General features: G+C 52.8%; 6 protein-coding genes across 22 annotated transcripts; 2 read left to right on the top strand and 4 right to left on the bottom strand.

Annotated features, from left to right (window-relative positions):
- Positions 1–47539: 47539 nt before the first annotated feature.
- Positions 47540–50072, bottom strand: SOCS3 (suppressor of cytokine signaling 3). The gene is made up of 2 exons (XM_073310761.1): positions 49963–50072; positions 47540–49637 (listed from the first exon to the last, which is right to left on the bottom strand). The coding sequence occupies exon 2, from the start codon at positions 49567–49569 to the stop codon at positions 48940–48942; it is 630 nt and encodes a 209-aa protein (XP_073166862.1). The 5' UTR covers positions 49570–49637; positions 49963–50072; the 3' UTR covers positions 47540–48939.
- An 11146-nt stretch (positions 50073–61218) lies between these two features.
- PGS1 (phosphatidylglycerophosphate synthase 1) lies at positions 61219–155930 on the top strand. 11 transcript variants are annotated; one of them, XM_073310975.1, is made up of 10 exons: positions 61220–61480; positions 70564–70753; positions 71724–71801; positions 72933–73032; positions 73777–73966; positions 74543–74721; positions 78115–78648; positions 84807–84955; positions 88423–88565; positions 155912–155930. In XM_073310975.1, the coding sequence occupies exons 1-9, from the start codon at positions 61311–61313 to the stop codon at positions 88540–88542; spliced, it is 1710 nt and encodes a 569-aa protein (XP_073167076.1). In that variant the 5' UTR covers positions 61220–61310; the 3' UTR covers positions 88543–88565; positions 155912–155930. The 11 variants fall into 11 exon arrangements, with proteins under 11 accessions (XP_073167082.1, XP_073167076.1, XP_073167079.1 ...); XM_073310978.1 differs by lacking the exon at positions 155912–155930 and adding an exon at positions 151561–152295; XM_073310976.1 differs by lacking the exon at positions 155912–155930 and adding an exon at positions 151488–151505.
- Positions 62315–62730, top strand: LOC140897457 (large ribosomal subunit protein eL34-like). Its single transcript, XM_073310175.1, has one exon. The coding sequence runs from the start codon at positions 62336–62338 to the stop codon at positions 62687–62689; it is 354 nt and encodes a 117-aa protein (XP_073166276.1). The 5' UTR covers positions 62315–62335; the 3' UTR covers positions 62690–62730.
- On the bottom strand, positions 91227–194874 carry DNAH17 (dynein axonemal heavy chain 17). Its single transcript, XM_073310983.1, has 81 exons — positions 194751–194874; positions 192377–192832; positions 190764–190957; positions 190143–190335; positions 189942–190041; positions 189754–189839; positions 189336–189461; positions 188246–188401; positions 188010–188096; positions 180220–180387; positions 179854–179970; positions 178521–178786; positions 178126–178321; positions 177664–177810; positions 177063–177171; positions 175948–176051; positions 175677–175817; positions 174910–175053; positions 171079–171261; positions 168503–168757; positions 166964–167133; positions 166236–166458; positions 163242–163358; positions 162142–162228; positions 161442–161594; positions 159542–159790; positions 156529–156651; positions 155892–156239; positions 155707–155798; positions 155017–155143; positions 154228–154380; positions 153092–153217; positions 147060–147167; positions 146782–146913; positions 146195–146355; positions 145856–146012; positions 144338–144442; positions 140386–140543; positions 139915–140053; positions 139126–139353; positions 136397–136534; positions 135338–135470; positions 134865–134992; positions 134582–134730; positions 134144–134426; positions 130755–130928; positions 128748–128955; positions 128484–128649; positions 127421–127523; positions 126977–127124; positions 125029–125120; positions 124687–124848; positions 123303–123467; positions 122915–123106; positions 120741–121007; positions 119138–119299; positions 118205–118438; positions 117494–117658; positions 116114–116209; positions 115508–115725; positions 114945–115152; positions 114515–114630; positions 113559–113751; positions 112836–113071; positions 111790–111912; positions 110472–110676; positions 109233–109397; positions 108924–109064; positions 108612–108782; positions 106812–106934; positions 105171–105364; positions 103772–103920; positions 103487–103614; positions 101927–102154; positions 99847–100038; positions 98670–98849; positions 98029–98211; positions 95657–95839; positions 94734–94877; positions 93413–93638; positions 91227–91967 (listed from the first exon to the last, which is right to left on the bottom strand). Exons 2-81 carry the CDS (start codon positions 192719–192721, stop codon positions 91720–91722), a joined length of 13392 nt encoding a protein of 4463 aa, XP_073167084.1. The 5' UTR covers positions 192722–192832; positions 194751–194874; the 3' UTR covers positions 91227–91719.
- Positions 194875–200618: 5744 nt separating this feature from the next.
- On the bottom strand, positions 200619–243544 carry CYTH1 (cytohesin 1). Of its 3 annotated transcripts, none has more exons than XM_073311827.1 (13): positions 243435–243544; positions 214457–214539; positions 212060–212124; positions 210908–210974; positions 210210–210328; positions 209450–209530; positions 209054–209166; positions 208549–208697; positions 208277–208388; positions 203742–203818; positions 203423–203494; positions 202649–202803; positions 200619–202320 (listed from the first exon to the last, which is right to left on the bottom strand). In XM_073311827.1, the coding sequence occupies exons 1-13, from the start codon at positions 243454–243456 to the stop codon at positions 202242–202244; spliced, it is 1194 nt and encodes a 397-aa protein (XP_073167928.1). In that variant the 5' UTR covers positions 243457–243544; the 3' UTR covers positions 200619–202241. The 3 variants fall into 3 exon arrangements, with proteins under 3 accessions (XP_073167928.1, XP_073167927.1, XP_073167929.1); XM_073311826.1 differs by lacking the exon at positions 243435–243544 and adding an exon at positions 225726–225875; XM_073311828.1 differs by lacking the exon at positions 243435–243544 and having other exon boundaries at positions 200619–202315.
- A 5131-nt stretch (positions 243545–248675) lies between these two features.
- On the bottom strand, positions 248676–267680 carry USP36 (ubiquitin specific peptidase 36). Of its 5 annotated transcripts, none has more exons than XM_073311820.1 (20): positions 267575–267680; positions 265133–265289; positions 263866–264170; positions 263267–263488; positions 261586–261696; positions 261081–261183; positions 260055–260122; positions 259432–259556; positions 258901–258983; positions 258398–258509; positions 257918–258058; positions 257468–257568; positions 256976–257114; positions 254959–255621; positions 254096–254226; positions 252848–253330; positions 252224–252438; positions 251490–251645; positions 251013–251128; positions 248676–250775 (listed from the first exon to the last, which is right to left on the bottom strand). In XM_073311820.1, exons 3-20 carry the CDS (start codon positions 264122–264124, stop codon positions 250644–250646), a joined length of 3360 nt encoding a protein of 1119 aa, XP_073167921.1. In that variant the 5' UTR covers positions 264125–264170; positions 265133–265289; positions 267575–267680; the 3' UTR covers positions 248676–250643. The 5 variants fall into 5 exon arrangements, with proteins under 5 accessions (XP_073167921.1, XP_073167923.1, XP_073167922.1 ...); XM_073311822.1 differs by lacking the exon at positions 267575–267680 and adding an exon at positions 265487–265625 and having other exon boundaries at positions 265133–265284; XM_073311821.1 differs by lacking the exon at positions 267575–267680 and adding an exon at positions 265487–265625.
- Positions 267681–270338: the final 2658 nt, after the last annotated feature.

A 270338-nucleotide genomic window follows, 5' to 3' on the forward strand; every position in this document is an offset into this window, starting at 1 on the left:
GGGCTTTGTCCCTTTCCTGGGCCAGGAGGTCACCTGATTCCTCTGTTCTCCAACCCTTTAGCTCTCACCTTGCAGGGGGGAAGGCCCAGGCCATCAGTTGCCAGGAAACAGGGTGTTGGCCATTCTCTGTGTCCACACCCCTGCCCTCTAGGGCTCTGCAAGGATCATACACCCTTATCCCACCACCTAGATATTTAAGAACTGCCTAGGGGAAACTGAGGCACCCCCACAATATTCAGAGGAAACATTAAGAACAGTCCTGCTTCGTCACATCCTGTACTGACCCAGCCCAGTGCTGGGTTTCTTGGCAGAGAGGCCTTTGGGTTACGCGGTCTGCTTTTCTGTTTCGAAGGAAGACGTGAATTTCCTAGTGGGAACCAAATTGATTCCACCGCCCCTGCACCTAGCTCTTTACTGACCCGGGGATGGGGACTCTGGGTGTCTCCAGACCAGTTCAGAGCCTCCCTGCTGGCAGAATCACCCCAGGTCACTTCCCAACTGTGGTTCAATGGGCAGCCATGGGTGTCTCTACTGATCACAGGGAATTCTCACTTGCTCTTGTTCCCTCTCCCTGCCCTGGGATGTGTGGGATCCAGCCGGGCTCGGGGCCCGAGGCCGTGCTGCTTGGCACGTCTGCCCTGGGGAAAGTGGGCAGTGGCTCTTTGTCTGAGTGGAATCTCTGTGTGGGCAGGAAACACAATCCTTCTATCGAGGCGGGCACGACTGCACAGGAGCCTCTGCAGCTGGCACATGGAGGGGTCCCGCATTTTGTGTCTCCCAGGATGAAAGCCCCTTTCAGGCCATTGCAGGGAAAGAGCTCTGAGCTAGTCCTGTGGGGGAGTCACCTTCCCGGAGCTGCTGGGCGCGCAGTGCGGCTGAGCATAGCATCCCTGCTGTGGGCTGGGTCTGGTGGGGAGCTGCTCTTTGCTTGCAGGGAGCTCTCCAGCCTGCCTTAGTTAGTGCCTGGGGTGGGGAGCTTGAGCCCTGCACCCTGGTTTGGGTTTCTCATATGAAAAGGCATGAAGGTTTGTCACTGGGGAATTCTGGGCTGTCTGGCCTGGCCTTCTGGAGTTTGCTGGGTGTTTTCTTGGCTGACTTGGAGAGGGTGGCTGGGAGCTCTCGGTTCATAGCAGGAGGGGCAGGCTGCTGCGTCGCTGCCCTCCCAAAGCCTTGGAACCAAGCAGCTGCTAACAAAACCCAAAGCTTCGATCCCAGTAAATCGGGCCTCACTTCCACAGTGCCACCGGCCTCCCAGCAACCACAGTCTGCCGGGGCGCCTGGAGGTCAGTTCCTGAGAGGAAAAGCAAGCAGAACAACAGCGAACAGCCTCCTGGGCTGGCTGGCTGCAGCGTACCCTTCCCTCAGGTGGCTGCTCCCCACCCCTGAGGAGCAGCCCCTGCTCTGTGGGTTGGTGAAGTCTGAGTCCATCCTGCCCCCCAGTCCATCTCTCTGCACCTCATTCCCTGTGCTTGGTGGTGGGCAGCGGGCATAGGGGCTGGCAGGGTACTGGGGGTCAGGAACACCTGGCCCGGGGCTCGCTCTCCTCCTCAGGACCCGAGGGAAATGGCAATGTGTCTCCATAAATGCTTAAACAAGGATTTCCTTGTTGCTGTGCGGGCTGTTTGCCTTGCTCCCTGGCCAGCTGTTAATGAGGTTTGGCAGGAGGCGCTGGCAGCCCCAGCCATTGGATTTCTATAAATCAGCCGGTGTTAATGGAGAGGGAGTGCAGGCTCCTCTCCACTGGACGCCCCAGCCAGCACCACTTCGCGGGAGGGCCTGCGTTGAGAGAGTAGAAAGGGGGAGCGCCTCCCCCGACACCTGCCCTGCAGTGGGAGGGGGAGTCCTGCAGAGCCCTGGAGGGGGGGCACTGAGCTGCGGTGGTGTGTGCGTGGAATGGGGCTAGCTCTGGAGCACAGACCAGGAGCCCCCCTGGCAGGGAATTGCTCAGGGGTGGCTAGGGAGTTAATGAACCACCACGGGGTCAGTGGGAGAATCTGGCCCCTGGCACACCTGCCCCAGGATGGCTTTGTAAAGCCAGGACCCGCTGCTGTATGCGGCGAGAGGTAGAGGGCAGCTGCCAGCCACTCGTTCCTAGGGGAAGCTATAAAGTAGTCCCGGTGAGGCCAAGCCTAGCAGTTAGCATCCTGGAAAGGGGATGGGGGTGGGGGGAGGACTATGACTTCCCAGCAGACAGGTCTGCAGAGACCCTGCCAGCTGTTTGTTTCCAGTAATGACGGAAAGTGCAAAGCAAAATAAAGCAGCCTCCCCAAACCCCACTGAGTCGTGTAACATCCTGACGCCCAGCCCCCTTCCTTTCACAGCCTCCCCCTTCCCTCCCATCACTGTGACCCCCTTGCCCCCGCAAGACTGGCTAGAAACGGCTCTCCCAGTGCAGCAGACTGCTTGGCGTGGTTCAGGCGGAGCTCCCTGCTGTCTGGGATGGTGTGTGGCTGTTGGGGACCATGGCACATTTGGGGCAAGCCAAGGAGTGCTGGTCACTTGTCCATAACTGGAGGGGAACCTGCCTCCCAAAACAAGAGGGGCACTGCTAGCCTGGCCACAGGCTGCCCCAACAGAGTCTCCTGATCCCCAGGGCAGCAGAGCCCTCCTGCTGCAAAATGCAAATCGGGGCAGGCAAATCGCCTGGCCCTGCAGGAAGCCTGTGGTTCAGCATGGCCAGGGGGCCACTCTGGGAGGTGCTTGCAGGGGCAGCTCAGGTCAGACGGAGGCCTGCGCACGCTGGCCCTGTGCTCTCAGTAAGGGCCAGCCCTTCCTGGGCCATCTCCCTCTCGCCGGCCCTGCCCGGAGCCTGAGCTACTGGAGAGAGGAGCTTGGGGTGGGGGGGAGATGCCATACACTCACTGCTCAGCCCGTTGCTCTGCCCATCCCCCCTTCCACAAGGCAGACCCCCCCAACCCCTCACTATCCCAGTCTCAGCACAGCCAGAGCGAGAGATGGGGAGCGGGCTCTAGCAGGGCTGCCCACGCAGCGGCCAAGCCTGCACCACCAGGCCCTGCCCTGCTGCTTCCCCCAAGCCAGGCCCTGCCTTCCCAGCCTGTCTGGGCTAGCCTCAGGCCAGGCTCCAGGACTCTACTCCTCCCCGTGGCCAGAGCCAGCCCAGTCCCTGACCCTTTCCTCAGGGAGCCTTCTGGGCTGCCCTGCATTGGATCCTCCCCAAAGCCCAGGCCTCCCCAGTGGGATGGGGCCCAGGCGAGAGCCATGCTCACAGTGGGATCTGGCTGGTGTCTCCAGCTCTCTCCAGCTGTATTCTCCCCCTCTGCTCAGAGCAAGCTCCCTGGCCCTCCATCTGACCTGAGACACCCCGGGGCTTGCTGGAAGAGATTTGCATTGAGAGGGAGCCTTCTCGGAAGCCTTTGAACTCAGAGCTTAGCTCTGTTTTTTGTGTGTGAACTGTTTGTCCAGGAAAGGAGGAGCCAGGAAGTGGGGACCTGTTATCTCTGGTTTCCTAAGGTGATGTGCTGATAGGCTAGCAGAACCCCAGTCCACAGCTGAGTGGTGCACGGGCGCTGGGTGCTGGGGGAAGGCTCCAGGCTGGGTGTGTTTGTTCTCTTCACCTGAGTGTGGTTTGGTTGGTTCGGGGAACCAGAGCAGCCAAGTCTCATCCCCCGCTGGTCTGCCTCTCACCACACATTGCAGCTGCTCACTGACACAGTCTCTGGTGGCGGGTGCTCACTTTCCCTTACAGAAACATCCTCGCCAGGCAATGAGCTTCTGCTGCAGCCTGGCTGCAGACAGCCAGGTTTCACACATGGGCAGTAAGGCAGGGACACGAGGAGAGACCCTGTGTGACCCCCAAGGAGAGCCAAGCTCTTGCCTGGCCTTGAGTCCCCCTGGCCCTGCAGAGGAGCAGCTGCAGCTCTCTGGATGGCTGCACTTTACCTCCCGCTCAGACTTGGGTGGCCCGTTAGAACCCAGCACTTACTGCTTGTGTCTGCTATAGGCAGGGAAGGAAATGGTTAAAATGAAGCACTCTGACCCCAGCTTCCTACAGCAAGCGAGAGCAGGAGATGGATGAACATTGCAGCTCAGAGCTGCTGCGGCCCTTGGGTAATGGTGTAGCTTGGGCATGCATGTGCATGGGAGCCCACCCTCAACAGCCCTCTGCCCCAGGGCACAGGTCTGCTCCTCCTGGGGAGACCAACTCTGCTAACAGCTGGGTCATGTGGCTCCTAACAGATCCCATGGTCATGAACTGGCATTGATGGTAAAGAAAGTTTGGCTCTTGCCATATGGAATTCGCCAGCGGTCTGGAAGCCCTGTGCTCAGTGAAGAGCCTGGAGCATTTTCCTGGGGGATGAGTGCTAGCCCTGGCATCTCAGCCAAGTGCCACTTGGGGGGGCACGTTCTGCCACTTCACTCAGATACGGGGCGTCATTTGCGGCCCGGCCTGTGGCATTCTGTGTGCGTTCAAGCAGGTGCCTTGCACTGCCCCAGGGGTGACTGGATAGAAGCTTGATTCACAGTAAAGCCTTTTGCGACCCTGGCATGAAAGTATTATTGTGATTATCCTGCGCCCAGCCAGGGGTCCCAGATCAGTAATGCTGCACCTTGCGCATGGCTTCTCGTCCTGGATTAACTCAGCTCTGGCTGCATCTCCCACCCCTCACTGTGACACGGGCAATGCGGCAGCTGTGCGGAGCATGTGTGAAGGAGCCTGCTGTGTATGTAACACTGGTTTGTGGTGATGTAAAGCCTGGGTCTCCTGCCAGTGCAGTGGGGTAGCCCCTCTCGCTCTGCTTGTATGTGCTTTACTCAGTCTAAGGCCTTGTACGAACACATGCCCCCCTCCCCTAGTGTGGACGCAGTTCTACCAGGCTAACCGTGCTTCAGTGTAGTGTATTCCTAAGGCAATAGACTGTACTGCTACAAGCCACCTTTGCCGCAGTACAGATACATCCATGGTAGGGCTTGTGCTGGGAAAAACCCACCGCCCTAGCCCCACAGTTATTCCAGCTCAGAGGCTGGGTGCCGGGCAGACCAGGGGGTTAGCCTCACCTCGCGTCACTCCTGCTAAGTGTGTCTGACCACTAGGTGGAGAAGAGCGTTTTGTATCCCCTCCGTGGGCTGCACCGGCTGGCAGCTGCTGCCTGCTACGCCGGGCTGAGTGGGGGTACCTGGGGCTCTGCTGCTGAGCGGGGCACACAGCTGCCACGCTCCTAAATGTGCTGCTGCCTTCTGGGGTGTGAGATGTCCAGGATGCAGAGCCACTTGTCCCAGGTGTCCCCCGCAGTCAGGGTTCCCCCCTGACCCTGGGTCCCTGAGTCCCCTGGTGCTTCCAGGAGTGGGTGGCAGCTCCTTGCACAATATCCCCAGTTATAGGGAGTGATTCCTTCAGGGCTGCCTGCCCAGCAGGGAGCAAGGGGCTGGGCAATGGAGGTGAGTGAGTCTTGTGTCCTATCCCGCCTCGGTACAGGCTAGGACTGCCTGTGGTAGGTGACAGGGTGAGAGAACCCCTGGACTACCGGGCTGCAGTGGGCAATGTGGGGCCAGCCAGCTGCAGTGGGGTGGGGCTGCAGGGGTAGTGGGCTAGAACAAGGGACTAGGAGCTAGGACTCCTGGGTTCTTTTCTCAGTTCATAAACCCTTCTTGTGCTTCACTCTGTCTGTGTGACGCGGGGCTAGGACTGCCTTGTCTCTGGGTGCTGTAAGTGGTGGCCAACAGCCCTGATGCCTGGCAGGATGTATGTGTCCATCTGCCTTGTGACCAGTTGCCCAGGGGTAGACAGGAGTGACCAGTGATCAGTGATGCTGAGGTGGGGGAAATCCTAGAGAGATGTTAAAGCCAGGGTAGAAAACCTGGCACATGGACTAATTCCCTTCCCACGAATGTCTGAGCTAACTCTGAGGGAGAGACCCATGGAGAGATGAGGCCGAGCACCCCCACACACATACATTCAGCATAGCGAGTGCCCTCCCAGAGCTGCCCCTGTAGCATCCTCACCCATCTTCCCGGCGCACCCCAGCCGGTGCCCCAAGCTCCCGGAGTCCCAAGCTCCCGGCGCACCCCAGCCCAGAGCTCCCAGCACGCCCCAGCCCAGAGCCCTGGGCTCCCGGAGTCCTGAGCTCCCAGCACGCCCTAGCCCCGAGCTCCCGGTATGCCCCAGCCCAGAGCCCTGTGTGACGAAATGGGATTGTTCTTAATGTTTCCTCTGAATAGTGTGGGGGTGCCTCAGTTTCTCAGAGGATGCTGAATGCTCCGAGGTCAGACCCAGGAAGGGGGAAGCCGTGTGAGCTGTGTGTCCTGAAGACAGGCTGCTCCCAGAGAGAAGACTTCCCCAGAGTCCTGCCTGGCTTCGTAGGGAGCAGTTCCAGAGCATTGCCTGGGGACTCCGTGACACCCTGAGCTCCCGAGCTCCCAGCACGCCCCAGCCCAATGTCGGGAATCAGGGCCTGCTGCGGACCCAGTCTCTGGGCAACGTAATGAGCACGAGGGCCTGTAGCAGGCTGCCTGATCGGCGCAACCATGACTGACTGCAAGGGGCAGCAGATCGGCTCTGGAGCCCAGCAGCAGCAGCCGCTCAGTGGCTGCTCCCAGTGTTTGCCTGCAGCTGTGCTAGCCCCTGGGCCCTTGTATCGCTCCAGGTAACCTGGTTCTGACCCTTGGCTCTGGTTCCTGGCCTCTGGCTCTGGCCACTCGGCCTGACTGCCCACAGCCTGGTCACTGACAGTCAGTGCTTGTGGTCCCAGCCTGCCCCGGCCCATCCCCAGCCAGGGAGAGCTCAGGGGTTTCAATTGGGTTTCACAGAGGGTCCAAGACGTCCCTCAGAACCGAAGGGCTCTCAGCCTCAGCACAGGGTGCTGGGTGGGGCGTGGGGGTGGGGGTTGTGCTAAGTGGTGAGGGTGCGAGAGAAGCCTCCTGGCCAATGTGATCACTGAAGCGCTGGGGAAACACTGGAACTTCCAGCCCCCGGCCAAGAGTGAAACGCAGTGCAGTGTTTCCAGGAACAGGGGGAAGAGTCAGGAGAAATGCTTCAAATTCACCAGAAACATGATCAATAGTGCGTGCCCCACAGTCAGCTCTGGAGCGCAGCCGGCCCCGTCAAACCTGTGTTCTCACTAGTGCAGCCCGCGCGGGTTTCCACGCCCCCTCCCTGGCTTGCTGCACTCTTGCTTTAGTGGAAAAGGGGCCAGCTGAGCTGACTGTATTTAGCCACTGAGGAGCCCTGCGCCTCCCACACATCTGCTTCCTGTCAGGTGGTGCCCGCACTCAGTGGGTCCTTGGGCTGTGCCCGGGTGTCAGAGCAGGAGCGCGGCACCGTCAGAGGCTGAAGTTCTCTTTCGTTTCTTCCTTGGACACAGCCTCCCTTCCCCTTTCTGTGTGTTGGCGGGTCGGGGAGGGGGTGGGGGGATTGCGTCTCTTGTCCCTTCTTGGAACTGGGGCTGTGGTGGATGGGAGGCCGGGGGCGGTGATGTCATTGTGCTCGGGGCAGGCTCACTGGCCCTTGTTTTCCAGGGAGCAGTCCGGGGGGGCTGCTCACCTTCTACTGGGAGCAAGTGTGTCCCTTGCCCACAGCCCCAGACGCTGCAGACAGGTCCACTGAACTCTGGGGGGCTGCCTGGTGGGCCTGGGCAAGTGAGGGATGCCGCAGTGTGAAGGGGGAGAAACATGCCTTGCGTTAGACAGCTGCCAGAGTGACAGACCCTCAAACGTCCTGGGCTTGTGGGTGGGGGTGAGTGATCCCTCACACAGCCGGTGGGGCAGGGTTTCTATGCACAATGGGGGGCTTTGAGTCCATGCTGGGCACCAGGATAGGAGTGTCCCCTGCACCCCATTCCTCAGGAAGTATCCCAAGGACCGAGTTCCCCTTGGGGAGACCCCTCAGGCCTCAGTCTGACAGCCGTAGGTCCCTTCTGCCATGTCGCCCTCCCCCTGCTTGGGGTGAACACTGCCACTGACTGGGGGCTGTCCTCCCGGGCCAGATGCGTCCCTCCCTTCGGTGCTCCGAAAGCAGCTCTTGGGGGGAGCGAGAGGAAGATGGAGACCTTTCTTTCGGGAGCTGCAGGCTGTCCATGGGCAAGTGCACAGTGGCCTAGGCCATGCTGCTGTGTTTTGCCTTATACAGGTACTGCCACGACCTCCATGGCAAGCGTCTGGCGTGGGAGCTCCCTTCTGGGGAGCTGTGCCAGGACTTTCCCCGTCTCCCTGGGATGTCTTGTGAGCAGTGACAGGTTCTGGCGGCTTGCTGTGCTGTTGAGTTTCCCAGTGCTGGCTAGCAGCCACCAGCCTCGGGGCTGGGATTGCCCCTCCCCCACAAATCCCGAGTCTCCCCCAGGGAGCTGCTTGCTTGGATTTGGTGGGGATGACCTGGCTCCTGGCCCTAGAGCTTCCCTCCCGTTTCCTGCCTCCTGCCACTGGCTGTTGGACCTGTCTCCCTCCTCCCCTCCAGCCACGCAGCCTCTCGCCCATGCCCACTGTAGCCCATTCTGTCCTACCCCCAGGGTCCCGACCCTCCATCCTTTTCTCCCCAAGTGCCACCCTCTAAACACCAACCAGCCCCTGTAGCTAATACAAACTGGGGCATCCCCACTCTGGGCGCCCTGGCCTCCCCTCAGACTCACTCCAGGGGTAGGCACCACATCGCCCTGTGTTGGCAAAGCACCATGGGATGTGGTGGTTATCTAGAGAATAATCCCCTGCACAGGTCAAGGGCAGCTCACAAGGTCAAAGCCCTCCCTCTGGGCGAGCAGGGCTGCCTGGCTGCTCCAGCAGCAGGCCTCTGCAGGGGCTGGGAAAGCAGGGGCAGGGCTTATTGACACCTGCCCTAGTGATGGGGAGGGAAGTCACAGCCAAGGCCAGTGCACTGGGTCTGCATGGTGAGCAGCCCGCCTGGCCTTCCTGCTGCTGGGACTGAGGAACACGGAGCAACTCAGCTCTGCAAGGAAAGCAGCGGAGACTGACCCCACCCCAAGCCCTGAGACTACACAGGGGGATCACGCAGGGACCCTGGGGGCTGGCTGCTGCACACACAAACCAAGGGTCTCTGCCCCAAGGAACCAGCGCTCCACATGGGAGACGAGAGGCGCCAAGGCGGAATGTCCCAGTGTTCTGATTAGTGCATGCTGGGAGATGTCTGGGCCACGCGGCCCCGGCATCGCTTCGCTTCCAGCCGCCCCAGGGGCACGTGGCAGGACGGGGCTCGGGGGGCCTGGCTGGCTTAGAGGAAAAGCCACTGCTCTTGCAAGGCGACACTTCTCAGTTCCTACTTTGAATGTGTTTCCCCCTTGTCAGGAAACCCCTCTGCCCTCCCTCTGAAAGCAGGTTTCTGCTGTGGACGGAACCGAGAAGAGACTGAGCTGAGCTGTACCTGCCAGAGCTCTGAGAGTCCTGGGCTCTCCCTCCTGAGGTCAGCATCCCTCGCTTGGAGTGTGGGCGGCTGCAGGGGGGGTCAGTGTTGGTTACAAGGAAATCGCCTTGCACAGCATCGTCCCAAAGAAACGGCAGTTCTCCCCTCTGCTCTGTGTGGACTGCCTGCCTCCTCCTGTTTTTCCCCAAAGTTGCCGGGCTCCTAGTCCTAGTCCTGGTTCCTAGTCCTGCCTCTGGCAGTCCGAGTTTTCGGCTGGTTTTCTCCTAGCTCCAGAATTGTACCTTGGGAAGGACAAGGAGGCGTGTGCAGAACCCCAATGCATGTGTGACGAAGTGGGACTGTTCTTAACGTTTCCTCTGAATAGTGTGGGGGTGCCTCAGTTTCCCCTAGGCAGTTCTTAAGTATCTAGGGGGTGGGGTAAGGGTGTATGATCATTGCAGAGCCCTAGAGGGCATGTGTGTGCAGGAGTCTGGACACAGAGAATGGCCAACACCCTGTTTCCTGGCAACTGATGGCCTGGGCCCTTCCCCCCCTGCAAGGTGAGAGCTGAAGGGTTGGAGAACAAAGGAATCAGGTGACCACCTGGCCCGGGAAAGGAACAAAGCCCAGAGGAGGAGGGGCTGGAGGGAGTTTCAGTTTGGGGCTGGCTGGGACATGGAGTGAAGTGCAGACGTGGTTGTCTGGCTCACCGCCCCCCAAAATGGACCCGGCTGAGGGGTCCCGTTCTCTGCACCTGCAAGCTCTGTGTTAGACCATGTTCCTGTCGTCTAATAAACCTTCTGTTTTACTGGCTGGCTGAGAGTCACGTCTGACTGCGAAGTTGGGGTGCAGGACCCTCTGGCTTCCCTAGGAGCCCCGCCTGAGCGGACTTGCTGTGGGAAGCGCACGGAGGGGCAGAGGAGGCTGAATGCTCCAAGGTCAGACCCAGGAAGGTGGAAGCTGTGTGAGCTGTGTGTCCTGAAGACAGGCTGCTCACAGAAAGGCGACTGCCCCAGAGTCCTGACTGGCTTCATGGGGAGCAGTTCCAGAGCATCGCCCAGGGAGTCCGTGACAGCATGGAGGTGCCTCTGCCATTTGTCTTCATGGGAATTGTCCCTCTGACCAGAGACAGATGCCCCCTTTCCCACATCAACCTGCTGCTCTTCTCCCTTCTGTGCTGAACCCTGCAGTCAGGAATCCTAGTGCCTAGAGCTGAGTTTGGAGAGAGCCCAGCTTCTCCAGCTTAGGTGTGAGAAGATGTGTATGGTCACTTAGGACTTGTCTACACTTACATTTCATAGCAGTCTAACTTGCTGGCTCAGGGGGGTGAAAAATCACCCCACTGAGTGCAGCAAGTTTGAGCACTTTACAGCACTAGTGTGGACAGGCTCCGAGTGCTGGGAGCTAATCCCCTTGTGGAGGTGGATTACCAGGAACTCGCACCCGACCACACTCGCACTTCAAAGCGCTGCTGCGGAGCATTCCCACGACAGTGCTTCGAAGTTTCCGGTGGAGCCCTGCCCTGAGAGCTCATGGCACAGCAAACGCATCCCATGAGCACGGCGCTGCAGGTGCAGGTACTGGGGCTGTGTCCAGCTGCTGCACACTGTGAGCTGCCCTTTCCCTTTCCCTCTCCACTCCCTACCTGCCTATTGCTCTGGCTTCATCTGGGGGACCTTGGGCCGCCACCCGCAGGCCAGAGCCACTTTGCTGGGCTGAGCTGGCTGAGAGTTCTGCTGGGGGAGCTGATCCTGAATGCCAGCCCTCAGCAGCCAGGCTGCTGCCGGTGCCCCGGAGGGATTCCACGCAGGGGCTGCTGGAGCCTGACTCTCCCGGGGGGCGAAAGGGGAGCTTAGCAAGGGGAAAGGGGGTGGGCGCTCTGATCCAGTCAGGAGCCTGCGGGCAGCAGTGTCCCTGGGTTGGAATGCTAGGGATGGATCTCCCCTGAGCACAGGGGTGGACTTGGAGGGCTGGGCAGAGAGCTGGCTCCCCTCCCCCATGCTGGGCTGACAGGTCCCTTGGGGCAATTCACAGGTGGCACCAGGCCCCAAAGCCCCTCTTAGCTGCACCCAAAGGGGCGCTGGCTGTGTGGTTGCTTGGCCTGGGATCCTGCTGTGGGTGCCCTGCGTCCCCTGCACCGAGGTTGCCGGTTGTGCCAATAAAGCAGGAGAGAAGTGACGGATTGTTCCTGGAGTGGGGCAGGGAGTGGTGGCTCCCTGCCACACCAACAGCTTAGGCTGAAGAGCAGATGAGATTGGACGGTGCAGCCCCTGCCTCTCCCTTGGCTCTGTGCAGCGCTGAGCGCCCGGAGCATTCTGGGAGCCACTGGCTGCCCCAGTAAAGCCCCCTGGGGTGTGTGCTAGGAGGGGTCTTCTTTTTTCTCCGTGGGATGTGCTGGGAGGGTTCCCCATGTCTCTGTGGGGGAGGTGTTGGGGGGTGTCTCCCCATTTCTCTGGGGGAACTAGAGGGAGGGGTGACAGCCTACCCAAGAGTGAGAAGTCCCGCTTGCTTCGTCCCGGTGCCTGTGGCTCGGGAAGCTCGGTGCTCTTGGGGGCAAATCTAGTGGGGGTCACTCCACTCCAGGGCCTGCAGCAACTGCTGCCTGCGATGGAGCCAGAGGGCTTGGGCGGGGGTTCCTGTGGGTTTGTTGCTCTGCCTGGGAACAGGAACCTCTCCTGGCAGGTTGTGTAAGGCTGAAGGGCTGAGGCTCCCCATACTCGCACGTGCCCGGGGTGAGAGTGGCGAGGACCCTGACTTCCCTTGGTGTCGACATTCTGCCGCTCTGACAGAAAAGCCCCCGGGGGAGAATTCCTGCAAGGCGGTGACTCAGCCCCCAGCCGAGCTGGAAGCGATGACTTTACCGGCTGCAGTCACACAGCTTCAGCCACGCACACGCAAGAGCTGTGGAGCTGGTCCAGGCTCTCCCAGCCACTCACCATCCATGCGCCATAGGCAGGAGACAGTGGTGCCCCGCCCTGGGCTCAGCCGTGTGTGGTACTCCTGTGGGCGACTGCGGGGAGAGTGAGTGGGAAAGGTGGTCCCGGCCTGTCCCAGGCTGCGGGGCAGGGGCTGCACGGGCTGCCGAGCAGCAGGCGCTCCTGCCCTGTCCGTTCATGTCCTGGTGCGTCCCAAGGGGCTGCAGCTTGAAGCTCTGCAGCTGGGTTGGGAGCAAGAGCAGCTCTGAGAGCAAAGACGTGGCAGAGGGAGGCTGCCAGGGTCGGGGCGGGGGGGGCGGTGCCTGGGGATTGGGATTAGCCCACTCCCTCTCCTCCAAAAAGGGATCTGGTGGTGGCCTGGGCACTGGGCCATGAAAGACAAGCCCCCCAGCTGTCTGAATGCCAAGGCCAGGTGCTCGTGTGCGGGGCTGTGGGCCACTCACCCAAACATTTGCACATGCTGTCGAGCACTTTCCAGTAACTGAGCAAGGGAAGTCAGGCTGCCGAGTGAGTTCCCGACAGCGCTGGTAGCTCTGGTTTTAATAACAGCAAATCAATGGGTGCCTGATTCCAGCCAGAGCAAACCCTGGCTGCTGTCCGCTTAGCGCATCTCAAACATTGTGCTTTCCTTGTGATGGGAGCGAAAGGAGATCCAGGTGGCACAACTCCTGCCCTGGCTCTGTCCCCCAGCACCCCGTCCCTGCCGCGCTCCGCCCTGCGCCCCGTCCCTGCCGGGCTCCCAACCAAACCCCGTCCCTGCCGCGCTCCGCCCTGCGCCCCGTCCCTGCCGCGCTCCCCCCTGCGCCCTGTCCCTGCCGGGCTCCGCCCCGCACCCCGTCCCTGCCGGGCTCCCCCCTGCGCCCCGTCCCTGCCACACTCCGTCCCGCACCCCATCCCTGCCGGGCTCCCCCCTGCGCCCCGTCCCTGCCGCGCTCCGCCCCGCACCCTGTCCCTGCCGGGCTCCCCACCAAACCCCGTCCCTGCCGCGCTCCCCACTGCGCCCCGTCTCTGCCGGGCTCCGCCCCACACCCCGTCCCTGCCGGGCTCCCCCCTGCGCCCTGTCCCTGCCGCGCTCCGCCCCGCACTCTGTCCCTGCCGGGCTCCGCCCCGCACCCCATCCCTGCCGGGCTCCCCGCCAAACCCTGTCCCTGCCACGCTCTGCCCCGCACCCCGTCCCTGCCGCACTCCGCCCCGCACCCCATCCCTGCCGCGCTCCCCCCTGCACCCCGTCCCTGCCGGGCTCCGCCCCGCACCCTGTCCCTGCCGGGCTCCCCACCAAACCCCATCCCTGCCGTGCTCCGCCCCGCACCCCATCCCTGCTGCGCTCCCCCCTGCGCCCCATCCCTGCCGCGCTCCGCCCCGCACCCTGTCCCTGCCGGGCTCCGCCCCGCACCCCGTCCCTGCCGGGCTCCGCCCCACACCCCGTCCCTGCCGCGCTCCGCCCCACACCCCATCCCTGCCGGGCTCCCCGCCAAACCCCGTCCCTGCCGCGCTCTGCCCCGCACCCCGTCCCTGCCGCACTCCGCCCCGCACCCCATCCCTGCCGCGCTCCCCCCTGCGCCCCGTCCCTGCCGGGCTCCGCCTCGCACCCCATCCCTGCCGGGCTCCCCGCCAAACCCCGTCCCTGCCGCGCTCCGCCCCGCACCCCGTCCCTGCCGGGCTCCCCCCTGCGCCCCGTCCCTGCCGCGCTCCGCCCCGCACCCCGTCCCTGCCAGGCTCCCCACCAAACCCCGTCCCTGCCGTGCTCCGCCCCACACCCCATCCCTGCCGCGCTCCCCCCTGCGCCTCGTCCCTGCCGCGCTCCGCCCCGCACCCCGTCCCTGCCGGGCTCCGCCCCGCACCCCATCCCTGCCGGGCTCCCCACCAAACCCCGTCCCTGCCGCGCTCCCCCCTGCGCCCCGTCCCTGCCACGCTCCGCCCCGCACCCCATCCCTGCCGCACTCCGCCCCGCACCCCATCCCTGCCGGGCTCCCCGTGTGTCTGGCGCTTTTAGGAACTTGCTTGTTTGGCTTGGAGATGGGGAAGCTCCAGTGTCACCTGACACTGCTGGGGGATGTTCTGCTCCCTCCTTTCTGAGGGGGGCTTTGGCTGGGACCCTTCCCTCCCCGCCTTATTTCCCTGGCTCCTCGGCTTGCCTCGAGCTCCGTGTTGGAGGCTAGAAGGGGTAGGCTACTGGCTGGGAGCTGCACACAGAGCCGAGGTGCTGTTCCAGGGAAGGGGCAGGTTTCAGTGATGAGCCAAGGGCAGCTTGGATGAGCACCCAGGGCCTCGTCCCCCTGGGTGGCAGAGGAGAGGCCTGTGGGCAGTGGAGGGGTGTGGTGGTGTCTGTGTGATCCAGGCGTGACCCTGGCTCTAGGGTTCTAGAGCTGGTGGGTGGCCGGGGCATGGAGGTGCGAGGAAGCAGTGAATCCTCTGGCTCTCAGCTGCCCCCTGGCCTTGGGGCCCAGTCCTGCCCCTGCATGCTGAGAGCTCCACTCCTGACGCTTGTACGTGCCCTGGGCAGCTGGCGTCACTCCCGCAGCTGGTGCCGATCTCAGCTCCTCCTCGCAGCCCTGACCGGGATTCAGCCCCCTCCCCAGGGCTTTGCACAAACCTTTCTGCTCTTTTCTGCTTGTTTTGAGAACAGATTAGTCACGATTCCCAGCCGGGCCCTTCCAGCAAACACAGCCCCAACACTATGGAAACACGAGTGCAGCAAAGTGACTCAGCATTGCTAGCTCTCCTGCTCCCCCGGGCAAGCTGCAGCCCAGCCTCTGGGGGCCTCGGGTGGGGTGCGGCAGCTGGGCAGGCCAGGCCAGGCAAGAGACACCCGGGGGAAGCAGGGAGCGTCACACCAGGGCTGAGGTTTTCACAGAGGCAGAAATTCCAAGTGGAAGGGGAAATGCCCGTCTCTGGCGGGTGCTGGGGCAGCTATGTCCTGGCTTTGCTGGGGGTTGTGAGGGGGCCACTGGGCTGCAGCCCCGGTGCTCACTGGGTCTCCTTGCCACTCCGGACCCCCAGCAGCCACAGCCACGGGATGTCCTTCTCCAGCCGCAGCTGGGGAGAGTCCAGAGTCCTCCCTGCCAGAGCAGGACTCGACCATGGTGATGCCCACGCCTGACAACAACGTGGGGCCTCCATCCAGGGCTCCCCACTGCCACAGGGCCATGCCTGTCACTTGGCAGCCTGCTGGCTTTGCTCCCTTCCCCGCATTGCCTTCATCCCCAACCCATCTCGTCTCCCAGGGCCTCGGGGCGGGGGAGTCCTGTGCAAAGCTGTCAGTGCGGTGGGCAGTATGCTGCTGCCACAGCTGGTTTCCTGCTGGCTTAGCTGCCATGGGAGCTGGTGTCTATTCAGGGCCCTGCTGGAGCGGGCCGCCCCAGCCGCCTTGCGAGCTGGCACCAGAGCCCCCATCGCTGGAGCTCTTTGGATGCTCCCCTGAGCGCTGTGGGGCTGCTCGGAGTTTCCCTCTGGAACCTGGTGGGTGGCTGAGCTCTGCGGGCAGGTCTGGGTGGGAGGCCCGGCCTTGCAGGTGGTCTGGGTGAGGATGGCTCCAGCAGTGGGGTGCTCGCTGCGCCTGACCCACTGGCTGCTGGGGGTGGCAGGTAGCCATGACGGCCTGGCCACTTGGTCACTCTTTGTAGCAGTTCGGGCTGTCCCAGAGCAAAGACAGATGGGGCTGGGTGGGGAGTGGCTGAAAGGACTGCACTGCTGGGCTGGAGTCCACGGCTCTGCCTCTGGCGCCTCCTTCCACCCAAGCTGCTCACCTGGCTCATACCCTCTCCTGGTGAGGGGGCTGCACCCTGACTCCCGGGGACAGGCACTGCCCAGGCCAGGTATCAGGAACTGCGGCTTGGCCAGCTGCAGGCGGGGCAGGTCGTGCTGCCAAGCGCCTGTGGTCTCTGGACACCAATCGGTGCCTGCTGCCGAGGATGGATAATTGAATTGCTGGAGCCACTCGGCTCCCATTCCCGATCAGCAAACTGATAACGAGGGCTCCTGATTCCTTCAAGGGAAACACTCCCCTAGCTGTAACCTCTGCCTGTAACCTCTGCCTGCCTGTCCCCTGTCCCTGTGCCTTACCGGTGCCCCTCGGGGTAACGCCGCGGTAGGGACAGGGTCCCCACTCCCCGTGGCTGGGTGGCAGTGAGGACGCAGGGTTGGCGCGTGTGATGCAGTAGGGAGCGAGGTGGTGTGACACAGCAGGGAGGGGGGAGTGTTGACCTGGGAATGTGGCAGGGGAGTTTCATTGGGGATGACAGGTTTCAGAGTAGCAGCCGTGTTAGTCTGTATCCGCAAAAAAACCAGGAGTACTTGCGGCACCTGAGAGACTAACAAATTTATTTGAGCATACGCTTTCGTGAGCTACAATCCAACAAAGTGAGCTGTAGCTCACGAAAGCTTATGAGCTGTAGCTCAAATAAATTTGTTAGTCTCTAAGGTGCCACAAGTCCTCCTTTTCTTTTTTCATTGGGGATGGGATACCTGAGAGCCTGTCACCTGAGCCAGGAGGGGGATGGAGGAGGTAACACCTCTGCCTGGGAAACTGGACAAAGGCTGCAGGAGAGAGCCTGCTGGAGGGGTTTTTTGGTTTCAGTTTTGGGCTGGCTGGGGAAATGCAGGGATCCCCAAGGCTGGGGTCTAAGCTCCCTGACCCCAAAAAGGACTTGACTGAGGGGTCCTGGTTGTACCCACAAGCTCTGTTTTAGACTGTGTTCCTGTTGTCCAATAAATCTTCCATTTTACTGGCTAGCTGAGAGTCACGGGGATTCACCGTGACTCTCAGCTAGCCAGTAAAATGGAAGATTTATTTAAAATGGAAGAGGGGTGCAGGGCCCGGACTCCCCCACGCTCCGTGACAGTGCGTTGGAGGGTGCATGTACGTGCAGGGTTATGACAGCAGGGAGTGTCTGTGTGTCAGGAGCTGGGGTGAGGCCAATCTGCAGCGTGTTGTGTAAGTGCTTCCCCACCCCTGGCTCCACACACCCCTGCTGCCTAGAGCCCAGCTACCTGCAGGATGGGACACGGACAGCTTGGCTCTTGCTCAACCTGCAAGGGACTCTCACAGCCCCAGCTGGACGCAGGCCAATGTGCAGCCTGCAGCCCCGAGGGCCATGGGCCATGGGAGGGGAACGTGTGGGAGGGGAAGGTGTGCAACTCCTTTGAACGGGACCCGCTGCATGAAGGGAAGGTCATGTTCCAGCACCAGGCCAGGGGCTCCTCTCGCCTGCTCTCAGTGCCCTTCCTCCGGTCATTGCTTGGACTCCACCTCAGGACGACGCTGGGAGCAGTGTGGACACCTCCAGGGGGTCAGTGCAGCAAGATGCCAGGGCCCAGACCCAGCCAGCAGCCAGTCGAATCAATGGTGCTACTAATGCCCCAGTCATGGCAGGATCCAGGGGCCACGTGGTGCCCAGCAGGGAGGAGGCTCTGGGGCCACACAGAGACCAGCAGGGATGGGTCCTTTCCACATCCACTCCCTCAGGAGCACTTGGAGGCCCTGTGTTGTGCTGACCCTCTGGTCAGGGAAGGCTGCATGTGGCTTCCCAGGGCCCCTTCCTTCCGTGCGCCCCTGTCATGGAGTCCCCGGGCGATGCTCTGGAACTGCTCCCCATGAAGCCAGGCAGGACTCTGGGGAAGTCTCCTTTCTGGGAGCAGCCTGTCTGCCGGACACACAGCTCACACAGCTTCCACCTTCCTGGGTCTGACCTCGGAGCATTCAGCATCCTCTGCCCCTCCGTGCGCTTCCCACAGCGAGTCCGCCCAGGCGGGGTCCTGGGGAAGCCAGAGAGTCCTGCCCCCCAACTCCGCAGTCAGACGTGACTCTCAGCCAGCCAGTAACACAGAAGGTTTATTAGACGACAGGAACATGGTCTAAAACAGAGCTTGTAGGTGCAGAGAACAGGACCCCTCAGCTGGGTCCATTTTGGGGGGCAGTGAGCCAGACAACCCCGTCTGCCCTTCACTCCATGTCCCGGCCAGCCCCAAACTGAAACTCCCTCCAGCCCCTCCTCCTCTGGGCTTTGTCCCTTTCCCAGGCCAGGAGGTCACCGGATTCCTTTGTTCTCCAACCCTTTAGCTCTCACCTTGCAGGGGGGATGGGCCCAGGCCATCAGTTGCCAGGAAACAGGGTGTTGGCCATTCTCTGTGTCCAGACCACTGCACACCCCTGCCCTCTAGGGCTCTGCAATGATCACACACCCTTATCCCACCAGCTAGATACTTAAGAACTGCCTAGGGGAAACTGAGGCACCCCCACACTATTCAGAGGAAACATTAAGAACAGTCCCACTTCGTCTCATCTCTCCCCCCTTCGAGATCGAACTGAGTGGGGTCACTTTAGCCAGTGACCTGGGGAAGTTCGAAGCCACCAACGTTCCCATGGATGCCCCAGCATCTCTCCCATTCCTTGGAAGAGTTACACCAGGCCCTTCCAGTTTCACGCCCTCCCTTAGGTCGGGGGTGGTCGATAGCACTCGCAGGCTGCATGTGGGAAGGTTTCTGCGGCCCGTGCCCTTTGGCCACCCCCAAAACCCCAGGGGGGTCAAACTGGGATTGGGTCTTCTCCCCAACAAGCTGGCCAAACACAGCCACTTGGTTATAGGACTGTTTAACTTTCTTAACAGCTTTCACTCCATCTGAGACCTTCTCAAAGCTATCCACGCTGGATCTTTCAACAGGAAAGTCAGTGGATCCATTCACAACAGAAAATTTCTAGCTGTTAGGACCTGAAGCTTTCTTGGTTAAATCACTTTCACATCCTTCAGTTGCAATAAACTGCTTGCAAAGATTTCAGAGTAACAGCCGTGTTAGTCTGTATTCGCAAAAAGAAAAGGAGGACTTGTGGCACCTTAGAGACTAACCAATTTATTTGAGCATAAGCTTTCATCGGATGCACGCAGTGGAAGTGAGCTGTAGCTCATGAAAGCTTATGCTGAAATAAATTGGTTAGTCTCTATGGTGCCACAAAAGTACTCCTTTTCTTTTTGCTTGCAAAGACTCCATGAGGATTCCTTTCTCTAGGGCTTTTCTATGCAACAATTCACCCCTCACAGAAATTCTCCTCTTACCCTCTTTAACGAGGGCTTGCTCTAGAGGAACACTTTCCTGACCAACAACAGACTCTTTCTGGGACTCCCTTACATCCAGAATTACCTCTGGCCCATCCAGCTGATTCCTACACAATCCCCTTTCAGGCAAACTTACAGACTTCCTAGATAAAAGGTCAGAAGCATTCTCCTTCCCTTTTGTGAGGATGTGACGCAGCAGGGAGGGGGGAGTGTTGACCTGGGAATGTGCCCTGGGGAGGGGAGACCTGAGAGCCTGTCACCTGAGCCAGGAGAGGGAGGGGAAAGTGACACCTCTGCCCAGGAATGTGAACAGAGGCTGCAGAAGGGAACCTGCTGGGGGGGGGGGGGGGTTAGTTTTCAGTTTGGGGCTGGGTGGAGGAAGGCAGGGAACCCCAGGGCTGGGGTTTAAGCTACCTGCTCCGCCAGAAGGACTTGACTGAGGGGTCCTGGTTGTACCCACAAGCTCTGTTGTGGACTGTGTTCCTGTTGTCCAATAAACCTTCTGTTTTACTGGCTGGCTGAGAGCCTCAGTGAATCCCAGGAAGAGGGGTGCAGGGCCTGGACTCCCCCACACTCCGTGACACCCTTGCCATACACAAGTTCAGGAATCTTTTCCTTCTTGCTACAGGTTTCCACACCCTCAGTAGATAACACAATCACATCACCTTCATGCCCTCAGTAGATTACACAATCACATCACCTTCATGCCCCCTTGTGCCTTGGCTAGGATCTCACCCTGATTAGCCAGAAGGAAAGGAGTACTTGTGGCACCTTAGAGACTGTGGCTCACGAAAGCTCATGCTCAAATAAATTGGTTAGTCTCTAAGGTGCCACAAGTACTCCTTTTCTTTTTGCGAATACAGACTAACACGGCTGCTACTCTGAAACCTTGATTAGACAGAGTTGCTACACCCTTTCCCAACAACACACTAGCAACAGGCAAAATACAAGCACCAGAATTGTCTGGTCTCGGGGATTTGAGCCCAGCTCTGAGACAACTGCATTACCCTCAACCATCACAGGCTGAAAGGCCCTGTCTGTCTGCTCCATAGACAAAGAAGAGCCAGACACACTTTCTCCTTGACCAGACACCCAGCTTGCGATCTCTTTCCCCTTGTCCCAGCACACAAGGCTGGTCACAGACAACTGCTTGGAGATCAGGGTAGCTCCCTCCACAGGCAAGTCAATACCCCTGACAGACACAGGCATGGTTTCCTTCCCTGTCACACTTCTCCACCCAGCTAACAGGTAAGGTCTAGGGACTCTCATCTTCCACTCTCCTCGCCTTCCCACCCTGCTGACTAGACAAAGCCATCAGCTCACAAGGCTGCCTAGGCTCATCCAGACTTTCCTTACCCAGCACCTTGCCACTCCCAACAGATCATAGAATCATAGAATATCAGGGTTGGAAGGGACCTCAGGAGGTCATCTAGTCCAACCCCCTGCTCAAAAGCAGGACCCATCCCCAATTAAGTCATCCCAGCCAGGGCTTTGTCAAGCCTGATCTTAAAAACTTCTAAGGAAGGAGATTCCACCACCTCCCTAGGTAACGCATTCCAGTGTTTCACCACCCTCCTAGTGAAAAAGTTTTTCCTAATATCCAACCTAAACCTCCCCCACTGCAACTTGAGACCATTACTCCTTCTTCTGTCCTCTTCCACCACTGAGAATAGTCTAGAACCATCCTCTCTGGAACCTCCTCTCAGGTAGTTGAAAGCAGCTATCAAATCCCCCCTCATTCTTCTCTTCCACAGACTAAACAATCCCAGCTCCCTCAGCCTCTCCTCATAAGTCATGTGTTCCAGACCCCTAATCATTTTTGTTGCCTTTCGCTGGACTCTTTCCAATTTATCCACATCCTTCTTGTAGTATGGGGCCCAAAACTGGACACAGTACTCCAGATGAGGCCTCACCAATGTCGAATAGAGGGGGACGATCACATCCCTCGATCTGCTCGCTATGCCCCTACTTCTACATCCCAAAATGCCATTGGCCTTCTTGGCAACAAGGGCACACTGCTGACTCATATCCAGCTTCTCTTCCACTGTCACCCCTAGGTCCTTTTCCGCAAAACTGCTGCCTAGCCATTCGGTCCCTAGTCTGTAGCTGTGCATTGGGTTCTTCCGTCCTAAGTGCAGGACCCTGCACTTATCCTTATTGAACCTCATCAGATTTCTTTTGGCCCAATCCTCCAATTTGTCTAGGTCCCCCTGCCCTACCTGTGTCTCCCCCCACTCAGCTGGGGTCTCAGCTCCCACTGTGCTCACCGCTGCCCTTGCTGTCCCAGTGGGGGTAGGCAGCGAGCTCGCTGCTTTCCTCACTGCATCAGAGCCAGAGTGAGCCCCCTCTCCGGTGTGCAAGGGAGCATCTCTCTGTCTCACCCAGCCCCAGGGGTCTGGTTACAGGCAGGCAGGTAGCCTGAGCCTAGGGGCTCTTTCACTGACCATTTCCCTCTCCGCTGATTGGTTCCCTGGATTCAAATTCAAACCCTTGGGAGTTACAGGAGCAAGGCCTGGATCCTGTCCCAAAGAGACACAGTCCCCCCACAACAGGGTCTTGCAGCTGGTGTCCTGGAGAACCCCAACAACCAGCCAGCTCCACCCCTCCTGGGTCTGCACAGGGATCTGGGCCATAGGGAGGGCGAGGGGCTTCATCCCTGGGACCCTCACACTGCCCCTCAGCATCTGAGGCTGCACCACCCGGGGCCTGACAACAGTTCCCTCTGTCCCAGGATCTCCTCACCCCAGGAATGTCTCCCCATTGACTATCACCTTCCGTTCCCACTGGAGGTCCGAGGGGCCTGGCCCCAGGAGACTCCACACAGACATATAGGTTGGGGTCAGGAGTGGGAGCCTGTCCACCTCCCCACCCATCTGGCTGACGGAGTCTGTGGCCTTGGGACCCAGCAAGGGAGCTAGACACCAGGGCTTTTCCTCAGGGTCCCCCTGGTTCAAATCGCCAGCCTGCTCAAAGGCAGTGAGGTGGCATCCACATCCCACCCCCCCCTTAACCAGGGGCAGCAATTTAGTCTCGAGGTTCCCTGCGGAACTGGCCCCCCGGGGTCTAACCCCACTCAGCCCTGGGAGGTCCCCTAGGCCTCTCCGCTCCCCCACCGCCAGTTCATGCTGCTGCTGCTTCTGCAGCTCGTTCTCGGGCTCTCGCTGTCTCCCACAGTCCTCTTGCTCTGTTGGACTCAGCTCCAATCCCGTCTGTCTCTGATCCCCCGATGGGGAACCCGATCGTGAAGACCCTCGTCTGGTCGGGAACAGGAGTCTTGGCAATGCCTGGCTCCCACTCCAGCTGCTCCCAGATCCTGCTATAGCCCCATTTGGGGTCAGGAATCTGTTCCTTAGAGCGGTCATCCTCCTCCAGCTGCACGATGAACTCTGCTTTGGTGAACCTTCCAATGCTCAAACCTCTCTTTCTGCACAGGGTTACAATGTCCTTCTTAAGGAGACAGTGACAGACCATCACTCCGCTCTTCCCAAGTTGTTGTGGACTCACAGGCCCGTGTGCTCTCAGCTCCCCATGGTTTCCAGGGAGAACCCCTAGTGTGCCAGCCCTTTTCAAGGTCACCTCCTCTTTGCCAGGGTCAAGCTGCAGACTCCTCCGCCCCTGGGACTGCTCGCTGCAATCCCCCGGGGGAACCCTGTTACTGCAAAAGTCCTTCTCTATGGTCACACACTCCTAGGAGTTAACCGTCCCCTGAAACCGTCTCTCTCTGAATCTTCAGCATGCCTGGTCCCCGTCAATCCCCCTTCGTTTTACTGCTCCCCAGGTACTTACTGCAGGAAGCGCCGTCCACGGGGTGCATTAGATCCCACCACTGCCACCAGTTGTCATGGAGTCCCCGGGCAATGCTCTGGAACTGCTCCCCATGAAGCCAGGCAGGACTCTGGGGAAGTCTCCTTTCTGGGAGCAGCCTGTCTGCCGGACACACAGCTCACACAGCTTCCACCTTCCTGGCTCTGACCTGGGAACATTCAGCATCCTCTCCCCTCCGTGCGCTTCCCACAGTGAGTCCGCTCATGCGGGGCTCCTGGGGAAGCCAGAGGATCCTGCACCCCAACTTCGCAGACAGATGTGACTCTCAGCCAGCCAGTAAAACAGAAGGTTTATTAGACGACAGGAACATGGTCTAAAACAGAGCTTGCAGGTGCAGAGAACAGGACCCCTCAGCTGGGTCCATTTTGGGGGGCAGTGAGCCAGACAACCACGTCTGCACTTCACTCCATGCCCCAGCCAGCCTAAAACTGAAACTCCCTCCAGCCCCTCCTCCTCTGGGCTTTGTCCCTTTCCCCGGGCCAGGAGGTCACCTGATTCCTTTGTTCTCCAACCCTTTAGCTCTCACCTTGCAGGGGGGATGGGCCCAGGCCATCAGTTGCCAGGAAACAGGGTGTCCACCATCCTCTGTGTCCAGACCCCTGCACATCCCTGCCCTCTAGGGCTCTGCAAGGACCATACACCCTTTTCCCACCACCTAGATACTTAAGAACTGCCTAGGGGAAACTGAGGCACCCCCGCACTATTCAGAGGAAACACTAAGAACAGTCCCACTTCGTCACAGCCCCCAGCCTAGGTGCTGCTGCCCCGGGATGGAGTCAAAAGAAAAGGAGTACTTGTGGTACCTTAGAGACTAACCAATTTATTTGAGCATAAGCTTTCGTGAGCTACAGCTCACCTCATCGGATGCATACTGTGGGATGTAGTCAGGCGGGCAGCTTGCCGTGCGGGGGTTTGTGGCATGGGGTGTTCTCGGTGCTGCAGTACTGTGACGAAGCGGGACTGTTCTTAATGTTTCCTCTGAATAGTGTGGGGGTGCCTCAGTTTCCCCTAGGCAGTTCTTAAGTATCTAGGGGGTGGGGTAAGGGTGTATGGTCCTTGCAGAGCCCTAGAGGGCATGTGTGTGCAGGAGTCTGGACACAGAGAATGGCCAACACCCTGTTTCCTGGCAACTGATGGCCTGGGCCCTTCCCCCCTGCAAGGTGAGAGCTGAAGGGTTGGAGAACAAAGGAATCAGGTGACCACCTGGCCCGGGAAAGGAACAAAGCCCAGAGGAGGAGGGGCTAGAGGGGGTTTTCAGTTTGGGGCTGGCTGGGACATGGAGTGAAGTGCAGACGTGGTTGTCTGGCTCACTGCCCCCCAAAATGGACCCAGCTGAGGGGTCCTGTTCTCTGCACCTGCAAGCTCTGTTTTAGACCATGTTCCTGTCGTCTAATAAACCTTCTGTTTTACTGGCTGTCTGAGAGTCACGTCTGACTGTGAAGTTGGGGGGCAGGACCCTCTGGCTTCCCCAGGAGCCCCGCCTGAGCGGACTCGCTGTGGGAAGCGCACGGAGGGGCAGAGGATGCTGAATGCTCCGAGGTCAGACCCAGGAAGGTGGAAGCTGTGTGAGCTGTGTGTCCTGAAGACAGGCTGCTCACAGAAAGGCGACTGCCCCAGAGTCCTGACTGGCTTCATGGGGAGCAGTTCCAGAGCATCGCCCAGGGACTCCGTGACAAGTACCCAGTGCTGTCACCTTGCAGGAGTTGTGCAGGGCCCAGAGTCTGTTTTAGCCCTTTTCACTGCATTTATAAAAGCTCCCAGAGAGCAGCATGGCTGGCACTCAGGCTGGCTGGGTGGGGAGTCAGGGGTGGCTTGTGTTCTGATGTGCCTTGTTTATTCCACATAACCAAGCTGACCTTGTGAGGTGGCCTGGAAAGCGAGAGCAGGTGGAAAGCACCTGGGGATATTCCAGCAAGAGTTCCACCCAGGGCCACCTGCGCAGGGGAGGAGCCTTGTCTGCTGGCCAAGAGGGCTCAGTTTCAGGGAGGAGCGGGCACTGCTTCCCCTCCCTTGCTGTTTCTCAGACATAAGGCAGTTGGCTGAGATCCCAGCCCTGCTCCTGTCCCTGAGCAGAGTGAGTCTGGCTGCAGCCTGTGACCTGGTCAGGACAGAGGACCTTGCCCCTGCCCCGCTCTGGGGGAGGAACCTTCAGCCCCAGGTCTCCCTTGCTGTGCACCATGTGTTGTCATTTCCAGCAGTGCCAAGTGAGTGCCCAATGCAGTGTCCAAGCCTGATCCGAGTGGTGGCATCGCATGATCCCTTTGTGCTGATGGAGACAGCGACACCAGGTGCAGGGCAATGGATAGCCAGGCCCTGAGTGTCAGCCAGTGACACACCAGCCTGCACTCACTCATGGCCAGGTCAGATACACTTGTGAGATCGGGGGAAGAGGGGGCGCGGGGGCATTTTGTTTCATAGGTTCCAAGGCCAGAAAGGATCCAGTCTGCCCTGCTTATAGCACAGGCCAGAGAATGTCCCTAAAACAATTCCTAGCCCAGAGCTTCTAGAAAACATCCCACCCTGCTTTATAAATGGTCGGTGATGGAGAATCACTGGACCGCCAGTAAATTGTCCCAGTGATTATGCTCACTGATAAAAATTTACACCGTATTTCCAGTCTGAATTTGTCTGGCTTCCGCTGCCAGCCACTGGGTCATGTTAGACCTTCCTCTGCTTGGCTGAAGAGCCTGTTATGAAATATTTGTCCCCAAGTAGGTACTCACAGACCAGGATCAAGTCACCCTGAACCTTCCCTTTGTGATGCGAAATAGACGGAGTTCCTAGAGACTAACACTAAACCAGGTGTTCTTCAGTCAGTCTCGTGGCTCTTCTTTGAGCCCTCTCCAAGGTATCCACACCCTTGGCCAATGGGCACCAGAAATGGTTTCAGTGCCCCCGAGGCTCCATCCTTGTGTGGGCCAGCCTGAAGTGCGGGCCCCAGCACCACTGCCTCACCATACCCTAGTGCCTTGGTCTAGGGGCTGGGCCTGCCTGTTTGTGGGGGCAAGGGGGAAAGCTGCAGATTGGGATCTAGCCCTGCTTATTGCTCTGCTGGACCTTGGAGCTCTCTCCTCCATGCTCCTAGTAGCAGGTGCTCAGCTGCAAAGGCTCCGGGTGCCAAATAGAAAGTGGCAGAGGATACTTGGCACTGAGCTGGACATGACAGGGGTAAGGCAGTTTGCAGCTTCCTGCCAGCATCCCCAGAGAGACAGCAGCAGCGTACTGCCCAACCCTGCTAACACTGGGGGCCTGCCCAGCTGACGGTGAGAGAGGAGATGGGTGGCGAGGGGCTGAGGGGCCAGGATGACATGGAGGGGGCAGGAATGGTGTAAAGGGGATGGAGGGGACAGGATAGTGTGAGGGGATGGGGCAGGGATGGCGTGGGGTGGAGGAGATACAGGGGACAGGATAGGGAGGAGAGGACAGGGGATGGGGCAGGGATGGCACAAAGGGGATGGGATGGTGTGGAGGGGAAAGGGCAGGGATGGTGTGGAGGGGACACAGAGCGGACGGGACAGGGACTAAGGGGACGGGGCAGAGGTGGTGTGGAGGGGACACAGAGGGGACAGGGCAGGCAAAGACTGAGGGGACAGGGCAGGGATGGTGTGGAGGGAAGGGACAGGGACTGAGGGGACGGGGCAGGGGTGGTGTGGAGGGGACGGGACAGGGACGGAGGGGACGGGATCGCGCAGAGGGAATGGGAGCAGAGTTCCTTGAAGAGCCTCTCCAGTGGCGACAGGCCATCCATTGAATACAGCGGCAGAGTTTGTGTTTGCACCGTGGTGTTGGCCTGGCTGATCATCTGACCAGCATGTGCCAGGCTAGTGCCCGCTGGCATCCCCTTGGGACAGCCATGCCAGAGATGGGAGGAATGACCATGGGGGGTCTGTTTGAAGAGCTCCCCATCCCTGAGCGGTTCTGTGAGCCGAGCCCGTTGCTGCTCTTGTTGTTTCTTATTCTTCCCCATTGGCCGCGTCGCCGGATCGGGAGGGTGGGGGTCTGCAGTGACAGCCTGCGGCTCCTGTTGGCATGACAACTAGGCTTTGTTGGAACCGATCATCTGAAACGTAAAGACTTTCTTTGGGTTTCAGCTGCTGTTGCTGGGAGGAAAACTTCTTCCATTTCCATAGAAGCCAAATGGGATTGCTCTTCTCCTCCTAAACATCTGCCTCGGTAAGGGGTGAAAGCTGGGCCCCCAGCAGGGGGACAAGCCCAGGGCAGGGCATGCCGCGAGCGACGGGGCCAGGACCCTGCCATGCCAGTGCAGCAGAGCCAGGCGCAGGTGGCACCCTTGGGTGCTGTTCCACTGCTGGAGATTGGCACCATGAGGCCTGTAGTGAGGGGAGCTGGCCCCTGGGCACAGACCAGGTGCAGCCCTTGGGTTCTGGGCGAGCCGCTCAAGCCAGGTCTGGAACCCTGGCTGGAGAAGGCTCCTGCCTGCAGCTGCTGGGGATGTTGCTGCCCATGTCTCCAGGGGCTGCTGTCACCGCTCTGGGGGCAGGGAAACATGGCCGGTGCCTCAGGAGGCCAGCCCAGGGAGCAGGAGACTGTAGCAGTCAGTGGGACGCCCAGCCTGCACCACCTGCATCCCCCCCGCACATCAAGGCGCCCCTTGGAAGCCCCTGAGCCTCGCCAGGTCTCCCAGAAGTAAGGCCTGTGCTGTGGGCAGGGAAGGGCCCTGCCGGGAAGCTGGACGCTCAGTGGGAAATGCTAAGCCCCAGCCCGCGGGAGGCTCCTGCCCAGTGCAATGCGTGGCCATAGCGGGCGGCGGTGGCAAAGTGCCGGGGACGCTGCAGCAGGACTGTGCTCAGGAATTGGGTGGCTGGGCAGGGGGCTGGCCCTCAGTGCCGAGGGCCATCTTAGTGCTTAGCCTCACTGGTGCCAGGTGTGGCTTCTGCTCACGCACACACTTGGATGTGAGTCTGGCACTCCCTGCTGTGCACCATGTAGGGACCACCAAGGCCTAGGTCCCTTTGTCTTTGCCTGCCCTGAAGAGCTGTAGTGAGAGGGCCTGGTCGGGAGGTTGGAATCAGCTGCCCAGTCAGGCATGGGGCCACCTCTGCTGCCCTCTGTGTGGAGGAGATGCAAGGGCCTGTGGCGCTCGGGACACCTGCAAAGGGCTGATGCTCTCGGCACTTGCTAGGGAACAGTGTCCTGCCCCCAGGGGCTCCCCCATGTCTCACTCTCTCCTGCTGGGGGAGTACACCGGGGGGGTTCAGGTTCGACTCAGGCGCTCCGCTATCCTGCTCCTGGGCTGAGCTGTTCCGTGAGGATGCAGTTATCTTCCTATCCTGCCCCACACTCCAGGCTCAGCTTGGAGGCAGCGCCTTGGCCCAGGAGTCAGTCCTGACCCAGCGCCAGCCCGGGCTGGAGTCACTCTGTGCTGGAGGGGCCGACTCTGCTGGCATGTAACCCTGAGGCCTGAGACCCCAATGCTTTCCCCAGGAGCAGGGCACCTGCCATCTCTCCTGGCCGGGGCTGTGGGAAGCTGGCTGGATGAGAGCTAGGCTGGCCCGAGAAGGGGGATTGTTGGCGTGAGGCCAGGCATTGCTGTAACTTTGATAACATAGGGGGGTGGGTGATTTTGTTCAGTGAATGGGACAGGAGGGAAGTCCTAGTCCCTGACCCAAGCCCTCCAGCTGGAGCAGGGAGGATCTGCTCTCTTCCTCAGTGTGGCTTGGCACGGCTCTCTGTGGGTCCTGTTGAGTCAGGGAGCATCTGAGTTTTCCAGTGGCATCTGTCTTCATGTTTCCACTGGATCCCACATGTCCCTCAGAACAGCTGGCCTGGCTGCCCTGACACGCAGCAGCCAGAGGCCCAAGACATGCACATTGCTCCCTCCCACAGAGACAGAGGCCTCAGTGATACTGGTGACACAGAGCCCTGGCCTTTCCAGAGGATTGTCGAGGGGGTCCTGCTTGCTCTTTTAAACTGACTGATGTCGCTCCCTGTTCCTCCCCCTGAGTTAGGGCACAAGACAGGTCAGGGAAATTCCAGGTAACAAGATTCGCCTGGCCCTTTGTGGTAGTGGAGCAGGGCCCAGGGGGCTGCAACAGGGGCAGGCATAAGCCCCCAGGTCCTCCAGCCGTCTTGCCCAGGGCTGCTTGTCAGATGGGAAACCCTGTGACGTCAGCATGAGATTGGCATGACCCTACGCAAGCACCCTGGGTGGGGCTAGATGGGGCCTGGACCTCCCCCATTCACCGCTGTCACATTGCCCAGCAGTTAGTTCCCTTTATAGCCTCCTGCATGCATGATGCACACAAGGAGGGTTTCCTCCAGCAGGGACATGCCTCGAGCTCAGACTTTGAGAGGCAGGCCACACAATCATTAGCTTGTTTTAAAAAACAGGAAAGGTGGGGGATGTTTTCCTTGTGCCGTGGTCTGTGAGCTGTTGGGGGGCACTCCCATCAGAGGCATTGGGGGCTTGGGGCGCTCAAGTTGGGGTCCTCATGTCGGGGGAACTGGCACACTGGCATCGGGGTGGGCATGTCCGGGCGGGTCGCTTTGGGGGGTCTCAGGGTACACTGGCATCGAGGCACTCGTATAGGGTATGTGTGTGTCGGGGCATCACGGGGCGCTTGTGTCAGGGGCACTTACATCCTCTTGTCAAGTTTTTCTTTGCAAGCACGCGAAGCGGAAATGGACTCTTGTCAGGAGCTGCAGGTCTCCTGCAGGCTGTTGGTTCCGGCACTGGGGCTTTAAGACATACACAGAAACCCATGAGATGGGTGCGTTGACCTGGGAATGTGCCCTGGGGATGGGAGACCTGAGAGCCTGTCACCTGAGCCAGGAGGGGGAGGGGGAGGTGACACCTCTGCCTGGGAAAGGGACAAAGGCTGCAGGTGGGAGCCTGCTGGGGGGGGGGGGGGTTGGTTTCAGTTTGGGGCTGGGTGGTGGAATGCAGGGAACCCCAGGGCTGGGGTCTAAGCTCCCTGCCCCCCAGAAGGACTGGACTGAGGGGTCCTGGTTGTACCCACAAGCTCTGTTCTGGACTGTGTTCCTGTTGTCCAATAAACCTCCTGTTTTACTGGCTGGCTGAGAGTCACGGTGAATCCCCGGAAGAGGGGTGCAGGCCCCGGACTCCCCCACGCTCCGTGACAGGGTGATGAAGTCATGAGCTGGCCACAGGGTGCTGTCAGGAGCTGGCGTGCAGCACCCATGAGCAGGTCACTGGCTGTGCTCGGCAGGTTTAAACAGGGGCTGTCCGCACGCCCCCCAGAGCGGGGCGCCTATGCTAGCCCCAGTTCTGGCAGGGCCTCCCGAGAAGCCCCGGTGGAGGGAGGTTTCTGCAGTGGCGTCTCCGTTAGCTGGGCAATTTCTGTCTGTGTCTGAGGGCCTGAAGCCTCGGATAGTGGGACCCAGACGCCCGAGGGGGAAGCGGGGCCTTGTTCCTAGCGGCTCCCTTCCCAAGTCCTCTTCCACCTCTGGGACAAGGGGCTCGCCCAGGCTGAAGCAGAGGCCCTGGGGGAACAAGGAGGGGTGACGAGCTAGAGCATCCCACGAGGCCCAGGTGGGCAGTGAGCATGAGGGCCTTCCCACGCCCCTGACAGCCCAGCCCAGCCAGCGGGCACTCAGGCAGGGGAGGGGACACCCCCCCCCAACCCTGTGTATTCTCCTGTCCCTGGCAGTGCAGAGACCCTCCCCTGCAGAGCTGGCTGCCCCCTAGGCCGTTCCCCCTGACTCCCTGGGATGCCTAGCGTTGCTGGCATGGGGGGAGGGGTAGAGGCCCCCCATTGCTTTCCCAGATGTTAGTCGCTAGGTTGTATTGGCTCCTGGGCTCCGGTGAATGGTTAATGCCCGTCAGACCGGGCGGGCAGGGACTGAGGATGAACACAGCTTGGCTCTAAGCAAGCCCAGGCTGCCAATTGTGGTTGGACGTATTCCTGGAGGTTTTATCACATGACATAATCTTTAATTAAAGATTGATCTTTAATTCCTGGAGACTCCATGACAAGCCTGGAGTGCTGGCAACCCTAAGCAATCCTGTCTGGCTCTGTAAACTGACCAGGCCTCCCACAAGCATGCAACTGCCCCATCCCTCAGCTTCCACCTGAATACGGGAGCTAGCTGTAAAAGTCCTGAGCTCCTGTGTGTTTGTATGTGTGTGCACGGGGTGGTTTGTGTGTGTGTGTGTGGGATGGTTTGTGTGTACGCGTGTGAAGTGGTTTGTGCATGTGGGGTGGTTTGTGTGTGTGAGGTGGTTTGTGTGCACGTGTGTGTGTGTGTGTACATGGGGTGGTTTGTGTGTGTGTGTGTGTGAGGTGGTGTGTGTGTGTGTGTCTGTGCGTGGGGGGGTGGTTTGTGTGTGTGTGTGTACATGGGGTGGTTTGTGTGTGTGTGTGTGAGGTGGTGTGTGTGTGTGTGTGTGTGTACATGGGGTGGTGTGTGTGTGTGAGGTGGGGTGTGTGTGTGTGTGTGTGTGAGGTGGGGTGTGTGTGTGTGTGTGTGTCTGCGTGCGTGGGGTGGTTTGTGTGCGTGCGTGTGCATGTCATTCCTGCCCAGTGATTCAGGCTTTGGGGGATTTTTCAGGGCTGCTTCTAAAATCTCTGGCCTTTGGCTGGCCTGACTGTTGCAGCCGTCAGACCCAGAGACCCTGATGGAGTGGCAAGGTGGGCTGCAGATCCCATCAGCTCTGCGGCTGGGCAGGGATTGCTCCCTTGTGCGTGTGGAAACACCAGATTTGTGTGCGCAGTTTTAGGTGCCAGGTTTGAAAAACGCAGGCCCTGGCTTGCACGAGAGCCAGCCAAACGGACAGTGTGGAGATAGACGGACAGGGGTATCCAGCCACACAGTTGTTCTGGCGGTAGACAGTGTCTGCTCGAGGCCAGTAGCTTGCATGGAGCAGTCCCAGCTCCTTTGGAGCCCCATTCTCATTGCTACCGCCTCAGAGCCCGTGACTGGGGTTTGCGCCCCAGCACCATGAGCCCTCATCCCTGCTGCCCACACGCTGTGCCCACCAGGGGATGCCGTCCCTAACGCTTGGCACCATTGCACCTCAGCTCAGCCCTCCCAATGGCGGCCCACTGGCACGTTACCCACCCGGGCCGTAGGGTCTCTTCTGGACTGGGATGTCCAACGCACTTGCTATTTACAATGGCTGCTCGGCAAAGAGTGAGCTCCACAGGGGTGGGCCCTGCCGCAGTGCCCATCTGGGCCAGCCTGTCAGTTACGCTGAGCGGGGCGCTCCTCTCCACTGGGACCAGTAGGCGAAGATCCCAGCCTGCCAGCGCTGCCCAGACTCTGCCTGGCTCAGCGGGCAGAGTAGCTGGAAAGCCCAGGGAGACGCTGGAGGGGCAAGCAGTGACATCATGTGTCTCAGATCGGAAGGGAAGGTCTGGGCAGAGGAGGCTCCGCGAGGAACTGCATTGATGGAACAACTGAGGAATTTGCAGCTGGCTGGTTCCTTTTAGGAGTTTACGTAGGGCTCACTGGAGACAGAGCCACAGCAATGAGTTACTATGGAAACATAAACAGGACTTTTTATTAGCAGCTTCTCTGTCCCAAAATACACATCAGCCCTGGCGTGGAGCGTCCCTCCCCCTGTGTGTGCTCACACTTCTGCTAAAAGTGCTCAGTTCCCTGAAAGGCTGAGCAGGAGGTGGGGTGGGGATGGGGGAGGGGGGAAGTCAGGTTCCCGCAGCATGTGCCCAGCAAGGCCCACTCCTGCGGAGTCCCTAGCCCAGCTCCTGACCTCGAGAGCGGCCCCCTGCCCGTCACGGCTCAGCCTTGTGTTATTGTGCGGATGGTGTTTATTCCAGCAGCACCCAGAGGCCCTGACTGCGCTGGGCCCTGCCCACAGAGGGACACAGTCGAAACAGACAAGCCAGGTGGCGGGGCCGGGCACAGCTGGGGAGCTGAGGGAATTCTGTGGGGCTGCAGTAACACTGCTGTGGGGCTGGCTTCCTCCATCGCTGTGGCACCTCCACCCCCGGGAGAGGGGCTTGCTAAGGCTCCTTCCATCGGGCTGGCCACATCTACCCCAGGTTAGAGCGACCTCACCACGCTGCCCAGGGCGTGACGTTTTCCACAGGCCTGCGTGACGAACTGGGTCAACCAGCGTTCGGGTGCCGGCCAGGCCTGGGTGACTGGCCCGCAGGGTACATGTGGCAGAGCAGGGACTTGGACCCAGCCCCGCACCAGAGCCACAGGAGCATCGTCCTGGGGCTGCGAGGCTTCTTCCTGAGCCTGCAGGAAGGGCCGCTTGTTCCTGTGCAGAGGGCTGTCCCAGCGTTACACCCGGCCCGAGCCCCTTCCTGAGAACAGCAGCCCTTGGGAGCGATTCTGGGAGCTGCCTAATGTGCTTGTCCCTCTTTGGGGACGAACTCGCCTGCCTCTGAGCTTCCTGCGTGCCTCTGTTTGCAGTCTGCGCTTGGAGACACTCAGCTCGGGGTCCAGGCCCACCTGGCAGTTCCCAGCCCTTCCCCTTCCCCAAAGCCAGGCGGAGTCTGAAATCCATCCTAGAGCATAGCCAGAGGCAGCTGCCCCTCTGCCCAGAGCTGGCAGGGACCCCAGCCTGGCTCTCAGCTCTGCCATCCCCACCCCTGCTCAGCAGCCCCTCTGGTGTTAGGAGCATGATTGTGAGTGAGAGCCAGAGGAGAGGGAGCAGATCTCTCAGGCCAGTGTTCCCAGACCTCCCTGGGATCCGGGTCCTGGCCCAGAGCAATGCCCATGGTGGATTGATTTACAGTAGCTGCCCTGCGGCGCACAGCCCATCCCGGTGCCCTACTGGGAAGTGCTGCGGGGATGCAAGTGTGTCCGGGAGCTGGCAAGGAGAGAAGGGACTGCAGATGGGGATGTGAGCCATGGAGCTGGGCATGCAATCACCAGTCCCTGCACAACAGGAACCTCCCTGCGGATGCCTGGGCCGAGTTCTCCTCTCACCTTGCACGGCCGTGTACCGCTGACCTCAGTGGGGTTACTCCGAGCTCCGCTGGGCGGGGGAAGGAGAGTCAGGTCTCTGTGGGGCACCTCATGGGCCTGGAGCACGCAGGAGCGGAGACAAGGTGATGACCCAGCCCTGCACAGGAACAGGCATTGGCCTGGGGTGTTTCCAGTACCAGGGCATTTAATGCGACATTCTTCCCACCTCTGTGACAGCCTCGGGGGCTGCTGCGGCCTCCGTGACTGATGGCTGGTTGGTTGTACCAGCTGTGCTGAATGGAAAGCTGCAGTCCATTCCTGTTGGTGGGGCCCATTTCCTGGTAATTTCCTGCAGCCCTTTGACCTGGGCTTCCAGCTCCTGGCTGACACTGACAGCTCCTTTTCTCTCTTTTGGTTACAGTAAGAGGACTCACACCAATTGTCACAGAGTCCCCGGGCGATGCTCTGGAACTGCTCCCTACGAAGCCAGGCAGGACTCTGGGGAAGTCTCCTCTCTGGGAGCAGCCTGTCTCCAGGGCAAGAAGCTCACCCTTCCTGGGTCTGACCTCGGAGCATTCAGCATCCTCTGCCCCTCCGTGCGCTTCCCACAGCGAGTCTGCCCAGGCGGGGTCCTGGGGAAGCCAGAGGGTCCTGCCCCCCAACTTCGCAGTCAGACGTGACTCTCAGCCAGCCAGTGAAACAGAGGTTTATTAGACGACAGGAACACGGTTTAACACAGAGCTTGTAGGTACAAAGAACAGGACCCCTCAACCGGGTCCATTTTGGGGGGCAGGGAGCCAGACAACCCCGTCTGCACTTCACTCCATGCCCCAAATTGAAACTCTCTGCAGCCCCTCCTCCTCTGGGCTTTGTCCCTTTCCCAGGCCAGGAGGTCACCTTATTCCTTTGTTCTCCAACCCTTAGCTCTCACCTTGCAGGGGGGAAGGGCCCAGGCCATCAGTTGCCAGGAGACAGAGTGTCGGCCATTTATGTACACTGGCCTTTTGCTTTGCAACAATTATACCCCCTTATCCCACCACCTAGAGACTTAAGAAATGCGTAGGGGAAACTGAGGCATCCCTACAGTATTCACAAAAAGAAAAGGAGTACTTGTGGCACCTTAGAGACTAACCAATTTATTTGAGCATGAGCTTTCGTGAGCTACAGCTCACTTTATCGGATGCATACCGTGGAAACTGCAGCAGACTTTATATACACACAGAGAATTTGTGTGAATTTGCATGGATTTGTGCTGGAAATGGCCCACCTTGATTATCATGCACATTGTAGGGAGATGTTTCAGAGTAACAGCCGTGTTAGTCTGTATTCGCAAAAAGAAAAGGAGGACTTGTGGCACCTTAGAGACTAACCAATTTATTAGAGCAGCTGTAGCTCACGAAAGCTTATGCTCAAATAAATTGGTTAGTCTCTAAGGTGCCACAAGTCCTCCTTTTTATTGTAGGGAGAGTGGTTACTTTGGATGAGCTATTACCAGCAGGATAGTGAGTTTGTGTGTGTGGTTTTTAGAGGGGGTGAGGGGGTGAGAGAACCTGGATTTGTGCAGGAAATAGCCCACCTTGATTATTGTGCACATTGTAAAGAGAGTTGTCACTTTGGATGGGCTATTACCAGCAGGAGAGTGAGTTTGTGTGTGGGGGGGCGGAGGGTGAGAAAACCTGGATTTGTGCTGGAAATGGCCCAACTTGATGATCACTTTAGATAAGCTATTACCAGCAGGACAGTGGGGTGGGAGGAGGTATTGTTTCATGGTCTCTGTGTGCATATAATGTCTTCTGCAGTTTCCACGGTATGCATCCGATGCATCCGATAAAGTGAGCTGTAGCTCACGAAAGCTCATGCTCAAATAAATTGGTTAGTCTCTAAGGTGCCACAAGTACTCCTTTTCTTTTTGCGAATACAGACTAACACGGCTGTTACTCTGAAACCTGTTATTTTGGGAGCTGCACATTGGCTATTTCTGAGCTCTCCATCCTAACAGCCTTCCCATGCCAGGTGTTTAGAGATCTATTTCCTGCTTTCAGAGGCTGGAGCCTGGCAGGCATGGGTCAGTGGCTCTTGTCTGCCAGTTCTAGGCGAGCTGGCTGCTATGATCCAGTTGCGCTGGCCAGCACAGTGTGGAGAAGACAATGACACTGGGAGGCAGGCGAAGGTTACAGTTACAGTGTGTTTCACGAGTTCCCACTCAGAGGCCTGTTTCTCATAATGCGGAAAGGATGGCTGGGGGTTCCCAGGGACTGGTCAGTCCATGGGCCCAGTGCTCCTCTTTTCTTCTAGCTGATGAATCACAGTCCAGGAAGCTAACGTTCCCTGTCCCACTTTCCTGATGTCACATTTTCCTCGTGAGCAGTTGTGGAGTTGCCAGGGGACATTGTGTGACTTCGGGAGCTGTCTGCATGCTGGTCTCCCTGTGAAGATGAACACTGGGAGGTTGGAGGGACTGCGAGTCAATGTTTGTTCCTAATAAGAACATTCCCTGTCCTTACTGTAGCGCTCTAGGGAATCCCTGGACAGAACACAGCCCCCCATCCCGAGAGCCCTGGAAATAAGCACGCTCCCTCTGCAGACTGGTTGGGTCGAAGACAGGGAGCATGAGTCTCCCAGCTCCTCAGATCCCGACTGTTCTGACTACAGCTCGGTCTAGACTAGCCGAGTGCCTCGTACTCAGCAGAGTCTGGTCCCCCGCAAGCTGGGTTAGCGTCCTGTCCAGCCAGATGGGCGGTGCTGAATATCTCTGCTGACCTCCAGCATGTTGTGTTCCAGAGCAAATTGGGCATGGTGCAGTGACATGCCACAGCGAGGAGAGTCCAGGAGCACATCCCAATTCCGCAGCCCCCACAGCAAGGAGCACTGGAGTTAGTGGGATCATTCCACGTGCACAAGGGATGCAGAATCGGGCCCCCGCCCCTCCCAGCCAAACACCCCCTTCCTGTGAATGAGCCCTAGGTCAGGCCATGGTGCTCCAGGAACGCGCCTCAACTGCTCTATACGTCTTTGGGCTAGTCTTCCCAGTGGGGTGTCTTGGCTCTGGCAGGGCCTTTGCCATGTGCATCTGCCAGCGCCTGCCCCTCAGGGCTCAACCAGCGGAGCAGCCAGGCTGCTAGCCAGCAGGCAATTGCTCACAAGCTGTGAGTCTCTGCTGGTTTGCTAGAGCGCAGCCCAGGGGCTCCAGAAAAGCCCAGGAGAAACAGAGCTAGGAGCCGGCGAACCAGGGAGGGGACTGAGTGGGGATACAGCACCTAGATTAATCTAACCTTCCCTTGGATTGTGGGGGAGCTGGTGCTGTACTCACCGATGGTCGCTCATCGAGCAACATGGGAACAGTACTGGGGAGCCAATGGGTATCATTTATTGAGCTCTTCTAAAGGCCTTTGACTGCGTACCTCACCTCAGGTTATTAAAGAGATCTAATTTCCTCAGGGCCAGGGCCAAAGCACTGAGTTTAGCTATGGATTAATTGAGGGAAAGAAAAGAGCTGGACAAGCGGCCAGTTTTTCTGATGGAAGGAGACATTTCCTGGGTACTGTTGAAGAGCTGCTGCTTTCCACCCCAGAAATGGCTACATTTAGTGGCCAGAGAATTCTTATACTGCATGGCCAAGATTTTGAAACCTGACCAGGGATTCTGGGTGCCGGCTTAGCGAGCTGATTTTCAGAAAGAGCTGAGCACTCACTTTCTCAAACACCTCCCCTCCATCACCAGTCACTGAACATCTTGGCCCACGTTGGTTCCATATCTCCCCTGGGTGCTGGGAGATGCAGGTGTCGGTGAAGCCTTCCGAGCCCCGTCAGCGAGAGGCGCTGGAGAAGCCCAAAGGGTATTAATTCAAGGGCTTTGCCCCCTGCCCCTCACTTCAGGCCCTGTGCCAAGTGCAGCAAGGTCTGGATGAAACTCATTCCTGGCACAACTCCCCTGGTGCCCATGCGCCCAGCAGGGATGTGTGTGGTCCTGTGTTGCCTGGAGGACAGTCTAGGCCCGAGCCCCCAAGCACAGCTGGGCAGCTTGCTTTATTTGCAGTGGGGGAGAGTGGGCCAACCAGCTGCCAATCAGCGCTCCACCCACTCACCCCTGGGCCCAGCTGTCAGTGAGGTCAGGGCGGGGCAGTCCAGCCTTCACCTTCATTTCCCCCCAGGAGAAACTTGCCTCAGGACCTTGGGGCTCTGACGTCCAGAGAGGCAGGGGCTGTGGTGCGGCTTGGGTCGCCCTCGAGTGCCGTTAAGCAGTGCATGAGTTTGTTGCGATTTGCTGGACTCCTGTAATGGGAGCTGCACTCCCCGCTCATTGTGCTCTGAGCTTTCCAGAGCTCCCAGCCCTCGGCCAGCTGCGAGGCGGCTCGTTCCTTCCCCTCGGGGTGGTTGGGTATCCGGGTGTGCATTCTGTGAACTGCGCGGGACAGAGCTGGCCGTTTGTCAGGGGCTCACCAGAACGAATGCTGCCCAGGACACCAGCCTGGGAGAGGTCATTGGCCGCTGAGATAGGAGATTTCCCTCTCCTGGGTTAGTGTTGCACAATGAGGAGACCCTGGGGCACTGAACCATCTGCAGTGGCCAGCATTGGTTGCTGTGGCAGCCGAGGTGCCAGAATTGGCAGACGGGTGGGGTTTTCCAGCCTGACAATCCCTAGGTTGCCAATTGTGTCACTTAGTTCCTTTGCTCCCCTCTGTGCGATGGGGCTCACGTCAAAACGGTGCAGAGCTGGAGGTTTGGCTGTGAGGGTGCCGGGGGGCGAGGCAAGCTCCGCAGACTCCCTGCAGCCTGGGAGCCCAGTGCTAGTTTACCCGCAGCTCTGCCAGGGCCTGGCTGGGTGTCATGTGATTCACTTCACCTCTTTCACCCTCTCTCCTGTGCCTGCCCCCAGGAGGGGTGGGAAGTGAATTGGTTAGTGCTAGTAAAGCACCAGACAAGTGCGGAGTGCTAATCCCAGCTCCCGTCCTCCATTGCACAGGTTCCGATGCTCGCCTGCCCCTTTCCTGGGTGGTTTATAGAATCATAGAATATCAGGGTTGGAAGGGACCTCAGGAGGTCATCTAGTCCAACCCCCTGCTCAAAGCAGGACCCATCCCAATTAAATCATCCCAGCCAGGGCTTTGTCAAGCCTGACCTTAAAAACTTCTAAGGAAGGAGATTCCACCACCTCCCTAGGTAACACATTCCAGTGTTTCACCACCCTCCTAGTGAAAAAGTTTTTCCTAATATCCAACCTAAACCTCCCCCACTGCAACTTGAGACCATTACTCCTTGTTCTGTCATCTGCTACCACTGAGAATAGTCCAGAACCATCCTCTTTGGAACCACCTCTCAGGTGGTTGAAAGCAGCTATCAAATCCCCCCTCATTCTTCTCTTCTGCAGGTTCCCCTGGTTGGCGCTTGCTGGGCCAGTCTGAGAGCCAGCTGGCCTAGTGGTCAGGCACTGGTTCCACCATTCTTTCTGGCCTGTTTATTCTAGTGGGGCCTTGGCCAAGCTATATGTAGCTGGCCTCAATCCAGCCCGAGGGTCTCTTCCATGCCCCTTAGGGTTATGTCATATGGGGATATGGGCAGATGAGGTAAGTGGACCCAGGCCCTCACCGTCCATTGGGATTGACTTAGGGCCCTAGCGGGATGATACAGTACCTGGACCACTCACTGGTCCACCCATGTTCTATTCTACCCCCAAGCCAGTCGCTTCCCAGTGGGCTGTGGCTTCTCCATCTGGGGCATGGTCACAGACTCAGGAGGATCGGTTCAGTCCGTCAGTAGGATAACGTCCCATGCTTCAGTCTCTTGTGGGTTCCCGCTGCCCCGAGTGGGGGTGAGGGAGCAGTCTGGTTCATGGCTGTTCCAGCATAGCCTTAGCCCAGCTCTACACTCCAAACTTATGTCCGTCTAATGGTGTGTGGATTTCCCCTCCCTGAGTGACGCAGTTACACTGACCTAACCCCTGCTGTAGACAGCGCTATGTTAATGGGAGGACACCTCCCATCGACACAGTTACCGCCACTCAGGGCGGTGGAGTACCTGCTCTCAGTGTAGGAGTCCTTCCAAACGCTGCAGCCCCTCCTCTCTCAGCTCCAGGCATCGGCCTCACTTCCTGGTTGTCACAGAGTCCGCGGGCGATGCTCTGGGACTGCTCCCCATGAAGCCAGGCAGGACTCTGGGGAAGTCTCCTTTCTGGGAGCAGCCTGTCTGCAGGACACACAGCTCACCCGGCTTCCACCTTCCTGGGTCTGACCTCGAAGCATTCAGCATCCTCTGCCCCTCCGTGCGCTTCCCACAGCGAGTCTGCTCAGGCGGGGCTCCTGGGGAAGCCAGAGGGTCCTGCCCCCCAACTTCGCAGTCAGACGTGACTCTCAGCCAGCCAGCAAAACAGAAGATTTATTAGACGACAGGAACATGGTCTAACACAGAGCTTGCAGGTGCAGAGAAGGGGACCCCTCAGCCGGGTCCATTTTGGGGGGTAGTGAGCCAGACAAGCACGTCTGCCCTTCACTCCATGTCCCCAGCCAGACCCAAACTGAAACTCCCTCCAGCCCCTCCTCCTCTGGGCTTTCCCCTTTCCCGGGCCAGGAGGTCACTGGATTCCTTTGTTCTCCAACCCTTTAGCTCTCACCTTGCAGGGGGGAAGCGCCCAGGCCATCAGTTGCCAGGAAACGGGGTGTCGGCCATTCTCCGTGTCCAGACCCCTGCACACCCCTCTAGGGCTCTAGGGCTCTGCAATGATCATACACCCTTATCCCACCCCCTAGATACTTAAGAACTGCATAGGGGAAACTGAGGCACCCCCACACTATTCAGAGGAAACATTAAGAACAGTCCCACTTCATCACATCTCTCCCCTTCGAGATCAAACTGAGCGGGGTCACTTTAGCCAGTGACCTGGGGAAGTTCAAAGCCACCAACATTCCCATGGATGCCCCAGCATCTCTCCCATTCCTTGGTAGGAGTTACACCAGGCCTTTCCAGCTTCACGCCCTCCCTTAGGTCGGGGGTGGTCGATAGCACTCGCAGGCTGCATGTGGGAAGGTTTCTGCGGCCCATGCCCTTTGGCCACCCCAAAACCCCAGGGGGTCAAACTGGGATTGGGTCTTCTCCCCAACAAGCTGGCCAAACATAGCCACTTGGTTATAGGACTGTTTAACTTTCTTAACAGCTTTCACTCCATCTGAGACCTTCTCAAAGCTATCCACACTGGATCTTTCAACAGGAAAGTCAGTGGATCCATTCACAACAGAAAATTTCTGGCTGTTAGGAACTGAAGCTTTCTTGATTAAATCACTTTCACACCCTTCAGTTGCAGTAAACTGCTTGCAAAGACTCCATGAGGATTCCTTTCCCTAGGGCTTTTCTATGCAACCATTCACCCCTCACAGAAATTCTGCTCTTACCCTCTTCACCGGGGGCTTGCTCTAGAGGAACACTTTTCTGAGCAACAACAGACTCTTTCTGGGTCTCCCTTACATCCAGAATTACCTCTGGCCCATCCGGCAGATTCCTACACAATCCCCTTTCAGGCAAACTTACAGACTTCCTAGATAAAAGGTCAGAAGCGTTCTCCTTCCCTTTGCCACACACAAGTTCAGGAATCTTTTCCTTCTTGCTACAGGTTTCCACACCCTCAGTAGGTAACACATTCACATCACCTTCATGCTCTCCTTGTGCCCTGGCTAGGATCTCACCCTGATTAGTCAGAGTTGCTACACCCTTTCCCAACAACACACTAACAACAGGCAAAATACAAGCACCAGAATTGTCTGGTCTCGGGGATTATACGTAGACACTAACTGGATGCGATCTAGTTACAGGGCCATTCTCCTGAGCAGACACAAACTTAGGACCCTTCCCTTCCTGGGCTTTAGCTGAATCCAGAACCAGCTCTGAGACAACTGCACGACTCTCAACCATCACTGGCTGAAAGGCCCCTTCTGTCTGCTCCACAGACAAAGAAGAGCCGGACACACTTTCTCCTTGACCAGACACCCAGCTTGCGATCTCTTTCCCCTTGTCCCAGTACACAAGGCTGGTCACAGACAACTGCTTGGAGATCAGGGTAGCTCCCTCCATAGGCAAGTCAATACCCCTGACAGACACAGGCACGTTTCCTTCACTGTCCCAATTCTCCACCCAGCGAACAGGTAAGGTCCAAGGACACTCATCTTCCACTCTCCTCGCCTTCCCCCACTGCTGACTAGACACAGCCATCAGCTCACAAGGCTGCCTAGGCTCATCCAGACTTTCCTTACCCAGCACCTTGCCACTCCCCACAGATCCCCTGCCTTGCCTGTGTCTCCCCCCACTCAGCTGGGGTCTCAGCTCCCACTGTGCTCAGCGCTGCCCTTGCTGTCCCAGTGGGGGTAGGCAGCAAGCTCGCTGCTTTCCTCACTGCATCAGAGCCAGCCTGAGCCCCCTCTCAGGTGTGCAAGGGGGCGGGGAGCATCTCTCTGTCTCACCCAGCCCCAGCGATCTGGTTACAGGCAGGCAGGTAGCCGGAGCTTAGCGGCTCCTCCCTGCTGCCAGCCAGGTCATCTGCATTTCCACGGTATGCATCCGATGAAGTGAGCTGTAGCTCACGAAAGCTCACGCTCAAATAAATTGGTTAGTCTCTAAGGTGCCACAAGTCCTCCTTTTCTTTTTGCGAATACAGACCAACACGGCTGTTACTCTGAACCCTGCATTTTCACTGACCATTTCCCTCTCCGCTGATTGGTTCCCTGGATTCAAATTCAAACCCTTGGGAGTTACAGGAGCAAGGCCTGGATCCTGTCCCAAAGAGACACAGTCCCCCCACAACAGGGTCTTGCAGCTGGTGTCCTGGAGAACCCCAACAACCAGCCAGCCCCACCCCTCCTGTGTCTGCACAGGGATCTGGGCCATAGGGAGGGCGAGGGGCTTCATCCCTGGGACCCTCACACAGCTCCTCAGCATCTGAGGCTGCACCACCCGGGGCCTGACAACAGTTCCCTCTGTCCCAGGATCTCGCCACCCCAGGAATGTCTCCCCATTGACCATTACCTTCCGCTCCCACTGCAGGTCCGAGGGGCCTGGCCCCAGGAAACTCCACACAGACATATAGGTTGGGGTCAGGAGTGGGAGCCTGTCCACCTCCCCACCCATCTGGCTGACAGAGTCTATGGCCTTGGGACCCAGCAAGGGAGCTAGACACCGGGGCTTTTCCGCAGGGTCCCCCTGGTTCAAATCGCAGCCTGGCCAAAGGCAGTGAGGTGGCATCCACATCCCCCCCCCCCCTTTAACCAGGGGCAGCAATTTAGTCTCGAGGTTCCCTGCGGAACTGGCCCCTGGGGTCTATCCCCACTCACCCCTGGGAGGTCCCCTAGGCCTCTCCGCTCCCCCACCGCCAGTTCATGCTGCTGCTGCTTCTGCAGCTCTTTCTCGGGCTCTCGCTGTCTCTCACAGTCCTCTTGCTCTGTTGGACTCAGCTCCAATCCCGTCTGTCTCTGATCCCCTGATGGGGAACCTGATCGTGAAGACCCCCATCTGGTCGGGGACAGGAGTCTTGGGGATGCCTGGCTCCCACTCCAGCTGCTCCCAAATCCTGCTATAGCCCCATTTGGGGTCAGGAATCTGTTCCTTAGAGTGGTCATCCTCCTCCAGCTGCACGATGAACTCTGCTTTGGTGAACTTTCCAATGCTCAACCCTCTCTTTCTGCACAGGGTTACAATGTCCTTCTTAAGGAGACAGTGACAGGCCATCACTCCGCTCTTCCCAAGTTGTTGTGAACTCACAGGCCTGTGTGCTCTCAGCTCCCCATGGTTTCCAGGGAGAACCCCTAGTGTGCCAGCCCTTTTCAAGGTCACCTCCTCTTTGCCAGGGTCAAGCTGCAGACTCCTCCGCCCCTGGGACTGCTCGTTGCAATCCCCCGGGGGACCCTGTTACTGAAAAATTCCTTCTCTCTGGTCACACACTCCCAGGGGTTAACCACCCCCTGAAACCATCTCTCTTTGAATCTTCAGCACACCTGGTCCCCGTCAATCCCCCTTCGTTTTACTGCTCCCCAGTCACTCACTGCAGAAAGCGCTGTCCACGGGGTGCAGTACATCCCACCGCTCCCACCAGTTAGCTTTGGAACTGCTCCCCATGAAGCCAGTCAGGACTCTGGGGCAGTCGCCTTTCTGTGAGCAGCCTGTCTTCAGGACACACAGCTCACACAGCTTCCACCTTCCTGGGTCTGACCTCGGAGCATTCAGCATCCTTTGCCCCTCCGTGCGCTTCCCACAGTGAGTCCGCTTAGGCGGGGCTCCTGGGGAAGCCAGAGGGTCCTGCACCCCAACTTCACAATCAGTCGTGACTCTCAGCCAGCCAGTAAAACAGAAGATTTATTAGATGAGAGGAACATGGTCTAACACAGAGCTTGCAGGTTGCAGAGAATGGGACCCCTCAGCTGGGTCCATTTTGGGGGGCAGTGAGTCAGACAATCATGTCTGCACTTCACTCCATGTCCCAGCGAGCCCCAAACTGAAACTCTCTCCAGCCCCTCCTCCTCTGGGCTTTGTCCCTTTCCCGGGCCAGGAGGTCACCTGATTCCTTTGTTCTCCAACCCTTTAGCTCTCACCTTGCAGGGGGGAAGGGCCCAGGCCATCAGTTGCCAGGAAACAGGGTGTCGGCCATTCTCTGTGTCCAGACCCCTGCACACCCCTGCCCTCTAGGGCTCTGCAATGATCATACACCCTTACCCCACCACCTAGATACTTAAGTACTGCATAGGGGAAACTGAGGCACCCCCACACTATTCAGAGGAAACATTAAGAACAGTCCCACTTCGTCACACTGGGGCAGATCCCCTAAATCCCCCCTGCCCTGGCCTACCAGGGTCCTTTTAAATGATCCCGCTGCCTGCAGCGGTGGAGTGGGGGTGGGCGCGATGGAACGGGGGGGGGGGGGACGACAATTTGTATTCAAGGCGCAGAAGTGGGGCAGCAGGGAACTGACCATCCATGATGCACGGAAATAGCTCCTTACGTAATGCAGGGCCAAGTCCATTCGGCGTTTCTGGAGGAGGCGAGAGGGTTGTGAAATCTTTGTCAGGGATTTGCCCACTGGTCGTCCGCGTCACTGCTGCTGTGGGGCTGGGGAGGTTCCAAGAAGTGGGTAGCATTCACAGGGCTTCCCGGACTCTCCGAGTCAGCAGCTTATTGCAGCACTGTCCTGTGTCCTGAGGCAAAAGGGAAGAGGCCCCTGAGCAGAGAGAGAGGAAGCATCAGGGGTTCTTCCGGGAGGCCAAGAAATCCCAGGTGGTTACAGTAGGAAGATGAGGGGCTGGGAGCCAAAGAGGCTCAGGGGCCATGTAGACAGGACCTGGTACTGAAACAAACCTTGGCCTTTCTCTAGCACGAACAGGTCACAGGAGTCACCCTCCCTCTGCAGTGTGAGGCCCCGAGGTGCGCTCACTTCTCAGGGGCTCCGCTGGGGACGTGCCTGGGAGCCCCTTCACTGGTCACTGGGGAGTTGGCGCTACCCACAACTGCTAACCTGGTGCTCTCTGCCCAATGCAGCCCAAGAGAAGGGGAGTTGAGAGGCATCTGGGTGCAGCTGATATGGGTAGTGGCAGGCCCCCCAGGAGCTCTGCCAGGCTGGCTGAGGGCGTGGCAGTGACAACCCTGACTGCAGGCCACTGCCAGTCACTTGCAGCTTATTCTCTGGGAGCTGCAGCTCAATGTGGGCAAAGGGATGGCTCCTCACGTGTCACGCTGCCTCAGAGGAAGCCCGCTGGCCTGTGGGGAGCACGGCTGAGGCCCCAGGAGCTCTTCCTGGTCGCACTTCTCCCTGGGCAGCACAACTCCCCCATTCCATGGCCACAGAGGCATTGGGAGTCTCCCCAGAATTAGCCGAGCGCTGCCAGCTCTGTCCCAGTCTGGCCTCCCACCATCTCCCCTCAGGGGAGTCTTTGGAACAGCCCCACACATGCAGATCATCAGCCCCCTTCCCCCCAGGCTACCCAGTAAGCACCCCCTGCTCTGGCCTCCTCCGCTACCCCCCACCCTCCCGCAGGCAGCAGGGAAGGGGAGGGAGGAGGCCACGCTGCCTAATTTCCTGGCACTGGGCTGAGAATAAACAGAGATATTCCAGCCCTGTTGCCTGGGAGACCCAGCTCCGGGGAGGGGCATGGGTGTGGTGTATGGGATCAGATGGTGCTGACGTTGGGGATGTGCCTCAGCAAGGCCTGGCAGGGTGCCACCCACTCTGCTCTGCTGGACATTCTTCGCATAACTCCCTGGGTTCCTGGCCAAGCTGGGAAGTCACTCTTCCTGGCAGGGCTGGAACAATGGGCTGGAGAGAATGGTACCAAAATAGAGAGGCAGCGAGCCAGCCTTGCATGTGGCTGGGACCCAAGCACCTTTCACAGTCCCTGCATTTTGGCTTGGCTCCGAAAAAAACAAACAGTTTCTCCCAAAGAGCTGCTGAGCGCGCAGTAGGGGGGGTCCCTTGCCCCAGTGCCCCAATAGCAGCTGCATGAATTCCCTGGCAGCCATGCCCTGCCCATGCCACTACGCCTCTCCGGCCATAGCCCTCTGACATGGGGACCCTGCAAACCTCCCGCAGCTCTGACTTGGGTGTAACTGACCTAGTGGGGTATTAAATAGAATGGATTTAATGCTGCACTGGATGGAAAGTGTGGAGGAGGATGGTGGGGCTGATGGCCTGGCAGGTCCCATAGTGGGGAGGGGTAGGAGCCCCCCATGTTTTTCTGTCAGGGCACAAGAGCTGTAGGAAGCAGCCTTGTGCACACAGCAAGGGGACTGAAGCACACTGTTTGCCAGGAGCTGGGAATGGGCAACAGGGGATGGATCACTTAAGGATTCCCTCTTCTGTTCATTCCCTCTGGGGCACCTGGCACTGGCCACTGTAGGAAGACAGGACACTGGGCTAGATGGACCTTTGGTCTGACCCAGTCTGGCTGTTTTTATGCCCTTGAACTCCTCCCACAGACAGGCAGACCTGGGCAGCCTCACGACTGTCCCCACTGAGCACAGCTTGCTGCTGTGCCCTTGGGCTGGGGGGGAGAAAGGATCACAGAGGGTTAATTCCTCTGCATGTGATCCATCCTCTGGCCTCTCTTTACTTGAGCTGACAGGTTTATTCCTGGGCCTGGAGCTCATGCCCATGAAGTGATGCCTCAGAATAGGTCTCAGGGGACAGTTAATGCTTGTCTGGAAAGTGACTTCCCTAGGAGATGGTTTAATTACCTCTAGTGTTGGCAACAGCCGTCGCTTGCCCCTTTAGCCCCAGCAAGATTGGGGTAGCTGTGACCACAGCGGCCTGTTCACAAACCAGCATCTAAGCTGCTCCGAGGTACTTTACAATCCCTCACAGTGCTACTGCAGGCTGGCCCATCCAATGCCACCGCCCAAGAATCACTCCCAGCAGCTCCCAGCTAACATAAGTGATGAATAATTGTTAGATCCTTGCATTAAAAATGGGCTGAAACCTGACACTTGTGACCCCACTATCATCAAAGCGATGGCTGCATGTGGGAAGCTGTGTCTACCCTCTGAAGCACAGAGGTCTGGCAAGCAGAGGTGGGGGGCATGAGACAAAAACCAGAGCTGGGGTTTTCAATAAAAAATAGTGCTCTTTATTATAAATTACAGAAATGCTTCCTTTCGGACTATAAATATAAATATGTGCAAAGTTTCTTCTGAGTCTGGTTTACGTTGAGTTTTCAAGCATGTTGAACTCAGCCTTCAAGGCTGGAGGTGAAGGCAGAATCTTTATAAAAGACAGGGATTCAGGCAGGGCTGTAAATGGCGCTTTCTCTAAAAGCCAGAAAAACCCAGCTGCCCTTCCCAACCGCAGCCCAGACAGCGGCTCCAGGGTGACGGGTTCCAGGGTGCTCCGTTGTTGCTACATTCCTGTAGGGGATCAGTGCCACGGTTGCCACCATGGAGCAGTGCAGCTGGGGACCCGGCAAGCCCACAGCCCCCAGATCCAGCCAGAGACTGTAGAGAATCGCAGCTTCTGGAACCCTCTGTGAAGCTGAGATTCGAGGGGCTGGGGCAGGGGCAGGGGCTGGGAGAAGCCCTGATGGGTCAGCACTTCAGAATAAAGATCTAACAACAACTCATCCCGTTGGGGCTCATTGCAACGATGTGCTCACATGGAACTCTTTGGTGCCGATGTGCCATCGGGACGGGTTCCTTTCCCAACTGGGATTCACTATTCATAGCCTGGACCATCATTGTAAGTGTTGCCTGTAATGTGCAGTAACCCAGTCCATGGGACGAGGATGGAGTTTAAGGCTTAGTCCCCTGGATAATGGTAGTGAGGGAAAAAGGCAGCATCCTCCAAGTCTGGGGCTTGGTGTGAAAGGAGCTTCCAACCACAAGGAGGCGGTGAGAGGTAAAAAATCACTTTCCCCTTAAAACTGAGGAAGAGTTTTCAGGCACTAGCTGGATTCCAGTGCTTTCCTTCTACTATCTTCAGACCAGCTTTGTTACCAGAGCAGCTCCAGTTTGGTCATATCACTGTGGCCAGAAAATGGGGGAGAGGATCTGAGCCACAGCTGAGCGACAGTAGTTTGCAAGGTACACATCTTGCATGGGCTGTTTGCAAACTGTTCAGCACGGCTCCTTCCCAGCAGTTGCCCTCATATCTGGTGGGACCGCCCCAGAAAGAGATACAGTTCTCACTGGGCTGCCGAAGAGGAGGCAGGCTGTGTACAGGAGCTTCAGTATGTTAATCCTTAGTCAAGTCACTTCAGTCTCTTGCCATTACCTAGAGGGGGCTCCAAACTGTCCCTGGGTTAGACCCCAACACGCATACACAACTGTAGACGTCTCTGTGCTGGGCAGGGCCCACTGGTCACCCCTAAGTTCACTGTCATCCCCCCCACTCCCTTTCCAAAGGGGGCAGGGGCCTGTTTTTGTCCTGAAAGTTCATGCTCCACTAGATCATTGTGCCCCCTGCTCGGCTTTTGTGCTTATGCCGCATGCTGCTCCTCCCGCCGCACTCCTTAGAGGGGGGCATCATACTGGTCCAGGAACTCCTTGATGGGGCCTGGCAGTTGAGTCATCTTTTCGTAGGAGTCCAAGTGCCCATTGACCGTCTTGCGGCAGAGGTGCTGCAGGCTGGACACGTTGGAGGAGAGCGGGCGGCTCAGCACCAGTGGGATTTTCTCGCCCCCGGAGTAGATGTAGTAGGCACGCTTAGGGTGTGGGGCCCCTCCGGGCTGCTCGGGAAGGGGACACGGAGAAGGAGGCATGTAGTGATGCACCAGCTTGAGGACGCAGTCGAAGCGGGGCACAGGCTGGCTGCTGCGGGGGTCGGTCTGCAGAGAGAAGCTGTCGCCCTCGCATTGGATGCGCAGGTTCTTGGTGCCCGACTCCGTCTTCACGCTGAGGGTGAAGAAGTGCCGCTGGTCGGAGCTGTCTCTGATGAGGAAGGTGCCCGCCGGCTCCGCGCTCAGCAGCAGGTTGGCATCGCTGCCCGTTACCGTGCTCCAGTAGAAGCCGCTCTCCTGCAGCTTGCGCACGGCGTTCACCACCAGCTGGTACTCGCTCTTGGAGCTGAAAGTCTTGAGGCGCAGGCTGGTGTCCAGCGGGCGGCTCATCCCAGCAGCGGGGAACTTGCTGTGGGTGACCATGGCGCAGGGAGCCAGCTTCGCGAGCTCGGCGGTGCTGCTGCCTTGTGCAGCGGCTGCTAAACCATCACCTGGGGGAAGCAAGGACAGAGACTCAGAAAAACGGGGCTCCCAGGACCGGGGGTGCCCCCTCCCCAGGACCAGCTGCCCCAGGACCGGGGGTGCCCCCTCCCCAGGACCAGCTGCCCCAGGACCGGGGGTGCCCCCTCCCCAGGACCAGCTGCCCCCACCCCGGGGCGCCCGCCCCAGGACCGGGGGTGCCCCCTCCCCAGGACCAGCTGCCCCCGCCCCGGGGCGCCCGCCCCAGGACCAGCTGCCCCCAGTGCCCCGCACTAGCGGTCGCTGGGCTGCGGCCTCCCCGCGCCGTGCCGTGCCGTGCCGGGCCGGGGCTGTTACCTGGGGCGGGGCGGCGGCGCGGGTCTCGCTGCGGGTCTGGCTCCGGACAGGGCAGCGGGCTCCCGGCGGTGCGCGCCCGGCTCGGCGCCTTCCAAAGCTGCCGGGGCCGCTCGGGGCCGCCTCTTATAGCGCCGCGGCCCGGCCCGGCCCCGCCCTCGGCTTCCTGGAACTCGGCTTCTTCTTGTAACGCCGCGGGCCCCGCCCCGCCGAGCGCCCCGGGCAGCGCGCCAGGCAGCGCCGGCCCATTCCGGGCAGCGCGGGGCTCCCCCCGCGGCTCCCGCTCGCGCTTTCCTTCTAAGAAGCGCTGAGTCCCCGGCCCGCGGCCGCCGGGCCGCTCCCGCGGGGCCAGCGCCGAGCACCCGGGCTGCAGCGGGGGCGCCGGCCGGAGGGCAGGGCCGGGCTTTCCAGAGCGCCCAGCGGCTGCCCCGGGAGGAGGGCGGGCCCCGTCGGAAGCCGGGCCCTGAGCCCCCTTCCCTGGGGCAGAGACCCACCGGCTGCGGCTGCCTCTGGGGAGCTTTTCTGTCCCAAGGCAGCTTGCTGGTGGGGGTGGAGAGGCTCTTCCAGCTGCAGGGCACTGCCCAGGGCAGGTGATGGAAACTCACCGCATCCTAGGAAGTGCCCTTCCTGCCCTGCCCACAGTGGGGCAGCTGCTGCCCAAGGCAGACAGCAGGAGAGAGCGGGTCGGGGCCCAGGGGAGCGGAGGCCGAGAGGGGAGGAGAGGAGAGGAGAGGGGGGCAGTAAGAACCGTGGTGAGGGACGCAGGAGAGCCCAGGGCATGAGGCCAGCAGGGGCAGAAACCCTGGAGCTGGTCGGTGCGAGCTCTTTGCAGTGTAAATGGGAGAGGAAGGATCAGCCTGGGGTACAGACGCAGAGGGGCTGGGTTCTGGTCCCAGCGCTGCCTCCCATGCACTTTGTGGCTTGGGACTTAATGTCCTTGTGCTCCTTCCTCCCACTGTAACGGTAACTCCTCAGTGTTTGCAAAGTGCTTGGGGTACCTTGTGTGGAAAGAGGCACTGGAGGTGGGCAAAGGTAGCTGATGTGGCTGGGGCTCCAGCGTTCAGAGGTGAGCTCCCAAAAGGTGCATTTGTTTGTGCACTAGCCTCCAGTGCAGTAACACTCCTCCCCTGCCCGCCACACACACACACACTAAATCCAGCATATGTGGGGATGTAGTGGAAAGCCAAAGTACAAACAAAAATTGCCTTGGAGAACCCTCCTGCCTCTTCTCCTTATGCTGCTGCCACTCAAAGGACATCGACCTCTGGCCTCGGCTGAGGATTCCCGGTATTCCCCACTAGGATGCAGAATGTGCTGCAGAAGTAGGCATGAGATCAAAAATTCCAGGGAGTTCATCTGGAAGCCGTTCTCTGGGAAAGAATTGCCATCCCCTCAGCCCTGCTGGTGGGAGGGGAACGGAGTTACTAATATGTTATGGAAAGGTTGTGGATCAAATGTCTTTATGGCTCTGAAGTTTAGTTCAAGTACAACATTCCAGGCCACCGTTGACCTCATTTACACTTCCCAGAAGAGCTGCAGGGAAGGAAAAAAACCTCTGATTTAGCATTTGGGAACAGTAAGGGTGAAACTCTCCCCTAATGTAATTAAACGCCCCAGGGCTCTGAAAAAGGGGTCAGGTTACTGGATTATTCAACAACTGGATGTGCAGCAGCACTTAAAATGCCTCATCCAGTGGGGAGAGGAATGGCAGAGCAAAGGGTAGCTTTACAGTCCTATCAGAAATAAAGGCTTGATTCTGGGCGCAACTGCTGTATAGAGCTGGCTTGACTGGCCCCTGTGGATCCTCCTCAGTCTTGGGTAGGGGTGTGCCAGCCCTCAGCATAGGGGTGGCTGAGGGTAAGAGGGGATGTGTCTGGAGCACTGTACATGTAGAAAGAACAGGAGGACTTGTGGCACCTTAGCGACTAACCAATTTATTTGAGCATAAGCTTTCGTGAGCTACAGCTCACTCCATCGGAGCATCCGATGAAGTGAGCTGTAGCTCACGAAAGCTCATGCTCAAATAAATTGGTTAGTCGCTAAGGTGCCACAAGTACTCCTTTTCTTTTTGCGAATACAGACTAATACGGCTGCTACTCTGAAACTTTACATGTAGGAAGCCACTGTTGAAGCAGCCCAGGATCCCCTCGTTTGCTGGGCTATGCCTCTTCGTAGGCCCAGCACAGAAGCTAGTCCAAAGGGTTCTCCAGCCCCCAGTTAGAAGGGACCAGACCAGAGACAGGGGCCAGTGACTCCTTCAAAGAATTCAAATCCACTTTGCTGGCAGGTCAAGCTGGCCAGATGCTGTCAGAGGGGGAAGGGCTGGGAGGCAGGTCCACCAGTGTTCCCCATTTGCTTGAGGATTTACCATGTAGTTGCTGTGTAAGTCTCAGGGTATTAGAGAGACAAGGTGGGTGAGGTCACATCTTTCATTGGCCCACCAATTCCTGCTGGGAGAGAAAGCTGAAGTTGTTCCAATAAAAGACCTGACTTCCCCCACCTTGTCTCTTGGAGGATTTACAGGCAGGCAGATGAGGATAGCTGGCTTCTCAGCTGGTTCTAAAACTTTAATGTTGGCTATTGTCAACTTTGACCATACAAACAAAACACACTTTGTCAGTGGATTCTGTTTTAAATAGTTTCATTTGCCCTGGAGCTGCAGCCAGTCAGGAATAAACACAAAAGGAGTAGTTCTGGGAAGTGAGGCTGTGGTGAACCAGCTGGTCTGAAATGCAAACGAGTCCTGGAACTCTGCCTAAAGCAGGAGTGGTGAAATCCAAGGGAAGGAGGAGAGTGAAGGCTCCTGCCGGCAGTGCTGGGCTCCACTCTCCAATGGGGAGGATGAGGCAAGGAGGCTGCTGGGGAAAAGAAGCCCAGTCCCATTGGCTGAATGCTAGGTCTGACTCTGCAGCTGGGTGGAACTGAAGACCAATGTACCTTCAACAGCCCCTTTTGCCATCTCCTGAAATCAGCCTTATGGCTGGGGTTCCCCCACCATTACTGAGAGGTAGGGGAGACCCTCTGAGATAGGAGCATGCCTTCTCTGTGTGCATGGCTGATGGCCAGCTCCCCTGTCACATGCTCAGCACACCCCAGCCCTGGTTGCCACTTCAGGGATTGCTCTTTGGAATTCATGGACTGTTCTCACCCTCTCCAAATGCGGATGCCAGCCTGATGGCTGAGGAGGCTGCAAGTGGCCCCTCCCATGTTTTAGGCCCAAATTTACCCTATCCCCCAGACAGGCAGCTTTGCTTCTATCAATGTAAATAGCAGACCTAGGAAACCTAGAAGCTAGGAAATGTCATTTATGCTAAAGAAATGAACCCTGCCTCAACAATCCCCTTCCTTTGGGTGAGGTGGCCTGGGGATCAGACCTGAGGCTTCCTGGGGGAGGCTGAAGATTCAAAGCACAATTTTTAAAGTCCTACATAAATATAGGGGTCAGGGAAAGTCTCCAAGCCCAGCTGCCTCTTGCCTGTCACAGACAATGAGCCCTTCCCCCTTTGTGCCAATACAATTGTTTGCATTTTGACTAGACCCTGACCAAAGGCATGGGCTGCAGCCCAAAGCTCCTTGCAGAGTGACCTCTGACTGCATCTGACACATGCACAGAGTGTCCGACAGTCAGGGCTGCACCTCCCCCAGAATGCAGGCTAACAGCACTCCCCACCCTGATGTCAGGACAGGCATCAGCATTGCTGGGTGTGGCCTGGGACTGGAAACAAGGAATGCTGCTTGTCAGGCCTGAGGGGCACTAGCAGGGCTGTGAGTGTGTGAGGGAGAACAAGGGTTGGAATAGCAGGGGGTGAAGGTACATTGATAGGTGTATGTTGAGGTCCAGGACAGGAATTTGGGGCAGGGGATGCAGGTCAGACCTTAGGGAAACTAGGCTTCTCAGGATAGTCCCAATAACACTAATATGCTGTAAATCCTGCTCTACCCTGAAAGCTTCTGGAGCCCTGAACGCTGGGAATTCCCTCTGAAGTAACCTGATTAGATAATTGTGTGTTTCCCTGTACTATCTGCCAAAGGATGACTTGTGTAGAAGGCTCCAGAGCAGCCCCTGGCTGCCTGCCATGCCACAAACTGCTGAGATTCCCTTGATATCAAGAGAGCTTTATTAATCTGCCTGCAGTTTACAAGTGCAGGGACAGGAAAACAAACAAGAAGCCCCATCTAAGGGGATTCTGTTCCAGAAACCTGGCTGCAGGGAGGACATGTTCATTTATCGAAAATGAGCTTCATAGGGCCCCTTGGAGTTGCCGCCTGTGTGGCTGAGCCGCTGAGTAAGAGGCTGTTGGGCAATAGCATCTCAGATGACAAGATTCTGGACAATTTAAAATATAAGTAGGAAAATAAAACCCACAAGAGCTGATTGTGCTCTTTCCCCAGTGAACACACTCTCCTTTCCCACCTCCCAGGCAGATTGGGGTCTGGCATTTGCCTTCCACAAGGCACTGTCTCACAGACAAGGAGGTGGGGTTGCAGTCCCAGGGCCCCTTCAGACCTGCCTTTCATCAAGCTCCTACCTCATGGCCATGCGCCTTGGCAGGCCTGATGCTAGAGGGGAAGGGGAATTCCCAAGCCAGGGGTGGGCAGATGGAATGGACAGAGCAGGGCCTGAAACTATGCCAGGGCTCAACCCAGGGAGGCCAGGCAGGTGGCGGTGACGCAGACTACCTTGCGCGATGGGTGATCAAATTAAACGAGGCATGTGTCTGCCCCTCTGTCACCTCCCAATTTGCAGATGAATTGAAACTGTGATCTACAGCTCAGCTCTGCATCTCTCCAGTAAGACCCTTTCAAACCTCCAACCCCTCCAGTGCTTTGACTTAGTAGATACTTTCTTTAACAGGTTTCAGAGTAGCAGCCGGGTTAGTCTGTATTCGCAAAAAGAAAAGGAGGACTTGTGGCACCTTAGAGACTAACCAATTTATTTGAGCATGAGCTTTCGTGAGCTACAGCTCACTTCATCGGATGCATAAACGTGGAAAATTCAGTGAGGATGTTTTTATACACACAGACCATGAAAAAATGGGTGTTTATCACTTCAAAAGGTTTTCTCCCACACCCCACTCTCCTGCTGGTAACAGCTTATCTAAAGTGATCACTCTCCTTACAATAAGAAAAGGAGTACTTGTGGCACCTTAGAGACTAACCAATTTATTTGAGCATGAGCTTTCGTGAGCTCACGAAAGCTCATGCTCAAATAAATTGGTTAGTCTCTAAGGTGCCACAAGTACTCCTTTTCTTTTTGTGAATACAGACTAACACGGCTGTTACTCTGAAACCTCTCCTTACAATGTGTATGATAATCAAGGTGGGCCATTTCCAGCACAAACCCAGGGTTTAACAAGAACATCTGAGGAACGGGGGGGGGGGGGGGGGAGGAAGGGGAAGGGGATATAGGTTACCTTGCATAATGACTTAGCCACTCCCAGTCTCTATTCAAGCCTAAGTTAATTGTATCCAATTTGCAAATGAATTCCAATTCAACAGTCTCTCGCTGGAGTCTGGTTTTGAAATTTTTCTGTTGTAATATCGCAACTTTCATGTCTGTAATCGCGTGACCAGAGAGATTGAAGTGTTCTCCGACTGGTTTATGAATGTTATAATTCTTGACATCTGATTTGTGTCCATTTATTCTTTTACATAGAGACTGTCCAGTTTGACCAGTGTACATGGCAGAGGGGCATTGCTGGCACATGATGGCATATATCACATTGGTGGATGTGCAGGTGAACGAGCCTCTGATAGTGTGGCTGATGTTATTAGGCCCTGTGATGGTGTCCCCTGAATAGATATGTGGGCATAGTTGGCAACGGGCTTTCTTGCAAGGATAGGTTCCTGGGTTAGTGGTTCTGTTGTGTGGTGTGTGGTTGCTGGTGGGTATTTGCTTCAGGATGGAGGGCTGTCTGTAGGCAAGGACTGGCCTGTCTCCCAAGATTTGTGAGAGTGATGGGTCGTCCTTCAGGATAGGTTGTAGATCCTTGATAATGCGTTGGAGAGGTTTTAGTTGGGGGCTGAAGGTGACGGCTAGTGGCGTTCTGTTATTTTCTTTGTTAGGCCTGTCCTGTAGTAGGTGACTTCTGGGTACTCCTCTGGCTCTGTCAATCTGTTTCTTCACTTCAGCAGGTGGGGATTGTAGTTGTAAGAATGCTTGATAGAGAACTTATAGGTGTTTGTCTCTGTCTGAGGGGTTGGAGCAAATGCGGTTGTATTGTAGAGCTTGGCTGTAGACAATGGACTGTGTGGTGTGGTCTGGGTGAAAGCTGGAGGCATGTATGTAGGAATAGCGGTCAGTAGGTTTCCGGTATAGGATGGTGTTTATGTGACCATCGCTTATTAGCACCGTAGTGTCCCGGAAGTGGATCTCTCGTGTGGACTGGTGCAGGCTGAGGTTGATGGTGGATGGAAATTGTTGAAATCATGGTGGAATTCCTCAAGGGCTTCTTTTCCATGGGTCCAGATGATGAAGATGTCATCAATATAGCGCAAGTAGAGTAGGGGCGTTAGGGGACGAGAGCTGAGGAAATGTTGTTCTAAGTCACCCATAAAAATGTTGGCATACTCTGGGGCCATGCGGGTACCCATAGCAGTGCCACTGATGTGAAGCTATACATTGTCCCCAAATGTGAAATAGTTATTGGTGAGGACAAAGTCACAAAGTTCAGCCACCAGGTTAGCCGTGACATTATCAGGGATAGTGTTCCTGACGGCTTGTAGTCCATCTTTGTGTGAAATGTTGGTGTAGAGGGCTTCTACATCCATTATGTAAGTCATTATGCAAGGTAACCTATTTCCCCTTGTTTCTCCCCCCCCCCCCTTCCACAGACATTCTTGTTAAACCCTGGATTTGTGCTGGAAATGGCCCACCTTGATTATCATACACATTGTAAGGAGAGTGGTCACTTTAGATAAGCTGTTACCAGCAGGAGAGTGGGGTGTGGGAGAAAACCTTTTGAAGTGATAAACACCCATTTTTTCATGGTCTGTGTGTATAAAAACATCCTCACTGCGTTTTCCACTTTTATGCATCCGATGCAGTGAGCTGTAGCTCACGAAAGCTTATGCTCAAATAAATTGGTTAGTCTCTAAGGTACTCCTTTTCTTTCTTTAACAGGCACCTCATAGTGAAACCTTGAGGTATCCCTGAAAGAATGATGAGGGTTTGTGCCACTGCAGAAGGCATGGCTCCCCTCCCACACTCTCATCACAGACTTTACAATGGCAGGGTCTTAACCTAAGGGTTAGATGGGTTAAACCAGCAGCGCTTAGCCAAGCTTGAGCCCCAGAGGCCCACGTCCCAACCTGGCATGTTTCTGTGATGTGGGGGTTCATCACATAGCAATATGTGTGTTTTACTCAGAGGTTTTTGGTTTTAGATGTAGAGCTTCAAAAAGTACTGGGGCTTTACTCCCCAGCACATTCCCTCTGGCTCTGTATAGCTGGGGACAAACACTTACTTTCATCTGTCCTCTGCATAATCAGCCAGAAATTGAACCAAGCCTCCCCCTAGCTGCCTCTTCTGGGGACTAAATGGTGGACTTGGCTCTAGACAAGCAATAGAGAAACTGACTTAACAGACACAGAGAAACAATCCAAGAGAACAATTCAGCAGCCAACATGACACTCCACCATGCTGGTGTGGAGATTCTGCAAGCAGGCACCTCTGAGAGAGAGAGAGAACACTGTGACACACAACCTCTGCCCAGAGGACAGTTCCCATCCCATCTGCAGAACATGGAGTCCCAATTTTGGATTTTGTTAAGTCCTTTGTTTCCATGTTAAGATGTTTTCTGTTCCAGGAAATGGCATTCCAGTGGTGACCTGGCAAAGCCTTTTTGGGATGGAGAATTTCAGGTTTCAGAGAGCATGGAGGAAGTGCATTTATCCTGCTCATCACAGAAGACAACATTTATCAGCTTTAGAGGAGCTGTTGCAAAATGTATTCTACTAAAGGTTTTTAGTTCATGCTCATCACTGTGGTATCTGAGCACCTTAGTGTTCTGATCACTTCAAAGGAACTCTGTGAAATATGACAGAACATCATCAACATGCAGCCATCTTAGACTTGGGTCCCAAACTGCAACCTCAAATATGGTAGTTGTTAGGATATAGATATTCAGGTCTGTCTGTAAAGGCCTATACTCTAAGAATTTAGGTGTATTCTTATCACTTGACTAGTTAGAGAGAGATAAAAGAAAGAATCAAAATCACTGTCTGCCGGTGTAAGGGCCTTCTCTTACTGTGATAGTCTGAGGCCCTGTTCTTAGGCTAAGGCCTTTGGCTAAGCAACAGGCAGCCATAAACTGGGAACAGAGTAACAGCCGTGTTAGTCTGTATTCGCAAAAAGAAAAGGAGTACTTGTGGCACCTTAGACTAACCAATTTATTTGAGCATAAGCTTTCGTGAGCTACAGCTCACTTCATCGGATGCATACTGTGGAAAGTACATAAGATCTTTGTATACACACAAACCATGAAAAAATGGGTGTTTACCACTACAAAAGGTTTTCTCTCCCCCCACCCCACTCTCCTGCTGGTAAAACTGGGAAGGGACCGGTCACATCCTCACATTCCAAACTAGTCACATTGAAAGAAGGTGCTATTGGGCTGTTAGGAATACAATCCTGTCCTGATAGTGCCTATCACCTCCAGAGAAAGGGAAGTGCCTAGAAAATGTAAAAGGAAACTTAGTTTGATAGCATCCTGTCTGGCAAGAACTCACTTATCAATAGCTGAGATGTGAAATCCTCACTTCTGTATTGTTTTGTCATTATAGTTCCTACTTTGCTATTGTTTGTCTGTATCATCTCTGTCTGATTCTCTGATTGTTCCTGTCTGCTGTATAATTAATTTTGCTGGGTGTAAACTAATTAAGGTGGTGGGATATAATTGGTTACATAATCATGTTACAATATGTTAGGATTGGTTAGTTAAATTTCAGGAAAATGATTGGTTAAGGTATAGCTAAGCAGAACTCAAGTTTTACTATATAGTCTGCAGTCAATCAGGAAGTGGGGGGGGGTCAGTGGGGGAGATGGGAACAGGGGTAAGGAAATTGGAATCATGTTTTGCTAAAGGGGGAAATGGGAACAGGGAATGGGGGTAAGGAAATTGGAATCATGTTTAGCTAAGGGCAGGAATGGGAACAGGGACACAGGTGTAAGAGTTGGGAAGAGGGACACTAAGGAAGGAAACTGGAATCATGCTTGCTGGAAGTACACCCCAATAAACATTGAATTGTTTGCACCTTTGGACTTCGGGTATTGTTGCTCTCTGTTCATGCGAGAAGGACCAGGGAAGTAAGTGGGTGAAGGAATAAGCCCCCTAACAGTAGTCATGGACTGATATGGGACTGGGGGCAGAGAAGTCTGAGCATGTGTCTCCCATAGACCTTGACAGGAGACTACACTTAAAAGAAAGTCTCTGAAGTTTTGGGGCTGAATCACTGAAGTTTTTCACTGAGTTGATAAGCCTGTTTTTTCTAAAATCCCTCTAAATCCTTAAGTGGGTTCGGTTTTGATCCTCCGACTCTGCTTTGGATCTGCTCTTTTCTGAACTTGCACAGGTGAATCCGACTCCCTTTGGCTTCTGAAGGGCTCTGGAGAGTCAGAAGGCTCCAAGAGTAATATAACTCTTTAATACAGCCCAGTTCCTAGCGGTCTTACCGGGGGCGGGAGAGAAATACACCCTGTTAGCTTATGTGGGAAAGTGGCCAAGTATGGCCCCCCAGAAGAGCCCCAGTCCAAATTTGGGCAGCAGTAATGTGCAGGACATGTGTACACACAGTAAATCTAGCTTTGAGGATGGGACTCCAGCAGCTGACTGCTGATTCTAGTGTCCAGATGCCAGATATGGCAGAGACAATGGTAGGGTACGAGGAAAGCCAAAACTATGCTTTGATTTAAAACAAAATTAAAAGTTGGTTTTGGTCAAATACTCATGGGCATAAGCCAGATGGGGCCTAAATCTAAAAGCCAACGGGCAGGGTGTCTTTCCGGCTGTTGTTTGTGTTGGTTTTGTCTTGGGGGTGAATCGCAGACTCTTTGGCAGCAGCAGCCCTAACTCAGGATTTCCTGCTTTTTCTGAATCAGTCAGTATCCATGGACACTGTAAAGAGCCCAGCAGTTCCTTACAAAAGTGTCTTAGTGTGGAGAGATTTTCATTCTGTGGTTTCGATACAGGGAATGTTCAGACATGCTGCCCCAAGCAATATTGTATTCTCCTTGTTTATTTGGAAAATGGTGAGGGGATTGAAAGGGAAGATTTAGAGGCTGGCATAGCCCTGAAGTGGCCAGGCATTCTGGCTGTGGCACTCAGAAGATGGACAAAGATCTCAGGATCCATGCTGAGCCCCTTGGAGATCAATGGTGACAATGCAGCACAGATGAGTAGGGTTTCAAGACATTTTTGTTTGACTTGTAATGCTCAGCATTCACGTTCACACCTCCATCTTCTATGTGAACCTTTCATACTTCTGGGCCCAATTCAGCGTTTGTGATGTAGGTAAAACTGCCACAAATTTCAACAGGAGTTTTGTCTGTGTCATAACTGCAAGGTCAGGTTAATTCTATACTTCTTATGTACATCTGCCTCCCTTCAGCACAGACACCGTGGTCCTGCTGTAAACCCACTACCCAGGCATGCAAACCAACTTTCCTGTACCTAGAAAGCAGTGAACGATGCATTATTATTAAAAGTGCCTTCAGTGGGCTTAGCCCTGTGTAGCAAGACAGTCCGTATCCCAGTGACCTGGCAATCTCGAAGATAAAGACAGACAAGGTGCACTGGGAATCCCCGGAGGAATGCTATCTTGTTGCCAGACAGGGTGTGGCAATATTATCGGCCCGCGAGGTTCTGAGCACAGGGAAGGCGCATGATCATCCCCCGCAGCAGGGAGTTCCACAGGTTAGGTGCCTCGCCTGGGAAGGTCTGTGTCCGCACCCACGAGCTGGCCAAGCGCCGTCACGTCCTAGCAGGCAGGCGGGATCCCGGACTTTTCTCCAGGCGGTCAGGCCCAGTCCCGCGCAGGACCCCGGGCCGGCCACGGCGCCCGCAGTGCTGGGCCTGTGGAAGGGGCTGGCCGGGCTCGGCTGCTGCCAGGCCTCGCCTTCCCGTGACCGGTCTCCCGGCCCCTCCGCCTCGAGCCCGCCGCGCCCTGACGCCGCCGGGTGACGCTGCGGCCGGCGGCCGCTGGGGGTGGGGGTGGGACCCAGGCGCCCGAGCCGGGCCTGGCTGCGCCGGAGGGGCCGTGCCCGTGCTTCGCGCCCCAAATAAAGTTTTCGCTTTTGAAGTCGGTGGCTTGCGCGTCCCGCGGCGGCCGGAAGCGGAAGTAGCGAGGTTTCCATGGCGGCGGCCGGAAGCGGAAGCAGCGTAGTCTCCATGGCGGCGGCCGGCGGTCCCGCGTTGTGGCGGCGGCTCTTGGGCCTGCTTCCTCACGGGAGGCTGGGCCTGGCCGCGCTGCTCGGGCGCCTCTCGGACCGTCTGTCCCTCGGCCGGGACCGGCGCTCCCGGAGGTAAGGGTGGCCCGTTCCCCGCCCGCGCTGTGCGCCGCCCCGCCCTGGCCGCGCATCGCCGCGGGGCTCAGCCGGGCCCGCCTCGCCCAGCGGCCTGCAGCGGGTGCCCGGCGCTGGGCGCCGCCCGCCGGCTCCTGGGGCGGGGCGGGGCGGGGCGGCCGGACGCACGCAGCAGGCAGCCCAAGGGCGCGTTGGGTAGGCAACGCGGGCGGAGGGCACGTGCCACCTCCGGCCTCCTCCCGGCCGCCGGGCCGTGTCTGAGGTGCCCAGGGGCCACGGGGATGGCACGTTTTAATAAGGCTACGATTTTATCACGGGGAGCGCGAATGTGAATGGAGTCTGTGAAAACTTGGAACTGGCTGTGAAAGCGCATTTGATTTGGCCCCCAGACTGGGCAGCACTGCAGCCTGGCGCTCGGGGTCGCAGTGTCGCTCAGGGTTGCCTTGCCCACCCTTCTGCCTCCGTTTATGGAGGGGAAGACCAGTCACACCTGAGTGGCTCTGTGACCCCATGTGCCAGGCTGCAACACCCGGAGCAGAGAGCTGGGCCCAGCCCTGTGGGACAGGAGCTGCTTCTGGGCAGTGGTCTCGCTCTCCAACACTGCCCTTTCTGTGACTTGACTTTTTTCCTCACAACTCTGCTGGGAAATTTACTAAACATTTTTGTGTCAAAATCATAGCCTTAGTTATAAGCGTCTGAACAGAAAGAAATGCAGACACTAAGTATATTTGAAGCCTTAGCTGATCCTCTGGAGTGCAGAGTAGTCCAAAAACCTGAGGAGACCTTTGTTCTTTGTTATGACGCTGCTGATGCTTGCTGTCCCTCTTCCGGTCCCGGCGAGACCAGATATAATAAATGGTTCAGCATCTGACATACCGTCGTAGGTTGTCGTCCAACACAGCCTCCAACAAGACTAGGCTGTCCCGGACACCAGATAACAGGATTGTTTACCTTTACACTAAGAAAGTTGGCAAGGCACCACAGTCTGCATGTGGTGTGTGTCCAGGAAGACTTTGCGGTGTTCGTGCTGTGTGCCCTAAAGTCCTTACGAGGTTGTTAAAAACAAAGAAGCATGTTAGCAGAGCCTATGGCGGTTCCATGTGTGCTAAATGTGTCCATGACAGAATCAAACGAGCTTTCCTTATTGAGGAGCAGAAGATTGTTGTAAAAGTGTTGAAGGCACAAGCACAGAATCAGAAATCTAAGTGAATCTCTTTGTATTGTTTGCCTAATAAATGAAAATTCAACTTAAAAAAAAAATAAACAGAAATTTGTAGCGCCAGTGATTATGCAAACTAATGGGTGATCAGAAAAAAACGACTTCTCTTTGAAACTCTAAAAGGATCTGGTTGTTTTGTTCTACAGATCAGTCTTTGTTTTATCTGGCATGTGTGTTCCTGCTCCTGATCTCCATCTCTGGAGCTTCTAAACTCAGTATCGTCTCAAATTCCAAATCTACGCATAGCTAGCAAAAGTTCCTCTAGAGTAGGGCAGAATAATTTAATGATCTCTTTGGACTCCCAGGTTTGACCTACTCCATGGCATCTCCAACTCTTTTTCATTCTGTGGATTCCTTGGTAAAACTTGCCTTCCATTCGCAACAGCCTATTCCCCCAGTTATTAAATTCTTTCCTTCATCAGACCACCAGGAAGCCCAATTTGAGAACTACTGGCCTAATCTTGTGGAAGGTGACTTTCTCTGGAGAGATCAAGAAAAGGAAATTGAATTTAGGAAAGCTTATGCCTGATTTCGGTTGGAATCTTTTGGATTCTTGAGCAAATATTTAGTTTTAAAAGAAGTTACAATACTGTACCACTTCCAGCCAATCCAAAAACAAATCTGCTAGATTCTGCATTGTCATAGTCTCTTGAGGTCTTGTTGTTTTCAGAGGAGCCTTCTGTTATTTAACCACAGCCCTCCCCTGCCCCCCAATAGGAATGCAAAGTCTCAGGATATAAATTATTACTGAGAGGAATTGTAACTGCAGCAATCACAGAGCACAGGCCAACTGCCTGACTGTATATGTCACAGTTTTGAAACAAAGCCATTAAGCAATTACCTTTTTTCTGGCACCATGTATGTCTTATTACCCTGCTTTCTGAGATTTTTCATCTGGGATAATTCCATGCACAGTCTCCAAATCTGATTCATATTAAGAAAAATCAGCATTTCTTATATCCTCAAATTATAAGGGTGGCTTTCAGTTTTCTTTAATTTCTTCATTTTCCCTGAAGTTGGGTACAGCATTTTGTGTCTGTATCTTTAACATTTTTGCATCTAAATTAAGTATAAAGAAGTGATTGCTGAATTAGAGCCATGTTGTGGTTCATCCTCTACCCCTTTGCGCTCTTGTGTTGGAGCATAAGATGATCACATGCTGCACTTTATTCTGGGCAGATTGCATACTGATGTTCCAAGCTCCGCAGCCATAAATTCTTGTAGAATACCATATAGTGTGCTATTCTCAAGTTCAGATGAACTTTGACTTCAGCAGAAATCTCCTGCTAATAATGCTCTGCAGTTAGCTTATCAGGGACGGAAAAGCTCCTCGCTAAAAATGTTTGCACTTGTACAATAGGAGTGTAGTTTATAAAATGTTTAAACAGTAACACTCGCCAGCTGGCCACTTACACAAGATGTGTGGGCATCCTTGGGAGGTACATGACAGAAGGCTACATTTCCTTCATTCATCCACTAAATGGAGACATCAGATAGGATGAACCTTGCTGAAGACTGTTGCTTTTTTTTAACGTGTGGTGTCATATTTTGTGGTAACTGGCGAGTTGGTTACTTTTCCACCAGTGTCTTTCTGTTAGATACTTACACCATCCAGTTGGAGGCTGAGTGCCAGCACGAGTAATAACTGCTGCTAAATACATTGGAGCTCTTTTTAGAAGATGCTGAATGATGATGCCTTTTTGCAGTGTACAGTAATTTTAAAGTCTTTAAATTATCTTGGATAGTTGTGAGTCTTGCGTTATTTGGGAAAGACCATTTGCTGCTGGTATTACAGGAAGTTTGTTACATTCTCATAACTACTTGACCTTGTCTCCGCAGATGTTTGACTGTTCTGTTCTCACCAATTCACTTGGGTACAGTAAAACTTACTTAAAGATTTATTATCAAGAGATGGCGAACAACGAGTTCCTTATTCAAAAGCTGTCCCCACCTCTGGGCCAAGGGGCCGAGAGGTGGGGGCAGCTTTTGAATAAGGAACTCGTTGTTCGCCATCTCTTGATACTTTAAAACTTACTTAAAGATTTATTAAGTGGCAACCAAGCCACAATTTCTGTTGCCAATTTCCATGAAGAATCAATTGCTGAAAAAGTGGTTGGATGCATTAAATCTGGTTCGCAAAGCAACTCCAGTATTAGCTGCCCATGTTGTCTCCTGGGCAAAAGGGTGCAGAGCTCTTTCTTGTATTTAGTCTACTTAATTCCTGGTATTTTTAATATAGTAAGTTATGTTTGGGGAGGGGTATCTTCTTATCCTGTGAATCACTGAAACTTTCATTTCACTTAACAAAATTGTCACAGTTCTCTCTTGGTGGTGTTTTGTTTTCTAATAGTACAACTTTTACAGTGTGAGTCAATGCATACATGACTTTTTTTCATTTTACAACCTGTGTGCTGCTTTACCCTCTCTTCTCCCCTGGCATCTTCTTTTACTGATACTTTTCTAGTGGGTGGGAGGTGAGCAGCAGCCTGACCTGTGAGTGCTGACGTGACCTCACAGACTCCAGTGAGAGTGTGGCTTGCTTCTCTCCTCAATGGACTTAAAAACAGAGAAAGCAAGAGTCTGGGAAGAAAAGAACAGGCCATATGTTTAGCATCACACTGCTGCTTGATCTTGGCAGTTCAAAGAAGTTCCTCTCAAGCTTCTCTGCTCTCTGTTGGCTGCGTCAGTGTTTTAACTACAAAATCAATTTTCAGACTCAGCCATTGACCCATAAAGCTCGCAAAAAGAAACAGTGTATACCCAAATGCTGAATTTCAAGGCAAGAGCAATTTGCAGATCCCACTGTGTGGTGACTTCTGTGTGGGTGAAAGGACTGAGCTGGATTCTGCAGTTTCAGTTCATTTCCTGTACTGCAGCTGAGGTTTTACAGTGAATCGTAGCTTCTGAGTTCCCTCTAGTATGTACAAGTCTGCATGACAAAACCACAATTCTTAAAAATAGAATGTCCAGAAAAACTCCCATCTATAAATAGGGAACGGATTTTATCCAGAAAAGATTCAGATTGACCTCTGCTAGTTCTGGTTTCTTTTTCAGATTAATTAGTCATTGTTTGTGGACTGACTTGAAAGCTTTTTCCGTCTGTTCTTGGACACTCTTGGTTTGTTGGAAATGTGGGTTCTAGTGGTTTCTCTTAACTTAGGGTTCTGATGGCTGTATGTGCAGAATGTTTTTGGGATGATTTGCAGGTAGTTGCTTGAGTATTTTCAGTGGTCTGTGGGTAGAGGTATCTGCTTCAAAAAAACACTGTTGCTAGTTACAGTTGACTAGTGCCAAACTTGTATTCACTTTGAAGGGTTTTGTAGCCCAAATTATAAAATCCTGCAGATTCCACATCAAATACATTACAAACTCCAGATTTGTCTTATGCACTTATGTCAAATGCACTTACACATTTTATTTTTAAATCTTAGAGGCATCAAAGAAGATTACAAAGGGTAACCAATGCCTATCAACACACACAGAGAACCTGGCATAAAGTACAGTCTTTCCCACAGTGACAGTGGTTTCCAGAAGAGTATTTATTGAGGGTTTTTTATGAAGGGGTGTAGTTTAATTTCTGTCTTCAGACTTTCTGCAGTGAAACAACTTCCTTGAAATCTCAAAAATGCTATTGAAAAATTTCCTTTTGAAACTTGATTCTAGGCCGTTGTCATGTTATTTGGGAAATGCAGTTTGCTTCAGGCTTGGCCATCAGTCTAGTGAAGAAAATATTGATCCTCGGGTGTATGAATCACTAGTTGCTGTCATGTTGCATGTAAAATTTGCTGTTACCACCTCATATGGAATAATTGTAGGGGTCAATAATTGTAGGAGTAACAGTAGGGGGAAATTAGTATGGGGAAACCAGTTTTTGCAAACTGGACACCATCAAATTAGGCCTGAATAAAGACTGGGAGTGGATGGGTCATTACAAAAACTAATTTCCCCATACTATTTCCCCCTACTGTTACTCACACCTTCTTGTCAACTGTTTGAAATGGGCCACCCTCATTACCACTACAAAAGTGATTTTTCCTTGCTTGGTATTCTACTGTTGAGAATAGCCTACTTCCACTTTAATTGCATTGTCTCGTTAACACTGACCCCCCACTTGGTAAGGCAACTCCCATCTTTTCATGTACTGTGTATATATACCTGCTACTGTATTTTCCACTCCATGTATCCGATGAAGTGGGTTTTAGCCCTCGAAAGCTTATGCCCAAATAAATTTGTTAGTCTCTAAGGTGCCCCAAGGACTCCTGATTGTTTTTAGTGATCAGTCTGTTGCCATCACAGTGTCTCTCTGCTCAGCTTAATCCGTGTAGGTCACTCTGCAGGACATAGTAAGCAAAGACCTCCTGTGTGCTTGCATGGTGCTGCTCAGCTCCTGTAGGATGTAGGTGGATAACTTAAAAAACAACAGCCCTTAAAAATGCATTTCATGTAGGTAGCTGCTTTTGGAAATGGCTAGGGAAGTGCTTTAAAATGCCTTTTCTTTAGGGAAGGTTTCCATTCCTCTTCAAGATCAAATTACTGCTGTTCAAAGTTCAGTCCACATGATCTGCTAGGAATTATTATACAGGCTGACTCCATTGTCACTGCCTATTCATCGCAAACTGTTGGATTTTCTGGGAAATGCAGCTGCAAACTGGCTTTTATGCAAGGGCTTTTGCAAACCTTGTGAAGATGCAGTGTTTTATCATGAAGTAAATAAGTGAAATCATCTTATCTTCCTGGAACCTGTGGTCATTTTGGCTTTGGATGGTGGTAAAACTGAAGAGTTCCTCATAAAATTCTGGTAATACTCAAGTGGATTTTCTTTGTATGAGATGACGGCATGTGTCAGGGCAGATCAAAATTACAGGGTTGCATGTTGGCCCTGAGGGACCAACCATTCCTCAGAGATATGAGGAGCAGGCACGGTTCTTTGTGTGTAAATGTACTATTCCTGTAACTTGGACTAATAGTTTTGGTTTGAGCAGTCATTTCCCAGCTCTGTAGATGAAGTTCAGTGACTTGTTTTTCCATTCCTGGATCTCTCCTTGGATGCCACTGCTAATTGTGCTGAATTGTGTGGTGGCTTTGTGATATGGACAAACTTCCATGAAGGGTCAGTGTGTGACCTTCATGGGCCTGTGGCCCATTCAGAATTTCACTCTCGGTCTCGAAAGGGGAAAGGATAGTTCACTCACCCCTCCCCCCCCATGCCAGTTATCTGTCCCTCCACACCCCAAAGACAAACCTGCAGCTCTGAGCAATGGGCCTTCTCCCAAATGGCTCTCAAGAGGAGGAAGTTTGAATTGTTCTTTGAGACTTTTTTTTTTAAAAATGTTTCCTGCAACTCATTTTCCAGTTACACTTTGCAGCTTCAGTGAGTGAAACCTTAACTTCCTCCTTCCAATCCCTTATGCTCTGCATGACACTGTATGTTAGCTGCAGTTTCTTCCCATTCAGCTTTCAGCTCCTATATTTTGTCTGAGGCATACTTCAGAACTTGGCAGCTTTCTCTGGGTTTTTCAATGAGGGGAGTTCCTGGATTGTGGTGGTTGTGGTTTGCAGCATTATGCATTCAGTAGCTTTGCTAGGACTGGTGTTGGGTGCTTTGTGTGTTCTACATTTTGTTCTGGATCAGTCCTGAAGTACTTGGTTTATTAAATATGTGGATTCAAAAATGTGTCTTAAAAGTCACACACAGTTGTGAAAGCTGTTATAAAGCTCTTGGATTGGATTATAAGAAGTGTGTGCTTGGGGGAAACACAAATCAGAGTGGCTATAACAGAACGGGAAACAGCGTTTGGTCACAAGGAAGCTGATGTTTGTGTAGTAAAGGCAGTGTTGAGGAGTGATTTGTCCCAGGGTTGGCAGAGAGCATAAAGAGAGCCTTTGGAAAGCTGAGTTAGAATGGGGCGTCCTAGGAGTTAGCGCCCTCCATTTGTTACTCTAGCACGGGGTGGCCAAACTTTTTTTGGCCTGAGGGCCACATAAAGATTTCGAAACTGTATGGAGGGCCAGGTAGGGAAGGCTGTGCTTCCCCAAACAGCCTGGCCTCCGCCCTCTCCTGCTCCTCCCCCCCCCCCGACTGCCTCCCTCAGAACCTCCGACCCATCCAACCCCCCCCATTCCTTGTCCCCTGACCGCCCCCCCCCCCGGGACCCCCCCACCCAACACCCTTGCTCCCTGTCCCCTGACTGCCCCAACCCCTGTCCACACCCCTGCCTGCTGACAGGCCCCCCCCCGGTACTCCCACGCCTATCCAACCGCTCCCTGTCCCCTGACTGCCGCCTAGAATCCCCTCCCCCTTATCCAACCCCCCCTGCTCCCCGCCCCCTTACCATACTGCTCAGAGCACCAGGACTGGCGGCCACGCCGCCCAGTCAGAGCCAGCTGTGCTGCCATGCTGACTGGCAGGAGCTCACAGCCCCGCCGCCCAGAACGCAGGTGGCATGGCGAGCTGAGGCTGTGGGGGAGGGGGGACAGCAGGGGAGGGGCCAGGGGCTAGCCTCCCCAGCTGGGAGCTCAAGGGCAGGGCAGAACGGTCCCGCGGGCCGTAGTTTGCCCACCTCTGCTCTAGCATTTCTTTCTGCTCTCAGTGCCATTCATTGTCTGTCTTCCTCTTTTTGCATGTCTGCTCTGCTGTCCCTCAGGGAGCCTCTCCCTTTGTGGAATCCAGGGGAGTCACTGATGTTCAGGTCTGCCTTCTTCTATCTTTTGCTCCTAGTTTTCTGCTTCCACATGTAGCTCTGGTGAGCCTGGTGTGATGGACAGAGGTGAAAGGGAGTCTTAACATCAGTGAGATGTGTAATGCTGCAGGCCCACTTGCATAGACTTATAGACTTTAAGGCCAGAATGGACCATCATGATCATCTAGACTGACATCCTGCATATTGCAGGCCACAGACACTTACCCACCCTTTCTGTAATAGACCACTAATCTCTGGCTGAGTTACTGAAGTCCTCAAATCATGATTTAAAGACTTCAAGTTACAGAGACTCCACCATTTACACTAGTTTAAACTGGCAAGCGGCCCATGCTACAATGGAAGGTGAAAACCCCTGAGGGTCTCTGCCATTCTGACCCAAGAAGAAATTCCTTCCCGACTCCAAATATGGCGATCAGTTAAACCCTGAGAATGTAGGCAAGACCAACCAGCCATACCCCTGAGAAAGAATTCTCTGTAGTAACTCCGAGTCCTCCCCATCTAGTGTCCCATCACCAACCTTTGGAGATATTTTCTGCTAGCAGTCACAGATTGGCTACGTGCTATTGTAGGCAGTCTTATCATACCATCCCCTCCATATATTTATCAAGCTTGAAACCAGTTAGGTTTATTGCCCCCACAGCTCCCGTTGGAAGGGTGTTCCAGAGCTCACTCCTCTGATGGTTAGAAACCTTCATCTAATTTCAAGCCTGAACTTGTTGATGACCAGTTTCTATCCATTTGTTCTTGTGTCCCCTTTGGCATTTAATTTAAGTAACTCCTCTCTCTCCCTGGTATTTATCCTTCTGATGTATTTATAGAGAGCAATCAGGTCTCCCTGTAGCCTTTGTTTGATTAGGCTAAACAAGCCATGCTCTTTGAGTCTCCTCTCCTAAGGTAGGTTTTCCATTCCTCAGATCACTCTAGTCACCCTTCTCTGCACCTGTTGCAGTTTGAATGAATCTTTTTTAAACATGTGGGACCAGAACTGCACATAGTATTCCAGATGAGGTCTCCCCAGTGCCTTGTGTAACAGCACTAACACTTCCCTGTCTCTACTGGAAATACCTCGCCTGATGCACCCTTTGCTCATGAACCTGGACGGTGCTTGTAGGAAACTGCAATTCCATCATGCAGAATTCCTCAATCTGTTTTTCCTTTGCCAGATCATCATGGCTGCTGCTGGCCCCATTGCTCACCCCTGTGGTTCCTCAGGTCACAGCCCCATCATTCTGCGTTTGTCCCGAGGGTGCGCACAGGTTCCAGTGGATCAGGAACCTGGTTCCAGAGTTTGCGGTCTCCAGCTCTCGCATCCGGGTGCTCTCATCCCCAACTGAATTCTATGAACTCATGAAGGTGAGTTGTGTGCTTCCAGCATGCATGTGGGGAGGTGGTGGCAGCTGTTAATGTGACTAGTATGCAGGTTCCATAATGTATCTCTCCTCAGACATGCAACAGGGTTGGAAGGAGAATTTCCTTGTTCAGTTTGATTGTTTGGATCTTGTCAAGTTAAAATTAGCAACCCTACATTTCAGAAATGCTCAAATGTAGGGATGAGGAGTTCTTAAAATGACAGTGTCAGGATTGCCTTATGATTTGTAAGTTATTGGGGAACAGGATTGGCCAGACCAGGGGTACCAGTGAATGAGTCAGTAGGACCTCCAGGAGCTTCCACAGACAGGCCTTCCTTTGTAAAGTCAGTGCTGGAGGAGAGATGCTACTGGCAAATGCCACACTTAACTTCCATGTGGGACAAGTACGGAAGGTGAAAGCACCCAGAGGCATAGGCGCTGACTCCGTGGGTGCTCCAGGGCTGGAGCACCCATGGGAAAAAAATGGTGGGTACTTAGCATCCACCAGCAGCCCCCCTATCAACGCCTCTCCTTCTCCACAGTGCCTCCCGTCCACCTGCGACCCCACGGATCAGCATCTCCCCATCCCAGTGCTTGCTGCAGATCAGCTGTTTTGTGGCATCAGGAGGCACTGCAGGGGAAGGAGTGTGGGCACAGCGTGCTTGTGGGAAGGGTAGAGCTGGGCGGGAAGAGGCAGAGCGGGAAGATGCAGGGGTGGGGCAGGACATTGGGAGAAGGGGTGCAGAATAAAAATAAATACTTGGGTAACACTGAAGGAGGGAAAGGCATACCCCTCTAAAGTGGCTGAAGTTAAATCTGTCCCATCAGGGAGCTCTGCTGCTTGTCTGTGGCTTAATTCTGTAGCTGCCAGGGCTACGAAAGGGATTTGGTGTTCTCTGCAGAGCCAAGAGTGTTTATGAAATCACAGCTCAGCATGTGAACATGCACTTGTTTTCCTCTTCCCCTGTCCTCAGGAACAGATAAAGGCAGCCAAGCAGCGAGTAGTGGTGGCTTCGCTGTACCTCGGAACAGGACTCCTAGAACAGGAGCTGGTAAGTGTGGATGGATGCTTGAAAAAATACCTACTTGGATAGGTGCCCCGTGCATTGACCTTTGCTTTAGATGGAGTGGGGGGTCCATCTGAGCGCCTGGACTCAGACTTTGCCTATGCTTCCATCCTCTTGCTTGGGAGCCTTTCAACATGGCTCCAGACTGCACATGGGGCTTGGCATGCAGAAAGGGCACCTGAAGGATAGGCTCAGGGAATGTGTGGTGTAAACTTATTACTGATCTCAGGAACTGTCACACATGCCATGAATCTGGATGGGTAATGGGGTTAAAAATTATTGACACAGTTTCTGCATATTTTCTCCTACTGTGGGGTTGCTGGTACCCACACACTAGCACTTGCTTTCAAAAGAGTGGAAGTAGTTTTAGTGATGCTAATGTGGTAGTCTGTATCGTGTGTCCTCTGTGTACTGCATACAGGTGCAGTGAGTGTGATCTGTGTGTACACAACTTCTTGTCAGCCTGTCGTAGCAAGGGGGAGGTCTCTGTTTTGCCTCATGTTGCTTTACCTTCTCTACTCCCTGCCTTTCCCCACTGGAAACAAGGCTTTTCTCTACAAAGAGCTCTGAGCAGAAATCTTGAGCCCTGAAATGATTCTGTAGCTTGAAATACAAATTCCACCATGAGGACAAGTCCAGCAGGTCAGCAGATTATCTTGGATGTTGATTTGTTTGGCTTCCTCTGTAACTGATTTAAGACTTGTACACAGGACTTTAATCCGCTCATAATAGGAGCAGAATAGGCTCTGCAGCTCACAGGAACTGCCCCTCCCCTTTGGATGGCAGTGGAAGTCTCTGATCTAGGAATGAGGCTGGGTGACTCTCTGCTGTGTGTAACTAGAGTTCAGAGGCTTGAATCGTGGTTTTGTGTGCAGACAAAATCTGTACCCTCGTTATTTCTGATGCCCCAGATGACGTTAGTGCTTTATATATTTAAAAAAAAGAGACAGGGTCACTGTCCCAAAGAGGTTACGTCTAAATTAGAAAGATTGATGACTGGAAAAGATTCATAGAGAGGCACACAGGCTTTCCCAGCAACTGGCTCCCTGGGTTGTACAATCCAGAGTGTAGGTTCACTTACTCTGGGTAATGTGCAGTGTGACTGTTTCCCTTCAGGTGGATTGCATAGAAGAAACCCTGGAGAAGTCACTGCAGGCAAGTGGGCCCTCGGACTTCAGAGTTTCCATTCTCCTAGATTTCACAAGGGGATCTCGAGGTAGGTATTATGGGGTGTCCCTCCCCCTGCCCACTTCCCAGGCTCGTTTCAGCAAGCTAACTGGATTGGTCAGATGAGCTTGGAGGTCCGTGCTCTAAAAAATAGCTTATCGGACCCAAAGATTTAAAACCTGCTCTCTTCTAAAACCAGCTCTGTTTTGCTATGAACCACAAGTCATCAAAGTACAGTAGCTTTGTATTCTCATGTAACTTTCCAACACGGTAGTATTATTTCAGAAAATAAATGATGGGAACGTTAAAATAGCTGAGCCAAATCCTGCCCTCAGTTACACCCAAGCAACCCCACCAACTCCAGTTCCTGTGTCAGTGGAATTTGCTCCACCCCCAGCCCTCTTTTCTGCTCCTTCATCTTGTAAAGGAGGGTTTGAGTTGGCAGAAGTGGTGGTGGTGTAAATCCTCACTCCAGGTCAGTTAGTGTTACATGCAGCCAGGTGAAGAAGCATGAGTGTGACCATCATGCTAAATAGTTTATAAAGCCCACTCACCAGTGGCCTTGGAATGCTGGTTACATCATAACATTAATATAAAATGCAAATAAATCCTCTCTTAAAACAAGAAACCCTCTCAAAATGTCAAGCAAATAAAGCAACAGATCCTAGGGAAGGCAGCTTCCAGCTTGGGGGAGGGGGATCTGTTTTGCCCTCTTGTTGGGGTCCTGGCTGGCAGATTTGGTGGTGTGGTAGAAAAGTGGCTCCATGTATAACTATTCCCATCTGTGTCTCAGGCAGAAAGAACTCTCGAACCATGTTACTTCCACTGCTGAGAAGGTTTCCAGAGCAAGTCCGTGTATCCCTCTTCCACACTCCAAATCTGCGTGGGCTTCTCAAATGCTTAATCCCTGAGCGTTTCAACGAAACCATCGGGCTGCAGCACATCAAGGTTTACCTCTTTGATGATAACGTGATCCTGAGTGGGTGAGTTCTGCCTCTGTCCATCCTTATACGTATTCTGTGCCCCATTTGGGAGAGGAGGTATGCCTGTTTTCCTGACTAGGGTTACAGAGAGAGATCCAGTCAGGGGTGTGGTAAAGAAGCAGCACAGTTAGATCTGAGAATGCACATTACTGGTCTTGAGAGACATGCTGACTGCATTGTTTTCATTTGGAACATGCTTACGCCTTAGTGAGCACTATGGTGTTGCAACTGTCACAGGATTCAGAGGGAAATTTCTTGCTTTTGCGGATCTCTTCCACATTAGCTGCACAGAGTTAGGGAGCTGCATTGTAAGCTGTTTGGGACAGTCATCTTGTTCTGTGTTTGTACAGCACCTAGCACAATGGTGTCCAGGTCCATGAATAGGGCTCCTAGGTGCTAGGATAATACAAAAAATAAATATCACTCTTGTTGGGGAATGTTCTTTAAAAAGTGAAATCAGGGCATTTTGTATTGTAATTCTGCATCTGTATCTAGGCCTATGCAATGAGATATGTGATGAGGACCATGTGGTTGTACTCTTTATCCTGGCATTCTTACCCTCCTCTCCTCCGCCAGTGCAAACTTGAGTGACTCGTACTTCACCAATCGGCAGGACCGCTATGTGTTCCTACAGGACTCTCACGAGATCGCAGATTTCTTCACTGAACTAGTGGATGCAATTGGAGATGTGTCGCTGCACTTACAGCCAGATGATACAGTCCAGATGATGGAGGGGATGGTGCATCCTTACCAAGGTATGATAGTCATCTGACCTGTAATATGAGGGTGATGTGGCCCAGATGAAGGAGGGAATAACAGTGGGAAGGGATGGGTGGAGTGGGTCTGACTCCAATACTTTATGGATCACTGAGGGCTTGATGTTGGTCAGCTGGGTGTGGGGAATCCCCTTCCATCCCACTTGTTGCAAAACCAAGATTACTAGGAATTGCCAGACTGGATCTGCCCAGAGGTCTGTCTAGTCCAGTATCTTGTCTCTGACAGCGGCCAGTACTAGCTGCTTCAGAGGAAGACGCAAGGAACCGCAGAAGTCAATTATAGAATAACCAGCCCGTAGGGTGCATTTCTTCCTAACCCCACTGGTTAGTAATTGATTTAGGCTCTGAAGCAAGACGGACTGTATCCTTTCCAAGATTCTTAGCTATATTAATATAGTTCCCTATAAATAACTTGAGGGCATGTATGACTCCAGTCTGTTTTCAGTGAATAGTATTTTGCAATCAGATGTGTTCCTAGCTTTCAGATAAGTGCCCAATTGGAAGGAGGCAGGGACCCTATGGTGGAGGAATGGGCAGATGGGGTGGGGGGAGGAGAATATTTCAGATGACATGTGGTACTCTGGTAACAGGGGGTTTGTGTGTGTGTGTGTGTGGGTAAAGCTTATGCTGTGGGAAGTTATTGTACAGTGCATTGTCCAGAGCATTGGACCCCTGTGTCTTAGGGAAGCAGTACTAAACATAAGTCAGTGTCCAGTACAAGGCACACAGGGCTGTTGCCATCTTCCAAGTGGAAGCCTAGTTCAAGAACTGCCAACTAGCAAAGCTGCTTCCTGGCAGCAGGGTGTCTGGAATGTCAGTAACATTCCGATGTGGTGCTTCCAAAGCTAAATGTAATAGAAGTAGATGGATCCAGTGAGCAATGACAACCCTCCAGCAGGCTCATTTTGTGTGGGATAATCCTGGAGGCAAACATGCCTGATAAAGAACCAAGTCCTTCTTGGGTTTTAGCTGGGAGCTTCTTTTTGGCAGGTAGCATGCAAATATTTGTCTGCTGTGTCTAATCAGATAAATGGTCTTTTCCAAGTGTAAAAGAGCAGCGTCTAGGCAACTAGTCAGTGGGGTGTTAGACCTGTGAATGATAAACACACTAAGAGGCCAAACACCCCACTGACTAGTTGTCTAGACACAGCTCTTTTACACTTGGAAACCTTGCTTCCAATGGGGATAGATTACTTTAGTGCTTGAGCTAGTTTGATTCAGTCCTTTCTAGTTGTTTGGAGCAAGTATACACCCTCTGGGCCCTGCCAACCTTCATCAGCTTGCTTTACAGGTTGGTCCCTGCTAGGAGTCTGGGACTAATTTTTAAGCCCAAGAGAGAAGCCTAAGCATTCTTCAGTGGGTAGTTAGTGTTAAATGGCTATATTAAATGTAGTGCGTAGCTCCCAGAATGGTGGTAGCAAAGGGTGCTTTCAGCTCATCCTGCCCACTATGATGTAGAAGATGGGCCAAACCTACCAAAGGAGGATCAAAAGGAAATGTCTCTCTTGAACGAAGGATGCACATCTTCTTACTTTGTAGCTCCCTGTTATCTTCCAGACTTGCTTGAGAGGCCAACTGTTAGTGCTTATTGTTGCTGTTCCTAAACTGGGCAGCAGGGGTCACTGAAAGTGACCTAAGGGTCACCCTCCCCTTGAGAGAGGAACAGTCCATGTCAGCAGCTATTTAATGTTTCTTCCCCAGCCCATGGGGATCTGGGAACTGCTCTTCTGCTTAGGGGCATGTTGTTCTGTAGCACTACAGGGTGGAGAATATCGGACGTGGAGAACTGAGTGAAATCAAAGGGAGGAGACGCTCTGAATTGAGCCACGTTGAAGTACTGTAGGCAGGCCTTCATCCATACGACATGATGTGGTTGTGTCTCTGGGGGTGTGTGTGTGTGTGTAATGGGTGACAGTGCTGTCTGGTGGGGATGTAGAGGGCGCTCTTGCATTTCCCCATAGGACATGTAAATTTGCTGAGTCAAATCACTGGCTCTAGGTAATGGGATTCAGCAGGAGAGGAAGGTGGATTCAGCAGGAGAGAAAGGTGGAACAAACGTGTCTCCTTCACAAACCCACAATTCAAATTGCAAATTGAGATTCATAGATACACCATAGGCTTGTTGCGGCTGCAAATGTGTGTTTTCCCAGTTCTAGTCCCAGCAGAAGAGACTGGAGATCCCTTTGTTATAAAGTACAGTAGAAAGTTGCTGTGATCCTTTGGCTGGAGCAAATTTCAGTCCCTAAGAAAAGTCCCAGTCTGATTCAGAAGGGATTGTTCTGCTCTGCAGTGAAGTTGTAGGTGGTGTATCAGGTCTATATCTGGCACAAACAGGATCCTGCACTGCACTCCTGGTAAACAGCACTTTACTGGCACTCAAATACCACAGTGTGGGGTGCGGTGTAAGAACCTGAGCAGAATAGGGTGGCATCAATTGAGTACTGTCCTGTGGGGCCAGATGGAGCTAGTGTCTGCAGCTTGTAGGCGACAGAGAACCTTTTGTACAAAAGTAAATGAGTGGCTCTTAGTTCCCTCTGGCATTTGCCTAAAATCCCCATCTGGAAATTCTGGTGGCACTTGATTCCTGAGGTTTTTTTCCAGAAGGTCCCCCACTAAACTACCTATGCAAATAGATAGACTGTGCAAATATAGGGTTGCCTTTGGAACATCCCAGTCCTCTTCAGAGGACAGCTGTGGTGCATAGCTTTCAAGGACAACCATTCTGCCCCAGCCCTGCTCGTAGCCTTTTCATTTCCCACTGAGCATGAAGCTGCTGCCCATGTTCAGGCCTTCCTTCTATGAAGGCTGACTACTTCTCCCTCTGTCGTGTGCTGCCCTAGCTGTGCTAATGTCCACATTTCTGTCTTGGAGAGGCAGCATGCAGTCTCCATGGCGATGGTCTCTTTGGGTTGCTTCCACTGTGGTCCTTCTGCATGTAGTTTCCCTACTACATAGCTCTGTATCAGTGATACTCAGACCTCAGTGGTTCAGGAGCCAAACTAGAAAACAACATTATCCAAAAGAGCCACAGGAGTGTGAATTCATTACTTCATTTACCGTAGAGCCATGTAGTCATATTTAAACATTATGCCAGGGAACTAGTTAGATTTTATATTACATATATTATTCTCACAGCAAAGTGACTGACCAAACATTATTATTTTATCAATTACAATTGGTTAATAACATAGTAAAAGCCTCCTGATTGGTTAATAACTTTGATTGGTTAATAATGAAATCACACCGTGATTTCGTATCATGGGCTGCAAAGAACCGCAGGAGACCCATTAAAGAGCCACTGGCAGCTCGCGAGCCTCAGCCTGAGTGTCACAGCTCTATATTTTCTGTTAGTCATTCCTTGTTTTCACTCAGGAGACAAGACGACATATTGTGAAGTGGCAAATAGGAGAGTAATGGAAGTGATCAACGCTGCCAGGACACGACAAGAACTCCACACGCAGACTTTTCATGGGAGGAGATCAGAAGGAGATCCGTTATTGCCCCAGCAAAACCCTGATGCAGGAGGGGACCAAAAAACAGAACCGGACACCTGGATTTATCCACTAATTCAAATGAAACCCTTTGGGATTCAAATAGACGAGATAGTCACAGAGACGTTGCTGACAGAGGCAGAGCGAGGTGCCAGAATACACCTCACCACTGGTTACTTCAACCTCACGCAAGCCTACATGGATCTCATTCTGAGCACCAGAGCAGAGTATCAGATTTTGCTGGCCTCACCGGAGGTGAATGGGTTCTTTGGTGCCAAAGGGGTGGCAGGTGCCATTCCTGCTGCCTATGTTTACATTGAGCATCAGTTTTACAGTGAGGTGTGCTGCCTTGGCCAGCAAGACAGGGTCCAACTGCGGGAGTACTACAGGAACGGATGGACTTTCCACGCTAAAGGTGAGACAGCCTGTCCTTAGGAGGCCTTCTGTAGAGAGATTAAAGGTTAGCATAGATACAGAGCATCAGGCCAGTGAGAGGCTGGGTGGGTGCTTCGTCCAGTTCTAAGCCATATATCCCTGTCAAACATACTAGGTCCAAAAGATGCATAAATCTGGATGGTTCAGGGGACTGAAGATGGAAATTGGTCCCTCATCTCTAGGATTCTGGTTCAGGTCCAGCCCAGTCCCAAGTCAGTAGTGACTAGAAGCAATTATTATTTAACAGTTCTTAATTATTGGCACTTTGAGTAGAAGTCAAGGATGGACTGAGCTCCCCGCATCTCTGAGCTGGCCTCTTCATAGAAGTTTAGGGTAGAGGAATCATAGTGTAGGGAAATCATGCACTGTATTAAATTACAAAATTACTTTACCTCTCACAGACATGTGGGTGGGGGGGAAGAGAGTGGTTCAGACTACACTTGGTGGGGGAGAAGAGGCATCTGGTTCTGTTCATGATAGTGGTAGCAGTTCTGATTCATAGTTTCTCAGTTTCCTGTTGCATTGATCTAACCCATTTACAGAACAGGAAGTGATGCAATTAGTCATAGAATCATAGAATATCAGGGTTGGAAGGGACCTTAGGAGGTCATCTAGTCCAACCCCCTGCTCAAAGCAGGACCAGGTCCTAGTCCTGTTGTAAGGATGTGAAAGGGATTGGAGTGCAGGAAATTGGCAGGATCTTCAGTGTAAACAGGAGCCACAGTGACCCAGCAGTGACTCCAATGTTCTGGGGTATCTAGGGGATGCGTCCCTGACCATCTTTACAAACCTAACGGAGGGCTGGAGGTATATAGGAGCATTTCCCTCTGTTGTACAAGAGAGTTCAGCACACAGAGAACAGCATGGCAGAATATGTAGAGATGAGTAGGCAAATACATATGTGACCACTTAAAGGAAGTCCCTGAGAGAATGCTTCCAGAGGGCCCCCACGAGGAGTCATGTGCCAACCCATGTGGCCACAGTAGTTTGTGAGCAGTAGTTGGGGGAATTGGCCATGCCCGCAACTACCGAGTCCAACACTGCTCAGACTGGGGCATAAATTCCCCACTTCAGTTCCTCTGTAGTCTCCTGCCAGAGCAATGAGACCCACACTTACCTGCTCTCCAAGTAGTTATACATATGTAGTTGTAAATTTTGTGATTCATGAATAGTTTTCATAGTTGAGTGTTGGTAGGAAGTCTGTTTAATTGTTGTGTGCTTTCGTACGTAGGACTGCTGTGTGTGGAGTTGAGCTCACCACTTTGCAAACAGCTTTTCTGTCTCTCTAGGTTGTTATACAGCTCTATCCCATAGCATCTGACCTTCTCACAAATATTCATGACTTATCCTTGAAGCATCCCTGTGCTGTAGGAAAACATTATACCCGTCTTGCACATGGGAAATATAGCCCCAGAGAGATTAAGCCACGGTCACACAGGAAATCTTTGATATCCCTGCTATTCAAGTCCTTGGTTTCACTGAGCTCTGCTGATGGCCGTCAACCCCAATGCACAGCACCCGCTGCTATTCCAGTTCTCCTCAAGTAAAGCTGGCAGTTTTGCCAGGTCATGTGGTGGGACACCCTCCCCTCGAGACAACTACAGGGTCACTGCATGCAAGATCTCATCTGGTGTTAATGTTTATTTCCAGAGTCAGCTTTGCACTCTGCTGAGGGGCCTGCTAATCATCTGCAGCATAAATCCAATTAGAACAGAGGAACGGTGCAGCTAGTCCCTTGAGCCAGTGTTTTTGGAGAATGTCTGCCTGTCTGAAGACACTGGCTGTTAATGATTGCGGGAATGGCACTATCTACCCTGGTTCCTGCAGGGCTGCTGGGAAGAGGGTTCAGAGGTGGTGGAAGAGGAAGCTGCTGACTAAGGCCTTCCCTTGACTAACAAATGTGTGTTTTTCCACATCTGTGCTATCAGTGGTGGGAGCATTAGTGAAGACAGCTGCAGACCTTTTTACCAGCATGTCCTCTAACCTGTGTATGCAATACCTATGCCACAGCTTACATTGCTTGTAATACCTGTACGGGAGAATGCTTACAGATGGGCCTAGAGCAGATGCATCCGTTCGGAAGAACCTGAGCCTGCTTGCCTGGGAAGTGGTGGGTGTTTTGGTTTCCAGGAATTACATGCTCAGGTGTCTATAGAATACTCATGCTGCTGGACAATGTAAGTCTGCAAGTGGGATTCCCCAGGGCAGACATAGAGTGAGCTAGGAAGGAGTGCATTGCTTTTCCAATGTTCCTGGGGAGCAGTTCTTTACCACATGGGATTTGTCTTTTTAGAGAAAAGCCAAAGCCTTTCCATGCACCTTAGAGGTCGATTTGTTATGTTATCATATGTGCAGGAGCAAAGGAGTCTTACTGAGCTTCAGCAGGACCAGTGCTGGGGAGGATGTAAACCTGAAGAAATGTGGTGTGTCAGCCATTTAGATCTTGTTTTCCCTTCTGAGTGCTAGAGGGCCCGTCTGCAGTCCCCATTTCTGGTATAGTTTGCCCTTTGGCTGACGTGTGATTCACCTGACTTGTTCTTCTGTGACCCCCGGCAGCAGAATGATGCTCAGGACTGCAAATGGGCTGAAAGGCGGGAAGAAGGAGGGGACCTCGAGACAGAGTTTGAAATAATCAAGCACAGAGTTTGGGTCTTGGAACAGGGTGTGGGATCAACCCCAATTCTCTCTGCTTCTCAGCAGCAGCTGTGCATCTTGCTTCCTTTGTCAGCCTTCAGAGGAAGGCACCCTTTAATCTCTCATAGGACCTGGCTCTTCTATGCTACCGTGTTTTGGCCATGCAAGCCCTGGTTAAACACTTGGTGTCCATACAGACAATGCTGCACAAGCTTTCCCACTGCTGTTGTGGTTGAACTTGTCCTGAGTAAGGCTAAGTGCACTTACATCTTGCACAGTTGCAGCGCCAGTGTGCATGGAAAATGTCAGTTTTGTACCTAAGGAGATTTTGAGCATTGGCCTGCTAAACCCAGGGTTGTGAGTTCAATCCTTGAGGGGGCCATTTAGGGATCTGGGGCAAAAATTGGGGATTGGTCCTGCTTTGAGCAGGGGGTTGGACTAGATGATCTCCTGAGGTCCCTTCCAACCCTGATATTCTATTCTATGATTCCATGGCCCGTGTCTGAGAGCAAACACACAGTGGTGGCAGTTCCTGACCTGGTGAGATGAGGAGCTGTTGTCTCCTGCTCCAGTGTCAGGAGATCGGGTGCCAGGTAGGTGTCCTTTGGGACCCAGATGAAGATGCTTTATTGCCACTGAATGAGGATTGGGAAACTCTGCCTTTCCCCTCCTGGAAAAGTGAGTCATTGTGTGAGCAAACTCCTCCTGGCACAGTCACAAAGCCAAGGCCACAACAAGGGCTGCAGGGTTCCCTCCCTTGGCTACATGAGAGAGGGAGGTGACTATATTCTCCCCTTAGTCACTACCCCAGCTTGGCAGGTGGGTTCCTGACATCACTTTCTTGCCCCAACCCCAGCTCTAGATCCGTTATCTGCTGTTATCAGACTAGCCCTATCTGGGAATCTGCTCTAGTAAATCAAAAATGATTGTGGGAAGCGCTGAATCTCTGCATAGTTCATGTGTTTCTTTGTGGATTTCAGGGGCTCCCTGTGTGGACAGTGTCCAGAAATTCCTACTGGGCCCAGTGGGTGTGGTAGGCATGGGGAGAAGCCTCTCATTGGGCTGTGGTATGGGCAGCTGCCATTCTTGAACTGGAAGGTGTAACTGAAAGTGGCATGGGGGAGGCTGCTGGCTTTGTGGTGCTGTGGGGGTGGGGAGTATGTTACAGGAACAGGCGGTGAATCGGCAGCCTCTTACTCAAGGCATTCTTGGAAGTGCTCTTGGTCTGAATTAGGAAACCTGCGTCTATTCAGGGACTAGGTGGTTTTTAAGCTATAGCTTCTCTGCTGTGTTCTTTGTGTGACTTGTGGGCTGGGAAAATGCATCTGTTGTTAGGGACACGCCCAGGACTTGCTTGCTCTCCACTAAGCGGGCACATGCAACTCCCTTAATTCAGCTTCTGTCCAGCAAGTGGCCTTTCAGGCTTCCTTCAGCCATAGCTTACTAGCACCTCTGGGTGTTCTTCCGCCCTCCATCTTACAAATGCTGTGATGTGCCTGAGACTCTCTCGGGGCACTTCAGCTACCAGTCCTGGGCTTGTGAACTGCTTTCCTGGTTGCATGACACCAGACCCTAATTCCATTTATATCTGGCAGGGGGTGGGTTTCCCTGGGGCTTTAGGGTGTGTTTCTCTTGTGACTAGAGTTGGAAGAATGAAGAGGAGCTCTTCAGTATCTTTGTTTGGGAGCTGGGAGTCCCAGGAAATTGGATTGTGCTGTGCTATAAATAGGAGCAGTTTGAATTTACCCTCTGGTGGTGATCAAGGGAACGAGTGGGTATGATCATTTGTATCTGCCCTATTGGTAACAATCTTGTTGGAATTCACTAGACAGAGCCAGCCAATGCCATTGTTCAGAGTCTTCATGATGCCATCTCTTGCAGACTCTGCCCTCAGGACTGGGTAATGTAACTTACCAGCTCTCAGTCCAAGAGGTTTTTAGAGGTAACCTCCGAGGGGGGGGGGGGGAATTGAGCTTGTGCCCCGCTATGGTATGGTTTTTTCCTTGCTGGGTGGAGAAGGTCTGAAAGCCATTATAAGCTGCAGAGAAAAGGCAAGGCTTTCTGCACACGCGCACCGATTCCATTCAAAGTTTGTGGAGAACTCAAATGAAAAAGTTACAGAACTTCCCAACCACAACACCCAGGGAAAAGTCTGAGAGGTAAAAGTGTTCTTGCTAAAGATGAGGGTATTCTTTGCCAGGGTGCCTGCTGGTTACTTAAAGAAACACAAAGACTTAGAGAAATTGGAGGAATGTTGTTCAAACCCTTTCATAACATCTGACACCAGTGAGCTGGTTACCATAGTGCACGATAAAAGAAAAGGAGTACTTGTGGCACCTTAGAGACTAACCAATTTATTTGAGCATGAGCTTTCGTGAGCTACAGCTCACTTCATCGGATGCATGTCACACGAAAGCTCATGCTCAAATAAATTGGTTAGTCTCTAAGGTGCCACAAGTACTCCTGTTCTTTTTGCGAATACAGACTAACACGGCTGCTACTCTGAAACCTGTAATAGTGCACGATGTTACCTTTAGATAGTAGTGCACTGAGCCAGTTTCCCTTGCACTCACAAGCTATCTGCAATTGAGAGATGTGATAAGGGAGCTGCTCACTCCCACCTGTAGTAAGGAGAAACTGAGATGTAAAAATAACACAGGGGTGAGGTCCAGAATGGCACTTAGTCCTGTTGCTGCCAGTGGAGTGGGCCTGTGGCTCCACGCAGGGAGGAACAGCCCATAGCGCAGAATATCACAGCATTCGTGCAATGCTGCATAGTCCTCTGTTTCAAGAGGGCAGATCTGTTAGAAGGTGGGAGGGGCAGCATTAAGGATAACTGTTTAGTTGATGGACAGACTTGGGGGTTGCATGTTGCTGTGCAGATGTGGTCTCTCTAGGGGAGCATTGAAATAGCCATGTTTCCAGAATATTTGTCGGTGTTGTGGGGGGGAAATGGAAACTGAGTCAGGATTGCTGTGCAGATCTCCAGGGCCCAGGGGATCAAGAACTCTCTTTCCAGTCACTGAGGAGAATGCTGCAGACACATTTCTCCAAGGTATTTCCTGTGTGGCCTTTCTTTACTGGATACTAGCCATTTGGGGTTATGTTTGGAGTCTTCACTGTTAGAGCTGCTGTGTACAGTTCATTAGGCTTTAAAAATGTCAGTGGTTACCCTTGGGAGTGTCACTGATGAGCTCCACCCCAGGGTGCCAAAGCCACTTTGTCCCTCAGAGCACACAAAGTCACAAGTGTAGAGAGCCAGAGCCAGGTGTAGCAGAGGGCTCTACAGGGCTGTGCCGGGCTCCACAAGGCATGCTAAGCTGTTTATAAGGAAGCATCTCTGTTTCCTGAGAGCTTGCTTTGTGTCATTACCACTTGCCATTCCTGTAAATCTAACAAAGCATTTCAAAATAAATGAAAAACATTAAATAAGAGCAAGTGTTGGAGGCTACCATGGTCACTTCTTTTGTCTGCCATATTTCCTTTCCTACTCTTTTCCTGCAGGCCTCTGGCTGTACCTGGCAGGAAGCAGTCTGCCCTGCCTGACTCTGATTGGCTCTCCTAATTTTGGGTACAGGTCGGTTCATCGGGACCTGGAAGCTCAGGTTGCAATAGTGACAGAAAATCGTGACCTGCAGCAGCAGCTCCATCAGGTTGGTGGCAAATGTGAGGAGTTTTCATAGGGTGGCGGAGTGTTGGTGAGGTGATTGCGTTAAAATCTTTAACTACTATAATTTCAAACCTTCTCTAGCATAGGAGAACTTGAGGAACTGTCAGTTAAGTGTCTATTGGTGAGCTGTTAGCTACAAGTGCCCAGTTCTGGGAATTAGAGGCCATAATGAGAGTGGACAGCTGAATTGGGCCCTGGAGGCTAACCAAACATAGATGAGCCATTCAGAGTAAAGCTCCTTATTCTCATATATATATATACGCTGCACATTCATGCCTTTCCTCCATGGTTTGGGCATCTGAGCTTGCAGAAATGGAATTCAGGTTCCCTGAGTTGCTGACCTTTCACCTGTAAAGTGCTTTGGATCTTAATTGCTTTTATCAATCTACTTGCAACCAAAAGTGTGTCTAATCCCATGTAAATATTTATATAAACCCCACCCTGGCTGCCTTCTGATGACTTCCTTTTTCACAGGATTTGGGGGTGGGAGAAGGGAAGGGGATCTGCACTCAGCATCTCCTTAACAGTAAGAGAATTTCTGTCCTCCTCCCAGGAAGAAGTGTGGTCCTGTTTTTAATCCTGACCATATGCTCTTTTTCAGTGGTTTAAAGATCAGTGTTCCAGCTTAGCGTATAGTCTCCCCTTGTCATAGTGGCTGTAAAGGGGTGGGCAGCTTGGGTTGTTTGGTATCTTCTTGTCTTCTCTATTAAATTGTTTTCTCCAACTGTCCTGCTTTTCAATCTAGTCCTGAAATTGGCATCACCCTGAATAATTCCTGTGATACCAAAGTGTTCAGCAGTGAAGCAAATTGGATCAGTGCATATGTTTCATTTGAAGCTTTGCAAAACTCATACTGGATAAAACTCAGGCCTGGCATAAGAAGGTTCAGCCTCCATAAAAATTGATGGGAATTGCATCTCTTACCCCAGAGCTGAATTTGGCCCACTGAGTCAGCCTCATATCTAATCCAGCAGGGTTCTCTGTGTCTTACTGGAAGAGTCACATGAATGTTTCACTTTATTTGGCCTCTATTTGTTTTTATCTGTAATGAGAAAAATCCATGGAAATATTTTTGTAATGAAGGGATTGTGTAAAGCTGTGAGTGATGACTGCAGTGACCCAACAAAGCATTTTAGCTAAGTGCATATGGCTGAATATCCCCACTATACTAGAAATGACCTGGAATTTGACCACCTGTTTCACTGCTGTTTGTGATCTTTGTGTGGAGACCGTACTGTGCCGAGATGAAATCTAACAGAGCCTTTAAGGAATCAGTGTCTCACTTCCTCCTTCCATTGTACTGGTTGGTTGGAATAAGTGTTGTAGACATTGTGCTGTTTTGTGAACTATATGCAAAGCTCTCAATGAAGACTTCATTTCCAGATCTATGAACAATTGAGGGGTTTGGTCCTTCCAGTATTGTGAACCCCAGCATTAAAAAAACATGAGAACCTAAACTGTATTTAAAATATCTTTGCCTTCTCTTCTTTGAGCCTTTAAGGTTCATGTTTTCATGCTTTTCTTCACAACCAAGAGGGTAGAAACTTTATTTTTGTTAAACTAAAGCTGAGATTTTGCCAATTCCAAGCTTTAAGAGAAACAAATATTGTGATCTGGCCCATACTGTTCTTAATTTGTGAAACTCCTGTCCAGTGTGAATCATTTCTCTATCATCTGCCCTGGTGTGATGTGGGGAGGCCCAGTTAATTGCATTATGGGAGATAAATCATGTGTCTCACATACGGTAACTAAGATCTTGTAGTCCTGTCTGTACGTAGGGCTAACAGAAAAAGCACAATCCCTGGGGCTGCATAGTACTATATTACAGATTTTGATGCGGTGTCTGAGTCCCTTCTCTTCCCTACAAGTGGCTGTGCTGGTCCTGACCTGCCTTTTTTACTCTCCTGCAGCATGGGATCGCTCCCGGTTCTGACACCCCTGCAATGGGGGAAAAGCAGCAGGCTTCGTTCTGTTTTTATTTGGAACCTTTGTCACTTTTAGTTTGTTTCCTTTGCTGCTGATTGTCAAATAACAAATTAGACAAATATTCTCCTGTTAGTACAGGGGCTGGTGATGAAAATGCCTGAAAAATGTACACTCCTCAAATGACTGACCTTTGGGTACCAGTAGGATGGGGGCTGCTGTGGAACTCAGTACAACTACCCAGTCCTTTCATTACCGCAGTCCTATAAATTGTATGGTTTGACATGCTTCCAGTGCAGATTACTCTAGTCTGAAGGAAATTGGGGATACATTTTAATAACCACTCAACACCTGTATTGTAATCAGGGCTTTGGAGCTGTGCTCTGGCTCCACTCCAGCTCCAGGCAAAAATTCTGGCTGCTGCAGTGAGTGAACCAAAGTAAATAATATTTTGTTACAAGTTTTGAGTCTCAGTACAAATAACTGAACTGAAACTAGACTATTGGTATTAAGTGATTGGCACCTTGCCTCTAACGGAGGGTTTTTAGTGGGATTTGCAACACTCTTCGTTTCTAAAAACAGGCTCATTACTGCCGGAATCTTTTACGTTCAGCCCTTTGTGTTTATTTCCCATAATTTGTGGTTCCTTTCCTGATGTGTCAAAATTCAGAGTGCTTATGGGCTCCATCACAGGGAAAGATTTCTGTAATCTGTGGAGTAGAAATTGAGGTATTTTGCTACATCTGACAAACGTCCTGGTTCTTGTTTGCAAGTAGAGTAAAACCAGAAACCTTGCTAGTTTTGCAGAAAGAGCCACTTCTGCCTTTGATCAAACCACTGCTTTTCATGTGCTATGTGAAATGTCTATTGTAACAGAGATGGTTCACTTCCTCTTCCAGTCGTATTGTTTATACTTTAAAGGCACTTACGCATTTCTGGTAATTTAATTGAAATCATGACTGCATATTCATTTGAAAACACAACACTGAAGCTGTGTCTAGGATGAGTTCTGCAAACCAGTCTCTTGAGATTAACGTCAGGTTTCCTTTTCAGGCAATTACAGCTAGGGGTTTGACTTGTGTTATTCCTATAACTGTAGTTTAGTTAAGTAATTAGGAATAGCTGTACGGCTTGATCCCACAAAGCCACCCACCTTGGGCCCTTTGTTGAGTTCAAATGTTCGGGTTCTGAGAACGTTTCTCCAGAATAAGATGTGAATGTGGCTCTTCAGAATGCAGCTGTCAAGCCTCAGAATGCTGCTGCAATAGGCACACCTCAGGGACAGGTGCCGTGTGACATTCCCCGTGCTTACAGCTCAGTGGCTGGGCTACTTGTCTACAATGTACATCACATGGAGGAGCAGGCTGGGTTCTTTGTCCCTGATGTGTGTTCAGACCTGTGAGAGAAGGGTGACATGCCCCTCTGGCCAGGCAAAAGCTGTGACTGTAGATGCACCAAATTTGGCTAGGGTGGTGGATGATGTGAGGGAGCGATGCTGAAACTGGCTTTCGGGATTTTGTCTTGTAGGAGCAGGAGCAGCTTTATCTCAAGTCAGGTGTCGTGTCATTGTCTACATTTGAACAGCCAACCCGCTACGTAAAGCTGTGGGTGAAGCTGGTAACGCCTCTGATTAAGAACTTCTTTTGAAAGGAGAAAGGATCCTCCTCTGGGTGAGTCTGAAGTTGTTTTGCTCCAGGAAGAACTAAAGCTGCAGGAAACAATACTGAGTTGATTGCACTTATTAATGCAGCCCTGTCCTTTATAAGGAGGAAGAATCAGCCCAATGCTTCCCTTGCATGGGGAAGGTTTTCAGTGCAGTGTGAAGCTCTTTCCTGAGGGCCTATATTCAATTTCCATTTGAGTGGGTTATGTCTCCAATGCATGTTGTAGTCTAGCAGTAACTAAGGTTCCTTTTCAGGAACGGGGAGGGAGGAGTCCAAGTTATCCCCATGCATTGATAAGACTTTCTCTTCTGAAATGCATCTCTTGCAGTGGGGACTCAGCCTAGGGTCAGGCCTAGATTTTACCCTGGCCAGCCAATGGGAGACATTGTGGGAAAATCAGCCGCTCTTTGATCTCCTGCCTGAGTTGGGATTAAAGTCAGCATAACCTCTGGCTTTTGCTTTGTAAGGTTGAGGTCTCCTCTAAAATGCCTTTATCACATGAATGTTGGCTGACACAAGGTCATTTGCTGTCTTTCCTCCTGTGGCATTGGACTCGCCCCAGTTAATCCCCTAGACTTGGTGAAAATGCCAACTCAGACTTTAACTTTCACCAATTTTCATTCCCAAGAGCCTTAGTGTTGGAGCATGTGCATGTGTTTTCTGGTCCTTTACCTTCACTCAACTCTCAGGTTCTGGTTGCTGTGGGTAAGTGCCTGCCACATCAGGGTAACTGGTTCTAAACTTCCTCTGTATCCAGGGATTAAAGAACCAGCACTACTAAGGCCTCATAAATGGCCAGGTCAGCCCTGGACCACAAGCAGCCTGGCAGTTGCCTATTGCCATAAGCATTCCTTCACAGCTCTCCTCTCTTGGCTAAAGTCAGTGTTGATACTTGAAATAGAAGATATTAAAGCGCTGGGGTTTTATCATTTTGTCTTCAGGCAGTTGAGCGCTGCTAGCAGATGTGAAATAGGAAACTACTCCATACGAAAGGGAGAGAGCAGTTGGGTTCTTCTGGGTGGTCAGCCCCTAACTGTCAGTGCTGAGCAGAGGTTCCCTGGCTGCCTGGCCAGGCTAGTAACAGTTGCAGTAGGGTTCTGGAGGCAATGGCAGTGGCATGAAGGCAAACCAAAATCCTATATGCTCCAAACAGCTACACCATGGGAGCTTGCTTCTGCTTCTGCCACAGTGGTTCCCTCAGGGGTAAAAGGGGAGTTAGCTTTTATAGTCCCTGCAGACAGTACCAGCAATTAGGGGCCTCCTATCCACTGGTGACTGGCCTGAGAATACAAACCGCTTGCCACTCCTAGTGCTTTGAAGAGCACCATTTGTCACCTTTCTTCTGTGTCATTTCTTACGAGTCTTGTCTAAAAACAACTCTGGCTGTATTTCAAAGGGAGGCTGTAGTGTGTGGTCTTGTCTGACACAACTTCACTTCTGGGAGCACAGGGACAGATAGCCATCACATCCTAGAAACAGAAGGACATGTGCTTCCTGACTGACTTCCCACCCAGCTAGCAAAATGGGTAGTAAACAGGGAGCATGGCCAGAGTGTATTCTTTATGCAGCCCTTTGGTGCAGGTGCTGGAAGGCTTAATAGCAGATGCTTAACAGTTGATCAGGGTGACCTGTGTGCACCTTTCCACTGTTGGGAAGTACAGGATAGCACGGAGGCTGTGTAGAGCAGTAGCTAAGGCACTGGACAGTGACCGTATCTGGGCTCTCTTCCTGTCTCTGTTTCTCCTTCCCCTTTTGTCTGGTCTATTTACTTTAGAAGCTCTTTGGGGAAGGGACTGGAACTACAGCTCATGGCCCAGTAGGGCCCTGCCCACAGGGGAGCACTCATGCAAAACAGAGACCTGAACAGGCACTGAGTTCTGAGGAATCCAGATGGCCACGCTTTAACGGGGCTGTGTAGTCACGGCACCAGTGCTGGGAGCACTGTAAAAAACACCCTCCACGAGAGGCGTAGCTCCCCGTGCTGGGGCACTGTCTACACTGCCACTTTACAGTGCTCAGGGGCATGTTTTTTTCACACCCCATGAGTGAGAAAGTTTCAGTGCTGTAAAGTGGCAGTGTAGACAAGGCCTTTACTTTGTCTTCCTTCTTTTCGGTGCTGGCATGTAGGGCGTGTCTACACTACCAAGTTTTGTTGATAAAACTTACGTTGACACAACAAAAATCGCCAAAGGGTGTTCACACTTGCTCCCTCTGTCGACAGATCATGTCCCACATGTGGGACACAATCATCATTGACAGGGTGAGCAATGCACTGTGGGTATGTATCCCACAGTGCAGTGTTGTGGGAAGGAAGAGCTGAGTGCTCCTGCAGCCAAGAGTAGCATCATGAGTAACTCTGTGAGCTCTCTGTGCTGAGGAATGGCAAAGCCGCACAGCAGTCTGCCTGCTGCTGTGTCCCTAGTGCAGGGTAGAACAGGAGCATTCTGATGATTTGCTCTCCGTTTGTTCCCCAAAGGAAGCAGCGCACAGATACTTCCCGGAGCTTTGAAAGGGGAGGGGCACATGCCTGCAGGGCAACAGAGCGATCAGGGCGGGCATTGTGGGATACTGGCAGAAGCCAGTTCGGTCGACAAAACAATCACCAGTGTCTACGCTGGCTCTTTGTCGACAATAAAGGGAGGGGGAAAAGACAAAAGTCTCTCATAGGGGTGGAAGTTTTTTGTGACAAAAGGCCAATTGTAGTGTGTATGCTCTTGCTGTTTTGTTGCCAAAAGGCAGATTTTGGGGACAAAACTTGCCAGTGTAGACAAGCCCTTAGTGCTTTATTGTAACCCCATACTGGCATGCTCTGATGTGTAGCGTGACACCAATCCACAGTTGGCCAGTTGTTTTATCCACCCAGGCACTAACAGCATCATCTCATGCTTTACTGTCTTTCCACTGCGTGCATCCGATGAAGTGGGCTGTAGCTCACGAAAGCTTATGCTCAAATAAATTGGTTAGTCTCTAAGGTGCCTTTTCTTTTTGCGAATACAGACTAACACGGCCACTACTCTGAAACCTGTCTTTTTATTGTCACTTTGTTAAAATACTTTGGGGCAGACAAAAAGTTGGGTGGTGTTTCTGACTAATGGGATTAGTGTTGAGCTGGGTACTACTTTGGCATGTGGAACAAGTGCTTTGTTTAGGCAGTAAAAGTTTAAGCCTGTAAGAGCAAAGCAACAGCAGCAAGAATCCACTTAGCTGACTTCTCCTTTGTCTTCAAATTGAAGGTCCAGACATAGGTGGGGCCTCGCATGCGTGTCTTGTAGACAGGGCACTCGTAGATGTTCTTGGTGTCCATACGGTCCACAGGGATGGCTCTGATGAAGATGACGGGCATTGAGGGCGTTAACTCCTTCAGCCGAGCATCTGTGATGACACCACTAGGAATGTCCCACCGAGCACCTGCAATGTTATGGCTCAGTCAGAAGGTGTTCTATTTGTTGTATCTGTGGGGTGGGGTGGGGGAAGAGTTGTCCTAGAAGCATGGTTAAGGGTCAGCTGGAGGACCAAAGGGCAGTATTGAAGTAGCCTGGGCTTAGTCCCCCCTGGCATGTAATTGGCATTTCAGAGTGACTAACAATATTACTAGGGATAAGATCTCTAACCACAATGGTCAAGTCTGTCCTTTCTCCCCCACTCTAGTGTCCGTGTTAGGGGGGACTGCACAGCTTGGGGAAGAATGATAAATACGGAAACTCTCCCATGTAGTCTGCTGGGCATGGACCTAAGCTTGACAGTACAGTGATCCTGCCACTGGCCTCATCCCTCTGTGTTTATTAGCTGTAAGGGACCTCAAACTAAAGCTGAGACATTCTCACCTAGACTTCCTGGGTCCAGTCATATATAAATAATGTAACTGTGACCCAAGTAACATCAACTGTCCTGCTCTGAGGTTCAAGTGTTGCTGTATTAATTTCCAAAATAAATAAATACTTACGGTCACTGTTTGTCTGTTAATGAGGGCTGCCCTCTGCTGGCATGTTTCTGACAATGATGCACAATAAAGGCAGCTGCTACCCAAACTGAACCTGGCTGCTCTGTTAATGGATGCTGTTTATTGCAATATAAATGAGCTGACTATAGTTCACACTATGCTCCTGCTGTGGTGGCAAGCATCAGTTATTCCTTGACTACTGCTCAGGGAAGACTAATTGCTACTTAGTACAGTAATGAGTGCATAAGCAGGTAACTATCTATCTGTAAAAAGAAGAGGAGGACTTTTGGCACCTTAGAGACTAACAAATTTATTTGAGCGTAAGCTTTTGTGAGCTACAGCTCACTTCATTAGATGCATACAGGGGGGAGATAGCTCACGAAAGCTTATGCTCAAATAAATGTGTTAGTCTCTAAGGTGCCACAAGTCCTCCTTTTCTTTTTGCGGATACAGACTAACACGGCTGCTACTCTGAAACCTGTTTACCTTAAAGTTTAGCCGGGACACACTGGGCATTAAGCTACAGGAAAAATCATGTCATTCTGCAGCACTGAGATAGCACATTGTCAGGTGAAGTAGAAGCTCTTGAGTAAAGATCATAGGTGGGGTGTAATTATTATCGCAGCAGAAAAGTACAGGGACAGCACAGTATAAACCCTGCTAGAAACTGCTTCATCAGACAAACTGCTGCCTCAAACCAAGCCAATTCAGGAGCGAGGGGGAAAGGCCTGGATCACTTACTGCAGGGCAGGACAGCAAAGGCTGAGATGTGAAGAAAATTAGTACATGGTAGCAGAGTGCTGGAGATTAACATTCAATGTTCAAAAGTGGTTCTGAGGAGCAAAAACTGTACAAATCCAGATTGCATAGCATTTGCTGGGCTAATTATTCAGGATTGAGCCTGGTCCTGTACCTTCCATGAACAACCCATGCACATAGGAGCCTTCTCGGGGTGGAGCCGTCATATCCTCTCGGTTTTTCTTGGTCACTTCCACTGAAAGACACATCTTGTCAAGTGGCCATTCATTCTTTCTGGCCATAGACTGCATGATAGCTGTGAGGAAAGACTGGGGATTAAAGAAGCCTGCCAGCCACACTGTTGTGGGTAGTGCAAAGTCAGTCGTCCAGGCCTCTAGTTCCTGAAAAATAAAGCAGCAGCAGTTTAAAGCCAAGTTCACAGGCTGTGGTGCATCTCTTGAACTGGCATGATACATGAGACTTGTGCCTCCATTTACTCCTGTAATCCATTTTGGGAGAACTGTCTTTACAGCCCCTCTTTGATTTAGGCCCCCAGTCTTCAGCGGATTGTGACTTCAGGAGGGACAAGTTGTGAAAGTAATCGCATGTGGCAGACAAACACCTGGAGTAGGTCTCCAAAGAATAACCCTATCTCAGCAGAGCCCCTCTTGGGTCTGCGATGCTGCAGGTGGACATGGTAGTCACCAGGGAGAGGGGACCAAGCTGAGACTCTTTGGAAAAATGAAGGCTTTGTCTTCAGTGAGGCTTTGCATCAGTTGCAGCCATTGCTACTACTGCATACCTCAAGTGCAGGTGAAGAAGGTTGTGCTTTGCACCAGAAAAGCTCATGGCCATTTCATGTAAGCAAAAACTTTGTTGGTCCAAAGTGCAGCTTTCAAGAGCTACCTTTTGGGGTTTGTACTGATGCAGCTCCATTAAGTGGCTGGGCATTAAATGCTAGAATCAGGGCAAATTTACAATGAAGATTACAGATTTAGAATTAGGGTACTTGCCCTTTACTGGACTTGACTATTTGGCACCTACCACCCTGGTTTGTAATACTAACTGTGTATTTAAGAGAAAAGAGTCCCTCTCCACCTTCCCTGCTTCTTCAAAAGCCCTGAATTCCAGGCACAAGTTGAGGCCAGAGGGGCTTGCCATCTCTTTAGAACCTCAGCTTCAGCACGGAAGGATGAAGATGTAGCCCTGGCTCCTATGTACACTTAGCCCTTCTTAGTTCAGCACTGTGCTTTCAAGCCCTGGGGATCTCTGCATCCCAGGATCCTGAAAAGCAAGCTCAGATTTCCTGAGCTACTGAGAAGGGTTTTAGTACATACACTTAGATCCTTGCAAGCAATTCAGAGCATCTTCATATGCCCAGCCCTGGCCAGACGACAATATTTGTTCCATGAGCAATAGTCTGAAGAGAGATCTTTGGCCCACAAAGAGCCGTACACAAAGTACCATGAAGAGAGGCTGGAGGTGAGTGGACTCACCCGGACCCGAAGCAGTAGGTCAGCATACCAGGCTCCCAAGCCAAGTAAGGAGGGGTAGGCCCGGTTTGTCCAGAATTCAGGCACATTATCATAGTAGAGAGCATTAGACAATTCCTCCATGTCTGTTGTGATTGTCAGCTCACCCTTTGAAAGGAAAAGAACCATGATTTAGTTAAACAAGAATTGACTCATTGCGTTGGAACCCCCTTTGAGAGCAAAGCTCTAGGCACACTGCACATCAGTCACAAGGGGCTCAGCAACTGTTTCTGGAGTTGTGAACATTGTAGCTTGGTTTATTGACAGGGAGCAGTGCCTATTTTTGAAAAATAGGGCATTTTCCATCATTCCCCAGCTCGTCTTTAGTCTTCTCCAACAGAGAGGGCCCCATCCCTTACACCTGGGGCTCTACAGCAAGTCCAAGGGAGTTCAAATTCCTGTTAGAGATTTCTCCCCCAATACGTATTTGCAGGGACCCAGAGCAGCCTTTTTCAAAACAAGCCAGCATTTTAGGCAACTGGGACATAGTCCTTAGATCAGCATTGTAAAGCCACATGTAAGACAGGCTGTATCAGCAGAAGCAACTGCCCCATCATCCCCTCTGCAATCCAGCTCAGTCTCCCTCGGTGTATGTGTTTATACCTTTGTGCATGTGCACACACTCACTCAGGTTTTAGGCTGCAACAAACCTGCAGGCTTCAAAATGAAGGAAAGAGGAGTGTTGGCTGCCTTACAATGACCCTGTAGTTAGTGGCAGAAGAAGAGAGACTCATAGTAATCCAACAGCTCACATTACCTTGGTACCAAACCTGAACTGAACATTTAGTTCCATTGACTTCATTTGTAAAGGCTGGTATATTGAAAAAAAACCAAACAACATTACCTAAGTTACTACCATGGTGTAAAACAGTATCAATGTCACACACCTTCAGCCCCAAATTTAATTCTTTCAAAGAGCGTCTTATTTCATTTGTCAAGATGTTCATTCTTTCACATTCCTGAAAGGCTACCACGACATATGGGGTCTTCTCTGCTGCTTTAGCCATGATTTCCAACATATTAAATGGCTCGGGTAGCTTGTCCATGATTTCATCTAGGACTTGTTTGACCTGTAATATGTAACACCATCAAACATCTTTAGCAAGGGAACAAATTCCATTAAGAGCTTTGACACAGCATGTTAAATGTCATTCTTCCATTGATTTAACATTTTCAGTCTCCTGAAAGAAGCTCACTAATGTTTAATAGCCTAGAATTAAATTGTCCAAATGAACTTGGCCCATAGAGTCCACCAGAGTCTTAGAATCAAGAGAGCACAAACTGGGCAACGCTGGACTTGCCCCTGCACAGGCCGGCTCTCAAAACCATCAGGGCTTGAAGGGGCTCCTGTAACGAAGCTGGTGCTGCTCCCATGACTCCGAGAACGAGCGGCATGGTACAGCAAGAACCCAGCACAAGAAGCCTTTCAGCTCACCCAGGGGAATGGCTGCAATGCGCACTGCCTGATTAGCAGACAGCCCACTCTGTGACTATATCCTTTGTGTGGTTGTACACGTCACAGACCTGTTTACTGGCAGACAAAGGGATATCAGCAGAGCTCAACAAAGAAGTGGAATGTAGCTTTAAAGACAGAGTGTTCTCGGGAAAATTAGTTGTAGCAGCTGCCTGCATTTCATTTTTATGGTTACAAATGTCACCTGCTCATAATCAGCCCATAAATACTCTCTGCCACCTATCTCAAAGTACAGTAACTGAGCAAACTCCCCACATCACTAGTAATGTTAATTATTTTACAGGCGCGGTGCTAGAATCATAGAACTGTTGGAATGGACCTTGAGAGGTCTTCCAGTCCCATCCCCTGCACTCCAGGCAGGACTAAGTATTATCTAGACCATCCCTGACAGGTGTTTGTCCAACCAGCTGTTAAAAAATCTCCAGTGATGGAATCCACATCCTCCATAAGCAATTTATTCCAGTGCTGCCAGACAGGAAGTTTTCCTAATGTCCAACCTAAACTGCCCTGGCTGCAATTTAAGCCCATTGCTTCTTGTCTTATCCTGAGAGGTTAACAATTTTTCTCCCTCTTCCTTGTAACAACCTTCTATATACTTGAAAACTGTTATGTCCCCCCAGTTGTCTCTTTTCCAGAGTAAACAAACCCAGTTTTTTCAGTCTTCCCTCATAGGTCACATTTTGTAAACCTTTAATAATTTTTGTTGCTCTTTTCTGGACTTTGTCCAATTTGTCCCTATCTTTCCTGAAATGTGGCACCCAGAACTGGACACAATACTCCAGATGAGGCCTAATCAGCGTGGAGCAGAATGAAAGAATTACTTCTCGTGTCTTGCTTACAACACTCCTGCTAATACATCCCAGAAGGATGTTTGCTTTTTTTTTTTTTTTTTTTTTTGCAACAGTGTTAACTGTTGACTCATATTTGGCTTGTGATCCACTATGACCCCAGATCCCTTTCTGCAGTACTCCTTCTTAGGCAGTCTTTTCACATTTTGTATGTGTGCAACTGATTGTTCCTTCCTAAGTGGAGTACTTTGCATTTGTCCTTATTGAATTTCATCCTATTCACTTCAGACCATTTCTCCAGTTTGTCTAGATCATTTTGAATGTCAATCCTGTCCTCCAAAGCACTTGCAACCCCTCCCAGCGTGGTATCTTCCGCAAACTTTATAAGTGTACTCTCTATGCCATTATCTAAATCATTGATGAAGATATTGAACAGAACTGGACCCAGAACTGATCCCTGCAGGACCCCACTAGTACAACTCCGGATCCAAGGGGCAGGGTGGCTAATGTGCTTTGGAAATTCTTTGGTCCCACTGTCTCTTTATCCCCTGGCGGTGGGGGTGAGCAGCTCCCAGGTGCCTTAGGGCTCATGCAAAGCTGGGTGCAGGACTTGAGGCGATGGGAAGTGGCTGCCAGCCAGTGCAGCTGGAGGAGGAGATGTCGCTTTGAAAAAAGGAAGCCAGAGAAATTAACCATTTCCTCTCTCTCCTGCCCTACAGAATAATGCAGGAGGCTGCAACCCTCTAAAGCTCTAACAGGAGTGCCCCTGTTCGGTTGCTGTGCTAGTCCATGGTAGTGCTGGGAATGAGAGTTTGATCAGGAGCAGTGAGGCACAAATGTGCATAAGAGACTGTTTGAGGTTCTTTCACTGGTGGGAAATGGGGCTATTACAGTATGGAGCCTCCTCTTATTTGGTGTGTTTGTTTCTTCAAGAACAAACCAGTGGCCGTAGCAGATTAATTCCTGGTTAGTACCGAAGGACAGAAACGTTTCCTACCTTTTCCTCTCGGGACACACCTGTCCCTCCTCCAGCATCAGACTCCTTGGGCTGCATTTCCAGAACTGTACGGAAAAGCTTTTCAGAAGTGACAGTGAGGAAGCCAATTTCAGCATTGGGGTGGAGCCCATAAAGGTATGGGCTCTCTGGGGGGAGGTTCTCATCAATGTATTCATGATAACCCTAAAAAACAGGGCAGATAGCAAACACTGAGTGACTAGATGCATATTCCTAGACAAGGCTTTTAAGACCTTTGGGCTCATCTGGCCCTACTCCATCATGGAATAGGATTCTCTGGTATTCCAACCTAGAAAATATCTAAACCATCTCACAGTTTCCCAGTGAGGGTGCTGTAGACCTACTACCCTCCCTCACTAAGAAGATTTTACTCATGTCCTTCCTCAGCTTTGTCCTGGTTTATTACTGAACTGCTTTTTCTTGTCCTGCCACTCTCCCCCTGGGAATCACTCTACTGTTTCCATGGACTCCCCCCAGTGTCTCCTTATGTCATCTTCGTGGGGTTCTTTCCAGGTTCTGTAAGGCGGTGCTCTTATCTCACATACATCCCCAAGAGAGCCACAGCCTTTTGACAGCTGCAGTGAACTGTGGAGCTCTCATAGAAGAGAAGAGCCTTTCCTCACCTTGTAATCCAAGTTGGGTGGAACTAAAAACCCTGGAGCCAAGGTCATTTCTCCCTCCAGCATCTCCACGCGGATGTATTCTGACAGGTAAGTTCTACACAACCTGCGATCCCAGTCATCTGTGATGTGTCCCCCATACATAATTTCACCAAAGAGATAGCGAAGATCATCCCATGGAACCTAGACGAGATGCTGAGTCAGTGCAAAGTGATTTCTATAAAAGGCATGTTCTGAAAGTCCCAGACAGCAGCGGGAAGCGTCACATGTCAAGTTAGCTTTGGTGTGCCCTCACCATGCAAGAGCAAGCCCTTGGAGTCAATCACACGTGAGCAGCTCAGCATCAACATGGGGGCGGGGGGTAGGAGGGGGGAAGAGCAGCATGGCGCCCATCACCCTTTTGACCGTGATCACGGGGGATTTCACCCCTCCCCAGCATGAAGACAGCCCCCAGAGTGGCAGATGAGTCTTTCCTCTGGATCATGTCTCTTTTCATCCCTGCTGAATTTAATTAAGCTTTTGCCACTTCCATAAGGCCTGGAGCAAGGAGCGTGCTCCTCCCTTGGCTTGGGACCTGTGGTTTCATTGCTGGGGGAGATTTTGCCTTCCAGCTGGATGTTCTCACATTTCAAATGAAAACACTGAAAGGCAAGAGGGCTGGACAATCTGAGCACACCCTGCTGCTGCCTCAGCTGATTTGCTAAATGTCCATCTTCCACCCACGTAGGGCCCCTCGCTGGATTCGCTCACAGCCTGCTGCCAACCCAGCACACCGCACCTGCAGGCTTAGGACCACGTTAGAGCTCTGTTTTCAGACAAAGGCTGCCTCACACTACTCACTGAAGGTGAGTTGCAGTTTGCCTTTAAAGTTCCCCTGGTTTTGCTATGCCCCAGCCCAGGGACACACAGCTCACGCATCAGCCAGTTGCTGTTCGGTAGTGGGGCGGCAGCAGAGGGATCCTCCCCCAAACCTGTGGAGCTCCCGGCAGAGCCTTCTTCAGTCCAAAGGCTGTTGGAGCCCTGTGCTTCCACAATACTCCCCGCACCCAGGAAGGAGGCTGGGAGGGGGCCAAGAAGGGGAGGTCTAACAGCAGCATCCTGCCTTTCCCCTGTAGTGCTGCTTTTTGTAACCTGGGAAGAATCACTCTGACTTGCTGATGTTAAACAAGCATGTTCTAACCTTGACATTAGCCTCCAGGTAATTATACAGCACGTTGATGGATATAGTCAGGTCTCCATTGTTGAAAGGATAAGACCTATTCCAGCCCTGCGCACCAAACTTACGCCTTTCAGCTACCACCGCATGAAAGTAACAGAGAGCAAACAAGATGCACTTGAATTCAATTTCTTTGGTGCACATCTCTAAAGTATCCTAAAGCAGAAGAAAGAGGAAAAGAGGGTGCTTGTGTGCAGAAGAGGAAATGTCCCCAATGGGTGTCTGAATATAAAAAACAACTTCTCACAACTCGCCAGCAAAAACGGAGCTGAACCTTCTTTACCACAAAGTGCATGTAGGGGTCTCAGCTTAAGCATGTTCCCAATAGCTTACGTGTAGTCTCAGCAACATTCATTGCTGCTTGCACAGAATTTACTCATAGTACATTAGAACGTGTGAGACGGAAACGCCTGGCCTAGGCCACATACCTTACTATGATGTGTTTATAATCTGATGAGAAATGACCTCTTAATTCTAACTGCCTGCTCGTTTTAAACTCTGGCACTCTACCCCTGAGTTAAAAATAACCCAAAGTATCAATAAGAGTAATTGCGACTACAGCTACTGGTCACATGGCTCTGTCAAAGGGTAGCTGTGGTGCGTCAGAAGCAGGCAGTAGAGGTGTATCTTGATCAGGCTTCTTCCTAGAACTGCATGATCTGTATTGTCTCTGAAGTCACCGGTGATACTTATGCACACCATGGTGACCTACAATTCTTCATTTCAGAAGCTCAGTGTAAAGTTCTAGAATCATATTTTGCACCAGGCCCAACAATGCTCAGATGTAGGAAAAAAGCATAAGTATAAACCCTGCCATGTTTTCTTCTAAGCAAGTCCAAGTTACCTAGTTATTCCTCAGCTCTGCTAGCAAGTACTAGCTTACACTGTATCATGTAGTGTGAAACCAATTCAGATAGGTTTGGAGAACACCAGTAAGCGAAACACCTGTAAAATCCAAAAACACTCAACAAGAATGCTGCACTCTGTTAATAAATTTGAGACCTCATCTGTGGCAAAGGGCCCTTCCCTGCTCTTAGTACCTGTGTCTTTGAGGGCCAAGGGCAGTAGGGCCCTTCCCTGCTCTTAGTACCTGTGTCTTTGAGGGCCAAGGGCAGTAGGGCCCTTCCCTGCTCTTAGTACCTGTGTCTTTGAGGGCCAAGGGCAGTAGGGCCCTTCCCTGCTCTTAGTACCTGTGTCTTTGAGGGCCAAGGGCAGTAGGGCCCTTCCCTGCTCTTAATACCTGTGTCTTTGAGGGCCAAGGGCAGTAGGGCCCTTAAAAGGCTTCACCCGTTGGAAAGATTCTAGCAGTCCTGGAGCGGGTCCCTGGATCTGGCGGTGGAACACTCTAAGGGTGCACACCATGGCATGCTGGAATTTTCCTTTATTTACAGGCAGAGAAGAAGTGACGCTTGCAATGACAGACTATGGTATATTAGCCTCTGTTGATATTAGCCTACAAAGAGAAACTCGCAGCCAGTCAAAGCACACAGCTGCGGTAGGGTGCTTCTGTAATCAGACAGGCTTGGCATGACCTCACCTCTTAACATCCCCATCACTAGCAGGTTCACATTTATTTATTTATTTATTTATTTTAATATTGCTGAACAGGCCTGTAAGGATTACAAATTTGCTCTGTCCCTAGTGAAATCTTATGTTATGGGAACACTGATAGGAATAGCCGGACATCACAAGGGCACCTTTTCCACTACAATGCAGAAAGCATACAAAAACTTTGAAAAAGCCCTGTAATTAACGCCAATGTGGTGAAAATGCCTTTAGGAAGGGCATCAGTATGAATTAGTACACTGAAAAGAACAGAGCTAAGAGGGATCAGACTAGATGACTTAGGGGTAAACGATGAATCTAAATGCTAAGAAATCCGTTTCCTAGGCAGGCTGCACTCACTCTCCTGGGGAGAAAAGCCAAAAAAGAGAGCAGCCTTACAACTGCTAATAAATTGCTGTGACTGCAGAAAAAAGTATACAACAACAACAAAACAAACCCAACCAGCTTAAAAAAATAATCAACCCTGTCATCTGAATACCTGAGTAAAGAGATCCAGTGCTTTGTGCAAGTTAGCATGCATGCCAGTCGGGGGCTCATTGGTAATTTTAATGGCATTTTCCAAGAGTCCTTGAGGAATAATATGAGCGTCTGGCGTGGCAGCAGGTTCAGCACTCATAAACACTCTGTAATCCTGGTGGCTGCCAATGCTGTACCTCTCAACCTTCTTATCCAGTGTGCCCAGCCACTTTGCAACCAGGTGGATATTCTGCAACAGACACAATTTGACTTCACTTCTTGCTCCCAAATTTCAATCCCATACAGCCGAAGTCCCTCACAGGGCTAGGTGAGAAGTGCTGTGATGGAGCCAATGATGCTATTTTACACCTCTTAGGCCTAGCGGCCCACGTGGTTCACTGTTGTTTCACTGGGACGTGATGCACTGACAAGGCCCCGTGCTTCCTCTGGTGACTTAGTCACCTGTTTAGATTTGATGCGGGTCAGTAGAAGCTGCCCACCAAACACTGTAGTCAGTGTCCTAGGATTTGTACCCATCAGCATCTTTTAACATTTGGATTAATAGACTGGAAGGCCAGCAGAGACCATTAGCAGCATCCAGTCTGTCCTCCCGCATAACATAGGCCACAACTTCTGGTTGATGTAGAGCAGTGGCTCTCAACCTTTCCAGACTACTGTTCCCATTTCAGGAATCTGATTTGTCTAGTGTAGCCCAAGTCTCACCTTACTTAAAAACTACTTCCTTACAAAAATACAAGTGTCACAGCACACTATTACTGAAAAATTGCTTATTTTCTCCTTTTTACCATATAATTATAAAATAAATCAACTGGAATATAAATATTGTACTTAATTTCAGTATACAGTACACAGAACAGTATACACAAGTCATTGTCTATATGAAATTTTAGTTTGTACTGACTTTGCTAGGGCTTTTTGTGTAGCCTGTTGTAAAACTAGACAAATATCTAGATGAGTAGATGTACCTCTGGAAGACCTCTGAGTATCCCCAGGGATATGTATACCCCTGGTTGAGAAACACTGATGAAGAGCACCTCTTTAGAAAGAAATCAAGCCTTGGTTTAAAGCTTCCCAAGTGATGGTGTATTCAACAGTGTTCTTCACTGAAACATTAGAAGTCCTTTACTAAATGATATACAGTACATGCTTCACCCAGCACTAAGCCATTCTCCTGGGTCCTGAATGCACTGTCTACCTCCACGATAGTCTTAGCTTCTGCTGGCCCATGGGAGTTAAAGATCAGATGCAGCAAATCATGCTGGGTGGCAGGTGATGAGGTAGAAAGGTGATGTACTCCAGAATCTAAGCAACCAGGAAGTTGGACAACATGATAGCTAAAGGCATTCAATACTGACAAATGCGAGGTAATGTATTTAGGAAAGTGGAGTTCACCTTGAGAGGAGAGGCAGGAATTTTGAACAACATGTGCGTTATGTAGAACTCTTTGCACTGACATTGAGAATTTCTGAATGTATAATGGGCTGCTCTGAATACTATTAGATTACTATAGAAACAACAAAGGTACACCAGAGAACCAACAATGCAATGGTGCTTCTACTACCTGAAGAATGACCCAGTGTCCTTCAATAGCAGCTACATCCAGAGCATTTTCTGCCACGACTTCCTGTCCTTGCCCTAGAGACACATTATGGATTTTTCCATTGTCAATGGTAAAGCCTAGCTTTCTTCCTGGGGAGGGGGGGAGAAATCCACAGGAATACATTAAAATTAAAAAAAATAAATCTGAAAATTGCATGCCTATGCAATGTCTGCTCTTTATTGATAACATCTTCCATGACTACCGTGCCACAGACCCTACTGTTAGTGAAGAGGACTCTTGACTTACCCAGTGCCTCTACGTCTTTCAGTGGGTCAACCCCTGGAGAGAGGATAAAGAATATTGCAGTGGATGGGCTGCTCTCTTCATACGATTTAGAAAATTCAATACTTCTGCCTTCTACAAACTTACTTCCCATCTTCTCTTCCACAAAGTTTCTGTGAAAAAGAAGTTGATGCAAAATTAGTCCCAGACTTTTTATCCAATTTATTACAAATAACTTGCAGGGCTAGGCCACGTGTTTCTACAGTTAGCCTCGAAGGCAGATCAGGGCATAGGCTTTAAGTTCTGTATGAAAACTGAAAATATTCCTACAAAGGCTCAGGAGGTGTTAAGGGCAGGGAGTGGAGTTGCAAACCAAAATAATGCACAAAAATTTAATCTGAGCAAGGAAATCCCAGAGAAGAGCTGATAACAGAAAAACTGGATTACACAACATGCCTGGAGCTTTCTAAGGAAAGTATCTGGGCCAGATCTACACCATTGTCACCTTGAACCTGTAGCTTGTGTAACCCACACACCTCCTGGGTATGGTGGTCTGTCCCATCTAGTGGCACCAAGACCACTTAGAGAGAGATGAATGAGTCTGCTCTGCAGCCTTCGCGAACAGCCCGCTGGCTTTTAGCTCATGCTGTAGAGGCTCGTGCACTAAGATCCAGAGGCCCCAGGTTCGATGCCACCCGCCGATGACCAGTGTCTGTCAGTGTTACACTTGCACAGGCAAGAGTGTTCCCATCCCCACCATAGCTCCGCACCTCCAACGGCTTTATACCTCCCTTCGGTGTGCCCCATCAGCATTGCCTTCTGCCAGGGCGGAGATGACAGGGAGCCTGGGGCAAACAGGCAGCTTCACTCCAGGAGAGTGTTTGAGGAGTTCTAGTTGAACAACACCTGCAGCAAGGGTCTGCTCTAGATACACACGGGGTGGGGTAGGAAGCCCTAGAATTGCAGTGGGCATAGAGGAGGTCTCTGCCAGTAGAGCTGGCTGCAGAAAGGATGAAGCTGAGGTGTTGGGGTACATGGCTCTTTTGTAGCCTTGGTGCCACATGTTCAGGATCACCACAGGGCGCTGGTGTGGCCTGGGTGCCTGACGCTGGATGTCTCTTGGCACATGTCCCACAGGAGGCGATACGCAGGACACGCTGGCTCTTCACAAGTGCACTAACAACCACGAACCCCCTTTTTGAAACGCCATTTTGGAATCCTATTACCAGGCGACAGGCCCCATGCCATCAGCTCTGTGCCTCATCCCCATGCTGCAGGCAGGTGCAGTTACTGCACAGCTGCATGCTACATCATGTCCCATTTCTCCTGCACCAGCATGAAATGCCTCTCCAGAATCATTCAGTGTAGGCATGCCAAGACCCTTCTTGACAGCACAGGGCCCTGCAGGATCAGGAGAGAATACCTGACTGCATAGGTCATTCTGTCTGGCCTCATGCATCTCATCATACACAGCTTCTGCAGAGCTAATTTATTCTTCCACTCCTTCGGGAACACTTCCTTCTCCGGTGCCTCCGACTCAACAAATTTTTTCCATCGCTTTGCCGAACCTTCAATATCGCTGTCCAAATTCTTGAACTCATCCATATCTGAGAGGACCTTCAAATATATGAGAAAAGGGCCAGCTGCTTCTGTGTCCTAGTGCCCCTCCTGCTCTGTGGCCCCAGTGGGATGGGCTTGCTGGAGGCATTGTGGCTTTTCACAGGTGTGGCTGACAGCAGACTCAAGTGCTGTGTGTTTCTTACAAACTGTAGCCAGTTACACGCTCTAGCCCAGCACCTGGTAGCCTTTTATTTTTATTTAAAGTTAATTTAAGTGATGAAGTGTAAAATCACTGGCTACAGCCTTCTGTGGCATCACACCTAGGCTGTGAGCTTTCAGTATAAAAGTACTCAGATACTCCCTGGAACACGGATATAATCCAGATATTTGCTGCCACCTGAGAAAATGAGGGTAAGATGTGGCTAGCATTGGATTCCTGTTGTGGGGGCTTGGGGGTTCTTATGGAGCAGGTGGAGATTCCGTGATGCACCCAAAATATGCTAACAGTTTAGGCTATGCAATTATGCAAGAAATGAGAGGCACACGACAGGTCTACTGTGATAATGGTGATCCATGGTCACCTTCCTTCTAGCCAGAGACCATCTTTGGAGACAGCTGATAGTGGCATGTGCAGGAGAAATGTTTAAGAGATAGACATGTCTGAAGCATAGAAGAGAGGTGTCTAAGCGCACAGTTGGTGGTGCTGGCCCAGCCAGGGAGGCAGCGTAGGCACAAGAAAGGGAAGGATTATATTTGTGTTTTTTAAAACTCTCAACATCAGGCTCAGTATTTTTTAACACCGTCCTATTCTCCCTCTAGATCTTCTTCCATTTGCTGACTCTGACTTGCCTTACTCTCTAAGAGTGACACTGGCTCTCTACAGCACGTGCCCACTGAAGCCAATGGGAGGTCCCTGTCTGGAGCAAAGGCATACAGTGCAGCGGAGAGCTGCTGCGTGGCTGTGTGTAGCTACTGGGCAACATCCATAACTCAGGTGCCAGGCAAATAACCATGAACGATGTTGATTTTAACGCTGATACTTTCACAAACAAAAGGGACGTTAGCCGCTGCTCAGTAACACCTCTAAGCCTGGCTTCTTAGCTTTAAAATGATACCAACCTGAAGATGCCTTTCCAAGTGATGCTGGATTACACAGTGCTGCATAACTGACTGCTTCTCATGCCACCTTCTGCTATGGTGGCTACTTTGGTGATTAGAAAACCTCTAATGAAATAATCAGCTAATCAACATTATTTTTAGATAAATATTCCAATAACGTGACTGTTTTTGAGCATTTTTAAGAGCTACAACTCCCAAGGGTGTTAGTTTAACCAATAATCTCCAGCATTATCAAACTTATCCTGTCTCCTGTTTCAACCTGCATATTACTGGCCTCACAATTGTGTGGCCTGGTTTACGGACTTCCATGGTGCAACGTCTTAGGCTATTCTATGTAGTGTTTACAACAGAAGAATTTGTACAGTGTTACATTCTTCAGACACACCTTAATTCCTCCCCATCCTTGAGATTGTAAGAAATCCACAGGGGACGTCAGTCCAGCCTTGAACGGAAAGCGCAAAAGAAAGTCCAGTTCAACCGGGTTCACTTCTTTCTTCATTAACAAAACCTGATGAGAAAGCAGAGATTACAATGCACAAGGTTACATAACCCATTTCTGAACAGCTGAACTGCTCTGTGTCACAAGCCCTATGCTCACACGTGCTGGGAAAATAGACATTGCAGAAGCGGTGCAGACACACGGGCTCCTGGAGGAATGGGCTGGACCCCTCAGGCTCTGGCGTTGGGGCTCTTTGGGGGCAGGGCCATGTTTACTATGTTTGTACAGAGTCTCGCACAATGGGGCAGGGACCTGGCTGGCCTCTCGGTGCGATGCCACTGTAAATGTTACAAAATGCATAACAGCAGCAGCACTGGAGAAGGCTTTTGCCCACCAAGACAAGCCCACCGGGACCAATGATGGGCCCACAATGAAGGGAGGAACCCCTGTGGCTTTGTCTGCACTAGCATTCCATTGGGATCATTACTGCCAGGCTGGGTCTGTCACCTTCCTGCTTCTGCCCCGCTACTCTACCCAGTGCAGCCATAAGGGTCACCCCTTTCCTGTTGCTCTGACCAGAACAGCCCCCTCCCACCTGCCCCAGTCTCCTCCTCTTTGCTTCACCCTCACGCACACTTGGAGCAGCCCACCAAGCACTCTCCCCATCTCCAACTCACTTCTCCCAGGAACAGTTGCTACCTTGTGTTCTCCCACAGCATCTCAACTCTGCCCCTCCCCACATGTGCGGGCCCAATCCTGCCCATGCTGACTACAGGACTCAGCGCTCACTTACCTGGCTAGCTCTCTGGAGAGCAATGGGATTACTCCACTATTGAGCATTCCCTTGAGATGAAACCCGGGCCCCACTGAAGTCAGTAGGCATTTTGCCATTCTCTTCAGTGGGACCTGAGTGCCACACAAGGGCTTGATGCAGGAATCACTATGGCTCAATCATAACAGTCCCTTCTGCTCTCACCAAGTGTTGGTAGAACTGGGGCCCTGGGTTCAGTGCAGTTGAACACATTCTCAAGCATCCTAGAGGATACAGGCCTCAGGGCCTGAACCAAAGTCCACTGAAGCCTGGGGGAATCTTCCACTGACTTCAGTGGATTTTGGCTCAAACTTTAAGATGTAAATTCTTTGGGTGAGAGCATGTCTGACTGAGCCATGATTGTAAAACAGGGTGCATTTACACACCATCTAGAAGATTATTATTAAGGCTACGATTTTGGCATGGAGCTCACAGTGTTCATGGCAATTGGAATTTTAATAAAGTCTGTGACCCTTGCAATGATGGCTCTTGCGGGCCTGTCTCTCTGCTCTGGAAGTGGAGAGCTAGGCCATGTGGTCAGAGTGCCACGGGAGTTTAGTATCTCCACCCTTCCATAGCTGGAGATGGAGGGGCGGATGGGCCAAGTTTGATTGGTGTGGTGACGTAGCACAAGGGGTCACAACGCCCAGAGTGAGGAGCTGGACCCAGCCCTGTGGGACAGGAACTGCCAGGGCAGGTGGGCTCACACTCCAAAACCCCTCCCCACAGGCCATGACACTTCTCTGACTATAAGTTTTTTCCCTGCAGCTCTGACATAAATGTTTGCATGACAAAATTATATGAATAATAATTAAGGCTAATATGCGGGGACACATGCTTTGCCCCAGGAATAAGAGACCACCGTGTATTACATATCTGAAAAGTTGTATTAGCTAGTAATTTTAACTGGAGTCCAGTGTGTTTATCCATATTACCTGAAAGGCAACTTGGGCCATGAAAATGAGTTTGTCTCTCTCAAAGAGTCCCCGTGCAGTGTACACAAAGACCGAGTAGGTGATCTCATCTGTTAGGTTTATCACGCGCTGCTTCACGTCGTCAGCTGGAAGAGTTCGCTGGATGGCCTTCTCAAAGACTACGTTGAATGCCTAGCCAGAAATGGTTAGAGATGGGTACCTCGATTGTTGTTTTCAATAAAACACTCAGAATTGTAGCAACAATGACCCTTGTGAATTCTTTGAAAATCTATTCAGTGACATATTACTGTCTGCCCCATATTTGTTAGTTACCTTTAATGAGAACTGGTAGATGGGGTCAATTTTGTTGAGGTCATTCAGTATAAAGTACAACAAGGATGCCCTTTCTGCAGCTGGCCTGTAGTTTTCTCTAGCTTCATTAATTTTAATTTCTGTAATTTTAGCTTCTCTCACCTTAAAAACAAACAATGTTACTACAGCAGCTTTGCATGTCCTCGAAAACAATGGGTCTCCCAGTCCTATCCCCTGCTTTGACAGAGTTGGACACCAAATTCATTTTCTAAAAGAAACTCTACTGGTTCCACAGTGTAACCCCCAGGAGTCTTGGGGCAGCTTTCTTACTTTTTCCTCAATTTCCGTGGCTGTTCGCTTTGTTGTCTCTAGGTTCTCCACCAATGCAGTGTCTCCCAGGAAGTTTCCTGATGCAGCAGAGAGGCGGGCAAGCAAAGAATCTTCCAGCTCTTTCAAGAAAATCTTAAATTCATTTTGACTCTTTGTGAGATTTGCCTACAGCATCAATGTACAAAAGAGGAAAATTAATTAGCAAGGGATTTACAACTAAAGCTTTCATAGCATCAGTTTGGAGTGATTTAAACTAGGGACCCTTGACAGGCCCAATGAAATAATGCACCAGTTAGCAGGGGCTATTGCTGGTTTTATGTTCTTTTGCATATCAGTTTAGTTTATAATGTAGTTATGAGCTGTATAAGTCACTGAAGAAATGCCTGAATGTATTCTGTGTTTACAATGTTGCTGTAGTCATGTTGGTCCTAGGATAGGAAAAGGTAAAAGATATTACCTCATCTACCCTTTCTCTCAGAGCGTACTCTACACTTTTGTTTAGAATATATTAGCTGGACCTGCTAACTGCATCATGACATGAGAATGCCACTGACACGCTATCGTAACAGTGCCATACAAGGGAGAGGCAGGCCCTTCATATTTAAATCATAACACTCTAACGCATCCTAACCTTCATAGAGAATAGGGTGACCAGACAGCAAATATGAAAAATTGGGACAGAGTGTGGGGGGTAATAGGTGCCCATATAAGAAAAAGCCCCAAATATCGGGATTGTCCCTATAAAATCGGGACATCTGGTCACCCTAATAGAGAACCAGACAGGGAAATGACACTCCTGTCCCGTTATGGCGGGGTTGCAACTCCAGAGTGATGTCAGTTTAATGCATCAAAATAAAAATGATTGTACCCCACCATCTACTGTGGATTGCTGAGGTTAAATGGACCTGATGGTGCTTCCTTTTTTCCAAAGGGGTAGAGTTATTAGATATAATTTTTAGGAGATCATGTGTTGTCTATCGATCACTGTTACACATGTTATAGCTGTGACTGACCCACACCAATATTTATAATTTAAGGAGCAAATATATCAGAATATTATCACTTTTATTGGCACCGGAGAAAGTACCCAGCATAGATGACAGTGAGTCCTAATTAGGGCTCAATCAGTTTTCTGTGAACAGTGTAGGTCTGGCTGGAATAGCATGTGTTTCGCTGTTTGTAAGTAAAGCTACAGCAGGCTCTACCATGCTACCTTCTCTCTAGTAATAGCATCGATACCTTCAGTTGCTCTAGATCTGGTCTCTCTTTTGCAACTACTGCCGCCAACAGCTGATCCTCCAGTCCATCTCTGGTTACCAGGAAGTTAATTAAAGTGCACTGAGCCTGCATCTCTGGCTTGTAATGGGGGTTAAAGTATTTGGTGTGCAGAATCAAACGGAAGTCTGGATGGTATTCCACTTCTTTATCGCCTATCTTAATGTATCTGTTTAGTTAATTAAACAAGTGACTTTTGGTAAGTGCTAAACCATTTGGCATTAAACAAACCAACACAGACACTACCCCTCCTACTAATGCCCTAACTGCTAGTTATGAGAGATTTGTTACTTTGAGCCCCACTTTACTGGAGCACATACAAATACACAGCTCTGCAGCAGAGGATGGACTAGGATTGTCCCAGCAGCTGGAGGGAGTTAGGTGCTCAACTCCTGTTGGACTGCAGCTAGGTTTGAGCATTTAGCTCCCTGAGACTCCTTTGCAAATGCCAGCCTGATAGTCTCCATTCAGACAAAGTCTAGCAAAGAGCGGGCTGGAAACTGATAGGGCCAGGGTACAGTAATCCCATCAAACAGTGACTCAGTCAGGCTGTGACTGAGGTCAATGGGAAAATTCCTGCGGGTGTCAGTGGGTTTTGGACCAGGTGCTAAGACAGCCCCCTTAGTCAATAATTATTAACTGCCCCCCCCATCCATCAGACAGCAGGAGGGAGTTTTCAGAGAGCGTTGAATGGAGTGATGGACAAGCCTGGAGAAGGGACTTGAGAGGGGCAAAGAAGCAGGAGTGGGAGAAGGGACCAGGAGGCCGGTCACTGGGGTAGTTCTCAAGGAAAGCCCCGCTGTTGGGGATGTACCTGCATCTGCCATTTAGTGTAAAACAAAAAAAATCTTGTTGTTTATTTCACTTTATTGTGCAGCCCAAGCACCTGTGAAGGCTTCTGCTCTAAAATCTTTAACCAAATATCACTCAGTGGCCCAGAAAATTAGCGTTTGTGGTAAAACACAATAAGAGGGACAGTGAAAATCCTCCCAAGGAAAGGGTTGTTAAAAAGGGAGGGAAAACTGGTCAGAGAGTCACATCTCTGCCCAGAAAGGTCTGGTCCCAATCTGCCAACACATTTCAGTGGGTTGAAAATTGACCTGCTCAGAGCAGAGGATTTTCAAAGAGGCTTGCTAACCATCTGTCTTGGATGGTTTAGACACAGCAAATGCTGCATCTTGGCAGGGGGTCACACTTGATGATGCTTGCGGTCCTAACTAACCCTCTGATTCTATGATTGAAGTGCCAATTCCTTTGTCAAGAGGAGTGAGAATACACTTACTTTCCCTTTTTGATGGTGTTCCTGCCTAGCAAAGGGTCCAGCACAGGCTCCACCGTCTCGCCGATGTTCTCAATGAGCAGGGGGTGTCCATCTGAAATAGCTTGCTCAATGATATCCAGATAGCTGCGGCACATTTGAGAAGAGCCTAAGCCATGCAAACATGGCCCCAGAAAGCTCTAAGCGAAGAGAGAGGAGCACCAGCACCCTTCAGACCCTCACACACCAAGGTGGCTTGCCAAGGTAATCCCGGTTCTCTGCAGAACTCTACAGAGCAATGCATGCTGAAGAAACCAGAGGCCCTGTTCAAATAGAGGATCCAAAGGGACCCATCACGGGCAGACTCAGGATCCAATGAATCATTCAGACTACGTTGACCAGGGAGGCCCAGCACGGTCAGATGCACAGGGTCTGACAAAGGACTGAGCAGCTCAGATCTGAACAGCCCCTTATCTCTAGCCCATATGGCCCAGGGCTGCTGTCTGCACCAGGACATAGCCAGCCAGGGGCATAGCCGGCAGTCAGTGCACTGGAGGCCTGGTTTTCCTTACACTTCTTTCTCTTGCTATCCAGAGTGCTCCAAGTGCTCTGAGGACCTGGCGTCTTGAGACACAGGCCAACGGGCCAACCCCCCCTCCCTCCTGCAGGATGGGAGAAGATCTGTGGCGAGGCTCAGATCCCGGAGCAGAGAGGAGACTGGGTTCCACATCTGCTCAGGAAGTGAGGGGGTGGGGGCAAGGGTACCCTTGGTTCTGGAATGGTGGAACAGCAGAGACCCATGCCTCCACGTGCTCTCTGTGAGGCTCTGCAGAGGACATGGCACAAAGGATAGTAATTGATATATAAAACAAGCACTGAAGATTCTCAGAATAAACCCAGTCAGGGGTCTCCTTGCACAAATAAGGTCACAGGAGAGGGTTCTGCTGGACCGGGCGCTGCCTGCTTGGTCTTATCGTTAAGGCATGTCTTTCCGGCAGCGGAGCTCTGCAGAGTATTGAGAGGGCAAATGATTAGACAGCTGTGTAAAGAACCAGCGTGCCCAAACAAACCTTCTCTGTCCCAGTCTGATTGCTTTCAGCTCTTCTCCATATTTGTTTTTAATCCATTTGACCCCTTGTAACTGGGCATCCACAATGAGAGGCCAGCGCTCTGTGTTGCACAGAATCGTGGCATTTTCTGTAGACATGCGGTCACTGGGCAGCCCTTGGTTATTCCAAGTAGCGATATCCGCATCATCAGTCAGAAGACTCAAAGGATCCAACCCTGGTGTAACAGGAATTGGCACCTGCAACACAAATGGTATCTCTGAAGCACCTGCTGATCTAGGGTTGCAGGTGAGACTCTCTCTAGCTCATCTCAAACTACCGAGCACTAAATTATTTAACAAGGTAAAGGCCCACGAAAGCTTATGCTCTAATAAATGTGTTAGTCTCTAAGGTGCCACAAGTCCTCCTGCTTTTTTTGCGGATACAAACTAACACGGTTGCTACTCTGAAACCTTTAAAACACCAAGACCATTCTGAGGTAAGGCAGCTGTGCCCCATGTCAGCTGGAGTCCATTTTAAAATGCATGGTAATGCATTCCCACGGTACCCAAGTCCATCAGAGGGTGCCACGGGCACAGGCTAAATCACAGCTCCTTGTGGGATCTTCACAAATACAACGTAAGGGGGTGAGAAACTGTATACTAGCCCTATGCTCAGCGTACACTGCTTTTCCCAGTGGCATGAAACAAACGCCATGGGCTTTATATCTGTGCTAGACTGATTTACCTTCAACTCATTTAAGTATGGTATCCAGTACTTGTCCATCAGCTCCGTCCTGTATTTCTTAGTGAAATAGCCAACATACGAAACAAAGGCTGAAATCAGCAGGACATCTCCACACAAAGTCTTCTCCTGCTCTCGGAAGTTTTCCACAGACTCAGCCCAGCGAACATTTTCCGAAGCTAACCCTCCGACAAGCCTGCGGTGACGTTTCAAAGGAGACAAGTGTATTATTGTGACTGAATTGTGGCACCCCATGGCCCTGCACAGACCTTAGGTAGATACGTGGTCCTGCCCTGGCCTGGAGAATTTACAGTGTCTCCTAGGAGTAACTGCAGAGGCTGGAAATATCAACAAGCTCTGCATATTTGTCCATTTGAAAAACTTCCTTGTGAGCTCTCCAAAAAGATTTTTGGGGCTGCAGCTCCAAGATGCTGGCTCCAGAGGGCTCAGTGGCTTATGGAGCTTCCCAGTGACTGATATTCTTAGATAGATAAATAAAAATATTCACTACAGTACTAGTTTTGCACTGCCACTGTTTGCACAAGTCTTGAGTAATTATGGCATAAGCAGGGGGAGATGCTTCCAAGGCCTGTGGAATGGATAGTAACTGGGCAGCGTTACAAAGAAAGCTCTTGATGGGAAGAACATCATTGACTGAAAACGTTGACTATTATACTGACAAAACTTTAATTCTATTAAACCAATTACTAAAGATACATATTCATGTCAAGTGACCATTCCTAAATGAGGCAACTGAAATTATGCCCATATCAGGGATTTTTCAGTGCATTCATCTTTGTCTTTTGTACCATTCAAAAGAGTTTCTTCCCCCAGGAGGTGATGTTAGAGAATCTCAGGTCTGGTAATTAAACAGCTGACATTGAAGATTGGTGGTTGAACAGTCTTGGCAAGTGCCAGGGAAGTGCGTTATGAGCTGGGTGTTGACAGTGGCACTGTACCTGTTTGCTAAGGTGATGACTCTGTTAGTAGCATCAGCCTCTTGTTGGCATTTGATTTTTTCAGCTGTTGCCTTTTCAAATTCTGCTGTTAGAGTTGCCAAGTTGGCATTTAGGTCCTTTAAAAACAAGATGTTTGCAATTATCTATTAAATATGGAACCTGAGAGCGCCACACGATACACAGGAGGAGGGAGAAAGCTCTGCATGCACTTGTGACTCCATGGTTATCAGTTACAAAGCAAGTCTCTCCTACCTGGACTTCACAGACTTCTAGGAATCTGTCTCGCTTACCTTTGGCTTCATTCTCTGATCCACAGTTTAACCATTTATTACCAACAATGGATGGCAACCAATTTAAACAGAGATATTGACTCAGGTAGCAAGTTTGTGGTTGGATTATTTTGCCAGTGAGAGTAACAAAATGCACTTACTGCAATCTTGTTTTTAATGTGACCAAGTTTATCTTGTGCCTCTGCCAATTCTGCATTAGCTTCCTCTAGCGCCTGCCTCTTGGGTGCGACGTCACAGTAGACTTCATAGAAGCGAACAATATTTAGACACCAGGAGCACAGACCTGCTGCAGCTGTTGACTTTGAGAGTATGAACTCTGGGTCAAAGGTTGGATCTGACTGATAGGGCCTGAAGAGAGAATACAAATCAAGATAGCATTAAAGCAGATGATGTTGGCTAATCTGGGTTAAGACTTGTATTCTCCTCTGGGGCCTTGGACAGGTTAAAAGTAGTCACTATTTAGGGTGCCCAGTTTAACCCACCAAGGGCCTGGTTTTCATTAATGCCTTTGGCTCTGGTCCCAGAACTGCCTCATGACTGAGAGATTCTAGTGATGGCGCATGGTTCTGTGAAGACAACTGCAAAGAAGTGGGTGTAGCCGTGCACAGAGACTGCATTGACAAACACTCAGGGACAAATAAATGTGACGCCCCATTTTCATTCAAGGCCTGCCTCAGTGGGCTCTCGCACACATTTCACTCACTTAAATGCTTTCAGACAGGCTTCAGGAATGTGCTCTTTATCAAACTTCTTTAAGGAATCCAGGAAAGAATCTACTTTCCCCATCATGATTTTAGCTGCCTTCCAGCTTTTGTCCTTTGGTATCCTGCCCCCTGGAGCTGTCAGTATCATCACAGCTGCTGTGACATTAACCACTGCTTCGGGAGGTGAACCAAAAGACTTCAGCTCTGTCAGGTTGTTCTAAGGAGAACAGAAAAGACTGATGAGTTTTGCACAGGGTGGAGAGTACTGAAAAGTGAAAGTAACACGTCTAGCTTTCAACAAAGCTTTGAATCCAGTTAGTCTGGTTCCCACCAACAGGGGCATACACAGGAATTTAAATTTCACCCCTTTTGAAGGTGGGGTGCACAGAAACTCGCTCTCCCCTCCTCCTCACCCCTGGCCCTGGGAGGAGCTTGCTGACCCCGGCCCCACCGCAGCCCCAGAGCAGGGGGAATACTGTGTCCCTCATGATTACTGGGGGGGCTCATGCCCTGCTTCCCCCCCCTTGTGCATGCCCCTGCCTACCAGCCAGAAGGTAAAAACTAACTAGGGAAATAATTTCCACCCCACTCAGGCAAGTATTTACCTTATTGAGAGTGTCAAGAGCTTCTTGTGCTGCTAATAGAGCAGGTTCCGCTTTAGCCAAGTCCGTCTCACAGGCTCTTTGTTTTTCGGTTACGTTCTGATGGAACAATACAAACAGTGAATGCAGGGCTGCGGGGGGGCTGGGCTCTGTCTTGTTCCCATTTCACATCACAGCTGGGGTGAGCTTGCCCCTGGCTGGCCCTCTGAGAAGATGGGCTCAGGCTCGATGGGCTTGAATGGTTCCCGGGGAGGAAAGCCCTCGAGCAGTGTGGACAGGCCCAGCAGGGTGGCGTGGGAGAACTTGAGTTGCCACGGCCCTGCTGCCCTGCCCTGCCTCAGTCTGCAGGGCGGTCAAGCCATCCCGCACACAAGCACTAACTCCGGACAGGGACGGAGATGGCTCTGTCGGAGCTCGTCAGAAGCAGGGCACTTGGCGGGAGGGAGGCCCAAGTTATCTACAGAATGAGGGATTCACACTTCGGGCAGAGGGAGCATGTTGAGCTGAATGGCAGCTTATTCAAGGATGCCAGTTTATCCCTTTCTCCCCCAAGTATCCCCGTGCTTTCTCCTGTGCTGCCCCTACGGGTGGAACAACCTCACCCACCAACGGTAAAGCCACTGCTCTCTCCCTCCCAGTCACAGCTCACGGCTAAGAGCTGCCACAGAACCCTGCCAGCTGGGGATGGCCAGGCAGGGGCCAGGCGGGGATGCCTGCTACCCCGTTGCTTATCTCCAATAAAAATAACCCCAACACATACACTCTCTATCTACAACATGGGCACAGGGTGAATCCAGAATAATGGAGCTCCTGGTCCTGTGAACCTGACCCCTCCCTACTCCCGCCCCCGCCCTACCGCCATCCTCCTCTTGGATAGGGAGACGTTTGGGACAGGGACTGGCTGGTACTGGCTGTCTGTACAAAAGGGGCTCGCTCTCACCTGGTTGGGCCCCTAGGGGCCTTCCCAAAGTACAGTAATAACCAACACTTCTCGGTAGATGTCTAGGGAAGAATGTGAGCTGCAAGAGGTGTAAGTGCTAGGTATGTAAAAGAACCTTCACAGCCCCTGTTGTTTCTGGGGTGCATGCATGTAGCTCACTGGGCTGGGGACCAAGCCAAGGCTTCAGGGTCCTGGTCACTAAGTATCAATTTGGAAGGAAAGTTGTTCTGCCTCTCCAGATTTATTTCCCCTGTTGCAGTACGGCAGCTGGCAGCAGGGATGCGCTGAAACTCCTTCAACACACACCTGGGCTTCCCCATCCGAGCACCTTTCCCTGTTAGTCAGTAGCTGATGTCCCCAGTCGTGGAGCCTCTTGTGGTGGTGCCATGGCAGGAGAGAAGCTTTAGCTAAATGCACTGTTGTCCTGGGAGATGTGAACATACCGTGTTAATGACCTGAACCTTCAGCTCCTCCTCATCAGCAATCATCTTCTCCTTGCTCACTTTCTCAGTTTCAACACCTACTACCTGGATCAGTTTATCTGCATCCTCATTCTTCTGCTTCAGCTCCAGCTCTTGGACAGCAAGTTTGGCTTTTAGGTCCTCAACCTATACAGAGTACAGTAGAAATAGGAACAGTCTGCTCCCAGACAAAGGAAACCAGCTAGGCATAGGAAGGCAACACCTGGTATCTATGGTTGCTTTTGAACTATTTAGAGAAAAGATGGTTTCAAGTCGTAAAGGAGACAGAAATAGGCAAGGGGAGCACCATGACCACTGCTCAGTTATACCAAACAGATCATTCACCATTCCACATCCTCCCAGTCCTGCTGCATCTGTTGTCTTTACCTGTTGTCTCTCATCACACATTAAGGCTGTGAACCCTCTGGGGCAGGGACAGTCGTCGTGACGTGTGTGCAGCCCCTGGCAGAATGGGGCTCTCAGGGCCACCACAAGTAATGATGTCACTGCTCACCCAGTGTTTCCAGTATAGAGGACAAAGCCGTGGGACTCGCAGTAGCACACGGAATGGGGATGGATCTGAGACATGGGCTCCCTGCCCATTTACTGTAACTGACTCTGGTCTCTGCCAAGATGAAGAGAACTAGAACAGGATCGGAATGGATGGGTGAAAGTGTCCCTGGGCACACGTACCTGGGAAGAAGTACTCTGAAGTTTCATTAAGCCATTCTCCAACCTGTCAATTTTTGCAATGAGCTCTCTTCTCTTTTTAGAGAGCAAGTTCTGGTAAAGTTTTATCAGTTCCAGAAAGGTTTTCGGTGTTGTATAGTTATAGCGCCGCTCAGTGGCCAGGTAGACTTTGGACATCTCATTTACCGTTTTGTGGACATAGGACATAAATTGACCAATGGAGATCTTGACTTCTGGCTGCAATAGGACCCATACATGCAATCAGTTACCCCGTTTCTAAATACAGGCTCATTATAAACATTCAATGCAAACCTCTGCCTTCATGTAATGTGAAAGTTACTTATTTAAATACCAACACCCAGGGTAGGCAAAATAACACCAACTTGCCCACGGCATTGCTGTACACTAAATAGCAGACTAATCATTGAAAGTATGAGTTAAGTTATCACAATTAATATTACTCAGGTCCTTAACTTTTGCATTCCTCAAATTCTGTATGTCTGCGGATAACCTTTGGTGCATTAGCAGAGGGCCTAACTTTTTCAAATATTTGATTTCCCTGGGTATTGTGGGTGTGTGTTTGACAGGGACAAAGGAGAAAAGAGAGAGAAGAAGGTTTATCCAGCATATGTGCTTGGCAAGAAGGCTGCAGCTGCTCCTTTCCTTCATGCTGTGAACTCTGCGTGCAGCTCACAGCCTGAGGTTTTCACAGCATCTGAGTGCCTTGAATTCAGCTAAAGTGAAGAAGGAAAGCAGCAATGGAGCTTTTCAGGGGTTCTCACGTTCGCTGTTGGGCCAAATACCCCTGAGCATGCGGAGGACGAAGCAACCAGGGCCCTGAGATTGTCTGACAACTCACTCGTTGCCCATCAGACTGGTTCATGACACCAGCTGCTAGGGACCACAGCACTTCAGGCCAAGCAGGCAACTGCTCACCTCAATTCCCTCCGTTTCCTCCAAGAATCTGCCACTGACGGACACCAGAGCATCCTCAGGCCACTCATGGAACCAGTCTATGGCCGTGCAGTTGACCACAGCAGGGAATTTCCTTGCACGTACCCGCAGCGTAGAACCCACAGGAGAGAAGCACAGGATGACCTGGGACCATAGCACATTACAGCACATGTGACAAGCCGGCATCAAAACAGAAAGATGAACACGGGGCCAGATATCCTGCTGCACCCAGCACCTGTTCAGCACAGCTTGGGGGACTCCCTGGTGGTTGCCGGACCGTACAGCTGGTTCTGCACTGGCCTGATGTAGTGCAGCTGAAAGGCTGCTCTAACCAATGCCAGCTGCCTGTATCCTCCATGGAGCTATGTAGTGTGCAGTGGTGCTCTAGCCAAGGTCCCTTCACACTCTCTACCAGGGCTGCTGTCTCCACACCAACTGGGGACTCCTTAAAGCCAGCACACGCCTCAGCTGGAGACGCCCGGCCAGTGTACAGCCCTTTTGAGCTGCTGGCGCGGAAGAGAACCTGGTGCACATTCTCTGTGTGTGTTTATCACAGCACATGGGCTAAGCGTAACTCAGCGCAGATTCACTTCCCTGTGTGCAAGGATCCATGGCCAGGCTTGCTGCCACACTGCTCTGTAGGCACCAGGGGGATGGAGTCTGGCTCTGTCTACATGAGGGTTTGACACTGCTGCCCATCACCATAGTATCGGAGCTCTCTCTCATCCGGTGTGTGGGAGTCCCTGGTAAAGTCAGTGTGATCAGCCCCATTACCACTCCTGCAGCCCCCGGCACAGGGGCATGTTGGGTGGGGAGGGGAGGATGGAGCATACTGATCTCCATCTATCCTCCACTGACTCACGGCTCCCCAAGCGAGGCAGAAAATCGGGGAGACTCAGCCCCTCTGCTGCACTGAGCGAGAACTGTGTGCAGCGGGAGACCTGGTCCCACATGTATAACAGCCACTTGCAATAGAGAGATGCAGATTTGGACACGACAATGAAAATCAGCTCCTGGGAATGGAACATGACAGCATCAGGGCAGGAACACGTAAATGGCAGGTTGGTAGGGTGAATGAAAGCATTAACTCGGACTTCGCGCTCTACCATTGTGAAGAGTAGTAAACTACAGCACCCCACCAACAATTTATCCCCAAACAGCCTCTCCAGCTCCATGCCCAAACCACACCTTGGCGGTCTATGGCACTCACCTGCGGGACCAGATCTTTAAAACACCAGCTCCCACGTAGGCGCTTGAGGGGGAGCTGCTGGATACTGAACTCTTTGGAAGTCCATCCCTAGATGGCCAGCTACCCAGTGGGAGCAAGCCCAGAGTTTATTTACACACACAGTTCTGAGATGTGTAAATATTTAGATGGCAAAAATTGCACACTCACGAACTTGGAAGTATACATTTCGAGGCTGGGCTGGGGTTACTTTGAAAATGGGTTTCACTACGAGTTATCACAATATAACCCAAACAGGCAGATAGCAATGCCTGGGCACTGGTTCCAAAAAGATCTGCAGTTAAGACAAAGTCAGAAATGCTGGGAGCCCACGTACATGCTAAACAGACAGACGCCTACCTTTAACTGCCGTCTGACTTTGTCTATAAAGAATTTCCAGCAGTTTTCCCATGTATCTTGCATTCCAAGAGATTTCACTTGTGGCCTCATGGCACCAATAATATTTTCCACTTCATCATCCTGAAAAAGTCCTGGGATCTCTCCAGAGGCTAAGAGATCATTGATCAAAACCAGGAATTGCTCCTCAGCAACCTGTGAATCTGTCATTAGGAATACGGTGGGTGTATTCTTCACAGCCACTTTGATATACTGAGAGGCCAGATCCAGCTAGTGCAAAAGACAGAAACCATTATGCCTCTGTCACCCAGAAACTTGTCTTATTAATCACATTATAATGATTAGTTGTCCTACAGTAAGCACCTTAGTCTAGGATAGGGTGGGAACATCTCTTCCTAGCATAAGAAGATGACAAGATTGACTGAGCCAGGAGGGAATAAGGAGTCTCTTGTTCAGGGGAAAGCTAGATTCTCACGCTTAAGAAGCCACAGCTTCAGCTGGGGGCAATGGTGAGACTCAGCAGCTACAAACGTAGAGCTGGCACATACACTCTTCTTGTGATCAGGACAGTCAAACTCAACAAGTCCAGAACTGCTCTGTCCGAAGACAGTGTGGGGGCAGGCAGAGTCTTGACTTGGCTGTAATTCTGGCTTTTCTTACACAGGAGGAAGGTGGATGAGCATCTCCTCTGCATAGCTGCTTTGAGAACTCACGGTAAAGCATGTTAATATCCTACACTGTTACACGTGTACAGAGAACACAGAGCCACGAGTAATCCCATGGTCACTAGATGCCATACTTGCTCTGCACAAACACATCTGAAACAACTTCTTAGAGTAGAGAACTCCCTGTTGCATGTGGGTTAAACACTCCTGTTTCTTGTACGTCTATTGCCAAAAGTAACTTGGAAGTGTGAGATGTGTCTGGCCCTACAAAGTGCTCTGTGCACGTGCACAGGGTCTGGGGCCCTAGACTGCAGCGTGTGCCTACACAGGAACGAGCCACCAAAGGGTGTATGTTGGAGATAATGTACCTGTGGGACGCCCCAGCGTGAGACAGGCTGCAAGCCAAGTGCCTTCAGTCCCCAGACAAGTGCAAGCTGGAGCAGCCCAAGCTGGAGTGCTGGCCTGGCTCATTGTTCCAGCAACACTGCTCTTCCACATTGCCACTTGTTTGTTTGGTGCTGGAGGTCAAAGCAATGACACACTAGCAGAAGCAGATCCAGTGGGCAGAGAAGCAAGAACAGCCGGGAGAAGGGTGCAGTGACATTTCCCCTACGGTTGCTAACACATTCCTTGTTTATCTTTTTTTCTACCTGGTTCTTTCCTTTATCTGTAAAGGTACAATCTCCACACTCTGTTTGGGCCCAATTCTCCCTTTCCTGACCCCGAAAGCCCACTTGCCCTCCCAGCAAAGCCTCTAGCTTAGCAACTGCTATTGCAGACACTAGAGTAGGAATACTGCCTGCCTGCCTGCCGAGACCTGAGCAGCCCCACTGTGCTGTACTGAGATGGATGCTCTCTGGTTCTCCAGCTTACAGCACATGCCTCTAGTTAACTGGCATCTACCAAAAGCAACCAGTTCAAGCCTTTCATCTGAAACATGTTGCTGCATCTTTGAGTGAAATCCAGAAATCAGCTGAGTGGAATGAGACCAGCATTGTGACCTCACCTCTTGCCCCTAGTATGCTACAATATTCCTCGTCTCATCTGCCCAGTGATCAGCTTCTCCTGCAGCCCTGCCATCCCTTTTTCCATGTGACCCCCTCCCCGTGCACAGTCCAGCCCCTGTGAGCTCATTGCATGGCCCTTGCCCTGTTTGTGTTTAAATCCCTCTTAAAGAGCCACCTCTGCTGTGCTGCTTACAGTGACCTGAGCAGACGTGTACAGAAATTCCCAATTGCTGTTCCCTTTCCCCAGTCTCTGTCTGTGGGTCTCCTCCAACGTAAACACCTCAGGGCAGGGATTCCTTCCAGAGGCTCTGGGGAGTTCCTTGCCCAGAGTGGATGCCAGCCTAAATACCCGATAATAGAACATGAAGCCTTTATAAGCCTGTCTTTGACCATCAGATCAAGGTGAGGTGCTTGCCTAGCAGGCTTTTAGCACCATTTATCATGTCTTCTTTTCGTGAGCAGATTGGATTTCCCTAGCAAAGGGTGAAGAAAAGCCAGTGCTAACCTTGAGGTCAGGAATTCCATATCCTTTCTTCAGTGTAATCTGAAATACATCCAGAGCACTAATATAGGCTGCTAGTCGGGAAAGACTTTGCTTTCCGCTCCCTCCTACTCCCACCAACAAGGCATTCCCTCGGGGAGACTCTAATATCCGGCTAATTCTGCAAATGTGGGACACAGCATCTTCAAACAGCACCTGAGCAGAGCAGACAGGAGAGGCTTTTGCTAGTCTGAACACAATAAGAGCTTGCAGTGAACTCCACTATTTCCAAATGAAAAGCATATGAAACAGAGCGCACAGGTGTAAAAAAGTCAGATTTCACCCCAAAATGCTAGGAGAAATCTCTTGCCCTAGCATTTCACTCTTACTGCCAGTTCACACTGATTCTCACCAAATTCATCACGGCATTGACCTCATTGTACGTCTCCAGGGCTTCCACCAGCAGCTTGTTCAGATACCTGGAGTCTGACACAGGGAGGTACTTGGGCTCTCCAATTCCCTGGGCAAAGTGACAGTAAATGTTGGGCTTCGCAAATAGCAGATTCTCACCAAGTTCCTAGAGAGAAACACAGATGACAAAGGTATTCCACAGGGACTGGCCGCCCTCACTTTCCACTAGTGTGCCCCCAGACTGACTGTATTTCCTACCCAAACTCTGCAGTCCTTTCACAAGCACAAGGGCTGGGTGTGGGAAAATGTAAGACCTGAGCCCCCAGCCAGAGGATAGTTTTACTCCACAGCATAATGTTTATATACATCTAAGAAATACCCTGTTTCTAGGGTAGGGACTCAATCTTGCAGCAGACTACACAGGCACTGGGGTGCACCTATGCACAGAGCCCCACTGAAGTCAATGAGGCTCTTATGTGAGCATAGGGGTGTCCTTGCACACACTCAATTGCAGGATCAGGCCCTTCACCCCAATGCTGAATGACCACATATGTTCTCACAGCCCATCATTACTTCTGCCACTAACTCTCAACTCTCCCTCTCCTCCTGGCCCCTCAGTCCCACTTATCGTCCTGGATAACCAGCCACAAGTTTCAACAGGAATATGGTGAGACCCCAAGTGCTTCCCTCCCTCTCTTCTCCAGCACTGCTGAGGATTCCTCCATCTTGATCACTATCCAGGCTGTCACCTTCAGCTCCTTGCCGGGCCACAACCCGCCATCTGCCTGAGGCTATGTCCTATCATCTCATCTTTGTCTCCCATGCCCTCCAGCCCTGAACTGGACATAAACTGTGGTCAAGAAAAACAACAGCCAGGTAGTCTTAAGCAGCACCTCCCAAACCTGCCGTTCTGGAAATGAAAATGACATACAATCCATGCACAGGCCAGCAAGTGCTGAAAGCCCATTTGCAAAGGTCGATTTTCATAATTCATGTGACAAGAGATAGGTTTGGAATAAACACATTGAAATAATCTCTGGAAGAGTACGGCTTTAACTATCATGAGAAGCCACCCACAGAGAGCGGTTACTAACTGGTAGCTATGCTTACCGTGAACTGTACAGCTTGCACCTTATGAAATGTTTGAGATGCACTCTAATTCCCATCCTGAAGATCAGATTATGGGTCACCTCCAAAGGCAATATGTATGAGGCATAAATTATATATCGGTTCGTGGGTCTAAACTGCTACTAATTTACACTCCAAGCAGCTTAAAGGTAAAAGTTAAATGATTTAAACATCATCGCTGAACCCAGCTCTGTCACCATCACAGATTCAGCACCCCTTAAATATAAAAGCTGTTAGTGTTTCAAAACATGGCTTACGTCAAAGTATTTTTTACAGGTGGCTGCTAGAACTCTTCCAAAGCTTTCTTTATCTTTCTCGTCAACGAGTTTATCTCCATACACTCTCTCGGCTTCGTGTAGCCAGAGTCGGACTAGGTCAATAGGAGTTTTAAGGCATTCAGCAGTGGAGAACAACAGTCCCTGCCAAACATACAAATCTGTCAGTCTTAGTTTCTTGATTGCTGCCCAAAATGGAAGAGCCAGCTCTGGAGACAGCTAACAGCAAAAGACAGCAGGGGCATGATACATGTGAAAGTGGTAGAGAGAGATAAAACAGACATAAATTAAAATGAAATAACTGAAATATAAAATACACTCTACCTGAAATATGTTAGAGAGATCCCGGAGGTTGAAGAGGTAGTGAAATTTGATGGCCGTAGGCAGAAACGATGATGTAATTTTCTGATGTAAGGCTGTTTATGGGAAAACACACTATCTGAGAGCAGCCGGATACCAAAAGAGTACAAATTTTAAAGTATGGAATTATTTTTCTTCAAACATGGCTCAAGTTTATCAAATAAACCAAAATTGAAATTTTAGCTTCATTATTTTTCAGTAAATTTACTGTGCAATTTCAATGCAAAGATGAGAGAACTGGATTTTTTTCCACACTCACTCAAAACCCTTAACAACAGAATCAATTCTGCTGAAACTTTAAAACAGAATCATCTTTTCATTGAGACCACGCTTGGACCATTTCACCCCAAAAAGAATTTATTCTTCAGGTTGTGAGACACAAAATAGGAAGGTGGAGAGGAAGCTGAAACTTGACCTGAATTAAAGCCACTGCAAAAACACACAGAACCTAACCATCACAAACATGGAACAACAATGCAATAAGAGGTTTCTTGAAACCAGTATATGTGCTAAAGAACCTAGACAGAATTATAATTAAACCAGATCATTTTCATAAGAGTATTGTATCATTCACGGTACTGTCAGGGGAGCTTTAAAAATGTGTGTAATACAAAGAAATACTAGTGATTCACTCACAGGTTTCATGCAGTGTATAGTAAGTTTATTTAAAATGGGAGTGGGGTCTATAGTTTCACAGACCATTTACTTTACAAACTTTGTTTTACAGCTACTCATTCTGATGCCAGTAAAAATAGTGTATTGTATACAGCAGCAGCATGAACAAGATTTTCCCAAATTTGGTTCTCTACAGATAAGCACTAAATCCACATATTTAAGCACCTAATAAGAGGCCGCATTTCCAAGGTGCTGAGCAACCGAAGATCCTACTGACGCCCATGAAGCTGCAGGTGCTGCCAGTGGCATAGACAGGGATCTGTGTGTGCAACATTAGACACCCAGTGTTAAAAATATATGCACACAGGAAGAGAAACAGGGCAATAGAGCCCCAGGTTAAAACCTGGATGCTGTAATGAGCTGGGGCTGGGTTTCTGCTCCCCAGACCATGAAGCAGCAGCCTGCGGTTGTCCCATAAGTACGGTGCACAGAGAGGAATCCTGGTCCATTCTGGTCTATCCAGGTTCTTATCCCGTCCTCCTCGCCATAGCATCTGAGCTCTTCCTAGAGGCACGTTAAGCAACGAGACTGACACTTGTCATGTGCAATCAGTGGTCATGGGATACATGGAGTTGTCGATTCCTAGTCCACCTCCACACTGCCTCCTGCAAACCCCATCCATGGGACAGAGCAGCACTCCCCACTGCACAGGGCGCTGCAGTGCTCAGCACTGCACACCTCCCCATAACCTGCCTCCCACGAGCATGGTGCAAGCCCAGTGGCTCAGCTACATCCCAAGCTGTCTGACTCTGAGGAAGCAGGGCCAAAGTCCCCTCTCCAATCCACAGTGCAGCTCTCTGCTGCCCACTCCCAAGGCACTGGTGTCAATGAGCACATGCAGAAGAGAGCTGCAGTACAGGTGGGTGGAAAAATCTTGCTGCGGGCCGAACATGCGTTCTCGCTCTAAACATTTCAGTGTGGGATTTTCAAAAGTGCTCAGCATTGGTCCAACTCTGCTTCCTTTAAGTCAATGGTAAAACTTCCATTGGCTTTCGTGGGAACAGAGATGGAGCGATGCCTCGTGCTTTGAAATTCTCACCCTTCCACCTGTGCAGAGGCATAGTCAATGTCCTGTACAGTTTCAAGGAGCTGCACGGGGTGGCTATTTGACATCTCTTTCCGACACAGTGTGCACTTTACAAACACTGGTACAACAGGTACAATAGATATTGGTGAAAAAAATATCTGCCCTATATAATGCTGCCTTTCTAAACATTAACGTGTCCTTGCTGCTTACCCAGCACTCCCGCGATGAGTGGTGACAGGATTTTCTGAATGGTAACCGGAATGTTATGGATCGTTAAGTGCTGTGCAAGGATGGTGCTGTAAATGGTCACAAGTGCTTCTTGGCCAGGAAAACTCACAGCAAACACACAAAAGTGTCGCTAAAACAAAGCAATTTAAAAGCAAACGTGTCAGGAGAGGGTGTGACTTCCGTCAGAACCCCCATGTTTCCACCTGCCAGGCCACACATTGCCTGGAAACGAATCCACCACAGCAAGTGAGATGGTGGATGTCAGACACAGACACCACAAACTAGACACTTCCATTAGTGTCAAAGGACCCATAAAAGGGGAGAGGAGGTAAAATCTAAAGAGAGCCAAACTGCTGGCGAAGTGGATGGCTACCACTGAGACCGAAGCTAACAAAAGCCCAACCCAATTGTTTCTCCATTGCATACCTGAAGTCTGGAGTCAATCGTAAAGGATCCAGATGTTGGATTCATGCAGGCTACATACTGACAGTTGTGAACGTCCTTTAATGTCAGCTTGTTTCTGTCATACCTAAACAACAGGGGAAAGAGAAGGACGTGTACGTGCCTTTATTCTGTGAAGACAAAAGGAGCTGTCCCTCCCGTAGTATGAACCTTGCTCCAAACAACTTTCACACACACTGATCTCTCCCAGACGCCTTTACAGAGAAGATCCAGGGGAGATGATCATCTGCCCACAGTGTCCTCTCTTGGCAGAGCATAACATCTATTGCATAGGAAAAGACATTTTTTGCTGTCCAGAAAATAGTTACAACTCAGGGCAGGTCTACGCTTAAAACACTGCTGCAGCACTTCAGTGAAGACACTATAGGCCAGTGGGAGAGCTTCTTCCGTCAGCATAGTTAATCCACCTCTGTGAGAGGTGGAAGCGATGTCAATGGGAGAAGCTCTCCCGTCAACGTAGTATTGTCTACACCAGGGGTTAGGTCGTTATAACTGCATCACTCGGGGTTGGATTTTTCACATCCCTGAGCAATGTGGTTGTACCGATATCAGTTTATAGCATAGACCTGGCCTAAGAATAAAAGCAGGAAAGGCCAGTGAGATGGACCCACTGCTCCAATGCCACTGGGCAGCATTTCTAGCAGCAGGTCTCACACTAGGCTTGCTATTGGCAATTCTGGACTGTCCTGGTCTCCAGAGATCTCATGATCCAGAACTGCTATGTTATGGGTCATTCTCTTTGTGTATTTATAATGCTCTGCCACAGACTGCCTGTGTGATCTTGGCCAACTCCCTCAGTCCCTGTGTGCCTCCATTCCCATCTGTACAATGGGGATAATAGCACTGCCCTGCCACACCTTGTGAGGATAACTACGCCAAACATGATCAGGCATTCAGATACTCTGATGATGGGGCCAGATACACTCCTTAGACAGACACACAGACCCCATCACCACAGCAGCATAATCTGAGCAAGAGTAATTCAACACATGGATGAAACAACTGAAGAGTTTAGCTATACAATTACCAGTGCCCATGGTCCATATGCTGCCTGATCAGTGTATGAGGAGCTACTGTGCCATATTTGTCCACTTCAGGCATATTCATATCATCTATGAAGTAAATAAGCTTCTTTGTGCCTGGAGGACCAAAGTTTCTCCCGGATTTCTTCTCCAAGGGCTTCTCAAGAATAGCTGCAGGATGACAGCAACACCAATCCAATGACTTGTGCAGTCATCACTTCCCAGTAAGACAAGCCTGTTTTCAGGCTGTTTCTGGCTAAGCACCTTACCCTGCAGCATGGCCGAGGTCGTGTAGAAGTTAAAGGGGACAGCCTGCAACAAGTAGTCATCAGTGTTCAGAGACTGCAGTTTGTCCACCATCATGACCGACTTCCCTGTACCTGCATTCCCCACTAACATCACAGGCCATTTCTTTGCCACTAGCAAATCCATAAAATAGCGAATTCGGATGGTTTCTGTCGTATGGACCACAGAAGCCTGTTGAAAAGTCATCAATGAAATAAACTATTTTAATCAAGTTTAGCCAAACTGGGTTTGCTGATAGATTCTGTCTTAAAGTGAGATGTTGAAATCCTTGAGCGTGAACATCTCAGGAGCTGGATTATTCTAAAGGTTCTACAGTTACAATTGGGGCTTGTGGTTACAGAATTGGACAGGCTTCAAATAAGTTTTCCTAAAAACCCAACCCTTGTCTCACAGCTCTGCAGTCAGTGAATGCACTGACAGGCTCTCTCCCTTTATTTGGGTTTTTCAACATGTACAAAGCCAGAGTACAGTTTGTGAAAACGTACAAAAGAACCAGGAGCATCTTCTAACACTGCACATTGCATCCAGGCGATAAACAATTACAACAACTCTTTCCTCAGAATCTAAGACAGCCATTGGCATTGGAGCACTTAAGGCTTCACCTTGCAGGAAGCAGCCCAGGGGACATCAGTAGAGCAGCTCACACGAGTGTGGGCTGTCAGATCAGGCCCTAGATTTCTGAGGCCGAGGTAAACCCAGGACAAGCAGCAAATGCTCCCAGAAATAGGACGTTAATGGCCATTTTTGCTCCAGCCTCAAAGCAAACCAGTGCAGAGGAGCTGCTTCCTCCGCAGAAGGAGCAGATTTCCAAGGCAAGACTGCTAACAGCAGGCACCGTGAATACGTGCAACACATGCTCCTAGAACATCACCTTACCCATAAATACTGACTCTCCAGGAAACCCAGAAGTCAGCACGTAACAGTTGCAATGCTTGTGCCAGTGACTGTCTTAACCAGGCCAAATACAGCCGGGGCGCTGCTGTTTTTCCTTCTCAGTATGCCTGTTAAAATGTGTAGTCTTTTGGATCTCGCTATGCTCCCACAGCATGCCAGCTGGACATGCATTATGCTCAGCTTCTTGTCCCAGTGCTCACAGAACCATGGGCAGGGTTGCTGTGCTTGTGATCTATTTGGGCTGTGCTCCGTAGACTTCTCACTGACTTAACTGTAAGCTGCAGCGTGCGACTCAGACATAGCAAAGGCTGGTTTGTGTGTACAGGGTCAGGTACTTACCTGGTGCCTAGGGTCAGAATCGGGACGCTCCACTCCCGCTATTTCAATTAGTTAATTAACCCTTTCTGTGCGCCAAGTGCAGCATGCCTTGCCCCTAACTGCCATCTGACTTTTTTTCATTTCCTGAGGGTTAATAGCCTGGAGCCAATATGCACGCGGGAGATGCTCAAGGCTCCCTCCTGTTTGGGCATTCATAATTCCCATATGTTCCCTACCAGCTTTTCTGCCCCATGTCTGGAAACAGGTGTTTAAAGACAGGATTGAGAGCACAAAACACACCACAGTGAGGGACACCTCAGAGGTGTATGAAATAAACAATAGCCATAGGACTTGCCTGGTCTAGTCAGAGTATGGGCCTGTTTAGATCAGCAGCCTGCCTTTCTGTGGCAGTGGACTAGACCAGATACTTTAAGGAAACCAGTCCGCGCCCACAATGCACCTAGCCAACACTATCCGTAGGGAAACAACGTTTTCCAGGCACTGTACATCATCATCTTGCATCCTAAATATCAGACTGAACTACCTACATCCCTGGCTTAACTTGCATAGCCACAGAGGTTTAGTAATGGAAATAAAATAACCCATTTGTATGCCATGCTGTTCTTGTACCTTATTGCAATATTGTATGCAAGATCTTGCATAATTTGGCAAGACGTCCTTTACTCCAGCATGGAAGGGGGCAATAAATTAGTAACTAAAGTAACAAGAAAGAATCAAGGATCATTTTTGGGAATTACCTGTAAAGGAACGTCTGGGTCCAGCTCAAATGTTGGCACTTTATCATTCCAAAGCATGAATTTCTTACTTTCTGGATCTATGTAATAGTCAAAAATAGTCCCTTGAGATGGAAACTTGATGGTTTTAAATTCATTCACCCACCATTTACTGAACTCTACACGATAGTCCATAAGCTGAGGAGGAGAAAAACAAACTCATTATACAGTTTCTAATGCCTTTGTGGGACATGTTCAGTTAGTCACTCTGGCCCGCAGCTTTGCAACACAGGCTATTTGGAGCGGAGACGGATTCTGCATGCTTCGGTGGCTGGCTTTGAAACAGCTTTGTGGAGTGCTTTAGAGTAAAGCACAAAAGTCTAGCATGCCTGCCCCTGCAGGAGCCAGACACAAACATCTTTACTCAGCCAAAGCCCAGGGTAAAGTAATCTCCCCTCAGCCAATTCCAAAGGGGAAGATGAAAAACACTGTCTCCCTCTCAGCTCCAGCCCTGGCCTTCAAGATCCTGCCTCAGCCCCCTGCTCTCCAGAGTGTGTCCTCGTGCTGCATAGTGAGTCAAGGGAATTAAATAATTCTCCCCAGCTGACTGAATCCTGCTCCCCTGCCAATTCTTGCTCTCAGGCCAGGCAACTGGTTTACAAGATTCATTTTCAGAGTATGACCACACTTAACTTCTCCCCCTCCTGCAGTATAGCATCTTGGGGCCTTTCATAACAGGATCATGCACTATATACTGTACAGAACAAGTTCATTAAAAGATTGTTATACAGAGGACTGGGATCAACTGTTTGCCATGTCCACCCAGAATAGAACAAGGACTCAACATAGTTGCAGCAAGGGCCATTCAGGTTAGCTATCAGGAAACACTTTCTAACTCTCAGGGTAGTTAAGGTCTGGAACAGGCTCCCAAGGGAGGCTGTGGAATGTCCCTCACTGGAGGTTTTTAAGAACATGTTGGACAAACCCGTTAGGCAGAGGCGCCGACTCTGTGGGTGCTCTGAGGCTGGAGCACGCATGGGGAAAAATTGATGGGTGCTCTGCACCCACCGGCAGCTCCCTGATCTGCCTCCCCACCCCAGCGCACCTCCGCCTCTGCTCTGCCTTCTCCCCTGATCGCGCTGCCGCATCCTGCTTCTCCCCCCTCCCTCCCCGCGCCGCGAAACTCCTGTTTCGTGCGGCAAGCGCTGGGAGGGAGGGGTGGAGGAGGAGGAACGCAGCGCGCTCGGGGAAGAGGCGGGGCCGGGGGGGATTTGGGGAGGGGTCCAATAGGGGTGGGGAGGGGGTGGAGTTGGGGGGCACGAGCACTCACCGGCTCCAAGGAAAGCTGGCGCCTGTGCTCTCAGGGATGTCTAGGTTGACTTGGTTTGAGGCTGGACTAGATGACCTCCTGAGGTCCCTTCCAGCTGGACATTTCTATCGTTCCCCTTGTGTATTTGCCAAAGAGCCTGTCACAGTTCCCAAAGACTCCCTTGGATTTGGGCTTAGACATTGAAACATGCACATGTAGATTTACTGACACTTACTATGTTCACCTCTAGATCTCAAAGTGCTTTACAGACCAGTGTAAATACGATTATCCCCATTGCATTCACAGGGTCATCAAGCATAGGCATCGATTGTTACTTGCCCAAGGTCATGGAGCAAACAAAGGGCAGATTCTGGGACAGAATCCATGTCTTCGGACACCCAGCTCTGTGCTCAGCCCTCCGGCCCGGAGCCGGCCTGGTACTAGTGTTTCTGTTGCATGGAGGGGTCCTCCGGCCCCTTTCAGCTCAAGCTGCCACCCCTGCTACACACAGCAGTCTCTATGCAGTCTTTGGATGAAGATGGTTACACGGGAAGCCTGAGAGAGCAAATGTGAGCTGTGTGCTCAAAGGATCTCCCTCCCTAGGGAATTCCCAGGAAGTATCCTTTCCAGGAGAGACCTAAGCACTTTCTATTACATTGTTTTCTGATCAAATTCTCAATGTTTGCATTAACAAAGCAGTGAAACACCAAGGGGAAAACACCAAAAATGTTGCTACTTGGGCTCTTGCTATAAAGTTTGTGATTCTGATCTAGCAGCAGCTAAGCCACTGGCTGTGTTACCCTTTTAAGCATCTGTGGCCCTGAACCCACAAACACATAGACATGTGCTTAGCTTTAACTACTGACTTCAGCGAGAACATGCATGGGCTTAAAATTAAGTTTGTGCATGTGATGGGTTCAGTCACAGAGACCCCCTTAGGACTGTCACCTGATGTACTGGAATTATCTCTGAGCCCATTTTCCCTGCCAGCTTGGGACTCCAGAACCCTGCCTTGTTGAGCCAGACACGCCACCCTGCTGCAACACAGACCCAGGTCTGGTCCATGAACCCAAAGCTGCAGACTTAACTGAAAACAGCTCAGCAGGTATTTCTGTCTCCAGCACCCAGACACCCAGCTCCGAATGGGATCCAAACCCCAAATAAATCCGTTTTACTTTGTATAAAGCTTATACAGAGTAAACTCATAGATTGTCCACCCTCTGTAACACTGATAGAGAGATATGCACAGCTGTTTGCTCCCCCAGGTATTAATCACTTACTCTGGGTTAATTAATAAACAAAAGTGATTTTATTAAGTATAAAAAGTAGGATTTAAGTATTTCCAAGTAATAACAGACAGAACAAAGTAAGTTACCAAGCAAAATAAAACAAAACACGCAAGTCTAAGCCTAATACATTAAGAAACTGAATACAGGTAAATCTCAGACACCGTTTAAAGTGAGAGAGTCCCCAGGCTACTGGGTCCATCCTGCCGCAAACACACCCGACTCTTTGTAGCTAAGGGAACTCCCGCTAGTCAGAACCAAAGCTTGGAATGGACTCATGTGACCTAGCTGCTGTAAAAGACTGGCACAGATCTCGGAATGGATTCCCCATAAACACTATGGCAACCAACGCTGCTCTTGTGTTCAGAACATAGGAACTGCCAAACTGGATCAGAGCCACGGTCCATCTAGGTCAGTGTCCTCTCAGTCTTTAATAGTGGCTAGAACCAGATGCTTCAGCAGAAGGTGAAAGAACCCCCATTTCATTGTAACTATGAACTAATTTCCCTTTGTTCTTTTTATTTTCTGTGACTCAGAAATCAAAAATCATTTAAAAATACAAACTGCTTTTTTCCCCCCCAGTCACAAACCCCAGAAATCTCATTTCATTTCCTCAACATTTTCCAGACAAATTGTACATTAGGCTTAGACTAAGCATGAGATATTTCAGAACCAAATAAAATGAAAAAATAAAACAGGAGATTGAGTGGCATTAACTCTGGGGTCAACACTTCAGCCTGTTCAATCAAAGAGATCTAAAAAGAGAATTTTGTTACCATTCAAGTTGAACTGGCCTTATATTACAAGCTGTTACTAACCTGGTCTTGAAACATTGCTCCTCCAAATGCCCAGAAACACGCAAAGACAAAGTACAGTTCATATAGCTCTTTTGAGGAGTCTGGAGGCGTGTTAGTTGGAGTCAGGAGACATTCTAGTAGATACAGTATGGTTTGTATGATAGTAATTTCAGGGACTGGGGTAATCTTCTTGAACCCAAACCTCAGTTTATCTAGACATGTAGGCAGGTATTTATCAAACAGAATCATTAAGTTGGCTTTTTCAGACTGTACATTTCGCTTCTCAATCCAGCTGCTTACCACACTACAAAATAATGGACATATTTCACATTTCAACATATGGCAATAAGTAAATATAACAGTAATAAGCCTTTTCCTGCTGTGCTATGGAAAAACGTACGACACTTTGAAATGCATGGCATTCACACTTCAAAGAGGGGAATGTGAAACAAAACTCACGGGTTCCAGCCCAGATCTGCAGGGTTGATATAGAGAATTCCAGCCCTGGATACTGTTGCTGGCGTTGCTGTCCTCAGGTGACTGATCTCAAAGAGGAGTCTCATGGTGGGATTTAGTGGGATTCGCTCATTGCTCGCTAAGGTGAGCACCTAAGAGGAAGGCAACCAGACAGAAAAAAACACTTCGTTCCGCAGGAGCAGAAATACACATGAGCTGGTTAATTTAAATTAACCCTCAAGTGAAGTTCTCTGATTTTTAATTCCAACAGCATCTCAGTACTGACCTTATTATCATCCATGACAGTATTCAGAGATTCAATCCACATGGGATCTATATCTCCATCGAGAATGATCCATTTGGGACCAAGGTGAGTGATATTAGCCAGGTCTCGCATCGTTGTAGAAAACAGACCTGCCCAACACAAACAGTGTCTTTGCTTGGTTTTCTTTCTAGTACTTGGTTTCTTCATTTAAACTAAATTGCTCAGAAGGAGGTGGTCAAGAAGCAGCCACAATATTTCCTCAATAAACCTGCCAGCCTTGCTAAAAAATTTCCCCTCTAATTCTGTGGAGAAGCCAAAGAAAAGATCTGCCCATTTCTACAGTCATTTTTAACAGAAGGTTTATGTATTGTTATGAATGAACTGCTTGCTGAGGTTTTTTAAATGCCACCATTTTCATTCAGTATAATTTACAGTAAATGCAGCTACTTACACACTATTAGGGCTCATTGATTGGAAGACGGTTGGTTTCTTACCATCTTTCCATTCTCTAGTAGCTGGATGAATAACTCCAAATAGCTCATCACAGGTTACAGCTTTAGGGTCAAGGTCCACAGCAACAGGCCTTTTTTTCATGGTTTGGTAAGTCTTATTCAGGGATTTCAGTACCTGCAGGGTAAGATGGATGTGCTCATACAGGATGGAGGTTCTCAAAAGAAGGCATCTACATTCTCTGACATGGTCTTTCGGGACGAAGCAATGAAAGCCGCAGAAGAGAGTGGTAGTCTTTCCCCTTATCTTTTAGCCTTTGGCCCTATGTCATAAATGGAGGCCCTGAAAACACTAAAGATGTCTGAGCCACGACACTGGAATCACTTCATGCCCCTCCAAATGGCTGAAAGCCAGTGAACAGCAGCAGCTGGACCTACTGCTGAACAAGATCATCGATGTTTCCTTCAGAGCAAGCAATCTCCCACCCTAGAGCACATTGCACTCTCTTCACTCTGGAACGAACTGGCTCTCAGAAGTGAAAATGCCAGCTCCACTCTTTTAATGAAGAACTGAAATGCAGTTTCCTGAATGATCAGCAATCTCCCCTTGCCGACACCCCTTCACTTTTAGCCTCCCCTGCTAACAGGCCGGGCACGTACTTTCCTCTTTAAAGGCCTCATTCCAAACCCAGTGAAATCAGTGGAAAGACTTCGATTGACGTAGTTCGTTTGGATCCCCAGGTGTCACGGGAGGAACATGAATTTCCTGCCCAGGTGTAATGCACTGGCCATGTGGTTGTGACCATGGCTCCCACTACTTCTACCAGCAGCACAGACCTGGCGCCCACAGAGAAGGAGGAGGCTGTGTCGAAGTGGCACTTCCTTCACCATTACACTTTGCTTTTTGAAATGTCATAATTAGGCTTGCTCGTAGTTCCAAGGCTTTGCCTGCTCATGGTCAGCATTAGACATCTGAGGGGGGAGGAGTGTGGAAACTAGGGAATGTATTTTAATTGGAGAAGGGCTCACTAGCTCCAAGAGTTTGGAAAATGCTGCTGCAAGAAATCTCTGTCCATTTAGTCTGCCCCCCCCACCGCCCCGTACCTGGGACTTGCCACTGCCTGCATTGCCAATGACAAACACCGAGTGTCTCACTTGGAGCAGCTCCTCCAGCTGCACCACCTTCAGCACAAAGCTCTCTTCTGCCTGCAGCTTGAGCTCGAGGATGGACTGCTTAATAATCTGTGAAGTTCAGAAGAGATGTGAGAGCTTGTCCGGAGCCACTGCACAGAACACAGAGTCACTACACAGGCTGCAGCTACCATGTCCTTGAGAAGAACCAGCAAGAGACTCCAGCTGGTTGGAGCAGGTGCAGAAGCAGCCAAAGCAGGGACCATTGGACACCCAGAGAACTTTCGACAGGGCTTGCTCTGCCCTTTGCTGATTGGCAGTGTGCTTCAATTCTCCCACTTTGCTACTTGTGAGCTCAGCTGTGGAAAATATGAGTGACCGTTCAAACCGTGCCACAGTAACTGACAACACACACTGTTGGGAAAAGGGAGACAGACAGACAGACTGAACTAATCCAAACCAAAAGGCCTCCTACTATTATTCGAGGATTGTGTTAAGAGCATGCCTGGTGAACAAGAGAAGGGTGTGACTGGAAATCAGTGAACCAAAATTGGTGTGTCAGAGATTGGGCCTAATTGATGGTCAACAATGGAAGGACAGGCTATTCCACTCATTGCTCCCTTTTGGGGGAGTCTTTGGGGGACAAGCTGGCCACCACAATGTTGGCTGAAAGAAGGAAAGGAATGACCTTCCCCACCATGGCTGCCAGCCCCACCATCTTCTGGGATCCAGCAGGACACCATTTTGTCTATCGTCCTAATTCTGAGAGATGTCCTGACTAGCCTGGGCCAAGAGAGGGACCCAGATACGCCCCTCCTCCCCCGGCTCTGGCTGAATCACAACCACCACCTGGGATATGAGACTTTGTCCTGCCCCCACCCCAGCCACTGCTCCCCACTCCCCATGTGACTTTTCCCTTCCCCAAGTTATTTCTTCCCTTCTCTATCCCTCTCCTTTTGCCTTCTGCTTAGCTGGCCAAGACTATATTTTGCAACACTTTTGTCAGCCTGTGACCAGAAAGAGGCAGCTAAAGGCAGTGCCCTAACTAGCCCAATGTTCGTTCAAGTTCACTCAGTGTGTCAGAGTGGCTGATAAGAGCATGTGCCATCCATGTGTTTTTCCAGCAGTGAGGCTGCAAGTGGGAATCAACAACAGAGACAGATGCTGCATTTTCTCCCTTGCTGTTCATTACTTCCCCATCTTGTGTGTGTTTGTCTTCTAGGAAATGGGGTCAGACTTCAGCAAGAACAGCAGCTCCAGCCCATCTCAGCTAACTCTTCCCCTCTTCCCAAAAAAGGACGGTTATTGCTGTCAAACAAGGGGAGAGGGTTCTTTCTAAAGACTCTCTGTAGCTAGAGGGAGAGGGAAAAAGGGGTGTTGTTAAAATGAAAGCCTTAGTTAATCCTTGACATTTCAAATGCTTTAGCCTTCCCCCGCCCCCTTCTTTTCTGTATCTAAAATAAAAGGCTACGAACGTTCAGTGGCCTGTTTACCATGGTGCTGAGCTGGCTGTGGTCTGCGTACCAAACCCTCTGTAATGCTGGACAGCGATAGGGTCAGGTGAACACTTTTGACTATTTGGGCCCACTGATTCCATCTAAATGAATACAAGAGGCCCCACTCTTGGTTGGCTCTTAGGCACTACCCACTACTCCGCTAAGGCCAGCCAGGGATCTGTACTGCACAAGGGGTCTCCGTTCCGGTTTTGAGACGGTCCCTGCTCTCCAGAACGGTGGGCTGAGGGAGCACCGCACAAGCAGCATACTCTGTGCGGGAGTCAGACACGCCACACATCGTTCAGAGATTATCCCTTCTTTCTGGCCCTCAGTAAAGAACTTGAAAGAGTCACTTCAAGCTCTTCTTGGCCAGGGTCTCCATGACACAAAGCCTTTGAGGGTGGTGAGGTGCAAGTTAAAGGGGGGATATCACAGAGTGACATTGGCCCTTTGAGAGAGAGCAAGGCCTGTGACTCACCAGCTCACTGCAGCTGGGTTTAAAAGAAGGTACCTGAGCCATATAAATGGGGGACAGCCTGGGCACAGGAGGGGAGAGTCAGTGCGGAAAGGGGCCGGTGACAGCTGCCTAGGAGAGAGAGAGACTGAAGGCCCTCCCTGGGAAGATGGAGGAGCTGTCTAGGAGGCCAGCACAGGGGCAAGTTTGCTCACTATCCTGTTCTAGAGAGCAAGTGCCATAAGGCTGAAAATGGCAGAGGGCTAGGAAGCCAGTGGAAGGGCTAGCCCGCTGGCCTTAGTGAGCCAGAGAGGACTGGAGAGGGCCGAAGGCTGAGAGCAGCAGAGGGAGATGGCTCGAGAGCTGAAGCTGGAGGCCCAGAGAGGGCAGAAGGCTGGGAGTGAGGCATGGGGAGACACCGCGGGACGTGGTGGGTTACATATACTGTTTGGACTGTGCTGGGGAATTCTGGATTATGGGTGTGGGACTTTTGTTATGATTTATGTACATGGGACATGTATAATAAATTAACCCTGTAAGGACTATATATAATTGGAAAGTCTTTAAGGGCTATTTTTGGGGACTCTGAAGGGGAAACTGAGGCAGACAGGTTTGTTGTTCTTCAACCTGCTGCAGGGGGGCATGCCAGGCGGCTGTTGCCCTATGACAGGAAAAAATAGGAGACCCAAGAGCCGCCTCCCACCAATAATCTTAATGGCCAAGGTCAGCAAGGCCCGTGTCTGCGCAATCACCTTTTCAAAGTTCAGATCCCGTTTTCTCGGTACATCCAGTGCTGGGAAAAGGTCTCCAATTAGTCCCATGAACACCGGCAAGTCATCCGTCACAATCTTGGGGATGTTGAAGTCTCGTAAAGCTCTCATTAGGACTTGATCCTCCGCACGGCCAGGGTCGCCTCTCTTCAAGGAGCCTGCTACCACCAGCACAGACTTAATAGCTCTCAAGCCCCAGTCATAATGATCCTGGCAAACAGTGAGCAAAGCCTTACATTGCATTTGGGTGAAATAAAATGGTTTTAAATTAAAAAAAAAACCCACAGAAAAACCACAACACCCTCCCAAAAAACCCAAACTCCAGAAAGTCTCCACAGCATCCAGAAGAAATGCCATTAAGTGTGTGTATTTGCAGGGGAAACTCCATTCAACAAAGGAATGAAAGAAACCCTAGCAACCTTCAGCTGGGTAGTGTGTTTTGCCTCCCTGGAAGCAGATTTCCATTAGCTTTTAAGGCAACTGACATGACCAATGTGAGGATGCTATCGTCTGTATGGGCTTTATTCTACTAGTACATACTGTGCTGCATCTCTTTATTTTCCTGCTGACCATCCGTGCCGCAGGCAGGCTGTCTGTCAGAAGTCACATCAGTGTCTGAGTGGAATTTTCCACAATGTAGCTTAAAATGTTTGGAAAAATACAGGCCAAGTTGCGACTAATAACTTGTGATTTTTAAAAATATATCTATGTCAGGTTTTAAAATAGATAAACTCTTCCTGCTCAAAGAACCGTGGACTAATATTAAATTACCTGCTTCGAAAGTAGCTCTTTGCATAGTGTATAAAGAGTAATAAACTTTCTAGCAAGAAGTCTGGCATCAAGAAAACCTTCTGCAACAAGCATAATTTCACAGATAAGCTCAAAATCGGGGACAACCATAGCGCAGGGTCTAAAGGAAACAAGGCGAACAAAGTTCCATGTCAACCTTTGAGAAAATTAGCCTTTGCACACATGCATTCGCTGCGTCCCCTTCTCTGATATACATATGCAGAGCTGAACTACAGGATGATGGAATTTTGCGTGCCTGGATTTTCAGTATAGAGCCTTCATTATATTGTATACATTGTGTGTGCACACACACACACACACCCCACACAGTCTCTCTCCCTCTAATAAAAGCAAAAGAGCCCTTGGTACAGCAAGGTGGCAAATCAGAGTATATAATCAGCATACTGTCAATTAACAACCAGGTTCTGACGATAGTCATCCGCACACAAATACCTGAATAAAGCCTTTAGATTTTCAGGCAATTCAGTCCGGCCTGCATAGCCGGGGTTCATTGTAATGAATATTCCAACTGTTGGTATAAGACCTATTATCTCTCCAAGGAAATTAAATGTTTTCTTTTTGGCACGAATTGCATCTTGCACACATTTTACCTACACAAGTAAGAGGAAGATTTAGTACCAACAATGTAATGAATTACAGTTTGCATCTTAAACAACCAAGAAGCACTGCCCAGTGCACTCTAGAACCCCTTTAAGTACGAACGGAAGGGCTTATTGGGTGCTTGCAGGCTGAATGCAGTCACCCTTACTCTGAGCTAGACTGTGACTTCCTGTACTCACATTCACTAGTAATTACTCCCAAGGAATCCCACTGACTTCAATAGGTCTATTTGGTGAGTAACTGCTCCTTATTCTGAGGGTGGGACTCAGAATCTGGCCCTCCCTGTGCGATCCCATTGATTTTGTGTAGCAAGGTGCTACTCAGCCTGAGTTGGGGGATGGAACTGATCTCTCAGGGAGTACACTGGAACAATTCAAATGATGGTGCATCTCCTATACTGGGCCCCAACCAGACTGGAGTCCATACCTTCCCATAGCCGTGGACCAGACTAGCTTGAATATTCTCCTCCCTTCTTCCACCCCATCGCAGGCTGGAACCAGCCTGAGGTTTATTCAGCTCCCCCCTTTAGCTGACATGAAAATAAAAGACTATGAGAATACGGATGAAGGAAATGGAGTTGCTCAGGTGCGATGTTACGTGGTTTCTCCGGTTCTCAGGGCACACCTGTGCTGCACTCACTGGCCGGGTGGGACTGCAGCTCGAGCCGACACGCCAGAGCCTCTCTCTGGCCCCAGAGCAGTGGAGCAGCGCCAGCGCCAGGGTGGATAGCCCTGTAGCACGTACCCAGGCTCCCAGGCGGGATTGTGCAGCCTGCGCTGACGCTCTCGCTGTCACAGCTTCACTGCCCTACAGCCGAGCTAGCGAGATTAAAGCTCGGATGTGCTGTCTTGAGGTTAAGTCACATGCCACGACTGCAGCAGGCACAGACTCATAGAAAAGTGTGTGTGACAGGGTCGGGCCAGATGGCTGCAGAAGAGCGATCCTATTGGGATCCAGGAAGCAGATGGGTTTCTCCTCCTTTCCCCACGCTGGCCAGTGATGGGGCTAGCTGAGTGAATGGCAGGCTTGAGCCACTAGCAAAAGTGGCCAAGCTGAGGGCTGCCGTGAACCTCTGAGGCGAGCAAATCTGCCAACAAGCGCAGGACCCACCAAGGCAGAGGACAGGTTTCAGAGTAACAGCCGTGTTGGTCTGTATTCGCAAAAAGAAAAGGAGAACTTGTGGCACCTTAGAGACTAACCAATTTATTTGAGCATGAGCTTTCGTGAGCTACAGCTCACTTCATCGGATGCATGCCGTGGAAACTGCAGCAGACTTTATATATACACAGAGAATATGAAACAATACCTCCTCCCACCCCACTCTCCTGCTGGTGATAGCCCATCCAAAAGTGACCACTCTCCTTACAATGTGTATGATAATCAAGTTGGGCCATTTCCAGCACAAATCCAGGTTCTCACCCTCTGCCCCCACCACAAAAACTCACTCTCCTGCTGGTAATAGCCCATCCAAAGTGACCACTCTCCCTACAATGTGCATGATAATCAAGGTGGGCCATTTCCAGCACAAATCCAGGTTTTCTCAGCCCCCCCCCTCCCCAAACTCCCTCTCCTGCTGGTAATAGCTTATCCAAAGTGACCACTCTCCTTACAATGTGTATGAAAATCAAGGTGGGCCATTTGGGGGGGTGAGAAAACCTGGATTTGTGCTGGAAATGGCCCACCTTGATTTTCATACACATTGTAAGGAGAGTGATCACTTTGGATAAGCTATTACCAGCAGGAGAGTGGGGTGGGAGGAGGTATTGTTTCATATTCTCTGTGTATATATAAAGTCTGCTGCAGTTTCCACAGTATGCATCCGATGAAGTGAGCTGTAGGTCATGAAAGCTTATGCTTAAATAAATTGGTTAGTCTCTAAGGTGCCACAAGTACTCCTTTTCTCAAGGCAGAGGAGGAACTTTGTCACAATATATATATTAGGGCTGTCGATTAATCGCAGTTAACTCATGTGGTTAACTCAAAAAAATTAATCATGATTAAAAAAATTAATTGCGATTAATCAGACTGTTAAACAGTAGAATACCAATTGAAATGTATTAAATATTTTTGGATGTTTTTCTACGTTTTCTAATATATTGATTTCTATTACAACAGAATACAAAGTGTACAGCGCTCACTTTATATTTTTTATTACAAATATTTGCATTGTAAAAATGATAAAGAGAAATGGTATTTTTCAGTTCACCTCATACAAGTACTGAAGTGCAATTTCTTTATCATGAAAGCGTAACTTACAAATGTAGATTTTTTTTTTGTTACATAACTTCACTCAAAACCAAAACAATGTAAACCTTTAGAGCCTGCAAGTCCACTCAGTCCTTCTTCTTGTTCAGCCAATTGCTAAGACAAACAAGTTTGTTTACATTTACGGGAGATAATGTTGTCCGCTTCTTATTTACAATGTCACCTGAAAGTGAGAACAGGCGTTCGCATGGCACTTTCGTAGCTGCCATTGCAAGGTATTTACGTGCCAGATATGCTAAACATTCGTACACCCCTTCATGCTTTGGCCACCATTCCAAAGGACATGCTTCCATGCTGGTGATGCTCATTAAAAAAATAATGTGTTAATTAAATTAGTGACTGAACTCCTTGGGGGAGAATTGTATGTCTTCTCTTCTGTTTTACCTGCATTCTGCCATATAGTTCACGTTGTAGCAGTCTCAGATGATGACCCAACGCATGTTGTTCATTTTAAGAATACTTATGCAGCAGATTTGACAAAACACAAAAAAGGTACAAATGTGAGATTTCTAAAAATAGCTACAGTACTCGACCCAAAATCTGAGAGGGACGAGGAGTGGAGCATGCTTTCTGAAGTCTTAAAAGATCAACACTTAGATGCGAAAACTACAGAACCTGAACCACCAAAAAAGAAAATCAACCTTCTGCTGGTGGTATCGACTCGATGATGAAAATGAACATGCATCAGTCAGCTCTGCTTTGGGTCATTATTGAGCAGAACCCAACATCAGCATGGAGGTTACGTCCCCTGGAATGGTGGCTGAAGCATGCAGGGACATATGAATCTTTAGCACATCTGGCACATAAATCTCTTGCGATGCCAGCTACAACAGTGCCATGCGAACGCCTGTTCTCACTTTCAGGTGACACTGTAAACAAGAAGCAGGCAGCAGTATCTCCTGCAAATTGTAACCAGACTTGTTTGTCCGAGTGATTGGCTGAAGTAGGACTGAGTAGACTTGTAGGCTCTAAAGTTTGACATTGTTTTATTTTTGAATGCAGTCATTTTTTTGGACATAATTCTACATTTGTAAGTTCAACTTTCAGATAGGGAGATTGCACTACAGTACTTGTATGAGGTGAATTGAAAAATACTATTTTGTTTTTTACAGTGCAAATATTTGTAATCAAAAATAAATATAAAGTGAGCACTGTACTCTTTGTATTCTGTGCTGTAAATTAAATCAATATATTTGAAAATGTAGAAAACAGCCACAAATATTTAAATAAATGGTATTCTGTTATTGTTTAACAGGGTGTTCAATGGCGTGCTTAATTTTTTTCATCGCTTGACAGCCCTATTATTTTTATATATATGCATTAAGCACAAATATTAGACCCGTTACATAGCCTAAATTGGCCTATAGCTGTATTAGAATTCCATTCACTTCTGCTAAGTATCCCATAACACCTTGCATTTGTTGAATGGCTTAAGTAGATAGGGAAATTGTCAGGATCAGGACAGATGAGTATTTACCACAACATCACAGTAATTTACATACTGGAGAAAACTTCCTACCTGCACAGCAATCACTGATAAAACTTCTACTGAAATGCGATTGAATTCATCAAAGCATCCCCAGGCTCCAGTCTGAGCTAATCCTTTGTAGATATTTCCACAGGACTAGAGAGCAAAGTGATTGGAGAAGGCTGACTGCACCATGGGGATTCATTACAAAAAGAACAGTTCTAAAGAATTAATCTGACATTTATACTACACACTGTTTCTCTAGGACAGCCTCTCACAACATTAGGGTCATCCAAAAATACAGAGGAAAAATCCCCCTCCTGTAGGGAAATTTTGACTCCTTTGTGAAAACTCCTTTGCAGCTACCCAGGATTTTCCTCTAGTTTCAGCAGGTGCTGTCCAGATAGCTGTACATGCAGGGACGTCACACGTGCCCTAGTCCCAGCTTCCTGCCAAAACAGCCTGAGACGGAGTGTTCTCCACTGAAGTCAAAGCCAGAACTCCCATGGACCCACAGTCACTACAAGTGTGTGAATGACACTCCACAGCAGGGAGAGGTACCACCCCGACACCTGGGCTTTTCCCTAGCAACTGGAGGGGGAAAGGAAGTGTTCTCAGCCCAGCTGCCAGACTGTGTGAAGTGACAGGGCTCCCAGTGGGGAAGGGGTGGGCTGCTTGTGGCACTGAGTTCCCATGCCTGACTTTGGTTGCAAAGCCACCAACTATTGCGGCAGCGAGCGCCGCACATGAAGGAGACTTTCAGAGGCACATGGGAGGGACCAATTAGAAACGAATAGGAGACTGCAGTCTCCGAGCAATTGCACGGACTTTGTCACGAGGGGAGGAAAAGTACTGGAATTCAGCTTGCTGTGCACACCGTTTGCTGTACCCCTTCCCAGAAACGTTCTCCAGGGGGCTCACTCCTGCCATGGTTCCAACACCATCAGTAGCCTCATGATGAACTCAAATGGAACAGGGCTCGTAGACCTGCTAGTCTGTCCCCGCGATATATTGGCTAGCTGTCTGTGCAGTCTAGTTTAAGGTACTCTAGGGAGAGGGCTCTCACTGTCCCCCTGGGCTGACTGTCATAGGTTTATACACTCACTGGCAGGAAGCCTTTCCTGATATTTAGGCTAAGTTTTCCAGCCCCCATTCCCCAGCAGACCAGAGTTCACGTTGACCCTGTCACCATGACTTTGCCGATGGGTGTGTCCTGGGCAAGACTGCTTCAGCCACAAGCCTTTGGGGCAGGATCCTCAGCTGTACCTGAGCTCCACACAATGCAGGGGAGAAGGTTGGGGGTGGAGGTTCTGCACGGGGGCTTCAAAGCATTTTTGCTTTCCCTAAGTCCTGGAGCTTTCGGGGCCTGGTTTGCCCTCCAGTGTAATTTAGCCTCAGGGCTACAATGGCCTCTCCAGAGCCTTTCCACAGCCAGCAAGAGGCAGAATGCAGCAGCGCTTTGAACATGCCCACCTCCACCCCGTTCTAGGACTGCTCATGGCCTGGAGAGGGGGCTCTGGGATCCTATCCACGGACCTCATTCATTACTTTCACTCATTTGAGTTTTACCTTGTAATCCATTTGCTCAGAGCAGTTGAAGACATAGACCATGATCCCTACAGCTCGTCCCAGGTCCTTAGTGGTCTCAGTTTTCCCTGTACCCGCAGGGCCTGCAGGTGCACCCCCCATTATCAGGTGAAGGGATTGGGTCAGAGTGATGTAGCATCTGAAATGCAAGGGAAGTGCATCACGTCTAAATGGCCATCTGGGCAGCAACGGTCCCCTACCCGCCACTGCCCAGCCCACCAAACTGCAGTTTCCCACAACTGCTGTCTAGTTTTAAGGCAAATCTCAACTGCACAGATGTTAAATACAGATGTGAAATATGAGGAGCTGAGCCTTGCATACCGGTCCGTAAGTGGAGTAATGACCAGTCGAGGGGTGTTACCCAGATATTCATAGGAATACTGAAGTTGAGCATCACATATATTAGCATAGCAATGCCTTTTTTCTTCATCCCACCGATGTCTGAGCTGGGACTGCCAGGTGAACGCTTGGGAATTCTCCACCTGCAGAGCCCATGGAAAGCGTGTTTACTTTTTCTGTGAATGCTTGCAGTGAAAATGTACCCTAATGATTCATTCCCCCAGCCATCCTCATATAGATTAGAGTTATTTATTTATTATGATGCTCAGAATGTGAACAAGGCACCAAACAGTATAAACCCCTCACCCTGGTCCCTGTCCTTAACACATTGAGATTTAAAGCCCATGTATACATTACCCAGTCTCCTGTGAATCCCTGTTTGGTTGTTACCTCACTGGATCATATGGACTCTTAAATTTGCAAGCAAGACTGTTCTGTTCATGCTTTATTGCTCCACTCCATTTGGAATGTTTTTAAAATATTTGAAAATAATAAAAGTTATTACAGGAAAACGTTTGTTCAAAAGCACCAATGAACAAAGCAATGAAAACTCAGGCTGTAACTTATACCTTAGCAAGGATCATTTTTGCCACGACATCTCTGGCATGTACATCGATAGTACAGATTGTCATGATCTTCATTCTGTCTCCTGAGGTTAAGCTGCCAATGAGTAGTGTAATTAGCGTGTTTAACTGATTAATCTAAGAAAGAAAGAAAAAAGAATGGATGGACACAGGAAAGTGACGTAATATTTTGCCTAGTTTTTCTGCCAGGTAAAAGCGATTCTGAGGAGACTGCACAGAGTTTGCTGCAACACAGGTGCACTCGTAAATATCTGGCTACACACCTGCTTTTTGTTGTAATCTTTAATTGCATTTTCATAACCTTCCTCCAGTCTTGAGAAGGCAATGCCGACCTCTGTAGTCCACCAGATCTGAGTGCAGGTTAACGCAATCTGCCATAAACCACATAAAAACAGGGGGAGACAAGTTGGTGGCAGAATATTTCATGTTCAATGACAATGCTGTTACCTGTGCCCTTCAGCCCCAGCTCTTGCCTGTGGCCTTTGGTGTATTCCCATGCTCTGGCCATCAGCATGACCAGCGCTCAGACAAGCACTTCAGGAAAGCATCCCCGTGCCACACCTCTGCCCAAGAAGCCTAGCAGTGCGTCTTCTCCAGACCCCCACTGCCTCTCTCCGAGGCCAAGATTCATTTACCTTTTCCAGGACAGCTCTGCCTGCTCCCCCCCTGCAGACAGAAGAGGACCCAACTGTCTTAAATAAAACAAAGTTTACTAGAAAAATCAAATTCAAAGATAAAATGGTCCAAAGCTAGACCTAAGCCCAGCCCAGGCACACTCCAACTCTTTAAGAAATCAGAAAATCCTCAGCTTTCTTAGCTTCCCTTAGCTCATGCACACCAGGAAAAGTCTGCACAAACGTCTTTCCATTGCTCACAATGGTGCCACTCTATCTCCCTTCCTAGTAGGACACACAGCCCCAGACAGACAAACTACTGACACTGCCCAAATGGTTTTAAGCGCCTTTAAACCTGTTCAGAACTGTTCTCCCCAGCTCCTGGGGTATTGTCTGCATGTCCTTGCTTCTGTGTTAAACACTAGGGCTGAAATACTGGCCCCAACAAGGCCAGTGGGAATTTCAACAGAGCCAAGATTTCACCCTAGATCATTTGCTAGTCTCAGTCTAAGACAGGATTTCAAAAGGGACCACAACACTTTAATTGTTCAACATTACTCAACAATTCCAGTTTCCCTGTAACTTGAATTGATCTCAAGCATGGTCCCTGGACAGAAACCAGCCCACCTCCCCTGTCACAACCGTTACACTCAATATCCAGCTAAGAAAAGCGATACTCCAAAAGCCACCTGGCCAGTGGCTTAGCATGAGCAACTCTAATAAGGGTATGTCTACACTACGAAATTAGGTCGAATTTATAGAAGTCGATTTTTAGAAAGCGATTTTATACAGTCGATTGTGTGTCCCCACTAAGCGCATTAAGTTGGCAAAGTGCGTCCACAGTACCGACACTAGTGTTGACTTTTAGAGCATTGCACTGTGGGTAGCTATCCCACAGTTCCTGCAGTCTCCGCTGCCCATTGGAATTCTGGGTTAAGCTACCAAAGCCTGATGGGGCAAAAACATTGTCTCGGGTGGTTTTGGGTACATGTCGTCAGTCGCCCCTCCCTCCGTGAAAGCAAAGGCAGACAATCGTTTTGTACCTTTTTTTCCATGCGGGCGCCATACTGCTTTCAGCAGACGGTGCAGGAGGACTGCTAACCGTCGTCATCGAACCATCGCTTCCGCTGCCACCCTGCTCTCCTGATGCTACGAATCCACCTCGCAGGTCCTCTATATGACCATCGGGATCCACCACTTCCATTGCCACCCTGCTCTCCTGATGCTACGAATCCACCTCGCAGGTCCTCTATATGACCATCGGGATCCACCGCTTCCACTGCCACCCTGCTCTCCTGCTCTTGTCTCGATAGCGAATTTCCCCATGTTGTCTCTCATGGGCTCCTGCTTCAACTCTGCTCTCCTGCTCTCATGAATCCACCTCACAGGTTGTCAGCCACCCCTTCCGCTGCCACTCTGCTCTCCTGGTGGTCTCGCAGGGCCGCTTCCACTGCAACCTCTGCTTGGCTGCTCTTGTCTCGCCATAACACGGCAAGCGTGCAGTCCGCTCAGCTGTTGTGTCCTGGCAGCAGACGGTGCAGTAGGTCTGCAAACCATCGTCAGTGAACAACCACTTCTGCTGCCACTCTGCTCTCCTGCAGACGCCATACCACGGCAATCATGGAGCCCGCTCAGATCACCACGGCAGTTATGAGCATTGTAAACACCTCGCGCATTACCATGCAATATATGCAGAACCAGAATCTGCAAAAGCAGGCGAGGAGGTGATGGCAGCGCAGTGACGAGAGTGATGAGGACATGGACACAGACTTCTCTCAAAGCACGGCCCCCGGCAATTTGGACATCTTGGTGGCAATGGGGCAGGCTCATGCCGTGGAACGCTGATTCTGGGCCCGTGAAACAAGCCACGACTGGTGGGATCCCATAGTATTGCGGGTCTGGGATGATTCCAAAGTGGCTGCGAAACTTTCGCATGCGTAAAGGCACTTTAATAGAACTTCGTGACTTGCTTTCCCCTGCCCTGAAGCGCAAGAATACCAAGATGAGAGCAGCCCTCACAGTTCACAAGCAAGTGGCAATAGCCCTCCGGAAGCTTGCAATGCCAGACAGCTACCGGTCAGTCGGGAATCAATTTGGAATGGGCAAATCTACTGTGGGGGCTGCTGCGATCCAAGTAGCCAACGCAATCACTGAGCAGCTGCTATCAAGGGTAGTGACTCTGAGAAATGTGCAGGTTATAGTGGAAGGCTTTGCTGCATGGGGTTCCCTAAATGTGGTGGGGCTATAGATGGAATGCATATCCCTATCTTGGGACCGGACCACCATGGCAGGCAGTACATAAACTGAAAGGGGTACTTTTCAATGGTGCTGCAAGCACTGGTGGATCACAAGGGACGTTTCACCAACATCGACATGGGATGGCCAGGAAAGGTACAGAACGCTCGCATCTTTAGGAACTCCAGTCTGTATGAACAGCTGCAGCAAGGGACTTACTTTCCAGACCAGAAAATAACCGTTGGGGATGTTGAAATGCCTATATGACAGGTTTCAGAGTAACAGCCGTGTTAGTCTGTATTCGCAAAAAGAAAAGGAGTACTTGTGGCACCTTAGAGACTAACCAATTTATTTGAGCATAAGCTTTCGTGAGCATCCGATGAAGTGAGCTGTAGCTCACAAAAGCTTATGCTCAAATAAATTGGTTAGTCTCTAAGGTGCCACAAGTACTCCTTTTCTTTTTGCGAAATGCCTATAGTTATCCTTGGGGACCCAGCCTACCCCTTAATACCATGGCTCATGAAGCCGTACATGGGCAGCTTGGACAGTAGTCAGGAGCTGTTCAACACTTGGCTGAGCAAGTGCAGAATGATGGTAGAATGTGCATTTGGACGTTTAAAAGCACGCTGGCGCAGTTTACTGACTCGGTTAGACTGCAGCAAAACCAATATTCCCATTGTTATTACCGCTTGCTATGTGCTCCACAATATCTGTGAGAGTAAGGGGGAGACGTTTATGGTGGGGTGGGAAGTTGAGGCAAATCGCCTGGCCCCTGATTACGCACAGCCAGACACCAGGGCGGTTAGAAGAGCACAGGAGGGCGCGGTGCGCATCAGAGAAGCTTTGAAAACCAGTTTCATGGCTGACCAGGCTACGGTGCGACAGTTCTGTTTGTTTCTCCTTGATGAAAACCCACCCCCTTGGTTCACTCTACTTCCCTGTAAGTCAACCGCCCTCCGCTCCCCCCTTCGATCACCACTTGCAGAGGCAATAAAGTCATTGTTGCTTCACATTCATGCATTCTTTATTAATTTGTCACACAAATAGGGGGATAACTGCCAAGGTAGCCCAGGAGGGGTGGGGGAGGAGGGAAGCACCGGGTGGAGTGGTGGAGGAGGGGAGGACAAGGCCACACTGCACTTCAAAACTTATTGAATGCCAGCCTTCTGTTACTTCGGCAGTCCTCTGGGGTGGAGTGGTTGGGTGCCCAGAGGGCCCCCCCCGTGTTCTTGGGTGTCAGGGTGAGGCGGCTATGGAACTTGGGGAGGAGGGCAGTTGATTACACAGGGGCTGCAGTGGCGGTCTGTGCCTTTCCTGCACCGAAACCATACGCCGGAGCATATCATTTTGATCCTCCAGTAGCCCCAGCATTGGATCTTGCCTCCTTTCATCATGCTCCTGCCACCTCTCCTCTTGCTCCCGCCACCTCTCCTCTTGCTCCTGCCTCCTGTCCTTGCGTTCATTTTGTGCTTTCCTGGACTCTGCCACTGTCTGCCTCCACGCATTCCGCTGGGCTCTGTCGATTTGGGTGGAAGGCATGAGCTCAGAGAACAGTTCATCGTGAGTGCGTTTTTTTCGCCTTCTTATCTGCACTAGCCTCTGGGACGGAGATGCTAGTCACAGCGTTGAAACATTTGCAGCTGTGGGAGGAGAAAAAGGGAGATTAAAATTGAAAAAGACCCATTGGCCATTTAAAAGGAGGGGCTGATGTTTTAGGGTTAACGTGCAGCACAAACCCAACTAACCCCCCCAAACACCCAATTCTCTGGGATGATCGCTTCACGCCCCTCCCCTCCCCCCCCCCCCACTACATGGCTAACAGCAGGGATGATTTCTTTTCAGCCACAGGCAAACAGCCCAGCAGGAACAGCCATCTCTGAATATCCCCTGAATAAAATTCCCCTATTTCAACCAGGTGACCATGAATGATATCATACTCCTGAGGATAACACAGAGAGATAAAGAACAGATGTTGCTTGAATGCCAGCAAACACCGGGACCACACGCTGCCATGCTTTCTTATGCAATGATTCCAGACTACGTGCTACTGGTGTGCCGTGGTAAAGTGTCCTATGCAATAAGGCTGCCCTCCCCAGAAACCTTTTGCGAAGGCTTTGGGAGTATCTCCAGGACAGCTTCATTGAGATTTCTGCCTCATCCCCAGACACATTAACAGACTTTTCCAGTGGCTGTATTGGCAGTGAATGCATCCCAAGTCTTAAGGGCAAAGTAATCATTAAACATGCTTGCTTTTAAACCGTGTATTATATTTACAAAGATACACTCACCAGAGCTGTCTTCTCCACCGTCATGGTCCGGGAGCCCGCGTTGGGAGGGTACTATTTCCAGGGTGATAAACAGTTCCTGGCTGTCGGGGAGAACGGTTTCTTTGCTTGCCTGGTGTGCGCTATCTTCCTCATCCCCAAAATCCTCACCCCTGTTGCATGAGACTCCCCCCTTGCAGGAGTCCATGTACAGGGGCAGTGGTAGGGGCACCCCCTAGAATTGCATGCATAGAAGCGGCATGTCTGGGGCTCTGACCCTGAGTGGGCGTTTGCCTCTTGGGTTTTTTGGTAGGCTTGCCTAAGCTCCTTAACTTTCATGCGGCACTGCTGCAGGTCCCTGTGATAGCCTCTGTCCTTCATGCCCTTGGAGATTTTTTCAAATATTTTGGCATTTCGTCTTTTGGAATGGAGTTCTGATAGCACGGATTCTTCTCCCCATACAGCGATCAGATCCAGTACCTCCCATTTGGTCCATGCTGGAGCTATTTTGCAATTCTGGGACTCCATGGTCACCTCTGCTGATGAGATCTGCACGGTCACCTGTGCTGATCAGCTTGCCACACTGGCCATACAGGAAATGAAATTCAAAAGTTCACGGGGCTTTTCCTGTCTACCTGGGCAGTGCATCCGAGTTCAGAGTGCTGTCCAGAGCAGTCACAATGGAGCACTGTGGGATAGCTCCCAGAGGCAAATACCGTCGAATTGCGTCCACACTAACCCAAATTTGACCCAGCAATGTCGATTTCAGTGCTAATCCCCTCCTCGGGAAGAAGTAAGAAATCGACTTTTAAAGCCCATTAAGTCAACAAAAATGGCTTCATTGTGTGGATGGGTGCAGGGTTAAATCGATCTAACTCTGCTAAATTTGACCTAAACTCGTAGTGTAGACCAGGGCTAAGGCTGGTAACTATGATAACAACCTTGCAGAACCTGTGTGTATATGAATGAATGTGAAATTGAATGGAATTTAACTTAGCTATAACTGACTGCTTACTATGATTTTTTCTGTATTCACAATAAATGCAGCATATTCCCTTTAATAAGATCCTGCTGGTTTTTATTTTCTTGGTATAACATCTTGACTATGTTATTTTATTTGTGTTGCACATGTTGAATACATCAAATAAACCCAATGTTCTAATCACATAACTAGTTCCATACCTGTGCTGGGTAATCAAATAACCATTGCTCTCGTGGCTTTTCTTCATAAGTTACGACAGCCTCAGGAATTTCATTGCGTAATGTGGAGCACATTCTCTCGAGCACTCGATTTAACCAAACCTCAACCTAGGTACAAAGCCCCATTTTAATAAGTGTCCTTGCTAGTATATTTCAGCATTAGTTGCCTATTTTGTTTGTCTGTTTTTAAATTGACAGCAGCTGACGCAGGTCTGTGAATCTTACTGGGGGCTATGATATTAGATTGCAGTTGGTCTCTTAACGGGACGTACCGTTCAAAGACCCTGGCATCTATCATAGTCACACGACTTTCTGTATAGGAAATCAGGGCTGCTTTTAAACCCTGGGGGGTCAAATTATGGTTGGCACCTAGAATAATGGACCCCCAAACAAATGCCAGGATATATGGACAAAGTTCCATCCAAGACCTGTCCCTGCACAAATAGGAATAGGCTGTCTGGGGCACTGTGCTCACAGGCCACTGCTGGGTAAGGGACAAATATGTGGCCCACACCCCCGGCCCACATACAGCATTCCTCTGAAGCTCTTCCCTGCAGAGAGGCCTCTCTGTCTGTGATGCTTTGGAGGAAACAAAACAGTGGCAGACAATTTAGGCTCTCTACCCTGTCTCTTGCTTCAGGTTTCTGGGGTGCATGTAGATGTCAATTAGCTCCTCCTCTGATGCTGCCTTTCCCCAGGTGTTTTTAGAATTCTCTCCCTAGGCTGCCATCTCAAAGACAATAGAACTCATTTTTAATGGACATGTATGTGAAAACTTGACCTGCCTGCACAAATGGGGTGTGTGTGTGTGTGTGTGTGAAAACCAAGAAGCTGGATAGTCTTTTCAGGGGGCTTTTCCCTTGACTTTGAGATATTCCTCATTAAAGAGGCTATGTGGATTGCCTCAAATGGGATGTTTTCAAGTGTAACTGATGGAGCATGGTCTCACTAGGATGAACAAAAGACAGAGGAAATAGACTCCCAGTTGATTGACTGGTTAAGGTGCCAGCTTATAGCAGCAAGGAGAATTCAGACTTAGACACAAAAACCACTTTATTCTTGTGTTAGTGCAATTCAACCTGCATGTTTAAAATGTAATTTTAAATAACTCCACTAACCTGCCCGGAACAGTCACATTCCTTATCAAAATCCACATACTCATCCTCCTTACTGTACATTCCCAAGCCAATCTTCAAAGGCTTGTTGTCTGGATCCATTTTGAACTTCAGCTTAGCCATGCTATCAAACAGTTTAGACAAGTGGCGGCATACCTTAGAGTAAAGCAGCACAAGCATAGATCAAGAATTGCTGTCAGTGCACAGAAATATTTTACAGTTTTGATTAACTCTTCATACTTCTCTTTATAATCTTGCATCTCTGATACATAGTTATAACCAGGCTTGGCAGAATTTGATTTTTTAACTAAATTGTGATGGATAATATTGATATTTATTTTAAAGCATTTTTTTCTATTTTTGTCAATTTAAATTTTCACAGCTGCAGGAAACTATTGAGGGCTTCAGACAATAATTATTTAAAGACAGTAGACACAGATTCAAAAAGTTAAAGCTTTACAACCATTAAAACACAAGCTGTCGATATCATGTGTCAAAATATACACAGTCAATATCCTTAAATCAATCTCTAATAAGTTCTCAAGCAGAATTTTTCTTACTTTGCCTCTCTGTAAATTTCAGTTTTATTGATGGAAATATTTGTAGTTGGTTGTGTGTGTGCACTGAAATTGACGTTTACCAACATTTATCAATAAAAAAAATCTAATCCTTCCAAGCCTAGTTGTAAATTTGGTTCAGTGTTTTTAATCCTTTTGGATTAAAGACATTATAATTCTGTTCTAAAGATTTCATGTAAGAAGCAAAGGACTACCCATTAAATTTAAATCCTACCTCAACAGGGTCATTTCCATTTGATAAAATATCCAGCAGGTCTGCAGATGAAACAAAGTAGAACCTGGGGAAAGCCAGCCTTTTTGTCTCTAGATATTCAGCCAAAGCCTTTTCACAAAGTGCCAAGCTAACACAAAGAAAGGGGAAAGGCGCAGTATTTTTATTCTTTGCAACGTAAAGCTTGTGATGTACTCATGCTACGTTGTCTGCAGTGGAAATGAAAGTCTTCATTTAGCCTTAGAACAGGCAGGGGCAATTTCCCCATCTGACTTCACCAATATGCCTCAAACCTTCTCTACAGAGCCTAGGGCTCAGAGGGCAGCAATAGGCTCAGCACTTTGAAAATATAGCTAGTATAATTCAGCCTTAATGCCCATTTCATCATTAGCCTCTTTACTGAGATCCCAACAATTTGGCCATTTGTGATGGTTGCTTTTTGAATTGGACACATGTCCAATACAGGAACTGGACTGAGTCTAGTCTCTGATTTCACAGACTATTGAATGGCCATTAGATTAAAACTTAGAGTCACTACTGATCTGGGCTAAATTTGGTCTAGTGATCTGGGGAGTGAGGCTATTAGTCCCCATTACCAATCCAGAAAAGTATTCACTCCCAGCAGCTAGAATTTATCTGGGATGTTTTTAAAATTGGCCAAATGTTTTCCCCAAAATATGGCATCATCCTAACCTTTTCTGTAAGGCCTCTAACGTCTCATAAAGGCCTGGTTTATTTGTTGCTTCAATTACATTAGGGGTTTTTACTGCTTCAGCCATTAATTCCTGCAAGAAAAGATTATCTGTGAGACATTAAATTTAAATTCGTCCTTCAGGATAAAATTTTTGTGGGGGCGGGGGTGACACAGACTTGCTCACTTTAAAATTTCTATCGATAGAATCAAAACGTTTAGAATCTTCTGGCAACTGATTCCGGATGTCTTCAGAACCAATGAAGATGCTCTCCAGATGACTCCAAGTTCTCTGAACTTCAAACCAAATGCTAATAACAGAGTCAGCAGTAGATAATTTCTGTTGCCAGCCTGACACCTCCTGAAGAAAGTGAGCTAGATACTTGGAAGTCATCAGGTTCTGAAGTTGCACTTGGTTATCCTCCAAGGTCTCTACGAGTAATTCATCAGATCTGAGCAGCATGGTACCAGTTCTAGCATGGGGTTCATGTTCAAACTGCATGGTTGACCACGTACTATCCAGGGCTTTCAATACCTTTGAATAAAAAGATATCCAAAAATACTCTGAACACTAAAGCTTTCAAAATGTAAAAAATCATACAGAAAATAGACAACATTTCAGGAAAGAAAAGTCCTAGAACTTAAAATGAGTCTCTCAGCATAGAAGCACTTCATGGAAGGGTGAGAATCTATCCATTAACCACCTGCCTTTTCATAAGAGTGACAAACCGAAAAAGTTATAGCTTCTTACTGTGCTACATCAGAGTGAAAGGCTATTGTTAGGAATGATGTAGTAGAAATTGAACTGAAGGCACAGACGGTACCTTCTCCATTCCTGACTCTTTCACGGCCTTGTCTACAATACTGCGAACTTCATCCTCAAACTTGTGTAGATTCAGCTGCAGCAGGTCGGCGAGGGTTGTCTCGTCTGACATTATAAAGTTCACCTGGTGTAGAATGGACAGAGCCAACAATACTCTTCATGGGTGACACATCTCATATTTTCTCCCACACTAGCTGCCTTAGATGATACTTAAGGACTGTCTTTTTTCTCTAAGATTTCAAACAAATACTTGTGGACAGTCACCTGGTAAATATTATTTCTGCAGTTCATTAGCTTGTTAAGATTAACCTCTCTCTCTCTCTCACACCCCACCCACCCACCATTTGGATAATTTGAAGTCTATGATTTTTATATGCAAGAAAGCAGATCATACACATGATTACTCAAAAGACAATTTACCAACAATGTGCAGCTTGAGAAGTTTCCCTTCAATGTCTACTCAGAGGGAAACAGTGGAGTTTTTCAGCTTGCAGCCCATTCTTGCTTAAAGAATTCACTCTAAAAAGGCTTACCTACTGCTGGGGAACACTTAGATTATGCCTACACTGCAGCTGGATCCAGCCTCGCAGCCTGGCTAGACAGACTCATGCTAGCAGGTGTGATGCTGCACTCCATATGTTTTATGGAAACATTCTAATGAGTGTGACTATAATGTAACTGGTGTATGCTTTATGCAAAAGATCTCTTGTAAGGTATCATTATAAAGCTTATAATCTACTGAGTGTCTTCATCCTATTTGTATGAATGTATCATTCTTGTATCTAAAACTAGAAATATGAAGTATTACTCTGAGGTCCTATTGTAACTATGCAAAGTGTGGGCCATTAATGGTGGCTTAGTATCTTGATGGCTCCCATTGACTAGGACACTTGGTTGTGAATGGGTTTATTTACTTGCAAGCCTTCCTGTGTAAGTCTTACAGTGACATGTGACCATGTCACCTGATACTGGAATCCATCTTAAACCTGGTGCTTTTCCATTTAGAAGGAGGGGTGGGGACCCAGAGAGACAAAGGATTCCCACTTCATGCCAAAACTATAAAAGAGGATGGAACAGGACAAAGAGGCAGCCAGTCATGAGAAATTCAGTTACCGAGTTACCACCTGACCTGGAACTAACAAAGACTGTACTAGGGAAAGGATTGGGCCCAGACTAGGAAGGAGTCTAGTCTGTGAAAGAAGCTTATTGGAACATCTCTGAGGGTGAGATTTACCTGTATTCAGTTTCTTAATGTATTAGGCTTAGACCTGTGTGTTTTGTTTTATTTTACTTGGTAACTTGCTTTGTTCTGCCTGTTATTACTTGAAACCACGTAAATCTTACTTTTTATTCTTAATAAAATCACTTTTGTTTATTATTAAACCCAGAGTAAGTGATGAATACCTGGGGGAGCAAACAGCTGTGTATCTCTCTCCATCAGTGTTACAGAGGGTAGACAATTTATGAGTTTACCCTGTATAAGCTTTATACAGAGTAAAATGGATTTATTTGGGGTTTGGATCCCACTGGGAGCTGGGTGCTAGAGATAGGTGACCTGCTGAGTGGTTTTCAGTTAAAGTCTGCAGCTTTTGGGGTGTGGTTCAGACCTGGGTCTGCATTGCTAGCGTGTCTGGCTCAACAAGACAGGCTTCAGGCTCAGAGGTAATTTCAGCACATCAGGTGACAGTCCCAATGGGTCTCTGTGACCGAACATGTCACAGCAGGCTCAAGCTACTGCCCTAAAAATAGCCGTGTGGACTTTGTGGCTTGGGCTGCAGCTCAAGCGCTCAAGCCCACCCAGCTAGAGGACACAGTACTCCAACAGAGGCCTCAAATTGCTAAGGGGAGTACAAAGCAATAGCACAAGCATGTAGGGACAACATCTGAAAGGGTAAGGCACAAAATGAGTTACACCTAGCAAGGGCCATAAAAGGCAAGAAGAAAAGGCTCTATAAATATGTTAGGAGCTTGCAAAAGTTGAAGGAAAGTGTAGGTCCACTACTTTGTTAGTTAGGAAGGAGAGCTAATAATGAATGACATCAGAAGACTGAGGTGCTTAATGCTTATTTTGCTTCAGTTTTCGCGAACAATGTTAATGGTGATGAGATATGTATCTCAATTAAATATTAATAAGGGAGAAGGAATGCAAGCCAAAATAGGGAAAGAACAGCTTAAAGAATATTTAGATAAGTTAGATGTATTCAAATTGGCAGGGCCTGATTAAATTCACCTTAGGGTACATCAGGAACTAAATTTTGGAACTGTTAGTGATTATTCTTGAGAACTGCTGGAGGACGGGTGAGGTCCCAGAGGACTGGAGAAGGGCAAACAAAGCACCTATTTTTACAAAGGGGATCAAAGAGGACCTGGGGAACTATAGTCCAGTCAGTCTAACTTCAATACCTAGAAAGATACTGGAACACATTATTAAACAATCAGTTTATAAGCATGTAGAGGATAATAGGGCTATAAGTAATAGCCAACATGGATTTGTCAAGAACAAATCACGCCAAACAAACCTAATTTCTTTCTTTGACAGGGTTACTGGCCTTAATGGATAGGGAGAAGATGTAGATGGGATATATCTTGATTTTTAGTAAGCCTTTTGACAGAGTCAAAATTCTCTACAGTGATTCACAGTTCAGTAGATATAATCATCATGCTTAGTTTCATTTTTGTTTATTCTGTATTTTGATGAATGTCCAGGTTTGATATGTTTGGATACTTGCAAGTAGTGGCCATCCAGCAATAGTAAAGCATGTGACTGATCATTTCAGTTTGATAGGAATGATATTAAAAGTCTGAAGTCATTTAGATGCTTTTGAAAATGTTACCTAGGAGCCTAAGTTGCATTTTCAAAAGAGAAGGAGGCACTTTCATGACTAAAGTTACTTTCGAAAGTGGGACTTAGGCACCTATGTCATTTAGGTTCTTTTGAAACTGTTACCCCTTCCCGGGATTGGGGAATGCTGGCATTTACTTATCAATACATTTTTGAAACCTGCTCAGATTACCTTGGTTGCTTGCATGAGCTCATGCCAATGACGATCTCTAATAGCAGGATTCTGAAGGTCATTCACAGCTCGCAGGGAGGTTATCATGTTTTTCACTGTGTTATCCAATCCTATGAATGCATCCCAGGGTCTCATTTCTTTATCCAAACTTCTCACATCTTTAGCAAACTTTTTAGAATCAATATCCATCTGCTCCACATTAATCTCTTTCCATTTGGTGGTCTTCCAGTCGCTGATGCTTGCACTAACCTGAATTGGGAGAGCAGTTCCACATGCCATACTATTAACAAACATGCAGATCAATATTTTCTATCACTTATTCATCCTAAGTGTATTATTGTTCCACTTTCACAATTCTTACTCCTGTTTCCAAAAGACTTTAATGTTGCTTTTATTCTAACAGTACTGCAGAGCACACATTCATGTTCCCCTATGTTTCTCCTTGTTGCAGGGACTGAGCTGGAACAGTCTGTGGTGACATGGCCTATTGCCTCTCCAGTAGACTGCTGAGAACCTGGTTAACAGGGCTTCTTCATTTTCATCTTCCAACAACACAGTTCTCTGGGGAACTACGGGAGCTTCCTGCTTTGCTTTGTAGTTTGGTTTTGTGTATGTAACCCATGCCTGCTCAGTGTGGAACTCTGTCTCCCTGACACCCCAAGATGGCTAGGCCAGCTAAAGATTGATGAGCCTGCTGCAGAGCTGGCTGAGTGACATCTGTCTTTCAGATCATGTATTAAGCTCAAGAGGTCCCAGGTTTAATCCCTGCTGCCAACAGGGTTACATAAATTTTGAATTTGCTGTTTGTACTATCCTGAAAGGTTGGTGCCACTCCGGACGACAGCAGTATTCCCAGAATAAAACTTCTGCTGGCTGAGAGCATTTTGTGCTCAAACAAGATCCTCCAGCAAACTTTCACTTTTTGGTCATTCTGCCCAGCCACGAAACTGCCAATCATAGAATCATAGAATATCAGGGTTGGAAGGGACCTCAGGAGGTCATCTAGTCCAACCCCATGCTCAAAGCAGGACCAATCCCCAATTAAATCATCCCAGCCAGGGCTTTGTCAAGCCTGACCTTAAAAACTTCTAAGGAAGAAGATTCCACCACCACCTAGGTAATGCATTCCAGTGTTTCACCACACTCCTAGTGAAAAAGTTTTTCCTAATATCCAACCTAAACCTCCCCCACTGCAACTTGAGACCATTACTCCTTGTCCTGTCCTCTTCCACCACTGAGAATAGTCTAGAACCATCCTCTCTGGAACCACCTCTCAGGTAGTTGAAAGCAGCTATCAAATCCCCCCTCATTCTTCTCTTCTGCAGACTAAACAATCCCAGTTCCCTCAGCCAATGTCTTGCCTCACACAGGGCCTTGGAAAGGGGATGTTGCCACCTATAGCCATTGTGCTTTTTAACCACACTAGCGGACACAGCATTTGCTTTTCATACACAGTAGTTTAAAAAATAGCAACTTCAGTATTCTGAGTGCCAGCCCCAGCCTGTTAACACATCTCTTGCTTTCGGTTTGCAGGTCACAAGTCCATGTGTTCAGTTTAAAAAGCCAGCAGAGAGTTTTTCCCTTATTCTGAGCTTCCTGCAAATACATTCTCTTGTCCTAAACAGTGAGCAATCTCCCCTGAGCAGCTGAGATCATCAGGCAAGTGCCATTATCATTAATATTTATTGTTTCTCTGAGGGTACTGCATCGCATCCCTGATTGGGGTCAGAGCCCCAGCATGCTAGGCACTGCAAACACAAATATAAAGACAGTCTCTGCCCTGCAGTGGGGAAGGATAAGGGGAACAGTGAAACAATCCTGGCAAGTAGCAATGTCTCAGCACTCCATTCTTCAGATACCCTTCTTCCCCTTGTGCTACATTCCAAAGGCAAATACTTACCAAGACAATCATATCCCAGAGCTCTTTGAGTAAACGTACTTCTTTATGGCATGTTTTGAGTTGTTTATAATCTGGGACTGACACCTCAAACAACCCAGCTGACTTGGACAGGGCTTCCATGTCCCTTTCCATGGCAGTGATACTCTTTTGTTGCTAGAACCATGAAAAGAAAAGGTCTGAGCCGGCAGCTAGGTGCTGGTGTGGCCTCGCCGCGCATTAAGAGAAATGGAACATCTCCACTTTTCTAGAATAACTCGCTGGCCACAACATACACAAAGGGCCAAGTGCTCTCTCTGTGCATGGCCCAAGCCCGTAGGGTGGGGAGTCTAAACGAGAGGAATCCTCATCCTCCAGGCAGCTGAGCAGCAGCTGCACGGACGTAGTCCAGACTCACAGAAATGCAGGGCTGGAAGGGACCTGGAGAAGTCATCAAGTCCAGCTTCTGTTGTAGTAGCCACTGTTCAGGAAACATCTCCCTTTTGCAGGCCTGCACTGCGGGTGGATCTGCACAGCCAAGCCCCTCCCCCTTCCCCAGGCCTCGGCCACAAACCCTAGTCAGAGCAGAGGAGCAGCGCCGACTCCTGGAACCCCGCCGGCCATCTGTGCAAGAGAACCATGTCAGTTCTGCAGCAGCCACAGCCCATGCAAGGCAGGTGGAGAGAAGATCTGCCCCTAACGCCCTCCCGTCTCTGCCAATTACCGTGTTTAAGGACCGATATGGATCTGGGTCAGTAAAAGAAAAGGGAGCATCTTCTCGGAATTTCTCCCTAAACTCGTGCTGTTTAATCTGCAAGGAAGCAGAGACAGAGACTGTCACGCGCAGGCAGGAGGCAGGCACATTCAGCACTGTGGGAGGCCAAGGTGTGAAGGAGGGCTATCTGGCCAAGGCAAGGCCTACTTCAGACTCAGCCGGTTCTGCTTGTTTTGAGCTGGGTTGCAGCTGTTGTCCTGGACAGTGAAGTGCATCCACTGTTTACTAGCAGACTCACAATGCTGGAACGAGCAGGCAGCTGGTGTGACCAAGAGCACTGGTTTCCCACATACGCTGGTTTCCACGTGTGTGCTTTTTCCTTTGGCTACAGGCATCCGAGCCATGCTGTCATCTCCAGGACAGATGAGTCCAACACGCTCTTCATGGGGCAATACTTTAAAACCTCTGGGAAACCAGTTAGTGCAGGACACGGCTGCTCGCTTGTTGGGCAGAGTTGCAGACAAAGAGCCAGTAACACTGCTGCTCTGGGCTCTGCCCTGGCACCCGTTAGCTCCCTGCTGGACTGGAAGGTATTAGCCTATAAAGCCCTGCATGGCTGGGGACCTTATTGCCTTCAAAGCCCCACTCCTTCCCTATGCACTACGCAGTTGTGATCAGGGTGGGGATGCTGCACTGCAGCCCTCTTGCGTTCAGCAGGGTCAGGGCTAGTAGCATGGGGCTTTCTACGCGGGGCCTTGACCAGGGAACACTTCCCCACTCATTCTGACAGAGCCTGGATTCACTCCTGGCACATGGTGAGGGGTGTTACTCTGTTGGTTGATTTGGGGTGACCAGGACTAGTCTGGTGGTTCAGATATGGGCAGTTCATTGCCTGATTGCTTATTGGTTGTTTCCATTACTGCCTGGTGTTGAGGTTGTAGCTTTTAAGCTTTGTTAAGTGCGTAGAGTCTCAGGGACAGGTACCTGAATGCAAAATGTATGCAAAACGTTAATGTAGGTTCACACACATCCTAGTCTAGACAAGAAGCTGAGACCAATCCAGCTCAGCACATTACAGAGAAACATCCAGCATCCCACAATAACAGTACCTCAAACTGCTGACACTTCCTGCGAAGGATTGCGACCTCAGTGGCCTGCAGAGGAGCCACATTCTGTTTCACCTGGAAAGATAACTTCTTGGTGTTGTTCCATTGCTCCGGCAGATCCTACAGCGAGCAAAAGTAGAATCAACACCAAAACCCGTTTCACCCAAGAGAGGTGACGGATGCTTATGCTTCGTCTGGCAAAGATGAACCCACATACATCCCAAAGTTCCTTATGAAGGAGAATATGTGGGCAGCGAACAGGCAGGGCAACATTTGCCGATAACTCAAAGTGATTTAGGTTAGTCGAGACTAACGAACACAAACCTGGGAGGAACTTCAAAGGGACTGGGCAAAGCTAGGTGAATGGGCAGCACAAGGGCAAAGTAAACTCCCTGTTGACAAATACGTGGAAAGGAATTATTCAAACTCCGCATACACCATGGCGGTGTGACACTGGCAGACCAGGTGCCAGCTCATGCCAAGGTTCCCAGGGCTCAATGGAACACTGACAAATACAGAGATGGAATTAGTCTGGCTCATGTGTGTTTTAGCATTGTTAAAATAGGGATTAGAATTATGAGTGTGTGTTTAGTTTTTATTGAATGCTTGTGAACTGCTGCATGCATTAATCTCAGTCTATGTCTACACTACTGCAGTAAGTTGACCTAAGTTATGCAACTCCAGCTACGTGAATAACGTAACCGCAGTGGACATAGCTTAGGTTGACTTACTGCGATGTCTACATCGTGCTGGGTCAATGGGAGATACTCTCTGTCAACTTACCTTACTCCTCTTGTTCCCAGTGGTGTACTGGGGTCAACCGGAGAGCCCTCTGCTGTCGATTCAGTGGGTCTTCACTAGACCCGCTAAATTGACTCCCTGTGCATCGATTGCCAAAGTGTTGCTCCTGTGGTAGTGTAGACATAGACATAGCCTCACTTATAACATTAGGTTTCAGAGTAGCAGCCGTAGTATCCCATATTGTAAGGGAATATTTGAGCATTGGTATTGTAAGACTCAATAACTATGTAAATCACCACACAGGAGAGTGACAGTAACTAGTGTGATGTGCTGATCTGGAACCAAAGGTGTTACGTCCTGCTCAACGGCAGCCAAACTATTATGGAATATTAATGAGGACAAAAGATTTTGTTCTCTGCTCCCCCACCTCCCATGAAGAGGAGTCATGCAAGTGGATTCCTCCTATCAGCAGAGAGCACATGGGAGGAGGGGAATAAAAATCCTTAACCAGAAGAAACTCTCTCTCTCTCTGCTGCTTGGACTCTGCAAGACAAAGTTTCTAGGCATATACAAGGGATCCCCAGTGCTTAGAGCCTGCTTATTATAGAAGTTTCTATTATTTTTGAAACTTAAGATTGTAATTCATTTCTGTATCTATGTTTACTCCTTTAACTTTATAAATAACTCTTTTTATTTCCTTTTCCTGTTGAATAAAATCTGTATATAGTTTATTACAGGATTGGCTATAAACATTGTCTGTGCTATGAGAGCTAAGGTGTAGTTGACCTGAGAAAGTGATTGGTGCTTTGGTTCTGGGAGTAACCAGACTACTGCAATGATTCTTGGTGTAAGGGACTATCTATCACAAAGGCAAGCTCACCTTGGTGGCGAGACAGATTGGAGTATCCCAGGGGCCTGTCAAACTCCTAGTGCCTGAGGATTTTACATTTGGTAATTGGTTGGTGAAATCTAAGTATCGAACTCACCACCAATTTGCGGATTTGTGCCCTGGTTCTCAACAATCTGCCCTGAGGTTGGTATTCACACTCCTGGGTCACTGCAGGCAGCTTGACAGTGGGTTCTAAATTAACTAAAACCATTCAAGAAACCAATTTGGGCTTAACTGCGGGCAGCTCAATGAGCATCTCTTCTCATTGTTCTCGGTGAGCAGCAATGTTGAAAACAAAAAACAACGTGTCAAAAGTCAAATAGAATGGAAGAGAAGACAGACTCCTTGAATGCCCTTGTCTAACCCAATGGGATCCCTCCCTGAATACTGTAATGCCCTTGTATAAACCAATGGGGACACCTCCCCCAGGTACTGAGAACACTCCAATGCTCTTTATAATCCAGTGGGACACCTCCTCTGGATACTGTTCTGTTCACCCTACCTCACAAATACACAGCAAATGTGGGCAGGGGAATGCCATTCAGAGATGGGTGATAAACGTGGTGAAAGGCCTGAAAAGACTGTCTTACAATAGATGGAAAGGCTGGGATTGCCTAGTTTGGAGAGGATGTGATGGAGGCTTACAAAAGAGTGATTTTTACTGTCTCTCAAGAACCAGGGGAGAGAGAAAATGAAAATGGAAGGCAGCAAATTTTAAAAACAGACACAAGAAATGTTTTTCTACACAAAGCACAATTAACCTGGGAACTCGTGGCCAGTAGCTCAGCAGGATTCAGAACAGAGTTAGGTATTTGTATGGAAAACAAGAACACCCCAGTTACATTAGAAGGGATCAAAACAATTGTATTTGTGAGGGCTAGAAACCCTGCTGATTCAGGGCAAAAGGCAGCCACTGACTGAGGGGGTTAGGAAGGAACTGCCCCATGGGGAGATGATTCCATAACTGTCCTCGGAAGGGTTCTTTGCCCCTTCCTCTGAAGCATGTGGTACCAGCCACTGTCAGAGAGGTCTAGACAGACTCTTGGAAGATCCAGCAAGGCCATTCCTGTAGTCCTTCTAGTAACAAGTAAAGAGTGACCATCTTAGAGAAAAGGTTTCCTGCTCGCTTTTATGACAGATACTTATTTTTGCAGCACAGTAACAGATGGCATTAGTAATGCAGGGATTGATTTTAGTCATTTTCTATAAAGAGTTAGAACCTCTGCACTGGAGCGTGCAATAAAAATGATTAAAGGTGAGTTTGGATCTCAGCCTACTACAACGAAGCAAATTTATCAGATTTCATTATTAAAAATACCTCACAGCTACACCCTACAAACCTGAGCTAACAGCATTAAATAACCTACATGCAGCTGCATATGAATTTCTTCCGGCATCTCTTCTCCGTAAGTCTTCAGCAGTTCGATTGTTTGCTTTAAGGGCTCAAACATGTGGTCTGTAGCTGCCTGTCTATCTTTGACTTTCATCAAGTGTCCCATCACTTCCACTAGCCCATTATAATCTCCTTCTTTCAAAGGTTTAGTCAAGCCTGCATTTGTTTCTTTCATGAAAGCGGCTAGCTCCTGGAGACTAAAAGAAAAGAAGCCAGTGGGAATCTTGACTGCCCAAATGGATCCACAGCCCTGGCTCATTGTGCTCTGGCCAGGTGAGCAGCATCCAAGCGGGGCTACACCCTTTCCAAGTCCAGGTGCCCCAGGAGTGGGGATACCCGGGACAATTCTCCAAGGAGAACAAAAACTGGAGTCTCAGATCCTTAGTGTGTGTAAACGGATGCCACTCCACTGGCCTTCAGGTCTGAATACGACCCGCTAGCACCTTGTTAAACATAACCTACTCTGGTCTACGCTTTGCGCAAAGCGCCATTTGATATCATGTTAGTTTGAATTTCTTGGCCACTATGTTTAAAACACACACCATTTTCCTGGTCCAGAACTGACCTTAGTCTTGGTCTCCATGTATGACAGTCATTAGCACAGCTACAAAATCCTTGCCTCCAACATTAATCTTAACCCCTAGTTCCCATCCTGGGTGTGTCAGGCAAGATTTGCTTTGGAGAACCACTCTCTTGTTTTACCTGGTAGTGATGTGGTCAATGAGATGCTGCTTAAACATGAGGCTCCAGCGCTTGATAATATTTAAAAGTGCTTGTTTGAATGGACGGCAGTCGCTCTGCAGCCAGCCATTGAACACCTTGGTGTTCTCAAACTTGGATACTTCCTCGTAGAGCTTCTCATAGGAGTCAATCTGAAATGCATGTAGAAACGACATGCTTGGAATAATCGCAGAACTGCCAGTGGGGCTATTGTCCGGGGGCTTCACAAAATCATTTTTTGTAATTCAAGATTTTCAACAGTAAAACCTTGAGAGCAACTATTTCCATACTATTCGAGACCCAGATTTCCCTGTGTCCGGGAGCACCTAGACACACAGTAATGCTGCATTAACAGCTCTCAGTGAGGCTGAAGCAAAATGCTGTCAGGGCAGCTGCTACCAAAGCCAGACCCTGCATACAGGTCAGCACAGGGATGCTGAGCTAGCGAGTCCCTCAGCGCTGGGCTTTGAAACGTGCTTGAGGGACAGGTTTAAATATTTTTAAAAAACCAACATTTTATCCCATCCTGGGCCAGATCTTGCAACTGGTGTAAATCAGCACTGCTCCATTAGAGTCAATGGGCCCGATCCCCAGCTGGTCTAAGTTGGTGTCACTCCACCGACGTCAGTGAAGATTGCCTATGTTACTACATGGATTTGCACCAGTTGCTCGCTCTCTCCCTCTCTCTTTCAGGGGCCTGATTCTCCAGTCTTGCACCTTGCCTCACCATTTACACCTATGCAAAGTGGATACAAATTCTCTATTCTGACTTGGTGACTTTGTTACACCCACTGTGGACAGGCATAAATGAGACTGGGGCGGGGGCAGGTTTGGGGGTAAATCAGGCCCTAGAGGTCTATCACCTTGGTATCTCAGTGCATTAGGGTTGGTGGATGCATGGGTGTTCTCCATACAGTGGCAAGATGGAAAAGAAACATGTGCCCTGGGCTCCTGTGATATGGGTATAGAGCAGAGGTCCCCAAACTATTCAGGGGGGTGCAGTGAGGTCCAGGCCAGCCCCCTATGGGGATGGGGAGGGAGTGCCACCCAAGCCCTGCTCTGCTCCCAGCTCTGCTCTGGACCTACCCCAGCCCACAACTGTGCCCCTAGCTCCTGGCCCCACGCCTGACCCCTCCCCTGACCATGGCTCCGCACCTGGTCCTACGCCCTTCTCCTGGTCCCAGACCCACCCACAGCTGCAGCCCCAGCCTCATTACTCCTGTCTGCATCCCCTTGCCCCGCAGAAGCTCCAGCCCCATTCCTGGCTCGAGGGGGGGCGTGGCCCTGAAAAGTTTGGGGACCACTGGTACAGAGAGATTCCCTCAAAGGCGGGGGTGGGGGGGTCCCTCTGCTCCCCTGCAGAAGGATGGAAAAAGCTTGGGTGCCATGGGAAGGATGGTCTGTAAGGGGGCTGGCTGGCCCTGCACCAGCATCACTGCTGTTCTCCTCATAGTACCAGACTTGTATCATCGACCTGCCATGCAGCTAGCCACAGCCCCTTTGCTCTGGGAGTTCTCTCACCTGTTGCTGGAACTGCTCTAAGGTGGGTGGGATGTGTGGTAAGTAGTCCTCTGCATGAGACTCCAGCTCCTCTGGGGTGAACACGTGACCAAACGTGAGGAAGCGCTGCATAAACTCGTGGTGATCATCCATCCACAAATAGGAATATTTCTCAAAGGAGTCTTCATATTCCTCAGCTTGTTTCATGGCACTGACAACTAGAGAAATCACCTCTTCTCTTATTTCAATTAGATCTGACATATCTTCCAGGTCACTCTGAAAGACAGCCACTTCTCTTTAGGGTCAGGAAGTAAACGAATGCAACACACAACACTAAATATCACATTAGGGTTACACAGGAATGCTCAAAGCAACACATGTAAAAGCTAAGGTTTCTCAGTAACATTATCTCACCTGCATTGCACATACATACTGTTAATATACAGTTACAGTGTACATATATCACCAAAAATGATACACACTTACAGTATGGAAAAATCTACTGTTACTATGAGAACCTTCACTTAAGCATTTCTTGACATATTAGTGTTTTAATCCATAAGCATTTTAGGTTTTTGCATTTAATTTCCATCATTTTGGTTTATTCAGAAAGAGAGAGAGACTGACTGTTTCTCTCTAACAAGGTCAGCATGGAGTCAACATCTACATGTTACTGTCCTCAGCATCTCTGATACTCCCTTTGTCCAACTGACAGTTCCGGATCCCAGTGTGACGGGCTGAGTCACAAAAACTCTCAAAACTGTCACTAGATGTGCTGGGATACCCCTGAGAACACCCCTCTACCAGACAAGGCTTCCCTCCACTCCCATCTTGCTGAGCTAGACACACCAGTCAGCTCCAGCACAGACCAAGAGGTTGGGCCATGCCCCACTGCAGTTCACAGAAACCAAGATTAATTTAGCCCAGGGGCTTCTCAGTTAACAGGGACTTTCCCAGCACCCAGTATTCAGTCTTTCTGGGAGCCTAAACCCCAAATAAATCCATTTTACTCTGTATAAAGCTTATACAAGGTAAACTCAAATTGTCCACCCTCTATAACACTGATAGAGAGATATGCACAGCTGTTTGCTACCCCAGGTATTAACCATTTACTCTGGGTTCACTAATAAACAAAAGTAATTTTATTAAATACAAAAAGTAGGATTTAAGTGGTTCCAAGTAATAACAGACAGAACAAAGTAAGTTACCAAGCAAAATAAAACAAAACATGCAAGTCTAAGCCTAATACATTAAGAAACTGAATACAGGGTAAATCTCACCCTCAGAGATGTTCCAATAAGCTTCTTTCACAGACTAGACTCCTTCCTAGTCTGGGCCCAATCCTTTCCCTGGTACAGTCCTTGTTCGTTCCAGCTCAGGGGGTAACTAGGGGTTTTTTCATGACTGCAGCCCCCTTTGTTCTGCTCCACCCCCTTTTATAGCTTTGGCACAAGTCGGGAATCTTTTGTCTCTCTGGGTCCCACCCCTCATTCTAAATGGAAAAGCACCAGGTTTAAGATGGATTCCAGCATCAGGTGACAGGGTCACATGTCACTGTAAGACCTCATTCTTCATTACCCACAGGCTGGTCCACAAGAAGGCTTGCAGGTAAATAAACCATCTACAACCAATTGGCCTAGTCAATGGGAGCCATCAAGATTCTAAACCACCATTAATGGCCCACACTTTGCATAATTACAATAGGACCTCAGAGTTAACTTCATATTTCTAGTTTTAGATACAAGAATGATACATACGTACAAATAGGATGACCACACTCAGTAGATTATACGCTTTGTAATGATACCTTACAAGAGACCTTTTGCATAAAGCATATTCCAGTTACATTATATTCGCATTCCAAGCATATTTTCATAAAGCATATGGAGTGCAACGTCACACCCAGGTTGCACCTGGAATTGCGCATGGCTTCACAGTCAGAAGTGCATCTTTTTCCATCTGCGTGGGGTGTGATACTTGTGACGGTCTCTCTGATATTCACATCATCATAGTTATGCAAGCCTTTGCTACTGTCACACTGTGCTCTATATAGGGCTGGCCTGGAAAACCACTCTGAAGCTAAGCTAAGCCAAGCCAAGCCATTAATGCTCAAATAAATTTGTTAGTCTCTAAGGTGCCACAAGTACTCCTTTTCTTTTTGCGAATACAGAATAACACGGCTGCTACTCTGAAACCTGAAGCTACAAACAGTGCAAAATGCAGAGGCCTATTTACTTAGCAGGACTGGCCATAAGGAGCATGCTACACCCTTGCTCCAAATACTGCATTAGCTCCCTAGTTACTTTGGGCTGCAATTGCAGATATGGATATTGATACTGAAAGCTCCCCATGTTTTGAGCTTTGAAACCCTAGAAACCAGCTTTCTCCCTATGCAACATTACAAAGATTCATTTTCTTGTAATCTAAAATCTTATGTGCATGTGCCCTGAGAGGCAGCGACATGTGTGTTGAAAAAAATCACCAAAAGAAGTCAGTCAGTCATTCAGCTCTCAGGAAATGCTGGTGTGAGGCAAGAAGCTCTGTGCGAGGCAGACAAACATTGCTAAGGAAAGAGTCCAGGTCACAGAAGGACTAACCTTGTAGCTGAGCTTCCCCTTAGCCAGCCTGGGTATAAGTTTAGCTGTGTTATAGATATCGTTCATTAGATTTTCCACCACTTCCAGAAAACCATTATCTTCTCCCACTTCCAGCGATGGACGGTATCTTAATTCATCATTATATAGTTCCATGTGCACTTCAAACAAAGGAGCTGCATTGGCCTGAGATACATCAGTGCAAAGCGCATTACTGTCTGCCTTCCAAACACCTGCCATCACCCCCATCTTGAATGTACTATTTAGCCCACTACATTAACTGCCTCATTGCTAACCCTCTGTCTGACTTCCTTTAGCTGGCTGCTGCCCCAGTACTCCACTGACTCTGCTAGTCGCGGCTTCTCCACGCTCAAGCATGGCCTCTCTACTCCCCCTTTAGCACCTCTCTCTTCCCCAGAGGTCCGTGACTCTGTGCTGCCCTACATTAATGACTGCTCCTTATCATCATTATTCTCTCTACAAGGGGGGCTACTGCAGTAGATCTTGAGGCAGAAATTAAGGGCACAGAGCATTTTAATGATCAGGGCCAGATTTCTTTGCTATTCCATTCTATACAGGTTCTTGGACTATGCTCATTACCACAGTATCTGAGCAATTCAGTGGCACCCTGGATGTGTGGGGGTAGAGGAGACACACTGATGTTATGGCCTAGAGACAGGGAGGGGAACATGGTGAGGGCTCAATGGTGAAAGAGGAAAGGGTACAAAGTGTTTAGAAGGAAACAGGAGCTCAGTTTGGCCACATTAAGCAGGTTACACGATGAGGCATCTGGGACAAGACAGAAGGGGCAGCACAGGGGAGAAGAGGCTGATTCATGACTGCAGAGCAGAGGAGAAACTCGGAATGGAGGAGACAGCGCAGGGCTGCAGATGGAACTAGGGACTCCTCCACTGTCTCAGCGGGGCACTTCTCCTCCCTCTCACTTTCTGAAGGCGTCTCTTCTAGGGCTTGGTCCTTGACCGTCTGCTCTTTGTCAGTGGGCGCATGTGTGTGGTCACAAGTAACCATTCACCACCCTCATCCTGTCCTCTCTCTGCAGTCTCTTTGCCCTCTGCCAGAGCAACACCATTTGCTCCTGGACCCCTGCTCCCAACTCCACACCTGGGCTAATCTGAACTCCCCACCTCTGCTCCCAAGCTCTCCTCTTTTGTTCCCCTCTTTATTATAACGCAGGGAACAAAGGTAAGCAGCAGGATACGGACCCTGGACTTCAGGAAAGCAGACTTCGACTCCCTCAGGGAACGGATGGCCAGGATCCCCTGGGGGACTAACTTGAAGGGGAAAGGAGTCCAGGAGAGCTGGCTGTATTTCAAGGAATCCCTGTTGAGGTTACAGGGACAAACCATCCCGATGAGTCGAAAGAATAGTAAATATGGCAGGCGACCAACTTGGCTTAATGGTGAAATCCTAGCGGATCTTAAACATAAAAAAGAAGCTTACAAGAAGTGGAAGGTTGGACATATGACCAGGGAAGAGTATAAAAATATTGCTCGGGCATGTAGGAATGTTATCAGGAGGGCCAAATCGCACCTGGAGCTGCAGCTAGCCAGAGATGTCAAGAGTAACAAGAAGGGTTTCTTCAGGTATGTTGGCAACAAGAAGAAAGCCAAGGAATGTGTGGGCCCCTTACTGAATGAGGGAGGCAACCTAGTGACAGAGGATGTGGAAAAAGCTAATGTACTCAATGCTTTTTTTGCCTCTGTTTTCACTAACAAGGTCAGCTCCCAGACTGCTGCGCTGGGCATCACAAAATGGGGAAGAGATGGCCAGCCCTCTGTGGAGATAGAGGCGGTTAGGGACTATTTAGAAAAGCTGGACGTGCACAAGTCCATGGGGCCGGACGAGTTGCATCCGAGAGTGCTGAAGAAATTGGCGGCTGTGATTGCAGAGCCACTGGCCATTATCTTTGAAAACTCGTGGCGAACCGGGGAAGTCCCGGATGACTGGAAAAAGGCTAATGTAGTGCCAATCTTTAAAAAAGGGAAGAAGGAAGATCCTGGGAACTACAGGCCAGTCAGCCTCACCTCAGTCCCTGGAAAAATCATGGAGCAGGTCCTCAAAGAATCAATCCTGAAGCACTTGCATGAGAGGAAAGTGATCAGGAACAGCCAGCATGGATTCACCAAGGGAAGGTCATGCCTGACTAATCTAATCGCCTTTTATGATGAGATTACTGGTTCTGTGGATGAAGGGAAAGCAGTGGATGTATTGTTTCTTGACTTTAGCAAAGCTTTTGACACGGTCTCCCATAGTATTCTTGTCAGCAAGTTAAGGAAGTATGGGCTGGATGAATGCACTATAAGGTGGGTAGAAAGCTGGCTAAATTGTCGGGCTCAACGGGTAGTGATCAATGGCTCCATGTCTAGTTGGCAGCCGGTATCAAGTGGAGTGCCCCAAGGGTCGGTCCTGGGGCCGGTTTTATTCAATATCTTCATAAATGATCTGGAGGATGGTGTGGATTGCACTCTCAGCAAATTTGCGGATGATACTAAACTGGGAGGAGTGGTAGATACGCTGGAGGGGAGGGATAGGATACAGAAGGACCTAGACCAATTGGAAGATTGGGCCAAAAGGAATCTGATGAGGTTCAATAAGGATAAGTGCAGGGTCCTGCACTTAGGACGGAAGAACCCAATGCACAGCTACAGACTAGGGACCGAATGGCTAGGCAGCAGTTCTGCAGAAAAGGACCTAGGGGTGACAGTGGACGAGAAGCTGGATATGAGTCAGCAGTGTGCCCTTGTTGCCAAGAAGGCCAATGGCATTTTGGGATGTATAAGTAGGGGCATAGCGAGCAGATCGAGGGACGTGATCGTTCCCCTCTATTCGACATTGGTGAGGCCTCATCTGGAGTACTGTGTCCAGTTTTGGGCCCCACACTTCAAGAAGGATGTGGATAAATTGGAGAGAGTCCAGCGAAGGGCAACAAAAATGATTAGGGGACTGGAACACATGACTTATGAGGAGAGGCTGAGGGAGCTGGGATTGTTTAGCCTGCAGAAGAGAAGAATGAGGGGGGATTTGATAGCTGCTTTCAACTACCTGAAAGGGGGTTCCAAAGAGGATGGCTCTAGACTGTTCTCAATGGTAGCAGATGACAGAACGAGGAGTAATGGTCTCAAGTTGCAGTGGGGGAGGTTTAGATTGGATATTAGGAAAAACTTTTTCACTAAGAGGGTGGTGAAACACTGGAATGCGTTACCTAGGGAGGTGGTAGAATCTCCTTCCTTAGAGGTTTTTAAGGTCAGGCTTGACAAAGCCCTGGCTGGGATGATTTAACTGGGAATTGGTCCTGCTTTGAGCAGGGGGTTGGACTAGATGACCTTCTGGGGTCCCTTCCAACCCTGATATTCTATGATTCTATGATTCTATGATAATTAGCAATTTCAAAGACCCACAATCCTCTGCTCAGCAGCTGCTGAAGCACTATGGGATAGTGGCCTAAATTGTCCCAGAATTCACTTGCACATCCACAGAGGGATTGGTGTGCACATGCTCAGATGGCTGCAATGGCAAATAAGAGGTGGGAGGGTAGGGGCACGTCACATACTGAACCACGTTGTTTGTAACTGATTACAATAGCCAGGCCACTAACAAGTACAAAAGCATGGTTGCAGCTGTCCTGTGGACAGACCTTTATAGTATGTACTGAGACAATAAATTCAGTGCATGCAATGTAACTTCAAGAGATGTTTTAAGAAATCAGAAAAATGGTGGTTTCCTTAAATAACTCATAAATAATAGTGGCACGTGCATTATATATGTGCAAACACTGACATGTCATAAAAGGGAAGAGGAAACTGGATAACATACATCAGCTGCCATGTTAGTGAGCAGAAACTGTAAAGATTTGCGAATAAACTGGAAGAATCCATCTAAAACCATGTCATCCACATATTCCACATAGTCTTGCCATGTTTGGGATGTCTTATCAGTCTTAAATAAGTCTGCATTCTCCTGCAAAAAGAAACAAGCTATATTAACTTTTTGTTTGATAAATGGTCAGGCAAATGCCCTACCTTCTTTCAGTGAAAAACGGGACTGAACATTTGATTAAGTTAAAAGTCTAGTTTTCTGGTACCTAATGTCTATGTAGTTGCTTCCCTGGCCATTCTCTACAATTCCATTTGAATGTAAGGGAAAGAAAAAACTTTAATGTAATGCCCTCTGAAAAGAAACTGTCCCCAGGTCATGCCAAAAAGTCATACATGTGTCAAAAATCCCCCCCAGACAGCTGACATATAGACTTCTCTTATCTCAGTTGTACAGGAGCAACATGAGAAAAAACAAACAATAAATGAATCCCGCCAAAGGTCTTTAACAAAGCACTACAGGCTCATGCATGAAGTCCTTACTGAGCTATAACGACCATTGACTTCTGTGGGAGTTTTGCCAGAGTAAAGACTTCAAGGTTGTGCCCCAGATAGTTTGAGTCCACCATTCACATCCACACATGGAAAACATTAGTATGTGGAAGTGGTTTGAAGTTTAAAAGTGCTACAGCGCATAAGTGCTAGATATAATTAACTATTGTTAAAACAGTTCCAACTAGATTGAGTTTATCTTTCCTAGTTTCTTACCATAAGCATAGTCTGAATCTTTTGTCCAGCATCTTTAATTGCTGCATACCGTTTGTTTATGGTATGACCTTTTCCATCCAAGTCTAAGAGAGACGTTTCCTTATTGTCTTTCCTTTCAAATAGAGGACTGGCTGACCATTCCTGTAAGGAAAAAAGACCTAAAAGATGCACTTTTATTACCCTTGGGAAATACTATGCCTGGAGAGGAGAGAGATTTAATATATACCAAGAATGTTATTTTCAAAAGTGCCTGGAAAAATCTGTCACCCACCTGCATAAGCTGGTTGATATTCTCCACATTTAACTTAGTTTTCTGGATTCTTGCTTCTAAATCATGCAAGACATTTCTCATCTCTTGAATGTATTCCATAACACCTAAGAGAAAAATGCATTTCTAGCTAGTAGGCAGATAAGGTCTCCAGACATCAAAGTAACTGTCTGCCTGATGGCTCTGATCATCAGATTGTTGAGGAGAGATACAAAAGAAATTTACCTGTAATTTGTATTCTCAGATGGTAAATCTGACAGTGGATCCATGCTCTGCTTTATGCACGTGGCAGGTGCGGCTTCCCTAACTGAAGGCTTTGGCTGCCACACAACAGAATGTCAGCACCCCACAGCCTCTGCTCAGTGGGTCTAACACCCCTACTGCCTCCCATCTTTAGTCCTTTCTTAGACCCCAAAAGGTAGAAGATTAATGAAAACATTGCAAATTCTTCCTGCTAATCCCAGTATATTCTTGATCCATGCAGGACAGAAAGGCTTTTCATAATGAATGGGATCTGGCAGGGCTTCTATATTCTCCAATTGCCTCTGTGGAATAAGCTCGGACTCAGAGTAGTTTAGTGTCAGTAATGAGGAAGGAGGCAGGAGCTGCTAGCCTACTTAGCAATGGCAGGTGTACTCTACATGCTAGTGGCAGGTGCTCAAAGACTGTAGTCACCCACACAGGGTACAGACCTTGGGAGTGGGGATCTCTTAAAGGACTCACTTTGGAGGAATTAAGGTAAATGCCTCAAAAACGACATCTGCAAATCAACACAGAGAAGCACGGCTAGCCCAGCAAATAAGCAGCTGTATAAGCCTTCACTCCCTGGGCTGGGAGCACTGTGTGCTCGGCCTGGGGGGCAGACAGAACCACTCTGCATCTCTGTCAGTGACTGGCTCTTGAAGACCCAGCAATAGCCTCGAAGAGCCCCCATGTCAGCAACATCAAAGCCCTTCTAGGGCCCGAGAACATGCCGGCCCAACCCGAGTCCTTTGGGCCAAGGAAATAAAGGCAAACAAATGGCTCTAATGTTATGAAGCAGGGGATTCTCCCCAAAACACACACAGAAAAATGTTGTCATCTGGAAACAGGTAATGATGAAGTGCCTGACTTTGTACCTTCATTGCTCCAAAACAAGGTGGTTTCGGCTTTCTGCAGCTTGACATCATTCTCCTCTAACTCCTGCTTGACCAGTGGAAGCTCTACTGACAGTATGGTGGTCTTGATCTGGAAAACAAAAGCATCACTGGCTTAGGATCCAAAAACAGTTCTGTGGGGCGAAGGGTGAGCGGCTGCCTTATCTGCTGAAAAGCAGCCTTTTCAGAGCACACCTATGTTTGAACCATCTTAGCTGGTTTCAGAGGGAGAAATGGAGGCCTCACATTCCCACAGACAGGCTGGAAGGGTAGAACAGCATTGGTGACATGTAAGAGGCCCCAGCAAGTGACGTGCTCTCAACTATCACAGTGATGTGCAGCAATCTGAAACCCTAAGATAGGCAGCTCTCTCCTGCAGTGCTAAGCCATGAAGCAGTGCTAGTTACACAGGACAGTTTCTTCAAACCACCTGGAATTCTTACAACCCATTTTATCATAGTTGGAGCACTACTTTAAAGGGTTACCCAGTTTTGTACAAACTGGGATTGAACTCTTCTAAACAAGGCAGCGAGACAGACACACACTGATCCGGTTTCACCATTTTGTTATCTTTCCAACTTGCCTTATTGTACCAACCGACAATGAGATCCAGATTGCCCACAAACTTCCGGAAAGTTTCATTTTGAGAAAAGAGATTGCCAGCACTATCTGGAATATCTTTCTGCTTCTGAAAATTCAAATACTTGACTTCACGTAGGACAGCAACTAGCTACGAAATACAATAATTAGAAATAATTACCTATTCATAAAAGGAGAAGCTTCAGCATCATCCCATATTGAAAATCTCTCAAGAAAAATCAGGTATGAGTCCAAATGGTTTATCGCTGCTATTCAGTGAGGTGCCAGTCCAAACCAGCACACAAACGCAGCAAGGTTACTGTAAGGGGTCTGTCTCAGCAGTAGTAGTCAAAATAAAACAGACACTAACAGAACAGGGCTCATACAGTATCTGCTACAAATATTTCATTTCTGCCTGGACTGATTTCAACAAGACAGCTTTGTGTACAAGCATGGTGCCACCCACCTCCTTGCTGAAGTTCACGCTGATAAGATTACCGTCTGGATCTCTCAGTATCAGCGGCTGTTGGAGGTTAAATTGGCAGTCTGTATCGACTCGACTTATCCACTCTTCATAGGTCTTCTCTCGGTAATTCTGCAGCAAACGCATCATCTCCTTATACTTCTCGGACACCAGTTTAGCTTCAGCACTGACCATAACACTGTAACCAAAGTAAAAGTTGCAATTGACGAAACAGATACACTGATAGATCATGGGATTTAATCACCATGCCAAACAGAAGCTTGGTGGTCTCAGTGGATATGTGCTTTGCCCTCTGTAAATTATCATTGATGCTCTGTCGTACATACACTGGATAACAGCATATCCTAAAGTGCAAGACGCCAACAAAACTTACTTACGGGTGATCAATGGCTTGCAACTCCGTCATTGGAGTCTCTAGTCTTTCTTGGAGCTCCAGAGCCCACTTCAGCTGCCCAGCAACAGGAGGCATATTTTTGCTGATAGGCGGCACACCTCCAGATTTTGTGGCCGCTATCTGGGCATCATACATTATCTTTGCATTGTCCAATTCAACATTAAACATTTCCAAAAGGGTGGAGTAGTGAGGGGACACTTCTGCCTTTATCAGAGGTCGGTCCAATAGTGATCCAAACATGTGTATTTGCTAAAGAACAAAGAAATTGGTAAGCTGTTTATACATCAACGTATCTGCAGACATAGTCTATTGAGAATGCAGCTCCAAGAGGCATTAGTTAAATTATGCTCAAATCGCTCTAGATGTATATAATGCCTTTCATCTACTTCACAAATACTGGATCACCTAAAGATTCACCTCTTTCACAGGGCCCTTCCACAAACCACTTCAGTTAAATGGCCTCATCTCTCCACCTGGTCCACGTGCAGGAGACTGGATAGATACTAGAGCAGGAAATCGGAATTTCCATGCCATAGGAAATTCCCAAATTTTGAAAAAAAAAAGTTCTAAATTGGAGCAAAAAGCTGAAATTAAAAAAATTTTCCACATCAAAACTTCAAAACATTCTTATTCACAACCATCAAAACATTTGTTTGATGTCAATTCATTTCATTTAGACTGTTCTAGGATATTAAAATGTTGACTATAAACTACAATATTAATGATATACATATTACATTTAACATTTTAATATCCTAGAACAGTCTAAATGAAATTGCTTGAAATGAAAATGTCAAAAAACACTTCAGCATTGTTGAAATTAAATAAAAAAGCTGAAACAATTAATTCACATAGGCTTTTTCCTGTTGAAAATGTCATCGAAATTGACAAGTTCCTGCAAAAAAAAAAAAATTATTTTGACAAAACTGCATTTTCTGATGGAAAACAGCTCCACTGAAAATGTTTTTGACCAGCTCTAATATTTACATTCTAAGTTAACATCTTCCTCTGTGACACTCCCTCGCCATTAGCATCTGTCTGACCCGCACTCACCCCGACAGAATCTGGCTCCTCTAAGGAAAATCAGGCCCCTTTGAAGTATCTCAAGTTGGGCCCCCAAAATCTCTAAAGTAGCTTTTGAAAGTCTTGAACCTTTCATCATTATTTTAATGTATATATAAATACAGAAACATCTTAACTGACAAGAGTATTCATAGATTTGGTATCAGAGCCCAAAGCAAAGTCACCCTCATTAGGGTATGTGCTAACACTCTTGCTAGAAAAGAGGCACACCAACCATACACGCACATTTATACCTTGACAGCAGATTCAATACTATTACAGTCATTAAATCCCTGAGAAAAAATGGTTGCCAATCTTCTATCCAAATCCTGAATTTTGGTCTGGAACTCTGTAAAATCTTCATCAAATTCCTGTCAGTAAAAAGAACAAAGGATTCAAATAATAGGATTAAGTCATGCTTAGGTATTTTATATAGAGAACCATTCAATTTAAATGAACTGATTTTATGGATGAGTGCTAAGACCAGAGGTTTTTTTCCTAAAGTAAGTACATTTGTTGCCATGGTGACTATTCTAATATGCAGGTCCTCTGCCTTGTTCAAAGCAAGTAATTTATTCATCTAACAAATGAACACATTTTTCATACTAACATTTACTCACCTCTTCTGCAGGATCTAAGGGATCATATTTGCAATCAGCAAAAACCTTAATGAGTTCAGAGATTTCCTCATAAATCTGAAACACCATGCTCCCAAGGATGTTTCCTCTCACACCTCCCAACTCAATTTTCTCCAGCTTCAGAAATTCGATTGTTGTTACATACAACTCCTAATGAACAGAAACAACCATCACACTCAATAAATCTTCATATCAAAATGCTGTTACCTACATGTCAGGGTTCTCTTGAAAGAGAACAGGCACCGGACACAGAATCCATGGGACTTGGGGATCAAGAAGAAAAATGCAGGTGCTAAATAACTAATAATAATCCAAATTCTATGTTGTGCTTAGTGTCTTTCATCAGAGGACTTCAAAGTATTATCTCCTTCCCTTTGCATAAGGGAAAACAGAAACCCCGATTCAGCCAGGTACTTAAGCACACATCTAGCTTAATGGGACTAGTTATGTACTTACATTTAGGCACACGCTTAAGTGCCGTAGTGAATCAGGGCCTGCGTGATGAATGAGAGGGTCCCTATCTGTATTCCATGTGGGAGATGTACATGCTCCACGTGCCTGAGACCAGACAATTCTTCCTAGCTATGCCTCTTGGTCTGCACCTGCCTCCTTCCTCTCCTCATGCTCCAAACCAAGGGGAGAAGGGGTGGCACAGACCAACCACATCTCCTGTTCCTTCTCTCCCATGAACTGTAAGGATCCAAAGCAGCGGGGAAAGAGGATGGGTGGTGGAATACAGATAGGGACCACACATCTCGAAGAACACTGGTTACTGCACAGGTACAAAACCTCTCTTTCTTCTTCGAGTATTGGTCCCTATGTGTATGGCACTGTGGGTGACTGACAAGCAGCACTCATTGAGGAGGAAGGCATGAGGATGCTAATGACAAAAGGACCAAACCAAAGGATGCATCAGCTGCAGAAGCTTTCATGAGCCTGTAATGCCTTGTGAAGGCATGACAGAGCTCCACATTGCCACTTCACAGATGGCAGTGAGTGGCACCTCACACAGCAAGGCTACAGCAGGTGTCTTGGTTCCTGTAGAGTGGGCTTTCACACCTTCTGGAGGCCTCTCTGCTAACCGGTCAGAGAGTAGGATACAGCCTGAAATCCACTAGAAAGAGTCACTTCTCCCTTCAGCACTTCCCCAGTGAAACAAACCGTTTAAGCAATTTCCTAAAGGATTTTGTTCTTGGTAGGTAGAATGCCAATGGAATGGAATCTCCTATCCCAATTACTGGTGTGTACCTTGGGAAAAACCACAGGTAAGTATGTTGTCTGGGTTAGGTGACAGTCCAAGATTAATTTGGGTGGGGTCAATCTTGGATGCACTCTTAGCCTTCTGGAATATTGCGTATGGAGGATCAGCCATAAGGGCCCTAGTTCTCCTACCCTTCCAGCCAAAGTGATGGCCACTAGGAAGGTGGCTTTCATAGATAAATGGGTTTGCAAACATGTTGGTGAAGTTTCAGATGGGGACTCAGTTGGCAGCCAGAGGACTAAGTTAAGATCCCATGTTGGAGCAAGTTTAGTTACTGGAGGGATGGTTCTGGCGAGACCCCTTAGAAAGCACAGTCCCTGCAGGGAGCAAATGGAGCAATAGTCAGCGGGAGGGTTACAGGCATTAATCACTGCCAAGCACACTCAGAGAGCTTGTTTACAATAGTGGGAATGTCTGGTTCCTCTGGGGAAAGCTGGCACTGATGAATCCAGAGAGAAGAATCTCTTAGCTCAATAGCACTTTCTGGTGGATTCCTTCTTGCTATTGTTGAAAGGAGATCCCCAGTGCCTGAATATGCTCTTCAGGAATCATGTAGGTCTGTTGTACGAATATTGAGTTAAAAGGTGTTTAGGAACTCCCTCCCTGTCCAACATTACACAGTGTTAACCTAGGTCCGGGGACTGGCATACACAGATCTCAGCTTGCTTAGTACCATGGCAAATGCAACATTAACAATCACTTTAACCTTTTACTAAAGATACAGAAAAGAAGGTAAAATAGTTAAAGCATTTGAAACGTTAAGTAAAGCTTTTATTTTAACAACATTTCTTGTTCCCTTTGTCATTAGCTGGAGCTGGTTTTAGAAAGAATAATCCCTTTATTTGACAGTCTCTCAGATGGTATCACAGATGGCGATAAGTGTCCTTCTGGGGACAAGGAAAGAAGTTAGTTGAAATGGGCTGAAGCTGCTGCTGCTAATGTCCAATCCCATGTCATCCCAAGTGGTGTTGAGGATTCAGCTGGACCTGCCAAGGATGGAAACATCATCTGGATCCCTCTCTTTGACCAGAGCTGGTCAGGACTTCCCTCAGGATTACGGCTAAGAAGGTCCAGGGTCCCAGGAGATGGTGGAAGTGGCAGCCATGATGGTGAAAGTTTGCTCCAGTAGTGTCCGTCTGTTCTTCTCCATCTGTTCTTCTATCTTGAAGGGTCTATAAAGGCAGTGATGGGAAAATATCCCATACCTTCATTATTTTATCCACCAATTAGGCCTAATATCTGACTCACCAATCTGTAGTTTATAAACTTCCAGCTCCACATCATCTGTACTAGCATAATTTCAACAGTCCCTGAGACCCGTATCAGTAGGCCATTTTTTGTTTATACTAATTCAGTTTTTCTGTATCCTTTTCATACCTTTTCCCATCAACATTTGTTATAGGTTATTGTGACATTTTATGAATTTTCACAGAGAAGATCGCAATTAGAGTAAAGGTGTAGGCCCCATTATCACAGCTCCCATTCGTGGTCAATCGAGAAGTGCCTGCTGAGGCCGTCCCCTAACACATTATATATTCCTGGAGATATAGTCAGCTGGTGTCAAATACCCCAGCTCCACAGGCTGACTGCCTCTATTCACTTGGGGGGGAGGCGGTTTAGACCTAGCTCCCCCATGCTTGTTGATGTAGAACACAGTTGTCATGTCGTTTGCTATCACCTGAATATGCTGGGCTAGTATGAACAGTAAAAATGGTGTGAAGGCCTCTCAGACAGCTCTCAGCTCCAGATGGCCTATGTGCATCCTGGACTCTTGAGAAGTCCATGTTCCTGTGCTGTATGTTCATCCAGAGGGGCACCTCTGGGATCAATATTTTCTAGGGTGGGGAAGAGTGAAGGGAGCTCCCACACACCCCTGCTCTCCCAAAGGTAGAGTCCCCCACACTCCGGGAGTCTAACTTGGCCATGTGTCTGCACTGCATGTATACCATTTGAAGCCAAGCTTGTAGACAGTGAAGATGAAGTCTCACAAACAGTGTCATGTAGGCACAGGATGTCATGTGATCCAAGGAGGCTGAGACATGCATGAACCGACACCAGTGGGCTTTCTGAGCTGACTGATCAAACACGTCATTGATTGAAATCTGTCCACAGGAGGTATGCTCTGGCACTGACAGTGTCCAGAGTTGCTCTGATAAATTCTATGATCTGCATTAGAACTAAAATGAGCTTTTTACGTGTCAACACAGATTCCCAGTGTTGCTAGAAGACTGAGCAGCGATTTAGTTGCTTTCAATAGCTGCTGAGGAGATCTCCCCATCAACAGCCAATTGTCTAGAAAAGAAAAGACAGACGAGCCGTGATGCCATTGCTGAAAGCACCTTTGTAAACACTGTGGTCACTGTCACTACTCCGAAGGGGAACACCCTGATAATGGTTAGGACCTATAGAAACCTCAGGGATCATATAGACGTACATCCATCTCACAGGTGAAGATAGATACCTTTCATGCAAACAGCCGTGAACCAGCCATTTTTGTTTAGGGACAGAGTTACTGATGCCATGGTGATCATCCTAAATCTCAATCTCTAGCTACAGGCATTGATTTGTTTGACATCTGCAATGGGTCTCCATCCTCCCTTTTTCTCAGGAATGAGGAAATATTTGGAATAAAATCCCTTTTCCTGATGTTGAGGTGGTAACAGCTCTATGGCTCCTCACGGAAGTAGGGAGTCTATGTCCTGAATGAGTATCCTCTTGTGAGAGTGGTCCCTGAAGAGGCACAGGAGAGAGGAACTAAGATGCAGCCAAAGTGAATGATGTCAAGAACTTGTCTGTCTGTTATCCACCAGGTATGGAAAAATGGACAAGGCCATCACCAAACTGGCTCTTGGAAGTGGTAGGACATGGCATCAGGACTGGTTCACAGCTGTTGGCAGCCCTATCATAAGTATTTCTTGATGGGAGGTTGCAGCTGGAAGGAGTAGCAGCTGTGTGTTTGTTCTGTTGCATCCTCTGCTGCTTTTGTGGTGGTTCAAATCCCGTCTGGTGTTAGAAGGGCTGTGGTGCTGGTATAGGTTGTAAGGCTGTCCATCATACTTGCCTTTTGGTGCTAGAGTGTAGATCCTCAAGGCATGGAGGGCTGCCCTAGAGTTTTTTAATGAGTGGAATACTCATTCATCTTTTGACCAAATAAGTTCTTCCTGTCAATGGGCAAATCCTCCACTGTGGATTGAACTTCCCTGGCAAATCCTGAGGAATGAAGCCAGGACTCCCTATGCATGATGAGAGCAGTCACCATTGATTGAGAGTCTGTGTCAGCTGCATCTGGTATGGCTTGGAGGGAGGATCTGGCAACCAATCTACCCTCCACAATAAAGGCTTGAAATTGTGCCCTGTCCTCCTGAGGGAGCTTGTCTCTGAATTCTGAAAACTTTGAATAATTAATAAAATTGTACTTTGAAAGGAATCGGCTGGTAATTGGCTAGTAATTGGCTATTTGGAATTGCAGGCTGGTTGAAGTAAATACCTTCCTTCTGAGGAGGTCCAAATGCTTAGCATCTTTATCTGAAGGAGTGGACATGTTTGCTGTTGCCTACATCCTTCAGTGGGAATTTGAATAACCAAAGAGTTGGGGACAGGAGGTGCGAACAAAACTCTGTTCTGTTGGCTGGGACAAAGTACTTCTTTTCTGCTCTCTTAGGAGTAGGTGCCACATGACTCTGGCAGACTCTCAGATGGCCTCATTAAGGGGAAGCACCACCCTACTAGGCCACGCAATGTGTATACTATCAAGGAGTTTGTGAGGTGTCTCTTGGACTTCCTTCCTCCAGAGGAATCTGGAGCATATCAGAAACCCTCCTCAAAAGGTCTTGAAACTGTTTGAGGCCATCTGGCAGAGAAGTTGGGGCTGGAATAGTGGCTTCATCAGGAGACTGATGCGGATACTCTGTTGGCACCATGGTACTACCGGATCCAGCTCTTCCTCCTCCATGGGTCTTGGGGAGCTCAGAGAGATCTCGGGGAAGGATAATGTGACTCCCAATGGGACTGTACTGATTCAGGATATTGCACGCACAGGTCCCCACGATCCGACACTGGTTGAGGCAGCCCCTAAGGCATAGGATACCAATAGTTCCAAGAGGGATACAACCTCTTACAGGGTCAGAGGGAGGGAGGGAGGGAGGGAGAAGAGATTCTGGATCCTCTATCTGGGGTCATGTCTCTCAGTGGGAGTGATATCAGTCCATCCCCAATGTCAGATCCCCTGAGGAGGAACATGTAGGATCCAGATCTAATAGTGGTGCCATCCATACCATAGACATTGAAATGCCCCCACTGGTAGAAGGAACAGGGGTTTGATTTCCCCTTTCATAGCATTCATACACCGGCAGTGTCCCTCTGCCTTGTAAGGACTGGTTCTGATCAGAGGTAAGATTGTGGCTCTGGAAGGATGACACCCTCTGGAGTAATATATCTATCCCCATCAACCTCTGATGGTCAGTGCAGACCAGGAAGGCCCCTGGCAGGAGATACAGCTCTGGAAGCCTGGAATCCTGGGCACGATATGAGTCCCATATGGAGAAGTATGTGGAGGGGAACCCATTCAGGGCGAATCCCTGAATTCTAACTAACATTTAACTGTATTTACAGAGACTCTTCTCCACACACACTGTTGGATCCAGTGTAGAGAGGCCCTCAGAAGTCAATGCTTCCTTGTGAGAACATGACAGCATCATCAGCGTATGGGGCTCTCAACACTTCTGCTCTTGCACTCTCCAAGTCCCTCCTTATTCAGCACTGATGACGAGCCCACTCCTGCTGACAGCGCCAGTATCAAGGCACCTTTGCTTTGGGCATGCAGATTGGTACCATGTCCCTCATAGGCTCCTGTGCTTCCCAGAACAGGACGCAGCATCACCCGACTTGGACAGTATCAGGGAATAAGTCCTCTTACAGATGGATTTGGAGCAGGATTTCTCTCTAGCCTTCTGAGAGTGCTTCCTACACTCGTGGTGAGCCTGAGGAGTCTTTGGCTCTATCCAGTGCTACGAGGTGTGCTTCTCGATGCCTTTGCCTGGTGTACAGGCGGTCTGCCCAGCCCAGCCTGGAGTCTCATTAGGCACTCCATCAGCTGTTTCTTTAGTCTGTATCCTTGTGCTTGCCAGGTTCAGCTGGGAAAGGAGCGCTTTCATGCTTAGCGGAAACGTGCGCTTCTCCAAGACAGTACAAGCACCTCTGATGGTCAGTGCAGACCAGGAAGGCCCCTGGCAGGAGATACAGCTCTGGAAGCCTGGAATCCTGGGCACGATATGAGTCCCATATGGAGAAGTATGTGGAGGGGAACCCATTCAGGGCGAATCCCTGAATTCTAACTAACATTTAACTGTATTTACAGATTACAAGTCAAAGGAGCAGCTCCGTGGACCATGAGAAAATAGAAAGGAACTGGAGATGCATTTGGACTGCACCACCCCTTGTACCCTCAGTTCAGCGAGGGAGGAGACAAGAATCCTCCAGTCTCCAGCACATGGAGGACACACACGCCCACAGTGGAGTATACCCAGGGGCCAGCACTGGAAGGAGAAGTGGTTTGGCTCATGGTTATATTGCAAGTCAGTGGCAGAGTCTGTTCTCTCAACTCCCGCTCCCTTGCTATTCTTTGGGGGAGTTCCTCACTGTGCATCTTCAGAGTTCAAGTTCAGCACAAAATCCAAGGGCAGAGCAGGGAGAAAGTCGCCTTCCACATGCAACGACATGGCAAGGAATGAGATCAAGCCTCGGTTCTCTTTTCACACCCAGCAAATCAGATGTCCACCCAGCCCCCAGATCTCGCTCTCACTCTCTGGCATCGCCTTCTGGGTGTCTGGTTAGCAACTACACTGTGGCCTGGCCAACCCTGTAATGCTATTCTTCCCAAGCCCTCCACCAGCCTCTTCCTCTCTGGCCTCACTCACACCCATGCTGCCCCCTCTGCTCCACATGAAAAACCACTGCCAAGATTATCTTCTCAACCTATTCAGATCTTGGCAGCTCCCCCCGCCTCCCTTCAGTTCTTTGCTGGCTTCTCCTGCTCTGCCCCCATCAGGTTCAAGCCCCTGACTACAGCCACAAAGCCCTGCCTTATCTGCTCTTGTGTTCTGTGTCACTGTCACCCCCACCCCTCTTCGGCTGCAGCCTCCTCCACCCACACAAATGCCTGCTTCTCTGGTGACCACTGTGCAAGGAGCACCTCTCAAGTTCAGCTGGAAGACCTCTCCTCTTTCACTGTCACCTGGAGACCCACTGCTGTTATGGTGACAACAGGTGTAAGGATTTGGCATTTGGGACTAGTTTACACACTGTAGGTGTATCTGGTTGTACCCTTTATCCTGCCCTCTGCCTGATGGCCAATTCATCTGTCTTTAGATTGGGAGCACCTCAGGTCAGGGCTTGTAGCTTCTGGGTGGTTTGGCAGGCTCCTGCCATTCTGTGGACACTATAAACACAGAAAGGCTTCCCCAGCAGAATAAGCACGAGTTGAACTACCAGACACAAAGTATTTCATAGGCACCTCTATAGTCTTCACTCTGTGCAAAAATGAATCCATTCTGGTAAACACAAGAGACGAAGGGAACTCCCATAGTTTGGCCTCCTTGTCCTGAAACCAGAGAAAGATTTGTCAGCGTAATAGGAGCCCAGCATCACTATCGGGCAGGGTTAGCTAGTGGGGATGTGGCGCTTTTGTCTGAGCACTTTCTCCATGCCCCTGTTCCCAGCTGATCGCAAAGCCGGTCAGCAGCAACATACCTTAAAGAAGGTGGGCATCACCTCTGAGCAGCACCTGTGGTAGGTTTGGTAAAGTCTTTCTACAATTGAAGGGCCTAGTTTGATCCCTCCCAAGATCTCTTCTATCTCTCCTTGCAAGCCTTTCATCACTTCCTCGGGGCTCAGGAAATTTCGGGTCTAAACAAAGTAAAATGCAGCAACAGGACTTCAAGAACAGTTCCAATCAGAAGGTCACGTACTTTGTGTCTTCTGCAGGCAAGGAGCCCCCCCCCCACCCCCGGATCTGGTCACTTCCGCAGGCAAGGGCCCCCCCCGATCTGGTCACTTCTTCACACCAGGAATCGCACCAGCTACAAGCAGCATTTGCAACATACCACTGTGGAGTCCAATTCACCCCTGCGCCAGGGCGAGGGCTGGCCCAGAGCGCGGGTGGCACAACCTGTGAATCCCCGACTCGGGGGAGCCTCTAGCACAAACTTTGACAGCCCTAATTCACCCCCTGAGCTGGCAGCATCAGGGAATTGCCAGGGAGGCTGTGGGATTGTCCTGGCCACAGTGCCTCCTCTCCCCTCTCTGCTGCCTCTGTTCCTCACCTGGCCCGCCCCAGAATGAACCAGGGGCTTCCGCCACGGTGTCACAGAGGCCTCTGTATGGATGCGATTCATCAGGGAGCTGTACAGCCCCCTAGGCCCCTTTGCCCTATTGGGCAACAGTGAGTTTGGCCCCTGGTCCTTAACGAAAGTAAAGAAACTGCCTCTATAAATGGTCACCCAGCAACAGGATGCTGCCTTCTCCCTCCTCCCAGCTGGCCCAGGCCCGCACCTCCCCTTTCCTGCAAGGGGGTTTACAGCAGAGGCAACTGCTCAGCATTCCCGCGTGCCTCCATCTGAAGCACAGGGCGCTTCTGGCTTGGACTCTATCCCAGCACGGAGGTGGGAAGAGTGCCGCCACGGAACAGGGGAGGGGGTTTACGTCAGCACAGCAGCAGCCCAGAGCGATCGTCCCTCCCCCACCCCGGCACTCTGGAAAAGGTGGTGCAGCAACCCACTTGCACATGGACTTGACCCAGGACCCGTGCTGCAACGCTATTGCCCCCTCCCTGGAACAGTACCATTTCAATTAAGAGGTTGCAGATCTCCTGTAAGATGACAATGACCCTGGACGGCGTGTTGTAGTGTTCCGAGTTAGCCCATATTAAGCAGACCGTGTACAGGACACTGTCAATGTAGGGAGACAGCTGTGAAGAAACGACATTCCTTTGAACCCATTTAGAAGCAATAACGTGCCCATCAGTAAAGCAAGTTACTTTTACCTGGAACTTCCTGACCTTTCAAGAACGAAATCTGAAAATCATAAAACTTAACGGAATTTCAGAATGTTAAACATGGCAATATTCTGACAACAAGACTAAACTGACACACAGAAAACCCATGCATGGAAGCATCTGAGAACTGTTTCATACATCATTGCATGGAATTTGCAGCTTGGGTTGTTTAGAATTGGGTACTAGTTCTCTGCAAACAACATACCTGAGGGTATTCGGTTTGTTCCATTTCCTCCAACAAAACCTTAAGCGGTTGTAAGTATAGATTAATATCATTGGCTTCCTTCACTCCTGCATCAAATGAAAACTGCAGGGTAGGTGAAGTCAGAAGATACAATTAAATACCATCTAAAATGAAACCATCCCTTTATGTGAATCATCTGGGGCTTATACCTGCACTGACTTCCTTGAAAACATTCTTCAGAGCGGGCCAGTAGCAACTCTTTGCCTTCTTCAAAATCTCTGCTATTTTATTCACTTTGGGTGCAAGCAGCTAGATGTCAAAATGTATCAACACGTCAGCATTCCAAGAGTGCACACCAGTGTATTTAAGAGAAATGTTATCAGCCCAGAAATGGCCAGGAGACACGGTACCTGCTCATGAATGCATTGCAGATTGACCAGCCTGGAGCTCCAGAATTCAAATTCCACCTTTGGCAATGGGTTCAATCCGTCCAGCAGGGGCTGGGCAGAATCTCTGCTCAGTACGTCTCTTATCTGATGAGACCAGTCTATGATTATCGTCTCAATGGCATGTAATAAGGAGCTGTCTATCGCCGCAGGGAGTCTGAAAGGCAGCATCAAAAACCAGCTCCAGGAGTTCATGCTGCGTAGGAGCGGGCCCCACTCTTTCCTAATCTTGCCTTCATTTACTTCCACTAGGTGCGGGAGCAACGGCAGCCTTATTTTCAGCTTTAATCCTAAACACATTCCCCAATTAAAACCTTACCCAGCGGGTCCCACACGCTCCCATAGAGCCTATGGGTTAGGGGTGGTCACATCACCAGAGCCCTGTTAGACCCATTCCTTTGGCTCCCAATTTCCCTTCCCAATGGTACTTCACAGAAAGATGCATGCGAGAGACAGCTGGTACCCAGGTGTGGAGCACAGCCCCTGCAACAGAGCAGGTCCCTTGTCCCTAGGGATTCAATGGAGGAATTGAATTTTTCTTTGCAGGAAAAATACAACTAAGAGTGAATTTCCTGGAGCCCTCACCTGTCTAGGGAATCAGTGGAACTGCCCAGGTTCTCCAGGTGCTCTGGGAGAGGGAGCAGCGTCTTCCCTTTGATCTTTCCTCCCATCACAAACATTTCATTTTTCAGTCTGTGGGCTTGTTTCACGACGTCATCAGACACCACTTTAGGCCACCCGCTCATGTTCTCCTCTTTCATGAAAAAGGAATAAACAACCTAGAAGAAAACACTTCTTTAGTTTGGTTAGTTCTCTCTATGTATTTTATGGGGGACAGAGGCCGAAGACAAAACTGTGCTGAGAAATCATCGGCTTGTTTGCAGAGGTGACAGCACGAACAAGTGATATAGCAAAGCCACAGCTGAGAAGAATGGTTTGTGCCCTGCTTGGTGCTGCCTTGCAATGTGTGTCATTTTCCTTAAAGCCCTAGCTCCCGGAGTCAGGTGATTCTGTGAGACTCTCAGTTTTCATTTAAAACAACATTTCTAGTCCTCATGGTTGCAGAGAAAAGCTTGAAAAGGTGCTGTGAGTAAGACCCTGATGGCTCAGAGTGAAAAGAAAATGCTCCTGGCATATTTTTTAATGCCTTGTGAATTTTGGGGGCCTGACATGATTTTGAACACTTGGGGTTGGCAATACTGTAAATGTGAATATTTATAAGTTTGAAAAAAATCCAGTCAGACAATTCCCAGTTATCTCAGTGAGGGGGAAATTACACACTCCACAATATTTTAAAGAAATAAATTTTTCAGCATAAATAACACCAGAACTACTAAGCTGAGATATCTCTCTCCCCTCACAGGGCCACTGACATTGGGGGAATTAGGGAAAAAATTAAAAGCCATAAGCTCTTAAAAATGTGTTTCATGAACGTGCAATAAGGTTCAGAGATTTTATTGCCACGTGCAGACGGGGACCCAGGCAGCCCCCCACCCCGATGCACCACTTGGCCATTGCCACGTGCAGCCAGGGACCCAGGCAGGCCCCCAGCCCCACCCCGATGCACCACTCGGCCACTGCCATGTGCAGCCAGGGCCCAGGCAGTTCACATTAAGGCAGGAAAAAGCACAGTATCTTACAAGATGTAAAAGGGAGGAAACCCAGCCAAAAGACGGGCTCGTCCAGGCTTGGCACTGACTGGACCTTGTGAAGGAGACAGCATTCAGCTCAGGGCACTGTGCCATATGCGGGCTTGGCTCTGGAGAGGGAGCAGCAGAAGGCAGCAAGGAAGCTGCTCAGGAGGAGTTCAGTGTTGCTGGGAGAGGTTTGGAAGCAACCTAGCATGGAAACTCCCCGTGACAAAGGAACTGGATGAGGCAGCTCAAGGTGCCTCCTCCCACCAGCCACGGACTGGTGGGGCAAGGGGAGCGGTGATGGCAAACAGACAAGGGATTCAGGGGCAAGCACCTCAGCAGCTTTGGAGCCATGGTCTTCCTGAAGGTCCCTGGGACTCGGGCTCATCCACTCAGCATGGAATGTGATGCTGGCGTGGAAATGACACACTCTAGGGGCCAGCCTTGGGCCAAGTGGGTTTGCTCTGCCCCCCATGGCCTCTGAGACGGGCACTCTGGAACCAGCCCTTTGCCCACTCCCCAGGTGCGGAGCGGGGCAGGGGTGTTTGCCTTCAGGACACCCACCTCCTCCACCACTGCGATTAGCTGATCCACCGGGGAGGGGCTGATGTCGCCCACCAGGAGCCTGCTCTGGAAGTTTTCCTTGGTGATGTTTTCCCTCTTCCTCTTCACAAAGTAAACCCCTTTGCTCTTGAGCACGGGAGGGAACTCGAGGCAGGGCACTAGCTGCCCGGCGGGATTGAGGCTCAGCACTAGCACCAGCAAGTCCTGCTTCTCAAAGAACTCCGTGAGCATGGCGTTGATCTCCTCGTTGCCCACGAACTTGGCCCATTTGTCTGGCTTGAACCGCAGGGTGAGCGTGGAGTAGTTCTCCAGGAACTCCACCCTCTTGTCCGATGCTGTGGTCATCCTGCCCCTCGGTGCTCAGCAGGGTCCTACTTAAAGGAGTAACGCCGAGCAAATTGGGGTCAAGGCAGGTTTTTTCCCAGTCTCTCCCGCACTCAGGGCTAGCTGTGCTTCCTGCAATGGGAGAGTGAAAGGACATGGTAATTAGAGACCAATTAGCCCCACCTGCACAGGTGCCCATGCTCTCGCTCTCCTCGCTGCCAGTCATTAGCGAAGGCTGAGCCAAGGGGCTGAAGTTTTAGTCTGAAATGCTCAGGGGCCCCCCTGCATTCGGCTGCCCCGCGGGCTGGTGTGCAGAAGTGCTGGCACCCACAACCCCAAAGGCAGGCAGAGGGAGCAGTGGGTGCTCAGCTCTTCTGGAGGGCAGGGCCCCAGTCCCTAATGCCAGGCACCCCACCGAGAGCCCCAAAGGGAGAGGCTGCCTTCGAGAGTGAGCAGGCCACTCTGTGCCCACTCAGTGCCCAGTCTTCAGAGCCTCCTGTTCTGTTGTTTTCACGTCCCTCCTTTTGGGTCTTGCTCCCACAAAGATTGGGGTGAGATTTATAGGGCTGCACAGCCTCTGCCCCCTCACGGCTCCAGCTGCTGGGAGGGGACAGGAGACAGGAAACCTGCCCTCACCCCCACCCCAGGGAGAGGTGCTGCCTGCCAGACAGAGGCTGCAACAGGTCCCTCATGTTCTCAGGGCAAGGAAGGGGGCAGTTCTTAACATAGCCTCCACCATCCCATTTTCCCTCAGACCCCACATCCCTAGCCCCAGCTCCTCTCGCAGCCCCATATTCCCCCCCATGACCCACTCTCACAGCCCCACCTTGCCCCCTCCCTCAGCCGCCAATCGCCTTCAGCCCCGGGACGGTCTGGCAGCCTGTATGGCCCCTGGACCCAGGCCTATATCCTGCCTGGCAGCTTCACAACATCCAGGTCCCTATTTCTCCCCCAAGCTCTGTCCAGCCCCACAGCTCTCCCGGCTCCATAGCCCCTCTTCCATCCCGTGAGCCCACAGCACAGGCCCAGAGTTAAAAGACACAAACCCTCTTGCCGGAAGGCTGCAGCGTGACACTGGGGTGTGTCCCAGAGCAACGGAGACAGAGTCAGGGCGCCTCACCCCCGCGTGCCCTAGCCTGGCTCTTTGCAGACTGACTGGGCTGGCAAGTGGGCCTGATCGCATGCAGGACCAGGAACACACACCCCCCCGCCCACAAACTGCAGCTGGCAACTCCCCCCAGCCCAGCCCCAGCCCCACAGCCACTGCCCGGACTCTATCCCCCCCGCTCCCTCGTCGAGCCCCCGTCCCTGGTGCCTCCCAAATCACCGAGCGGACACACTGAGCCGGCTCGGCACCAAGCTCCCCTCAGAGCGGAGGCCCCCGGCTGGCTGGTCCAACTGCCCCGGAACCCCCCAGGTCGGGGACAGCCGCCACCAACCGCCCAGCTGCCAGAACCTTCCGCCCACCCCTGCGTGGCCAGCCGGGGCCAGGGGGCCTGGCAGCAGCACGAGCTGTCCCCACGCTCTGTCCCCACCCTCGCCTAGCTTGGTGCAGGGCCCTGCTAATGCTCTGCATCTGCCCAGCGCCTCCCATCCAACCAGGCCTCACACGCGGTGCTCTGCCATGGCCGGGAGCCTGGCTGCCTGTGTCCCTCCCGCTCCTCCCTAGTGCCAATTCATCTGGAGAGCCCCTCCTGCCCGCCTGCTGAGCTCGCTGCATCCTGGACTCCCCTCACTGCCCCGGAGGGGCTCGGCTCAGACACATGCCCTGTGAAATGCCACCGCCAGGGGCTCAGCAAATGCACTCTGCAGAATCCAGAGAAAAGCTCCATAGACTGTAACAGCCATCGGCTCCCTGTGGAGGGGAAGGACAGTCCAGTGATCCAGCCTCTAGCCTGGGCCCTGGGACGCCTGGGCCCTGGGACACCTGGTTCCAATTCCCTGCTCTCCTGTGCCTTGGGCAAGTCACTCGGTCTCCCGGTGCCTCAGTTCCCCCGGTAGCATAGAGATCACAGCCCTGCCCTGCAGCACAGGGGAACAGCCCCAGGACCTGTTCTTTTCTCTCGCTACTGGCTGTGGCTCCCTCCTAAAAAGGCATGGAGCTGCTCATGCAGTTCTGCCTTTGGCTGGGGAGCGAGCCTGGGACGTCTCGGGAGCTGGTGCAGCCAGTGACCTTACAGAGGGATTGCTCTCCTGGCAGCTACTTAAAGTAGCAGTTGGAGTTGGCAGGAAGGCAAAGATCCGTGGGCACATTTCCTTGAGGGGGAATCTGCCTCATCCAGCCATGTCCTGTCCCTTCTCTGCCTCTACTGCAGAGTCACCCTGCCACGTGTTAGAGAGACAGGGGAACGTGTCCCTGGCCAGTTTCTGCAGTGGCTCCTCCTCCTTCCGCGAAGAGTTCCCTTTCCAAAAAGGCAGCCAGTGCAGCCTAGAATTACTGCCCCCCCCCCACCGCATACCTTTGCCATGTCCTCTGAGCCGGCCCCTCCATTAGGCCTGGGCTGCCCCTCAGGCTCACCCGTGATGCCCCAGCCAGCATGAACCTACTGACCTTCCTCTTTGCACCGGAGGTTTCCAGCACAGTCTGCGAGGGTGTCCACGCCTTGCCAGCAGGCCTGCGCCTGCAGCAGTCACCCCAGCAGGAGCCAGAGGCAGCATTCGCATTAGCTACACCTCCCTCTGCCCCTGGGCCGGCATGGCATGGCTCAGCCTTAGCCCCACTGAGGGACATTTCTCCCATTCCTCCTGGGAGCTGCTCACTGGGCCCAGGTGATGCTGACAGGCCATCAGCGCTGGCAGGGCCCAACACTGAGTGTCTGCTGGGGGGCCCCCAATTAGGCACCTGTTATCTGTTGTGCAGGGAGGTGGATTTGCATTTTGGAAAGGTGACAGCAGATCCCCGTTTCCAGGGCAGCTCTTTGCTCACTTCTGGAAGGTGGGGAACTTCCTGCCTATACAATGAAGGTGAAGCTCTGACACCTCTACCCCTCCCCTTTGCACAGCATCTCCCACACCTCCCACTTAGCCCCCCACGTATTGCCTGCTGCCCATACAGCTCGCTGCCTGCTGGCCTGATGTGAGGATGGGACGCAGCAGGGAGGGGGGAGTGTTGACCTGGGAATGTGCCCTGGGGAGGGGAGACCTGAGAGCCTGTCACCTGAGCCAGGAGGGCGAGGTAACACCTCTGCCCAGGAATGTGAAGACAGGCTGCAGAAGGGACCCTGCTGCGGGGGTTTAGTTTCAGTTTGGGGCTGGGTGGAGGAACGCAGGGAACCCCAGGGCTGGGGTCTAAGCTCCCCGCTCCCCCAGAAGGACTGGACTGAGGGGTCCTGGGTGGACCCACAAGCTCTGTTTTGGACTGTGTTCCTGTTGTCCAATAAACCTTCTGTTTTACTGGCTGGCTGAGAGTCTCAGTGAATCCCAGGAAGAGGGGTGCAGGGCCTGGACTCCCCCACCCTCCGTGACACCTGGTTACTGGCCTCTACCTCCCCTTCGCCCTGTTCTCCTGCATGTGACTATTTACTCTCTGGGATCTGGAAGTACCTGAACCCAGTGGTGGATTAGCCAGCCACTGGGCCAAGAGGGCCCATGCCCAGGGGTCCTGGCCAACTGGGGGGCTGGGAAAAATGGGGGCCCCTGTGCCGTGACCCTGCTCCCCAGCAGGAGCGCTGGGAGGGGAGCAGAGGGGACTGCAGGTGGGGAGGGTCCTGCACTTGCTCTGGCCCAGGGGCCCCATAAAACCCTAATCCACCCCTGGCTTGACCACAAGGAACAGCAGCAGCCAGCATGGCTGGGTGGACTGGTCACCAGTGAATCACCATCACCCGTGCACGATGAGGACACCATCAGTGAGATCACAGTGCCACAGCGGGGTCTCCCTGCAACAATCAGAGCAGGATTAAAGCCAGGCTGTGCTGGGCCCATCTGCACCCCCCTGCGGGCTTGACCCGTCCGGCTGAGCTCATGGTTCAGCCCTGCTCACGCAGTGAGCTCACAGCACCGAAAGCCCAGCTGCGTGCCGGGGCTGAGACCCAGGGGGCACGGCTGTGAGGGAGCTCTCCGGGCTGGAGCCAGACTCCGAGCCCGTTAGCATGCTGCGCTGGAGGGGGCAGACTGATCTCTGCCATGCAAGGGAGGAGGGCAGCTGGGACAGGGCGCCCGGCCACCCCCACAGGGGCTGCCCACGGCGGAAAGTGCTAAGCCGCCCCCAGTGCTTAATTTGCGCTAGGGCTAAGCCCCGGCCCCGCAGGGCCCAGCAGCTTGGAGCCCTGGCCCCCCCGGGCTTCCTGCCTCAGTGATGAACGTGAAAAGGTTGCTTGAGCCCTGGCCCCTCTTTCATTACAAACGTAGCCCTGGCTGCCCCTCGCGGGAGCTGCCTGACCCTGACCCACAAGCCACAGCCTGCTGGGCTCCTGAGGGCACACTGACCCCTAGTGGCCTGAGAGCACAGTGCCCGTTCGCCTCCGGGACGCAGAGCTGCAGGGGACGGCGGGGTGGCCTGGTGCTCTAAGCCCCCGCAGTCTTTGAAATCCCACGCAGGGCCTGTGGGTCTGCACTTGGCTCAGCAGCGCTGGCCTGACGCAGCTGGAGCCGAGCCCCAGCGGGCCTCGCCCTGCCCAAGCTGAACCTCCTGCAGGGGTCACTGGGCTGCCCCACCGCCTGCCAGGGCATGATGGCAGGGCTGCTTGGAGCAGGGGTCCAGGACCCTGTCTGACTCCCACGTACATCTGCTGCCAGGAGCCCATGTCCCCCAGCCCCAGGCCAGCGAGCCCCGCATCCATTGCCTTACCTTACGGTGCCTAAAGTACATCCCCCGCGAGCGAGCGAGCGACAAAACATCTCCTCAGACACAAAACCTGTTTCTCCACCTCGGCTGGGGACGAAGCCCCTGCTACAGACACGAAGCCCATCTCTCGGGCGTCTCTCCAGAGCTCCTGACATCGCAGCTGGACGGACGTCACAATAGTACCGACCTGTGACCGCAGCTTTCATTGAAGCCCTCCCGTGGCAGTCTTTGGTGCCCCAGAATGTACGTACCAGACCCACACGTGTGGACTGTAATTCCCTGGCTACTGGCGCTAAGGGGTTTTGAGGTCACCGCTGAGCTCAGCCTGTGCCGCCAAAGCTTGGCCTGCAGAGCTGACAAAGGGGACCATGGGGAAACGTCCCTCTGGGGCTGAAACAAGGGGTGGCGCTTTGAACGACCTTGGGAGCTGCTGTCTCCAGGGCCTGCGGAGAAAGCGGAAAACATACAGATCAGGACTCTCAGCCCATGGCTCCTGGAGCAGGAGGCACTTGGGAGTGGGGCTTTCCTACGCCACAGGCTTAGGCTGTAGGGACAAGAGGGGCCATTCGTGCTGCTAGACTGGAATGAGACCACCTGGGGGAACAGATCCTCTGCTAGGTCACCAACCTGGGGCCGGGCCTACTGCAGCCATTTCACATGGCAGCCACGTCCCTCCATAGCCCCTTCCAGCTAGAGGGCTGCATACCTGGCTGTCCCCAGCCCCCTCTGGCCAGAACCCAGCTGAGTTTGGTGAAAACTGGGAAACCTGTGAAGTGCTTTTCACCACACTCAGTAGGGGCGATGAAAAGCACCTCCTCTGTTCCTTCCTGCCGGTCCCTCCGACAGGGGAAAGGCAGGCGGGTTTGGAATGGACGCGGGCACCGCATCTCGAAGAACACCAGTTAGGAGAAGGTGAGTAACCTTCTTCGAGTGCTTGCTTGTGTCGGTTCCAGTTAGGGGTCTCCCGACCCTACCCCGGAGGTGGGGTCGGAGTTATGGAATCGCTGCCTGGAGCAGCTGCATCGTCTCTGGCACTAGCCAGAGAACTGGGGGAGCACTTGCGAGAGCAAGCCCCTGCCATTCCCACGGCCGGCACGGGCGGCAAGAAGGAACTGGGGAGGTGCCGGGTCGGCAGGATCATATATTGAGCGCCATGAAGGCACCACTCCCGGGGGCTCCGCAGCCGACCCGATGGGTGCTGCGGAGGAAAAAGTTTCCAACGACTGTGCACATGGCACACACACCGAACTGGAATAGACACGAGCAAGCACTCGAAGAAGAACATAGGGCTTTGCTCAGCAAGTAAGTTCCCCTGCGGGGACTGTGGCATCAAGCCCAGTGCCGCAACACCCCAGATGTGGAGAGTCCCCATCTGAGCCCATGGAAGCCCTGGGACCCCACTAAGTAACTGATCTAACCAGGCCTGACAAACGTGGGCGGTTTGCAGCCGTGTATCAGCACCTGGCGCTGCAGCAAGTTCTCATTTCTCTGGGCAGGCGGGCAGGCCCCAGCCGCATCTCCAGCACTGTGAGAACAGGGATACACAGTAGGGCTCCTGGACTGGGGCCCCCTGAAGCTAGAGGGCACTGCCAAGGAGCACCTTTATGGACTTACACCGATTGCAGCTTGCACCGGGGCAGGGGAAGATGGGGTGACAGGAGCATGTTTCCTGACTTGCCCAGTTCCTGGAGACAGGTAGTTCTCTAGGTAGTTCACGCCAGACTTGGAAGGGCAAGGGGAGGTGCTTGTGGGAGGAGCGCAGGGGCGAGGAGTTGAGGTTGGCATCACTAGTAGGGGAAGGGGGGGCCAGTGATGAGCACCAGTGACTTTGCTCCCCTGCATCACACGTTCTTTCACCTGGGGGCATCACAGCAGCAATCCAGGCCCCCAGGACACCTCGGCTGGGTTACAAGCTGCCCTTCAGTGGGAGCCTGTAAACCACGGGAAGCAGGCGTAGTAGCACGAGGGCTGGAAAGCCTTGGCCCCGTGAGCCACTGACGTGGCCAAGCGTGTCAGGGTTTCACCAGAGCAGATCGGTCCCTAGATTCTACTGGGCAGGTTTAACTGAGGGAACACCAGGGCCCGTGCCCATCACAGCCCCCGAAAGCCGCAGGGCTGGAGCCGCTGACGGCCCAGGTAACTGGAGTGGGCAGGGGCCCTTGGCAGAGCCCCAGGACCCTCGGGGGTGGCTGAAGACACGGTCGCGGCAGCCCTGCGGGTTCACTGACTGAGTTGGAGGTGGAATGGCTGGCTCCTGCTGCGGTCACAGCCCTCACTTTGAGCATGGTGCCTCCCTTGTTTAACTTTGCAACGTTGCATCCTGTCTGTGGGGCCCCACACGGGGGGCAGGCCAGTGTCACCGCAGGGCTAAAACCACCCCTTTCCCAGGCCCCGTCCTTCCAAAGGCAAAGCCATTTCCCCCACGGAAGGGCAATAGAAGAAACGACCCCAAACTGAATTACCAAGTTGCCCGCCTCTTTCCTGAGCTGCGGGTAGAAGCAGGCTGGCTGCTGCAGAGCAAAGACAGGCGGGGGGCGGCCCTGGGGAACATACCACACTCAGATGCCTGTGGGGCCAGACTGCAGTGGCCGTGTGCAGCGCGCACAGTCTGGGTGTCTCAGGCCAAGAGCAGGAACCCCAAGACCAGGTGAGAGTACAGGGCAAGAGAGGAATGGACACAGCTAGCTCGGCCGTGCAGGGGCCAGTCCTCCAGGTCTGGGAGAGGAGCAGGCCACCCCATTACAGTGGGACCCGCACAGCACACTGCAGGGCCTCTACCCAGCCAGTGTTCTGCAGTGCCAGACCGTTTGATTTGGCTCTGACTTATTCCCTAGGCCAGAATGGAGGGGTGTCAGGCTCCCCATGCAGGGTGACTCATGACAGTGTGCCCAGAGCGCTCACTGGGTCCTGTGGGGCCAGAGGGCGTGAGCTCAGCGAGGGAGAGAGATCCCCCAACAGGGCTGCAGATGGGCCCCTGACCCGCAGCTCTTTGGGTTTCGTTGAATACCGCTGCCCCTGCTGAGCTCCAAGCGCAGGGATATGCTCTCCCACAGGAGCAGAGGCTGTGGTGAGCACCCCTCCCCAGCAGCTGAGAATGGAGAGAACAAGCGAGAGAGGAGCCGGAGGCTGAGCGGAGGTTTGACATTTATTTGCTGCAGGTCCTCAGCGCTAGTTTACAAGGCCGTGGCAAAAAACCAAGGAGTTAGAATCAGACTAAAAAACCCTGAAACGCTGCCCGCCCTGCCGGAGAGGCCTCTGCACAGAACTTGAACAATTACAAAATAACCTTAAAGGAGAAAACTATACAGAATATTTACACCTCTGATAAATAGACTAATACTGCTGTGGGTGCCTCTCTCCAGACCCAGTGCATCAGGGCCAGGGGGCCGTGCAGGCTGGGGCACCAGGCTGCTGGAGCCTGGGCAGCTTCCAGAGGAATCCTGTTCCCCAGACTGACCTCTCCTTCAGCCCCTGAGAGCAGCTGCCTTTCAGGCAGGTTCCAGCCCTTCCCAGGACACTCGTCCCCCTTCCCATGCTTCCCAGCCCTGCTGCTTCAGTGTGCCTGGGATGCTGCTGAACCTGCTCGCAGCCCACGAGGCCCAGTGGTGCCAGCTACAGGAACAGGCTGACCCCGGGGAAGGCCAGGGCCGCAGGCTTCCTGCTGTCGGCTCGGCACTGCTGCGTGGCACTGCGCATCTGTGGAAGCTATGGCTACATGAGGGCGCAATGATGGTTTTCGGACCCTTGGCCTCCCCTTCCCAGAACCTCTGGGCCCGTCTGCTCCCATCTCTAACGAGCCCAGCTGCCCCTGTGTGTTCCAGAACTCACTGGGCTCGTCAAAGGAGCCCAGGACAGACCAGTGCCCTCTAGAACGAGGGTAGGTGGGTGGGCAAGGCACATGGGCTCCCCTTGGCTCACGTCAGGCTCACCGGCCGGCTCCCGTGGCTCCCGCCCTCCCCACTTAGCGATTCCACCCCCCTCCCAAACGAAACGCCTGCGACTGAGCGGCCCAGCCCCGACTGAGCAGTAACAGACAGAACACACCCCAAGTGCTTTAAAACGAGTGCCCAGCCCTGGGGGCCATGCCAAGTGGCTGTAGCTCTCCCCCCAGGGGAATTAGCAGAGGCAGGTGTACGGTACGCGTAGGCAGACAGCAGTCAAGCAGGAGGCAGCCCCAGGCTTGGGCAGGGCCCCCAGCCCCTCGCTGGCACGTTCGCCAGAGCTCCCATCCCATCCGCCCTGCCCCGCCCCACGCAGGCTGCCTGGGCCCCCATACACATCCACACCCCAGAGAGCATGCGCCATGTTTCCTGCCAGCCCTGGCGGCCGGCCTCAGGGACCTCCAGCTGGGTAGAAACGGCATTGCTGACAAATCCTCCTTGAGCTCCTTGCAGGTGAAGTGTCTCACTTGTAGGCGGCTCTGGCCCTCTCCCCCAGGCCGTCGGGACATGGGCTGAACATGGCTCCCTGGGAAGGGAGCCCAGAAGGGAGCTCCCAGCGCCAAGCCCCTGCTCATCTCACGTAGCTGCAGACTCATCACTGTGGCCCTAGGACTCCCAGCCCCACCCCCAAACACCTGCCCACCCCCCAATGGTAAAGAAATTGCAAAAGCTGAAGCTAGTCCCTGGGAATTCAGGCTGTGCTGGGCTGGGCTGCGGGAGAGGCCCTTGCCTGGCAGCCTGCTCTCTCCATCTCCAGGGGAGGGGAGCCTCTTGCTGCCCGAGACCGCCGACCTCACTCGGCTGGCCCAGGCTGCTAATGTCTCTTCATGGAGGACACTTTCTTCTTCCTTGCTGCCAGCATCTCATAGAAGGGGTCCCTGCTGATCGCTGCCCTGGGCAGGGAGAAAGGACGTGTGAAAGGGATACCCAAGAGACCAGGGAAATCCCAGGTCAATCCTGTCCCCAGCTCGACGTAGGAGCTGCTACCCCAGTGGGGAAGGGTGGCCTGGCAGCAAAGGAACTGACCAGAACTCAGGAGATCTAGGCTCTCCCACAGACTCTGGGTAACCTTGGGCAGGTCTTGGGAGAATGTACGCCGGTCACCCTGGTCCCACGGCCCGGCCAGTGCAGCACCCTCCCTCTGCAGGGGCAGCCCAGAGAACCTGGCCCAGTGCACAGGCCGTATCCCCCCGCCACAGGGGGCTAGGCAACAACACTCACTTGATGCACTTGATCCACTCTTCCTTCTCCTCGGGGGTGGGGGCCGAGATGCGATACACCGTGTGGTTCCCCTCCACCACCCGGCCGTCTGCCTCCGTCTTACAGGCCTTGATCACTTGGTCTTTGTTGTCTGGGATGTAAAGCTCAAAGCAGTTCTGAGAAGGAAGGAGACATTTTAGCAGCGGCCTCCAGTCCGGCACATGGGACCTGCCCCTGCAGCTCAGGGGTCCTGGGGCCATGCCTGGGGAGGGGTAGGGTAGAGGGAAGACCCTGGGAGTCACACATGCCCTCCCGTCCAGTTACAGCCTGGGAATGTCCCCACTTTGGGTGAAATACTAAGTGTGCAACAAGAAATGCCTCTGTAGCAATCACGATGCTGCAGCTGCCCGGTCCAGTCGCCTGCTACAGAGCCGAGGGCTGGAGATGGGCGGGGGGAGGAGGAGGGCAGCCCATCCTCTGCTAGGGAAGGATTGGACATCTGGGGCCAAAGAAGCGAGCAGGTCTGAATGAGTGACACCAGTGCTGCCCTGCAGCCAGCTGCCCCCACTAAAGGAGCAACAGCCCCCACCCCATGTGCCTGGTCATGAGGGGAGAATGCTGCAGCCCCAGGCTCTCTCCTTGCCCTGCGGGGCCGGGGCAACATTCACACTACATCCCCCAAACACACAGACCCCAGGGGCCTCTGCTGGAAAAATGCACAAAGCCAGGTAAGGAGAAACTTCCCAGCTGGAGATTCCCCCTCCTATCATGAGCAGGGGCCATGCAGAGACTCACAGGCTTTTTGGAGTCCTCCACCTCGCGGATGCTCAGGTTCTCCAAGGGGATGATGCCACGAGGCTCCTTATCCTGCAGGAGGCCAAGCAAAGAGGGAAAATGTTAGCCACAGAGCTGCGGGGACCCACCGACATCCAGATCTGCTCCTCCAAGGGCGTGGCTCCAGCCCTGGCCAGCCACTGGCTGCCCCCCAGGAGCAGGGCTGTGAGGGGAGGAAGTTGGTCGCCCCACAGCCTTAGCCAGCCTTCTGAAAATTCCCCCGCCCTGTGCACCAGCTGAGCTCCATGAACCTGGCCGGGGGGCGGAGAGACACACTCACCGTCGTGTACTCGAAATAGTAAAGGCAGTTGTCGGTCAGAATGAACCAGCGTCTCTTCCATGTCTTCACCCTGCCACCTGCCAAGTAAAGAGAGGGGCGGTTGACACAACACCCGCCCCCAAGCCTGGGCCCCAGAGCATGTCTGCCCCGGGGTGGGGGTCCGGCTCCCGGGCACGTCCAGGCTATGGCAGGGCGAGAGCCCCCGGACGAGGACAGAACAAACAAGCGTCTCGCAGAGCACGGAGCCAGGGCACAAGCAGCGTGAGCCAGCCCCGATCAGTGACAGCTCGGGGCTGGTGCAGCAGCAACAGGCAGAGCGAAGCCACGGTGGCCGGGATGCGAGCGGCAGTGAGAAGCAGATTGAGGAGCCGGAGCTGGAGCAAGGGCTGATCTGACAGCCAGATGGCTCGGAGACGCGCCTCGTTCTGTACAGCGCTGTCAGAGAGCAGCCCAGGCTGGCCTGGACATAATGCTCTCGTTTCCCGTTTCTGGGTTTTTCAGCCAGTCGGAATCCGGCAGCCTAGGGTTTCTGGATTTTGGGTTTGTGCATATTTCACTCCAGAAGTTTCGAAATACGAAACTCACCCTGAAACGAAAAGTGCGGCTCCACACAGCTCCATCCCTGAACCCGGGGTCAGCAGACAGGCCAGGAGAGCCAGGTCCAGGGGAACCCCCACTCCTGAGTCACGTTGTCCACCCCATCTCATCCCCTCCAGGGACCCAGCCCTGGTCAGTCAGGGCAGGAATGACCGATTATGGGCCAGGTGGAAGGTGCCGACAGTCCTGGAGAGCAAACGCCCTGGCAGCAACAGGGCAAGCTGTCTCTGCCAGTGTGTCCTGGAGTGGGATGAGATGGGAGCTCATCCCCCAAGTCCAGGCCAGAGATAGATGAGGGGATCATGGGGGGCCAGCCGGGGGTAGTTTGTGACAGACAGGTGCCCTGCTAGGAACTGCACACCATCCCCTCTGCCTACCAAGAGCTTGCACTCCCTACTGACAGGGGGCTGGCTTGGACCCAGCACCTCAGAGGGGAAGGCCCTGGCTGCATCTCATTCCCAGCCCCCAGATGCAGGCTAGACCGTGACAGGGGGCTGGCTTGGACCCAGCACCCCAGAGGGGAAGGCCCTGGCTGCATCTCATTCCCAGCCCCCAGATGCAGGCTAGACCGTGACAGGGGGCTGGCTTGGACCCAGCACCCCAGAGGGGAAGACCCTGGCTGCATCTCATTCCCAGCCCTGAATACAGGCTAGAGCCAGCACCCCCGAGGGGAAAGGCCCTGGATCACACACCCCTGAAGCCAGCCAGTCTCGTGGAGAGGCTCGACGCTGCTGCTGAGGGCTGTTTAGATGGAGAGCAAAGTCACTGTTGGGCCCAGCCAGCCTGGGCTTCTGGTCAGGGAAATCCAGGGCTTTAAGGGGAACTGAGAAGATTTCACCTGCCAGGGCTGAGCCAGGGCCTCCGACATCACTGGCTTGGTGAGGAGACGAGGGTAGAGGCAAGGCGTAGGACGGCTGCCTCTGTCTAGGAGCCAGTGGGTGAGGAATGGGTCCACAACTGCCATGTCTGCACAGAGATGCAGAGCACCTGGGGCCCCAAACACCCCTGCAAGCCTGAAGCTGCTGGGGCTCTTGGGGATGGAGGCCTGGCCCAGCCTCTCATGTCGGGATCCCCGTGCTCGGACAGCCTGCATGGCCAGGACTCCTGGGCTGACCGTGGGTGTTGGGTCCCCCTTGGTTGGCACTGGGCAGCGATGGCAAAGCTGCCTGGCTCTCCACCAGCCCAGGGAAGCAGGCACTGATTCTGGGAGGAGTGGAGGAGGAAACTCTGCTCACAGACCGTGGAGTGACCCTTCCAGCCACCCACAGGAGCAGACGCTGCCCAGCCCTGGGCACAGCCCCGCACAGAGACCCTGGACTCACAGCAGAGACAACACAAGCAGACAGTTCCAGTCAGCACCTGGGACAGCCCCCAGGGAACTCATGGGCTCCCCTCCCACACGCACCAGGGGTCCTGAGCCAGGCTGGCAGCAGGACGCAGCAGGCTGAGGGTTGCTCCCATGGCTCCCTGCGAGCTGCACCCTGGGGGGTCCAGGAAAAGGGGGATTCAGTTTCCCAGCTGCAACTAGAGCCCTGGAAACGGCCTCCCTTTGCCACTTGCAGTGGGGGGCACTGCACTGGCTCTGAGGGCAAGAGCACACAGCGAGAGGGCCGCCCCAAAGCCAGGCCACCTGGCCCTTGAGGGCTCGGGACTGCCAGTGCAAGAGGTATGGATGCAGGGCTGCAGCAGCTCCCCCCTCGCATGCTGCGAGATGCGCTGAGCCACCCCGAATATCTCCCGACACTTCACTCAACTGGGAGCTGGCTGTGAGTGCCAAGAAGCTGGGGCTCCACCAGGGGTGCTGTGGAGTAAGGAGTCACCCTGTGCACAACTCCCTCCCCAGGACCATGGCCCAGAGCTGGGGCTGGGCTCAGGCCTGCAGACTCGGGAGGAGCTGGCTGGGTTTGAGTTATTGAGGGCTGGCCAAGCAGGGAGAGGGGCTCCCAGAGGTCAGACAGGGCCCGAAGCGGAAGAGTCCCTGGCCTCAGCCCAGGATGCAGAGCGTGAGGGCAGGTCCCGCCGGAAGCGAGTTCCCCGGGGACTGCGGTCCGTCAGCAGCAGCAGCGAGCCATCACCAGCAATTCAAACCAAAAGAAAAACGAAAGGAAGGAAGCCCCAGCAGCCAGAGCAGAGCGAGGGAGGGGGTTGCGGGAGGGAGTGGGGTACGTACCTCCTGGAGTTTGGGGCAAGGGAAGGAAGAGCCAAAATCATGGAAACATACAAATGAGGGAGAAAAGAAAATTAAAACAAAGAAATTAAACCCGCCCTCGCCCTGGGGCAGCCAGCACTGCACGCTCGCGTCGGCCGGGGGATGGGGGGGGGGCCTGCCGCAGCCAACAGCTGCCACGGCCGGCGGGTGCCTGATTCACGGGCTCGGGACTCGCTCCCCGGGACACAGAGCCGGGAGCTCTGCTGGTTCACAGCCCTGCGCGGGCAGCACCCCACCTGCAAACAGCCAGCCTTTGGGACTGCTGGGTCTGGACAGGGACTCGCGTGGGGCCGGTTTGCCCAGGGAGTCGCTCGGCAGGCAGAGCCACCCAGCAGCCGGAGGCCAGTGGGTTTCGAGCTCAGACAGACGGGGGTAGACGGCCTGAGGTCAGCGTCAGAGACATGCTACCAGCTGTATAGACAGCAGCAGAGAGCCCACGGGGGGACATGGCCCTTCCCCCACCCGAGCCAGGCCCCACATCCCATCGCGACAGGCTGGGCCACCATCTAAGGCCAGGAGTGTCTGGGGAACGAAGGGTCCCCTGAACCCTGGAGAATGGGAAGGGATCCCTGCCAATGCCCCAGCCCAGGCTGGGGCCCCCTGCTCTAGGCATGTCCTGCATGTGAGTGGCAGGCCCTCTCCTGCTACTGACGGGCTGGCAACAAGGCAGAGAGAGGTTAGAGGGTAGAGTCCAAACCACAGCAAGAGCCCCAGGGAAAAGCCTCCAGATGGAGTCAGCTCCTGCCAGGACCTGTCGGGTCTCTGCAGCCCCAGCTCTTGACCGGGGCACAGACAAGAAAACTCCAACATAGCTACTGAACCAAAGAAACCCATGAGCCAGGGGGCGGGCCACGCAGCTGGGGAGGGGCTGTTGGTGCTGTGGGGAGCTGCAGCCGGGGCGCGGGGATGCCATGCATGTTGCCTGCATGTGGAGCCAGGATGTGCAAGGTGATGATGCTCTGGGGAGGGTGTGCCAGGAACCCAGGCTGTGGCACGGAGGAGATGCACGCAGCTTGGGGCAGCTCGCAGATCGCCTTCTGAGTGAGTGTGGCGAGAGGCACTCCAGCAGGATGTAGCCAAGACGCTGGGCGCCAGTCACCATCCCCCAACCAGCCCCTCCCCACCAGTACTGCAACCCCCCAGACCTCCTCAGCCCTCCCCCCCCAGGACCTTCCCCCCCGGCATTACAGTCCCCAGAATTTCCCCTCCCTCCCAGGACTGCAGCTCCCAGGACCTCCCCAACCCTCCCGGAGCACTGAAGCCACCAGGACCATCCCCCATCCCTCCCACCCTGCCAGCACCATGGTCCCTGGGACACCCCCCACAGCACTGCAGCCCCCAGGACTTTCCCTTCCCCTCCCTCCCAGCACTACAGACCACGGGACCTCCCCTGCCTGCCAGCACTGCATCCCCCAGGACCGCCCCATCCCTTCCCACACAGTCACCAGAAAGCGAGGCTGGATTCCCAGGGAGACCTGGCCAGCCTTGGTGACAGCCAGCAGGGTCGCCGAGTGCCACTGAGGGCCAGGCGGGGCCGACGGGGGTTCCAGTACCGGTGAAAGTGCCTTGGGGAGGCTGCACAGCTGTGGCCACGACATGCAGCTTTCCCTGCAGGCTGAGCCATGTGCCATGGAGCTCGCCGCCCGTCGCTAGCACCCCGAGCAGGGGGCAGAGAGGGTGCAGGCACATTGCTGTGGCCACGCTCGGCTCCTGGGGGCGAAGCGCTCACCGAGTTTCAGCAGCCAGCCTTCGCGGTCGGGGTTGAAGAAGGTGTGGGTGAGGTCGTTGCCGTCATCCTCGGGGATTTTGAAGGGCTCGTTCTTTATGCTCTCGTAGAGATTCTGGCACAGAGAGAAGCACACGAGGGTCAAATCCAGGGTGCAGCTCCCCGGGGCCGAGGGAGCAGAGCCTAGGGCCAGCGAACCCCAGGCCAGGCAGCACAGTGAGCCCCAACCCTAGGTGCCAACGAAGGCAGTACCCCCTGCCTGCCCACGCCCTCACCCTGAGCAGCTCCTCCGGCAGGTCGCCCCCGTCGTTGATGCCCCGGTTCATGGCGATGAAGCGCTCCACCGCGGGCTTGTCCTTGACGTTGGGGTTGTGCAGGCTGGTGTTCAGCATGATGATGGCGAAGGAGAGGACGTAGCAGGTGTCTGCAGGGCACAGAGAGGCGGGTCAGCTGGGCTCCGGGCAGGCCAGGCACATGGCGAAGGGCAGAGAGGCCAGGCTGGGAGCACCCTGGACAGAGCAGTCCCCAGGCTCATTCCCGGCAAACACGGCCACACTGGGCCTGTAGCCCAAACCCAGCCTCCACTCCTTCCGTGGGCCGCCGGGGAAGCACAGACCCCATGCCCCAGCAGCAGGAGGGGTTCAAAGCCAGGGATCAGGCAGGCCTCTCCTGCTCTCTCCAGGGGCCTCTGGGTTTGGAGTCGGCCTGGCAAGGAGGGGCTCCGGGGCAGGCCGAGGCCCGGTCGTCGGCGTGCTCCTGCCCCGCGGGGAGGGCTGTTACCTGTGGACTGAAAGACGCCTGGATTGCACTGGCAGTACCGCTGGGCAAACGCCTCCATCATCCGATCGATCTTCTGCGCCTCGCCCGGCAGGCGGAAGCTCCACAGGAACTGCCTGCGGGACCGGGTGGATATCAGCTGCGTGGGGGGCCGTGTCCCCCGGGACGGGCCTCGGAGACCTTCCTCCCTCATCTCGGGCTGACACCCCACAAGGGCAGGGGACAGTCCCTCACCACCTAACCTGCTCAGGCCCACCCTCAACAGCGTCAAGCGGCTGCCCCCGCCAGAGCACCCCGGGCACCGGCCCAGGCAGCTCACCCCACCAGGGCTCGCCCCTGCCCCCGGGGATGGGGAGACAGGTGCCCGAGGTGACGGCTCAGTCCCCCCCACACACTCACCGCAGCGCTTGCACCAGGTTGAGGTCAGTGAATTCGTGCAGCTCCACGAAGGCGTGCAGGACCTGGATGTTAAACTCGTCTCTGCCGGGACAAAGGCAGAGCCCAGGGGCCCGAGTCACGGCTGCACCACACTCCCAGGTCATATACTGCCCCAGCCAGCCCTCCCCAGGGTCGTGGGCTGCAGTAGTACCCTCACCCCTCGGGGGCAGCCCTAGACACAGAGGGAGCAAGGAGGGGAACAGGTACAGCCCAACCCCAGGCCTAGTTTACACATTCGGGCCTCCCATAAGCACCAGTCTTGAGGGCTGCCCGGCCCTGCCGGCCCGGGCGCCCAGCACCAAGCCATGGGGCAGGTTCTGGGCACTGGCCCCAGCTACTCATTTCAGGGACCTGGCAGCTGCACTGTCTCCTCCGCCCCCCTGACCATGCCTGGTGCAGGCTGGGTCTGGAGCGGGGCCCTGCTACCTGTGCGGCCAATAGCTAGCGGCGTCTCTGCCTTCACCCCTGCATGCTGCATGCCCTCTGCTCCAGCAGCCACCAACCCACGCCCCTCCCATGGCTGCCATGGCCACAGGACCCGGGGGCAGATGGGAACTGCCAGCCCCATGTCCTGGCTCTGGCAGCAGCCAATCCCTGGCGCCTTAGTCCAGGCCAGCGGTCCCGTCCCATAAGGCACTGAGGGGAGATTCCTCCCTGCCCCTTGCAGCGATCAGCTGGTGCCCTGGGCACAGATTCCACCACCATGCCCAGCAGCTGGTACCTCTCGCCCAGGTAGTCGCCAATGGCCGTCTTGTTTAGCCCCTCCCCCTTGTAGAGGAACTGGGCGATGTCCTCACAGGTGTTCTTCAGCAGGTCGTTCTCAATCAGGAACTGGATCCCCTGGGAAGGCGGGAGAAGAGGGCCTGTGACTCCAGCCCTCAGCACTGACGGCCATTGCCCTGAGGGGCACAGCTGAATCCATGCCAGGAGGAGCAGGAGGCTCCTCCGCATCCCCATCACCAGCCCAGCACAGGGAGCCCTTGCTGCGAGCAACCAGCAGGAGCCCTCTGGGCGCAGGAGGCTGCCCCCTGCCAAGGGTCCCATCCCCCAGGAACCCACCCTGCCAAGGGAGCCTAGAAATCCAGCAGTGCTCCAGACCGATGAGGTGGGGGCCCTAGGTAAGAGCGATGGGAAGGGGACCCTGAAGGCAGAAGCAGTGCAACAGTGAGAAGCCCCCTCTGTGGATGGGGTCCCCAATCCCCAGACCCTTCCATTCTGTCCAGCACATGGTGCTCCCCAAATCCCAGCAGGGAGCATGGCCTGGAGCGTCTGTCCCAGCGACTTGGGGAGGCTGCGTTTGCAGTGCCTGGACCCCAAGCTGAACGGGGCAGAAACCACCACCCTCCCCTGGTGCTGTGATTGCAATGAGACACCTCAGCGTCTCTGCCGGCAGCCCAGCCCCTGGGGCATTGCCCTTACCTTTTTGGGGTCCATGTTGAACTTCTTCCTGCCCATTGCCACCTGCTTGTTCCTCTGCATGGTTTTCCTATAACTCACAAAGGCCAGCAATGAACTCCGGGAGTGGCCAGGCTCCCGGCCTGGGGCTCCCACCCTTGGAGAGGCAGGGTTAGACTCCCTGTGCCAGCCTGCGGCCTCTTCTTGACCCAGAGAGACCCATGTGAGCCCCACCCGGGGTGACTAGCAACCCCCTCCTCTCTGCGCCTGGGCCTGGAGGCTGCAGCCCCTGAACGCGGCACGAGCCAGAGCCCAGGCCATTTCCAAGAGCTGTTTTGGGGGGAGGTTCTCAGAGCCCTCAGCTCCTCTTTGTTAAAGGATCCCACAGCATGCCAGGAAAACCAGAAGGCAGGCCCTGCCCCCAAGGGCTGGCATGCCTGCCCCGGGGCTGGTGCATGGAGGGGCAGAGGGCCCGGTGCAGGCACAGCCCGGGGGCGAGAAGGGGCTTTGTACAGACAAAGTACACAGGTGGCTGCTCCTGGCTGGCCCCGCACTCTGCTCTCGGGGATGGACGGGGACTCGGGGGCCTGGGAGCTCTGGCCCAGCAGGCTGCAGCTTCGCCTGGTGAGACTCCAGGGGGAGGGGAACCCTGACGGGAGGGTGATTGGAAGAGATGCTGCAAGTCAGTTTCCATTGGCCATCAGGGCTCCCTAATCCCATGGCACCGTCTGCACCAGCTCAGAATAACAAAGGCAGACAGTCTCCAAGGCCAGACGGAGGGGCCGGGCCGTGGAAAAACAGGGCCATTTGGAGCAGCGGATCAGGCCGGAGATCCCGTTACCGCATTAAGGAATAAGAGTCGGCCTGGGAATGCCAGCCATCGCCGGCACTCGTGGGTCTGTGGCCTCGTTAGCCAACACCCCTCCCTCAGCTGGCAGCCAGGCTGGGGTTATGCTGGGCCGAGAAGCTGAGAATGTCCCGGCTCATCCCCGCACTCCTCGGGCGCAGCTAAGGCTCCTCTGGGGCCTTGCTTCCCCCCGCAGGGACTGGGCCCCAGGAACAGCCTGCAGCTCAGGGGCAAGCTGCACAGCGCCGGAGGGCTGGGTGTCACTCTGCTCAGCCGAACGTGGCCGCTCCCCCTCTTGCTCAGCCAGCTGGGTCGCAGGCAGGACTCACCTCTCTTCCGTGGATCCCAGGTTCTCAATTTCATTGGTCACCTCTGCTATCTCATCTCTCAGCCGCTAAGAGAGACAGAGAGACACACGGTGAGGGGGGGGGGGAGCAGAGACCTCTCTCACCATGGCATGGGGGCTCACCACCTCCCCCAGCCCATCCTGAACCCTCTGCGCCTCTCCAGCCCTGTCAATCCAGGAGCTCACACCCCATTAACTCACTCACCCTCCCAAACCCCAGGGTGGGGATATTGCCCAATTCCAGAGAGGGGAATGACCTGTCCAGGGTCACACAGCCAGCAATAGGACCCAGGAGCCCTGAAGCCAGGGTCCCTGCTCTGAGCCTATGGCCAGCACTCCCTGGGGCGGTGCACCTGGAACCAGGCTCTGCCAGGACAAGCCCAGACAGACAGGCAAGGGACACAGACCGTGCCAGATACAGCCCAAGGTTAACTGTGCCAGCCAGGCCAGAAACCTCCCCCACATCCACGGGCAGGAGAGCAGCCTTGACCCTCTCCAAAGAGGGCCAGCTGGGGCGAGTGCCAAGGACAGAGCTGCCCAGAGACCCTAGCGAGCCCCTCGTCTAACTCCCACTCCCTGAGATGCAGCACTGCAACCCAGCAAGCTCGTGGCAGCGCTCAGCAAGCGAGCAGGGAGCCGCAGTGCTGTAGGCGCTAATCTCCGAACAGCATCAAGGCGCTCTGCTCCCACAGGAAGGAAGAGGCCCAGAGGTTAACGTAATTACGCTCTAATCCTTTTAGTTCATGCCCAGCATATGGCGGTAATTAGACTCCACTGCCTTAATCATTGACATGATTGACGAGTGTCCCAGATGGGCCCCAACACCCCACCCAGCAATCGGAACACCCTGGAGCAAGGGCCTGGCCTGGCTCAGCAGCCCCCAATCGCCCCCTGGGCTGCACCACAGGACGCAGCCAGCACCTGGGCCCTGAAGAGGGGTCAGAGGTCATCAGAAAAGGCACCAATGTGAAACACGGAAAAAGCAAGAAACCCGAGAGCCCAGCATCCCCTAAGAGCGGAGAACAGACTGGGAGAGGGGTCCTGCCAGGGAGGGGGCAGCAGCAGCCTCCAATGCCAGGGCCATCCCATGAGATCAGTGCAACCAACCCAAGGACTGGCCCCCATCCTGGCTGCTGAGATGCCACCCAGCCCCCAGCAGGCAGCTGTAGGGAGAAGGGGGCATCGCTGGGAGAGACAGCGCAGTGCACTGCTGATGCGGGGGCACAGTCACGGCAAGCTCCTGGCCTGCTCCACTCTGCCCCAAGCACCCAGCAGGCCGGCTTCAGCCTCCTGGACTTACTTTCCTTTGGCTCCAGAAATGTCAGGGGAAGAGCTGCTCTGGGCAGCCAAGGTGTGGGGCAGGAAGGGGGATGGCACAGGAGCTGTTCTCAGGCCACAGGCCCTGCACCGGGCCAGGGCTCACCAGCACAGGCGGAGGGCTAAGGGGGCATGTTCTGAGCTGAACTTGGCCAGCAGCCGGAGGGTGGAGCTGGCCTGGCCCTGAGGGGTCGCCATGACTGCCCGGGAACAGGGCTTCTGGGTGGGCAAGCAGGGGAGGGAGACACCAGCCAGCCAGAGAGCAATCTGTTCCCTGGGCAGCACTGGCTGGGGCCCTGCCCTGAGGCTGGAGGGGCAGGTGACAGGGCCCTTCCCACAGGTTGGGAGGAGCAAGGGCCAGAGGGGAGAGAACCAGTTACTGTGCTGCAGTGCCAAGGAGAACGCCCCCAGAGCAGGGCTGCTGTTCTGGAGATGGGGTGGAGCGGACACCGACTCACTTCTTCTGGCCCTCACCAGTTTGTGCTGGGCAACGGGAGGCCGGTGCCAATGAGCTAACAGAGCCCTGCCCCATTGAGCACACAGCGTGAGAGCTGGGCATGGGGCACTGCGGGGGTGGAAGGAATGGAGCCAGGAGACCAGTGGCCCAATTCCTGCGTCCTCCCCTGTCTAGGAGGGGTGGGGGGGGGTCCCCATCACTGCCACAAGCCACAATGACTTGACAAGCCCAGGCGAGAACAGGGCAAGGCCACAGCGAGGTGATTTGGCTAATTCAGCAATTTCTCTCCCCTCCTTGTTCCCTGGGCAGCAGCAGTGCCGAGGAACGCCCTACACACTGATGTGCCGTGACACTCGTCCCTCTCCCGCGGGGACGGGGACGAGGCCAGACGGGCTGCCAAGAACAGAGCATCTGGGGCGGGAAGGGGAGAGGAACAGCAGGCCAGCCGCAGAGCTCAACATGCCGATGGGGAAAGCGTCCCAGGCTCCAGCCAGCCCAGCCCAGGCCAGGCTCGGCCCAGAGCGCGTCTCAGAACGAAGGGCACCTGCGGATAATTCCAGGTCTGAGCGGAGCCGGGCTCCTCTCCAGCACCTCCCACCCCCTCACCTGTATGTCGGCCAGCAGCTCCTGCTTGCGGCGACGGATGTTCTCCAGCTCCTGGCACTCCTCTGGGGTCAGGTCACTGGGGACTGCGGGGGGAGAAGAGAGAGGGTTAGGCCTGGCACCTGCACCCTCCTGAGCCCTGTGCTGTCCAAGCTGCCCCTGGCTATGCTGCCGGGCTATGCTGGGGTGTCCGGACTCTGTCTGTGCCCCCCACGGTCCCTGAGCAGGACAGGACCAGGGGGCAGTCCTGCCTAGCAAGCAGCACTCCCCATAGGCTACCACCACCCACTCTGCTGCCAGCAGCCTGACTCCTGACTACAGCTTGGGGTCTGCACTGCCTGCCCCACTTTTCTGGGGTTGAATCTGGCTTTTCCGCTGGCCTTCCCAGGGCCCCGCTCCGGCACCCGCAGGCAGAGAACAGCCACGCTAGACCATGGGGAGAGCTGAGTGACAGCTGCATGCAAGGTCTGGCCTCAAACCTGCCTTCAGCCAAAGAGCACATCTGGGGGCTACTCCCACCTCAGAAGCCCCCCACAACCCGCCCAGAAACTCAACCTCCTCCTCCCAGCCATAGCCCCCTGCACCCAGAAGGCAGTTCCCGGGCAAGCCAGCAAGGGAACCACAGCACCCCTTTCACAGGGGCCTGCAGAGCAGGGGTCCCTCTGGATGTCAGCTTATCTAAGCCCTCGTTCCTGGCTGCAGGGCCCACCTATCTGCGTGCATGGGCCACAGCCCCTCCCCCTGAGAACCCTTCCCTTTCCAGGCCCCAGACAGCGGGGTGGCAGGGCGCGCCGGGCGCTCCACCCGAGGAGTGCGACTGTCCTTCACGTGCCGCGCTCCTCCCCAGCAAGCCAGCGCTGGCGGGGGGGGGCTCCCTCCCGGCTTGACACTGCCACATTCCTGCTGATTCAGCAGCCCGGGACAGAGCAGCGAGCTCTGCCCAGGGCCTGCCACCAGCCAAGTAGACGCAGGGAGAGTGGCTGCAAAGGGCCAGCTGGCTAAACACCCACCCCATCCCCCCATCAACAGGGCCATGGGAGGCCAAGCCCAGGCTCAAACCTTTTTAGCCAGAAAGCAGCCACTGCAGAAGGCCCCTCCCCCTCCACACAGCCACCCCTCTCCAAACACACTCCGAGGGGGGACAGGGACCCTGCCTTTGGCAAAGATTAACTGGGAGCCCAGCCCAGGGTCTGTCTCAGAGAGGAGATAGAGCTCCTGACACAACAAGGGCCCATTGTGCCGCCTGAATAGACAAACCAAACAACAAGGGAAGCTGCTTTTTGTTGCTTTGCAGTTTTTAACATGCGGGCAGGAGCCCAAAGCTGCATCTGCTGCATACAAAGGAGAGACAACTCTTCAAGGGATAGTGCCCCGTCCTGGTGGCTGGGGTCACGTGGCAGCCCACCACTACCCCAGGGAGGACGGGCAGAGCAACGACTGCCATGAAGTCAAGTGACTTCCCTTGTGCTGCCCTCTTGCTGCAGGGACTTGGGGCCCAGGCCGCTTGTGCCCCCCAGCAGCAGGGGGGGGGAAGGGTTCCTCACACCTCGAATGATGCCGGAGGGCGGCTCAGCGCGCCAGCCATCGGGCTCCCAGCGGCAGCACAGCCCGAGGAGAGTGCTACCACGCATGGTAGAGCAGGGGCCTCACCCTGGGCGCTGCCTGCTCCATCTCCCCGCCCTCTGCTCCAGAGCTGGTTGCATTTCAGTGCCCCTTGCAGTTAGTGCAGGGCTATGGGACCCCCCGCCCAGATGAGTTCCTCCCCCCCCCAGCTTGTGGAGCAGAAGGAGCATGACAGTGCCATCCCAGTCCCCACTATCCCTCACACAGCCTGGGAAACTGAGTCACAGACAGGGACGTGACCCTGTCCAAGGCCTCACAAGGCAGTAGCAGCACTGAGAATAGAACCCAGGCGTCCTGGTGCTCGTTCCTGCCCTAGCCAGCAGGCAAGGTTCCCTAGCATTGTCCCTCCCGAAGACAGAGCACCAGGCAAGCCCTGCAGGAGGCTACCATTTCAGCCAGCAAATCGCATGCATTAAGACCCCACTTGTGGGATGAGCGTGCCAGTGTCCGGCTCATTCAGAGCAGATCCCTCTGCAGAGAGGGGAGGGCTGTGGGAACCCCCCATGTGTCCTTCCTGCCCAGGCATTCTCCCTGGTGCCTATCTCACCATCTCTGCACCAGACACCCTCCAGCTGGGCTCAGGAGCCACCCCCCTCCCACGTCCCAGCTCCTCTCCCCCTGCCAGGTAGCCCGTACAGCGCTCAGGGAAAACCACCTGCCGAGTCCAGGGAGCTGGCAGCAGCAGGATCCCCAGGGGCCGGCTCCTGGCCAGCCCGGCTCTGGCGCTGTGCCCCTCCAGCCTGGTGGGAGAGGAGCCCCCCGAGGGCCCCAGCTCCGCCCTCGCCCGCCGCCCCAACCCTGAAGCTCAGCGGGGCTCTGCTGCCAGCCTTGGCAGGCGCTGCTGAGTGAGCGGCCCCCCGGCCTGGGGGAGCCCACGGCGCCCTTGCCCCACGGCACGCGCCAGGCCCCCCGGATCAGGGCGCTAGGCGCAGTGAGCGGGCTGGGACCCCCGCCCCCACGCAGACCCACCCAGGGCCGAGAATCAGAGGGGGGGCAGCCCCCCCCCAGGACCCGAACTCCGTGTAAACGCCCCCGACACCAGCCCAGCCCCCATCAGCGCGCGTCCCGCCCCCCGGGCTGTCCCCGGCCAGGGCCCCTAACGGCGGAGCGGCCACGCCGGGGTCCCGGGGCCGGGGTCCCGCCAGGGCCCCCGCTCCCGCCCCGCTCCCCCCCCCCGGGCGGACGGGTCCCGGAGCCCCCGCCCCGCATCACCGCATCGGCCCCGGGCTCCCGCGGCGGCAGCGGCCCGGCGCCCCGAGCAGCGCGGCGAGCCCGGCCCGGCCCCGCATTAACCCGCGGCGAGCCCGGCCCGGCCCGGCCCCGCATTAACCCCCGGCGAGCCCGGCCCGGCCCGGCCCCGCATTAACCCGCGGCGAGCCCGGCCCGGCCCCGCATTAACCCGCGGCGAGCCCGGCCCGGCCCGGCCCCGCATTAACCCCCGGCGAGCCCGGCCCCACCTCCCCGGGCTGTGCGGGCCACGGGGCGCCATCACCCCGCTCCCCGCCGCTCCGACTGCGCCGGGAGCGTCCCGGGCCAGGGCGAGCCAGCCCCGCCGCCGCCAGAGCTCAGCGGCTTTCGGGGTGTTGCCTCCCGCCCCCCCGGCCCGTTCTTGCACTGAGCGAGCAGCAGGAACCCCACTAACTCCTCTGGGCCAGGGATTCATCCGGTGCCCTGCCTGGCCCTGGGGCCCCTGCCTGGCCCGCTACCCTCCAGCGGATTCAGAGCCACCATGTTCTGAAGCCCCGCCAGGCTGGTCCAACAGCCGGGCATGCCCCACCGGGCGGTCTGCTGGCAATCACCAGCCCAAGGGGGTCTCTCAGGACTCCCAGCACCTTGAAAAATACCCAAAACTTTTACAACCCTCCAGTTCTGTAGAGCACAGGGCGGGTGGGACCCTCTGGGTCAAGTCCAGCCCAGCCCCAGCAGTGAGCTAGCTCCCTACCTTCCAAGTGCCGATGGGACCCTTGTGACCATCTAGTCTGACCTCCTAACACGGCCAGAGACCTGCCCCAAACAATGCAGAGAGCAAAGCTGTTAGAGAAACATCCCATCCTGATGTAAAGAACTGCCAGCCAGTGAGGGAGAATCCACCACAACCCTTGTAAACCACTCCAATAGTTAATTACCCTCCATGGTAAAAACGTACACCTTATTCCAGTGCCAAATACAGAGCTAAAATCACCTCTCCGCTCCTACCCGAGATTCCCATTTATGCATCCCAGGATCGCATTAGTCCTTTGGCTACAGCTCATGTTCAGTGGATTATCCACCACAACCCCGGAGGCTTTTTCAGAGTCACTGCTTCCCATCCCTGGAAGCATGGCCTACATCCTTTGTTCCAGAGGCATACATTTACATTTAGCCATATTAAAATGCATATTGTTTACTCTCACCCAGCTTACCAAGTGATCCAGATCGCTCTGAATCAGAGACCTGTCTTCTTCGTTATTTACCACTCCCCCAAGGTTTATGTCATCTGTAAACTATCCATGAGGAGTTTGGGTTCTCTTTCAGGTCAGTGATACAAATGTTAAACAACATGGGGCCATGTACTGATCCCTGTGGTTCCCCACTAGGAACCCACCCACTCGATGGAGATTCCCCATTTAGAGTTACATTTTGAGACTGTGTGCCAGCTAATCATTCTTAAATGTAACCCAGGCCATCTTCCAACTAGTCTGCTTGCCCCCAGTACTGCTATTAGGAGGCTGTTCCAGAACCTCCCTCCTCTAACAGCTAGAAACCGTCTTCTACTTTCCAGCCTAAACGTATTCCTGGACAATTTGTCCCCATTTGTTCTGGTGCCAGCATTGTCCTTTAGCGTCAATAACTCCTCGCCCTCCCTGGGGTTTACCCCCAACGTGTTTATAGAGAGCAATCTGATCCCCTCCGAGCCTTCCCTTTGCTAGGCTGAACAAGCCAAGCTCCGTTAGTCTCCTCTGGTCAGCTCAGCTCTCCACTGCCCCGATCATCCTAGCAGCCCTTCTCTGCACCTGCTCCACTCTGAATTCAGCTTTCTGGAAGTGGGGGGACCAGAAGTGCACACAGTTTTGCAGGTGAGAACTTGCTAGTGCCTTGTACAATGGCATTAGTATTCCCCTGTCTGTACTGGAAATACCGTGCCTCATACATCCTAGGATCGCATTTACCTTTCTCACAGCCGCAGGACATCGGCAGCTCATGGGTCTCCTGTGATCAATCAGCACACCCAGGTCTTTTGCCTCCTGTCATTATCAACTAATGAGCCCCTGGCACAGAGACCAATAAGAATTTCTGCTAAGTACATAGCCATTATATGGACAACATACCCCCATATCTCAATGTCTGTACTTTGACCCATTAAACTTTTACCCCCAATCAGGGAGATTGCAGATTATGTATTCTTTACGCCACCTGTTCCTAAACCGAATTTCGCACCCCTTGATAATCTGTACCTTATTCCCTGATAACCAGAAACTTCTCTGCTTAAACTCTGTACCGTTTTCTTTTTACTTCAACATCTTAATAAAACTATTAAATTTCATCCCATTTCGATTACTTCAGGCCTCAAAGTCATCCAATTCTTTCTGTAGAATAGCTGCTAATTTTAATGACATTGCCTACCTGTTAGTAGCACCTCCTCTTTTGTCATCTCTGTCTTTAACAATGCCTCTTTATTAATTATTATTATTTATACTGTGGTATGCCCAGAGGCACCGGTCACAGACCAGGACCTGAAGTGCTAGGCACAGTACAAACAACACAAAGACAGCCCCGCCCAGATCACCAGAGAAGAGCAGGTCTCTCTCCCCAGCATCCTCTATGATGAAGACCAATACAAAGAAATCACTAAGCGTCTCTGCAATGTCCTTCCCCTCCTCCCTTTAGTCCCTGGCAATCCAGCAGACTCATCAAGCTTCCTGCAGGCTTTCTGCTGCTGACATATTTAAAGAATTTTTTGTTCTTCTGCCTTTTACAGTTTACTCTCAAATCCTTCTTCGCGGTCCTAATTTCTATTGGATGTTCTCCATCATGGCTTAGGGGGCTTTCTAATGCTCTAGGACTGGACTTCTGCTTTCTGAAGGACCAGCCCCCTTTGACTGCAGTACTCTCCTGTCCCGTGCCACTTAAGCCTGGTGCTTTGCTCCGGATGCACCACGCGGGCAGCTCCAGTCACTTCTCCTCTCCAGGCTCAGCATGGAAATTTTCTCACTTCTGATGATGGGGCCTTTTTGACTAGCTTCCCCTTTCCTGGAACTCCCCCTTCTAAAGGTCAGTGCCAGATGACCTCCAGATTTGACTGGATCGATTCCGAGCATGACCAGCCCCAGACATGTATGCAAAATTCCCCAAGCAGGCCCTCAAAGTTAGGAGTCTGTCTTAAAAAGCATGCAGCATTTTTTAAAAACGGGGCAGTTCTCTGCCTCATGGTCTGAGGTTTCTGGGCGCACTTACGTCATGCTTTCAAGCTTCTCTCCACAACCAGCTAGAAACATTGACCTAAAATAAAGCAGAGGCTCTCACCTAATCACAGAGCTGGAACTGGAGCTTTGAGACCACCAGACACCATGAGACTTGCAATAACGTCACCTGAGTTGGCATCACTGGACCCCCCCCCCCCCCCCCAGGATGCTGAACGTGATCACAGTGTGGTCACAGGTTTCAGAGTAACAGAAGTGTTAGTCTGTATTCGCAAAAAGAACAGGAGGACTTGTGGCACCTTAGAGACTAACCAATTTATTTGAGCATGAGCTTTCGTGAGCTACAGCTCACTTCATCGGATGCATGCAGTAACTTAGTAGCTCAGCTACAGACCCAATCGGCCCTTCCTGCAGGTTACAGCCACAACTTCCCACTCAACAGTAACACGGACACCCCCTGGCACCCCGAAATCCCAAACAAAGGAAATACCATTCAAAGCAAACGCTCCAAAACAAAGCTCCTCCCCCGAAGAGGGACGAGAGAGAATCTGCAGAAAGCACAACTGACTGCGTACCCACTTTACGCGCAAGGCACTCAGATACCATGGTGACGGGTGTCAAAGAATTCCCAAGAACACAGTACACTCGTGCTCCACTGATTTGGCCAGTCCCCCAGGGCTCAGCAATGTCGTTATGTCAAGGGCCAGGCACAGGAGCTTGGCTGTAGCCACACAACCGTCCTGCCTCACCTCAATTCTCAAAGCCGCCCTGCCCAATGCTTAGCACCTTATCAGAAAGTGGGTCTCCCCCGCCCCTTGGCTCCCACCAGCCAGCACTGACAGTCTCCTAGTGCTCACGACTCCTTGTGTCGCTTTGCAGTTCCACTCACACTTGGAGTGGTGCACGGGGGCGGGGAGGGCACAGAACGCAGCCTAGGACAACTCCAGCTTGTTGCTAGCCCACCGAGCACCCAGGCCCAGCCAGCGGCATGGAGCCTTTGGGGCGGGATGGAAATTCACACCACTCACACATCCGGTACTTGGAGGGCAAGGTGGCTGGGAGAGCAGGCACAGAGGAATCCCCGGCACAGCCCAAGCACTGCCAGCATGCTGCTGCCCAGGCGCTGCCAGGGAGACCGTCCCTGCCACCCTGAAAAGGCGATAGCACACACAGCAGGCCTGGGCAGGGGCACTGCCAGGCGAAAGGGGCCCAGGTACAACAGGCGGGAAGGAGTGTTGGGCACCACGAGACCTCTGCTGCCAGCTCGTCCCAGCCTATGGGGTTGGGGCAGGTGCCCGCCTGCCCTAGAATGGCTGGGCTCTGGGGCCCCCGTCAGGCTGGGCAGCGGGAGCTGAGCCTGCAGACAGCCGTGCTGCTGCAGATGGTAAACAGGCTTGTGACACAGACCTGCCGGTGTCAGCAACAGGGAAGGTGGAGGCAAACACAGACAGATGCAGGATAGAGAAGAGGGGGCTGTCATAAATATAAAGGGAAGGGTAAACACCTTTAAATCCCTCCTGGCCAGAGAAAAACCCTTTCACCTATAAAGGTTTAAGAAGCTAAGATAACCTCGCTGGCACCTGACCAAAATGGCCAATGAGGAGACAAGATACTTTCAAAACTGGGGCGGGACAGGGGGTAGGGGAGAGAAACAAAGGTTTTCTCTGTCTGTGTGATGCTTTGCCGGGACCAGAGCAGGAATGCAGGTCAGAACTCCTGTAAAGAGTTAGTAAGCAATCTAGTTAGATATGCGTTAGATTCTGTTTTGTCTAAATGGCTGATAAAATAAGTTGTGCTGAATGGAATGTATATTCCTGTTTTTGTGTCTTTTTGTAACTTAAGGTTTTGCCTCGAGGGATTCTCTATGTTTTGAATCTAATGACCCTGTAAGGTATTTACCATCCTGATTTTACAGAGGTGATCCTTTTTTACTGCTATTAAAATCCTTCTTTTCAGAAACTGAATGCTTTTTCATTGTTCTTAAAATCCAAGGGTTTGGGTCTGTGGTCACCTATGCAAATTGGTGAGGATTTTTACCAAACCTTCCCCAGGAAGTGGGGTGCAAGGGTTGGGAGGATTTTTGGGGGAAAGACGTTTCCAAACAACGTTTTCCTAATAAATAAACCCAGATAAACGTTTGGTGGTGGCAGTGGAAGGGCAAAGGGTAAAATAGTTTGTACCTTGGGGAAGTTTTAACCTAAGCTGGTAAAAGTAAGCTTAGAAGGTTTTACATACAGGTCCCCACATCTGTACCCTAGAGTTCAGAGTGGGGAAGGAACCTTGACATCCTCTGTCCAGGAGGGATTTTAAAGGTGTTTACCTTTCCCTTTATATTTATGACAGGGGCCTAACCCATTCGTGGAACCCTCCCCCGGCCTGGAGTCCCAGGTGTCTGCACAGCGGGGCGGCCTGTTTGCACAGGGCTGGCAGCTCCCCCATGGAGCCTGCACCCATCGTCCTGTGTCCTGAGTGGAGGCGACTCTCAAGAGTGAGTCAGTTACAGGCTCATCCCGTCTGCGAGTTCAGAGGAAAAGGGAAGCCCGGGGGAGACGTGGCCACACCAGCCCTCCTGGGCACGGAGAGATGGAGGGGGTCATTTACCACCATACAGCTGAATGCTCCCCCTTTCCCAGGGCAGACCCACCCCTTCCCAGACAGGACATCAACCTGCCGAGGCTACATGGGACCTTATCCCAACCTGGACAGTATCGACTGCACAAGGACTCCAGAGTCCTAGCTGGGTCCCCCCTCAATTTGCCCAGCCACAACGAGAAGCTCGGGTCTAGAACTCCAGCTCCCAGCAGTCTGTGGGGACAGGTGGGGAAGCCCCATAACAATTGCGGGGGAGGGGCTTCATTGCCTCAACACCCACCCCTCCCATGGGAGCCGCCATTTGGCCAGGCCAGAGCCCACGTTTCAGCAGAGACAGTGACTCAGTCCAGGTGCCACCCAATGGGGCAGCTTGGCCTGGGCCAGGGCCCCATGCCAGGGAAGGGTAGCTGGCCCTGAGTCTCAGGGTACTGCAGCAGCTCGCCATTCCCAGTGGACCCAGCCACAGGCCGCCGAGTCAGGCCAGGCCTGCTGCAGCAATGGCCACTGCTCCCTGCCAGGCCATGGCTCGGGTCAGGACAGACTCCAGCGGCTGCGCCAGGCTAAGGAGCAGGACTTGGCTGGCAGCGGCAGGGTGAGTGTGGAGTAGCTGGGGCGGGGAGGGGGGTATTCGGGGTTGGCCCCGTCCCCATGCAATGCCAAGAGCAAGGGAACACGCCTGTAGTGACGGAGTCAGCCCACTCCTGGGCCTAGAGCAATCCCACTGCCTCCATCAACGGCCTGGCCCTGTTCTCCTCCCACCCTTAGGAGTGGGCCAATCTGCGGGGCTGGGCTTTCCTCCTGGAGAGGACCACTGCTAAAGCCGCCCACCCAAGGAGGCAAGCGGTGCTGGTGCTGGGGAGGAGCCAGGGGCTGGCTCTTCCCTTTGACATTGGCCGAGACATGGACAGGTGCTGCAGCGATTCTGCACAAACCTGAGCCCAGCTTTGAGCAGAGGGAGCTATCTGAACCAGCCCCACAGGGCTAGTGGGGGCATTTCCCCATGCTGGGCCCCAAGCCAGAGCAGTGCCCCCTCCTCCTGACACACCCAGGCTGAAGGAGACCCCCTCTCCTGCAGAGCTGTGTCAGGCAGTATCACTGGCCCCATACTGCAGGCTCAGGGCACAGCTGTGTTAGGAACAGGGGCAGTGCAGCAGCCAGTAAGAATCCCTCCCAGAGGGACTGAGCCCACAGTGCCCCAGTCCTGGCACAATTCCACGGGATTCAGCCTCCAGAAACATGCACAAGATCTCACTGCCCTGCCCAGCTCACGTGCCACCCTATAGAATGCCAGCACACAGCCCTGCTCCCCACCCCCACCCACATATGTTCAACAGGAGAACCCCCACTTTATTCCTTGAGACCAGGGTTCAAGTGTTCAAGGGAGCAGAGTGGAGGCTAAGACTGGAATAGCCAGGGGCTGGGGTCAGAGTTAAGGGGCATGGGCAGAGTGAGAGGCTCAGGGTTGGGATAGCCAGGGCTTGGGGTCAGAGTTAAGGGGCCTGGGGAGAGCCGAGAGGCTCAGGGCCAGGTTAGTCAGGGCTGGGGTCAGAGTTAAGGGGCATTGGCAGAGCTGGGCATTGCTGGTTCGGCACAAGGTCCTGCTATCACTGAACAGGGTTTGCCAGTCTCTCTGCATAACGCATCGGTGGGGGGGGGGGCAGCTGAGCTCATCAGCAGCCAAGAACTCTGCTGGAAGCTCTGAGATTTGTGGCCACCCCAGACTCCCACCCTCTGCTCTGCACCCTGGCAGATCCTGATGGGCACTCTTTCAAAGGGACCCATCCCCCCAAGATTCAGGGTGAAGGGGGCCTGGGAGGGGAACTTGCAGACAGCAGAGGCCAAGCCCCAGCCCCTCCCCAACAGCTTGGGAAGGAGGGCCCGTGGGACTTGTCTGCTCCACTCGCAGTTCTTCCAAGCTGCTGGGAGGGTGCTGGGCGCTTTGGGGCAAGCAGCAGCATGACCTGGAGACGCACTGAAGCCTGCAGCTGGGAGGGACCCAGAGACGCCTTCTCCCAGGGCGCAGCACCCATAACCCTTCGCTGGGCAGGAGAGCAGAGACTCAGCTCCTGACAAGCTGCCCATGCGCTGCCTTGGCCAGCGAACCACGAACAGCCACTGGGATGCCCATGTAGAGCCTCTGTGAGCCCATGGGTCAGAGTGTTTACTACGGGGGCAGGCAGCACCCCATGGAGCTACCCTCTGGGGCAGGGGAGAGCACAGTCCACAGGAGCTGATGTGGTGAGGGGGTTGCGGCAGGGCTTGGATGGCCCAGTCAGGGTCTCTGTGCTCTTCCAATCTCCAACATAGGAGAGAGGTAGGACCAATACTTCCTTAGCACCCAGGACATGGGCGGAGCTGACCTCCTGGGTGCTTTGGGCAGTGCCAGCCAGGCACCGTACAGCACTGACAACGGGCATACGGGGAGGGCTGGACTCAGGCCCAGCATGCGTTTTAGGGCAGGAGCAGAAATCCCTGGAGAGGAGGGACCCAGGAGTGCCCCCCTCACCTCCCCAACAGCCCACCCATTACCACCACTCAGAGAAGTGGGGCCCGGATGTTCCCCAAGCCCCTCTTCGAGTCACAAAGCCATATGGGGGGGCCACAGAGACCCCCCCCCCAAGAACATAAAGCAAGCCACCCCCACCCTGCCCACTCACCACTCCCCTCCTCTGTCCTGAGGACCATCCTGGCCAGTGCTCCTGCAGGGCCTGGCCTGTCCTCGGCTCCCGCACTAGCTAGCTCCGTCAGGCCAGGCAGGGTGGGACACCTGCCGCTCACTGCACTTCCCGGAGTGACTCACAGCCGCTCTGAGCCAGTGAGTTGTCAGCCGGACGGGCGTCAGCCGGAGCTACAGTACCAACACCCTGTTCCTGCCGTCAGCAGCCATTAACCCCTCTGCTCCCAGCCATCCCCAGCTCAGCACGCCGTGCTCCAAGCCAGAATCCCGGCCCAGGCACTGCCCCAAGACATGCAACCCGCCCCACAGCATCTGCCCCAGACCCTGGGCTGGGCCTGAGCACACCATTCCTGCCCTGCCATGGCCACCCTGGGCTTTCCTACCCCAGGGTCTGGGGCAAAGGCTCTGCCCTGCTACATGGGCCCTAGGCAACAACAGCTTTACTCGCCCCAGACAGCTGGGTCCAGGGCTTCAGCCTACATCTCTGGAGGATGGGAAATCCAAACCTGCCTGGGGGGCTCAGCAGACCCGAGGGATAGGGAGGGGGACAGTTTTGGACCTAGGGGTGCCAAGGACACTGCTGGGACATGAGAGATTTCGAAGTGTCCAACAGCCGTGTCCCCTCAGACGGGCCCTGAGGATACCTGCAGCTCAGACCCTCAGATGCAGAACACTGTGGATAACAGCAGCCAAGCCCCAGGCCTGCGAGAGACCTGGCTTGAGGCCAACCTTGGCACAGATCCCCTCCCCCATGGGCTTCCCCAGCCTGCCCACTGCCTTGGGGTTCCCCCTCCCCCAGTTCAGCTCTTAGCCATAGCCCTGGCAGGTCACTGCTGCTCCTCTGGGCACTCGCCAGGCCCTTTCAGAGCCCCTCTCCCTGCATCTCCCGAGTGAGGAGGGGCTCACAGGGGAGTGCAGCATCCTGGTGAGTTGGGTCTGCAGAGGGGACTGATGTCTCCCTGCTCTGGGACATCAGGCCTCTGCACACGCAGCCGGATCTCCTTCGGGGCCAGGTCTTGCTCGCTGGCCCCAGGCACTGCACTCCCTCCAGTGACTGTTCCAACACCTCACCTGCCAGCCCCTCTCCCTACATCTCCTCCTGCCCCCCTGTCGTCCTGCTGCTCCCTGGGTGCTGGCAGACCCTCCCATTAGCATTGCTGGCTCTCCTCCCCTTCCCCAGCTCATTAACCGACAAGGCCCAGGCCGATACCTGCAGGACCTGCTAGACACTAACTGGCTGCATCCCTAAGTAGCATTGCTGGCTCCTGCCCATGCCCCGCCCCCCTCCCCCCCAGGGACACAGAGAGCCACCTGTGCCCAGACCTCAGAGCAAGAGGACAAATCCTGCCCCCCCAGTGGGAGGGACACGCCAGTCACAGGGCCCCACCTTGGCCTGTGCTGCCCTCTGCTGGTTACACAGGAACATCGGCGCTGCCAGCCTGGGTCAGCCCAGGGCCCCTCTAGCCCCCAGCAAGCAGAAGCCCTCCAGGAGGCAGGCACGGGGTGACCTGCTCCAGGGACAGTTCTTCCCACGCTCTCTCAGAGGCTGGCCCACGTCCTGAAGCAGGAGGGTTTGTCCTGGCCCACAGGCCTGGTTATTTTAAATGTTATTGATTGTACTGGGGATGTCATCACCCAGCTGTGTCCTTGCTTTCCCAAACCCTGCTGAGCACCAGGGTTTGGCATGTCTCATGGCAGCCAGGTCCGCAGCATGTTGCTGGGTTACAGGGAGCAAACCCATCATAGGGCTGGGCCCGCCAGCACACCAGCAAAACCCACCTATGCTGCGAGTCTCTACCCATGGCCAGCCGCACGGGCCCTGGGGGGAGCTCACCACCATCCCATCTGTCCCCGGCCATGGACATTAGGGGGCTCAGGGCAGCTTGGCAGAATGGTGGCACTCCGTACACATACTGTAGAAGGCGAACCCAGCTCACAGGGCAGGACCCCAGCCAAGCACAGCACTGCCCTGCTTTTTGGTAACTCATGACTGGACTGACCAGGGCCAACAGGGTTTGGGAGAGCCATTTGTTGGGAAAGCAGAACTCAACCTATGACACCCTGTGAGTGGCTGACAGGATGGAGTGCAGCAGGGCTTGGCCCCTCCTTTCCCTGGTAGATATGCTGGAGGGTAGGGATAGGATACAGAGGGACCTAGACAAATTGGAGGATTGGTCCAAAAGAAATCTGATGAGGTTCAACAAGGACAAGTGCAGAGTCCTGCACTTAGGACGGAAGAATCCCATGCACCGCTACAGACTAGGGACCGAATGGCTCGGCAGCAGTGCTGCAGAAAAGGACCTGGGGTTACAGTGGACGAGAAGCTGGATATGAGTCAACAGTGTATCCTTGTTGCTAAGAAGGCCAATGGCATTTTGGGATGTAGAAGTAGGGGCATAGCGAGCAGATCGAGGGACGTGATCGTTCCCCTCTATTCGACATTGGTGAGGCCTCATCTGGAGTACTGTGTCCAGTTTTGGGCCCCACGCTACAAGAAGGATGTGGAGAAATTGGAAAGAGTCCAGTGGAGGGCAACAAAAATGATTAGGGGACTGGAACACATGACTTATGAGGAGAGGCTGAGGGAACTGGGATTGTTTAGCCTGCAGAAGAGAAGAATGAGGGGGGATTTGATAGCTGCTTTCAACTACCTGGAAGGGGGTTCCAAAGAGGATGGCTCTAGACTGTTCTCAATGGTAGCAGATGACAGAACGAGGAGTAATGGTCTCAAGTTGCAGTGGGGGAGGTTTAGATTGGATATTAGGAAAAGCTTTTTCACTAAGAGGGTGGTGAAACACTGGAATGCGTTACCTAGGGAGGTGGTGGAATCTCCTTCCTTAGACATTTTTAAGGTCAGGCTTAACAAAGTCCTGGCTGGGATGATTTAATTGGGGATCAGTCCTGCTTTGAGCAGGGGGTTGGACTAGATGACCTCCTGAGGTCTCTTCCAACCCTGATATTCTATGATTCTATGATCTTCCAGGGCCTTCCCAGTTCCCAGACACCTGGGGAGTCCTGCCTGCATCAGCCTCGGAGTGCCATGGGGCAAGGAGGGTGCGGAGGAACGGGGGGCTCGGTGGCCAAGACCAGACATGGCAAAGGGAGGATTTAGCTGCTGCTATGTGCCAAGGCCGGGCACTAGACACAGCAGTCCCACTGCCCACTGGCTGTTCCCCAGCTCAGGGGCACTCAGGCCTCCCAGCCACTGCCGAGGAACTTCCTGCCCCGCCTCCCACCCCTGCCTGCTGCCTCAGCACTGCAGGCTCAGGGCCACCACATCCTGTTTTCACTACGCCTTGCACGTCCCAAGGTTACATCAGAGCGAGCTATTCCCACAGGCTGCAGCCAGAGGCCCCCTGCGGATGCAGGCAGCACCAGGGATGCTGCCAGGGTCCCTCCTGCAGCCAGGCTGGCCCAGGCTGCTCAGCTGCCACGCAGCGTAACCCCCGGCCATGGGCAGCCAGGCCTCAGTCACCCTCACGCCTCTTCACCCACAGCCACTGCACAGCAGCCCGAGCCCTGCCCAGGCCAAGGAGAAGCAGCAGCTCTTTGCCCGCAGCCTCCCGGCTGAGCAGAGGACTTGTTACCATGGTCACTGGCTCACGCAGCGCTCTGGCTGCAGGCTCCCCAGCTCCTTCCAAGCAAGAACCCCCTTCTGCCCGCTGGGGCAGAGCAGAGGGGCTGTCACATGAGCTGCATCTCCCCAAACTGCAGGAATGGCAGTGCAGCCGCGGGATGCCTGCCCTGGGTCCCCTCTGGCCCCCACCTCCAGGGCTCGGTCTGGCCAACGCCTGCACTAAACCACAGTCAGGCCCATTGACAAGCAGGCCTCCCCAGGCAGCAGCCGTCACCTGGAGCCTGGCAGCGACCAATGGGGGAAACAGTCACAGGAGCTTCCCCCAAATGCCCGGGCTTAAAACACCAGCCGACTCCCTGGAGACCCCGTACCCACCTGCCAGAAGGGAAGGGGATCTAGCCCGTCATGGCCAGGCACAGCACACATCTGCCTGGCAACACAGGTGAGCTTTGGTGATGACTGAGGGGTACCGGCAGAGCTGCGGAAAGCCCAGGGGTGGGATAGCAGAGGATAGGATAGCAGGGAGCTGTGGGTCCCACCCATCAGCCATGCTCCCCCCAGCAGGTGCTCAGCACGTACCTGCCTCCCTGCTCCTGCCTGACAACCTCTCACCCTGTCCTCTGCAAACTGCAAGACACTGGCGACGGGGCAAGCAGCCTCCACCTGTCTGGTTCTGGCACAGGAGAGGGGTGGAGGCAGGGGGCCGAGGGGGTGTGGGGCAGACCCATTGCTCCCAGCTAGTGACAAGCAGCCAGAGCGCCCCTTTCAGGCCAGCCAAATGGTAAACCAGCCTCTGCAGACAACTCTGCGCCAGTAACGCTCCCAGGAGAGCAGCCAGTGGTGCCCAGGGAGCAGTCTCTGCCCCTCGGCAGCAGGGCAGTTGGCTCCCTCCTCAGCCCCTCGTGGAATCACAGACTGATGCCCGGTGTGCCCTTGACTCTTTCTTCCTGCCCTGGACGCTGCAGGCCCACGGGGACACAGCCATTCCGAGGGGGACAGAGAGCCGGTCCCCTCTTCACAGTCCTCCCCAGCAGCTGGTCCCTGCCACCACCCTCTGCCAGCCCAGGGATGGCTCCTCAAACTCATGCCACACTCAGGTCAGTGCCCGACGGGCCCAGGGACTCTCACCAGCTACTGCTATGCCCTAGGGAACCAGCAGAAGGGAATGACGGCCGTGGGCCCCTCAGGAGCACGCCCTATGCACCGAGACACCAGCATGGGGCCCAGGCTGCATGGCAGGCCTGCCCTGGCACACACGGTCAGTGTCCTGGGATGCACGGACCATCGCAGGCGCCATGTCCCCTACACACAGCGCCGAGCTGACCCCAAGATGTTCCATACAGGCCCAGCTGGAAGCGGGTCAGAGCCAGGCTGAGGCGCTCTGCAGGGAGCAGGACCCTGTCATGCCTATTTCCTGTACGGCTGGTACTTCAATGCCAGCCTAGAGACCTGAAAGCTGCTTGGTATCAAAAGCACCCAGTAGATGGGAGCTCTGCACACAGTGTCAACTCTTACAGCCCGGTCCCCCACCCCTCATCCATACGGCTGATGCCAGACACTGTCAAATGCCCTATGGGTCCCTAGGGTGACAACCCTTCCCCACCCCCCTCACTCCACGACAAGACCAGGAATCCAGAGACATCAGCAACTGGGACCTAGGGTTGCCTGCACTCCCTTCACGTGCCACCCCAGAGGCTTCGTGCGAAGGAGCAATGGAAACAGGCAGTCTCAGTGCTGCACTGCATTTGGTTTCTGTGGTTTAGCCAAGGACACTTCACCCAGCAACTCCCGACACTCGTGATCACTCCCACGCCCGACAGCAGAGCAACCTCACCCCCCGCACAGGGGCTGAGAAGCAGCCTGATCCTTCCTGAGAGGAGGCCCCAGGGTACTGCAGCAAGGACTGGCCATGCCACCGCTGCACACACATGCCGAGTGCGGCTTGGGAGAAACCCTGGGCCCGTCCAGACCCTCTGAGGGGCTGCAGCAGTCTCAGACTCCTGGCACCCTCCTCACGAGTGAGTCACTGTCCTGGGCACTGCACACAGCACCCGTGTGACAGGGTGGCGCTATGCCAGCCCCCTGGCAACCCCATGCCCTCCTGGCAGGGATGGCTCAGCACCCTAATGGGGCACCCACAGCAGCCCTGCCCGGAGCTCCCAGGGAAAGGTCAGGAGCCGGCAGCACACGAAGGGCAAGTGAGTGCTCTCTGCACTACGGTCAGCGAGAGCCACAAGGGCGCAGAGCAGCAAGCTCCATACGGGCTTCCCGGGAGCCTGGGATCCTGCCTGCTTCCCAGCTGCCTGCACCCTGCACAGGGAGAGGGGGGAGGTAACGCGCATACCTGCCTTGGCGATCGCAGAGGGGCACAGGAAGGCTTGGAAACTCGAGGCACAAAGCTCGCTGACCGTCCCCATGCTGCAGGGGCCGTGGGGACTGAGTGCCGTGTTACTCCAATGCCACTGGGCAGGAACAGCTGGCCCAGCAGGTGCCCACTTCACGCCAGGCAGAGCACCGGCCAGAAGAGGGAGGACCAGAGCCCTGGCTCTGCACCCGCTGAGGACTCTCCAAGCAGGGAGTAGGAGGGAGACAGACAGAGGGTTCCCCGGTCTGGCTCTAGCAAGAGGAACTGATGATCTAGCAACGGGAAGCTCCCAGCTGATGAAGCCCACGCAGGAGGCCAGCCAATCCCAGCTCCCCTCCCGAAAACTAACCCAGGTGGTGCTCCTGGGGGGGCTCAAAGCCACTTAGAGGACAGTTAGTTGGGGAACTTCCCCTTAGTTGCCCCAGCCTATCAGCTCCAGCCCCCGGGGAGCGGGGGGATTTCTAGGTCAGTTTTCGCCTTCTGTATTATTAGAGCCTTAAGCATCCAGTGAGCCCGGTGGTTGCATAGCAACCACCACTGCATAAAGGGAAGGTGCATAAAAAACTACAAGGCACACAAGCCGAAGTGATGGAGGTGGGGAGAGCATGGGAGGTGGGGGGTGGCTAGCTCCCCTCCAGCCCTGCCGAGGGCGGCCACCAGCATGATGTGCACCAGCTGCAGCAGAAGGAGGATGCTCCCCATGTCTCTGACCCACTGGCTCAGCTTGAGCATCTCGCACGGGCAGAGGGAGGGAGAATGTCTGCCCAGCCCCTCTGAACCCCCGATGCCCCACACGCGCCTCCCCGCCAGTGAGACCGGGGCTCTGGCTGGGTGATGCCCCATGTAAATCCTCTGCTCGTGAGCACCTTGCCCTGGGACAGCTGCGCTGAACTGCCCATGCACTGCATAGTTGGGAGAGTCCTGAGGCAGCTCGGACCCAGCCACAGAGGCCAGGCCTAGGAGCTTCAGCCCACGCTGGAAGGCTGGGCAGCAGCAGAGCTGGAAGGATGGATGCTGCCTGCTTCCCCATCACCTCTTGCCCTAAGCCCTCAGCACCTTGCAGCCCTGGCCACCTGTCCCCCTCGCCCACATCTGAGCCCCTCAGGCCCCTGCAGCTGCTGCTCCACACGTGCCTCAAAGAGACTGAAACAATGAAGCCGGGTGCGTTTCCCCCTCCAGACATGGGAGCTGGGGCGCATCACAGGGCAGCCTAGGCAGCCCAGAGAGACGCCACCCCACAGAACTAACCAGCTGCTGCAGCAAGAAGACACTAAGCAACTAGCTCTGAACCAAAGGCCAGGGCCTGGAGCTACCACTGCACCCAGAATCTGCCAAGCAACCGAGAGGTCTGAGCCCACTGCACAGAAGCACAGCTAGAAGAGTCAGGAGCAGAAGGGGCAGCCAGGAGCTCCCTGGAGGAGACATCAGAGGGAAGGAGGTAGGAGATGCCTGCAGAAAGTGGGGCAGGAGCACCAGCTGTGGGGGAACCTCTGGTAGGAGGTCCCATGGGCACTTGGGGCAGGAGTTTGGCCTGCAGGGCAGCTCTCAGCAAGAGACGAATGGTGCAGTTTGATTGTGCAGACGTGGGGAAAACGCACAGAGGTTAATGACTGTTCCCAGGAAGAGCAGTGCGGCAGCGAGGTCCGCATGCTGCCCCCCTGGCTTACACGCCTGACCTTCTGATTTCCCCAGAGGCCAGCGCTGCCATTGCCACAGGCCTGAGCCTCGACCCTGAGCATCACCAGCAACTCAAGGGCAAACGCTCAGGCTGAGGAAGGAGCCAGGCACAGGAGAAGCCATGTTGTGCTCGCGACACTCGGGCCAGTGACAGAGCGCACGCAGTCCTCTCAGTATCTTGCCCGAGGCCCAGTGTCAGCTGCCAGAGGAAATCCCGCTGCAGTAGGAACATCCCTGTGTGCCAGGGAAGCTTCCAGCTGATATGAAATCAGGACAGGTTTGTACCTCACAAATAGACACCCTGAGCTTCCTTCCTTCAGCCAAGGCAAAGATGTGTCCTGTGCACTGGGCACCAGCTTGTTTCCCACAACCCACCTGGCCACGTTTCTCTGAGCGAGGGTCCTGGCCTGGGGCATTTGGGAAGAAAACTGGTGTGAACTTCACCCCAGCTCCAGCCTCAGGCACAGCGGGCCTGGCCCAGCAATGTCCTGCATTCCCCCGTAACCGTGCTATGAAACCCCACTCCAGAAAGCGGGGAGCACCCACTGTACAAGATACACGCCTGGCCCTGGGATGGGGCCAGACAAACCCTGCTGATGTGACCCAAACACAACCTGTGCTGTGATGCCTGCCTGAGTCTGAAAAAATAGATCCCCGAAGCTTGCGCTGACCGCACTGGGGTCAGCAGGTGGTTAACTCTGAACCCTACAGGCTGGATTTATCTCTCAGCTATTTCACTGGTTGATTTTATTAGAAGAAACATACAGCTAATGGACTTCTCCCACAAACCCAAACAAAACCCCACAGATGACAGCAGCCAAGACCTCCAGCTTCCCCAGTACAGGACCCCATGACACACTGGAAGTGCAAGAAAGCAGAAAACCCTTTAATTCACAGGAAGCAGTAGGCGCCCATGTGCACAGCAGGTTTTATTTAAACCAATAAAACTCTCTGTGCTGCTGCTCCAGATCCCAGGGGTCTGGCTGTGTCACGCCTGGCCCATGATGTGCTCACAGCCAGCGACAGCCACGGGCCTGGGGAAGGACTCGGCTCCGCAGGGCATTGCTGGGGCACCGGGGGGCTATGGCTGTGTGATCAGGTTTATAAGGGGAGGAGACGCCAGGGTTTCCTGGATTTGGGGTTCCAGAAGCTCAGGGCTGGAAGGGGAGAGAGAAAATGGCAAACTCCCCATGGGCTGGGAACAGCCCTAGGCCCCTGCTGAGACTTGAGTGGGGCTTGGACAATTCAGGGGCTCAACAGCTGGGATTAGAAATGCCTGCAACCCCCGTGAGCCCCTCCCCTTGGGTGAAGGGTGCTCTGCCGGGCAGGGAGGGGGTTGCTGGCCCAGCATTGCAGCAGGCCTGGCACTGACCGGCAGTTCTCCACACGCCCGGAAAGCTGGGCAGGATCTCTAGCAAGCCCACAAACACGGGTGAGGCTCACACAGTACTCTGGCCACCCACCGGCACCACGGCTTTAACCTGCAGGATGCCGAGGTGGCCCAGCCAGCATGACCTCCCATGGGGGTAAAGAGCCGGAGCTGCTCATGGCTCCCTACCCAGAGAAGAAAGTTCAAATGACTCCATGCTAATTAGCAAGAGCTGCCACTGGCCACTTCGTAAGTGGGATGATTGGGCTCCTGCTCTCCCTTCAGTGCTAGGAATGGCCTGTGCAGGGCCCCACAGCGGCACTGCTGAAAGGAGACGCCAGCAGGCCCTGTGGAGGGAACCTGAGTGTGCGCCCTGCCCCAGCTCACCCCCCGTCAGCAGCGGGGAAGGAGCCAGAGTGAGTTTTCCTGTTTCACTAGAACAAGCACAGCCTGAGCTAAGAAGAGATGGAGCTAAGCCAGCTGAAGGAGAACCAAGCTGTACCGATGGGCACGCTCTGGCTCCACTACGTGGCACCTTGGCTGCACGGCCCGCCCCATGTGCCGCAGCCTTTGCTCACAACCCTGACTCTCCATCACTCCTGTCCCTCCAGCATGTCCCATTCCCCTGGAGTCCTATGTGGTCAGCTCTTTGGGGTAGGGCTGACAGGCTGCACACGGGACCCAAGCTGGTGCAGGCCTCTAAGCTCTGCCGCAGGATATTTGCTAAACACACCCGAGATCGCTGGCTATAGAGGATGCTCAGTGGCTTGCTGGGGGCTCCCAGCAGCAAGTGACGGCTGGGGCTTGGGGGTGAGGCCCTAACAGACGTTCATGCTGCTGCCGTACGCCCTGGCACGGAGTTACAGCCACATGGTTGCAGGGGAGAGCCCAGGAGGGATGGGAACATTGGAGCTGCGTGGGGCTGCTATCCCTGCTGTCCTCCAGCCACAGGGCTTCCCAGCACAGAAAGTGCCTTTGAATTATTCTCCATCAGCTCCTGCAGCACCACCCTGCTCCCAGGCCTGCGCTCCCATCCCCAGAGGGCTGCATCAGCCCCACTTACAGAAATCCCTTCATCCCCACAGCCCGAACTGCCAGTAACCCCAGAGTGCAGTGGGACTACAGGTCAATCCCCTGCCAGGAGTGTCCACTGCCCTGGCACCCACAGGCCGGAGGGAGGGGCGTGGGCCAGCCCTGGCCAACAAGTCAGTGCACCCAGCAGAACAGCCCTTCTGAGTCCCCTCCGCCCACTGTCGGCTACTCTCTGATGCCCCAGCCCAGCAGGGCACAGTGCTCAGCCCTGATTTCCTTCTCCTCCCAATTATTTAGTTAGATTTAAAGCCAGAGAGATGCCGCTCCACAGCTCTAGACTTCCCGATTAACTGCCAGCAAAACAACGTTCCTTGTTACTTACACCTGGCACCGCCCGTGGTGTTCACAGCCGGCATGGACCCCCTGCAGACCTTCTCCCGCTGTTAGCCCCATCGCCTAGCTAAACTGCAGGGGTTCAGCTCTGAGCCCTTGAGTGAATGTGATTCACTTCTCTGACCTCTCTCCAACATGGGCTGGTGCCCTAAGGGGAGCGCTTTCAATGGGGCAGCCCCCTCGGTGCAGCGGAGGAGAAAAGAGCCACATGGTCCCAGAGAGACACAGCCATGCCACCAGCTGCTGACCCAGGGATTTGCTCTGTGCTGAGGCAAGCAGCTGGGGGAAGGTCACACACCACGTGTGCAGAGAGGCAGAAGTACAGCATCAGCAGAATCACACCATTCGCAAGGGGCCAGGACACAGACCCCTGCCTGGCCAGAGAGGGGCCCTTCACTGTCCCTTAGGAAAAAGAGGGCCCTAGTGACAAGTGTCCCCAGGCAAAGGTGCAGCCTGTCTCCACCACAGCAGAGGGCCCGGGTTAATGCAAGGGCCCTGGCACCTAGCCTGCTGTGTTAACTAGCTCCCTGAGCAGCACAAAGGGCCGCTGGCACAGGAGACAGACCATGATGTCCCAGCGTTAGGCTGGGAACCGCCTCGCATTGGAGACAGACACAGGCGGCAGAGAAAACTCGAGGGTGCTGGGCTCCCTGGCTAGCTGTGGACTAGAGAGCTAATGGTGAGCCACTTACCATAGTGGGTGGCCAGGCTAGCGATGGATTTGCAAGCTCTCTGGCCACACAAAACCCAGTCACCTGCCACAAGAAAACTCTGGCTCTGTACTCTCCAGCTACACTGACTGCTTTGCCGGTGCCTGTGCTGAGGGGCCCTAGAGAGAACAAAATGTCCCAAGAGATCCAAGTGCTTTCCAAACTAAACCAAAATGTAAACACATGGGGATCTACTCATGCATCACCAAAATGCAGACACTTCTGGGGTGCAACGTGGCAGCTCTGCTACACTGCACAAGGATTTCAAACAGGAAGAGCAGCACCATACTGGCCTGGAACTGCAGGGGCAGTTTAGGAAGGCAGAACAGAATTAGCCCACGGGAGTTTGGCCCGGGTGCTGTGGAAGACAACCCTGGCTCTCAAGAAAAATGGACTTCTACAGATCCCAGGATAGTGGTCTATCATTATCTGGGAGCAGCCGCTTTGGTCAACCAGCAAAGCGTGGCCGTCAGCAACCTGGCTGGATTTTTACAGGTGGGTTTTTGCCAAGTCTGTGGCCCCTGGCAACCTCTCGCCACACTGTAAGCACGCAAGGGTCAGAGTCAGGATCTCAGTTTCACATCTCTTCAGACCAGCCCCTGGAGCCGCACAGCGCCGCCAGCTCCACGGGGTGAGTGCTAGCGCCCAAGGAAGATCGCCACCAGCTGACTCACCAGCCCCTGTCCTCAACACCGAGGTGCACCGTGGAGATTGCCCATTAAGTACTGGCCTGGACCCCCCCCCCAGAGACATTAAAGTACAAGGGGTCCAGCTGCAGAGACCGAGGAAGGCCCTGGCAGAGCTGGGAATTCAATGTAAAGTGTTCAATAGATTAGAAGTGACAGAGCCTGCAGCCAGAGAAGCTGCGTGGCAGAGTCTCAGAGCCACCTCACCTCTTGCTCCGATAGTTCTGGAGGAGCTGGGAAATTGGACTACCTGGTTTCTCTTCAGATTGTATAAATCTTTCGCCTTTTACTTAAAACAAAAAAATTGCACGACCTGGCCCAGGTCTGTATTTGCCTAGAGCATGATCACATTGTGCATGGCAGGTGGCGGAGATCAGCTGCAAAGGGGTGCTGTCTGGCAGCTGCTGTCTGCAAGAAGTTCAGCTCAACAGACACTATGAAATTCCAGCCCAGCTCCTGCCCTGGAAGGGTTTGAGGAGCATTGGTTGGGAGTTTAAATTCAGCCAGCGTTCAGAAGCATCAGCTGAATGCAAGGCAGGCGGAGCAGCGAGGGAAGATGCAGGCAGTGGAGTCCTGCAGCCCAGGGGACAGGAAGCTATGGTTGTATCATCTGGGTGACAAGACAATCCAAAACCTACTGTTCTGCTGTGTCAGACACAGCCAGGCTCAGAGCTAACTTCAGATGCTGTTGGCTGCATTGGGACAGAGGAGTCATAGCACAAAAGGCAGGTCAGCATGGGAGCCCCTGGAGAAGGACAGCTAGGTGAGCGTGAAGGGAGGTCTAGTCACATCCCTCCAGTCTGAAATCATAGATCCCTGTCGGCAATGGTCAAAACTAGAGATTTTGGCTGGTTTCTTGGTTTATTTTGAGAGCAGCTTGAAAGGAGAAGCCCAGAGAGCCAGTCAGTTTCAGCATCACTGATAGCTTCTGAGAGCCACCATAACATGAAGCATCAGTCCCAGCCAGAGCTGCTAGGGCAGAGGGGACAGCCAGTGTCACAACTTTGAGATGACAGAAAAGGAACTGAGAGGGGCACGAACACGAGCCAGCCGGGCCCACTTGTGGGGTAACAGACCAAAGGATTGTGAACAGCAGCTGCACAGGATGTGGGCTTGGTTTCATGAACACAAACAGCAGTTTCTCTCTCTCTGTTCCCAGGACATGATGCAGATAATCTAGACATAGTCTGGGTGGGAGCAGGGCACGTGCTGCTGAGACTGCTCCCTGGAGGATGCTGTCTGAAGTGACAGCAAAAAAAAAAAAAAAACAGTCAGAGAAAAGCTTAATTTTAGCCCCATCTCTCCGGTCTTCTCATCCTTCCCTCCCCGAGGCTCCTGCGAGAACCCAGCACAGCACACAGAGTGGGAATACCAGGAAGTAACCAAACCTGCTGAGATGCACACTCCAAGCCTCCCTGGATAATTCCTTCCACTGCAGACTGCATGTGGATTGGAGGTTATAACCCTGGGCACGTGGCACCCTTCCACACGCCTTGGCTCACCCCCCAAGCTGGCCTAGCAGAGGATACAGCTCACATGCACAACCTGGAATAGTTAGCTTCCCTGTAAGCAAACAAAGGGAGCATTTCTTAAGCAGTGTCAGCAGCTGGCACAGAACAGCACCCAGCAGTCCCACAAGGGCACCTGTCTGTTGGCAGCAGGCTCACTTTGAATCCACTGGCTGCTGAACAAACCCACTGAGCCTCACTTATTATAATGGAGAGAAAGACCAAGAACCCCCTTGCCTGCCACACTATAACAGCAGCAGTGTGCTGGGGACACCTCGCCTGCTGCCCTGCCACGTCCCAGGATTGGAACATAGTGTGCATGCCCTAGCCAGGCCATGGACTCTCTGCCCCTTGCTGCAATACAGATCACCCAGACCTGCCTGGCTTAGCATGTTCCCGATAGCTGCTGGAATGGGCAGGATGCTTTGTAGGGCAGATTGAGTTTCTTCTGCCCAGATCTATCGGTAGAAAGAAAAGCTACAGAGCAGTGAACTGGTCCATTACTCAGCCCACAGAGGGCAGGCAGAGCAGGCTCCTCTCCACAGCCTGCTGGCACCGCCTAGTCTATGCTCAAAAAGTCATTACATGCCACCGGGGATGGTGCATCAAGGCAGAATTCCTCAGCCTCTAAGCCACCTCTCAGGCACCATAGACTGGGAGGAAGAACAGTCTCGGAGCAAGAATCCGGAGCTTCTGAACCCGGAACACATCTGATGGGGTCACCTCCACAGTCCCAGTGGGGCACTTGGGGTGCGTGAATCCCAGGGGCCAGCAGCTCATCCGGAGGAGTTTTGGGGTGCACGGGTGGCACTGTCCTGCGAACACCGGGCTCTTCCATCAGCTGCCTCCTGAGAGCTGCTGATAGTCACCGGTAGCCCAGGTCCCTCCCTCTGCATGCAGCTGCACCAGCCAAACAAGAACTCTGGGTCCTTCTCCATGCACATGGCAAGCAGCAACGCTGCCCAGGTTGGAATTCACAGATCCTAACAACATTCAGAGCAGGGATGGGCAGCCTGCCACTTGCCTGAAAGAGATTACCACCGCAGCCCTAATCCAGCACTTCCAGTGCACTCTGGAGGGAAAGCAGCTGCACTTGGCTTAGGCCAGCACCATTCTGCTTTCACCAGACGAGGCATCCAGGACTACAGCAGAAACCACCTGAGCCTCCACGCACAGCAACCATTTCCCTGAATGAGTCAGGAACAAAAGCAACACTAGCAGGTGTGTAGACACAGGCGCTGTTTGTTACCTAGCCACTCCCACCAAGAGAGTAATCTACACAGGGAGCTGAGAACCGCTACCCCACCAACACACCCAAGGCCCCAGTGACATCAACACCAGGCCCCAGTGACTCACTAGGGAAGTCCACGCTCCCTGAGATATGAATTTCATAACATTCAGAAACCAAGTGAAGAGAGGAATCTCGCCAACATCACCACAGAGCACCAGCCAGTTCACTCCAGTCCCCTAAATCTGAAAGGCCAAAGATACTCAAGGGCAATTGCCTCCAAAGGGGGGTTAAGAAATCCTGGTGCAGTCTGCAGGATGAGAGATGTTGCAGCAGCGTAAGAGGATAATTTAAACAGGTCTGTGTTGGAGCTGCTAGCATGAAGGTTGGGTTCATGCTGACAACTGGGTCATACATACTAATTCACTGACTTGCTGCAAGGATGTCGCAGAGAGATTCCAGCCAAGAGGGAATTTGGATTTAAAAAACAAGCTGTCCTTTAACTAGAAAAGAGCCAGGGGGGTTTAAGAGAGAGAACTCTCCCCCCAGCCTCCTACAGCTGTACTCCACGAAAACTTTAATTAAAACTGCAAGCTCACAACAGTGCACTCTGTCCGGAAGTGAAGTGAGCAGCCAAGTGAAGCAAAGACAAGCTGTTCAGTTAGCCCTGCTACTCTGTCCTCACCTCACCTACGCACCTCTAGGCATGATAGCCCACCTACCTGGTGATCGTGTACATGGTCAGCTCCCACAATACACAGGCCTGCTGGGGGGCACAGGGAGAGGGGTCCGCTCAAACCCTGCATTTCACAGCTTTGGAGAGTTCAGGCCCAAACTCCTCTTTGTAGTCCAGGTTACTAGGAACGTGACACCCAAAGCCACAGCAGGCTGGGCACACTGATTAGACCCCCAGCCTCCCTCTCCTCAACCAATTCAAGGTGTTTTCATGCTCAACCTCCCCCATCCCAGGCCATCTTGGGGTCTGTTCTCCCCCTGCCTGCAGCTCATTGCAAGCTACACATTCCTCATTTAAACAGCCAAGTCCCCTGGGACCGGTCCTCTCACTCCCCATTTAGTGACCCACCTTTCAGCTTAGCCAGGGTTTAAGCAGCATGTCGTGTCATGCCCGCCAGACACAACTATTTCTGCGACCTGAGCACATGGCCATAGACCTGAGATCATCTGCTCCCTGCTGCCAGAACTGCAGTTTGGGGTTTCGCACAAGCAGAGCTTGGTGACAGGCCTGCCCGGGGGTGACCAGAGAGCAGCCTGAGCAGGGGTGCCCACAGCCCACTCAAGCAGAGCTCTGAGCTCCCCAGACCCCCTTATGCTCCTGCCCCCATGCTTAGAGCTTTGCCAGAGGAAAGTACCCAGGCGATCACTTGCAGCAACAGGAAACAGCAAGGAGTGTCAAATGCAGCCACAGAAAGGCACTAGAGAAAACACACCCGGTTACTGGTGAGAGCCCATGTGCCCAGCTGTTGAGTGGCAGCTGGGGCAGTGCCAGACTTCAGACACAGAGAGCCCGGCCTGGGGGGTGACCCACAGGGAACAGCCTACAGCATCTGCCCGTGCAGCTGTCCTCCAGTCCTCCCCACACGCCCCACCACTCTTCCCAAGCCAAGGAAAGTGATCCTTGCCTCGCTCCCCACACTGGGGGGGCCCCCTCCCTCACTGCCCCCCAGCCCAGCAGCCCCAACCCCTGGCAGTGCCTAGGGGGCAGCTATCCCCCCCACCACCCTGCACTGCCCCCCATTCCACAGCCCTATACCCACCCACCCCCCGACCCTGCACTGCCCCCCATTGCACTGCCCTATACCCCCCAGCCCCCCTGCACTGCCCCATACCCCCAGCCCCCCTGCACTGCCCCCCATTGCACTGCCCTATACCCCCAGCCCCCCTGCACTGCCCTATACTCCCCCAGCCCCCCCGCAGTACCCCCCATTGCACTGCCCTATACCCCCCAGCCCCCCTGCACTGCCCCCCATTGCACTGCCCTATACCCCCCAGCCCCCCCACAGTCCCCCCATTGCACTGCCCTATACCCCCCAGCTCCCCTGCACTGCCCCCCATTGCACTGCCCTATACCCCCCAGCCCCCCTGCACTGCCCCATACCCCCAGCCCCCCTGCACTGCCCCCCATTGCACTGCCCTATACCCCCCAGCCCCCCTGCACTGCCCCATACCCCCAGCCCCCCTGCACTGCCCCCCATTGCACTGCCCTATACCCCCAGCCCCCCTGCACTGCCCCCCATTCCACAGCCCTATAACCTCCCACCCCTGACTCTGCACTGCCCCCCATTGCACTGCCCTATACCCCCCCAGCCCCCCTGCACTGCCCCCATTGCACTGCCCTATACCCCCCCAGCCCCCCTGCACTGCCCTATACCCCCCCAGCCCCCCTGCACTGCCCTATACCCCCCAGCCCCCCCGCAGTACCCCCATTGCACTGCCCTATACCCCCCAGCCCCCCTGCACTGCCCCCCATTGCACTGCCCTATACCCCCCAGCCCCCCTGCACTGCCCCCCATTGCACTGCCCTATACCCCCCAGCCCCCCCACAGTCCCCCCATTGCACTGCCCTATACCCCCCAGCCCCCCTGCACTGCCCCCCCATTGCACTGCCCTATACCCCCCCAGCCCCCCTGCACTGCCCCCCATTGCACTGCCCTATACCCCCCAGCCCCCCTGCACTGCCCCCCATTGCACTGCCCTATACCCCCCAGCCCCCCTGCACTGCCCCCCATTGCACTGCCCTATACCCCCCAGCCCCCCCACAGTCCCCCCATTGCACTGCCCTATACCCCCCAGCCCCCCTGCACTGCCCCCCCATTGCACTGCCCTATACCCCCCCAGCCCCCCTGCACTGCCCCCCATTGCACTGCCCTATACCCCCCAGCCCCCCTGCACTGCCCCCCCATTGCACTGCCCTATACCCCCCAGCTCCCCTGCACTGCCCCCCATTGCACTGCCCTATACCCCCCAGCCCCCCTGCACTGCCCCCCATTGCACTGCCCTATACCCCCCCAGCCCCCCTGCACTGCCCCCCATTGCACTGCCCTATACCCCCCCAGCCCCTAGCAGTGCCCAGGGGGCAGCGCTCCCCGCCACAGCCCGGTTCCCCCCCCCGGCCCCCGCGCTCACCGTAGCCGCTCTCCTCCTCCATGCTGCCCGCCGCGGCCGCCCGGCTGCCTCTAGCGGCGGCTCCCCGCGCTCGCTCCCGCCCCGGCCCGGCCCGCCTGGGGGCGGAGCTCACCGGCGGGGAGGGGCGGGGCCTCCGAAGCCGGGCCGGGAGCGGCCAGGGGCTGGGCCCACGTGATGCCGGGGAAGGGGCGGGGGAGCGAGCGTGAGCAGGGTCCGGGGGTCCTTCTGGCTCAGGGAGGGGCGGGGCCTGGGAGCCAGGACTCCTGGGTTCTCTCCCCAGCTCGGGGAGGGGGCTGGGGAGGAGCCAGGACTCCTGGGTTCTCTCCCCAGCTCGGGGAGGGGGCTGGGGTGGGGGGGAAGCCAGGACTCCTGGGTTCTCTCCCCAGCTCGGGGAGGGGGCTGGGGAGGAGCCAGGACTCCGGGGTTCTCTCCCCAGCTCGGGGAGGGGGGTGGGGGGAAGCCAGGACTCCTGGGTTCTCTCCCCAGCTCGGGGAGGCGGCTGGGGAGGAGCCAGGACTCCTGGGTTCTCTCCCCAGCTCGGGGAGGCGGCTGGGGAGGAGCCAGGACTCCTGGGTTCTCTCCCCAGCTCAGGGAGGAGTCTGGGGTGGGGGAAGCCAGGACTCCTGGGTTCTCTCCCCAGCTCGGGGAGGGGGATGGGGAGGAGCCAGGACTCCTGGCTTCCATTCCCAGCTCTGCCTGACTCTTTGTATGACCTCAGGTAAGTCACTTCATCTCTGCCTCTCTTCCCCCAGCCCTACGGTGGGGATAATGTTCAGCCCCAACCTGCCTCCCTGCCGTCTTGTGAGCTGAATTCATTGTGGCCGAAGGCTTTGGGGTGCTGGGGCGGGAAGGCCTGCACCCATATGCCCCAAAGGCTCTAGAAATCTCCCGTTTAAAGTGCCACTTTCCGGTTAAAGGGTTTATCCGCTACCAGACATCGGGTGTTCCAGCATGGCCGGAGCTAGGCAGACTCAGCCAGGCAGTTATGGCACAGGGGCTGGGCCGGGGCTCACCCTAGGGCAGACGAAGAGCTGCCCCACGAAGAAGTAACGACTCGTCAGCCAGCATAGAGCTGGCCCCGGGCACAGCTCATTTCAAGCTGCAACCCAGCCCCAGATCTTAAGAATGACAGATACTGACGGGCGACATGGCAGAGCCGGGGCAGCGTCTAAAAGAAGCAAGTAAGGGTGCAGCCAGGCCGGCAGTGGGAGCGAGACGAACTCAGAGAGGAGAATACATGGAGACTTGTTGAAGAGAGGAAAGAATTAAAGAAGAGAATTCAGTAAAAGAACGATTCTGCAACAAGACTACGCGGATGAGACACGGAAGTTAAAAGACCAGCCAGCAGAGCTGAGCAAATGGATGGAAAATAAAGCAAGAGGAGCTGAGGTGGTGTATAAGAGAGGGGAGTCTTCTAGTCTCTAAACAACTGACATCACAATTCTCAAATCATTGTGGCAGCATGAAAGCTTGAGATGGTACAATTTGAACAACAAAGGAAGGACAGAAAGCCCTTAACAGATTTGAGACTGTTGTCAGGTCTCTCTTCTGTTGTCTTTTCTCCAGGCTAAACAGGCCCGGTTTTTTAACCTTTCCACATAAAAGGGTTTAGAAAACCTGACCTGTCATTTTTTTTTGCTCTTCTGTGGACACTCTCCAATTTGTCCATATAATTCCTTGCATTGGAAACAGCACTCCATCTGATGCCTCACCAGTGCAGAGTAGATCAGAACAATTACATCCCATGTCTTAGAGACGACATGCCTGTTAATACACCCCAGAACGATGTTAGCCTTTTTCCCAACTGCAGCACATTGGCTCATACTCAATTTGGGATCTACTATAACCCCCAGATCCTTTTCAGTGGTACAATCCAGTTTCTCCCCATTGTGTAGTTGATTTTTCCTTCTTAAGTGTAGTACTTTGCACTTGTCTTTGTTGATTTCAGACCAATTCTCCAATTTGTCAAGGTCATTTGAATTCAAACCCTGTCCCCCAACATGCTTGCAACCTCTCCCAGCTTGGTGTTATCTGCAAATTTTATAAACATACTCTCCATGCCATTATCTACATCATTTAATGAAAATATTGAATAGTACCAGACCCAAGGCAGACCCTTGCAGGATCCTGCTAGATATGTCCTCCTAGTTGACACCCATGGTTTGCTGTCAAACTGTAGTAAATCTGAGTGCAAGTTTTCAGCAAGTTGTGCACCCACCTTACAGTAATTTCATGTAGCCCACAGTTCCCTAATTTGCTTATGAGAATGTCATAGGGGACTCCATCAAAAGCCTTACTAAAAATCAAGATATGTCTACAGCTTCCTCTCGCTCCCTTAGACCACTAAGCCTGTCAAAGAAGGAAATTAGGTTGGTTCAACCCGATTTGTTCTTGACAAAACTATTTGAGCTATTACTAATTACACTATAGCTGCTTACAAGATGATTGTTTAATAATTTGTTCCAGTATCTTTCCAGGTATCAAAGTTAGGCTGACTAGTCTATAATTCCCTGGGTCCACTTTGTTCCCCTTTTAAAAGATAGGTACTGTTTGTCCTTCCCCAGTCCTCTAGCATCTCTGGGAGTTCTCAAAGATAATTACTAACAGCTCCAAGATTACTTCAGCTAGGTCTTTAAGTACTCCAGGATGACTTGAATAATCTAATTTACCTAAATATTCTTTAACATGTTCTTTCCCCCATCTTAATGTGAATTGCATTGAGTATCTGGTCATAATTAACCTTTTTAGTGAAGATTGAAGCAAAATAGGCATTAGACACCTCAGCCTTCTTGATTTCATGCATTATTAGCTTTCCTTCCCCACTAAAGTAGAGGGCTTACATGTTACTCTGACTTTCTCTTGCTCCTAATGTATTTATAGACTCTCTTCCTATTGCCTTTTAGTTTGCTTGCTACCTGTAATACAGTTTGTGCCTTACCGTTCTGATTTTGTCCTTACCTGCTTGTGCTATTCTCTTGTACCTCTCCTTAGCAATGGGTTCACATTTCCACTTTCTGTAGGATTCTCAGGTCATTAAAGAGTTCCTGCTGGAGCCATACTGGCCTCATACTAGTCTTCCTCTCTTTCCTTTACACCTTTAATATTGTGTCTCAGACTGCCAGACCTCCTGAACTCCTTTTTTCCTTGGATTTTCTCTCTTACCCACCAGTTCTCAGAGTTCGTTAATCAGCTTTTTTGAAGTCCACTATCCATATTCTGCAGCTCTCACTCATTCCTTAGAATCATGAAATCTCTCATTTCATGTTCACTTTCACCCAAATCGCCTTCAGTCTTCCACTTTGCTACCAATTCCTCCATTAGTCAGACCCAAGTCTGAACCAGCTGTCTGGCTGGGTACTTCCTCCACTTTCTGAAACCAGTTGTTCCCTACACATTCTAACAATTTACAGCAAAATGCAAAATTTCTGGATTACTTTTCTAGCAGGTGCCTGGGTAATTAAAGTCCCCCATAGAATCACAGAGCTGGAAGGGACCTCAGGAGGTCATTTAGTCCAACCCCCTGCTCAAAGCAGGGCCAATCCTCAGTTTCTGCCCCAGATCCTGACATGGCTCCCTCAAGGATTGAGCTCACAACCCTGGGTTTCGCAGGCTGCTGCTCAAACCACTGCGCTATCCCTCCCCTCATTAGTACCCAGCCTTGGGTTTGGGGTATTTGTCCTTTGTTCTAGAAAGGACTCATCCATTGCCTCTTCCTGATTTGGTGTGCTCTCGTACAGGGGCTCTTAACCTTTTTCTTTCTGAGACACCCCCATCCCCCCAAACACGCTATAAAAACTTAATGGCCTACCTGTGCCACAAGTGTTTTTCTGCATATAAAAACCAGGGCCTGCATTAGGGGGCAGCAAGCAGGGCAGATTTTAAGGCAGCATGGCTTTGACTTTCTGCCCTGAGTCCTAATGCATCTAATGCCAGCCCTGCTTGGTGGACCCCCTGAAACCTGCTCACAGGCCCCCAGAGGGCCTTAGATCCCTGGCTGAGAACTGCTGCTCTAGTAGACCCCGACTAGGTCACCCCTATTTTTTCCCCCTTTTATCTTTACAAAACTTGCAGCTGATCTGCCTCTCACCACCTTCTGGACCTCCGAGCACGTGTATTATACATCAATAATATATACCTCTGCTTCTTTTTCCCACCTGTCCTTTCCGCTTTACTCCTGAGAGTTACCCCACCACATCTCTGTGATGCCAGTTAAGTCTTAATTTAGCTTACAGACTAAGATTTCCAGTTCTTCCTGTTTGGTCCCCGTGCCCCTTGTGGGCTGTTCAGCGGGCATAGCTGGTGCTATTTGTACAGGGCCTAGCACAATGGGGCACTCCTGCAATAAGCATGATTAATAGAGGAGCAATGACACTAGGGTAGCAAGAACAGCCTGCCTGCCTGCCCCAGCAAGTAGAAATGAAGACAAAGGAGAGCTCACTCCGCAAATCAAGGCAGTTTGTGCATTGCTAGGGACAGAGGCGTGCAGAGGAAGGGGGGGGGGGGGCGGCTGATGAGGCCAGCAGCTGTTTCCAAGGAGGATGGCAGCAAATCCAATACGGACAATTCCTCCCCCATACACAGTGGGCTGGGGAGGCACCTGCTGACCTTCTGTTTAAGGGTAGTACTGAAGAAAGCTGCTTTTGTGAAGCCAGTGGGGTTCTCCCCATCTCTGAACAGACATGGCCATGGACCTGGTTTACTGCAAGTTACCCCTACATGCAGAGTGCTCCTGGGCAAGGTAGACTACTAGCCAATGTTGTGAGAGCCCCTTTGGATACAGAGATTAAAGGTGATCAGCTAAGGCTTTAAAGAGCGTGGCTTTGTGCAGTGTAACACCAATCCCTCCGCCAGTGGCCGCTTCCCCTTCTGCGCAGCAGGGATGTGCATGGCCCCCTGCCCCACAAGAGGAAGCTATTTCCCTGAGCCACAAAACATTCGCTGGCAGCTGTTCTGGGATCAGAGATGCACAGAAGCCTTCTGAGGTTAGAACACAATCTTTAGCAGAGACAGGTCTCCCCAGGCAGATGCATGAGTCTGCTACTTCCTAGGCTCTTCTCCCTCCCCAGCCAGAGACTGGCCCTTCTCCACCACCATGAGCCAGGCTGCCTCCTTACATGCACTGCTAAAGACAGCTCAACTCCCCCAGTCCAAGGCATCAAGCTACTTACAGCCTCTGCATCACCTGCCACAGGCGAGGTGAGGGATGGCTCTTCAGCAGTGACACAAACAGGACACAGCCAGGACTCAAAACTGGTTACTTTATTGCACCATGATCTTGGCAATAACTGAGGTTACTGCATTGTCCCCAGCAGGAGGTGCAAAATACAACCATGTACAGATCAGCTCCCGGTATCTACACACATATACATTGAGATTATGGAACCGTCGATCAGCAAACTGTACAAGATGTCAGAATAATCCCCACTGTAAGAGGGAAATCTCCCCTGGGGAAGGGGACAGAGTCTCACGCTGGCTTTTCTCCCCTTGACTAAGTTGAAAATTTAAATAAACGCAAATCCTAGCTGTAACGGCCATTAAACAGGCTTTGATATATGTACACATCTGAGATAATGAAATGATTTGCAGCCATTAACCCCTTCACCTGGCCTGTTTGGCTGACAGCAGGATGCAAAAAGGTTAACAGGTATTTAGAAGATAATGCATGACAGCTCTCAGGCTCCTAGGGAGCAGGGGGGAGAGCAGGGCCCTGCCCATGGAAGACCTGGAGAACATTCTTTTCCTGGGACTCGCACAGCAGGGAGGTTTGGCAGAGGGGCAGTGGTGCAGGGAATGCAGTTTAGAGGTACCAGGCAGACATGGACATGCAGCAGCAGATGGGTGAAAGCAGCCTCTCTAGTGAAGCAGCAGTGCCCCCAGGAGATCTTCCCACAGCCCCCACAACAGCCATTAGCCCAGCAGAGACCCCTCTCCCCCCACCCCCCATCTGCTCCTGGCCCAGCAGCATCCCCTCCCCAGAGAACAGGGAGCACACCCTCAGCAAGACGAACCGGGCACTACCGGGGGAAGCCAAACAGAGTGAAGTCAAGGCAGGCGTGCTGGGGGCTAGCAGCTCAAGCCAACAGCTGATCTCTGTGCAGGGATGCACACAGCTGGACCAAGCTGTGGCAGGGGATGGCCCCCTTCTCCCACTCTGGCAACAGCCTGGTTCTGCTGGGGCCATGTCCCCAGCTAGACAGAGGGAACCCAGGACAGGAGGCCAAGCTGGATGGGGGTGACGCTCACCCATGAGAGCAGTTGGTTGAGCTGAAGTAGGCCTGTATGAGCCCATTACTCCCTCTGCCCAGGGACCCAGGCAGAAGCAGCTCGAGGGAGGGCGGGGTGGAGAGGAGATTGGGGGTACAGGGGAGGAATTAACAGAAAACTGCCCTAGGCAGCAGCCTCAGAGCCCCATGAGCAGGGCTGATGTTTGCAAGGCAGAGCAGTGCCAGCTGCCAGCCCCGCAGCCACGTGTGCACCTGGCTGTACAGGCCCCAGCCGAGACCGGGGCGCAGCAGTGATAAAGCGCCATCGACAGTCACTTCCCTGCCCAGAAACACCGGGCTGGACGCAATCCCAGCACCGTGCTGCAGTCCTGGGGCCAGTGCAGCAGGGGAATAGCTGCCCCATTAGACAGCGTGTGACAGCAGCGTGGTCACAAGGCTCCCCAGGCAAAGGGAGGAGCTCGGCTGGGCACAAGGCAGGCTGCTGGCCAGCCCCAGTGCCAGAAGCAGGGGAGTGGAGGAGTCACCCAGGGGCTGTGGCAATCAGGAGCAGGGTATGCTCTGCATCTCAGCCTTGGCTATGGGACATGCCCTAAGAGGCCCTTCCTCAGCTACCTGCTGGGGGCGAAGGCATCAGCGCCCCCATGATGCTCCTTGGCACTGGCCATGGCGGAACGAGGGGGACTTAAAGCACGTGAACCAGCCAACTTAGCTACACTCCAGCAGCATCAGCTCGGCGAGTCTCAACCTTCCCCAACATCCAAGAACCAGCCCCTGTTCCATGGAGCCCCACTCCCACCCTGCAAAAGAGGCTGAACGCCAGCACGGCCCAGGCCTGTCACACACCAGGGCCCTCAGCCTGGCTCTGGAGAGGATGCAGCAGGGCGAGTCAGCTGGGAGGGGACGAGCACGGCAGGGTCGGGCCACTCTGCCCCCTGGCCCACGAACGCCAGGCCTGAACGGCAAGCTCCAGCTGGGCGCCCTGGCCTCAGAGCCGGTAGCTCAGGCTGGCCACCTTGGCGGGGTGAGTCACAGACCAGAAGTTGCGCCTGCTCTGCAGTTTCTGGAAGGCATTGACGCGTCTCCTCCGGTCCCGCTTGGCCTTTTTACTCTTCTTCACCTGGACGAGAGCAGAGCCCACAGCAGCGTGAAGCGAAGGGGCTCCAGGTCAGACCTGGCTGCGCACCCTCACCCCCCCTCCGGGCTGGCTCCTAGAGGGAGCATGCCAGGAAGGAGGCAGGAGCCCAAGGAAGGGATCAGTTCCCGAGACCAAGTCCAATCACTCCCTCCCCCAACAGGATCAGGGCCCCGGCCACGAGCCACACGGCTCCGCTCCTGCCAGTGCCCAGCTCCTCACCTTGCCACTGTCGAAGTCCTCGTCCCAGTCGTCTGTGACTCTCGCACTCCGGGCCCACGCCATGTCCTGAAGGGCGTCCTGGCTAATGGCAGAGATCTCGCCCTCCCACGTCAGCACTGCAAAGCAGAGTTGCCCATCAGCGACGGCGGGCCACACCAGTGCACAGCGCCAGCCTGCTCGACCCACCAGCGCCTCTTGGCTGAGCTGGGGCCTGTGGACAGGGAGTTCCAGTGACCACCTGGAGGGCTTTGCTGGCCTCAGTGCAAGACACATCCCCTGCCCCGCCTCTGGCTGCATGGACCAGCCTCCAGAGGGTTCTTTGCAGCAGTCCTCTTTGCAGCGCCAAGTGGGAAGGCTCAGGCCCCATAGCGCAGCGGGGCCATACTGTTACCCTGCAGTCTTGGCCCGGTGCGCTCTGCACCGGGGCTCCCCCGTGCGCACGGCCACCAGGACAGCAGCCTAGTGCGGGGACATTACCTTGCTTCCCATACGCTTTATCAGAGGAATTCCTGAGCAGCTCCTGCACCACGCTGGCCGCCTCCTGGCTCTGCCATGCTGTCCCAGTGCCCCGCCCCTTCTCCGGGCTGCGGGTGGACCCATCTCTGACCTGGCTGTCCCAGATGCACACTGCCACTGTGGAGACCAGGGAGGGGTGAGCATGCAGACGCAGCTCACCTTGAGCCACACTGTGGGGCCCGTGTCTTGAGCCACCTCTTGTTCTGAAAGGGTGAGTCCATGGCCGGAGCGCTAAGCCGGCCCAGCCAGCCCAGGCTCTGCAGGGCCCTGGCCTCGCATAGCTGGCCGAGAGGAAATCTTCATCTTACAGGCAGAGTCAGGCCCCCTAGAGATCCCCCGCCCGACCCACACACACAGCCAGCCAGGCACAGGGCATACCAGCTTTCCCCTCCCCAAAATCACCACCTGACAGCCCAGAAGTGAGGGGCATGGTCATCTCCCCAGCGACGGGCACAGGATGCAGCCAACAAGAGCCCTAGCAGCCGAGCCAGCAGTAGGAGTTTCTGGGTGTGATCAGTGGCCTAGAACTGGGGCCTGTGGGGCAGGAGGGATGGGCAGAAGCTGAATGGTTTTTCTGGGGGCAGAGGGAGAGCAGCCCAGCGCCCCCCTCCATCTGCCACAGGCACTGCTATGAGCCAGGCACCGGCTAGGAGAGCACACGCCCAGCCCAGGACACACCTGTGCAGCAGCAGTACCTGGAGTGCTGACTCTTGTGTGGAGCCCATTCACAGCTGCCTGCTCAGAGCTGGGCTTGGAGGCCGGGCTGCTGGGGCTCTCCCTCCGCTTGCACTTCCGATGCTCAATCTCGCCATCGTCCACCTCCAAACCTCGCTGCTGCTGCTGCTTCGCGCTGCGGAGCTCTCCTGCCCCAGACGCCAGGGTCGCAGCCTCACCCTTCCCGGAGCAGCTGCTGTGAATTTAGACCCAGGCTCAGACTGGCGCCAGGGAGGCGGCAGGAGTCGCCATTATGCAACAGCCTCACCCCAGGCCCAAGAGAGGAGCCTGCCCAAGATCTCTGGCTTGCCCTGCACGGGAGCCACACCTGACCCCTCCTGAGGGTCCAGGAGCCCCTAACGTCAGAGCTCCTGCCACAGGCTAGCAGCTGCACACAGGGCTCTCCTGCCAGGCAGAGCCAAGGGGCAGGGAAAGGGTCAACTGGCTTCAGTGGGCCAGGACCCAGGCTGGGTTCACTGCAGAGAGACGAAGGGCTCAGGGCACTCCATACAGCCAGCACAGGCCCTTACTCCCCACAGGGCTGAGCTGCCAGGCCCACACTCCACAGCTCCTGCAAGGCCAGGGTCTGCCCCCCACCCCCTCACCTGCCCAAGGGAGATGTGCCGGGACTGCGATCTTCCTCCAGCTGCCGCAATCTCTTCCTCCTCCTCTTCCGGGGGGTGATGGGCCCAGTGCCCATGTGGCAGCTGGAGCCTGCGGCTCGATGCCTGCGCTCCCACTCCAGGTCCCCACGGCCCAGCCCCTCTCTCTTCCCGCTGCCTGACTTCCTGGCCGCAGCCTCCTCACGCTCACCCTCCTCCAGGTACCGCCTCTTCCGGGGGGGGCTGGCGAGCCCGGCCCCCTCGCCGCTAGCACCTGCTGGGCCCAGGCCACGGGGGACGCTCTCCACCTCAACATGCTGCTTTCGTCTCTTTTTGGAGGAGCTGGGCAGGGCCTGGCTGGCCTCCTTCTCCCTGCCTGGGTGTGAAGGGTGGGTGGGCTGGCTGCTGGCCAGGAGCTGAGAGTTTGGGCTGGGGCTGCAGGCCGGCCTCCGAGGAAGTGGTGATTTGGGAGCAGATGAGAGCACCCTAGGGGGAGAGGGAGAGAGAGACAGAGACATGCTAACATGGCCCGGGGGCCTGTCCAGAGGGCAACCCCTCCCCCAGCCCAGGAGTCTCAGCTGTGAGCAGTCGCAGAGAGACCCCTGCCTTGGCAAGCCAGCAGCTCAGCAGACAGGTGGAAGAGGTGGCTGGTACGAGACAGCACAGCCGGGGACCCCAGGAGGGAAGAGGCCGTTCAAGGCAGATACGTCAGAGCACGTGAACGTGGGTCCGTGGGGCACAAGCAGAATGCCAGGGCGGCCGGCACCCGCTGACAGCGGATTGGACATTTCACAGGGCCTAGAGCCCCCAGCAAAGCAGGTGCAGCACGGCTGGTGTGGCAGGAGGGCCCATGCCTCCAGGGAGCGGGAGCAGCTGCCACGCTGCCCAGCACGTGTGGGATCCCTGTGGCCCTGCCAGAGACACCTAACAGCCCACAGGCTCAGTCGCGCATGGCCCCCAGACACTGACTCCTGCCCAGCCTCTGGACACCAGCTTCCCCAGGCTCCTAAACCAGGGAAAGCCCTGCACTGGCCAGACCCGCTCTGGTCCACGTGCCCGTGCCCACGCCTGTCAGAGGAGGAGTTAGGGAGCAGACCCAGCCCTGCAATTCAGAGGCGCTGCACTGCCTTGGGCGGACGCGTTCCCTTGACGGCCACATTGCAGAGTCCACCAGTGGAGCAGACGAGGATCCCACTCACCACAGGGGGAGGGAGGCTCTGGGGACGCTGCTGGGGCGTCTGCATGGCTTACCTGGACTTGCCGAGAGGCCAGGGAGAGGTGGAGGCAGGGTGGGTGGTGCTCATGGGGGAGGTGTGGTCGGCAAAGGCTGGGCGGGGTGGCGTGTGGCGGTCACTTCCGCTCGCCCTCCGCGGGGTGCTGCCCTGCAGTTATCGACATAAATAAAAACTTGGTGGTCTAAAGAGACGTTTCCATGAGCCAAGAGGGGAAAACAAAAAGGGGAGCCCAGAGAAGGGGAGGGGGACGGACACAGACAGGGGGGAGCGGGGGGTGGGAGAAGAAGAATCAGAAAAGTGTTCTCAGTTAGAAACACAAAGGAAGCGAGGAAGGAAGGAAATTTAAACCGAAATCCTAACACAAGGCTGTGGGCTGAGCCCAGCACTGGAACAGAGCTCTAGCGGGAGCCTGGCCCTGCAGAGCGAAGGGTTCCCAGGAGCCACAGGAGGGCGGGCAGCGCATGCTCCCAGCTGCGGCATCCTCCCATGGCACTGCCAGCTCCAACCAGCCCAGAAGGCAGGATCGGTAGCGGGCCTGGTTGGTCCCTGGGGAGGGCTGAGGAGGCCCCCACCGCAGGGCGAGGTCATGGCAAGTCACATGGGACTGACAGCCCACCCAGGAACTGCTCCCTTCCGCTCCTCGCCCAGGGGCAAAGCCCATCACATGTGGATCCGGTAGCCCTGGGGGCAGGTGGGTAAGTGACATTGTGCTCTCCAGGCTGCCCAATAAGCCGGAGGCCAAAACAGGCCCACACCCCAGCAGCAATCCCCCATATGAGCTGGTGGGGAGGGATTTTCCTGCAACCCCTGGGCCCAGACGTCATGCCCACAGGGAGCGGGCATGACTAGCGTGGCTCTCAAATACAACCCCAGACCCACCTTCTTAGCAGAAAGGGCCAGCTTCTTGGCAGGCGGGGGCGACATGGTGCTGCTCACATCCAGGGTGGCACCAGCCAGCAGCAGGGATTTTAATTTCGCCACCTGGGGGTCCTCCGAGCCGGGGTGCTTGGCTTCCTGCTCTGAGGACGTGGCTGGACCGTACTCCGTTTCCTGAGAGGCGCAGAAGCCGTTGGCTCCGTTCTTAGCCTGCGGGGGTCCCTTGGCCAAGCGCGCTGGGCTGGAAGAGCTGCTGCTGCAGGAGTCCTTCCTCCGCGGCTCAGTGCCCTCCCCGCTGCCTCTGGGCTCTTGGCTGGGTGCAGCTGGCTCCACCTGGGGCCTGGGCGAGGTGGGTGATGGAGACTCCTTGCTCTCCCAGGAGCTCTGCTTGGGGACCTCGGCTTTGGCCCTGCTCACTTCACTGGTGTCACAGAAGCCCTGGGACACAGCAAGTGGCTTCTTGGGCCTCCTGGCTAGCTCATCCGAGAACACAGCTGCCATGTGCATGGCTCTGGCAGCCAGTCTGGGCGAGGGGAACCCAGCAGGGGGCTTAGCCTGAGCGGTCCCATTCTGCAGCTTGGGCCCGGCCTCAAACACACCCCGGGCCACAGGGATCCCGGCCTCTTCCGCTGCCTGGAGCTTCTTCCCAGGCGCCCCGTCTGGTCTCTAGGCAAAGCCAGAGGAATCAAGTTAGGGGGTGATTCAGGGAGCCACGAGCTACGTCCTGCTCCAGAGCATAGTTGGCTGCAGGATATGGCCAGCCCTAGCCCCCACCGCAGGCGAAGAGGCGTGTTACACCTTGACACCCCAATATTCACCACTGTCATCTAATTAGGATATGTCTTATACAACGTATGTCTTGTGAGGTATCATTCTAAAAGTCTTCATCTGCTAGACAGTAAGAGCGCACACCACCCAATGAAAGATCGTCGTATGTGAAGTTATGAAGTTTGGCTAAGTATGTGTTACTGAAACATGTCCTGACGTTGAAAACACCCCCATAGAAGATATAAAAGGGGGACAATGACATCATAAGGGGACCTCACTCTCCCTACAACAACACTCCTGAAAACACCTGAGAGGCCAGGACTGAACTGTGGGAAGTGATGGTCTCAGGCTAGAAGGATCTTTAGCCTGCATATGAAAACCTGGAAAAGCCAAGGCAACTTGTGCCTTAAGAATCTGCCAGCCTATTTATCACTTAGGGTGAGAATTTGCTAATTTATATCTTACCTATCTAGTGTATTAAGCTCAGTTTGCAGTTTTTATTTACTAAGGTAATCTGCTTTGATCTGTTTGCTATCTCTGATAGGCACTTAAAATTTACCTTTTGTAGGTAAATTTATTTCTTCTTTATAACATAACCCAGTTTCTGCAATTCATACTGGGGGTGGAGGGGCAGGGGGGCAAGAAGCTGTGCACATCTCTCTCCACATTGAGGAAGAAGGTGAATTTTTATGAGCTTGCGCTGTGCAGATCTTTCAATACAGTATTATTTTGGGTTTATCTCCCAAAAGGGGTGTGCCTGTGGGTGCTGGGGGAGTCCTCTCACACAGAGCTGACTTCAGTCTGCGTCTGCAGCTGGGTGTGGCCCTACCTGTGTGTGTGCGCTGCAAGAGGCCAGAGAGCCTAATTCAGCAAAACAGGGAGAGGGAATCCAGGCTGGTGGAGCAGGAGAGGCTCAGTGAAACCCCAGTACGTCAGGTGGCATCCCGGATGGAGGGGTCCAACCCGTCACAGCATGTTCTGGGCTGTGCAGGCCCCCCCACTGCCCTCTGTCACGTGCCAAGACACATTCCCCTAGGTCGAGCAAGGAACCTCGGAGGAGCATGTGCCACTCACTCAAGTGGCTTCACACAGGCAGAGGCCATGAACATCCCTGCATGCCTGCAGCATCCTAGGCCCTATGGCAGCGAGTCAGAGCCCTCTCCCCCGAGCCAGGACCCCTCTCCCACTCAGCAGCAGGGACAGCTGCAGCCCCATGCTTCGGGAGTCTCTGGCACAAGACCTGGACACTTACCTTGCCAGCCAGTGGCGAGGAGAGCAGCCCATTGGCTACGGTTTTCTTGATCTGGTCAGAGACTACGCCGGCTCGGCCAGGCAGGGCAGAGGCAGTCTTGGCAATGGGCCCCTCAGGGCTCTTCCTAGAGCTTGGGATTCTGGCCAAGGAGAGAGAAATACGTGGAGTCAGAGGAGGCAGGGGGTTGGTGGCTTGGGACCAGGGGAAATGCTGAGGAAACAAGTGCCATGGGGGAGGGGGCTTGGTGCAGGGCCATGTGTCCATCAGGAGCCATCACAGAACCACAGCTAGAGCCCTCAATCCCAGCCAAGGCCGGAAGGAGCCCTGGGGACAGGCCAGCAGCCATGTGCCAGCCCAGCTGGAGCTGCTGAACCATCCCTGCTAGGTGCACGTCTCTAGCCCTCCCAGGGAAGCAACTCTTGGAGCGAGAAGCCGGGGATCCCTGGGGCCAGAGGGGGAATAGCTGCCCGCAGCAGACGGCGACTCGCATACCTTAAGTAGAACAGCACATAGGCCTGCTGGTTGAGGACGACCTTGATGTTGCTGGAGTGGACGAGGGAGTCGTTCATCTGGTACCACTGCCCGTTACTGGCCTGGGGGAGATGGAGTGCAATAGATAGTGGCAGAGACCCCGCCCAGAGCCAGGAAAGGCTGGAGCGTCTGGGGGTGCCAGGAATCCCTCCCCTGGCCTCTGCTCTGGGGCAGCACTCCCCAGCACTGCCTCCCAGAAACCCAGAGCAGGGAATGCCCCAGCACCTCAGCGGCCGGGGCACGGCTAGGGACAGAGCGCGGCAGGCTGCCCAGGGCAGCAGCAGGGAGCTGGGGTGAGACAGCACCCACCATCCAGCAGGGCCACCCAGCACCATCGTTGGGCGCCCAGGTGCACACTCAGGGCGCCACCCCCCGGTGGCCCTGGAGCGACTCCCCTGGGGGGGGCCTCACCTTCACGTAGCAGTAGTAGTGCCCCGCATGGCAGCTGTACCCCGAATGGACCAGCACTGCATACAAGCCATACGTGACCGGGTCGCCATTGCTCTGGGACATGTAGGGACGAATGTTCAGGAACTCAGGGTACCCCACATCCTGCAAGGAGAGACCGGCATCAGGGAACCCGCCCCCGGGACTTGTCCAGCTCAGGAGACAGATCTCTGGCCTAGGGTGCCCATGCTGCTTTGGAGTCCCCTTGGTGGGAGGGGGCCACCAGCATCAGCTACCCAAGACCCATTACAGGAGTCACCCGCCGCCTGCATGGCGCAAGCACCCCACAATGCAACAGGGGGCGCCCCGAAGTGGTCAGGAGGGCCGCAGGCCAGGGTTGAAGTGCAGGGGCAGAGGTCTGGCTAGGAGGCCCGGCACTACGCCCCATGCCAGCCACGCCCTCTCCAGCCCTGCTCCCCAGGACATCCCCGCGCAGGCACCCACCTTGGTGATTTTACCTCCACTGAAGTTGGCGAAGCGCTTGAGGGACAGCGTGAGGACGTTGGAGGCACGGTGGATGGTGAAGCGCTTTGTGGCGGGCACCTTCCTCTTGCATCTGCACAGAAGAGAGGGGTGAGCTTGCACCATCATGCCACTCCTGCCCCTAGCCTTGGCTCCTGTGACAGCCACCCTGGCAGGGCCCTGCGTCAGCATTGCCCCGAGGCAGGGCAGCAAGGAGGGCTGGGACCCCTCCCGCGCACTGGCGGGCAAGGAGTCAAGGAACAGGGGGCGTGAACTGATGCCCCTGGAGCCCTGCTGCGGCACATGGCGCTGCACAGCCAGGCATCACACCTGGTCCGAGCTCAGTCTGGGCTGGCATCAGGAGCCAAGGCCCCCAGGCAGAGCGGAGAGGAGAGAGGCCGTCGTGCCAGGCTGCAGCGCAGCCCCCGGGAGCTCGCTCCCCGCCCGCCCGCAGCCAGCAGGCCCCAGCATGGGCAGCGACTCACTTGGCACACATGTAGGCGTTCTCCCCGCTCAGCATGTCTGGTCTCACAAACAGGTCCAACGCTCGCACTATGTTTGCGGCTTGCTGCAACGACAACGGGGAGTTAGAGGGCGGCGGTCCTGCCCCCCGAGGAACGAATGCCCGCCAGCACCACGGGGCACTACAGCTAGCAGATACCCTGGGGCACTAGTCTGGGTCCAAGGCCAGAGAGGGTGAGCCTGGTGACCGTGTCACCCCGCAGCCACTCAGGCTGACTGCCCCCCAGCACACAAGGGGACCGCTTGCACAGGCGCTAACTGGGAGTCCAGCGGCAACATACCCTCACCCCCTGGGAGGAGGTTGGTGAGGGTTGCCATGGGACTGCACCCAGCCAACGGCTCACGGCCAGAATTCAGCGTGACTGGCGTTCTCGGCCCAGGCCCAGGCTAGCAGGCAGACTGCCCAGCTGCAGGGGAGAGCCACACCCCCGCACTATTCCTCCATGCTGGGCCGACTCGTCCCCCACGAGCAGCCTCCCTGAACCCGGCTCCACCTCTACCCAAGCCTTCATGTGCCCCGTTCCCCCCGCCGGCGAGGGCGCCTCTACCCGGATCTCCAAAGCCACGTCCAGGTAGGGGTCGTAGGTATCCGAGACGCTCTTGCACACCGAACACTTCACTGCAAGGGAAGCAGAGAGCAATGATCCAACTGTACCAGAGAGTGGAAGCCAGGAACAGCTGACACCACCACATGTCCCTGAGGGACTTCTCCCCGCCCTGGATCCGGGCCCAGGGAGGAAGCAGCAGGACACCAGAGCCAGGCTCTCTGCTAACTCCCTCTGCCCAACCAGAAGCAGCAGCACTGTCCGTGCAAGTGCTGGAAGCAGAGTGGCTGGAGCTGGGTGGCCTTGAACCAGGCAGTGCTGCGGACACGTCTGCACCCTCGCTGGGCGTCAGGGAGCCCTCAGAGCCAGCCTGGCCAGGAGCTTTCTGTGCAGCTCAGGCCCCACGCGCACAGGAACCGGCAGCCTGGGGGAGACAGTGTGTAATATTTCCCCACTGCAGCACCTTGGGCTGGGGTCCCCAGGAAATTGAACGGGCCCTTGAGAGGAAGCTGCCAGGGAGGCTCAGGTCTCTCTGGGCCCCAAGGACAAGGTGCCCCACAACCTGCACTCACCACGGGACCGCAGGTAACCGCCAAAGATCTGATGAACCAGAGTTGTAGCCTGAGTCTGACGATCCAACCTACGAGACAAGCAGCTGGTCTTGCACAGCCCCCTCCACTACGCCCCTTTCCCTCTGAGCCAGGCTTCCCGGGCCGCAGCCCCCACAAGCAGGATCCAGGCTGGGAGGCCTGGCTACCCATGCTGCCAAGTCTGCTGGATTCGGGGACAGCTCAGACACCTCTGTGTTAGTGCAACAAGGTGCTGAGGATGCAGGAGCCATATCCAGTCCCCTCAAAACTGCACAGGAGAGGCCTACATCTCAGCCCTGAGCCACCTGCCCACAGGGCTGTCCCCAAGCATGATGCAGCTTGGTCCACCAGCCCCACTCCAGGCAGATAGCACGGGGACAGGCACCTCGAGAGACTGACGCCGGCCTTGGGTCCTGCAAATGCACCTTTCGCTTTTCCAGGACAATCAGTGTGCGGTGAGGCCAGCTGCGCGGTGCTGGTGAAAATGGCCGTGGAGACGTACCTCCAGGAAGGGACTGGAAAGAATGCGCGGTGGGGGAGGGATCTGAAACCAGGACCCAGCTCAGTGACTGTGCCTAGATTCTCTCGACACCAACAGGGACTCCACATCCATGACCTGCCCCAGTGTGCCAAGGGACACCTGCCCGCCGGGCCCACTGAACAAGGAAAGAGGCAGTGGCAGGCAGGCACCCTCCGGCCCAGAGGCCTGAAGGTTGTGGAGCTGCCAAGTTCCAAGGGGCCTGGGGAGGAGCAGTCTGGATCCTGGGGCTCCAAGGCATGGTGGGGCTGGCACACCAGAACGCTTCTCCCCAGCACCCAGGAGCAGCTGCGCCACGGGCAGCAAAGCATGCCCCGCGTTGCACTATGCTTGCCCCATACAGTCCCCAGCTGCTCCTGCTCTCTCAGAGCACAGGGATTGGGCTTTCATTGCCTGGCTGAGGGGACAACCCCCTCCTTCAGTCCAGGGGCAAAGGGGTAAATCTGGGGCTCCGCACAGACACCACCTACTTGGTGTAGCCGTTCAGGCAGGCCTTCTGCATGGCATCGATGGTGTAGCGCAGAAACTCATGCGCATCCTCCTGGCTGCCAAAGCGGAAGTGCCGAGCGATCTCTGCAAGAGGGGAGAGAAACAAGTCAGCCAGCTGCCTAGCCCTCGGCCCCTGAACACAGGACAGGGACAGCGAAACGATCCCCTCCTTCAAACAGGAATGCTGCCACTTGGAGGCCAGACCATCAGTCCAGTTAAGCTAGCACCTGGCTCTTACTGTCCCCAGGGCTGCAAATGAAGGGGCACCGCAGCCAAGGGCACAGCCACAGGGCTGGGCTAGTGACCCACATGCCCGATACAGAGCCATGTTGCTTTAGTGAGTCCCTGCAAGGAGACAGTGAGAGATGCAGGCCTTGGGCTCAAGCAGAGAAAGCCTCCCAAGTGCACTCGTCACCTCTCCCAGCAGCACCAGGTGAAGGGAGGCCCCTCGCTGCCCGGAGTGGAAGGGAGGGCTCGTGTTCTTACTTTTGAGATCTCTGATGAAGGACACCGGCTTGATTGCATTGCCGCTGTTGGCAAAAGCTTGGATCATGTGATTCTGCATAATACACATCATGCAAAAGCCTCCTTGGTGACCTGCAGCAGAGTGGGGAGGAGAGAAAGGGGGTCAGGCACAGATATCACTGCAGAAGCCACGCGGCTCTCCGCAATTCAAGTGAGCGAAGGCAGAACCTGCATGGCACCCGCTCCTCTAACAGGCAGAGCCCGGGGCACCAAGCCCTAGCTGCAGGTTTCCAGCCTCACCTGCACGGCCACAGAGTGCCCACGGGCAACTGGGCAGCGTTTGGGTGGCCAGCACTCACGGCGGAGGCCATTATACCGAAAGCAGGGGCTGCCACCCTTCGGCTTTCACCGCAGAGTTAACTTAGGTGACTGGCCTAGCCTAGCCTGGGTGTGAGCTGCCACACTGCGAAGCCCCACCCAAGTTATGGCACTGTGCTTGCCTGTGAGAGTCCCTAGAACTTCTGGTGACATAGGCATGAGTTCTGTGCTCCACTATGCAGAACCACGCTAGGAGTCTTCCCTAGTGAGTTGTGGGAGAACTTGTCTATCCTGCCAGGAACATGGGGAAGGCACTGGGGGCCCATCAGCACCCAACTAACTTGGCTTGCATCCTTCCGGCAAAGCGAGCCAGTTATCATGCAGCTCTCCGGCTCTAGCTGATTGCCCCAGACACCCCAGCTAGCCCAGGTGTGAGGTCCTTGGGTCAGGGGCCTGAGGAAGAGCCAGGCTAACTCTGCAGTGAGGACATGCCGTCAAAGCCATCAAGACCCCTCCATCCACATTAACAAGTGACCATCAACCATGGCATCTCTTCAGATCAGCTGCTTCTTGCAGGGTCGAGGCTCATGGCAATGGCCACCTCCACCTGGGCAGCATGGTCCCTTCCAAACACGCCACACACAGCACCCCCCAAAAGCCAGCGATACAGAGCACTGTGCTCCAGCCTCAGCACCCTCCCTGCTTCTGCCGGGGTGCCTGCAGTGACTCCACAGCCCGCAGAGACGGGAACAGGCACTGCTGCTAAGCACTGCTCTGCAGAACACCAGCAGGTCAGCTGGCGCCATCTCTCCTTGTTCCCCACTGCGGCTATCAGTCCACCCGTCTGTCCACCGTAAAAACGAGACAGACTGGCAATGCAGCTGGAACCGAGGAAGAGCCTGGCAGCGAGAGAGGATCTTCTCAGAGAACAGCACATGCCAGGCAAGAGGGGGGAACAGACAGAGGGGAAACGAAAGGAAGGCTCCCAGAAACCATGGCAGTGGGCACAATGTAAGAACGTAGATGGGTAAAGCAGAGACAGGTCAGTTATACACCCCCTCACCCCCCACCACACACAAGAAGAGCAGCTCAGTGGTTGGGATGGATGCAGGAGGGGCTGAGTAATGGTGTTTGGCCTGTGTCATGCAGGAGCTCAGACCAGGTCCCTTCTGGCCTTGGGAAATTCATACATAAGCCTCCTTCCCCAATCAGCACTTTCCGATGTAGGTGCCAGAGGCCAATGTGCAGGGAGATTCACCGAGAAAATGCCTGAGAACCCTGTTTCAGCCAGGCTTCTGCTTGCCACACTACCCACTGAGCACCGTGGGGACACTCAGCTCAGCCGTACAGAGCCCCCGCGCCAGCTGGCCCTTTCCCCACTCACAGCTGCGGCTATGCTCCTTGGACAGCAGGTAGTTTGCCAGTGGCGGCGTGTAAGTCAGACATTGCACAGTGGAGTTGAGGAAGCAGGTGTTGCCCAGGTTGTGGAGTCCTGCTCCGACCCTGTACACCCGCTCCCATTTCATGGACAGGCGCTCCATGGGGAAGAGAACTTTCTGGGGAGCTGGGACGCCGTCCCCAGAGCCTCCCAAAGCATGGTCACTCCCTGCAAGAGAGAGAGGAGTCACTTAGACACAGAAAAGTCAGACTGACCTAGGTACGGCTCTCAGGCATGTGAAAACGTGACACCCTGAGTGCCCCTGGCACAGACGGTAGTTAAAGCGACAGAAGAATTCTTCCATTGACCTGGCTCCCAGCTCTCGGAAGGGCGGATTAATTTCAGCAATGGAAAAACCACTTCCAGTGCTGCAGGAAGCAGCTACACAAGGTGCTACAATGGCAGAGCTGCAGGGCCACGGCTATGTCACTGCAGCCTCTGTAGCGTAGGCAAGCCCAGACATTAAAGGAAAGAGATCTCAACAGGGTCAAACACACAAACACTGGAACGAGGAGCAGCTCCCAACCCCAGAGCCCTCTACGTACCCTGCTTCCTGATCTGGGCCTCATCAGAGCTCTTCTGGCGACTGGCATTCTCCGTCTTGGGGTTCAGCAGAACGTACTTGCCCTTCAGGGTCTCCAGCTGGTAGGAGAAGCTCTTGCTTGCCGGTTCAAACTCTATCTTCTGCAGCAGGATCTTCTTGGCTGAAGACGCCAGGAGCTTGCCCAGATCACCATCATCAGTGGAGTCCTTCCGGCCTGGCTTGAGAGCCTCCTTCAGCTTGTCCACTATCGCATGGTGCATCACTGTGGGGGAGTGGACTCAGCTCACTAGCCGGGGAAGCGTCTCTCTACAGAGGAGAGTTAGAAGGGAGACTGATGGGCAGGTTGGCCAGTCAGGAACTGCCACAGATCACAGAGACCTTTCCAGGCATGTGGTTTCGGCAGTGCTGTAACCCTGGCCTGCCCACCACCCAAAGCAACCCGAGAGCTCTCAGCACGGCAGTTAGAGCCGCCTTCAGAGACTGTCAGAGGGCAGTGTGGCAGTGGGAATTAGTTTCATCTCCTGATCAGGTGCATCCACTGGGCTGGCTATGGGAAGGATCTCCTCAGCCTGCCCAGGAATGGCACATTGGCTCTAGGATGGCAGGGTTTAAATAATCAGGAAGAGCAAACAGATGCGTCATTTGTCCCATAAGCACTAGGGCACTCCACACCCTGCTCCCAGACCAGATGTGAGGGTCCCCTCCCTTTGTGCCACAAGGCTCGTAAGAGCAGCCAGTAGCACCCCTTTACTCAGGCCAGTGATGCAGGTACTCCCTCCTCCTCACCCGGGACTAAGCACCCCACTGGTACAGGCTTCACAAGAGGAAACCGAACTTGTGCTCCTGCATGGCAGTGCAGAGCCCCTGCCGTGGGGTCCAAGGTGACCCCGCCCCGCTTGCCTATCCCCCAGGTCATGGGGCCCAAGGTCCCCCACCACCACCACCTGTCCACCCCCCCAACTGCAGGGCCCAAGGTTCCCTCCTTCCCCCTGCCCCCCCAGCCTCAGGGCCCAAAGTCCCCACCCCACCCCCCGGGGCCACCCCCCAGCCAGGTGTCTGCTTTGAAAGCATTGGCCATTCTAGTCCCAGCTGGCATTTAATTAGAATCCCTGTCCCTCTGAGCAGCCCCACGCTCACAGCCCTGCCTGGCTGGGGCAGAGGGGTGCTGCCGAGGTGGCTCAGTTGGACAATCCCCATAGAGCACGAAGAGCAGCTCCAGGGTCAATCGCTGCAGCGAGGTGTCACACACAGGAATCCGCAGCCCTTACCTGGAGAGTTTGGACTCAGCCAGCCCTCGCGGGAACATCGGCCCTGGCGGTCGAGCGCTCAGGCTAGGAATGGGCAGCAGAGAGGAAGCCAGGTGGTGTCTCGTGCCCTTGAATTCAGAAGCCCTTCTCCAGCCGATAAGCCAGCGAGGACGCTGTGCTGGTGCAGAGAACACGAGGGACGATCAGCTGTCTCCCCCCAGTACTCCCCCAGCCCCCTTCCAGCAGCAAGCCATGCAAAGAGCAATCGCTGGGGCAATCCCAGCCGGACGCCTGAGGCGGGACAGGGAAGAGGAGTGAGGGGTGTGACTGACAGCTCGGGGTGCCCACACATCAGCAGACAACTCCACCACCCACCCAGAGACACCCTGGCTCCATGCCCAGCCAGTCCTTGGGCTCCGCATCGAGGATGCCAGGGGTGACCCCAGACAGTGCGACTGACGGGTCTGCATCCAGGCCAGGCTCGGACTGCAGCCCCGGCGTGCCCCATTCTTCTCCCCCCCTACACACACAGCCCCGGCCTGCCCTCCCCCTTCACACACAGCCTCGGCCTCCCCCCCTTCTTCCCCTCCCCCCCCACAGGCAGCCTCGGCCTCCCCCCCCTTCCCCTCCCCCCCCACAGGCAGCCTCGGCCTCCCCCCCTTCTTCCCCCCCCCACAGGCAGCCCCAGCCTGCCCCCCTCTTCTTTCTTCCCCTCCCCCCCCCCACAGGCAACCCCGGCCTGCCCCCCTCTTCTTTCTTCCTCTCCCGCCCCCCACAGGCAACCCCGGCCTGCCCCCCTCTTCTTCCCCCCCACGCATCCCTGGCCTGCCCTCCTCTCCTCCCCCCACAGCCCGCAGCTCCGGCCTGCCCCCTCTTCTTCCCCCCCCCACACGCAGCCCCGGCCCGCCCCCCTCTTCTTTCTTCCCCTCCCCCCCCACAGGCAAGCCCCGGCCTGCCCCCCTCTTCTTCCCCCCCACGCATCCCTGGCCTGCCCTCCTCTCCTCCCCCCACAGCCCGCAGCTCCGGCCTGCCCCCTCTTCTTCCCCCCCCCACACGCAGCCCCGGCCCGCCCCCCTCTTCTTTCTTCCCCTCCCCCCCCCACAGGCAGCTCCGGCCTGCCCCCTCTTCTTTCCCCCCTCCACACGCAGCCCCGGCCCGCCCCCCTCTTCTTTCTTCCCCTCCCCCCCCCGGAGGCAGCCCCGGCCTGCCCCCCTCTTCTTTCTTCCCCTCCCCCCCCCACAGGCAGCCCGGCCTGCCCCCTCTTCTTTCTTCCCCTCCCCCCCCCAGAGGCAGCCCCGGCCTGCCCCCCTCTTCTTTCTTCCCCTCCCCCCCCCCGGAGGCAGCCCCGGCCTGCCCCCCTCTTCTTTCTTCCCCTCCCCCCCCCCGGAGGCAGCCCCGGCCTGCCCCCCTCTTCTTTCTTCCCCTCCCCCCCCCCGGAGGCAGCCCCGGCCTGCCCCCCTCTTCTTTCTTCCCCTCCCCCCCCCCGGAGGCAGCCCCGGCCTGCCCCCCTCTTCTTTCTTCCCCTCCCCCCCCCCGGAGGCAGCCCCGGCCTGCCCCCCTCTTCTTTCTTCCCCTCCCCCCCCCCGGAGGCAGCCCCGGCCTGCCCCCCTCTTCTTTCTTCCCCTCCCCGCCCCGGAGGCAGCCCCGGCCTGCCCCCCTCTTCTTTCTTCCCCTCCCCCCCCCCGGAGGCAGCCCCGGCCTGCCCCCCTCTTCTTTCTTCCCCTCCCCCCCCCCCCGGAGGCAGCCCCGGCCTGCCCCCCTCTTCTTTCTTCCCCTCCCCCCCCCCGGAGGCAGCCCCGGCCTGCCCCCCTCTTCTTTCTTCCCCTCCCCCCCCCACACGCAGCCCCGGCCCGCCCCCCCAGGCTCCCCTCTTCTTCCCCTCCCCCCCCCACACGCAGCCCCGGCCCACCCCCCCTTCTTCCCCTCCCCCCCAGGCTCCCCTCTTCTTCCCCTCCCCCCCCCACACGCAGCCCCGGCCCACCCCCCCTTCTTCCCCTCCCCCCCAGGCTCCCCTCTTCTTCCCCTCCCCCCCCCCCACGCAGCCCCGGCCCACCCCCCCTTCTTCCCCTCCCCCCCAGGCTCCCCTCTTCTTCCCCTCCCCCCCCCACACGCAGCCCCCGGCCCACCCCCCCTTCTTCCCCTCCCCCCCAGGCTCCCCTCTTCTTCCCCTCCCCCCCCCCACACGCAGCCCCGGCCCACCCCCCCTTCTTCCCCTCCCCCCCAGGCTCCCCTCTTCTTCCCCTCCCCCCCCCACACGCAGCCCCGGCCCACCCCCCCCTGGCTCCCCTCTTCTTCCCCTCCCCCCACACGCAGCCCTGGCCCGCCCCCCCCGAGCCCCCCCGCCGCCGCCGGGGCTGCGTCCACACGGCGGGGCCGAATCGGGCGCACCCGGCGGGGCAGGGACGCGCGTCGCCGGAGCGTTTCCCCCGCGCGGCCCCGCGCCCCCCCGCGCGGCCCCGCTACCTGCTCCGGCCTCCCGCACCATCCGGGCGCCTCCGGCCCGCCGCACACGTGTCCGCGCCTTAAAGGGGAGGCGCCTGCGAACGGCCGACACCAGGCCCCGCTCGCGCCCCGCCTCCCCCTTAAGGGGCGGGGACCGCGCAGGCCCCGCCCCGTGACGCGCGGGCCCGTCACCTCCTCCCGCCCCGCCCGCCGCGCGCGCCGCCGGCAGCCCCGCCCCGAGCGGGAGTCCCGCGGCAGGGAGTTCCGCCGGCCGCCCGGCGCGGTGCCTCCACCCTCGCCCCCGGGTCGGCTCTTCTCCCGCTGCTCCGCCCCCAGCCCGGCTCCCGGCACCAGCCCGCAAGCCCCTGCTCGGGCGCACAATTCCCGGGGCCGCGTTCCGGCCCCCCCCCCCTTTTTTTTTCTTTTTTTGCTTGGGCAGGCGGGGCTCGGGGTGGGAAACCCCCTGGAGCTGACCCTGTCCGCACCCCGCCTCCGGGGGGCTCCCGGCTCTGCAGTCTGCCCCGTGTCCTGTCTCCTTTCTGAGACGGGCCCCCCGCAGGCTGCGGCTGACGGGTGGGCGCACCCTGGGTTTATAGAGGGCCCGTGGGATATGTTCTGTCTTATTCTCCATCCCTTTCTTAACGATCCCCAGCATGCTCTTCGCTTCTTTGACGGCCGCTGGCCACTGAGTGGGCGTTTCCCGAGAACTATCCGCGGGGACGCCAAGATCTCGGTTCTTGAGCGGAGACAGCTCATTCAGACCCCACCGCTGTGTAGGGCTGTGTAGGGGATGATGTATTGCAATGTGCATTACTTCGCATTTATCAACGTTGAATTTCATCCGCCTTTTGTCGCCCAGGAACCCAGTTAAAGAGATCCCTTAGCAACTCTTTGCAGTCTGCTTTATGAATATGTTGAATAGCACTGGTCCAAGTAGAGATCCTTGGGAGACACCACTGTTTACCTCTCTCCAGCCTGAAAAATAACCATTTATTCCTACCCTTTGTTTCCTGTTCTTTAACCAGTTCCTGATCCATGAGAAGACTTTCCCTCTGATCCCCAACTGATCCCCAACAAAATCTTACTTTGCTTCAGAGCCTTTGGTGAGGGACCTTGTCAAAGGCTTCCTGAAAGTCCAAGTGCGCTCTATCTACTGGATCACCCTGGTCCACATGCTTGTCGACACCCTCAAAGAATTCTAATAGCCCTGGAGGTCTGCAGACTATGTCCTGAGATTTCCAAAGGGGTCCATACCTCCATTCAAAATTTTGTAGAGGTCCTCAAAAGAAAAAAGGTTTAAAACCACTGCCTTAGGCTATGGGTTGGCACCGCACCCTCCCCCAGCTCTTCTTTTTCCTGCTGCTTAGACTTGGCCAGGAAGAGGAAGCTAGCCTGGGAGGTCTGGCCTAGATTAGTCATAGAATCATAGAAGATTAGGGTTGAAAGAGACCTCAGGAGGTCATCTAGTCCAACCCCCAACTAAATCATCCCAGCCAGGGCTCCATCAAGCCGGGCCTTAAAAACCTCTAAGGAAGGAGATTCCACCTCCTCCCTAGGTAACCCATTCCAGTGCGTCACCACCCTCACGAAAAGCTCACAAAAGCTCATGCTCAAATAAATTGGTTAGTCTCTAAGGTGCCACAAGTCCTCCTTTTCTTTTTGCAAATATAGACTAACACGGCTGCTACTCTGAAACCACCCTCCTAGTGAAACAGTGTTTCCTAATATCCAACCTAAACCTCCCCCACTGCAACTTGAGACCATTACTCCTTGTTCTGTCATCTGCCACCACTGAGAACAGCCTCACTCCATCCTCTTTGGAACCCCCTTTCAGGTAGTGGACGGCTGCTATCAAATCCCGCTCACTCTTCTCTTCTGCAGACTAAACAAGCCCAGTTCCCTCAGCCTCTGCTCGTAAGTCATGTGCCTCAGCCCCTTGATCATTTTCATTGACCTCTGCTGGACTCTCTCCAATTTGTCCAAAACAGTAGCCTGCAAGAGGGGCCTGGCCTGCCTATGAGCCCCCCTTTCCCCCTGTTTCTGAATATAAGTAGCTAAAAAAGTGTTTTAAAATGTCAAGCAAACAATCATTGACAATTTCAGAACTTTTCAGCACACAAAACGCATCAAAGATAAACAAGTACTTGTTGTAGGAGCAGCAGTGATCTGTATGCTATGTATAACCTGTATGTTCAAAAGGTCTGTTACACCTTCCCCCCCTTTTGTCTCCTTTCCCTCTTTGAATACCTGTGGAGTGGCTTTCCCCCTCCCCCTTCCTCCTGGAATGCTTGTGGGATGAATGGGCTGCTTAAACAGCTGGAAGATCAGAAAAGCTCCCAGGTAGACAAGGTGTCTGGGACTCTAATTAGGCAGCGATCCCACGCCCAATGCATGGACACTGTCCGAGGTGGAGCTTGACCAACCAGACACAGCCAAGTCCTCTCTAGTTGCAGGCCATGAGGAGCAGGTCTTTAAAAGGGGAAGGGGCCATGTGCTCAGGAGGGCACTCACATGCTTGTACCTCCCGTGAAGGCCCTTCGCCCGAACCGCCTGGCCAATGGTTCGCTGCCTTGCATTCTGTCGTGCCTCGGGAAGACTGACCTCCATCGCCCCGCCCATTGCCGCACTGTAGGACGCTTCCCTGGAAGGATCCTGACATCTCCAGTGCCGGGCCTGTCCTGGGAGCGTGAGTATGCGACTGTGAGCATAATTTCCCCCCCCCCCATCTTTTGAGCTTAGCTATCAGTATAATAAACGTGCTGCTTTCTGCCGAACTCTGGTGGGT

The sequence above is a fragment of the Lepidochelys kempii genome, chromosome 14, assembly GCF_965140265.1.
Source record: "Lepidochelys kempii isolate rLepKem1 chromosome 14, rLepKem1.hap2, whole genome shotgun sequence".
Classification (NCBI taxonomy): Eukaryota; Metazoa; Chordata; order Testudines; family Cheloniidae; genus Lepidochelys; species Lepidochelys kempii.

Coding starts and splice junctions, on each gene's coding strand:
- SOCS3 (XM_073310761.1), bottom strand. CDS start 49,569: ATGGTCACCCACAGCAAGTTCCCCGCTGCTGGGATGAGCCGCCCGCTG.
- PGS1 (XM_073310975.1), top strand. CDS start 61,311: ATGGCGGCGGCCGGAAGCGGAAGCAGCGTAGTCTCCATGGCGGCGGCC. Junction 71,802..72,932: donor GACTCCTAGAACAGGAGCTG/GTAAGTGTGGAT, acceptor GTTTCCCTTCAG/GTGGATTGCATAGAAGAAAC. Junction 73,033..73,776: donor TTTCACAAGGGGATCTCGAG/GTAGGTATTATG, acceptor TCTGTGTCTCAG/GCAGAAAGAACTCTCGAACC.
- LOC140897457 (XM_073310175.1), top strand. CDS start 62,336: ATGGTTCAGCATCTGACATACCGTCGTAGGTTGTCGTCCAACACAGCC.
- DNAH17 (XM_073310983.1), bottom strand. CDS start 192,721: ATGACCACAGCATCGGACAAGAGGGTGGAGTTCCTGGAGAACTACTCC. Junction 156,652..159,541: donor AGCTCATGCAAGCAACCAAG/GTAATCTGAGCA, acceptor ATTCTACACCAG/GTGAACTTTATAATGTCAGA. Junction 146,013..146,194: donor ATTACTCCACTTACGGACCG/GTATGCAAGGCT, acceptor CTTGCATTTCAG/ATGCTACATCACTCTGACCC.
- CYTH1 (XM_073311826.1), bottom strand. CDS start 225,753: ATGGTCCTCAGGACAGAGGAGGGGAGTG. Junction 210,329..210,907: donor TCAACATGGACCCCAAAAAG/GTAAGGGCAATG, acceptor CCGCCTTCCCAG/GGGATCCAGTTCCTGATTGA. Junction 209,531..210,209: donor GGCGACTACCTGGGCGAGAG/GTACCAGCTGCT, acceptor TTGTCCCGGCAG/AGACGAGTTTAACATCCAGG.
- USP36 (XM_073311820.1), bottom strand. CDS start 264,124: ATGCACCATGCGATAGTGGACAAGCTGAAGGAGGCTCTCAAGCCAGGC. Junction 258,984..259,431: donor ACATGAAGGCTTGGGTAGAG/GTGGAGCCGGGT, acceptor TTGTCGTTGCAG/CAAGCCGCAAACATAGTGCG. Junction 257,115..257,467: donor TATGTGCTGTTCTACTTAAG/GTATGCGAGTCG, acceptor CTCCTTGGCCAG/AATCCCAAGCTCTAGGAAGA.